General features: G+C 38.0%; 4 protein-coding genes and 1 long non-coding RNA gene across 24 annotated transcripts in view; 3 read left to right on the top strand and 2 right to left on the bottom strand.

Annotated features, from left to right (window-relative positions):
• The window catches only part of DAPL1 (death associated protein like 1), a 12,196-nt gene extending 3,004 nt beyond the window's left edge, over positions 1–9,192 (top strand). Inside the window, exons 2-5 of one of the 3 annotated variants that reach the window (XM_065671180.1) lie at positions 1,311–1,398; positions 5,232–5,295; positions 8,045–8,108; positions 8,671–9,192. In XM_065671180.1, the coding sequence (XP_065527252.1) occupies positions 1,311–1,398; positions 5,232–5,295; positions 8,045–8,108; positions 8,671–8,702 (248 nt within the window). In that variant the 3' untranslated portion in view covers positions 8,703–9,192. Of the gene's footprint in view, positions 1–1,310; positions 1,399–5,231; positions 5,296–6,800; positions 7,075–8,044; positions 8,109–8,670 lie in introns of those variants that run through there. The other 2 variants (XM_065671179.1, XM_065671178.1) reach the window with 2 other exon arrangements.
• Positions 9,193–17,382: 8,190 nt separating this feature from the next.
• On the top strand, positions 17,383–101,073 carry TANC1 (tetratricopeptide repeat, ankyrin repeat and coiled-coil containing 1). Of its 6 annotated transcripts, none has more exons than XM_065671167.1 (26): positions 17,383–17,502; positions 39,476–39,550; positions 53,387–53,590; positions 63,435–63,536; positions 66,201–66,322; positions 67,282–67,474; positions 73,639–73,896; positions 76,175–76,300; positions 78,383–78,664; positions 79,545–79,696; positions 80,928–81,159; positions 82,409–82,575; positions 83,175–83,782; positions 84,220–84,328; positions 84,536–84,658; positions 85,713–85,949; positions 86,585–86,770; positions 88,176–88,254; positions 91,605–91,738; positions 92,402–92,525; positions 92,647–92,822; positions 94,059–94,191; positions 95,093–95,184; positions 96,267–96,413; positions 97,564–97,664; positions 98,501–101,073. In XM_065671167.1, exons 2-26 carry the CDS (start codon positions 39,490–39,492, stop codon positions 99,849–99,851), a joined length of 5,499 nt encoding a protein of 1,832 aa, XP_065527239.1. In that variant the 5' UTR covers positions 17,383–17,502; positions 39,476–39,489; the 3' UTR covers positions 99,852–101,073. The 6 variants fall into 6 exon arrangements, with proteins under 6 accessions (XP_065527239.1, XP_065527236.1, XP_065527235.1 ...); XM_065671163.1 differs by lacking the exon at positions 17,383–17,502 and adding an exon at positions 18,186–18,213 and having other exon boundaries at positions 53,390–53,590; XM_065671162.1 differs by lacking the exon at positions 17,383–17,502 and adding an exon at positions 18,186–18,213.
• Positions 101,074–101,267: 194 nt separating this feature from the next.
• On the bottom strand, positions 101,268–124,997 carry WDSUB1 (WD repeat, sterile alpha motif and U-box domain containing 1). Of its 5 annotated transcripts, none has more exons than XM_065671168.1 (11): positions 124,767–124,997; positions 120,187–120,608; positions 117,565–117,749; positions 113,364–113,456; positions 112,488–112,581; positions 110,321–110,354; positions 108,871–108,911; positions 108,681–108,787; positions 107,526–107,705; positions 104,872–105,012; positions 101,268–101,692 (listed from the first exon to the last, which is right to left on the bottom strand). In XM_065671168.1, the coding sequence occupies exons 2-11, from the start codon at positions 120,582–120,584 to the stop codon at positions 101,529–101,531; spliced, it is 1,437 nt and encodes a 478-aa protein (XP_065527240.1). In that variant the 5' UTR covers positions 120,585–120,608; positions 124,767–124,997; the 3' UTR covers positions 101,268–101,528. The 5 variants fall into 5 exon arrangements, with proteins under 5 accessions (XP_065527240.1, XP_065527242.1, XP_065527244.1 ...); XM_065671170.1 differs by having other exon boundaries at positions 101,268–101,583; XM_065671172.1 differs by having other exon boundaries at positions 120,187–120,388.
• Positions 111,867–119,792, top strand: LOC136010253 (uncharacterized). The gene is made up of 4 exons (XR_010610805.1): positions 111,867–112,088; positions 114,811–114,914; positions 115,381–115,442; positions 117,632–119,792. It is a non-coding gene; the product is annotated as an uncharacterized LOC136010253 (long non-coding RNA).
• A 3,423-nt stretch (positions 124,998–128,420) lies between the features above and the next one.
• On the bottom strand, positions 128,421–264,817 carry BAZ2B (bromodomain adjacent to zinc finger domain 2B). Of its 9 annotated transcripts, XM_065671152.1 has the most exons (38): positions 264,650–264,817; positions 262,741–262,808; positions 226,634–226,676; positions 191,069–191,224; positions 182,071–182,232; positions 180,207–180,400; positions 176,885–177,091; positions 175,751–176,149; positions 172,829–173,438; positions 171,297–171,593; positions 169,609–169,669; positions 168,956–169,064; positions 168,593–168,694; positions 162,409–162,619; positions 161,392–161,484; positions 161,208–161,269; positions 160,450–160,515; positions 159,672–159,737; positions 158,926–158,970; positions 158,650–158,682; positions 157,397–157,462; positions 152,944–153,084; positions 151,912–152,166; positions 150,961–151,175; positions 149,398–149,472; positions 143,980–144,223; positions 142,018–142,080; positions 140,647–140,791; positions 137,964–138,628; positions 137,157–137,433; positions 136,814–136,969; positions 136,218–136,378; positions 134,989–135,299; positions 134,467–134,602; positions 132,918–133,064; positions 131,587–131,846; positions 130,699–130,842; positions 128,421–129,912 (listed from the first exon to the last, which is right to left on the bottom strand). In XM_065671152.1, the coding sequence occupies exons 4-38, from the start codon at positions 191,220–191,222 to the stop codon at positions 129,759–129,761; spliced, it is 6,486 nt and encodes a 2,161-aa protein (XP_065527224.1). In that variant the 5' UTR covers positions 191,223–191,224; positions 226,634–226,676; positions 262,741–262,808; positions 264,650–264,817; the 3' UTR covers positions 128,421–129,758. The 9 variants fall into 9 exon arrangements, with proteins under 9 accessions (XP_065527224.1, XP_065527225.1, XP_065527226.1 ...); XM_065671153.1 differs by lacking the exon at positions 262,741–262,808; XM_065671154.1 differs by lacking the exon at positions 262,741–262,808 and having other exon boundaries at positions 264,473–264,662.
• Between the last annotated feature and the right edge of the window lie 23,541 nt (positions 264,818–288,358).

The raw sequence follows: 288,358 nt of genomic DNA, 5'->3' as shown, positions 1-288,358 counted from the left end.
GAGCTGAGGGTTATTTGAAATCTTGATTCTCTTTACTGGCAGATAATTGGAAAAGGCAGACACTTCCATTTTAGAGGAGACTTTGAAGTTAGCCTGTCAAAAGAATTTGGTTCTGTCTAGATTTCTAGTGTATTTGCTGCTGTAAAATGACTATTCATTTGCTGCTAATACAGCACTATAATTATCTGTATGTATGTAATTTTTAAAAAGCCAAATTGAGACATTGCAGAACTCCAGTATTGTGAGGCTGCTTTGGACATGACTGAAGGAGAGTTCTTGTTCCTAAAACTAAACCTTCTACCAGGAAATATAAGGCAAGTGGTCAGATTTTGGCAGAAAATGGGTGGTAGTCACAGATGGGCACATCTGCTCCTCCTGAGAGAGGCCAAATATTTTATTTTTTTTGTGCAGTTTAGCTGAGTAATTCTTGAAACTTTCCGCCATTCCCTATTAACTCCTGTCCCCAAATACGTGAGTTTGAAAACTCTAGTCTTGATTATTCATGATAAAAATAGGAACCTTGCTGTAAGATGAAACAACTTCTTCAAAATAATGAGAAATAAACATTACGTTTGTTCTTTTTTACTCTTACAGTTTTAAAACTTCATGAACATGGAGATGAATACCCTCATGAACAGGAAGGAAGTATTTATTTCAGCAAGATGTTTTGGATAACTTTGCCTGTTCTTTGTTCAGAACTGAATTTTTTGACATGCCTCAGAACATAGATTGTTATTGTTAGGTCCTCTGTAGCTTAATTGGTGCTAATTGGGTTTGTGATTGGCAGTTATATTAATAAAATATAATTAAATGTGTTAGAACACAAGAACAAGGTAAGTATGCTGCTGGTTCTTATCTGCATTATTAGGTTAATTCTAGAATACCTTGAGTAAGTCCTGTGAAACCTTCATTGCTGAGTGATACTGTTTGACAGCCTGAAAGTGTTTAGAGTTTGGTTTGTTTGTTTTGTCTTTTAAAATTCAAAGTAGAAACTATTACATCTGAGATTTATGGGGGAAGAATGCATATTAACATAATAAGGTGTTAAGATTTAATATAGTTAGCAGTGACCAAACCCCCTCTAATTTCTTGATTATAGTATTTGGAAATTGATTTGAGTATGCCATGACAGAGAAGTTTAAAGTCTTTGCTGGATCTGTTTGTTTCTGTGTTATGTGTATGTTTAAAAGTGAAGTGTAGAGTTAAATATGGAAAGATGATTTTAAAGTATTTTTTTCTTCTCTTAGTGTATGGAATGTAATATGTAACTCTGTAGATATTTGTACATAAATTGTATTTTCTTCTTGCAGTCAAAGCTGGAGGTATGAGAGTGCCTAAAAAGCATGAATATGGACCTGTTGGCAAAAATGCTAAACCCCCAGGAAAAGACAAGACAAGGTACTGCATTGCTGGGCTTTTTCCCCTCTGCCCCATAGTTCAGAGGTAATGGGCTGAAGGTTGAAATCAAAAGACAATTCTTAATCCCCGAAGAGTTTAATTCTTCAATTAACTTGTGCAATTTATAGATTAAAGGCAACTCTGAGGTAATCATCAACTTAAAATTTCCTACCCCTCCCAAAAAAAAAAACAACCCCAACTACAAAACTTAAGGACAATGCCTTGCAGTGAAAAATAAAAGATGAATCTCTTCTTTATTGTCACGTGTTATGGAACAGAAATTAAAACAATGTTTTGCCTCCCTGTACCTAATAAAGTAATAGTCAGTCTCCAGTGAAATAAGAATGAGTTTTAGGCTGTCCTCATTCTGAAGGAAACTAAGCCCACATCTCACATCCCTCACGAAAAGTGTTAATTCCTGTGTAGCCTGTATTTCCTATTTCAGTCCCAAATCAAATTTGACTTTTTCTGTTTTCTATTTCCTAAGCTTACTCAAGCTATTTTGCCCCAAAATTAAGGCATTTTTCTACTTTTGAATAAGGTAGCAGTGACTGGTTGAAGTGGGCTTCAAAACAAATATTTTCTTCATGATTTTTCAAACAAAGACTGAATGTTTTTCTGAAAAATACACATTTTTCTCAGGTATCACTCAACAAAAAGCTAAGATGACAGATATATGGATAATTGCTATGATGCTCTTAGAGTCAATGTGACCCTAAGATTTTTTTCAAAGGAGCCTGATGCAGTGATTTGCTCTCAGAACAAATCTGCTGTGTTCTGACAGTGATGACCTTGTTGTGCAAGTAAGCAGGGTATATATCCTCCTCCATATGATGATTAAGGTATTTGTGAGGAACTGGAAGACCTGTACTTTAGCCCATTGTCAGATAAAAATGGCATGTATCTTGCTGTGTCGCTTGCCTTCACCAGTGAGTTAGATGCTTCCTGTTGAGGACTTATAGAAAAAAAGATTCATAGAAAAAGTCTTCATAGAAAAAAGACTTGAGATTTGTGGGGATGAGACAAAATGTAACCATTAAAGTACTTTGTTCGGGGAGCTGGATCTAAAATTCCACGTGGCATTGTAACCTGTGCTTTTAATACCTTTATCTGTTTTGTAAGCATTCAAAATTGTGTCTAAGTTGAGACTGGAACTTGGATATCTTTCTCTAATGAGTGCTTCTGCACCTTATGTACACTATTCTCTAGCTCGCCAAAACATTAAATTATTGCTGTTCAGCGGCGCAGCTTTTAGAGGAAGGTACAGTCTGATCTTGCAGACTTCGGAGAGCAGGAGATAAGGGGTTTAGTCCCTTTAGAATGAGGACAGTGTAGAATTTGTTCTTTCCTTGGAAACTGTTGAGCATTATCTTACAAGGTATGAGTAGGGAACACATCTGTTGTTGCTTTAAAAGTAACTTTGTCCTCCTGGCATGAAAAAGCACTTGTAAGCAAAAAATTTTCACCTGTAGAAGTGGGCTCTGATTTCTGTCAGGATGTAGCTTCCTCTCCTGTAGTCCAAATTTGGGACTAGTTTTGTGCATAAAAATATAAACAAAACAAGATTAAATACTCTGTTGTATTTCGTAAGAATAGAACTCCCTTCAAGGAGTCTTTGTATTGTCCTCATGATAGCTTGCTCTGGACTTGCTGAAGAGGCTCGTCCAAACCAAGAGCAGCTCCTGAATCCTTATTACAGCACATCTGGAATTATCCTGAAAGCTGTGAATTACTTCTTAGACTGCTGTGGATTTAGGGACATCAGTTACTGCTTACCTGTAAGAAAGGAGCCACCTCTACTATAGTGTTTCTGTAGTATGCAGGTAACTGTTTAGAAAGCCTGGATTAGTGAGGATGGGTCTGGACGACTTTGTTCTGATTCCCACGTGTTTGTTGTTTGTTTTTGTTTTTCTTTTCTGCACTAAGATTTAAGTTCCCTGTATTACTTCTGATAAACAGATTCACTTCTGCTGTTCCTAAATAGATGTTTTAAAGAACGCTTCCTTTTTAGTTGAAATGCGTACATTGCAATCATGGTATCAGTGTGTCTGACAGGCAGTACAAAGTACTGTAATCTAGTAACATTTATGTGAAATAGGTTATTATTCCAGGAGTTAAAAGGGAAGTGTGTGACTAGACTGACAGCTGAACTCAGTTTTTTGGACCAAGATGTTAATTTTTTTTCCTCTAAAATATTCTAATCGGTTAGATAACTTTTAAATTAACTGTATTTAGCCATGCCAAGAAATGGTGTAATGACATTATTTCTTGGCAAGCTACACACATCAACATTGTAGGTCTTTGGATTTCTGTTTTTCTCCTCACTGGCTTGGAGGATGCTAACCTAAAATACAGGTTTTTGGAATAAAGCTGAACTTTCCTTTTTATTATTTCTCTGCACCAGAATCAGTGGTTACTCAATACAGCATACCTACCTTGTTGGGATTGCTGGATTCCATTCTCAGGTTCTAATCACAGAAGTCATACAGAACTTGTAGTTTGGTACTACTAAGCAACTACTAAAGTAGTTGAGTTTTTGATTCAGGTGAGATTTTCTGAGGGTCAAAGTCACTGTCATAATTTAAAAGTGGGTACTCAGCTGAGACTGGTCTTGGCAGGAGCTGAGCTTTTGATACTTAGTTTAAAAGAAAAAAAAAGCATGCTTCCTATGAAGTTGCTGTGTAATAGAACAGAATATATATACAGTATAAATCTAATCTATAATATATATAAGAGAATAGTGCCTAATAGAATGTAATGCATCATGTTAGCAACTAGATGCCTGCCTGACAGTTCTCTGAAAATACATTCCATTTGGCTATACTTTGTTATTTAAAAGAAGCAATTCAAAGTTGGGTGTGTTCTTTGTTTTTTGTTGAGTTTTCTAATAACTTCTGTTGTTGAGGTGTTTTTTTGTTTGTTTGTGGCTTGATTTCCTTCCTGCCCCCCCGCCCCCCCCCCCCCCCCCCGAGTTAGAAGGTCTTTGTTTTTATTGATTGCCAGTTGTCTGGGTGTAATTTTACTCCTGTCTTTATTATAGTCATAGTTACCTGATGACATAAACAGACCTGGAATAGCACATATTTGTCAGTGTGGCAAACTTATATCAATTGCTGAGATGAAATTTCAGTGGGAAATATGCTAAAGCAGTATCTGCTTTTTCAGAGCCATATTTAAGGTATCTGAGTCCATGTGTGAAGGTAATAATGATTTTTCTTGAATCCATTTTTAAGATACAGAGATGTCACTGCAGATAATCATATCATGAGAAGAATATGCAATCCACAGTTCTTCCCGTTGCTGAACTAAATTATTTCATATCCAGAGATAGTTTGCTTATGCGGTATTGGTAACATGGCTGTTTTTCATTGGAGTATGAAGAAGTTAATGGGATAATCTTGCACAAAAAGTTTTTGCTTGACAAATTGCTGCTGTCAAAAAACACTCTCCAAAAGCAGAGAGTGAATTTTTTTCATGGGTCTAGACTGGAATCAAAAAAATTCCTAAGTCAAAATTTTGTAGTTCTGGATATCAGTGCTCAGCTTCTGTGAAGCTACTCTGCAGGGGGAGGGTGGTGGTGGATGGAATCTGTTTTGAGTTATTTAAGGATATTAATGTATATATAGCCTTTTGTATACTTAAATAAAAGTCTGCAACACAGATTTTGCAGTGTTCTCTTCTGAGGCAGCATACCTTTTTTAAATATCCTAGTCTTTAATGTGATTAAAGGATTTAGCTCCAAACCCTAAATTTTGTATTAAGCCTGGAAAATGAAAGTGCCAAGTATTTCTGTGAGATGGAAATGCTAAATACATACTGGTTTTGCTTTACAGTGCCATTGCCAGTTTTTCAAAACCTCAGAACATGGGTGTCTTGGTAGCAGAAGCACTGAGCAAAGTAAGTATCTCTGGACAAACAAGATACGTGTTTGTCAGGGCTTCTTCATAAAACTGTATGGTAAAAAAGGTGAATTTTCCTTAAGCTGCTGTCATCTGACACTTGTAGGTTTCTCATCTACCACTAAATATTTTTGAGGTAGTCTATTTCTTTAGCAGTTATATGCCTAAAATATAACTAGCCTTTCCTCCTTACTCTGGTGTGTTTGATTCCATTCCTATTTACACTAAGTAGCCCCAGGGTAGTTATGTACACCTTTTACAGAAAATAAGGTGTGTCTGTTCTTTAAAGTGGTATGTTGATTTAGATTTATGGAAATGGGGGGGAGGATTATCAGTGACATAGTAAATTTGTGGCAGAGGTGGGATTACAATTGAGAAAGGAACCTGGTCTTCAAGTCTTTATCCCACTGTGGAAATAGCTTTAACTGCTGTTAAGGGTCCAGTTCACAGAAGCAAAAAGATGGCCTCTTGCAGGAGGCGGGTAGTGCCACTTCCAAGTGCTTATTGGATACCAAGACAGCTAGTTAATATTAGACTATTGCAAGTGGTCCCCGAGACAACAGGCACGGAGTATTGCACTGCTGCTGCATATGCAGCTGTTTCACCTGACACCTGGCATTAGATAGTCAAGCATCTTCTTGAACTCTTTTCCAAGGGAAAGACTACGAGATCATTTAAAATCGTGTTGCAGAGCTGTTGATGGACCTTTTTATGCCTACAAAGACCACTGTCTGGTATCTCTTGCTAGGCTGTTGATGTAGACTCTTAGCACCTACGTTTTGCAAGAGCTGATTTAACAAGCAGCTTCTTAATTTGCATGCTAATCTGAAGATCTGACAATTAGAATCTATTTTTCATATACTTGCAGTCTTTAGATTGTTAGGAATACAAGAGTTCCTCATCCACAGAACTTGATTGAGACATCAGTTGCGTCATTTCAGCATAAGCCTTTCATCAACAGAAGTGTATATAGCTTTAGTATGTAGATGTTGAATTTTTGAATTGACTAGTTTGTTAAGGAGAACAGCTACAACTCATGCTATTTCTCCTCTGCTTGTCCCCACCTCCTCTATTCTGACCTACCATTTCCTTCTCTTGGTTTCCATAATCTCATTACATGAAACTTCTGCAGTAGTTTAGAAAGTGATAATTTGATACTGCAATGACAATGACTTGAATCTAGGAAAGTAAGAATTTTAAGCAACTTACTGTTAACTCTGGCACACTGATTATTTGCTCTGCTTTCCTGATCTTTACAGGAAATTCTATGAACTGCTAATAAAAAGGGGGGGAGGAGGGGGGAATGAACGTAGTCAGGCTGATACCATTTTAAAAACATAAAAATATAACTAAATGTACAGAGTTGCCCTGAGTTTATCTGTTGATTATTTGAACTTCTTGTGGAGATAAGTTTTTAAGCTACTTTTATATGATAAAATTTAGGAAGAAAATAGCATAAAAGCTGTATTTTTGTAACAACTTTTCCACCCTTTAATGTTACAGATGAACCATAAAATTAATGCAGCAGCATTACAGGTGGCTCAACAAAAGCCTCAGCCTGCCTTGGAGAAGTTCATACTGCCTAAGAGAATTTACATTATTCAACAGCCACGGAAATGTTAAGATACTCATTAAAATACTCATGCTTACTTAAAGTGAGTTTCTATATAAAACAGCACTTCACACACTGTGGTGAAATGTTCAAATCTGTGTGCCTTTGTATCTCACTGTATTTTTGTTACTGACAATAAAATACTTTATAAGAAGAGTCACTAAATGTACTTAGGATTTCTTTAAATACCATGGTGTATGTGTAATCTGGTTTTACTAGTGTACAGTAATTACACAATGCTAAGAAGTCTAGCAGCTTCCTTTATGGTGTGAATTTTGACTGAAGCACTAGAAACTGTCAGCTTTCTTTTTTTTTTTCAATAGCAGCAAAGTTGAAGTGAACATGATTCTAAGTAAGCAGGCCACAAATGAAAGGCATGTTTCTTTCTGTTTTAATTTAGGCTGTTCCATGCTGAATGTATGCCTTAGGTATACTGTACAATAAGAAACTTGAGCAAGTCCTGGGAAAGATTCCCATGCAGTGGAAAAAAACTCTTTTTCCTTGCATTTCTTTGTGTAAGGAAATCTGATTCCTTTCCTGGGATCCAAACAGGAGGAAGAACCAACTGAAAACAGTGTTTGTTTGAACCCCTCTGGGGTTGGGGAGAATGAGTAGGGGAAGTAGAGGAAGTTGAACTTCTGGGATGAGAGGGCAGACATGAAGGAGGAGGAGGAGGAGTCAAGGTGAAGGCAGTGATTTGAGGATGGAGTTTAAAGTTGGTAGAAGGGGATATGGGCCTGAAAAGCAATGAGACTGAGCATGGACTGGTAGTAATACAAGCTTAATAACAGGGAGGAGCAATTGTAAATACAAGTACAGGCAGTACCCTTGAGCCTTGCCTGCTTATGCTGTCAGCAAAAGACCATATAAATAGTCAATCCTGCCTAGTCCAGAGGATCATATTCTCCTACTGCTAATTGCTTGGTTGGGTAGCTCAGCTGACTTTGCTCTGAATTTAATTCTGCTGGGACTGTTCTTTGGTTTGGTTGGGTTTTTTCCTTTATTAAGGTAATGCTTGCAGATGAATATGCCGTTCAAAATGTAGTCGAGGAGTCCAGGTAGACATAATATGAAAGGTAGTGTTCAAATATGTTTATATTGTCAATGGGGCTTCTTTTTATTGTGTGCTTTCCAGATGACTGCAGTGGAAAGCTATTACAAACATATGAAACACTCCCTCTTACACAGAAGGATCACAGGTGGGCTACCCAGGATTAGTGTTAGCATTTAACATGAATGTCTGCTTCATTTCATCCATCCATAAAATGTAAATAACTTTATATGTTGATTAAAGATTAAATTATGATCACAGGAGGTGGTGATTAGTAGTATGTGCAATAAACAATTTGGTTACACCTTGAATAAGTAGGAAAGATTAAAATAGTGCTGCTCCTACGAAGACTGCTAGGGTTTTTTTTCCCCAGATTTCTTAACTGACTGGTAGCTACTTGTAAAATATTGTCACTGTTATTGGGACAACAGCAGCAATATACTTTATGGTTATTTAAATTGTAGCTACATGATTTGGAAAACATCTAGTTCTGCCTTTATATATCCTACACTTTCCAGTGCCTGAGCTGACTATATAAATAAATATCAATATGAATGTAAATTGAGTTAAAGCTGTCCGTATGTGAATTGATTTATTCATGCTATCAAGGCCAAAAATAGCACTGTGCACTGTAGTATGTCAGTGCTTTCTACAGGAAGACTATCAGTAAAATCTGTATAATTCTAATCTTTATCCTTTTTGTTTCTGAGGGCCTTTAAGAAGATTACTTTCTGTGAAATAACCTGCTGCTGAAAATTTATTTATATTCTGGCCAAGGGTTTAATGAAAAATGAGATCTTGCAGGCGAAGGATTCCAGAATCAGATCCAGCTTTCCCCTGGATGCTAGATTAACCAGACACCCAGTTGTTCTAGACAATTTGTGTTTAACGCACACCTCAGTGGAGAAACCATTTGGATACCATTTCCTGGTGCCTGGAAGAGATGAGACTTCTGACACACTATAGAAGTAGGTAACTTGCACCTTGCTATGGAGGGAGTTGCTTCCTGCTGTGAGGAGTTACTCAAATACTGTGGGAATGGAGATACCTGGGATCCTTATTTCTACCTTACATCCTTAGTGTGGTTGGAAAAATTACTAGCTGTGTGCAAATTGCTCTGTGGGAATTCAACCTGTTACTGCAGTGCTTCATCACCGCAGCTGTGTAAACACCATGTTGAGATGCAATGTTAACATGGCTGCAAGTAGCAGTGAATAAACCAGTGGATCTGACTACCCTTCTCTTGGTTCTTTGATTTTGTACTTTGTTTTTTGTTTGGTTTAAATAAATGTTATTTAAACTGTTAGTAGTATGTTCAGGGTAGGGATGGCATGCTCAATGTAGAAGACAGCTATAGGAAATTACTTTTGTGACAAATCATGGCATACACTCATTGCTTATGGATATAATACTTCTGTTTTAAAAGGACCTGTATATTACTATGTGCAATGCACATTTAGCAAGTTCAGTGCTACACAGATGAGTTGAGCATGTACAGTAATTCAGGTTCTGGAAGTATAGTGTCTATTGGCAATCAGGAGTTACGCAGCATAGGGCTCAGCATGTGCTTCTGAAAGGCTTCTAAGAAGCAGCAGTCCTGGAAAAATGAACCCATGCACGTTCAATGCTTGGCATCTGTGTATGTACGGAACATACATGAAGTGGTAGTATGGGACTTCCAAACAGCCTCACAGAAAGCCTGCATTAATGTAAAGTGTCTGCCGTGTTCTACCTGTGTAAAATTTTCAGGTATAAAAAGAGGACCTAACAAAAAGTCAGGAGGCGAAATTTTGATGAATTATTTCATTATTTTTCTAAATGCCAAGCAGGTGCAAGCTCCTCTTCTGCTGTAACATACCTCGCGGAGCAGGAAATCCTGGCAACTGATGGATTTTTATTTTTTGTTTTTCCTGCTTCTGTAGGATGTCACCAATGTGGTGGCATTGCAGGTAGTATTTCATACTTGCTTTTCATGTCAGTAACACTTCCTAGACTTTGGCTGGAATCTGGAAGATTTGTGTAGAGAACAAACTACCTCTTCTGCTTAAATGTATTTTATAATTGAGACCATCATATAATTAAGAGCATTCCTTTTTCAAACAAGTCTGGTTTTTACTTGTATTTTGACAGCAGCATTATTTTCTCATAATTTATTTCTATTTGTTAAGGTGTCCTGCTTAATAATAACAAAAGTAAACAGGAAACTAAAACTATATTTTAAACTAGTAAGACAACTTAGTCTTTCATCCTGTTTGTGCCTTCCACGCTGTAATTTTAGATTGTGTTTGCACCATCATTGATGATACTATAAAGTTGTCTTATGTTTTAGGAAGTTTGTTTTATTTAGTTCAATTCTGAATTCAGTACTTTGCCTTCATTATTTAAATATGAACTAAAACTAAATATGGAACATAATGAACAAGCACAGTTGGTTTGCTAAAAAGATCAAAACCTTGTAGGAAGCCTATTTTCAGGCTTCCTGAGGGTTATTACAAATGATGCAGGCATTCTACAAAAGTGGCACGGTTTCAGGAAATTATTTCTTCTGTTGATCATTATTTCATCATGTCGATGTACATAATATGGGTTAATATGCAGTTGTTTTTACCTGTAGACCTCAAAACACCTTACAGAGATAGGAATGACTGAAGCCAAGTGGCAGTAAAAGCAGTGAAAACTGATTTCAATAAATGTTGATTGGTTCAACGTACTGGTAAACTTGGTAATGTCACACATTCTATTTGATGGTCTGAGCAAGACATACGGGCCTTGCTGTACTTCTCTGGAGAGATGGATTTCCTCTTGGGTGAGGAAAGTCTCCACCTTTAAGACTCTGACACGTGGAGGGTGGATGGTGCTTCACAGAGCTATGTGAGAATTTGGCAGTGTGCAACTTCAAACTGGTCTGGAATGAACTATAGTAACCCCCCTGGCTGATCAGTTTAGCTGCAGAAATGTGTACTTCATGCTTCTGGACCACTTGTGATTTAAATTTTTCTAAAGAGGGTAGGTGGTGTTGGGGTTCAGTGTAGATATCAGGGTTCCATTTGTTCTGGCTTCTAGGCCTATGGCATTGTCTGTTTCTTGTCCTCCCCACTGTTGGCTGATGGGCTGCTGCTGTGCTAGTATTCTGAAGAACACATTACTGAATCAGATGTGTACTCTGTTTTCAGTCTTGCTCAGCTACTGTAAACTTTAAAGGCACTTCCCTGCTGAAACCAGTCATAGTTTTCCCTTTATTCAGCAAAACCATAAAGAGAACAATGATCCAGTGCAACAGCATGTTTATTATTCTTGTCAAACCTGGCCAAGGTCAAACCTACTCCTCATCATTATTCCACTCTTGCTGAATTTTAATGGAAAACTTTTAGATAATTTTACTAGCAGAATTTTCAGTCTGGCACTTCATTTATAACAGGACACCAGTGTTTAGTTCATTCTTCAGTTGAAGAGGAAGGACTATGCCAGTTCTGAAGTCAAAGCATTGCTGACTCCCCAGCTAAGAGAGACTCTCCATCTAACAAAGACTTTCGCAATTCTCCAGTTGTTTTCTAACACTTAAGATTTTATAGAGGTTTATGACTCATATCAAGAGTAGCTTAAGAAATTTCAGTACTTTTATGTGTATACTGGTTTTGCCACAAGAGGCTGCTATACGCCTATGGCTTATTCAGGTTCTGTCAGCTAAGTTAGCCCTCCGAAAAGAGCTATTTTCTTAGAAGGAGGTATATTTTAATCTGCTGAGGAAGTTTCAAAGAAAAAAAAAAAAGATTAGTTTTTGAAAACATAATTTGGTATTTCACAGAAGACATGACTCCCTAGAAGTTGTAAAGAAGCAAAAGGCATAACCTGATGGTAGCAAAAAGTGGTATCTGATTCTTTATCTTTACTATTAAGCCTTGCTGGTTTTGTAGATGCTTTCACATTATGTTCCTAAATGTGGTCACTTCAGAACAAATGTACTGCTTTATGAACCAGGCAACACTGAAAAGTTGCAGCGTTTCATATTCAACAGTTACACATAAAGGGATGAAATTTCTGAAACTGGTATCATTTATACAGAGTTCGCTTCTGGTGATTCGTTCAGAAGTTATTTTTATGTAATGGAATGATTAAGACTTTTTCAAAGCTATTATAAAAAACTGGTTTATATAATGGCCATTATCTTAGATGCGTAATAGGCATTTACTGTATACTGAAATAGAGCAGTCACAAAAATGAAGACTGACTTTAATATGTAAATCCAACCTTCTATTTTTATTGTTCAGAACTTTCTTAAATTCCGTCTAGTTTAGATTTTCCATATTTGGTATGTTTTTTCAGAGTTAAAGAGTTGGAGCAAACTGAACTATCTTTAAGCTACACAAGCCTTAAATATTTGTTCTTTTTAAGTTACTATCAAGAAATGTCAAAAGCAGTGAAAAGCAAGATTATTAAAAAAAAACAGCTGAAATTGAAAACTTTTAACTCTGTTTACTTTGTGAATCTCAGCTGTAAAAAGTAAAACAAGTCAAAAGCCAAATTTAGACTGAGATGATTTTGTTGGAGCTGTTCATGGATGCCAACCAAAGATGGGTAGGTATATAATTGCTGACCCACAGTGTGTGTGCAATTGAACACATCCATACAAAATCCTTCTGAGGTTTCTAAACACACTGCTTTAAAATTTGTTATGAAGAGCCCTCCAATTATGTTGAAAACTCTGGCTGCTGGTCCTTTAATAGCAGCCTAAAATTGGCCTTGCTGCCTTGCATTGTAATGAAGAAAAAAAAAGGGGGGGGTGCTAGGGGGTGTGTGTGGAAGAGGTGGCAGAATGTCCCAAAGCTCTGCAGGCCTGGGCTTTAAGGAATTTATAAATCTGTCTGGCAAAATTGGATGCACTGCATGCATTTGCTGTTTTAAATGCATACACTGTTCTAAACTAATAAGCTTAAAGGACCAGACCTTCCACAGAGGTCAGCTTCCCATATTTTTTTTCCAAAAGTACACAATTAAAGGATTTGGGAATAGGTGGACAGAAGAGAAGCAAAGCATCAGGAGGGACAGTAATAAAAATTGAGCTGGGAAACAGCGGCCAGAAAAGAACATAGGGAACAAATTATTAATGTAAACAAATGTAATAAATGTAAGGGTATTTGCAGTATTTTAGTTGATATCACTGATTATTATTTTTTACTATTAACACTTATACAAAGTAGCATCTACACCTATGGAAACTGCTGACAAAAAAGCATCATACGAGATTAAATATCACAAATACAACAACTTCTGATGTGTTATCACTGAAATTACAGAGGCTGTACAGAATATGCGGCGGGCAGCAAGTGCAAGACATAAGTTGGTGCATGTAGTGATCATAAAGTAGTTTGATACAGGTAGTTTGTAACTTGATAATAAGACTGTCTTGTTTTGCCTGTAAAGCATGTGTCAAACTTCTAGCCTGGTTTCATAGAGAAAATGGGCCTATGTGTACTCCATGTGTGTATGCGTACTTGTTCTCCTTCGTCACTTTCCCCGCTGGCTTTAGAGCCACTTGGTTCATTTCACATAAAATCAACTGAAAATAATACTTCAGTGGAATGGCATTAGTTGAAAACAGGTAGCCAAGATAAGACTACCTCCTGCTATTTTCCTACTACACAAAAATGGCATCGCAAAAGGAAGCAGACGAAGACATCAAATAACAGTGGACTGGACAGACATTATGAATGCTGCTTTTAGAGTCAAAAAACATAAATGAGAACTCAGACCTTCTTAGACATCTGCAAATCCAACAGTCACAAAGCTATTGAATATAAAGTGGTGCTGATTCTACTATTTACAGAACAAGCTGTTTTCTTAAAATCAGTAAATGGAGAATTTTCTACCAAATTATTATTTTGCATGAGAATGAAATCTGACAGGATAAAACCAGCTACACTGAAAGAAAGCTCCTAGAATTTACAAAATTAACTTCTTTGAAGGACCCTCCAAACCCAAGCATTGAGATAGCAGGTTAAGATGAGAAGCCCAAGCTAACATAAACAACACTGACACTGAGCAGAAACACTAAAAAGTCTTGATTTCTTATTTCCCTAGTCCCCAGCATTACAGTGTACACCGCAGCCATTATATTTCAGCTGTGTCTGAGGTTCTTGTTGTCTCCCCCACCCCAAAGGCTTTAAAACTACTAGAAGCTTGCATGATAATTCTGAGACTCTGAAGACAGCCATAACCTTTGTAAGAAGAAAAAAAAGAGCTGAAGAATTTCAGTGGCTGGGAATGGACAAATGATCTGAACAAATGACTGGAAGGAGCAGAGGGCAGAACAGTTAAAGTAGAAAAACAGCTGTGGGCTAAATTCTTCTCAAAAGGAAGCTACTGATGAGAGCAAAAATCTTTATGTTGCTGGTATCAGAAGCATTGCTCTACTGAGACAAATAGCGAAGCACTAAAATCAAGCCCTAGTTAAAAATATTTTGATTCTGAGCTTCCCTGTGGAACAGCAGGACTGAAATCCAGTTCACTGTAAATATAACTTCAAAACTTCTGGGTTCATACACAGAGGAAGAGACAGTGAGTGCTGGGCCTGATGAGTAATAGATCCCAGAACAGTGGAGTCGTAGCTCTCTTTTTTGTCTCAGGTTTCAGAGACAAAGACAAAATCGTAAAGGGGTGCCAAGAACTAAGACATTTCCCTCCAAGAGAGAGAAAATTCCTTTATTTCCAGACATATGCCTCATCACATAGTCAAAACAGAGGGAAGAAAATGTGATCAGGATTCTCTACTGGAAGAAAGAAAAGCTGCAGGCTGAGTCGTATGCAGCATCCTACCCACGTTCTGGGACAAGTCTTCAGCTACTTAGCTGCTGAAGTGACAGTGAGGGAGGCGCAAGAGAACCAATGGCTCTGTGGTTGTGACCCAGAGAGGCTTTGCCTCCATGTCACTGTGCTCTGCTCATGCCATGCAAGGCAGTCATGTCAGATGTTCCTAAGAGGATGCTCTTCTTGTACACAAGCCTGTAAGTTGTTTCTGCACACATAGAATGGAGTCTCTTTTGTACCCCTGACATTGAAAGATGCTCTGTGAAATGCATGGATAGTGGAGAAGAGGCTCTAGAATATTCTGGCACTGCATTCTGTAGTTAAATTAAGATTCAGTTTTTCATGATGAATTGCATATGAAAATAAATCATAGTTTTCCGAGAAAAGCCTTAAAAATTTAGATGTATTTTGGATTGTCCCTACATTTTCCTTGTTTGGTGTGAGGAGGATTAATTAATTAATTAATTAATTATGTGAAATTGTATTCTAGAAATTACCTGTAGGGAAGCTGAATACTTTGGCCTTGTCCAGGTAATAGCTGGAGCGTCGGACATTTGGGGTGGAAGAGGCAAGCAGTTTGAGGTTGGGAGAGAACACATAAGATAAATATTTCTGTTAATATTACTAACTATTGTGCTCATAATGCTGGCATTCAAACCATTACTGCTAAATGTATGTCTTAATATTTAAAAAAACCCCCACCACATTAAAGGCATTACTGTCAGGTGGTTATCTAAATGTAAAAAACAGCTAGAGATAATGCTCTTTAGTGGCTACTTTGTCACAGCTTGTGGGGATTATCACAGGTGGCACTGACCTCAGTTAATGCAACAAAGTAAGACAAAAATGCTTCATTTTCTTCTAAGCCACCTTTTCATAGCATCATAGAAGCAATTAGGTTGGAAAAGACCTTTAAGATCATCAAGTCCAACTGGTACCCCAGCACTGCCAACTCCACCACTAAACCGTATCACTAAGGACGTCTGCATGTTTTTTGAGCCCTTCCAGGGATGGTGACTCAACCACAGCACTGGGCAGCCGGTTCCAATGCCTGATCACCCCTTTGGTAAAGGAATTGTTCCTAATATCCAGCCTAAACCTCCCCTGGCACAGCTTGAAGCCGTTACCTCTTGTCCTATCACTTGTTACCTGGGAGAAGAGACTCACCTCCACGTCACTGCAACCTCCTTTCAGGTAGACAGTAATAAGGTTCCCCCTGAGCCTTCTCTTCTCCAGACTAAATAACTCCAGTTCCCTCAGCTGTTCCTCATAACACTTGTGCTCTGGGCACGCTAACCCTTCACCAGTTTCATTGACCTTCTCTGGACCCACTCCAGCACCTCAGTGTCTCTCTTGTAGTGAGCGGCCCAGAACTGAACACTGGATTTGAGGTGCAGCCTCACCAGTGCCCAGCACAGGGGGATGATCACTGCCCTGACCCTGCTGGCCACTCTGTTTCTAATACAGGCCAGGATGCTGCTGGCTGCCTGGGCACAAGCTGGCTCATGTCCAGCAGCCATCAGTTAGCACCAGGTCCTTTTCTGCTGAGCAGATTTCCAGCCACTCTTTCCCAAGCCTGTAGTGTTGCATGGGGTTGTTGTGGCCCAAGTGCAAGACCCGGCACTCTGCTTTATTGAACCTCATACCATTGGCTTTGGCCTATCGATCCAGCCTGTCCAGATCCCTCCATAGAGCCTTTGTATCCTTCAGCAGATCAACACTCCTAGCCAACTTGGTGTCATCCGCAAATTTACTGAGGGTGCACTCAATTCCCTCATCCAGATCATCAATAAAGATGAAGAGCTAAATACTTTAACTCTTACTGCTAGGCATCATCTTCAGGATTCAGATTGGTTTTGCAGCTCTCTTCTGCACCCTAGTATTTCAATATCTTGGAAAATACGGATAGTCTGGAAACAGTGTTCTACTGCTGGTTTTACCAAAGCTGTATTGTCCATGATGATTATATTCAGAGTAATACAACCTCCCTGCCCATGCTCACTAATCCTTGTTTACACAGGCAAAGAGCGCACTAGGTCTTTTTTGGTGCAGCAACTTTCGTGTTGCATGGCTTCACCGCCACAGCCCCAAATCCTGTCAAGTGCTGCTTCCCAGGACAGAGCACGTCCCTTTCTATATCGTGGGCGGGGGACACTGTCCTCATTCCTGAACTTAGAATTCCCAAACTGTCTGTCCTAAATCCCTTGTATGGCCCACTTCAGCAGGTAACCTGGATCACTCTGATACATCTTCTGTCACTATTATTCGTATTCCACTCATCTTTTTGTCCTCTGCAAATTCTTACAGGCAACTGTACTGCAAGCGAGTCCCCAGGGGAGCGCTTCTGCTGGTGAAACATTCGCCTATGGAGAAACGTGACGTCCATCGGGGTGACCCCACCAGGCCGCGGAGGGCGGGCGGCCGTGGTAGCGGCAGCCCTGCTGCCCACCTTTCCCCGACCGCCCCCTCTGGAGCTCCGGACGCGCAGCCGCCCTACCGGGCCTGGGGAGCTACGGGCCCGGGCTAAGGCAGCGCCGAGATCTGTCCTCGCCGTCCGGCTCCGCTCCGCTCCGCCCCGGCGCTCCCCGCCCCGCGGAGCGGCCCTGTGGAGTGGCGGCCGTGGGGTGCGCGGGGCGGGGACTGCTGCTGCCGGCTCCCAGTGAGCTCATCCCGCCGACGCGCCCGGCTGCCCGCGGAGGAGCCCTGCCTGGGCGCGGGGCCGGGTACCGCGGTCGGAGGTAAGCCGTTCCTCCCGCTCGCCCTCCTCCCGGCCGGCCTGTGCGGAGGGCAGCGCGGGGGCTCGGCGGCGGCGGGACGCCACTCAAAACTTTTTGGCCGAGGAGAGTGTACGGGCACGTTGGACGGGCGCGGGGCGGGAGCTGAGGCTTACGGTGGGGCTGCGGCGGCGGCGCTGAGGCGGCGGCTGCCCCTGCGGCGGGGCCCGGGCCGTGGCCGTGGCCGGCACAGGTGGGGGTAGGGCTGGGCGGAGCGCGGAGAGGTGCGGCCTGCGGCGGCCGTGGAGGCCGGAGGGCCCGGGGGCGGGCGGCGGGGGCTGCCCGGCCGTGGGGGGGCTGGAGGAGGCGCTCCGGCAGGGGCGAGGCCTGGGGCTGCTGGGCGGCCGGGATTTCCGCCTCCCAGCGCATACTTTCGCGTTTCTGTAACTAGTGAAATCTTCATTCCTTTATCAGTAGAGATTCTGCATTCTGGAAAACTTGAGTTATTTGTGGTTACTCGTTTGTGATAGCAGAACGCAAAGCAGCCCTGCTGAGAACAGGAGACATGTCACGACTGTCCCATTAGTAGTATGGCAGCTAAAGTTGAGGCATATGGCAAATGCAGCCGTGCATTACTCAATCAGGCGTCGGATCTACATGAGATGTTCCAGGCAGAGTTGGCAAGAAGAGAGATGTTCAGCTATTTACCTTTCTAGACTGAAATGGACTGTGTAGGTGGGCATCCATTGGCAATGACCTTGTTTTGATTACTGAAACAGAAGGTCCTCCCCTTGTGGTTCTCAGTGTTGCCTGCTGTGATCTGAAGCATAAAATGATAATTTCATTTTTCTTTTAATATGCGAGTTACTAATAACGTATAATAACTGCGTGTTTTATTGCATACTTCCTAAAGCGTTCTGATTTCTTAGTAGTATTATTTCAGTTAGTTGTTAGCCGTAGCCTCATAATGCATATTTATTGGGCAGAGTAAAGTGGGTCCTTAATGATTGTTTTCAAAATACAGTGTAACGGGACACATCTTTCTGTGAGGATGAACCTCGAGGGTGGGAGGGGAAGGGAGGCTAGATCTGGCTCAGTGTGACACTGAGTGGGTCCCCTCGACCCTGCTCTGTTTTATACCCCCCTCTTTCTCCCCCTCGTGGCAATGCAAAAGTGGCACTCATCTGGGCTACTCTAGAGGTCGTGTGTTTCTGACTGATGAATCAAATGCTGCTTTACCATTTGGAAAGCTAACAGTTGGCAATGTGGGAGGTTTGCTTTGGGCTCCTGTGATTGCTGGGTGTAAAACAGTTTGCAAAAGGTCTCCTGTTTTGGAGTATGTTAAATGTTTTACTCATCCAGGCTACTTCAGAGTTTTGCGGGATTATTCAGTACATATGAAAGGCCTATGTTAACTCGCATTTTTTGATAGCTGCTCCTTAAAAGTAGCCTGATGCTTAAAAATACCAGGTAATGAGGGAAATAAATGTTTGGATCCTGCAGTCCTCCACAGTAGCTTGATATGCAGCTGTCATAAATGAACTTTTCCCATTTTTTCTGATCTGACAGTTGAGAGCTTGGAAAATAGGGTTATGTTATTAAATAATGCTAGTGAGGAAGGTAAGTGTAAATACAGTTTCTTTCTGCTGCTGCTAGGGCAATGCATTTAGAGCTTCGTTTACATGGATGCCCTAAAGTGCTGGTTGTCCTGCTTCCTCAGTTTAGCTAACCATTGGAATGTCCAAATGGTGAAGAATTACGTCTGCTTCTGAGCCAAAACATATTTGGTTCATGGCCAGAGTTGCTCAGCTTCCCATAGCAGTCTGTAGGAAAAAGGCATTTTGTGTGTTGAACCACAGTCCCAAAGTTGATGCCATAGCAACACTGTGATCTGAGTATATACTTCTGAAGACAGCTAAGCAGCCTTAGGAGAGGTGTTCTGTTTTTCTTTAGCTGAACTTCTTACTGTCATCAAGGTTAAACCTTTCTTTGAAGATGAAAGATTAATCTGCAAGCCTTCAAACTCATCAACCTGATCTGTTGGTTATTTGCAATGACACCCGTAAACATCTGTAAGTTGCAATAGATATTAATGGCTTTACAATTAAGATTTTCTGTAGCAGTGCTGCCTTGATTAAAAACTTGTATTCCAAGCTCTACCAGGAGCTGGACCTTTATGTTTTCCAGAAAAACAGAGAAAGGCCAGCTTTGGGTTTTCTGTGTGGGTAAGGGTTGAGAAAACTGGGTTAGTTTGTGTCTTTGGTTGCTTTCAGCTCTCCAGATTTAACATGGAGAGTTTATTTATCACAAAGCCGTGGCAATTAAAAAATTAAAAAATATATGGCCTGACAAGTGCAAAGTCTTAGTTTTAAAAAATGTGTTTGTGTATAGAAGGCACTGCTGTTAGAAAATTGACTTCTGAACAATAAGTAAGGCATGGTATAACACCAAACTGAAAATAAAACCCAGAAGCAAGCACTGAAACCCTCTGTGATTGTCACTGGTTTTGTATTTAGTTCGAAAAATGACTTGTTGTTGTTTGTTGTTTGTTTGTGTGTCTGTTGGTTTTTTTTTTCTTTTTTAAAAAAGGAAAAAAGTTTATTTTGGTGGAGTCTTAAACTCTCTGATATTGTCTTGAAGGAAGTAAATAAAGAGATCAGCTGCACATTAATGCAGAATGTCTATTGTATGGCCTAAAATTAATGTGTGTACTTGCTATGCTATATGTTTCTACCTTCTTTTAAAGTTCATTGTTCAGCATGGCTGAAATCCTTCAGTATTCATTGTACTTAGGAAATTCTATGAGTACAGTCCAGCATGCTTACCTGATTAGATTATTTATCCAAGTATAAAAGACGCTATAGAGGTGGCGAGATGCTTTGTATTAGGTATTTAGATTTGCCATATACCTTTAAGAGTCTAGTACAAGAGTACCTTTCCTGCTTGCTTAGGGTGGAGACAATTTTAGGTAGGGAGAGTCTGAAATGAAACACAGGTTTTCTGCCATTTTGGTTTTGTGCTTCAGCGAAATAGCATGCCAGTGATCTCCTTATCATAGCTAAAATGTTTTGTTGCTTTTGCCCGCCCTGTCTTTCAGCTGCATAGAGACTAATCGTGCTGAGTTTGCTTTGTAGTTATTTCAAGTTTCTGTGCTGTATAGGCTTCCTTGTCACTCCTTCATCATTATAGTTCATGTTAATGTAATGACTTTAACTTTTTAAAATTCTGTTTCTCTTGCTGTGTTTTGGGAATTCTGTTTTGGTTTTCTCCTCTGCACTTACTGAGAAGAGGCATGTTAAGGTATAGGCTTGATCTATAAAGGCACTTTGGTACTGGAATGTTAAACTTTGCAATATCTTAACTTCAGTGCTTGGCCTCCCTGTATAATGTATGAAGAAGCTTTTGTGCACGAGTAATATTTGTACAGGTTTGGAAGCAGAAGGCTAGGTAGCAAAAATTGTCTATTGGTTATTTCTCCACTATGTGACTGGGAATAGTTGCTGGAATATGTGCTTTGTTTCCAGAGGTAGTGCCATCTCCAATTTAGTAATTCACTTTTTTACTTTTCTTGATCTGGAATAATCATTTCTAAAGAGGGTGCCAATTTGAAAACAGAAGTTCCACTAGCTTGCTGGATGAAGCACCCTGCAGATCAGCCAGCTTGACAGATTTGAAGTGTCTCCTCATCTGTGCGTTGTTGTGTGGGATGTCAGTTCTCAAGTGTTTGAAGAGAAGAGTTTGCTATGTTTCATTGATTATAAAATGTTTTCAGCTTGAGAATCTCACAGGGTCTTAAACAGTGGTCAGTTTAGTGATAGTAGTGAATGAGGTTTTTGCGTAGCTATTAGCAGAAATTAAAATTTCTCTGAAGTCAAATCAAGAGCTGCTTTTAGGATCTTGAAGTTATTGAAGTTGGTGGCAAAGTTCAATAAATTATTGCTCATTTGACCTTTTTCTGCAAATACTCTTGTGTCAGCAGGCCTAGGGGTACTTTGTGAAGTACTTCTTGGGCACTTTTGAAATACGAAAGACCAAAATAATTTGGGGACTAGGGCTGGTCCTGAAACCATCTAGTTCTTCCTCATGTGCCTTCACAGCTGTGAATTCAGCTATATCTAGACATGGATGAAATTGGAAAACTAGATGCAACTTAGAGTTCTAGTGATCTTGAATATGGCAGCCGTGCAAGGTACAAAGCTACAGATACATGTTGTTTTGAATCTCTGCTTTTTTTTTTGTCAGCTGCCTTGAATTTGTGGTGTTCCTTTAAGTTAGAACTTGTGAATTATCAATAAATGCAAATTTCCATGGTTTAGATTTCTGAATTACAGGGTGGTATCATAAGAGGAAAGACCTCTGTAGCCTATGGTAGAAGAGTTGTCAGTCTCATTTTAGCCTGTGGTAGAATTTCCCCTCTCATTGGTGATCCAGGTATTACTCAAATATAACACCTTTTTTTTTAAAAGGTATGTCCTATTCCAGCATTGCAAGAATTAACCTCTCGAAGAAAAGCATGAAAGGTGAATGTGTGACATGTTGCACATTGTGTAGGAAGTGAAACAGTTGCCCCGATGGTGTGGGAATGGCCTGTGTGGGTGGTCTCAAGAAGGAGCCCCATGAGTAGATGCATCTTGGGACAAGGGTGATGTGTACATGTGCACATTCATCACTGGGCTCAGTAGCTGAATGCAACCCTCCTTCACTTCAAGCTGTTTCTTATCCTTTCCCTTCTACCTGTATAGTCCCCCTCCCTTGCTCAGACAAACCTGCAATTAAATATTCAAGAATTAGCATGCTTTTAACAAAGTCTCTCAAGATTTTGTAAGGAGTCTTTTCTGCTTAATCCAAGCTACTGTTGTGGTTAATCCTTTTAGCTTGTCTGTCAAAGCACACTTGGCCATGTTGGTGAGCCTTGGCTTCTGGTTAAACTGCTGACTTCCTCCATATGGGTCACTTGCTTTTAAGTTTATTGAGTTAACAACTGTTGTTAGTGCTTGTGTTACCTGTAGCTAGTAGCATTTAAAACACCATTTCAGAAAGATGTAGAGCGGAAGGGTTACTTTTTTCTTTGTTTGCTACATATTTAGTATATTTGATAATTAACAGCTTTAAAAACAAAGGTGCTTGTAAAATGTTTGCTGCATTGCATTGGAGTTGTGTATATGGTGTGGGTTGGGGTTTTGTTTTATTTTTTTGTTTGTTGGTGGGGTTTTTCTTTGGTTTGTTGGTTTTTTTGTTTTAGTTTTTTTCAAGACTCAGTCTTTGTTAAATTTAGATCCAGCAGGAGAGAAGCTGGAACTTGTTAGCAACACAGGAAACGCCCTGAAAGAAAGTTTTTGATGTGCATGTTTGTGTGTAAATGTGAACTCTGCAGCTATGTGGCTTGAGTTAGACAGTGGGGTGCTCTGCTTAGCTTTGAATAGTTTTGTGTCTCTAAATCTTGTATTAGCTTCTGGTGGAACTTTGCTGCCATGTACTTTATATGATTATTAAATATCTGTGACTGTCAAAAGCTGGTAGTTTTAAGTCAAATTATGAGCATTGCACTTAAAATAGCTGAGGTGTTTAATTGCTGAAAAGACAGAGTCCAGATTAAACCACTTTGTTTTATCTGGAAAAATACCAGATTTTGAGATGTCTAAAGACTGAGCTGTTCTTTCAGTCATATACAATGAAACTAATTAATTTCTTTCTTCACAGGTTCCTTTCTTTCCAATCTGTGTTTCTGACCATACTTTAGCAAGTTAGGATTTAAACAATGCACAAGTAAAAATAAATAGAAGCAAAATATGGCTTTTTTTTAAACTTAAATGAGATGGAAGTTTCTAGAGAGTTTAATGTGTGAGTTGGTTTTGGTTCAGGCTTGGATTTTTGCTCTTTTCTGTGTTTGTTTGTTTGTTTTGGGGGGGTGGTTGTTGGTTTTGAACAAGAATGACAAAACACAAAATATTCTTAATGTGGATTTTGGAGGGAGACTGTTTTGCACCAGAAATGCCTTTGAGTTGATTATTTAGTTAATATGCCTCAAGGTCTGTTTTACATTGGGCTAAATTCCCACTGAGGTCACAAAGGTTTTTTTTTTGTGCTAGTAAGGCCTGAGTTCCTGGATTCTTCTACAATATATTCCAGAAACTGGAAGTTTGAAGCAGAGAGGGAGGAATATTATTGCCACAAAGTGTAGAAATGGTTTTGCTATGGCAAAGTAAAATTTTCAGCACTTCCCAGCTACTGGTGCAGAATCTTTGTGTTCAAGCAAGAATTGCTTTGAAAAATGCAGGAGACAATGGAAAGACATTGAGGGGAAAACTTTGCTTTATCCTCAGATAAACTAAATTTGGCAAAGGTAGAATGGAATACAAGAACATTGTGTCTTCCAGCATGATATACCAAACTAATGTACAGTTTCAGAATCCATTGATGTATTTTAAACTCTGTAAATGCAAAACTGGTGTGTAGAGTTTTTGTTTATTCTATGTCTAAGCTATTTTTTGGGCCACTGTGGTACGTTACAGATGTATTTTCTGTAAGGCTGAAGTAGGTTAATCAATGAGTGATGGCAGCACTTTATTTACACTCATTTAGAGGTACTAGATATATTATGAAAGTTTTGGGAAAAAAAGATCTAAATAATGTTGGGTTTATTTTTGCTTGACCAGAAATGCTGGTTTTTGGGGTTTTTTTTAAGACAATAGGGGAAGAAGGACAAAAGTGACATTATTTTGTTCTGCTGGAACTCAAAGCTCTGCCCAGAGGACTATACTAAATGGTTTGTTAGGACTTTTTTCTTCTTCTTTCCCCTCACCCCTGTGCCTGCACAGAAGATTCTTCCAAAGCTCTTGCATCCTCTGCGGCAGAGTTGCATCTTGGATCACACTGGGCAAATGGGTTTCTTGAGAGAGCTCATTTTCGTAATGAAGTGTTCCAAGGCTCTGCCTAGCTGGCATCTGAGAAATCTAACATTGTCCCTCCAATCTGGTAAAAACAAGGTTCTTCCTATTTTTATCATGTCTGTTAATAGGAAAACCAAATGTTTTTCTCCTTAGCAAGCCTTGCTTGCGCCTTCTTTTTACAATTCTCAGTTTTCCCCATAAGAAAAATTGAATTCTGTTTATCTGCATTTTTTTTCTTCAGTTTGTGGGATTTTGAGGTGAGTTCTTGTTGATGTTAGATCTGTGGGGTTTTTTTTTTTTTCATAAATCAGTGAACTCGGCTCGTCTGATTTATATGGGATTTGCAAGCACCCCATTAACAGGTTAAGGTGAGGCAATCTTGACAAACTTGTAAAGCTGTACACAGACCCGAGATTTTCATGAATAGTTAATTTTTTGAAGGATGCAAGTTTGTATTCCACCACTAGTTAATTTCTGGTTGTGAGGATTTAAATGTGGGTTGTTTTGGACACTTGCCTGTGGAGGGTATGCATTCTGGCATCTGAATTAGAGGATTTAGTGGTGCTTGGCTGCTTAATTACTGAAAGCAATAGGACAACTGTAAAATTTTAATAAATATGGGCTTGCCAGGTATTTCATATTTTTGGTAAGAGCATGTAAGATCTTGTCTACACCAGGGAGTTACTGCAGAATGAGGCAGGGTGTGAATGTGGAGCACTTTTCCCCTTGCATAGACAAGCCTTTAATTTTTCGTCAAGAGCAGACTCTGGGATGTTCCATGTATGTTGTTCTCCCTAGTTTGAGGTCTGTAGTGGACTTATGGCTAAGTCTGTAGCAGCTAAAACCTGTATCTAGTTTATGTGAATAATCTAATTGATTTCAGTAGTCTGCTTTTGTAAAGAGAGTACACCACATGTTGGGTTGTGGCAGGACTGGAGGGCTTGTTTGTAAGCCCATTGTGGTAGATACTGCCTGTCGTAAATGTTCAAACAGAGCTAATTTTAACACTGTGGCAAGGTCTCTTGACACTACTGTATTGTACATTAAAATGAAAAGTGCTTTCAGGGAAAAGGAATTGGAAAAATATGGCTGTTAGAGTGTTTCCTTGTAGTTTACACTGTAGAAGAATGCCTGAGTCTTGTCCATAAAACAGCATAATCAAATAATTAAAAACGGAAGGTTTACATTTCACAGCAGACATAAAAAAGGTCTTGAGATGAGAAGTGAGGAGGGTAGTATTTCTGCTTTGCCGCATTCCTATGGGTGAGACAGCCGAGCCAATCTAACAGTTTGTTGTGATTCAGAGGAGTGGTTTTCCTTCCTTCTGTACCAGCCATGAGATCCTGCTCTTTTTCCTGTGTTGTCTCTGTTGCTCATCTGACTCTGCAGTGCACTTCAGAAAACACAGAAAACTGTAGCAGCACTGGCACGATGTAGCAGAAATATGCAGCTGACCCCTTTGGCCATCTTGTAATGACTTGTCCAGTATGACTTTGAGTAAACTGCTTTTTGTTCCTCTTAAATTAAATGGACATAGGAGTACTACCCTCCCTGCAGGCTGTTATGAACTGAAATATGTTTTAAGATGCTCTGGGGGAGAAGAGGCAGTATATACAGATGCCTAGGGTACTTTCTGAGTCACCTGCGTTCTAGATCATGTAACTTAAATGTTTAGTCTCTAGGCAGCCTCAAGAATGTTAATGTTAAATTCTCAAGTTCACTAGTTTATTTTGTCCACTTCGATTACTGCTTTATGCTTTTTGTGTGCGTGTATGTGTGTATGTGTTCAATTGTGCTAATGTGTTCTGGACAATGATAACACTCCTGGTATGTATGAGCTTTGTGTCCTACTTATTTCTGCCTTTTAGGGTCATGTAGGAGTTACATCTGGCTCCACGTTTTTTGGTTTGTTTTTTTTTGCTGGGAGGGGGGCGAATATCTGTTTGATAACCAATAAGTTTAGGCAGTCGCATTTTCTGAAGGAAAGAACTCTGTCTGCGTTGCATTTTTGATACAGGTTTCCAAGATCATCTTGTATGACTTGCCCTACTTGAGCAGGGGCAGTGGACAAGATGACCTCCAGAGGTCCCTTCCAACCTCTGGCGTTCTGTTCCGCTACCATAACCAAAGAGGTCTTAATGACTGTGGTTACTTTTTGTCACCATGGATATTTCAAGCTGTTGTTGCACACATGCTAGTCTAGTAACTGAGTCTAGTAACTGAGGCTAGAAGATACATACCCTAATGAAGAAAGTAGCAACATCATTTTTGCACCAGATTAGTATATCTTAAAAGTCACACTGAAACGTCCAGAAATGCTTACTTAATAATAGATACGTTTGTCTCTATTTTTAGGCCTGTGAAGCAGGAAGTATTTAATGTGTCCTTTGCATACCAAGTTTGGATAGAGCTCTGCATTTGATTTTTGGCAAAAGCGAGTGGCTGTGATTCCCAGCCATTTCAAGATAAGGTGTTTTATGATTAGGGATTATAGAAAACATACTGTCCCAGAATTTCTAAGGATAGCTGACATGTACAAAAAAAAAAAAAAAAAAAAAGTCCAGAACATGCACCTGTATTGGGCATCGGTGTCTGAAATGGAGGCCTGCAGAGTTATGAGAAGATTAGTAGTAAAACAACAGCTTTTTTGAAAGAGAGGAAAATTTTATGAAAAAGCAGAGAAGTAAATCCTGAAGGTGTGTAAGGGCCCACAATGTCCAATTACACAAACAAAACTGCTTCCTTGCCACTTTGCATCACTTGGATGGGAGTGATGATAATTAATGCTGTTGATGGCTTTGCTGTATAGTTTCCTTAATGTATTGGTAAAGTATCCAGGAATAAGCTTAGCTTTGGTTTAAATATAGGAATGAAAGTTACACAGCCAGCATATGAGTGAAAAGATGATGTACCAGCGTGGATAAACTGAAGGGAGCTGTATTGCTGCTTCCTTTGCTTGTAGACTTGTTTCAGTCTTGTTTTCAAACTCCTGAGTGGACCAACTGTCAACTAGCAAAAAAATTTTCCTCTTCTGAGAGACCTTCTTATCTGTGGTGATCTGCCCTGCTGAGCTACCTGAAGACTGTGTGGCACTGGCTTTTGTCCGGCAGTGTATGGTGCCAGTATGTATCAGTACTCTGTAAATTCAGCAGCATTTTGACTGGTCCCCTTTCCTATTGTTGTATAGAGTAATTCTGTGAGGAAAACTGCCCATGCTTACTGTGAACTGGCTTTTCAGTAGATGAAAGACTGTGGAAGAAGTCTTCACTTCTAGACAAACATATTTTCATTTTACGTCCTACAATATTTTCCTTGAGTTGTATGCACCTATTAGTCAAATACTGCCAGGTTTCAGTAGTGCCTGCTTTGGCTTCGTAGCAAATGATTACATTTACCATTTGGAGGGAATTTGTTTTTCTTTTCTGGAAGGATCATCAGTCTGTTAAAGTCATTGGAACTCCGTGATTTTTTTATTTAATTTTATTTTGCACATACAAAGTGGCACCTCTGCCAGACTAGCTACAGTAGAAGCAGCAGGTGGCACTTGAGGTATACAAAAACATTCCCTCTCTAAAAGTGTGCCTGAAGACTGTCATGCTGTGTGTTTATAAATAGTTTGGTGGTAGAATCATCTCATTTTGAAGCAGAGCAAAGTTTCTTCAAATGTGCAGCTGCCTCATGTTTTTTTCCTTTGTTCTTGTTTTGGTTTGCTGGTTTGTTATGTGTAGCTTCGTAGACAAAAGAAATAAATACGGAAATCAGTGTGTTTGTTGGACCACATGCTAGTTTAGTAGGTCCGGAAGAGACCTGTAGCGTCAGATCACTTTGAAGTCATGGGTTTTTTTGGGTATTGCCTATACTGTTTTGAGAGCCGCCTCATCTTACCAGTGTACTCCACTGAAATTCTCAAGACATTGCTTTGGTCAGGCCTAACTTTCGTGGGTTTTTCTTTTACTACTGAGGCTGAGAAGATCTTGGTTGGTGTTCTTTGAACTGAAAAGGAATAAAAGTAGCAGCTTTGCAAGCTCTGACTTCAAGTACACATCTTAAATCTGAAAATAAGACTACGTACAGGCACCTGGGTGGGTTTACGTAGGATATGATTTCTCATCTACAGCTTTTGGTAAGTTGAAAGCATTAAGCAAGTTGAAAGTGTTATTGGTGTAGCCTAATAATTTCTTCTAATGAAGTATTTTATGAAATTAAACCCCTTTATATGAGATAACTTCCTTAAAGCCTTAAGGTGGTTGAAAGAAATAGTAATTTATTTGTTTCTCTATGTCAGCAATAGTCTAAAAGCCACAACAAACAAGCAGATGGTGGTTTACCTATCTCAGCTGTAGTAGTTCATTTGCTAAGCTTGTGAATTTTAGTGACATTTAGTAAGTCTATGAAAATTAAGTCATCGGTATTCACCCTCACTAGGTGGACTCTATAATCTTCCCAGCACTGATGTATGAAGGAAATGCAGTATTCACCTACTTGCCTACTGTGTGATGGGAGAACTTGTCCATCCTTTGAGGGTAGTCTGATGGTATGACTTAAAGAAAACTTAGTTTTGGTTAAGCCAGTTCTCTCCTGGAATAGACAAATTCTGTGTATGCTGACTGATGGGAAAACACTGACCATCTTAAAAAAAAAGTCATGTACTGAAAGTTGATAATAATTGGAACTGTCATGATGTCATTTTGCTGTCTGCTAAATGAAATTAAGTGCTTTTCCCTGTGCAGGAGAGTATAGAAATTGTATGTACAGCTGTAGGAGACAGTGAGTTTTAAAGTGTAACAAATCCAATATGCCAGGTAGGGTTTCTTAATCAGCTGGTAGGATTGTGTTGCCATGCACAAGAAATGAACCGTCACTGGGCTCAGAATTTTCATGTGGTGAAGATATCGCTCCTGATGCTGTAGGATAAATTGTATTCTTCCCTTTGCTGTAGCACAAAGAAGAGAGGATCCCTGATCAGAAGTACGTGTTATGTAGCCCTCTGAAAATTCTGTCCAAAATTATTACAGATTTGATGTGTTTTCCATCAGTTTGGTACTATTATATGAAGTTTGTAAGCTATCCTGTAGTAATAAATTTTTTTTGCGAAGTAGGTATTACTTCTGATATTGCTTGACTTTTAACACTAAAAATATTAGTTACATCTAAATTGATTTCTTCTGCTTCTTCCCTCACTTGACTTTCTAGGCCATAGTGATTTCTTAATAGTACATGTGGTTTCACAGGAGCAGAAGCTTGCTTAAATACATATTGCAAAGATTAACCCATATAGGCTGCCTGTTGAGCCTTTTTTAAAGAAATGGGAAACCTACAACTGTTCTAATGGCTCTACTGGAAACTCCATAATGCCTGTCTAGTCCAGAGACCACAGTGTTAAAATGTTGGGTCAGTTATTGCAGATACCTATGTGCTGTCTTTCCCGATTTTCACTTTGCTGGATCATCTTGTCTTCAGTTTTCTGGGTCATGAAACAATGTCTAGAATTTCAGCAGTATGGAGGAAGCAGGTTTAAACTGATGAAGAGTGGTGGGATGAAGGAAAATGGTTTTGCCTGCTGAGTTGCATGAGCTGCAGCCTGTATAATGTGAGATGGATGCATTCTGCATTACATTTACTTTTGCCTGCTTGGAGTGAATCATGTTTTACAAACAGCTTGCTGACATTCACCTGGAAATTAGGACAGTTGAGAAACGAGAGATGCATTTTATTTCAGTGCACTTCATCTTCTGTGCTTTCTGGAGAGGACGGTGCTGTCATACCTGTAACATACAACTACTGGGTAACAGAAGATGTGATTACTATGAGTAATAGGGTTAGGATTTTGGTTAGTGTGAGTTTTTTGTTGTTTTTGTGGGGTTTTTTGGTCTTCCTTTCGTTTTCTGTGTGCAAGTAAAGCTGAAATAGCAGTTCCTGACCTAGTTTTCATCCAGTTATAGGCTCTTGATTTTCTGCTGACATGGTGTGTGCAGGGTGTCACTTCTGCCAGCTGGAAAGTGGCGAGTTTTCTTGCCTACGGTTTTGACCCTTTACTAATCAATTTTGAATTAGAGGGTTTGTTGCTTTTCCTGTTTTAATATGAGGAGATGGAGAGAGATGGGATAAAAGTGGCCATTATGACAAAGGCAAGGAAAAATGTACCTATTTCATTTTCATTCATTCATTTCATTTTCATTCATATGTCGTTTTCCTTTGCTTCCTCCTGCCTCAGTGCAAACTGTCTGTGATGCCCACTGGTTCTGGGGGATTGCTGGCTGGGATGCTCATGACCGTGTTTCCTCAGGACTTTTTTTAAACCCTGGTGACATTATTTCATTCCAGAATGCCTCTGCCTAGTGACCTGCCACTTAAAGAGGAGGCAACTTTTTATATTTTCTGTTTTGTAACCTTTTTATGCAGGTGAGGATTGTTGCTGAAGACAAGCAGCCTTCCTCTTCCCACCTGTCATCATTCTGCTCTTGCCACACCCACTGACCTCCTTTTGGCCCCGAAGTAAAAACTTGTTTTGCTGAAGTCTATGCACACTGATCCCTTTCTTGTAAAGTTGGAGGAGAGATAATTCATTGGATTTAGGAATAAAAGGCAGTGGAATGATAAAATGTAATTTACTTCTGTGATAGCTAAAGATAAAACTGAAGGGAGAAAACAGTCCTGGTGAAAGTGGAGTTTAGGCTAAATGAGATGAGACTGGAAGAGCACAGTGGATCTTTTGATCCCTTGAAGAATTTGACGGTATCTTGTAAATGACAAGAGTGAGAGGGGTGAGGTTTAGAGAGAAGCTTAAATAGCGAGGATAAATAATTCACTAGAGCTGAGAAGCAGGGTTTTTTCCTGGTTTTTGTTAGTTTGATTTGGGATTTTTTTTTTCTTTCTGTTTTTCTTTTTTTGTAACTCATAACTGAAAAGAAGGGAAGTTCTGTAGAAAATGGTAGGAAGGTATGGTCTTGGCATTTCTCTGAAGGGGCTTGGCTGAATGGGAGGAGAAAGGGACAGATAAATTTGTGTAAACTTCATCTATAGTCAGATATTTTTCATATGAGAAACAGCTGCAAGTCTTTTAAGATTTTATGGCTCCTCTGTTGACAGCTGCTGCTGTTTTTCCCCAGCATGGACAGGGAAATGACTCAGCTGATGATTCTTCATCCATATCATTGCTGAATCATTCAGGTTAGTTCAAACAGGTGCTTATGACCTTTGGAGTTAATATTTCTGGCTTGAGAGTGCTCTTCATCTGCTTCAGTGCAAGATCAATTTCTTCAGTGCTTCAGGGTAGTAACAAGTAGCTGAAGAATAGTAATCTTTAAAACTGATAGTCATTTCTCCAGTATCTGGCACCTGACCAAGAACATTTAGACAGCAGTCAAGTGAAGACACCAACCATCTTTTCCCCTGCATTGGCAGTCCTTGGAGACACTGGCCAATAATCAGCAGTAGGATTAAAGAGTAGCATAGCTGAAGACTGGGTGGTTGCAGGATAGAATAGGTACTTCGGTGTCATCTGGGAAGTCAAATCTAGAACCAGACTGGTGGGAAAAAAGCTACCGCAAAAGCACATTCTAATAGCTTACGTGATAATGAGATCTTTCTCACGCTTCCTCATCTTTCACCTCTTTCATTGTATTTTAATAGTGCTTCAGGGCAGAATTCCACTATTTAGAAATGAACAGCAAATTGGAAACCTTGGTGTTCTTTTACAGTCTCCTGTTAAATGGATGTGTAGCTTTCAGGAGTGTCAGATAAGAATGGGGGGAATATCTCTTAGGTAAGATTAATAATGATTAGGTTATTGAGTAAGGAACAAACGCCGTATATCTTGTCAATTCTGTATCCGCATTGACCTCCCTACAAAAGAAACGGGTAAAGACCATAACTGTAAAATAATTTCAGTAATAGCTGGTTAACTTTGGTGAATTTGTTTAAATTTGGCTCAATACAGCCCGCTGGAAGGATTAGTTTATTTGACCTCTCCAGAAGCAATTGACTCTTGTGGCTACATCTCTGAAAATAACCCACTGTGATAGTAATGTGCCTAAAACATGCATGCTGCAAACCTTTAGGGAAGGTGGACCAAAAGTTCACAATAGGAACAAAAGCTATGAATCATCTTGTTACTGATGTTAGTATCTGTTGGTAGTTGCCATACATGGAAAATATTCTTATGCAAGGAAGTTGCTGAGTTTTAAGGGAGACTCACAGGCAGAGTGAAAACATGGAGATATGTTTTCTTCTGTCTTTCTGCTTTTCAAAAGGGATTTTGTAGGTAGTGAAATACTTAATTTGTGAAAGATTAGGAATGAAGTAAACTTTTGTATGTGTCTGTGCTCAGAGCAATTTGCATAACCTACCATTTGTATTTTATAAACCTAGTCCTGTTCTGGAGTCCCTCACTTATAAAAAAGCTGATCATAATGAAGTCTTAAATTGAAGGACTTTCTGCCCCTTCCCCTCATGCTCTGAATATAAGGCAGTTGTATGAAATGTCATGTGTATCTGAAGATGACAGTTGAACTGGTGGGAGGGCAGCACCCACTTTAAAATGTATTTGACAGGAGCTAGGGTGGGGGATCTGGTTTTGTAAGCAGCTACCATGATCTTTGATTGCATAAGCAAAAGCATGTTGAGGTATTTTCCTTCTTATGCAAAATTATTAATATTGACCCTTGGATAACAAGTCCACATCTCATACCTGTTTGAAAAATGGAAATGACAGTTAAAGTTTTTAAAATGCCTTGAAATCTTGAAGGAAAGAAAAAACCTAACCGAACAACAAGCAAGTGGTTTCAGGGGCAGAAGTTAAAAACTGGAACCAAGAAAACGTAAAATTGAATTGTTTACCAAAGCAAACAATTACAGTAGCTGAAAACTTCTGAAATCTTAGTGAATGATTTTCTTTAAGCTTAGTTGTGGGGAAAGCAGAAATATGATGTGCTCAGAAAAGACAAAATGCCAGTGTTACTGGAAAATACTAATACAAGTATCTTTAAACCAAAACAAGATCCAGGATCCCATGTCTGTTTCAAGGGAAAAGGAAGTATAAATATACAGTATTGTTGTTCAGTTCAGTCATTCTTGAAGTGTGAAAGATGGGTATGAAGAAATATTTTATCTGAAGCTGAAATGCTTTTGGATACCTGTCCTAAAGCTTTACAATTTGTGTAACTAAGTTTGGTGTTGGGCTTTTTGGTTTGGTTTGGTTATTAAAAAAAACACATAGTTTATTTGTAATCAGGATTTTGAAACTGTAATATTTGGTTCATTTCCTAAATGGTTCAAGTACACACCTTTGTGGAATGTGAATGAATGTAGAAAAACCTAAGGTGCTGGCCTAAGGACAGTTTAATTTGTTGTATTTTCCTGCCTGCTCAGAGCCCGTAGTGCTTTGTCTCTCCTTGAGTGTAATTGACATACCAAAAGGTGAACTTCTTTGGAAGTGTTTATGTTTCATTTTTGCAGCATTTTATAGGGGAGAAGTCAGGAAACGTACTTTGCTTCCAGGTAATGGGCAGCTTTTGTATTGACACAGTATGTATCTTGAATAAGCAGCTGTCTCACGTGCCATTTCTGTTCTGTAGTGGAACAGATCCTTGGAGAACCAACTGTCTGCACAGCAGGGAAGTTGACCTCAATTCCAGAAAGAGAAAATCTAGGAAGGAATTGTCCTTGATTCCTTTTGTTTGATCTCTTATTACCCCTAACCTGTATCCTAAGAATAGGAGTCAGATATACTGTAAAATTTCAGTTCTGTATCAAGCCTCTCTGTTCTGCCTAATAGGAAATTTATACTTGCCATGTTTGCAAAATAAGAAAGTTAAATATAATGTGTTTGTATAGGTGTTCTGTCTTTTTTTCTTTGTTGTTTTTATTTGCCACTCTGATCTACCTATGTAGAATATTATACTCAGATTCTGAAATTCATTAACAGCTGCAGATCTACCATTGCATAATGCAGACTTTCTAACATGGCACATGGTTAAAATATGCAAAAGAAAAATATTTTCATTTAAAAAGCAGAGTGCAATAAATACATTTGGACTTTCATTTTCTTTGATGTCTTATCTTAGGAGGTAATCTGGGAGAGGGTGTTTGTGTATTTAGATGCTTAGAGTTATTTTTCTTTCCTTTTGGAATCTAATAATTAGAATTTTTTGATCTTGTAGTACTGGGAGGCATATGCCATTTAAAGTAAGAGTGAGGGAGGCAGAATGTACTTTTTACTACATTACAGCTTCTGTAATGGTTTTGTTCTACTCCATGCCGTTCTCCTCAGAGGCAGAAGGTGTCCTATCTGTAGCCCCTGAGCTGGTTTGTATGCTGCCTCTGCTAGGAGTTTGATCTGAGGTGAGTTTTGTTGGACAAAGGGAACATATTTGAACCAACCTAAGGGATTTACTGTTGTATTTCCTGCTATTCCCATCCCCCTCCCTCAGTATGTTAGATACATTTCAAGGCAGTTGTCTTTTTTGGAGTGTGAGTGGGGGTTATCCTTTAAAAGCAGTACATGCAGTATAATGGCCTGCAGGATGTATAGGCTCAGAGGGAATAGTGCATTGTAAATGGTACAGTGTGAAATGCATGCAACATGTGGCTAGGGGTACAAAGGCAAATTAGAGGCCAGTAACTAGTGGTGTACCCTGTGGGTCACTGTTGACTCTAATCCCGCTCAACATCGTTAATCGCAGAAGGGCTGAGGTTGGAAGGGACTGTGGGAAATCACCTTGTCCAACTTCCCTGCTCAGGAAGGATCACCTAAAGCCACTTGTCCAGGACCACATCCAGATGGTCCTTGAATACTTCCAAGGAGGACGGGAGGCCCCACAACCTGCCTGGGCAACCTGTGCGAGTGCTTAGTCACCTTTACAGCAAGAAGGTATTCCTGATGTCCAGAGGGAACCTCCTGTGTTTCAGTTTGTGCTCATTGCCTCTTTGTTTATTGAATTACTCTTCACACCCATTATTTTTTCCACTGACTATTTTTAAGCTCATATTTCTCTTTGCGCTGCTAAGGAAGGTTTCTATAGCACTGCACCTGTTCAAGATCCTCTAAATGTGGTTTATGATTACCATATTTTTCTTAAGAAAGATCCAGTTCTCTTGCATCAGTGTTATTGTCTTCACTTGCAGTAGGCTTCCCCCATGACAATCAGCTCTGTGAAGCCAAGCTCTTTAATAATTACCTTCTTGTATTTGGTTCCAGTTGCGTTACACCACTAAGCTGTATCGCTTTTGGAAAGAAAGGAAAAAAAAACATGCAGTGGTCTCTGTAGGGCAGAGCTAGATGAGACATGCTCTGTGAAGTTCAACAGCACTTCAGGTACTGTTTCTTCCTTTTTAGTGTGGTGATACCAGTTGAATTTTAATAAAGCCACTACTGTTCAGCAAGACTTTAAAGATTTTAAAATGTTTGTAAGTAAAATTTACCATACAGCATTTGAGTATGTTGGTACAATGTACACTGAATAATTTTAGAGGAAACATTAACATTTCAAAGCCAGGCAGAAGTTGGGAAATGCCAAATTAAGAATGTCTCTGCAGCTCTCATTTGACTTCCCATTCTTCTACATACACTTTATGTTTCAGCCTTGCATTATATGATTGAACACCATTTTCTTCACTAAATGCTCTAACAACCCAAGAATGCTTACTAGTAACATTAAAAGCTACAATACCCTTGAGTACAATTACCTGAATTACAATGTATTGAAATGACCTGAGAAGATTTTAATTTAAAGGAACTGTCCAATTACATGTGAAGATGGGTTCCAAAGTAAGCAAGACCTTCAAGTTGTAATATTAAGGTGAAATTTATATATCTAAGTTTTTGGACAAATGACCAGTGTTTAAATATGAAGCACAAAGTCTGTGATCATTCCAAATTCATGCAAGAACCAGTATCTTAATGGTGTGAAGTGGTTGGAAGGATTTGTGGTGAATCACAGCAGTTGCTTTCAGTTGTTGTGAGGTGGTTTTGTTTGGTGGTTTGTTTTTTGTTGGGTTTTTGTTTGTTTGTTTCTTCATGGTTTTTAATAGAATCACAGAATCAGTTAGGCTGGAAAAGACCTTTAAGATCATCGGTCCAACCTTTACCCCGGGACTGCCAAGACCATCACTAAACCATGTCACTAAGGGCTTCATCTACACTGTTTTTGAACACTTACAGGGACAGTGATTTCACTACTGCTCTGGGCATCCTATTCCAATACCTGATTATCCTGTCTCTGAAGAAATTTTTCCCAATATCCAGTCCAAGCCTCCCCTGGCACAGCTTGAAGCTGTTGCCTATTGTCCTAAACCTCTTGTGACATTTTTTCTGTCTTTTAAGAGTTTTGTACTAAAATTAGAAAGACCCTTTTAAAAATGGTGATCAGGAAAGTAGGAAAGAGAATGCTGGTGCTGAGTTTGGCTGATAGGTAGGAAATGGCTATTACAGCTGTCTGGTAGCAGTGCTGTACTCAGCAGTACTTTACACAGTTCTGTGATTTGGGAAGCATCAGAGAAGCCTGGTCTTTGAGCAAGGAGCGTTCACTGCAGCACTTGTAGTAATACGTTGTACAGCTGAAGTACATGCAGTGCACACTGGATGTGCCTGTTTTTACAGCCACTGCTGACCACATGATATGCACAAGGAGGAAGCTATTCTGAAAGAATACTTGATAAACTTGGGAAGTGAACCATTTGGATTTTAATAAAAGTATGTTTAAGGTGTTTGAGTGGTCGTTTGCCTCTGTGTGATACTCGCCCTGCGGTGGGGCTAGAAACGAAGTGTAGCATTCCTGGGCCCTGGCAGTGTGCAAGGGCATTCCTAGGTTAAACAAAGTCTTAGTTTGCATCTGGCTGTCCTTCATACCAGGGGAGCAGACAGGACGTGCCTACAGAATGGAAGATTCTAGCACAGTTTATGCATAAAAGAAGCACAGATTTTGATTGTATGGTCCAGCCTTTAAATTTCTAATTTCCTAACTTCTGTATTACTTGGTCTGTCAAGAGTTGATATATAGGATAGATTGTTCCCTTCTGTGTAACAGTCTTAAAATATATAACAGGCTAATGAGGTTAGGTCTCTCCTCAAGTCTTCTGCTCTTAAAAATACAATTGCAGTGTCTAGACTGATGATCTTTGACATTATCTTCTCCATTCCCTCCACCTGCTCCAGACCTGAATTCTGAAGCACATAATGGGACAGAGGCTCCTCCAGAGGCCTCCTTAGTATGACACAGAGTGGAATAATGACTTTCTTTGTTTTAGGGGCAATGCTGGTCTTCATACAACTTAGGAAGGTGGTTGATTTTCTTGTATCAAAAGATAAACTGTTTCCATCTGACCATGTCTGAGTCTCTCAGAAAATATTTTTATTTATTTTTAAATGGTGTACCTGAGGCCATGACTTGTTTTTCCTTGTTACTGCTTTTTGTGAGAGCTGTTGTATAAGGGAGGAGTGCTTCTTTTTGCCTTTGCAAAACTAGAAGGCATTGAGTACTGGGAAAGGGGAAGCAAGTGGGGAACACGTGGTGAGTGAGAGTGGAGATACAGTACTTAGCTGTCTTTCTCATCCCCCAGTAATTAGCTATTGGGGAACATGAAGTATATGGTATTTCAAAGGAAGTGACCAGAGCTGCAGTTAAATTTTCCTTTTGCTTTCTGTGTGTAATCTTTGCCCAAGACACAGCACAGAAGGTAGCATGTTTGCTGCAAGCTTGCCCTGTGAACATAGAATCAACTAGGTTGAAAAGACCTTTAAGATCATCAAGTCCGACCCCCATACCCCAGGACTGCCAAGTCCACCACTAAACCATGTTACTAGTGTTGTGATGTGTGATCCTAAGGAGTGTAACTCATCATTACACCTTGCTTGAGGTGCTGCTCTGCCACACAAAAAACAACCTGTGTGCATGGAACTGACCCAGGGATCTGGGCATTAAATATAATGCAGGCTTGAGAAACCTCACAGCTTTCTAATGAGTATGTGTTGTATGTACTTCAGGTTGTTCATAGAACCTTAAGAACCATGTTGTACTGATTTTTCTTTCTGCTTTATTTCATATAAAGAAGTGAACTTTCTGAAGAACCCATATTTTTTGAATGGAAGACTCTTGCATTTCCTGTTGATTCCCTGTGGGGTTTATGGCAGTCCATTGTGTAAACCAGCATAGTCGGAATATTTTTTTTTTTTTTTTTTTTTTTTTACCTTCCTGTTGCATTTCCTGTACTGCAGGTTTTTTGGATGGTTTTTTTCTTTTTTCTTTTTTTTTTTTTTTGATAGAGGAAACAAATGAAATTAGAATTTATAGATGCACCAGGAAGCTTTCTGGGAAAAAAGTGGTCTTCATAATTCCTTTTATATAATTTTCCTTGCTTTGTGACTGGAGATAGTTACCTGAGGTGGCTTAACTGTCTTCCAGGTTTACATCCCGGATATATTTTTTCTTAAAATTACTAATCCTCTGAAGTTTGCAGCTGCTGCTGACTTTAAGTTGATTGTTACTTTTGAGATATGGGAGGCAGAAATGTGTGTGTGCTCTCAGGCATGGATAGATGGGCACAGGGGCATGTACATAGCAGGGCAGTGATTTAGGGAATTTGTTCAGCTGTTTGTGTGTTGGTCAGCAGTGTGTTGCATATAGGTACGGAGCAGTTGTGTGGTGATACCATGTTCCATGTCACCCATCTGTTCTGCACACCTGCAGTTTGGAGTCTCCAGCTGGTAGCAGGTTTCCAACATGCTGCTTGCTCCCCCAGTGATGCTGATGAACTGCGTCAGGAGTTAGCCCTTTATTCTGCTTCATTTTTGCCAGTGTCTTTCCCTATCTTACACCATGTTTAGACTCATAACCTTAATTATATGTGGAATGTGGAGAATGCTGTATTATTTTTCTGTATGAGAAGACAGTGAACTCTAATTGCTTAGTTCAAATATTAAAACATTCCTTGTGCATCAGGAGTTTGCTTAATCAAGCTACGTTGTAAAAAATAAATGTAACTATCGAAAAGTTTCTTCTGATTGTCTCACTGTTTTGTTTGCATTGACCCTATCTTTACTTTGTTTGGTTTTGTGTGAATGGATGTTATTAATGTTACATTTATTTTTGTTTCTTTTTGTTATCCTTTAGGAGCAACATTTAAAATGTTAAAGGCAGTTTTAAAAAAGAGCCGAGAGGGTGGAAAAGGGAACAAGAAAGACTCAGGTATGAATATTAATGACATATTTTATGATGTAGATGAGTTGTGTGTTAAAAGTCCAGCAATTAAATGTATTCTGTCCCAGCAATGATGCCCTATCTCGAGGGCTGTGGGAGACTCCTGTGCTGATGCCAGTGGCAAGGAAGTCTGTCAGCCCTTGGCCCTCTGCTCAGTTTTGCCTGCACTGCTCACATGCAAAGCTTAGGAGCAGATCTGAAGCCTCCTGGAAGGTGTATGCAGTGCAGTCCTTCCAAAATCGCTGCCCAGAAGGGCAGATGGGAGCAGATTGCTCTCGGTTCTTACCAAAGAAGTACTGAGGACTGTGTGTATTGCCCTGCCAGCTTAAATATGGCCCAAAGCCAGAGGTTCAGAACCCTGAACTGTAGAAATATATTTTAAACTACTTACTCAATTATATCATAGAAAAAAGCCCATATGTATTATGTGGGATAGAATTTTTATTATTCATTAATTTAGACAAAAAATTATTGACAATGAATTTAGTGAAAACATTTTAAGTTAATTATCAAACTTCTGTCATATTCTTGTCTTTGATTTAACTACAGAGATTTTTGAAGGTTAAATCATTAATAAATTTTACTTTAAAGCTTACTTTACCATTAATCATAAATTTAGAAATCCACGATTAAACCTGTATTGCCTTTCAGGAAAAAGGGTAACTGAGCTCTTTAATTGCCATTTTTGAGGGCAGAGAAGGAGCAGCAATGTCCTTTGAAAAGGAACAATAGTTACAGAAGTGCAGGTGCTGGCAGTTGAGAATTAAAACTGCAGGCTCTGTGCAGGCCATGCTGAAATCTTTGCTGCAGTAGCTAGAAGGCTGACGGACCTGAGGGACAGTTATGTCTTCTTCACAGTTAAATTTTTAACTTCAGACTATTAATGTTGGCTAATCCATCTAATTTTCTGATGAGTTATAGCCTAAGTTATCTGTAAGAGTGGCTTTATGCTGTCTGGCAATACAAATTTATTACTCCCAGAATTAAAAAAAAAGTAAAACCAGATATTTGTTTAATATTGTAAGTATAGAATATAGACTAACCCATTCATGTTTTTCAAGACCTTTAAAACAATGCAGTCGTATTTTATTTGACAAACAAGTTATATATGTAGCTTGCATTGCAGCTTTTAAAACTATACTGAGTTATTCTGAGTCCTACAAGGGGAGGGCATTTTAAGTGCTCTTTTGCAATAAGCAGTTGTGTTCATCTGGCAGGTAATGTGTTCTTCAGGAAATTCTTGTGGTCTTCTGAAGTTTACACTCAACCAGGGTTTCTTTCTGAGTGACTGAAGGATGAGAGCTATCCTGAAAAGAAAAACCATTGACACTAGATCAAAGATGCACAGAAGTGATCACAGAGCAAGACGAAAGGCATTCTGTTAATTTTGTGTGTACTGCTGACTTGAAGTTACCAGCTGGAGTTGTTTAAACGTTGTGGGCTAAAGATTCCTGTGGTGAAGCTTTCATTGGTACATTTTTCTTTAAAATGCTAGATGGAAATTGGTTTAAGCTCAAAAGGAAAATCAGGCTGTTTGGAACAGCTTCAACCAGGCTTTGATTAAAACCTGAAGCTTGAAAAGGCTTTTTCCTGTAGGTCAGAAAGCAAATATTTTTTTTTTTTTTATTTTAGGATCTCATCACATCTGTCTGGATTAATGTGAGCAAAGAAAGGATTTTCTCCCTTTGTTTTTAGAAACACAGTGATGCTGTATTTCTGAACACTAAGGGGAGTGTTAGAGTGTGGGACTCTTTGGTTTCATTTTTGTGTGAGTTTTTTGTTTTGCATTTTAAGCAAAGCTTTAGAGTTTCATGTATGAATTGAATGTTAAGGAAACCTAAGTATTGGGAATAATAATGCCTGGCTGGTGAAACCTAGAATAAGAAGGAGTGCAGGACTCACTTTTTAAAAGGAAATAATTTATACAGTATATCACAGAGATTTTGGCTTATTTTGCATTTGAAGATGTTGTGAAAAGTTTGAGGAGAAATGTGTGCATTCCATTCTATGTTACATCCAGGACTTCCTGTAAAGTTGTATTCAGTTTAATAGTTTTCTCTTTTGTTCCAAAGGACCTTCCAACTCTTTCAGCTGTAAGACATTTCTCAGCTTTCAGAAAAGATGTGAAGCAAGCGAAGGAGCCATTAGGCTTTGCAGAACTTGTTTTTTGCTTGCTTGTCTCCCTGGTCGTTAAACTCAACAATGAGAAATGGGAATTTTTTTAATTGTAGAGTTGTCGCATTTCATGGCCCTTCAGGTCTTTATTAACAGCAGCTGCTCTTAAAATTTACTACTCTAAAGAACTATGAAGATAGTGCAAATGCATGCTAATGATGGAAGCTGGCCTGAGAGACAGTTAATGTGGAAACATCCACCCTTCTAGCCACCATTTAAGAGAGTAATGCAGTAGTAAGTTTACATGCTTCTCTCAACTTTGTGGACAGATAGATTTGATTTTTTTTTTTTTTTTGCTTATGAAGTTTTGAAGAAGTTTTCGGGGTTTTCAGAATATAGTAGGAAGTAGATGAGTGAACGCAGCTCAGCAGTGCCAGACTAAACCCTATCAGGAGGACTCCTGTGATCTGTTTTCACTATGTATCCAGTTTAGGAATAATGCTGAACAGCTGGAAGGTAGTAATATTTTAAGCTGCCACAGCTGTTCCAGAATTGACTGTGTGAATGTGCTTGCAAAGTTCCGCTAAGGTGTTTTTGGTAAATCTCTCATACTTTGTATCCTACTAGACAGATGAGAGGTGCTGAGGTGTTGAAGAGCAGTAACTCGTGAAGTCTCTGACTGGACCACTGGGATTGTTTCACTGTGACTGAAGTTGAATTGGAAGACGTTTAAGTTAAACTGCAATAGCTTGTTCTTAAACTGAAGTAAGCCCTGTTGTCCCATGGGTTTACTTGTGCATAAAAGGAATGCCTGGAAGTCTGTGTAATTCAAATCTGTGTGGGATGATTCCTGTTTTACTGAATAGAGCTTCCTGTTTGTGCATTAACTGTATCTTATTGGTTTTACATGTGTTAGCCTTGTGAAACCAATGCAAATAGGAGTGGCATTTTTTTTCCTGGATTGAAGGCACAACTGTAGTATTGAAGTCTTTAAAAAGGTTAAAGAACAAAAAGAAATGAGGATTGGTGTTTTTTTTTTTTTTAAAGAGCTTGTATGGATTTTGCTATTGGAATTTCCTCATTTGCCAGGATGTAAGGGCTTAAGAGCTGAAGTGTGCATATCATTTTTGAAATCTAGCTGCTGAGTATGTTAATTACAGTTTGTAATAACTTTTTTTAATTCAGGGTTATCTTGGAAGAAAGGGGTTGCAAGACTTAGGGTTGATGCTTTTTGATGGAGACTGAAGTGCTAGGCTAAGGACTGGTGGTTTTTTTAAACAACTTCTGCCCAAATCAGGTGGAAGACTGTCACGTGGAAATCTCACTTTTGGATAGAAAAATGGCACCATAGGCTGCTCCAGTAGCAGTGTGCTAGCAACACATAGTTGGGCTCATATCGTGCAGGTTTTTTATGAATAATTCTTTTCTTGAAGTGTGTTGATTTAGGTGTTGCTGGGAGGCCTTACTAGGTAGGCGGCTGTTGTAGGATTAGGTAAAACCCGAATGAGGCAAAATTTGTGTGTATCTGCAAACATAGATGAGCGTAGATGAAAAGAAGGCAGTGGTGACAGTATGTTGTGGATGCATAGAACAACTTTTTAAAACAAAACTTTCTAAACTTACTTCTAAATATGGATTTGAAGAGAAGGTAGTTGATACTGTACTTGGGTAAGCTGATGTGCCAAAGGAACAGAATTTCAGAGAAAGCAGATTTTTGACTCGGGCATCTAGCTTTTACATGCAGCTTTTTTCAGGTTTTCTGCAGTATGAAGCAACCTGTCTTTACACCCCTTCAGACATAGTTACTTCTATTCTATGGAAATAAGTATCTGTAGATTGATTTTTGTTTTGTCTTGTCCCCCTTCCTTCTGTTGAAGTGATGTGTACATACTTAGTAAAGGACAGAACTCAAGGGGGGAAACTGTACAACCTGCACCTGTCAGATCAAAGTAGTTGGAAGTAACTATTTTGTGAATGTTTGGAACCAACCAGGAAGAGGGCAGACAGGAACATTAACTTTTCTGTCTGGGAAAGTAATCTCTGTTTTTATAATACCTCATGTACACTGAGCTGGAAATACACAGCAGTTATTCTCTCCATTTGTCTTTGTTTGTCAAGGTTTTAATTCAGTCTCAAAAACAAAGTAAAAATTTGGTATTTTGTCCTCTTTGTCAGGTTGTAAACATCAAATAAATATTATATCTTTAAACTCCGAAAGAGTTATCAAGTCCTTTAGAGATTCCTTCAAAGGTGTGTTTCTATTAAGAAGTGGCAGAACTAGTATTTTTTTATCAGGAGCCTGCCAGAGTGACTCTCAGTAGTCCTTGTCATTTCTGCTTAGGGCACACCTTCTTCATTGCCCTTTGTCTGTCTTTGTTTAATGGACTTAATTTGTTAGATTTAAGATAATCTCATCTCTTTATTTCTACCCTATGTTTCTTTCTAACTATGTTGGAAATTTCTTTCTGCTGTCTTTTGTGGTGTTTTCATAGTTGAAAGTGGGTCATGTTTTCCTGTTTATTTCCTTGATGTTTGAAAATTCACCTTTGTAGCCACTGGGAGATTCTCTGCCTCTGACGTCTCTTGGAAGGAGCTGACCTTTTTTCTTTTAGTATAGCACAGAAACTTCATATCTTAGTGTCACAATTCCAGAAATCATGGCCAGAAGACTGTTAGACCTCAAGTCCTGCAGGGCTACCTGCAGGCCTTGTCTGTGATGAGGTAACAGTATAAAGAATATACATAAGTTTCAGAATATACACAAACAATAGTTTTTAATTGTGATTCTCTTAGTTGAAGTTCTACTCAGCTACTTGTTCTTAAGTGCTTTAAAATGCTAGAGATAGATAGGTTTGTATTAGTATTTCCTGTTGGTTTTATATGCTGCCAGCTCCTTTGCAGTCTGTAATTATGTTTGTTTTCTTTAACTGTCCTAAACTCAGCAACTAGCCTTTTTTTACTTACTAAGCAAAAGCCCATTCAATATAAAATACTTGTATTCCAACTTAAAAAGGAAAGAAAATCCCTTATATTAAATTCCTGCAGAACATGCCTAATTATTTCAGATGGCTTTTTAGTAGCATGAGCATTGTCATTCTGTTGACCCAGTATCAGGCCTGAAGGAACACAAATAATGGAAGTATTGTGCTTAGTTTGCTGTATTCTCCATGCACTAAATCCCATCAGAAATTTAACATCAAATGGAGTACATGGTATGCATGGAAACTTTACTGGTTTCAGTAGAAATTAATGTGGTAAGTAATTCGGACTTTCAGGTTTTCCAGCTTAAAGGCTTGTTATCCATTCACATGGTACTCAATTAACAAGGGACAAACTATAACGTCAACAAAAAGATCATGTTTAGAATGCAATACTATAGTCCTTTAAAGGCGGGTAATCTGGAGAAATGAGATCAGTGGGTTCACTTTCTAGATGCTGAAATAAAAGGTATTGAAGTGCTTATATATTCATATGCATCAGACTTTCAGTGACTGACTTCGTATTCAGATTTTTTTTAATTTGGGCTACAACAAAGTTCCGTATTAGCAGATCTTTACTGGATCTTGTTTGATTCTCCTGTAGATCAGACTTAATTTTTTTATAATGCTCTTTTGAGACTTAGTTTCCTTTGCCTTTTCATTGTCTTATATTCTGGTGTCTTTATGTAAGTAGCTTTGACCTAAATATGAGTGTACAAAGTTTTTGAACATTAGGATAGAATGGATGCTTTTATTACTGCATTATGTTCTGTTGCAGATTAGCATACTTAGGTATTCTGTTTGTGTGCCTTGCTCTTTAACAACATTATATACTGAAGAAGTTGGATGCAATATGTGAATTTGAAATGTCTTCTTTTTTTTTTTTTTACGTATGATCAGATATGGTTAAGAAACTGAAATTATGCTAATATTCTTTTTGAAAAATAAAATGGCTCAAAGGCATGAACTTGGATCGCTTGCAGAATGTTCTGCCATTCTGTGTTTCCTTTTTTTCCTGTTAGCATAGGCTTCTGTTACCAGCCTGACACAAATGTGCTCAAATTCACTTTTTTTTGCTAGTGGCAACTAAATTGCTACATTAAAGTACAAGTGAAGTTTCTATGCAATCTTTTATTAAGACCTGCTACTTGCTCAAGTGTTTTTGGAGTTATTTCCCTGTAGCAGTAAAGGTTTGCCTCTCAGCTGAATTTGTTAAGTTAAATGCATATTTGAACCCACCTTTCTTGCTTTATGTTTTATTAAGGATTTCTGTCTGGCTAATATACTTATATCCAAGCTGATAGCATCAAGATACTCAGATTTGCTTCTGGGAGACTGAAAGGCTTGAAATGATTGAATAAAGTAAGTTTGCATTTAAAAACTAAATATGCAAATTCAGTTGGCTTTTTTGTCCAAAATCTCTATGTCCTAGGCTTTGAATTTTCAGTGCAAAGGGACTTTCTGGTGCATAAAATACACATCATCTAGCTGGAACATTGAACTTGTACTGGAATACTTTCAACTTCAGTCTGACTTTTTGTTGTTACTCTAAAAATATCTTGCAACAGAAGAAGCATTGTTTCATGCGTAAAATATGGAGCTGGTTTTGATTACCCTGTGTTGCTTTGCCCACTTTCTGTGGCTGTTGACAGTTATTTAAGAATTTAAAGTCCTTTTTTTGCTGAGCAGTGAGTATTTAATGTGGTAAATGTCTTTTCCCAGAAGCTAATTCCAGTGATAGATCCCATGTATATAAATAGGGAGAGGGGGAAAGGGGGGAAAATCCTGCCCTTGAAATATATAAAAAGAAATTACTTCAGTATTTCTAATAACCTCTATTTATCTTTAAAAATTGGTTGGGTTTTTGTATGTAAGCACTACAAGAGAACTTCAGTATTTTGTGCACTGAAAAAGTAATCCAGAGTTCAGAAATAAATGCCAGAAAGTGGGCAAATAATGTCAAGTACGAGCATAGTTGGCGAAGACTGTCCATGTGGACCTTTTATTCTAATCTTTACTTGGTTTGTTTCACACTCAGTGTGCTTCACTGCTTCTGGTACTCAGGCTATAATGAGTTTTCTTCCCATTCCGTGCCAGCTTCTCCCCTTCTCTGGTCTCTCCAGAGTCTCAAGAGCCAAAGAATGAAATGTGGATCTTTGCTGATGCATGTACTTTGCATGACAGAAGCCTATTTTCTCATCCCAGAAGGCTAGCTGATGAACTCCTTCACTTACCATGAATTTTTCTTCAGCTCCTGATCTATGTTGGTAGTAGTGTGAGTTATTACCTTGTCTGAACTGGAAAGCCTGGGTCACTTGGCTCCTTCTGTCCTCCTAGACTGACTCACTAAATTGAACTGGTTGTGCATGTACAAGTACACAAACACATAAGCATTTTACTTTTGAAGGACATAAATCCTTTAATGAGCAATTATCAGTGTTTTGCAGTTAAAATAAAGCGCCTTATACACAGTCACTGAACCATGTTGCAGAGTTCTGTCTGCAGTTGCCTCTAAAGGCTGTTGAAAAATAGGATGGAACTTACAAAAAAACAATTTTTAAAATATTGAAACTACTGTGTTTTGTAATCCTTCTACAGTTTCTTACTATGTAGACATAATGATGCCTCATGCTGGAAAGTGCTTTATGACTTTCCTCATGCCATATAAATAACTTCTGTTTCTCCACTGATGATTTCCTTCTGAACTTGTTTGTAAAGTCTTACCTTTATTATGCTTCGAATAAAGACTGTCAGTAGTAACACGTGGGCGCATTTGCATGTTGGATGTTTCTGTTTGCAGATGCAGGCTTCTGTCTGTAGATGGGAACAGTTTGCTCCTTAGGCTGTTCTTTGCAACTCAGCAGTTTATGCAGAGGTACCGTGGGGTGCTTGGTGTAAAGAAAACAGATGCTTCGTGTAATGCTGTTAACAAAATTATCAGCAGTAGGTACTGTTGTTAGTCTTTTGCACACTCCGCATGTCAATGTTATTTAATTCCATCTCAATTTACGCCATAATGTCTGCTCTAAAAGAGCAGAGGAATTACACCTCTTAAACTCACCTTTTCAGCATTCGATGGCAGAGATTCTCCACAGTGCGTTATGGGAGTTTGTGGTAGCTGCGTATGCAGAAGTTATCTTAGAACTGCAGCACTGTGATGACCCAGGACTGTGTCTGCTCAGCTTCTGAGAGTCTCCAGAGATGGGGGCTGTACAGCCTCCTTGGACAACCTTTTCCACTGCTTTGCTGCTCTTGCAAGTTTTAGCAGCACACCAAATATACAAATACACAAAGGCTAACAAACATAGTCATTCTCCATTCTGACAGAAGTGTCAGGGCAGTTTGCAGACAGAATATGGGCGTGTAGATGGAGACTGAGCCAGCCGGCAGGTTTAATGCTGGTTGTGTTCTCTGTGGGGAATACTGATTTATTTCTTGTCTTCACTGTGTATTGATCTCTGAGGAGTGTCAACAAAAGCCAGCAGTGGCCTTGGTCGACACACAGCCGTAGACCAGTCCCATTAGCATTCTCTTCCCAAGGAGAATGAGCAGTGGCTATGGCAGTATGTATAGCAGTGTTACACAAGTGCAAAGTTTGCAGCTGTTACATGGCAAAGTTTGTTTATGGTTGCTTTGCTTTAAAGCTCATGCCAGAGTAATCTGGTCAGAGCTGAGCTGTTACAGTCAAGTTCACATTAGTTTGGGAGGTGGTGTCAGTAAACTTCACCCCAGGGTGCTTGCAAGGAGGCTTTTTCAGCAATAGAATCCTGTAGTGTTAACATTAACCTTTTTTTTTCCTTTTTTTTCTTTTCTTTAAACATCTTAAGCAGAACTGCAGAATTTTCAGATTTCCTCTGCTGTAGCACAGTTTTATGTCAGATACATTTTTTTAAGTGTCTTGAGAGGCTTTTGTTTCACCTTAGTAGAGAGCTTAAGGAGAAAAAGACGCAATCAGATATCCCAGAAATCCATACTGAGAGAAGTCTGTGGAATGCTGTCTGTTCTGTAGTCACTGTCACTGTTCAGACTGAAGGAGTCTGCGTTTTCATTGGTCTAGTTTTCGCTAAACCTTTGTTTGGAAGATTGCGGTCCTATTCCTTCATATTCAAATAATCCATATTCCTAATCTGCACCAAGCTCCAGTTTGCATGTATTTTGGTAGTTAGCATTCTTCTGATTTCTAAGTAATGTATACTGAATGAAGAATTAGATGTGGTTTATTATGTTTAATACTGACATATCCGCTGTAAAGGTTTTCATTTTAGTTATCCTCTCTATTCAGTAGAAGGATTAGCTTAATCTTACACTTCAAGTTCTCTTTTAGGATATTAGGCTGTACAAAATCATTACTTTAGTCAGCCATCCTTGTATCTTTTTGTCTCCTAAAGGAGGAAAAAAAAAAAGTAGTTTGTTAATCAGATTATGCCTTTCAGTTACATCCCTAGGCACAACTAAACTGGGATTTGATTTCCATTCTTGAAACTTTTTGTGTGTGTTTTTTGAAGCTATTAAGTTGTTTCCATGGTTACTTTGACCACTGGATAAGAACTCTGGTGTTGATTGATGCTTATGAAGAGTTTTGTCCAGAGGCTGCTTGGCACTGGAAATGTACAGCTTGGAGGTTTTAAAAATAAGAAAGTGGGATTTCACAGGACCTGTCCTTATGTTTTTGTTTGATGTTATTAAAAAACTTGTGAGAGGTCACCTTCCTCCTCTTCCAGAGCTGGTGTTTGTCTGGTTTATGTTGGGATAGACACTAAGAAATGTCATATAAATTTAAAGTATTTTTCTGGTATCTAAAATATTAGAAATTACTAAGCTTTAAGTTAGTAACAAATAATTTTGGTTCTCTGTGTGCACCAGTGTGTGGCATCTGGCTATAGTCAGTCATTGTAACAAGTTGCATTTTGACAGCTATTACTCATGCATTTTCCTAGTATTGTTTCCCTAATATCAAGTGGAAAGCATAATGTACCTTGTGGATCCCACAAGCTTGTTATTTTTGTGTCTGTCTTATCATACATGTAGATACAAGTATCTTACAGGAAAATTCCCGTAAATTGAATAAAGTACATGGATTTGCTCATCAGCCCAATTATACAAAATAGAAAATGTGGGATTAAATGTAAAATTAGATATACAGGACAGACTCAGAGACTTAGGAAAGAATAGTTTAAGCATATAAAAATGAAGCTTGCCATCCTACATTACCACATGTGTAATTTAACTATAGCCAGCCATAAATAACATCATTTGTGTGGATATAGAACTTCCCTTCGTGCTATAGTGCAAGAATGATACATTTTGTAGGTCCATTTAGAGAGCCCATAGGACAAAGAGATAGAGGTCATCTGCCTCTGTTAGGTTTTGTCCTGTCATAGAATCATAGAATCATAGAATAGTTAGGGTTGGAAAGGACCTCAAGATCATCTAGTTCCAACCCCCCTGCCAACAGGGACACCTCACACTAAAATAGTCACTGTCACTCTCACTGTGGTATGGACTCCTAAGCATATTATGAAATTGCTTATGTCTGAGGCAAGTGCTTTAATATTCAGTTGAACTGGTTTGTCTCTGTGGGAATGTGGCACCTGGCAGTCTTAAGTTGGCATGAAACAGCCGTTCCTGTAGCTGTGACTCCCATCCTACGCAGTGAATAAAGGTGAACCTCATCCTAGCATCAGCTAGAAACAGGGTGTATTTCCAAATCTTCTTCCCAGTTCTGCCTTCCTACATACTTATTTCTTGGTGGCCTCCCCTCACGTCTTCTTTACGTCTTCCTCCATTTTTTGGTACTTCTGTAAGGGAGAAACCCAGGGGGAAGAATAGCCCCGAGTAGCTCTGTAGGGAAGAGAGGAAAGAAAGCAAACAGCTGTCCTGCTGACCATGTCACCAGCTACTCTCCATGGACCTGGAGACTTCCTCCGCTGGGAGCAGCTTTTAGTTAGCAGCAGCAGTTTTATTCTCTGTGAACAGCCTTTTGCCATGTAAAGTTTGGCATGGCAGTGCCATAGGCTTCCATTTGCCATTTGTTACTTTGTTACTTAATGAGTCCTTCTTGGGTCATGGAGGTCCTGGGGAGTTGCTTTCCTTGGAGAAGATCTGGTTTGTGCCTATGGCTGGGACAGTATTGGAGGGTTGTGGTGTTGTTTCCCTTCTACTCCTGCTGCTCCTGTTTTCTGAGGTCACAAATGCGGGGTTGGTCTGTTAGCTAGTGTCGCATTTATTTAACAGCTTTTTAGAAACTCAGCTGTGCAGTTTCTGCTTTCTTGGAATGATTTGTGTCTAACAGCTGTCTGCTATTCCATAGTGTTCTCACCATTTTTCATGTGTAACAAGCTTTTTCTGCTTCAGTAGAACACATGACTGTTTAAACGTGTTCATATGCAATAGAGAAGGATAAATTAAAATCAATCCAGAATTCAAAAGCCTACTAAGAAGACAATGAATTAAACATTGCTTGTTTGTGTCCTAGTAAAAGGAAAAATAGAAATGAGGGAATTGTAGGTGGAGTTACTAATCCTGAAGGTGGAGGAGGTGATTTTTGTTTGTTGTTCTCTTGTCTCTTGCACCCCCTCACTAACATTCCAGCTGGAATACTTACACAGTTTCCAAATTCCAACCTTGGCAATGTATCTAGTAAGAAACTCTTAATAAGAATGCTAGTGTTTTCTAATTGTAGTTTGCTGCCTTACTGTGCTGCTTCCTGGCTTTATGCTTACATTCAAAGGAAAAAATGGAGTGTGTGTGTGATTTTGAACAGTTTACGAAGCAAGCTCACATGTACTGTGTTGAATAGTAAATAATAATACACTGAATGTTAAACCTGTGTTTGAGAACAGCTACTGTGAAAGTTTGATTTCTAAAAGAACCGAGGAAGAAAATTCTTAGCCTCTGCATTTCCACTGAAAGTGAATGGGAACTCAGTAATTTAGATATCTTGGTGTTTCAAAAAAATCTCATCTATGTGATTATAGTGTTTAAAATAATTAGTCTTTTTCTTCTAAATACATACTTAGACTGTACTTTTATTTAAGAATGGTGTGTTACAGCTAACTTGCTAAAGGACTGATTTTTTTTTTTTTTTTAAACCAATAGTTACACTCCTATAATAATTGCAATGGTAAAACAAAGAAAAGAAGATAAAGTTCTAGTTACTTAGTTTCTGATTTCCATCTTAACTTCATGAAACTAGAGTTGCTTCCGTAAAATCATTACCTGTTACTCTGAATTTTGTTTGAACAAAGAGGAGAGGAGAGGAGGACTTTTGGAAGGTGGTGGTTTAGTTTGTTTTAGTGGAATAAGAAAGTAGGTTTTATGGTTACAAAATGTTAAAGAGAAGTTTGAATTTAGCATAGCGTTCTTCAAGGCCATTTGTCATATGTAGCCCTCCCATGTGGTTCTTTTGAGGAAACAAGTATGGCTAAGAAAAAACCCAAGTAATCTTAAATACATGGACCTTTGGAAAGAGAGAAGTAGACTTATCATTCAGGCATGCTTGGTTTTCTTACCTTCCATGCATACCTCTAAAAGAAAGAGAGCTGTAGTTAAATAGACAAAAATATTTTTACTCTTCTCTAGAGGTTAGGTTTCAGGGTTTTTTTTTCCTTCTGACACACTGTGGAAGTTCACTGTATGCAGTTAGTGCTCCCAGTACTCGTAACTGGTGGGAGAGCAGCTGTTAAAAATTGAAGCCAACAATTGAACAACAATAAAATGAACATGAGATATGTCTTGTAGAACCACATTTATCTGAAGTGTTTCTTTAGTGTAAGAAAATGAACCTGGTGTGAGGGATTCATATCTGAAAAGATAGCGCTTCTCCTTTGTTTGTCTGTCCTTCTAGTTGTACTTCGTGTTCCAGTGCGTAACCATGCTAGTTGTTGCACATGGACTTGTCTAAAAATTGTTCTTGGCATTCTCTTTCCTTTTTGCATCAATCTTGTTTTGCTGTGTTTTACCTTTGGTCATACTGGTTCAACAGTAATTCATGTAAATAATTGAGCAATATCCTAATTTAGGTATTAAACCAGGCTGTATTTAATTGTTAACCTTTGTATTTGAGCTCTGTTTCTGTCATCTGACTAGGAAAAACCTGGCACTTTCAACTTGTATTTCTGCTGTCTTTGAACCATTACTGTGAGCAATATATTTCTGTGTTTTTTGAAAACATATTCTTGATTTGACTGAAATTGCATTTTCTGCACCAGCAAGAAATTTCTGTTCTGAGTGTTATTTCCCTGTTTTGATGTACCACTTAGTACGTTATGAACCAATAGCTTGTTTTCTCCTTAGATAAAAAAAAAAATTAATGTTGCTGTCAAATTGCACATAACTGGATCCTCAGTTGAGAAAAAGAAAACCAACAAACCCACAGAAAAATAAAACTTAGGCTGGCCATACCTGAGTGTGCCTTTTAGTGATCTACCTTTTAATTGTGTGAGCTAAATTGCTCCTTTAACAAATTAAATTATTTTCAGATGGTTGTAACTTTCAGATATCACAGTGATCCTAAAATAAATTTTCAGATGTCGAAATACTTTTATTAGGAAACTGGTTTTACCTCTAAGGATGAAATCTGAAAAGTACTTACTCTGTTGAAAGTGAGGTTTTACTTCCAGCTTGCTGCCTTGCAAATATGTTTTCCCGTGTTAAATACTTGTATTTCAATGCAACTGTCTGTTTTTTATTTTGGTATATCACATAATGGATGACAAAAATTTATTTTTAGCAGGTGACTCCAGCCCAGAGAATGCCTTGCAGGTTATAGCAACATCTGGCCACAATGCAGATTTTCCCATTGGCAATCAGCCAGTCTCCGAGGACACTTATAGAATGAACTTAGCTAAAGGAGTCTCAATGTCACTGCCATCTTCACCTCTGCTGCCACGCCAGTCCTATTTGATGCAGTCAAGATCAAACAAAAAATCTCCAGGTAAAATGAAGCTGATGAGCAATTAACAACACCTTCATGGCACTTAAACTCAGGTTTTGGTACAATTTATACATAAGTAACATGGTAAAATCATGTTAGTCTTTTGCAATAAGACCAAGAGCAGTGAATGCTTTTTGCATGCTCCCAGGGATTTGGTGATCAAATAGAATATATTATTTCATATGGCAAAGAATTATTCTAACTGGTATCATGAATACCTGTATTGAAATGTATGAATATGTTTAAAACTGGTTACTTACAATTAGTACAGAAATTAGGTAGAAGACAACTGCAAAAACCTTTGTTTATGCATATATTAGTGACTATAAGAGTGTTGTTTATGGCTTATACAGTACATTTATTTGATTCATATCTGCAAACATAAATGTATTAATAGGTAAGTTGCTGCTGAAGTTGTGACAAGAAACTTGTTAATTTTCAGTGGTTGGGTCCTTAGTAATGACTGCATACTTCGTGTGAGCCTTGCTAAATAAGGTGCTCCATCTGGTTCCCTTTTATCAGCATTGTGCACATATATATCATTCCGACACGCTAGCATCACTTGGGTTCATCCAGGTCAGAGCTTGAGTGTCAGGTGAAATTGTCCATATTCTGTTACTTGTGGAGACACTCGACAGTTTTGGGTTCTTTGTTGTAAAGTTTATAAGCTCTAGGAACAAAAAGTGTTGAATGTTGGTTTTTGTCAGCATTGAGAAAGTCTTGGTTAATGACCCATTTGACATAAAATTAAAGAAAAATGGTGCTCAAAGGATTGCCACAGGATAGTAAATACAATTTGTAACAAGTATTTTTGGTTTAAGTTGCCTGTCAATATTTTTTTTTCCTTTCAAAGTTTAAAAATAATAATCTCACTTCACGCCAGTGATTTGGGGTTGGTTTTGACAGTTCATGTAAAAATTTTGAGCCACTGAATGATATTTTGTTATTTCTCTCTTACTGCAACTGACTGTCATCCTAAGCAATTTTAAAAGGTAGGTTGAAGTCCTTATAATGGGGAAGGAAATGGGATTTTGCCAAAGATTTAAGAGCTCAGGATCTAACTCTCAGTTTTGTTACTGTTGGGAAAACTTAACCGCATTCTAGGTACATTTGAGTACATGAGGTATAACCTCCCTGCTCTATGATTTAGTTTAGTGACATACATTTTTAAAAGCAGAGTGTAGGTTGCTGTTTCTGTTGGAAACATTCTCTGCTGTTTCTTTGACTTTCAACAAACTATACCTCGTAGAAGATGACTTAGTATAAATTACCTGTCTAGCATCTGGAGTGGGAGTAATGAAAAGAGAATATATTAATGTACTGATTTCAAAGCACTCTGGTTAAGTAGCTTACAAATAGCAAGTTAAAGATTTTTCAGGAGATAGTGAATGAAGGAAGAAAAGATTCCACAGAAGGTGAACGTGGGATTCTGAATTTAAGGTGTAGTAGTAATGAAGTTACCTGATTAGTGATAAAATAAAATTCTAATTTTAGTCACCTCAGTTAAGAGGTGAAGACAAAGAAACTACTTAAAGATGTATTTTTCGGTATAAATCATACCATTAAGATTTTTTCAAGTCTTTGAAACTCTGTAATTCAGCAGAGGATGTGCTGTAGGAAGCTTGGTGTTTTCTGTCCATTTAGACTAAGAGGATTTGTTCCATCATAGGCATATTTGTTCTGTTAATAATGTAATTATCAGATCTCAGATTTCGGCTCATCTTGCTGAGAAGATCACTTGGGTACCTCACTGATGAGGTAATACATTTATCTGTTCAGAACAGGTTTGAAATTGCTGGTCCAGGGAACCCCTGGGCAAACACAGGACCTGCTGGTTTTGGTGGCTCTCTGAAACAGCTATCATGATCTCTGGCACACCACATTCCATTTCCTTCCTGTCATCTGCTACCCCTCATGGTAGGGGTTCAGGCCCGAGTCCAAGCTGATGAGTACTCATATGCTAGGAGACCACTATGTTAGCAGTGTTAGCTGTTTTGTTGTCCTGTTGCAGTGGAGAGGCATGGTGACTCATGTACACAACTGAGAGGGTGTTTTTTTCTGCAGTGTGTGTGGTCATAGCTGCTTTTTGCCCATCATCTGAAAGCAGGTCAGCCACTAGAACCTCCTAATGCATAGGCAGGAAAAACCACCGGAGAGCAAGTAAATTTCTTCACGGGAACATGGAAAGCTGCACCATCCTGTTTGCACAATCTGCTATGAGTGACATTATGCTTCAATTATTTGCATAGGAGGAGCTTTTTCTTTGTGAGAAGAGCTTGGAAGAGTACCAGTGTTTCTGGCCCTGGTTCAGTCCTCAACTCTAACTATAAAAGGAGGGAAGAGAGAAACTATATCTTAAATTACTAAGGAGCCTAAAATTATTGGCAGAACTAAAGTGACTGGTTCATTTGGAGTCAAAAGCTTCCTTAATGAAATAGTTCATTGAGGAGGAGGTGGATAAAAGCAGAAACAAACAGAGCAAGGAAAAAGTTGTCAGCAGGACAACTCTGGGAAGGGAACCAGTAAATTAAAAACTGTCACAGTAAGTTGAATTTCTTATACTCATAAACCTAGAATGGGCATTGCTTGGACTGGTAATCTTACAGGTATGCAACAAAACCAATATTTATGTTCTTAAAGGGGTAATAGTTGATTATACACTGATCTTAGGAGGGTCAGCTAAAAGAATGAAAATACTGATTTATAATGGAGATTAAAAAAAGTTGGTTGTTGGAGTTTAAGACATGAATGAAAGATACTGCTGCTGCCCTTGGAGCAAATGTTTACTGACTTAAATTATTGATACCATCATGCTTGAACAGAGAAGGAGGCAGCTTTCCTTTTAAAGACATCACTGAATGCCCAAGAGGACTGCTGGAAGAGTCTTCTATAAATGTGCAGTAGAACTGTTAGTTAGTTTTTAAATTAAACTGTAATTAAAACTTTTTATTAATAAACAAGTTAATCAACATACCTGATACTTGAGACTAGACTAGGTAGGAGAACTGGTTTCACCTAAGGCTCCAGCTATGTGCATTGATCTTGAAAATGTGGGGAAGCAGTTCCTCTTGCATGCAATAAGCTGTCCAAATGGAAGGTCCTGCATGTGAGTCAGGCAATCTGTCAGTACAGACACAGAGTCAAATATTCAATGCAGATGGGAAGGAAAGCTGGTTCAAAGCACAAGTTACAGTAATTTCTTGGAAAGTCAGCTCTTCTGCAATCAAAAAAACATTAAAAATCAGGAAAGCAATAGGTCATAACAACAAAGTGTCATTATAGAATTCTATAAATCTGTAGTTCATCTACACCTGGAAGATACTGGGGTAGCTCTGGTGATACCAACTTGAAAAACACACACTAAAGCTAGAGAAGGGCTGCAGGAGTGACTAAAGGCGTAGAATGTCTCTAAAATCACTTAAATAGATTCAATTGGTATTTTTCTGCTTGGAAGAAAGACAATTTTAGCGAAAAGGAGACAGTATGATTACTATTTCATGCAGTTCTGGGTTAACTTGTGGATGGTGCAGATTGTTAAAAGAAGGCGGGGGTAAATTCTTGGAAGGAAAATCTGTCTAGCACTGTTAAATAGAAAGTGACCACTTATGACTTGGGAAATGATAAGCCACTTAACACAAGTCATAAAAAGTGGACCAAGGAAGTATGTTTTTTCCATAACTTAGATTTTTCTCTGGCTTTTGCTGCTAATGAAACGCTGTTCCAGATGAACCTTTTATCAGACCTGATTCAGTCTTTTTACACTTTGGGAAGAGAGCTTCCATTGTGCAGATACAGTTAATCTTTAAATGGGTCCTTTTTTATCCATGGAATAATTCATGTCTCCTATTCTAGATTGGTGCATGAAAATAAACTTACTATGAATTTTCCTAGTTATTGTGATGTTGTGCACCAGATTTGCAAGTACTGTAGAATGCTTCCACAGTGTTTGTGGGGAAGAAAATTCAGTACAGGGTCTCCTCCACAGCTTAAAGTGTGAGGGTTAAAAATACGTCCTGAAGATATTTCCATTCTGATCTATTTTTACGTGACTGATACATGTTGCTCTGGTTCTTCTGGAATGGTTGCTTTTTGTTCAACTCTGACATATGTAGTTATACTTGTGCCTACAAATGACCGATTTGGACTATTGTCACCTTAAATAATGTGATTTTTGTTTCAAAGGAATGTGTTTTTTAGCTGCTTTCACCAGGGTCAATGCCCCATGTATTTGTTATGAAATAGCATTGAAAGAGCACCCTCTGGTGATAGTTGGTAACTAAGCTATCAGTTTAAAAAAATGTAATCATCCTACAGTCTTTAGGTAGAAATATAAACCTGTGTTCCCTGCCCAGTATTTCTTAACTAAGAAATGAGGTTATCACCGTATTCCCATATTGCACTTTTAGGGGGAGATCTGAAAGAACAGGTAGGTCCCATGAGGAAATGCATCTGTGCTCCTGTAGAACCAGGTTGTACCTGGGGCAGAAGGTACAGGCTGTGGTGTAGCAGGCAGCGCTTCTCTAGGCCAGCTGCAGTGTGACAGGGCAGCATGTTGCCTCAGGGAGCCTGAGGCCAAAAAGGGGAGAATTGCAACTTGACTTTAAAAGCAGACCTCTGCCTCAAAGTACTTACAAAAATGAACAAGAAATCAATGTGGTTTTTAGAGACTTTATGTAGCATCAAAGGCTGCTGCCAGAAGGATGAATGGGACACTTTACATGATTGCAAGTGTCATAGCCTAAATATACTGTGGTTTTTAATAAACAAAGTGTGGGATGTCTCAGAGAACTTTGGTATGCCCTTGAATTTTGAGCCAAGCAGAAGGATTCTATTTGAAGAGAACTACCTTATTAAGGGTATAGTTAGTTTAGCACGCGTTGTGCAGTCTCTCTTCAGTGCACCCCTAATGTGGTTTACTTTGTTAGCGAGGGAGATTGCAGACAGGAAAAGGAGCAAAAGTTAAAGCCTGAAGTGCAGCCCTAAGTTACATATTAGCAGCAAGGAGGAGGGAAGCCAGCCTATTGGAGTTGTTCGCAGTGTGCAGCTTGCACATCACATACTAAGAAGACCTGGCAAGCTAGTTGTGTTTTATCCAGCTGCTGCAAGTACTTTGAAAGGAGGGAGAGAGGCAAGTCCTTCTTTTGTTACTAGTGGGAGGGAGGAAAGTGAGACCTGAAGAGCTGCCATGGCAGAATAGTGCAGCAGAGAGTGAGCCAGTTACCCACTAGGTCTGAGGCTCAGTTTGTGCCTGTTCTGTTGTTTGTCGTTTTGAGGCGTTTCGGTAATCTTTTCCCTGATTCCAGGACATTATATCCTGTTCTATTTTAAAACTGTTGTTTTGTTATTGAGGATGTATTTTTGTTGTCATTGTTTAATGGGACATTCACCTCCTTTGTTTTAAAAACTGTACCTTTGGTTATATTTGTATATTTAACTTAAGGAAAGGTGCCAGCTCTATCCTTCATTGTTTTCTTGAAATATCACTGTAAAACTAATTAGAAGTCATCATTTGTCAAATGCTGCAGTAGCATGTCTGGATGCAGTTAATTCCTGTATACTAAAAGAGTGGCTGTACAGGTACACTGAGGCATGGTCATGACTGACAAATGCTCACTTCAGAAATAGCGTGGAGATAGTGAAATATTACTTTTACAGTTATTTGAGAATATACCAGTAGCCTTCTACTTTCATCTGCTGGAACTTTTTTGTGTCCTGAAACTTATGCTTCTACTTGATAAGTTTGTGAACTTTTATCGCAAGAAAAGATCTTGCTTAATAGCTTGATAACTAAGGCCCTTTCTCTGTTGGCTTTTTTTTTTTTCCTTTTTTCAGCTTAGTGTCCATAGGAAATGAGAGAATTATGATGCTTGGTTTTTATATGTATATATATATATATTTTATTATTTTTTTTTTACTGAAAAGGTTATATTTTTAAAATCAGCTTTTCAGTCTGGCACTTTGTTCACGGTATTATAGTTCCTACATAAAATAATTTTTTTTTCTCCTTTCTTTTAAAGACTACATGATTTCTCAATGAAACAGTATCTAATGTGTCATTCTGTAAACTTAAGAGATTTAAACACTATGGACTATAATTTTAAAACTTTTTTTCTATAAGTTTGAGTTGATGTAAAACCAGTGTAAGCTACGTTATGGATATTAAATGCTTCCATCAAAAACACTGCTATTAAAAGGTTCCTTTAAGATTATAGCAGGCAAAACTCATGATGATGCATTGGTTGAAAATGGGCATAAGCCTGTGGAATCACAGTGTGGGCTTATTAACCATTAGGCCAGTTTTCATTAACATTTGTTTTGTGCTGACTCAGTGATTCTCTAACCAGATATCAGTATACTACTGTGATTATAACGAATAAATTGGGGAAGTTTAAAAATGCACACAAAAAGTTTTAAAATGCCTGCAATTTTGTCATCTTTACCAATGATACTCAAGTGCACAAGAGTGCAATAAAATGTGGACTTGGGGGATATTTTCCTTATTTTACAGATGCGCTATGTAAATATTACTGTGTTGTTCCTTCATAGGAGCCTGTAAAATGTCCTGTCTTCAGTGAATGGGCTTCCCAGGGCAGAGAGAAACAGATACTGTCAGAATGGGGTGGCTGAGCGCAGCTGCTTTCTTGTGAAAGTATTCCTGATCCAGAATGTCCTCAGGGAATGAAGGACTAAATTCATTCAGCTGGTGTACCAGCAGCTCAGTTTAGAGGCGGGGATGGGACATGGAGGACCTGTGCCCAGAAGTGTAACTAGCTGTTGCTCCAAAGGCATGCTGTGAACTGCCCTTGGGTCACACTCAAGTGCATCTAGCTTTCTTTGGAGCATCCTGGCTTCTGCACCGTCTTTCTTTGGGGGAACTGGTCAATGCTCAGATCCAAAGTGCTGGCATTCTGCAGTTAAAAAGTGTGGACACAGAAGTAAGTGACTTGCATCCCGGATGTCAGCATTTGCTGGCCTGCTGCCATTTTGTTTCTCATAAACTGTAAGCTAAACTGTTAGCAAAAGACCTTCCACCGCCAGTCACCAGTTCTGCAATGTGTGCAGAGATGGGAAGTGAAACAACTTGAAAATTGAAGAGTTTGATAATAACAAAATCCATGTTCTGCAGCAGCGTTGTAGGTCTGCTGCTTCAGAGGCTTGGTGGTTTTGCCTACTGTATGTCATTAATTTTTTTTCTGCTTTAAAAATAATATAGGTAGCTGTAATGAGGTAGTAGCCTACTGACAAGTTAGCCTTGTCAGGAGTTTGTTACTGATTGATACAAGAAATAATTAGTACTTGAATTCATCACCCGCTTTCAGTATGGGCTTATTGCTGATGAAAGATGGAGCTTGGAAACACATCTTTATTCTTGAGCTTCAGTTGCTTAACAGCATGTCAGTGCAAACTTAACCAGTCTGACCAGGGAAGACACGTGGCTGAGATCTTAGGATTTTATTTCGTTTTCAAGTCTATCAAATTTTATTAAATAAAGGGTCTAAAAGGAATGCTTTTTGAAAACCAAGGACTGGCATGACTTTAAAGATGAAGTCACTGTAGCTTTAAACTTTCTTTTTGGTAAGTGCTTTTAAAAAGGACTTATGAAAGTAGTTCTAATGCTGGGTTATAAACAAAGTACGTAACTTGTAAACTAATGCATTTGATCAGGTGAAGGATCTGGGAAAAAAGGTGTGTATAGCATAGTGTTGATAATTATTAGCGCTTGAGATTTTTAGTACAATTTAGATGCTTCTGATAAGACCAAGATCCTGCTATGAGGTCTTGTGTCTTTTCTGCTGAACTTAAACTGCAGAGTGAGATATTCTGGGAAAGGGAGAGAGGGATACAGTAGGAAAGCAAGGGGAGAAGAGCTTCCTCAGAGGAGAGGAGCAGGAAAGTAAAAGAAACTGAGCCTGGCTGGGGGAATCAAGTTGCGCTGTGATTATGTGAGGAAGTACAACTGTAACAGGATGCCTTAGGGTTAGACCAGATCCTGTAAGGACAGTTTGGAATGGGTGGCGTGAAATGAAAGTTTTGTGGGGAAACCTCGCGTTCCAACATCTGGAAGTGCTTCACCAGAGAGGGCAGTTGTCCTGACAGCTGGTATTTCTAACTGTCCAAGATTCCTTTTGTAGTGCTTAAATGCTGCTTAATTACTATGATTCTATGATTCTGTGATTCTGTTTCACATGAAATACACCAAGTTCTGCATGCTTGCATTTGAGTCTCTGATTTTGTTATTATGATGAACAAAATAATAAGAGTAATATATAAACACGCAAGATGCAGAAGTGGAATGCTGCCAGTAGCATGGTTTTCTCTTGTGCTTTGTCACTGTGGCCTAATGTACATATTTAAAAATAATTTGGCTGCAGCATGTTGGACATATTTGCAAGTGAGGAAACTTTCCTACTCTTACCATGATATTACGTGACAGAGAGAACTTAAGATTATAGCTCTTTAACAAGAGGTTGCACTTAAAGAAGGGAAAAATTACTGTGTTGCCATAGATGGTGAAATCCACAGAAATACCTTTGTTTTAATGTTTTGTTAAGCCCAGCAACTGTGTTTCTAGGCACTTCCAGCTAATAATTAGGTGATTCTGGATGAAATACTGGAATTGCTTGTCATAACTTAAGATCACTAAAACTTTGAAAGTTTCAAGTGGCTTTTTACACACATGGCAAGAAATTGGGATTGTGTTAAGGAAAATCTAAGACAAAATTTGTGGTTGAGTTTTAAGTACCACTTATGACGATGTTTCCATTCCGCATGCCATTTACATGTCTTAGCTTTCTAGTGTGTAGCTTGTCAAGTTTCCCTGTTCACGCTTTTTCAAAACTCTTAGGTTGCAAATGCTTTTATTGATACAGAAGTCTTGCATATGAGTAAATATATAATGGAGTTTGAGGTTTATGACATCCCGTGCATTAGTGTAAGCAGTGTAGCTGCCTGTACTGTCTGTTGCTGACTTGAGTTCAAAATTTCACTCTGTATTTGTAGCTTGAAGTGTCGATTGAGTAGTACCCTCATGCTTTTACTGGTAGACATTTAGAGGGCAGCACCTCTCCCTTTTGTTATGCAGATTGTGTACTTTCTATTTTCTGTGGTTGGTACTAGACTGTATTTAGAAAATAATAGGGACCTAAACAGCCTAAAACCGAATCATGGTGCTGAAAGTGAGAGGAAAGAGTCAATCAGACAAAGTTTTTTTAGAAGTATGTCTATGTGAATTCATCTGATTAATTCTTCTTAATACTGAAGGTGGTATGTTTGAACTTAGTATCTATGTCAACATTAAATGGCTGTTTAATGAAACCAGAAACCATTAGTAGCCACCGATGTTTTCTTTTGTTTTTTTGAACTCATCTTCACCATTACTAATGATCAGGGCATGTGTCAGTATCTGGAGGAAGTACACTGTAATATAAAGCATTTTTGGTTTTAATTTGTGTCTTCTTGTTGCAAGCTGCCTAGTGGTAGTCTTTCTTTCTTGGCTTCAAAGATGCTGATAATAAAATTATTTTCCTCTAAAGCTCTGATCTGAGGATGCCCACTGAAAGTTGTCTGAGTTTGAACTTGAAAAAGTCACTCAGTTCATATATACAGGAGTTTTTTTCAGGCAAGCAGATAGGGTTTGTTTTCCAGCAGGATTCACATTCCAAAAAGGCTGAAGAGTGTTTTTCTTCCAAGAGTGGAAGTGCAGCAGCTTCCTCATCTTTACAGTAGCAGCTGCGTATGTAAAAAGTAATTCCTCTACTTATTTTGCAGAGGATAAACAGTGTACCTCTGAAACTTGTGGTCCATCTGGAAAAAATTAGTTACACTCAGCTCATTCCCATTGCAGGTCCGATCAGGAAGCCCAAGTATGTGGAAAGTCCTAGAGTGCCAGGTGAGGCAGCTTTACCACTGAGGAAAGGATTGGAGCAAGGAGAACCCAGCCAAAATGGTAAGATGCAGCTCAGCGATACTTTACTTGGGAGAGCAGCTGTTCATTTCAGACAGTGATACAAAGGGGCCCGCATAGTAAGGAAATAAGACTATTTGCTTTGTAGATGCTTTGTAGATTTTAACATGCTGTGGTAAGGAATACTTGCCATTATACTTACGTAATCTGTGGAACTGTCTCAAGTGCTTGGACCTGTGTGTGTTCTGCAGGCAAAATGATGTCCGAGTGTTGTTGACTGCTGCATGTGCATACTAGAAGTTTTCTGAACTTGATTTTAATGTAAATTGAGCCCAGGTGTGTAGCTCTGCACGGGGTACAATGCTTCATTTCAGAAATTTTGTAAAAGCTTGCTAAACAAGAAGGCAGGAACAGTAGCCTCCTGTGTTGGCTCTTACAGGGAAAAGCTACCTCCCCAGAATGAATTGATATGTTCGTTAAGTTTGACTAGGGCAGCAGAGTGTGACTTTTGTTTTGACCGTGACATTCACTGTCAAGTGACCTGTTTGCTGGTATATGACTATATGCACTGTAACACAGGTTTTGTATACTTTGTATTTTTAGATTAATTTTTCAGTTTAACTGACCTTGTTGAACTCATTGCATATAACTGGCAAGGTTCCGGCTGAAAAATTGTTTTCATTTTGCTTCAATTTTAATAGAAACTACAGTTCGAAACCCCAATGTTTTTCTTCTTTAAAAGCCCCTTATTTTTGTTCTGTACTAGTGAAAATAGAACTCATTGTAGTTGTTTTCACCATCATCTTCTGTGTGTCATCTTCTGGTATGTTATAGTTTCTCTGGTCCCTCTTGTGCCTCCATCTTCACAGCTGGCTTGGTCCTGGCATTAAAGCTTTATGTCCAGCTGGGAGACCATGTCCCCCATGATCCTCCTGTTCACAGCACTGTACTCCTATACAGTGAGACTGAGGAAGGTCTCTAGCATTAAGGATTAAACAGTGGTTGCTGGGTTGAACACCTCAAACTCTTGGCTTATATCTCTGCTCCTGAACTGAATTCAGTACTATGCCTGACAGTTACTCAGACTTGTCAAAGTTTATTTTAATATAGCAATAATAGTGTTTTGTAACTTTTACAGGAGAATGAAGATGTTGATTTTGTGAACTCTGTGATTTCCAGGATTGTAAGATTAACTGTAATCCCTGAAATGACAGTTTTATGGAGAAAATGTGTTTTTCAAATCTGTTTTCAAATATTCTAAGACCTGTAAATTCGCAAATTATTCTGAGATAAAACCCCTTTTGCTATCTGCTTTCAAAAAAGACATAATTTCATAAATTACCTCCTTTGGGGATTAAGAGAGAATCAAGTAATTCCATCATCCAGAGTAAAACCTTAAGCTGTCCACAGTATTAAGAAATATGAACATTCAAGTAGGCATTGAGCTGGAGCAAAATGAAGATGGATGACCAACTAGTAAATGATGCGTATTTGCCAACCATGGGGTTTATGTCACTCATAATACTGAAATATTGTTGAAGTAATTGTTGAGAAAAATTGTTGAAGTAATGCTTACTGGTCAAGCTGTTCACTTAAGATCATTGCTTTCTATGTTTTTCTTACAGTCTGCAGCTTGGGGAAAAATGTGCTTTTTATTGCAAATGCCACTGAATGTCAGTTGGGTGTAATGTGGTTAGATGCCACGTGCTCTTCATGAAAAGTAAACATGGTCGTGACATTCATTTGGCTTCGTCAAGCCATAAAAGAAAGACCAAAGTAAAAGGGGCAGTGTTCAGCCTGTTTTGATTATTATTTCCTTTTCCTTCCCCTGGCTCTGCTTGTGTATAGTGTAGAAGGTAGCGCAGCTAAGAGGCTTTGTGGGCCTTTTAAACTTCTTCAGCAAATTCCTACACTGACATCTCTCTCTCCTTCTACATTATTCTTCATTCTTCCTTATCCATTGGAACTTTGTGTTGCATGAAGCCTCCAAATTTTGAACTAATAAAACTGTTCGGATGTTCCTGCTGCTTCTGCTTCCAAGGTGCTGACATTCAGGAGTGTCGTGCCCAGAAGCGTTGGTTGGGAAGCAGCAGCATAGGCTCCTGTGGTTTTCCGTGTTTTCAGGGTCAGGCAGCAGCTACTGCAACCAGCATTGCTATAGCTGAGGATTCCTGCAGTTTTTCTGAGTGGCTAGATGATGCTCCTTAATTAATTGACTGAGGATGGGACAGGCCTACATATTTTAGTGGACAAAATAAATGCTATACAGATGTTTCTGCTAGGGAAGGTGATTATGGGTCGATAGATAATGCCAAACTGTTGGCATCAAAGAAGGAAAATGGTAGATGCTAGCTTGCCAGATTATATTAGCAATAGGTGTTTTCCCTAAGCAAATCATGATGGGCTGTGTTTGTTGGCAGTTGCCAACACAAACCGGTTGCACTGAACCTGCTTCTGGTTTGACTGGCAGGGTGGGGTTTTTTTCTCCCCTAGATTTGTGCAGATATGCAGAAGATCCAAGACCTACCAACAATATAAAGTCTGATTGTCAAAAAGCTTAAATGGCATTAGCTTCTCTGTTAGAAATAGCACAGACAGAAGAACTGATGTTTACATTTGATTGTACTTTTTCTATCTCTTGTAACAGTTTCTAAATTTCCAAATTAGACTCTAATTTTCACCATTTTTTTTCTCCCCATTCCAAAGCAAAGCCTGATAAGGACTCGAGCTGTTCTCCTGCAGCACAAGAATTGATGACAAGATTGGGTTTTTTACTGGGAGAAGGGATCCCAACATCTGCTCATATAGAAGAGAAAAATGAAGTCATGGTAGGATAATGGAAAATAATATATTTAATGTTCATCCTGTTTCTGAGAGGACTAATGTTAATTCCTCTGTTTGCTGGTTGCAGTTACTTGATAACAAAACACAATCCATTTTAATAGGCATATGGTAGCAGAATTGTAAATTAATTATAATGAGTGTGTCTGATTGTTTTGAAACTGTGAGTTGATTTTGCATTCATAAATAAAAAAAAAGAAAGAATAGGCTTCTCATAATTTCTGGACGTTAAACCTAATCTACTATGAATGTGAATAGCTTCAGGGTTCTCTCTGCCTTTAGTATTTAGGAGGAACATTTTCTTTTTTACCTTCTGTTCTCAATGATTTATGAGAATGAAAAATGTCAGGGGTTTGTTAAAATAGGAGCATGCTTTTGGGGTAGTGTGTTTTTTCCTGAGAAGTTCATTTCCATTTGACAGTCTGCCATTTGGGGGCAGAGGACTTGGGGAGAAGAAAGCAGCTACTATCCATAAGAAACTCATCTGCTAACCAAAGCAGCGGAGTAACTACCAACCTTTCCTTCTTCCCCTGCCTCTCTCCACTTTTAGTCCCAGGCCTCATAAATCATAGTGCATGGGTTTCAGTGAATATGACTCCAGTTCTGATGTTTTTAACCCAAAGTTAAATAAATAAATACTGGGGGTGGAGGAGAAGGGTATCCAGGAAGATGTTTAATAGAGAAGAAATCTGCCTCACTGCAACTGAACTCACTGAACTGTAAAATTCCTTTTTTTTTCTTCAGAGGTCACTTTTTAAGATTAAGCTGAAAACGCTGTCATTATGGTTCTCAGTAAAGACAAAGCTGCTGCTTCTTGAAGTTTTTGCTTGAAAAATGGGCTCTTTGCTTTGTTCTTACTTTGTTCTTCACCTTGATGTTTCTGATTTTTCGCATAGTAGTGTACTACCTTCTGTGTAATAACTGTTCGTTTCTCTTCACATTGCAGTGTACAGTAGCCAGTCAAGGAGTGAGCCCATGTTCCACCCTCACAAGCAGCACTACATCACCTAGCACTGATAGTCCCTGCTCCACTCTCAATAGCTGTGTTGGTAAAACAGCCACTAACAAGGGTAGTAGTCCCTGTGGAACCATTAGCAGCCCAAGCTCCACCCTGGAGAGCAAAGACAGTGGAATTATAGGTAAGGATCTTAACTAGTAAAGCGATTCATACAAATTAATCTTAATAGTACAAATCTGAACAGCTGCTTCCTGTCATTGTGATAATTTTTATACTGTCCATGGATCCTTTTTCAAATCCTCAGTTACTTGAAAGACTGAAATAATATTCTTTGTAACTGTTGCTGTTGTTAGGTGTGCATTTGTCTTCTTTTGTTTTCCTGGTGCAGTTCCAATTTCTCCATGTTTTCCTTTAAAATAATTCCTCTGTTTCTCTCCATTTTTTATTTTCTTCTGCTTTCCTCATTTTTCCATTATGTATGTCTCTATAATGCATTTTGTAATGGTGAAGCCCAGCATAGCTTGAAGCTGGTTTCATTTCCAGCTGAGGAAAAAATAATCGATGTTACTTCTTATGAAAATAACCTAAATCAAGCTGTTTAAACTCAGTGCAGACTTTTGAGTAATGGGCATGAAAATTAAGCTAAAATGGGGCATCATGGAAGAGGTGAAATTGTGTGGTCCTCTGCAAAATAGAAGGCTGAACCAGGGCTATACATGCATCTCTTACAGGGACTGTTATTTTTAGAGAGGCAGCTGCCATCACAGACCAGCTGTTACATAGCTCCTTTTACCAACTCACTGAATATTTCAGTAAGTCTGTTTGGTGCTAAAGGAAAGAGCTAAATTCTTTGCTGCCTCGTTTGTGCCATCTTCTCTATTACTGCTCCCTGCCCTGGTGGGACTTTGTATTGCTGTCTGCCTGTACCTTCAGGCATCCAGGTGGCTGCTTTATTATTAGTTTCTGAAAGTTCAGACTGAGGTGTGAAAAGCATATTTTTCATGTTGTTATAAACTGTTGTAGGAAAGTTTCTTTATTGGTTTGGTAACATTTATTTTAATTTTTATTAAATTTTTTCTTTAGTGCTGACTCCTTAGCCAGTTGATCCCTTTTAAAACAGCTGTTAAGCTTACCAACGAAAGCACAGAATGCCCCTAACCAGATGCTTTCTCAATATACAGAAGTGAGCTTTCTGTTTTACTTAGTTCTGGACTAAAGGTGGACTAAATTTAGAGAGGCTGAAAAAGGGAAGCAATTCTAAATCTCAGATGCCTGGTTTTAACAAAGTAACTTGAGAAATGTCATTGTCTTTGTGAACTTCGTACGTTTTTATTTACAACTTGTTTGTAGGAGGAATTCCAAGTGAAAGTAGTTTCTGCTTGTCATTGTGAATACTACCATGATGATCATTGGTGTGGTACTTGCTAAGTAGTGATAATACATGTTTTCATAACACAGTTGATAACACTTTACTCTGACTTTGTAGATGTTCTTGCATTTTATTATAAAATGAATTGGTAGTTATAAGCTATGACATAACATTGTTTTTACTGAGCAGCTATCCTGAAAGAGGTATTCTTCATGGGCGAAAAGACTCATTGTATTACATTTATATATATACCTTAGTTGTAGGTTTTCTCAGAATTTAAGGTTTCACGTTTTCCTTGCACTGATGCAGGTATAAAACAAACTCGCATGATTGTACAAGTGAGTATATTGGTATAAAAATAGAGTGATACATGACTAGAAGAAACAGTAATAGCTCTGGTTGCAAAAAATACCTGTCAATATACCTTATTTTCTTGTTTAAAATATTTTATAGGGGTTCTGCTTTTTTAATAGAGTAATTTAAATCAGTTCTCCAAGTGACAAACTGGTCTGAGAGAGTTGTGCCATTAAAAAAAAAACAGGCTTCCCAGATAGGCTATGATTACAAAGATACTTCTATCTTTATAAATGCACCTATTTTAAGCTTTTACTAGTTCTGGAAGTGATGTGTAGACTGGCTATTAGGCATTTCCGCTTAGGTATGTTTCTTAAATTTGGGACTTTTAAGGCTTCTCCAGGTGCTGAGTGTTGCCTTTTTATAAAAAGGGATGTCATGTTGGTTTGGAATACGTAGCTGTTTGGAGATCGAGACCAATGTGATTGTTCATTTGTTTAAAGTGGTGCTGCAGTGAAAAACTTCATTGATTTTGCAAAAAAATCTCAAGTTTTAAGGACTGTCTCCTGTTCTGTATGCAATTTTTGTTTATATCAGTGAGAGGAACGTCAGTGTGGCATTATTAATACAGTAAATTGGTTCTCTGGTGTATAATACAGAAGGAGAAAAAGGGATCCTGTTTCTCTGTTAATTACATATTTTCAGCCTTACTGAGCTCCTCTGGGAGGTGCTGCAGCCCAGGGGAGGGATACATGCATGCTTTGTATGTGCAGCTTAATGTCACAGAAGATGCGTTTCGTATGCAGATATTTTATGAAGTCTTGGCATAAATAAATGCACATTATCAATAATAAGACTCATCCAAGTTCATTCAAGACTAAACATCCGAGCAGCTGCTGGTTTTGCACTGGAGTAGGTTCCTTCTTTCCTTATGGAAAGGACGGTTAATAGGCTGGAGCTGTGTTCTTTAATCTTCTTTAAAACCTGTTCTTGAGTGAGAGCTTCTCTCAAGTGGAAAGTACAGATACTGATATGAACCTACTACCCATGATTTGCAAGCTTGAAATAGTCTGAATATATCCGTATTCTAAATGAGGTCAGAACTAGCTTTTTATGTGTTTAAAATAGTACTTGGTATGGCAGCTGTATAACTTTGTATGCTAGTATAACATTGTATATATACTATAACATTTAACATATACTATATATATTGTAATATACTAGTATAACATTTGTATAACATTGTATAACTTTTTAAATACTAGTATTTTTAAGAAAGTGAATTTGAACCCAGTGATAAAATTTGATTATTGAGCTAATTAAAAGGAAGGGGTTTAAAAAATAGGACAAAGAAGAAAATAAGTCCTTTATTATACAGGGAAAGGAGAGGATGGTGGACTTGTTAAGTGTGTTAGTGTGAGAGCAGTGGAGGGAAACCTAGAGAATATAGGAGGGTGGGGAGGCCAACACCTGTATCAGTCCTTCAGTCAAGTACATATGATTTATGATCATGGGACAGTATTAAAATAATCTGCCACAGCTCTGCAGGGCTGTCACTTATGTCTCAAATTAAGGGAGAATTTGAACATGTCCTGGCCATTGGCAAGCCATGGCAGCACCGCTTCCATCTGTAACTTCAAGAAACCAAGGAGAGAAATAAGATCATAGAATCATAGAATAGTTAATGTTGAAAAGGACCTTAAGATCATCTAGTTCCAACCCCCCTGCCATGGGCAGGGACATCTCACACTAAACCATCCCACCCAAGGCTCTGTCCAACCTGGCCTTGAACACCGCCAGGGATGGAGCATTCACAACTTCCCTGAGCAACGCATTCCAGTGCCTCACCACCCTTACAGTAAAGAACTTCCTCCTTATGTGCAATCTAAACTTCGCCTGTTTAAGTTTTAACCCATTACCCCTTGTCCTGTCATTACAGTCCCTAACGAAGAGACCCTCTCCAGCATCCTTGTAGGCTGATGCATCTCTCTGACAAGTGCTTTTGTTTTTTTAAATACAAACATTTCTGTGCATTGAAATTTGTTATTGGTAGTAAGTGTGCATTTTAAGTTATGTTTTAGCAAGTATATGTTTTCTAATGTCTTTGACAGAGTTCATCCAACCATGAAAATAGCTTGTGCTTTTGTGCTGCTTTTGTGGGCTTCCATTGTGTTTCTACTCCCACTATGTTTTCTGGGCCAGCAGACTCTGATAGGAGATCCGTCTTTTCTGCCTTTCCCTCTTTTTACTTATGGTTCAGGTTTCCTTTAGTTTTCTAAATTTTTAAGGCTGTAGTTACATTCTTCCTTGCTTCTATTGAGTTTGACATAATAGTAGTGGAGGCAGGTTTTAATCTTCAGCAATGGGCTAAGTAGGAGAAAAAACTGGGCTACTGGCCAAAATGTACCCAGTACCCACTATAGGTAGCCACTGATACTAGCCACTGTTCAGTATGGACGTCTTGAGCAGCGAGGTTTCTTCATGCTACGTTTCACTCCAGGAGGAATCATAGTTTTAAATATTTCATGCCTCAGGAGAAGACAGTTTTTTTTGACACCATCATAAAAATGAAATAAATTTGTCATATGGAAGTACAGTCTGACCTGTGTGCAAAGGTTAATGGGATGTCTCAAAGCTATTTTATTCTGTTGCCTGTAAAATGTACGTCGTATTATTGGTATTTCTTAGAATATGAGCTCTTGAATTTAAGCATCAGATCTTAAATTCTTATGAATGTGAGCCTAAGCTGGAAGAATGAAAAGTTGTGTGAGTAATTCCTCATCCTGCAGGGCTGAAGTTGCAGTGCAGTTGATGTGGAGGAGCAGTTGGTGCTTATTCTGATGTGACAACCCAGAGTTTTAAGGAGCAGTCTGCATTTGCATTTTGTTAGCAGTCCAGTATGGTGGAATATTGTACTTAATGGTTTGGTCAGTTGAATGTAGAATCACCACATCCATGCTTTTAACATTTAAAATTTTAGCCTTTGGAGGACCCACAGTTCATGTAGATGATATTCGAACTGGCATTGGGGTTGGTTGTTTGGGTTTTTTGTTTTTATAATCCTGATGTTCTTTCATTCTGTTTTGTATTTTCCTCTGCTGCATTCAAGTGTTCAAAAAGCATTGAGTGTTGGCTTAACCTGTAATAAATATTTGTTGTTCAGGTATTTTGTGAAAGTTTAACAGAAATGTTGAAAACATTTTAAATGAAACAATAATTTCACTATTAGATGTACAAAACCCAGTATATATTTGCAGTGTTCTTATGCAGGCACATTAGCCTAATTTTATCAAACATTACTTAAGTAGGTCTTCAGGAGTATAAATTCTTCACACCTTCAGTTATTGCAGGAGGCCTTGATTAACTACAGTCTTGAGGCACTAAAGATGCACTCTAATAACCCTCAGCCACCAAACTGGAATATTTGGAGCACTCCAGATAGTGCAGTTAGTGTTGTTTTAGCTTTCATCTACTGAATCACTAGAGCAGTGGAAAACCACTGTTCTGTAACGCAGCATGCAAAACCACCTCTGTGGTTTTCAGATGTCTTTAAGCTGAGGCTCTGTCTAGCTCTGTGTTACTTATTTCACAACATCTGAAATTTTCATACCAAAAAACCCCCACATCTTACTGCCAAAAAGTTTCCCTCAGTATTGAGAAATAATTTGCAAATGTTTTCCGATTAATTTATAATGACATCAGAAACAAACAAATAAAAAGCTTTTATTTGAGCCTCTCATTTACTTCATACTGCAGTACACTGAAATGCTTTAAAAGCCCAAATCAGTATGTTTAATAGAATCTGAAATCTTGTTCATATATTCTACAGGGCCTGGTCAAACATGCATATAGCCTTGTGTGCTTTTTCTGACATTGAAATGTGTTAGGTACTTAAGAAAGGAGTAATACATAGCTCAGTTAATGGCAGCTTTCTATTAAGATAAGTTTGCCAGGTATGTGAGTGCAGAGAGATTGCCATCCTAATGTAGCTACGCTATCTATGTGAGGTGAGCTGGGTCTCTGAACAGCGGTGAAGTTTTCTCACGTGTTTCACAAACATACAGGACATTTGATCACAAGAAGGCTTGTGGAAAGCCTCCCAGCTTTGGAAGAACTGTGCAAGTTTTTTCAAAGTGTTGAATTTTGAATTATTTTTGTAAAATATTAGTCTTTAAAAATGTGAATTATCAAAAAGGTGCATTTAAATTCTGCTCTTGCTCTAGATGCTATTCTTACTTCTTAGTAGGCTTTTGTTGTCCCCATGATTGCAGAATGGTTTGAAAGTTTGCAAGATCTGTTACAAAATTTGAATTTTTAAACGAAGTTGACACGTTTTGGGGAAGTAATAGATTGTTTGTATAAAGTCATAACTGTTTTGGTGTTGGTTTTGTTGTGTTTATTCCTCCCATCACAAATTACATAAACTTAACGATGCACCTGGATTCTTCAGAACAATTTTCTTTTTGCTTCCTTTCTCAGGTGTTTTTCCCAATCAGAGAAGCTGTGTTACTTGGCTCTTCTAGATAAATAATACTCCTTAAAATTAACAAAATACCTAGTGAAGAAATACTTGAATATCTACTGGCCCCAAACGCTATTTGAGTATGAAAATTAGCATGAGTGTACTATTTTCCTCTGATGTGTTCTTTAGTTGGGTTTGGGTTTTTTTTCTCCTCTTTCAGCAACTATAACAAGTTCATCAGAAAATGATGATCGTAGTGGATCCAGTTTGGAATGGAGCAAGGATGGGAGTTTCAGAGCTGGAAAACATCAAGGGATTAGTCATGATCGAAGAACAGATAATTGTTCACCAGTTGCAGAAGAGGAAGCAGTTGGATCTGCTGAGAATTTGCCAAAGGAAGTACCAACAGGAGAGGGTCCCATTCCTTATGCTCAAAATACTGGCTCTTTAATAATGCCTCGTCCAAACTCTGTTGCAGGTAAAGTCCTGAGGTAGAATAAATTATGTTTTTAATGATAGGACATTTCTGTTGAATCTTTCTGTTGTTAGTATAAAAGTATTTGTATAGGAACAAATGAAAAAAGCATGTCCTAAACTGGCTAGATGAGCATTACCTAAGTTGTTGTAATTGTGGTTCAGAGGGCTTTTATAGTGCTTTTTAGTAGGTATTGGTTAGGACTTTTGCAATACTTTAGAGTCCATCAGTTATTCTGTATCTAATGTCAGCTAATCCTTAAGGTGGTTGTTCTCTCTTGTGTGCACTCACATTTGCTAGATCCGTAAGTCTGATGTAGACCAAGACCAAAATCATACATTGATCTCTGTTGAACAAGTGACATACATATTTTTTTAAAGCAGTATATGAAATTTTGACTTTTAGTTGAAACATTCATTCAGAAAATGTGAGTCTGTTCAGTTCTGATAGTTATGTATGTGACCTTACTATTGCTTTTTCTAAGTGTTGTGAAATAAGCATATCTCTGAAAAAGCACTTCTGACTTGAAATCTATTTAGAGGAAGGAAGTATATAATGTGTTTATCCCAGAGCAGTCTAACAAATTGTAATATACTAGAACTGCAACAGGAAAAGATGCTAATGTGCAGCTCTGTAAATATTAACAAGAACTTAAGACTTGTCAGTAACAGCCAAAATCTAATGCTTATACAAACAAACAAAAAAACCCCATTCCTACTTTTAGAATGCTTCATAAAATGTTATGAAAGATAGTGGAGCACTCACTGCAGTCTTAATAAAGGTAATTTGAGGCTTCAAAATACCATGAAAGTTAATAGAATATTACTTCAAAATTCTTTGGTTGAAGGATTATTTTACAGCAACATACTACAGTATGAATACAATAATGCCCAGGTTCACATGGGACTAAAAAAACTATGGGTTTATAGTGCTGAAAAGTTAATGCTCTGTGTGGACTGTCCCATGTCAGAAGAAATGTACTATCCTGATTTTAGATGTTCCAGTCTCTGACAGTGCAGAGATGTTTGCTACAGATTTTTGGGAAATCTAACGTGCTTTCAAGCTGTAAATTACTTTTTCCAGGCCTTTGAGTGCTGGTGCTAATTCTCTCTCTTTAAAACTTGGATAATTGTGGTAGATGTGCAAGAAATTAAATAATTAACCTGCAGTACCCTTGCAGATAAGGGTGACTGAAGAAACTTTTCCTAGATGAACATGGGATTGGAAGTTGTCACACCTCCAATCCCTGCTAGAGAAGCAGGAGTGTTGTTTTAGGAATCATTGAATTGTGTCTTGCTGTCACTCTTTCCCCTTTTACTGTGTTTCACTTCCTATTTTGGAGTTCTGTTATTCTCTTCCTGAAGAAAACTTGCTAGTTCATGAACGTGATGAAGATGATATTCTAGTTCTATGGCATATGTCAAGCTTATGTGTTCTGCTCCGATTATCATTTAGAGCATTTGAATTGCTTGCATGTGATTCATAATTTTGCCACATACTTGATCTGCATGTCTGTCTAAAACTGGAGATGGACACTAGTTTTGCTGGCCCCAGGATATGACATGGGAGGAAGCAGAAAATACCTGTTCATGGATAGAGCATCTTTCTTTTTTGGCTTCTTGCTGGCTTATGTCAGGAAGTTGTTGTCAGTGCACTCCAGAAATCTGAATTGCTTGTGCCCTGCTGTGTTGTCCCTCCAACAGATGGAAGATTTTGGATTTGACATCAGTTTGAAAACTGCTTTTTTAATATGAATATTCATTTCTGGTGAAAAAGTATGTGTCCATGATATAACTCAGCAAATGTATTCTCTGGATTTTCAGTTCTTCTTTTGTATAGCAATCATTTTGGTTTAAGAAATTAAGAAAATAAAAAATGGTATCCAGAATTCTATAGCATTTAATACAAAAAGAATGTAAATGTTTCCTCACAGATAGTGTACTAGCAGCTAATATCTGAAAATGCTCATAACACTTCTGACCTCACTGGTATGGTGGTTCTCATGGTAAAAAAAGGAAACTGTATTAACAGGAGAACTGTTTACTATGTGAGGAAGTTAAGGCAGATGTGAGGGCCACCTAAAAGGGGAAGAATCCAACTAAATATTTAGCAAACTTGATTGAAAAGCATTTTATAAATATTCTAAATGACGTCGACCACTGCTGTTGTCTAGAAAAACTTATCTGTAAGTATAGCATTGAGGAAAGAATGGTAATTAATAGAAATGCTCTTTGTAACTTATGCTGACAGAAAAATAAACTTCAATCCTTTAATATTCTAGCAACAAGTTCAACCAAACTGGAAGATCTGAGTTATCTGGACGGACAAAGAAATACTCCCTTACGCACTTCAATTCGTTTACCTTGGCACAACACTGCTGGCGGGAGAGTGCAACAGGAAAGTAAAGGTATGCATGTTTACATCTGCATCTGTCTTGGCACAGTCATAACAATTCTTCAGTAGTTTTGTAACATGGATATTTTGTGATCTTTGTAAACTCCCCTGCCCTATGAAGTGTTATTTTAGAGTGCTCCTGACAGATCATTCAGTATGTCTGAAAATAAAATGCTAGCTTATATTTTTCCCTGCATACTGTTGAGGTTAAAAATGAAATGGATGGCTTTTAATAAGGAATTAGTATATTGTTTATCCAAGTGTGCATGGGCAGTGTAGTGCTGATCATGGGCATCTCCAGATTGAAACTGTGTAATACTAATTCAGGAACTACTGAGTATTTTCTTCACTGCTATGTTTAATCATGTGACTTAAGAAATACTGTGCTGAATTTAAAAGCTTCAGGAGGCTGTCATCAGAATTCTGTTTTAGAAAAAACACAGCTGATCTAATACCATTAGACTTATTTATGATTAACACATACTTATCTCTGAGAAGTCATGGAGATCAGGGGACATCCCAGAAGACTGGAAGAAGGCTAACGGTACCCATGCCTACAAGAGCTTAAAGGAGGATCCAGAAAATTGTAGGCCCAATAGTCTTACTTCAGTCCCCGGGAAAGTTATAGAATGAATCTGCCTGGGAGCTAGCATAAATCAAATGAAGCACACGACTGGGAAAAGTCAGCACGGATTCACCAAGGGCAAATCGGGCTTGACAAACTTGATTGTCTTTTGTAACAAAGCAACTTGCCTGGTTGACGTGGGGCAAATGGTGGACATTGTCTACCTAGGTTTCTCCCAGGGCTTTTGAAATGGTTTCCCACAACCCCCTCCTAGAGAAACTGATGTATTACAGTCCTGACATATGGTCTCTGGGGGGGGGGGGGGAGGGAACTGGCTGACTGGCTGCACCCTGATGTGGTGGTGAACAGCCCCTTTTCCAGCTGGGGACCTGTCACCAGTGGGTCCTCCAGGGATCAATACTGGGCCCGGTGCTCTTCGTAAGTAATCTGGAAGATGGGATTAAGTGTACCCTTATGAAGTTTGCCAGTGATACCAAACTGCGTGGGAAAGTGGACATTTAGAAGGGAGAGCCACGCTGTAGAAAGACCTGGACAAGCTGGAACAGTGAGCTAACAAGAACCTTATGAAGTTCAGCAAGGGCAAATTTAAGGTGTTGCACCTGAGAAAACAAAATCCCAGAGTGCCTCGACCAGACTACCACAGATTTGGTCAAGGAGGCGAGTTCCTCTGTCACAACCAATAAAACAGAACAATTTAAGCAAATTCCTAGTAAAACTGATCATATCTAGTTGCTGTGCTGTCCTCTTTAATTTGTTTTTTCATACTTGTAGATTAATGCTGAAACAGCATTTGTGTAACATTAGATTTGGTTAATGAATGCTCTTGAGAGCATTATATTAGTGCACAGTATTATTTCTGTAAATTTTAATGTGTTTTATGCAACCAAAGCCAAATTGTTCCAAACTATAGGTTTTCTGTTTGCCAAATGTATAGATTAAAGTAACCAAACATGACTACACTTTCAGCTGTGCTGTATAATTTCTGTTCTTGTGGCTTCAAAAGTACAGAACTACAGAGTAGTAATACTTTTTTTTTCCATGTTACTTTAAAAATACAGGGTTAAAACAGCAAAAAAATATTTATTCTCTGTACCTTTTTCTGTTTCTCTGTAAATGTCTACAGATCTGAAGACCTGACACGGAGATGCTCAGCAGTGTAGCTCAATCTAACTGAGCAATGTTTGGTGCTTCCCCATTTATAGAATTGTTAATCCATTTTTAAGAAAACTTGTGGATTCTGTGACTTACTAACTCGCTTCAGTTGTAAAAAAACTCCTCAGATTTATATTTGTAGCTTCCTTTCTCTAGAATTTAATTCACCTAGGAATAATGGAGGTGACCTGGGCTGAGCAAATCGGTCTGTAAGGTTTTCATGATGAAAGCTCTAAGTCTTCTGAGTATGAACACTATTAATGAGGTCACTGAATGAAGTTACCTTCTGAAACAGTGCTGTTTTAGTGCATGTCAAGTTTCTTCTAAGTAACTTTTCTCCCTGTCATCTCTTCTCAGCTCTTTTCATCCCCTATAAGCCTCAAGACATTTTGCTGAAGCCACTGTTGTTTGAAGTGCCAAGCATAACTACAGATTCAGTATTTGTTGGAAGAGAATGGCTGTTTCAAGCAATTGAAGAAAAACTGAAGAATACTGATCCATCAGAGATCAGGGGAGCAGTCATTACTGGAAATGTGGGATTTGGGAAGACTGCAGTTATTTCACGGCTGGTGGCACTGAGCTGCCATGGAAATCGCATGAGGCAAATAGCTTCAAATAGCCCTAATTCATGCCCTAAAAGTATGTTCCTTTTCTGAGTAACTGTTTGGGTTATTGTACTGATAACAAGAGCTTCTTGTTTGTTTGTTTTTTTGGCTTAAGGGCCTCATCAGCTCCTTGGTAAATACTTGTTCCCTGCAGTGGAGAAAGGAAACTGTTAAAATTGCATGCTTTGACAATACCTTCCAGATAATATAGCAGGGGCTCAGCTGAACAAAAGAGATTGTAAAATGAAGACTTTATGTAGAATCTCTTCCTTCTGTCGGGCAGTGTGTATCCTAAACTCTGGTTTTGTGACTCTAGTAGCTTGTTCTCCCATTAGTATGGAAAGTGACAAGGGACGTGTTTCTTCACCACTGCGGGCCATATGCGTTTCAGTATCACGCATTTTCCATAGCATTTCAGTAGAGGCAATAATAAAGCTATGGAGAAACCCATTCCTTCTTCTGCTGGGATCTGTAGGATTCTGTCACCTGAGCCATCCGGTGCTTACCATAACTGGAAGGATGATGTGACTGTTACTGCTACTTCCTCTACTGACACTTCAAGTAATAATAATCTTATAATAATGATATATTGTTTATATTTCCCAACAATTCAGTCATATAATAATTATTGGTTTAAAGGAGTAGTATGTACAATTTTAATAAGGACACTCTTCACGTCAGTATGGTTTGCTTTCAGTAATTCTATAGTTTTGATCTACAAGTCAGTGGAATTGTTTTAAAATTGTGACATTTAATGTCCTGTATTTATCAGAATAGTTGCAGGCTGCCTTTAATGCTGCTGTTCAGTTTTCATTTTTACTTTAGCAGTAAATATATTCTGTCATGTTTTCCTAGGAAACAATCTGCCATCAGCAAACTTGGTCTCTCTTGTATTTGTTGTCTTTTAAAAATAGGTGGTGATTCCTGTCAGGACATTCCCTTAAGTCAATTATCCCCATCTGCTCCTCCAGCAAATGGTACCAGTACAATAAAGATGCTGAATTGTTCTAGTACTCCTGAATACCAAAATCAAACAGGTGATCCTGTGAGGCGCCTTGCTTCAAAGGTGAGTTCCACTTACTAATGGATTTTCAGTATGTTAGAAGGACTCTAACCTGAGGCAGATGGTTGCCTGGACATGCTATTTGTCAGTGGTGAGGGAACAGGCAGTAACCTTGGACACTTCCAAAAGATGCGTACATTTCATGAATGGTGAAATCAGCTACTGGCCTTTTCTACCTTTCAAGCCATTGTTTGAATTCTGCTTGCTCTTAGAAAGAGTTAACATAAAAAATTTCACTTCTGTTTTATGAGTAGGATCCTTTACTTCCAAAAAGGGCCATGTTCTCTACAGGTAGATGCTCAGCATACCTTCCAAAGGCAAAATTCTGGGGGAAAAAAGATGATAAAATGTTTGGTCTGTGTATAATCCATCTATATTCTATGGTACAGGTTGAGTCTGAGTGTAGCCTTTCTATTTTCCATACTCTGATAGTCTGAAGTAAGCGAAAGTTATTTTTGCATTAGGTTATTATGGTAATTGTGGGGGTTTTTGCCTAATTATTAAAAATTGTTGATATCTGAATTGCACGCTTTATAGTGTGCACGCTTTATAGTTGTGAGAAAAACACAATGAGGTTATTGCTGCAGTTTTTAAGGTGATGTGTATTATATGGAAATGATGTTATGAGAACACTGGAGTGCAGACTGTTTACTGTGAACACCATGTTTTCCTTGGAGTTTGGTTCTTTTCAAAGACATATGGCCTATGTTACATTTTAATTAACACACACATTTGTGGTAAGCAGAATAAAGCCAGTTGTCCTCTTACCCTGTTTGCTACATGAGTATGCCTTTAATAGCTGTCTGTCATTTACTTTTGCCTTAATGATGATCAAGTGATTCCTTGGGTCACTATGGTGTGTGACCCAGTGCTGTTAAATTATAGCTAATAGGTTGCTTAGTCAGCCTCAAGTTATTCTTCTTACAGTAGTTAGCTGGTTACTCACTGTATCCAAATCACATGAACTCGAATTACTATTGTTTTCCTGCCAGAATCTGACATTTTGGTTTCACTTCCTCTTTGTGTGCACTGCAAGGTCCAAATCCATTCCATTAACTTACTTTCTGTGTTTTGGACGGAGGCCATCTGAGACCAGTTGTGGAGTTGGATAATTATTCTAACCCTAAAAAGTATTTTGTAGCTGAAAGAGAAATTCACTTTCACAATAATCAGACTAACTAGTAACCACTGTATGTATTGAAGGGGTAACTCTTTTCTTCGTTAAATTCTGCAGGTCGTTGCTTATCACTACTGTCAAGCTGACAACACGTACACGTGTCTTGTACCAGAATTCGTCCACAGTGTTGCAGCTTTACTTTGTCGTTCAAATCAACTAACAGCCTACAGAGATCTTCTAATAAAAGAGCCTCACTTACAAAGCATGCTTAGCCTGAGATCGTGTGTCCAAGATCCAGCAGCAGCTTTTAAAAGGGGAGTGTTGGAACCACTTTCAAACCTCAGGAAAGGTGGGTTAAGCAGGAAATGACTTGGAAACTGAATCTCAACTGCAGGAAAACTGTAAAAAAAAAATAATTATTAAGAATATGTATTTTGATGCCCTAAGAGAAATCAGTAAAGCCAAAACACTTCTGGAGAAAGGGATTCCTTAATGGTGGTTGTTGTAACAACAATGGGTAGCTTTAGAACAGTTGTTTGATGTTTATTTTAAATAATATTCTATGAGACTTTAATATTTAAGATTATGGAAACTTTTTTTTCCCCCCAGAAAACTCAAGGATACCTTTGTACCCTGAAGTTAAGGTTGGCACATTTGCATTAAAGGATTTTGTTTTCAGATGCTTTTGAGTTTTGTCACACTTCTTTGTTTTGTAATTTTCTGCGCCTAAACACCTGCAGTGTGGATGTGTTTTTTGCTTGCGTTTAAAACTGATATGGCATTCTTCCAAGAAAGTGGATAACAACATGATTTTTGTATTAAAAATATAAATATAGCAAACTCCTTGAAAACAGCAAGCTTCAGAGTATGTGCCAGCTTGAGCAGGTACTTGATGTATGGCAAGATGGGGAGATTTGCCAATGTGTGAACAGAGCATGTGTTGTTCTCATGAAAACTGGTTTGCAGTTCTTGAATTTTGTTGACAGTCAACAAAATTCCTGTGAAATCCATTGGCAAATCTTATGTTTAGCCCCGGAATTTTCATCCTTATCAAGTGCTCAAAATGAATATTGCTAGTTTCTTACGCTGTTGCAAAAATAACTTCTTGTCAGAACTGGAAGCGAAAAACCAATGCCTTATGATTTTTGCAAATTGTAAATTATTTTGTTTGTTTGGTAAGTCAAATAAAGGATAAGTTTTTAAGTAAATAGCTATTAATCAAAAGCAGTGTTAACTAATAGCTTAAATAACCTACATATGCCTTCTTCCCATATATGTGCATCTCTTCGGTTAACAGCCTTGTTTAATCTTTTAACTCTTTTACAGTCAGTTGTGAAATAGATCCATAATAATAGTGCAGTAAAAAACACTGTTGTGATTGCTTCTATTTTTAGTCATTTTATGGCAGTGTTGTTTTATATCTCTTAACGTTTATAGTCTCCTAAATAATGCTTGAATCCTTAAGACGTATTGCTGCATATAAAGATAGGTTTTTATTTCTTGAATGCTCAAAATTTGGGGATTAAAAATGCGTCACTTTTAATGATGTAGGAAAATCTGTATTCATCCTTTCCTATTCTCTTATTTTCATATTTCAGAGCGGAAAATTCCTGAGGAAGACTACATAATTTTGATAGATGGTTTAAATGATGCTGAATTTCATAAACCTGATTATGGTGACACAGTTTCTTCATTTATCTCAAGCATAATCTGTAAGTTTCCTCCCTGGCTGAAGCTCATTGTGACCATAAGAACTAATTTCCAGGTAAATACACCTTTTAACTCTTCTCTTACCATCAAAGACTGAGTGATCTTTCACACTGGTGCAACTGCATTAATAGGAAGAATACTGAACCATAGAATACCAGGTTGGAAGGGACCTCAAGGATCATCTGGTCCCACCTTTCTTGGTAAAAACACAGTCTAGGTTAGATGTCCCAGCACCCTGTACAGCTGAGTCTGTGCACCACTTCCCCAGGGATATTATTCCAGTGGCTGGTTTTATGGGAATTCAGAGTAAAGTCTCTTGATTTGGTTTGGTTTTTTCCTTCCTTCTTTTGTTGTTCCTTGTTTATTTACAGTGCAAAAGTATGATATTGGAGGCCTCTTTTGTTTAGAGTCACTTTCTTGAGTATGCCAGTAGAATTGATAATACAAGAAGTGGTGAAATCAGCGTAGGTTTGCTTTTGCAAAGCCATCACAGATATACTGAATTTTTGTAATGTCTTGTGCTCATTAAAGAAGAGAAATATAGCAGAGATGCGTTGTTGAGTTTTTAGTGCTGGAATACTGTAATGCCTGTGTATTGGATTGGTTGCTTTCGTTTTTAATTTCCTTCTTTTTTTCTCCTTCTCCTCCTCATAGGAAGTAGTAAGTTCACTGCCCTTTATTGCAATATCCCTGGACAATTTTCCAGACAACAAAGAAATTCATGAGGACTTGAATGCCTATATTCAGTACAGAATTAATAACAGCCAGGAAATTATAAACAACATATCTTTAAATGGAAAAGCTGATGCAGCTATTATTGGGAAAGTGAGTAACCACCTGATCCTGAGAAGCCTGGGATCTTACCTCTATTTGAAACTCACTCTGGATCTTTTCCAAAAAGGTCACTTAGTAATCAAAAGTGCAAGCTACAAGGTTGTTCCAGTGTCTCTATCAGAGTTGTACTTACTTCAGTGCAATATGAAGTTCATGACAAACTCTGCTTTTGAGCGAGCCCTGCCAATATTAAATGTGGCACTGGCATCCCTACATCCCATGACAGATGACCAGATTTTCCAAGCTATTAATGCAGGACAGATAAATGGTGAACAACAGTGGGAAGACTTCAGCCAAAGGATGGAAGCCCTTTCATGTTTTCTGATAAAAAGACGTGACAAAACACGTATGTTCTGCCATCCTTCCTTCAGAGAATGGCTTGTTTGGAGAGCAGATGGTGAAAATACTGACTTCTTGTGTGAGCCAAGGTAAATGAAACCTGCACCAAATGATGTTCAAAGAACTGCAGTTATCTTTTATGTAATCGTTTGAATTACTAAATGTACATTTTATCTCAAATTTCAGAAGGATTCAGATCTTCTAGAATTGTGTTTTATCTGTGGTACCTGCAGTGTACTGTGAGATGAAACAAGACAAAAGGGGAGCAGTTTACAAATCAGTGTCGAACCTGCATTGGTTCTGACATAGGCCCCTGGCGAGGTGACAGTAAAGAAATATTAGGAGTGTGTTTCAACTTTGAAATTTGCCTTTTTTCTCTTTGCATTATGGAAAGAGTATTGTTTAGATGAAGTGGTGTGTTTCAGTAGTCTGACAAAGAAAGCTGAGCTATTATGACAGGCATACAGATGCATTAAGGTATTTACTGAAAGTATAAAAGCAGTTCTCTCTTAATCTTTTTTACTAGGAATGGACATGCTTTACTGGCTTTCATGTTTTCTCGACAAGAGGGAAAGTTAAATCGTCAACAGACTATGGAACTTGGTCATCATATACTTAAAGCTCACATTTTTAAGGTAAAGTTTACGGCTTAATAGGTTTTATGACCTATTCATATGAATGAGTCATAGAGATTGTCCTCCATGTTGCTTTAATAATTTATTAGAAGCTCATATGAAGTGCTTGGTAGTGCTAACAGACAAAATATTTACACTGGTGAGTTGTAGATTTGAATAGTATTTCTAATCCTATAGAGAGATTTCCTGTTATGTCTCTTCTGGTAGGGTCTCAGTAAAAGGACTGGAATTTCTTCCAGTCATCTTCAAGCTTTGTGGATTGGTTATAGCACTGATGGACTGTCTGCAGCCCTTGCTTCACTGAGGAACATCTATACCCCAAATGTGAAGGTAAGATAATAAAGCACTTCTGTGCAATCAGTGCTTCAGCTGCTTCAGCAGCATTGGTGCTGTAATTATGTTGGTGAATGCTGAGATTGACCCTTTAGAGGAAAAAAGCCACCACTCTTTACATCTGTAACTGAGCTCCTTTATAACCAGTCTTCATGAACCTTTTTTAAGCTGTTGTTAAAGTCCAGTTAAATTTTCTCTGACAGTTTTGATGGAAAGAAGGACTTGACCCTGATTTTGATGTAGCCACGCTCCATAGCATAGAGAAATGTGTGGATGCACTTTCAGGGGGTCAGATGTACCACCTGATTTGCTGGGCAGACTTCAGCCATGTTTTCTTGTAGCAGGGAGTATCAAGGGGAATTGTAAAAGGGGAGGTACTGTAAGAGTGAAAGGATGCAAAATGTCAGAACTTTGCATTATTGTTTGGATCCCTGTATTATGGATAGGGAAATCTAAGTTGGTAAGTTGCAATTCTAGCCAATTGCTAAGCCTTTTGGTTGGAACTTTGTGCGCACATGCACACACACACATGCGTGCTCTGATAATTCTTTTAGAATCTTAGAATCCTGGAATGGTTTGGGTTGGAAGGAACCTTAAAGATCATCCAGTTCCAGCCCTTCTGCCACAGGCAAGGACACTTACCATTAGACCAGGTTGCTCAAAGCCCTGTCCAACCTGGACTTGGAATGCCAGGGATGGGGCAGCCACAGCTTCTCTGGACAGAGAGGTTGCTTTTTATGCAATCTGGTTCTCTGTTAATGGAGTTAGATACATAGATCTGCAGAGTAGCATGGATGAAATTGTCACGAGAGAGTAGTGAGTTTCAGGGAAGAGGTAAGTTTTCTATTAGAAGTACACACTAATAGAATAATTATTTGCTAACAGACGATTTTAAACTTTCATATTGCTAGATATGTGATAAAATCGATGTCTGCCAATAAAATCTCCATCAAAATTGGGAAGTAACGTACGAGTATTTGAATCAAGATGTCAAAGTCTTTTAATAAATTCAGACAAATATGAATAAAAAGTTGTTTAAATTGAATTTTAGGTGAGTCGGCTGCTGATCTTGGCAGGAGCAAATGTGAATTACAGGACTGAAGTCTTAAATAATGCTCCAGTGCTGTGTGTTCAGTCGCACCTTGGACATGAAGAAGTGGTCACTCTTTTACTAGAATTTGGAGCTGCTATTGATGGAACTTCAGAAAATGGGATGACAGCACTTAGTTATGCAGCTGCTGCAGGTCACATGAACATAGTTTCACTGCTGTGCAAAAAAGGTGCAAAGGTAAGCTTATGCACAAAAATTGCAATGTTTGCAGTAAAAAAAATCATGTAAAGACCTAAGAAAATTGTTGATTACATAAGTATATAATTAACTTGGGGCAGGGTATGGGGAATAACATCTACACAAGCTTCTATGAAACATTTTCATGTGCCAGTGATCACAAGCCACTGGCTGTTCCATTCTGCCAGTTTTGGGTCCACCTCACTGTGTACTTATGTAAGTGTGTACTTCATCAGCTTGTCCATGACTATCTTATGAGAGACAGTGTCAGAAACCTTACTATAGTTGAGGCAGACAACATTCACAGCTCTCCTGTCATCTACAAAGCCAGTCACCTCGTTGTACAAGGCTGACAGGTTGTTTAAGCATGACATCCCCTTAGTAAGCCCATGCTGACTACTCCAAATCACCTTTTTGTCCTTCATGTGTTTGGAAATGGTTTCCAAGATAGTTTTTCCATTGCCTTCCCAGCAACTAAGGTGAGGCTGTTTGGCCTATAATTCCCCAGATCTTCATGCCCTTCTTGAAGATAGGAGTGACATTTACTCTCTTGCAGTGCTTGGGAGTTCTTCTTGTGGCCTTTCACTTGACTTTTTAACTTTGAACACCTTTTTTCCCCTCCACCTACAATGCAGGCTGACTATGTAGACAAGAAGGGCCAGTGTGCTTTGGTCCATAGTGCATTGAGAGGGCATTGTGATATCCTTGAATACTTGCTCAATGTTGCTTGGATAGCTCCATCCCAAGAACAGAATTCATTAAGAAGAAGCCAGGCGTTGCAACAAGCTCTAACAGCAGCTTCCAGTATGGGACACTGTCAGGTAGGTTGGTAGTTTGTATACATCCAAATCTGTTTGAATTTATCAGAGTTGTATAACACTGCTTGCAGCTATTTTTGAAAGAGGTCTGGAGAGCAGAACTATCGAAACTTCTGGTATTTAAAGTAGTGTGCACTCTTAGCAGCAGTTGTAAATGCTGTAGTTAACTATCCAGTTATATTATTTGCTTCAGGATTTTGTTTATATGTAGTTTTCTGTGGTTTTTTTTTTCCTGTCTGTTCCTAACTGGTTTTCTGTTGTCCTAACTCTCTAGTGGTAACAATGATATTCTGTATCTGTGATCTACTCTAGCATGTTTCTACTTTAGGGTGATTTCTGGGTTGTTTGGGGTTTTTTTTCATAGTATAACAAACTGCATATTGCACGTACTTGGACATGCTTAAATTTTTAACCTGGTGCACATATCAGGCTATAGACTTCAGCTTTCTTCAGCTTAATGTCACTTTAGACAGAAATTTGGGGTTGTATGTATGTATATGATAAGTGTCAGCATTACAGTACTATTCAGTAAAATGAACACTAAAAGTAAGCAAATAAGAAATACTTAAAATGGTTTAGATAATACAAGGTAATACAAATATGTCTTCTGTTCACTGGAAAAATAAAACTTAACCTTGGTATGAAAGTAATTGGTAAGTAAAGATACTTGAGTAAAGATCACATTAGGCTGATGGGATTTCCCATGTATGTACTGTGATGTGCCGAAAGTGGAAACTTAAAATCTCTTCAATAAAACCATTTCAGTATTAAGTTCTTTTAAATCTATTATTTAATTGCCATAAGATCTGATCTTTAGAGTTGTTTGCATGATTCAAATATAGAAATGCCTACGTGCAATTAATTTATTGTATAATATATAAGCCATCACTGTCTCACAATATAAATTGGAGGATTCTGAACTATGATTAACTTGAATTAATGGGCAATTCCTTCACTTGTGAAAGTTGCTATCCATGACTCAAATGAAAGCAGTCAACTGCTGAATATCAGCAAAATAGGTCACATTAATCATAAATAGTTACTCTTACCTGAAAATGTCCATCTTTCCCTGGTTTTAGGAGTGGGGTGCTTTATTTCTATTTTGGGCACTGTTTGCCTTGATTGTTGTGGTATATGTAGGTCACACAGGAGCTCATTAAATCATAATAATGCAAAACATCCTGAACCAGTTAACAGAAGGGCGCTGGGCTTTTTTTTTTTAAACTCCTTTCAATAACAGCCATCTTCAGGTCATACTAGAAATCATACTGAGCTTGCTTTGATGGCTTATGAACAATATCTATTCAGTTTCTTTGATTCATGCGCATTGTTTTAAATCTTTTATCCTTTGTTATGTCTTGCAAGTGATGGTTTAGTGACTCACATCTCTGCTAACTGATTTTGACAGGTGGTTTGTTACATCTTGACAGTTGAAAAGGATCATGGAATAGACATCAATGACACTGATGCCTTGTGGGGAGAAACAGGTATTTTCTTTCTTCTGTTTTCCCTAGTTAGAGTTGCTCTTTTAAAAAGTAAGAGGTTCTGATTGTTTGAACTTAATTTTCTGTGGTACAAGTTGTGGGAAATATCAGTTTTAATAATAAAATCCAGTGTAGAAGTGTAGAGTTTTTAACTTAATAAATCCACTCCTCTCATGTATTGGAAAGAAGAGTTATTTTGTATTAAAATTACTGGAAATTACCGAGTTCCTAATTGAATTGGTGATTATATGGGAAACACAGTGCTTCGAGCTGCAGGGTAAATTTCTTAGGATTATTTGAGAATTCTTTAAAACTTTTTTGGTTAAATTTCATTTGTTTGCAAGAAATGCGAGGCAGTTGACTCATTTATTTGAACGAGACCGTGGATGAAAAGACATTCCTCTGTGTGGGAAATGCCAAATCTTTCTTTTAAAGACAAGCTGTAAGCTGTGCAGCCTCCAGCTGGAAGGTTTCCTGGTTTACCATATGAGTAGCATCTCAGTTTCATTTAAAAAGCTGAGATTGCACAAGCAGGTGTGAAAACTGTCTCTTCTAGTTATTGTCAGTAACCTCTTCACATACCGGAGAAGCAAACGTTCTTCATTCCTGTGCATATACAGAACTCTTGTTGCAAATACAGTGAATTCCAAACCCCATACATCTCTTTCCAAATTAATTTTCCTTTAATATTTCTTGACAATATTTTGTACTTAAGTTCTTAATGTATTGGATATCTTTAGTAATGAAGTAAGTACTTCCTTCTGCAGTGTGAAGATGGTATGGTTATGTTTGCGTTGTACTGAGTGGTTCTTTGCAGTCTATTTTGCAAATGGGAGTATGATGTGGAACTGGATAGTGATAAAATTAGAAGGATGAGGCAGTAAAGTGAGGAGCACAGTTTTGTGAGCAGCTGTTTTAAAAAGGAAAAATCCATCACACGTTGAAATAGCATAGAACAAACTTTAAGATCATTCCTTTTCATGTAGTGACGTGTTCCAGAACAGCTTGTTTCTGTTCATATATTTGTATTGCTGTTACCTGCTTGAATCCTGAGTTGGTTCTGCTCATTGTGGAGGCTGTTTCAATAGCATTTTATATTGTGAGTCTTTAGAGGGAAAGACAGCTGGAGATCATCATTGCCATTCCCAGTATTTTATCCCATTAACAGTGCTGAAGGCCACGTTTGTATGAAGTATGGGTCCAAGGCAAATTAAGTAGCAAATTCAAGTGGAGCAGATAAAAAAAGTCATGTTAACAGATGAAGTGTGAGCATGTTCAGTGGAAGACTTATAAGTGTGTTATCTGCATTTCCCTAGTTTACCCTTTTCAAAATCCACATTAATCTCAGTTGCAAAAAAATAATCTTAGGTTAAAGACATCTCTGAGATGTTTTCCAGCCTCATATTTTCTATACAAATCAGCTAAATTTGAGCATAATTTACTGTCTAGTAAAAATGATAGAAAATAGCATCACTTTGGTTGCTCTCAACTTGTGCAGAGTACCATTAGGCAGATCAGTCATATTGTGGAGTAGAATAGATGGAATTCCTGAGCAGAGTTTAGCTCTAGTGTTGTTAAAGCTAACTGGAGGAATTGTTTAGTCATCTCATACCTGGGTTAGGTATAGGGTATTACATTGTTGCTGTAATGTGAGTTACACTGTGAGCTAAAATGCAGCTACTGACAGAATAAAAAATGTGAAGTTTTTGAATGAGATGGTTTGTTTTACCTTTGATGTTGGTATCTATAAGAGTTACCTTCCAGTTGGTCAGATCAAAACAGTTGCTGTAACAGCAAAATACCAGTTAGTAAAGAGTGAATGGGTTAGATATTGTAGTTCTAAAAAAAGGAATGTGCTGCTTCCCGCAGTGTTTGCAATTTCATTCAGCATTTGTAGCAATTGAAAAAAAACTATCATGTCTGAAAATGCTGAAAAAAGAGTAACAAGAAATTCACAATTTGACCCACTTCTCATGGGAAACTCTGTGGTATTAGGATTTAGGAAACAGAGGGGCAAGTCCTTTGCTGATTGTTGCAGAAGGCAATGCGTGAACCCATTTTCTAAACAATGTTAACATTACTGATGATGCTGTAACACAACAAAAAAAGCCACTTTAATTTCAAGCTCCATTTAAAACACACAATAAGTTGATGGGAAAAGGGGAAAAAATCATGATGGGGAATATACTTTTATTTTCAACCTTCAATGAGTGTCACAGTGAAAAGGTGTATGATAAGCTTTAGGAGAAGGTGCAAAGTTGTTTAAATGTGCAGCCTTACAGCAACACTTCAGCATTAAGGTACTGAGTAGAGTCCCACAGTATTAGTGTTGAATGTATGGAAGCCTGCTTTCTCATAAGCCACATATTGTGAACACAGATGTGCAGTAATTTGTATCTTATGAATGTCTAAAAGATCAAAACGAGTGGGCTTAATTCTGTGCTGCGTGGACACATTTGCTACTACACTGTGTTGGACTGCTCTGTCTCCAGTGTGTGTAGGTGTGTATATACAGTTGTCATACTCTGGTGTTTTCAGACAGGGCTGAAAAAGTATCTGCCCATAGTAGTATCTATGTTTAAAAGCTGCGGTTACTGCATTTTTAGGTAGAGGTCAAGAGCACTCGCTTTTGACAACATACACTGTTCTGTTCAAAGAAAGATTTTTGAGGTGGTAAGAATGTTGATATCTCTTGTGTCCTGGAAAATGTACAGTAATCCCCCGAAGTCTAGAGTAAGGGTCAGCATGCAGGAATTAGAACTATTAATTCATAACCTACTGTGCTTTTCACCATGAAAACCTAGGGGAAACAGTTTTAACTAGTGCAGAATGAAGCTAAAGCTAAATTGTCCAAGGCACAGACTTTCTGCAGGGATCTGCACATCTGATGTTTTGTAATAAACCACAGCAAGGGATCAGGTAAAACATACTTCCTGAAACTTGAGTTACAGTCCCTTTGCTGAATCCCAGAGCTGTTTCCATCTTCACCTTTAGGAAGGGCCAGATGGAAAGAAATGAAACTTCCTTGCCTTGAAAAAAATGATTAATGAAAAAGAAACTAGAACAGACAGGTGGATTTATCCAGAATTTCGTAAAGATTCCTTTTAAGCTACAGCCTGTGCACACGATACAGCTCTTATCTTTGAGAATCATCTTCCCCCCCCAGCCCCAGTGGGTTATTGACTTAATCTGATTCTGACTAATTCGCTTGAGGCTAAAAATAGTTATGGCAATACTACAGAGCAGCAGAGTTGAAAAGATTGGGGCTTCAGTCACACTCACATAATGTGCATGTGTTCAAAAATGTGGTAAAACAGCAAAGAGATGATGTTGATGAAAATGCTTTTATTTAGCTCTGACAGCTGCTGCAGGAAGAGGGAAACTGGAAGTCTGCAAATTACTTCTTGAACGTGGAGCTGTTGTGACGAGAGCCAACAGGAGGGGGATTCCGCCACTCTTCTGTGCTGTGCGGCAGGGGCACTGGCAGGTCTGACACATCTTTGTGAACTAAATGGATTCCTTTGGGAAGCTGTCCTCGATTCCCCCCATCTTTAGTCCTGTTATAAGTTAGTGTAGATTTTCTAATACGTGTTTGCATCAACACCAAAGGAATGTGTTCAGAAGCTCGCTTTTAAAGTTATTTAAAATGACAGATAATGGTAAATAAAGAAGCTGTGGCTGCCCCATCCCTGGCAGTGTTCAAGGCCAGGTGGGATGGGGCTTTGAGCAACCTGGTCTAGTGAAAGGTGTCCCTGCCGATGGCAGGGGGTTGGAAAAAGGTGATCTTTAAGGTCCCTTCCAGCTCAAACCATTCTGTGATTTTATGCAGAGGATTAAAAAGTATATCAACTGTATGACAACCTTGGTTATAATGTACTTGAAAAATAATACATGGGAGTTAAAATATTTCCTAGACCAAGAACAGAGGCGATTTTACATCCTCCATACTGCTTCTGTATTAATGGAGAGAGAACCTTAAGAGTCAGGAGCCTTCCTCATGCTGGCCATTCCTGTCTGGAGAAGGCCCTGAATTGCAAACAGATTTCTCAATGATTGCTCTAAATAACACCTCAGTGCTCTTCTTTAAAAGTTCATTCTCTTAAGGATAAAATTTGCCAATTTATTTTTAAATTGCTGTTTTCTATTTCAGATTGCTAAACTTCTAGTGGAGCATGGGTCTGATGTGAATTTAAGCGACAAGCAAGGCCGAACTCCACTTATGGTGGCTTCTTGTGAAGGACACTTGAGCACTGTGGAATTTCTGCTTTCTGAAGGTAGAAAATAAATAGTGGTTCAAGGCTGCACAGCTGTACCAGAGACTGCATCTCTGTGAGTTGGGTAGTTTTGCTTATTAAACAGGACATCTACATAACAAACGTCATTTTCATTTTACAGGTGCAACCATTTCCTCCCTGGATAAAGAAGGACTGACAGCTTTGAGCTGGGCATGTCTGAAAGGCCACAGGGAAGTGGTTCAGTATTTAGTTGAGAAAGGTGCAACAACTGATCAGACAGACAAAAATGGACGAACGCCCCTAGACCTGGCAGCTTTTTATGGAGATGCTGATATTGTGAGTAGAACTAACAGCAGGAAAACTAAGCCTCTGTTAAAGTTTTCATAATACAGACCAAAGCTCAGAAGTATTGCCAACAAACCAGGAAGGAAATCTGAGGAAGTAGCAAAGATGCTTACACTGTTAGCAACTGGACTGCAGTGCAAGCATTTTCTCAGTGAGGTTTTTGGTACAGAGGTAGCGGTGCTAGAAGTCCAGCATTATCCCGTTATGTGTTACTGTCTGCTGTTGTACGCAAGTCTTCTAAATCTCAATCAAAAGCAGCATTTACAATTTCTGCTTTGGATGAACTGGAATTAAAAAAAAAAAAAAAAAAAAACAACAAAACAACAAAACAAAACAAGGAAAAGGAGCTTTTTTGGGCATGAAAGGAAAACACTTTTTTTTTTCAGGCTCTGCAAAGCCATCGAGGTGACCTGGCAGGGTCAGCTGGGTGCCTTCATGGAACAGAGACTCCAAAGGAGAGGTGTAGGAAGAAGGATATTGCCAGAATAGATGAAATGCAGAAAGATTTTGCTTCTCCATCCTAAGGCATCATTAGTTGTCTTTGATAGGTATTTTTCATGCTTTCCGTGACTGGGAAAGAACTGTTAGAAAAGCTGATGGTTTTCATCTTGCAAAGATGGCACTGATCACATCTCAGTGTTACTGTCAGTCTGATAATGTGGAACTACAAGGCCTGAGGTGAAAATTCACTTCTCAATTTGTTTCACAGGTCATTTCAGAAACAGGACAACAACTGAAGTTCCTTTTCCAGTCCTGTACCTTTCTCACACACTACCTTCTTCCTCTGTAGAGAATGTTAAAATGCAAAAATATAAGGTGAATTTAAGGCATTTTAGGTGAAGTTTTTCTGAATAAGAAATGGACCATGATGTAGCAGAGATCAAAAGGATACAATAAGGTTAAAGTCTGTGATTTAGAATCCTCTGTATCTTTGAAATTACAGATATTTTTTTAAGCGAGGGTTTATTTTGTCCTTACGCTTCAAAACTCGGTAATGGTTGGTGTAGTGTTACACTGTACTTGAAGCTAAAGCCACAGGGCCTGCACTGCTGCTCTGTTCTCACTGCGTTTGTTACCCCTGGGCTTGAGTTGCTGCCTCTGCCTATTGGCGTGCAGACCATGACCAAAGGAGGGAATGGAGGGATTAGGTGGTAGCTTAACTATCCTACTGTTCTGCCTCTCCTACCAGAAATAATGTTACAAGGCCTGTCTTGTTTCTCTTCGCAGGTGCAGTATTTGGTAGAGAAAGGAGCAATGATTGAGCACGTAGACCACAGTGGCATGCGGCCACTGGACAGAGCTATTGGATGTCGTAACACGGCTGTAGTGGTTATGCTGCTGAGAAAAGGAGCTAAACTAGGTTAGTAAAACTAGCCTGCACTCAAGAGAAGCAACTGAATATCTGCTTTGCTGGAATTACTGTCATTTCTTTGTGAAGTAAATAAATAAATCTGGAAGTGCACACCAGATTTTTGCAGGTTGTACAGTTTGCAGATGCCTGCACAAGAGAAATCTGTCTCTTAAAGGCAGACACTCGACTCACTTCAGAAGTGAAGAAATGAAAGTAATTTTATTGTGTTCTTCGATGTGTTGATGAAGAGGTTTGGAGGAGTCAGTCTTTACATGGTTACTCTATGATGATAACAAGGAAATGATGATTGCACCATTAGTGATACTTAATTCTAGGAATTATTTAGATTAAGAAGTTTTACATTTAAATAACATTTTTAATAGATTATAGAATTGCAAAGAGTGGTTAAAATTGTACGTCCAAATGATGTATTATCAGTAGGCAAATAGCTGGTGCAGATGTGTACACAGAATCATAGAATAGTTAGGGTTGGAAAGGACCTTAAGATCATCTAGTTCCAACCCCCCTGCCATGGGCAGGGGTAATTCTTGAATCTGTAGTGCCTCTAAATCATCATTTATTATTGTTTGGGTACTACAGATGATCAAATACAGATCCTTACTTAGGTCTGGACTTTACTGTGACTTTTATACTGGCCTATTCTGGCTTAATACCAAGGATGGAATGAATCGGACCATTTAATACCTGGCTCTCTATCTATGTGTGGGAGCAGGGCAGGTATGGATATATACCTATCTTAAATACATTTGCGCACAGTACTACTACTACTACTAATAGTTCTATGCAGGTGGAATATCTACTGAAGTAGGATTAGGCTTTCTAGGGTTAATAGGTATCAGAAACACACTTGCTTCCCTTTTGTCAGAGATCCTTAAAATTTAACTTGCAGGAAATGCAGCATGGGCAATGGCCACCTCCAAACCTGATATTCTCCTTATTCTGCTGCAGAAGCTGATGGAAGAAGGAAATATACTGTACAAAGTAGGTAGATTTTTTTTAATTATTTTTATTTTCTGATAGCAGAACATTATAATTTAACTTCTGTCTGAATGTAGATTAAAGGTCTTTATACCTCCTTTTATGTTCAAACAAGATGTGTACTTGCACATCCTTTTATGTTGGGAATGAGGCCCACAAATCTTGAGAACCCTGGAAGGAATCACTGAAAACTCCTGTGTAAATGAAAGAAGTAACTGAAAAGTCCAAGATGGATAAGTGCATTTTCTTTCTGTTGAGCAAGTCAATCTGAACATTTGTAGCAGTCAGTTGCTGCTTAAGAGCAACTCAGGATATAAGGTGCTCGTTTGAAAGTGCCTTGTTGAATTAAGTGACATTTAGGCATGTCCTTTCCTTCAGCGTAATGTTCTTGTGTGTGCTGTTTAAGTATATATTGAGATAAGTGACAGCTTTTTTGATACGTTCTTTTTACTCATGGTGATACATTGCTTAGAAGGGGAACTGGCATTATTTGGTAAACTGAGACATCTGCTTTACTAGTGCAGCACAGTGCTGAATGACTTTACAGAAGCATCATTCAAAGTCTGTTCTAGCTGCCGGTAACTTGTAGGATCTTTTATAAGTGTCCTCAGGTATCTGCCACCTTATCTCTGATCTTTTTTCTGTATCAAATGGCTTTGCATAGTAAAGAAAGAGACCCTTCACACCTTGCTGTCATGAATTAGATTCTCCCAAAACCTAGGCCTTAGAGCTATAATCAGTGACCTCATCAGGTACTGGACTGCTCTCTTTAAATAAGTGAATAATTAATTGTATTGTACCTGAGTTTTTTCTCGTACAAGTAATATGTATTAATGCAATATATCCTGCTGAAATACCATTAAGGGTATGAGCTTAGATACAAACACAGGCTTCAGTTAACGTCCAAGTTCTCACCTGTGCCTGTGTGCAATTCATACTGTATATGTTCATTTTATTTAAATCTGGCTCTGTGTTTTTTACTTGAAGAGCACCTCTTGGTACATGTCAAGTATCAGTGTGCTTTTCTGCAACAGTATTGCGACATTCAGAGTTCCTGAAAAGCTTCTTGTTTCCTGCCTTTGTAGAAAGGCAAGATGAAAGAAGCAGCACAGCGCTATCAGTATGCCTTGAGGAAGTTTCCGAGGGAAGGATTTGGAGAAGAAATGAAAGCATTCAATGAGCTGAGAGTTTCATTATACCTAAATTTATCACGATGTCGCCGAAAAACAAATGTAAGCTCTTACTGTTGATCTGTTGCCTCTCTGGCATAGGGAACCTTAGACTTCAGTTCTACTCCATTACTGAGTTTGTACCTGGGACATTTATTTCTGCTGTTTTAGAATCCTTTTCACTGTATCCTGCTTCTGGGCTTTGTTGTGTCAACAAATGGGGACAGTTCACAAGATGAGGTCGTGTTGCTGTGGGGGATCTATTACAGCTGTTCTTAGGAAATGCAGTTATTTTGGAATGACAAACCGCTGGCTGGTTTTGGTACTTTTTTGAAAAGACTAAATGGAAAATGCTGCTACCGCTACTACAAGTAGTGTGTGTGTGCATTCCTTACCATATCCCACTGATAAACTCTCATTGCATTTTGCTAACCCTGAAGTGCATCACTTTCCATCTAAAACTCAAGTTCACCATATTGCTCTGTTCTTGCATATCGTCTCAGGACAGGGTTTTTTGGCGTTAATAGTTCCCCAACCTCCTGTATCATGCTCCATATAATTCAGTATTGTGAACGCCCTGTGCCAAACATCATGGCTGTTAGAAAAATTAGGCTTGCTTCTGCCTTCAGCTTCCCCATAGCAATCCTTGCCCCTGTTTAAACCCTGCTTTTGTCAATTCCAGTCTAACCAACAGTTTACTAAACTCTTACTCTGCGTTCTTGTTAAATGAAGACCACATAAATTATGTCCAGCACAGTTCTTCTTTCAAAGTTTTACATACCTTGTCAGAGGCAGCTCCGGACTCGGCCAAGCCATTTCCTGAATTTTCTTGCTTTTCTCTGAATTCCTAAGTCTTTACCTGGCCTTTTCTCAAAAGACATTCGAAAGCCTTGCTGTTTGGGGTTTATTTTCTTTTAAACATGAAGTCTCCTCTAGCATTGTAACATCTTTGCGTTGAAGATAACTGTATCCTGCTTACCTTAACACTGCTTTTAGCTATCTTGGAGTCAATTTCCCTTAGACACAAGAGGCAAGGGTAGAGAGAGGAGTCTGTTCTCAAGTTTTTTCAGGAAGTATCTGCTTTTGCTGTCTGATAAAGGGACTCTTTGTACTGCGTAAGGTATCCACACTACTGAAGCAGTACCACGAGTATAGGGCATGCGCCTTTCTTTTGTTGTCACTGTATAATGAGTATTTTTGTTGAAATTATTAGGACTTTGGTATGGCTGAAGAGTTTGCTACCAAAGCACTGGATCTGAAACCCAAGTCTTACGAAGCCTATTATGCTAGAGCAAGAGCTAAGAGGAACAGCAGGTACTGTTTGGTTCTGTGCATCTTCCTAACACTTTCAGTTGCTCCTTGTCTTTTCCACTAGTTGCATTTGGAATTTGCAAAGAAAGTTCTTTTCCTTGTGCACTTTCCATCTGTATTAGGTCTCAGTATCAGTTACAGCCAACCCAGCCCCAAAAAGCAATACTGAATAATCTTTTAGGCAAACAGTACGTAGTTGAGGAAGTAACAAATTGATACGAAGAGAGACTAAGAGGAAATGGGACTGCTACTCCAAGTGATTCAGCAGAATGTTGGCAGCAGTGTGCCACCAAACTCCAGCACTGCATTACTTATTACTGAGTTTATATATGATTACTGGGTGCTTCTGTAGGACAGGATATGTTGAATCATCAACAGTTCAAGATAAAAACAAGGGGAGCTTGAGAAACAGCAAACTGTAGTGGTATAGCTAAAGTCTAGGGAGAGGTGCCTTTTTGATTCACCATGTCTTTTCTAAGCAGAACAATAATCAGGAAGCAGAGTTCAGTCAGTCACCTGCTCTGAAGGCAACAGTGAAGCGTTTACAAGACAAAGCATCAGTTCCTAGTGTTAGCAGCAGACTGCTGCTGCCTTCCTCAAGAAGCTGTTGAGATACCAGGGAAGGGTTTAGGGCTGGGTCTGCGCTTCCACCATAGGAAAGATGGCTTGGAGAAGATCCAATTCTTACATTGTCATCAGCTACAGACAGAGATGGCAGATCAGAATATGCCTTTGAAAGTCAGGGGCGTGAATTAATTGTAGGCAATGCTGTGACTTACACGTGCCCCTGGTTTTGATTCAGTTTAACTGTGGGTTGGTTTTTCTTTTTCCCTAAACAGAAAGCTACTTGCTGCTCTCGCTGACTTGCGTGAAGCCACACAGCTGTGTCCCAGCAATCAAGAGATAAAGCGTCTCCTGGCTCGAGTAGAAGAGGAATGCAAACAGTTCCAGAGGACACAGCAACAGAAGCATCAGTCTCCACAGCTACTACAGCATATTAACAACTCTGATAATGAGGAAGAGGGCATTATACAAGGTGTGAATGACAATTTTAATCTTCAAGACCAGGAGGATGAACTGTCACACCCTGAGGAGTCTGCTTCCTGTTCACAAAGGCTGCAGTGTTCTTTAGCTCCTTCATCGTACAGCAGGACCCTTCAAGAAGGTGTACAGCAGAAAGCTAGATCTGTGTCCCCTCAAAGCAGAACAGGCAGTAAATACCTGAGAGAGCCAGGCTTGATCATGCAGCCAACAAAGCAGGCACAGATTGTGAAAACTAATCAGCACCTGAGCTCCATCCAGCCTGGGCCAAAACCAGGAAGCGGTCCATGTAATGCAAAGACACAATCATCTTTTCAGCATCTTCCCCAAAGTCCCTTGCCAGTCCGGCACTGTAAAATTCAGCATTTGGATGGGACAGGCACATTATCACCCGGAAGCATTTCTGCAGGTCCTAGTTCTGAACTGTACAATGAGAAGTTTGTGTCCAGCCAGTGTTCCCATTCACAGCATAATGAGAATCTGTCCTCACATTCTTTTGCAAGTAAGTCTAAAACTGCCGACCGGTTGACAGCCTCTACTCCAATGAATTTCGGTGAAGCAAGGCAGCAAAGTCCTGTTCCCTGTAGTTCTCCAGCCGGTAGTATGATTCTCGCCAGCTCAACCAGCAGCTTAAGTTCAGCCAGTAGTTTTTCAGATAGTATTAAGGGGCTGGGCCCAGACGTTCGACTCAAGGAGAGTAACGTTCATCAAGTTCAGGGTACTGCTGAACACAGACCTCGCAATACCCCATTTATGGGGATCATGGATAAGACTGCAAGGTTTCAGCAGCAAAATACTCAGTCCAGTCGTACTTGGCACTCTCAGGCATCGGAGGGATTATCAACACATGTTGCTTCTGGGGGCATTCAGCCCTCCAATTTCGAGCAGTTCTCAGTCAAGCACTACCAAACTAAAATCTCCTCTACTGGTGCTGCCCCAGGTGACAGCAGCCAGAATGGTCTGCAAGCTAAAGACCGCGAGGAGCTCAAGTGCCAAATGTCAACCCAGTGTCAAGACAGCAGATCACCTAAACAGGCACCGCATTTATACCCAGATGCGGTATCACAGCCTCACAGCAGTAAAGAAGGCCATCTGAGTCATGGCACGGCTGCGAAACCAAAGCGATCATTCATTGAATCAAATGTATAAATATTACGGTGTATATTTACAGGGTTGTAAAACTTGGCTCATGACATCATAGCATTTTACTTCTGTACAAAGTACTGATGGCTGGTCACTTATGAGTATGCAGTCCATGTTGGCCAGTTTTCAATGGGCTACAACCACTTCAAACTGGTCCTGCCATCACAGGACAGTTACAGTAACTGGAACAGCAAACCTGTGTGAAAAGAGTCCATGATGATCACCTACCCACCGCGCCCGGCCCTCGCGCAAAGCCTTTCCATCCTGTTTTACCATCAAGTAAGACCTTCCTTTTACATAGGGCTTTAATCTCTGGTTATATTACATCTCACCACTTACTTACTTACATAATAATCGTGCCTCTCTAATGCTTAAGTAAGTGCTTACTTCTCAAAACAGTGTTAAGAAAGATAATCTGCTGCGTAATACTCAGATCTGTATATGTATGCTTTTTTTTTAAATCAAAGATAGTATTTTATCACTTTTCTAGTGGGATCTAATTTGGGTTGCATGATGTACATTTAGGAAGCATAAATAATTTGTGTCTGAGTACAATGTAAGCGGCCATGTTTGGACATGTAAATATAACTATTTTTAGTAACTAGAAGAACTCAAGTAAAATAAACGGCGACATTTGCATGTGTATTGAAAGGCTTTGACCATATTGGTTATTGCACTGAAGAACACAATATTATGGCATATTAACAATAATCGCACTTTATATAGTTTATCTAATCACCTTTGGGTGCTGTCTTAAAGCAAGATGATCTATTGTTTATTGTGGAAAAAGGTACAGCAGTGAAATCTTTAGGAACTGTTTTTATGGGAAACCTAAGAAATTGGTGAAGACGAAAGTTTGAGGAGAAGTGTACGTGCAGCTGTGTGACAGGATGAAGCTGTGAAGTTTCTCAGAGGAAATTGGTTTTAAATTGGCGAGATCCTTCTGCAGCCAAGGAGCTGCAGCGCCATCCCTGTGAGTGCAGGTAGGTTGGAGTGGTCAGTGTGACAGGCACAGTTCACATCCTGCTTGTGGACAGTGTTGGACACTGTAAACAGCCGTACCCCCTTTTACAACTTCCTTTTGAGTTTGCATTGTTATGCTTTAGCTTATTTATTGTTTACTGTTTCTTTGATACTTTGTACAACTCCTATATTAGTCTTGTCCTGTAGTTCTATTTTTGCACAGCTACTGTATTTTTTTCCATACAAAATAAAGATTATGAATACACACCTGTGGGAGAAGATGCAGTCCCTGATGGTTACAGAGTAAACTCTCCAGCCTTTTTAGCTACACGTTCAGGAATAGGGGACAAAGACTCATTTTTGGTTTTTAAATTAGAGAAATAAATTCAGCTTATATACTCTATTTCTTACCTTCTGCAAGACAAGCTTGGCAAAATCAAGGCTCAGAACTCACAAAAGTGATGAAATGTTTAAGAAAACTTTATTTGAAAACCAGAAATACCACCAAGTGAAATTACCAATAACAGAAGTTTTCCAGTCATTTTCTGGGAGCTTCCAACAGTGAAGATTTTCCTTCCAACAAACATTTAAATGACAGCCACTGCCGAGAAAAGAAACACCACTTCCCCCCCCCAAGTTGTTTCTGATGCAGTTTTTTCTTGTAGCTACATACAATTTCATTTCAACTGATTTGAACAAATGACTTCAGAACTTGGTGGTTTACACACGTTGCTGCTGCGTCTCCAGCCAGCGGCTGATTGCCATTTTTAGTGTCCTGTTTGGTGTAAGCATAGGAGAGGGGAGAGGAAGATTTGTCATGGGACTAGATCGTCTCTTACTGTTGATCCAGTTTTCTATTGCTTCCTTTTCATAGGAATAGCCATCTACAAAGAAACCATCATCAAAAGCTGGCATTACAGATGCTTGGGCACTGTCACATGGCACAGATTTTCACTATTTACATTTAAAAGGGGTGTCAGGAAATCAGTATTTCCAAACAGGAAAACTGAGCTACAGAAAAATTACATGGGTTGTGAAAGCTTTACGATAGCCCATATTTGCTTCAAATTACATAGTTAAATGTATTACAGTAAAACCTTATACAGCAGTATTAAGATCAAAATCTGATTCAGCTTTTTAAATAACACTGTATTTGGCAACCTAACAAACAAGTACAAGCCCTTTGAGAAAGCACTGCAAATTTACCAGCCAGTTACAGCTCCATCAGCTCACGGATGCCTCTAAAGCAGTGTATGTGTGAGAGATTCTTGTAGCTGGGCCTGAACCTTCCTCCAAAGAGGCAGGTCTGGCTATGAGCCTGGGGTGGGGGCAGTAAGGACACACAAAATGTCAACTCCCTTTTCTGATTTGGAACACTGATGTTTTGCTGCTATGGTGATTTGGGCTGCCCTGGCATTTTGCCCCTCCATCTGTGGGCAGCAGAGGCAAATCTGCCATCCACAATTGCTAAACTGGCCCTTTACCACCCAAGGGAGTGTCTCTGACAAGATCACGGAATTCAGTCATGCCCATGCATGAATTTGTGACTGAGGTACGCAAGTGGTAAACAGGGTGCAGTTAGTTACATAAAGGCTTCCTGTGTCCTTATTTGTAGTTAAGGAATTATAGACAGTATGGATAAAGTTCATTACAAGGCTGTAAAAATATCATCAGAGCTGCCTGCAAAGGGTCCTGTGCCTGTAGGCATGCATGTGTAAGTGAGAAGCACCGGAATAGTAAGGTGAAGTAGCCAGAAACCTGCACTGGCAGTCAGTGTTTGTAACAGTAGGGCTTGCTCAGCTCCTCTGAGAAAAGTTCCTTTTGAAGAAAGAAAATCTGCTCTTTAGTTCTAAATGATGCTGAAGCCGCCCCCCCAGACACTGTCAAACCTTACCAAGCAGTTGGAAGTGATGTCCTTCCCCTGCCCCAGCACCTACAGAAATGTATCACCAGCTTTGTGTCTGCTAGTTAGGGATAAGGGGAGAGGAAAGAGAAAGGGAACTGAAAAATTACTGTACATGAAACGGAGTTGGAAATAAAACCAGCCTCTGTTTAGAAGAAGAGTCTGTAAGATGGGGAAACAGGGAAACACCCTGAAATAAACATAAAACTCTGCTTTACCAAAAATGCAGAAATGGCATATTGGTGTTGAAGTTACCGTATGCCTTGCGCTAATAGAACCATTAGATTTTGATCACAATTTAAACAAACATTTCCATTTCCCATTTAGCTGGAACTGAAGTATTGAGTAACTTTCAAAGAGTAATTTTTACTTCAGGAACCCTTTATAGTAAACAAAAAGACACTAAAAGCTGACCATGAGTGCAAAGCACCAGGATACATCATGCATGTGTTCAGCCTTTTTACATTTAAATGCTCCATGATGTGAGGTGAAAGCTCACTAACATCCATCTAATGCATGTGTACTGCTCCTGTGCAGTACTCAGCACTGAATGCAGCTGGGCACTCACTCAGCCCTCAGCACCTGCCCACTTTTAGGACTTCAGCCCTTCCAGCCACACAGAAGCAGCTGTTTGTTAGTAAAGAACAGGCAACTACGGACAGGCTTGCCCAGAAACACCTCTGATGAAACACAAACGTGTGTCCTCCACCCTGCTGCCAACACAGCGCCGCACTCTTAATTCCTTCCCCTTTATTGAATATGAGACACTTAACATGGGAAAAAGAATCTTTGTTACCTGTACTGGTCACCTGACTGACAAAACCATGCAGTTCGGCATTCTACCTTTTTACTTACTTTCCTTAAATTTCACACAGCACAGAGGCAAAGATAGATACCTAACTTCCTCCAATTTCAATCTGCAAAACTGCCTACAGCTTAAAGTCAGCTGTGTTCATACTACAGGTGCTTCAGTTCTACAGTGCTGGGCCACCGTTTACTTCTCAGTGAAGTAGCCAGATAGGGAATACCTGTATCTCACTTGTCCTGCCACAAACCAACCCTTCTCCTGCTGTGACTGCTAGCATTTCTGTTGTTATTCATCAGCTTCCATAAAACCAGTGTGTGGCACTCTCAGCTATGCCCATCCTGGGTTCAGAAAAGCAGTGGAATCCCATGTCTTGAGATAGCAATCATACTGCTGACATGAATACTGAATGACATGCAGGCACTATTTGTTAGTTAGTAAATACTAGGAATTGATCAGACACTCTGAACATTTCACTTTAAAATGTCAACAGTTTCTCTTCAAAATGCCTATTTGATTTTCTAACATACACTGGAATAGTGTCTGGCAAAGATTTACAGCCTTCCAACAAACCTATCCTGCTCTAAAACTCTATCCTTATCTCAAAAGATACTCAAGTCTCTCCTTTTTCTTACTGCTACTGCTTAGGAGCTCAAGCACTGTTAATTGCAGTGCTTATCACTCCAGCAGTTAGCAAATGTTTTCATATCTTTAATGTTTTAAGTCTCAAAAGTCTTGCCTGAAACCTCAAAACAGTATGAAGTCAGGCACTGCTTACAGAGCATCAAAAACATGCATTGGTCTTTTGATGATCATAGACACCTTCCCCCCCCCCCGCCAAGGTCAGAGCTATACAACACTGCTTCTTCATACAGTGTTTGACTACAGAACATGTTCTGCTCTTTACATCTCTCAGCTCCAAGGTCCTGCTGAATTTAAATAAATCTCATTCTGTACAAAGTTGAAGTGCCATATGCATAGTGTACTCCAAGTATGAGCCTGGTTTTCACTTCTACACCCCCACCCCCATGTGCACAATTTCACTTTGCACTTCCCAAGACAATTCTGAAAGAGAATTCCAAGCCCAAGCCCAAAGGCACATTAAACATTGTACAAGCTCCTCAGTGGAGCTGACATGGAGCAAATTGCCTGATACAGTGTTTTTCACCATATGAAAAATCTAATACAGCAAATTACACATTTACTGCAGGTTTGGGGTTTTTTTTTGTTGCAACAGCTATTTAGAATAGTTTCTCTTTCTACAACCGCCAGGATAGATATGCCCATTTTTGTGTTCCCAGACCTATCTTTACCCTTACATAACTCATTTTTGCCAATGTCATTTAAAGACATACCTGCTGCAATGACGGGATCCTTCATAAGCTCCCTTGTTATAGGACATAAGAACTCATCAGGGACTGTAATGGGAACAGAGATTGTTTTCATCCTCAGTTCTTCAATTTTCTGGAGGACTTTCCTGCGCAGGCCTAGGGACTCTGGATTGGTACATGAAGCAGATAACACAGACATGTAAGGCAAAGAGCTCTTGAAATAACTGGCAGTTGTGCTACAGGAGACCCCACTCCATCTCACCACTCCCTCCTAATACAGAAAAGTCTGCAGACAGCCCTGTCCACCACTACAAACAGCTCAGCTACAGAAGGTCACTCCTGCTGGCTCAAGATAACTCTGTGCAGTAGTGGAAACAAACAGCAAAGTGAATGCAAGTTTCAGGCAGATAGTATTTTCCTGCCTATTTTGTAAATGCTTGAGCCATGGCAGATAGAGAACAATTCTTACTCAAATATATCAGTCTGTAATTTCTATTCTGTGCCAATTATAGTTGTAGAATGATATGCAGAAGCAGAATCACAAGCATTTACCACTTAAGAACTGATTGATTTGAATGATTTGGTGCCTTTGACCAGTATATTTCATTATTTGTCTCTAAAAACACCTTTCATATAACCATTAACTAACCAACTTGAAGGAGGTGACTCTCCTTGTTTACCCTGCTCTTGTGAGACCCCACCTGCAGTGCTGCATCCAGCTCTAGGGCCCCCAACATAAGAAGAATGTGGAACTGTTGGAGGAAGTCCAGAGGAGGCCACGATGATGGTCTGGGGGCTGAAGCACCTCTCCTATGGAGACAGGCTGAGAAAGCTGGAGTTATGCAGCCTGGAGAAGGGAAGGTTCTGGGGACAAGACCTTACAGCAGGCTTACAGTACCCTAAGGGGGAGCTACAAGAAAGCTGGAGAAGGGCTTTTTACAAGGGTATGTATGTTGTGACAGAACAGGGGAGAAGGGATTAAAGCTGAAAGAGGGAAGATTTAGATTACATATTAGGGAACTGTTCTTCATTGTGAGGGTGATGAGGCCCTGGCACAGGTTGCCCAGAGAAGCTGTGGCTGCCCCATCCCTGGCAGTGCTCAAGGCCAGGCTGGACAGGGCTTTGAGCAACCTGGTCTAGTGGAAGGTGTCCCTGCCCATGGCTGTGGGGTTGGAACTGGATTAGCTTTAAGGTCCTTTCCAACCCAACCCATTTTAGGATTCTACGAGTGGAACTCATTGCTTCGCATTGCATATATGCTGGATTATATTTGTGAAGTAGCTTATGTTTATTAAGACAGTAGGTAATTTCAGTCAGAACTTACAGTTGCCTGATACTTGTGAAAATCCAACTCTTTATCCTATAATCTTATGATGGGTGTTAAAGCACCTGCTGAAGGAAAGCATGGCAAAAGACCAAAGTCTTGAGAACAGAGACTGAGCAGTGAGCGTTTTACTTGGTAATAGGAAAGAATATACTGAAGCTACTTCAGCTCATATGTAAAATCAACCCTCACTGCATCCTTTTATAGCAAATGAAAGAGCCATAAAGCAACAGCTTCCCATACTCAGCCCATATTCTAGATGTGCTCTGCCTAAAGCCACATCTGTCCTTTGCATCTTATAGCCTGCCTCACGATGGGCTCCCACAACTCAGATTTTATTTTCTTATTTGAGGTTGAATTGCTCTTGATAGCATCATTACAAATCTATCAGGCAACACATGTTTTTGTTGATTTTTTTCCCCCATAGAGCATGTTATATTCAGCAGCTCTGTTCTCATCATTGGTCACACTGCATTCAATTCTCACATGACCTTCTAGTCAGCATTAGTTGATTAGCCCCAGCTGGTGACTGCTGCAACACAGCTTAAGTTACTCTAATGTTAAAGTAAATGCTTGCAGAAACCAATAAAGTCAAGTGCCTTCTGTGGATGATAATGCCCGAAAGATTCCCAGCATGTCTGTTGATTTCTAGAATTCAACAAAGCTAGCAGATACACAGCAATCATATGATCTGATACAGACCAGTACCACACACACACACACACAAAAGGAGCAGAGCGGTTTTCCTACAATGAAGAATACTGACTTCTAAAAGTAAAACTGTGCTTTTTAAAAGGTTTCTTAACTTATTCAGCCTTTAGTTATACCTGATTTCACTTTGGGAAACATACCAGCACCTAATTTATGCCTAAATCTAGCAGTCAAAATGAATGGAAAACTAACATTGAGGAAGTTCCAGTGTAGTTCGCCATCTTTAAATGTCTTATTTCAGAATTACTGCTGTGGAATCACTCATAATACAGCACTTCCTTGTGACTCATTTTAAAAAGTAATCACAGTTTTGCATTTTAAAAAGTAATCACAGTTTTGCAATAAAGTGACAGGACAATGTACTAACTAGGACACCTAAGGCTTTATAATGTGTCTAAGCCAGACAAGCTTTTGGTCAATCCTTACTAAATATCAGCATCAAATGCTTCATCTCCAAAAGTAAAACTTAAAACACATCTTGTGTTCTTCCATTATGGTAACAGAACACTTCAGAATTTCACTGCTAAATTCTAGGTATTATAGACATGGCACTTCCACAAGCTGATAGGAAAACCAACATTTCATTCTAACATTTCACACATATACTAAATATTTAAAACTATTTGCATTCCTGTACTCTTACCAATTTTTAATTCATTAATCAGACTTTCTTTGGTAAGATTCAGTAGTTCCTTGCCATCAATGTTATTCATTTTGAAAAGCCCAACAAAGTCTGCTAAGTCTTGTGCATAAAGCCAGGCCGCAACATCATCCTCTGACCAGTCCTCAACAGCCACCTTAGATGTATTTTCTACGATATTTCCTTTGGAAAGGAAAGATAAGATAGTTAAAAAAAAAAAAAAACCAAACGCCACCATTCCACAGCTCCCACACCCCCAAGAAAAACAAGAGTGAAAAAACCAAACCCGGTTCTAGGAACAACGGCAGTAATGAACACTGTTTTTCAAGTGTTCTCAGTACTATACATTCCTAAAGGTAATGCCTTTAGACATTATGTCAGGGAGAAACATGAATTTGGGTTTGTCTTTTATCTATCAATTTTCAAACCGTAGAGGAATTTAACTTCTCAGATGCCCACGCTTCCACCAAATTTGAATTGAACTAGAAGACAAAAGCATCAGCAGACACTGAAACCAACTTTCACACCTCTTTAGAAAACCAGACCAAAGTCCACACTTACTCCTGTGCTTTGAACAAAGGTCTAGGTACCCTTGTTCTACATACTTTGGGTGCCGATATATTTGTAACATTCATTATCCTGGTATTTTCACCTGTAACAACTGGTAAGTGGTATTTCTTTTTGATAGTTATGCTTGCAATTAGCATATTTTCCCTTTAACTCATTGTCAATGATACTTGTCCAAAAAATCTTTCAGCACTGTGGGAATAATGTTCACCTCTTAAATGCTGTCCGAAGAGTAAGAAATGGTGAATATCAGAAAAGAAGATACTGCAGATTACTCAAATACTCTAGTACATCTTTTCTAATAATAATAATAAACACCCCCCAAAACCCACAAAATTTAAAAAAACCCAAAAAAACACAAAAAGCACACACAAAAAAAAAAAAAAACAGAAAAAACAAAAGATAAAAAAGATAATACCTCCATAGGACATTGGTAAGATCAATTCAGAGAAAGATACATAATGTGCACATAATCCTGAGATTACACATTAACTGCATGTGAGAAAAGATGGGGTTTTTGCATCTTCACAAGGCAGTCACCAATATCGTGCTTTAAATTTAAAGAACTGATTACAAATACTTCACACTAACCTGCACAGGGTTGCTTAAGGTCAAACTGCCATATGTTCACAGTTTTATCCATCGAACCTGTGGCAAGTAAGGGACTATCTGGTGCAAAAGCACAAGTTGTAACATATCTACAAATAAAAATGTGTGAAAATTCACAAGGAAAAAATTTCTTTTATTAACAGTAAAACAGAATAATCATATGAATTCCTACCTGGTATGCTGAGACAAAGTATGAAGGGTATTGCCAGTACTCTGTAAAAGAACGTTCATGATTTTAAATCTTGAAGAATAAAAAGAATGTTCATTCATTAGTACATTTTCTTTCAAAATCAGGAATAATATTGCTTCTTGGAAGATAACAGAAGTTACCTTCAGAGAAGCTGCACAACCTTGCCAAAGCTATGAGCAGCAGCATCCAAAATGCAATTTCAATCTCCTAACAATCGGCCAACATGAGACCTTCCAGCATACCAATGTCAGAAGTACCAGCTGAATTATTTCCTTCCATATTGGCTGGCTGCTCATGTGGATAAAAACATTTTTTCTACAAATCTAGGATTAGAAATGACCAAAAGTGAAGAGGTAACTAAAATTCAAATAGACTTCATGCTACAATCCTTCAGTTGGGCCAGTCATAAATCACCCCTGCGCTTCCCCTATTTGTCCACTAGATGCTACTAAACCCCAAATTTCTGAATCCAGCTTTACTACGATTTGAAAGAAGTTCCTTCTTATGAAAAGATGCTTGGAAAGATGATTGGAAACGTGAAGATGATTGGAAAGGTGAAGAGCACAGTTATTCTGAAACACTAACTGATTGGTCAGCATTCCAGTTTTCTGAGCCATCCATCATGGGGAAGATGCCCTATTTTAGACTGAAATCCCTCTTTCCCCCCACCAGTGTTTATTGGGACTGTATGAAATTAGTGATTTGGATGAAAAACTAATAGAAAAATTTCATCAGTACAGCAGTATGTGCAGAGCAAGCTGGGGAAGCTTAAAATTTGTTCATCCTCTGTTTTCAGCAAAATTACTATTATTTTTAATACCAAATTATTTAAGTACTAAGTACTTAAAGTACCAATGGTAAATATCACCTAGAGGTGACCGATGAAGTATGTAATAACTGTATTACAGAAAATGCCTAAACAATATGCTTTAAAGACATGGTATTCAACATATAAAGACATGGTATTCAACATAATTTTTTTCTTGATTTCTTTATTATTGTTTATGTGCACTTTATATATAAACAACTGAAGAACTTATATGACCACCATTCCTGATTTTATGTCCAAAGCTACAGTCCTTCTTGCTTTGGAAGCTACGATAAAGTTAGGATCACAAAAAATCCTCTACTTCCAACATGAAAATAACATGTAAGTATGGAATCCAATAAAGTACTGAATAATCCTTTGCCGTAGAGAAATTAAATAACGACCCCCTCAAAGAACTGTAAATAAGTGAGAAAGACTGATCAATTCTCAAGAGACATTTTTGCTCAAACTCCTTCCCCACTCCCCTCAAATGCACAGTAAATATTTTGGGTCTGTAGTTTCTAGTCTTTAGTATTTCTTTATGCTGATAAGACACTGAAGAAGCAGTGCTAATAATTTAAAGACAAGAATCCAGTGAATGATCTTGCAGTATGCTATACTTACAGTTTCATGTATTATGACACACTTGTCCACAGACCTTAAAAAAAAACACAAAAAAACCAACACAGTGACATTACAACGATGCAGAGAGGAAAAAGGAACCAAATTTTAAGTGAGAGGAGGAAGAAAAAACCTTTTCCACAAACAAAATAAGAGCAAACAGATTTCTTAACTCCCCTTTATGGAAAGCTTGGATCTCCAAATCCTCTCCACCCATGCCCACCTTAAAACACCACCACTGATGAGCTGTACCTCCAGCATAATGTAAAAAACAGTAAATATGAAAGCTCTGCACTTCCATGAGAATTTCTGATGTAGAGGATTTGCACAGTGCTTATGCAAACTGGCCCCCACTCCACTGCTCCCTTCTGTCTGTACCACAGCTACTTATATCTTTGCAAGTAGATGCACAGAATCTGGCTATCCACGACCTCCTCTCAGCACTTTTAATTATTTTTGAAACCTTTTCACTTGCAAAGCAAGCTAGAGTAAGTAATGCAGTGCAATACATAAAGTGGTGCAATGCAATCAAAACATAGAAGATTTCATTAAATATAAATTGCATAGTTATTCACCATGACAGCAGTGTTTCCTGAAAGACTTTATGGATAAGACATTTCACTTATGATAATATAAGCAAGAACAATAATCCATCTAATGCAAAATAAAGTAACTCTAGATCATAAATATTCACAATGACCTTTAAATTCTGAAAAATATTTCCTTGAAAAGAATCCAAAAGCAAAACATCAAAGCAAGCTGTTGTTTCTGGGGTTTTAAGTTTATTTGCTGGCTACTGTAGTCTTTCCTTTTTCCTTTGCAACACGTGAGTTCTTTCCGTTTCAGTTTAGAAAGTCTTAGTTAAAACTTCAGTTGAATCAGTTTTTTGTTATTTCCAGTTGCCATTTAGACAGTTTAGAAGTGATTAAGCACTTTCCATGAGAAATGAAGAATAAAAGTATACAGTCATTAATATTCATAAAATCATAAATTATTACACCTACCCGATTTATAATTTCCTCTTTCAATTGCCCAATCCCTGAGGAAAGCCAGTTTATCTTCGTGCTGCTGATCAACAACAACTATTTGAGCCTGACAGTCCCGTTATTTTTCCACACAACTTATGATCCAGTTTTCTGATCTCTATTCTCCTTCATCTGGCTATAAGACTACATTGGAACATCATGTCAAAAGCCTTGCTAAAGTTGAGGCATAAAATGCATGCTGCTCTCCCCTTGTTCACATAACCAGCTTTCTTACCACAGTAGGCACTCACACTGGTCAGGCTGTTTGATATTTTCAATTCCTGCTGCCTTCCCCAGATATAATGTGCTGGGAAACAGGATTTGTTCCATAACCTTCCCAGAGGCTGGAGTTAGGCTGACTGGCCTGTAGATGGCTGGATCCTCCACCTTGACCTTATCGGAGGTGTGACATTTGCATCTTTCCAGTCATCAGGAATCTTCCCATCGCTCCTACCCTCCTGGGTCTTTCAAACATAACAGAGTGACCTCACAATGACACTGGCAACTCCCCTGTCACCCTCTAACAAAGACTAGTAGTAATAATATTAGTCTCTAATTGATCAATCATGATTAATTTGGGTCTTAACCATTATTATGTACAGGGCCAACATAAAAACCACAGGTCTACAGTTACCTCAATCATGTACTTTTTACAGAAAAAAAGGCTTATGTTGCCATACTATTGATGTGGATCAGTGAAGAAATATTTAATTTCAACCAAATCCATCAAAGACAAAATTCTCCAGGTATTTAACTTCCTAAAAAGTTCATGAAAGTATGTGAAAAGGAAATCCTAAATGGTGTCCCAAAGAGAGCGTAAGACTGCAATGTAGATTTGTATTTTAAATATATGCTAGAGTATCCATGTGAAAGGCCACATAAATGCCCCAAAACCAGGAAATCATGAATATCATTACAATATTCAAGAGAGCAGAGCTTGAAACATCCTAGATTTCAAACCCAACCACTCACAAGACACAGACCAACTGAGAAAACACTTCAATAATTCTGGAGATTACAAAACTATTCCTTAATTATTGGAAATATACTTTGAAATCTCCAACTCTATTCTGTTTCACACTACTGAAGCATGAACCTGGACAGTCATCTGCATAAAATTTAAACAAGTAAAAGATACTGCTTACCCTGAAACTAACATCTGCCCATCATGAGAAAATGCACAAGCCAGAACTGGGGCAGAATGTCCATTCAATGTGCATTTATATTTTAATTCAGCACCTAAAAATACAAAAATTAAATTATTGCATATGGACACATTTGTAAAGGTGTAAGGGAAGCTGCTTTTAAAAGCATAAGGCTGAAAAGACCTGACTCTGTGACATACTGCCTGCAGAAAAGGGGATAAAAGATTACAGAGACAACTTAATTCTAACATCTCTGACTTCCTCACTTTGTAGTCTTAGCATGTCTTATCAGTGGCTTAGAGAATTAAATGTGTACACATATATTCATCCTTACAGTTTTATATATAAAACAGATGATTAAAAAATACGCACTCAAGATGTTTTTGGCCATCTGCCTCGTCTCTGTGTAGCTGTCACACATGTACACTGCAGTTTTAGCAGGAGCCAACACTGTTTTCATTTCTCCAGCTCTTGTTCAAGAGCCAAGATGTACTAAGAGATGAAAGGAAACCTCTCCTTGGCCTGAGAGATTAAGAAGTTTCAACCTATCAACCTGCTCAAAGGTCACGGTAATGTTATTGGTTCTCAAAAGACAAAAACGCTAACTAAAACCAAATGTTTATCACAACATTAAGTTTGAGAGAATTAGGAGATTATTTTTTTCTGAAATCTTTACTTTTGCAATTACTGATAAATAGATCACTAAATAATATGTAGAGGGCCAAATGTCACAAACTGACGCATGCCTTAGCTGCTCTCCTGCTAAACAATTAAAATACAACTTTAACTTGTGGTTAGTTTGGCTTTAAATCCAATTAAGATGTTGGAATATTAAAAAAAAATAAAAATAGAAAAAATACAAATCAGTATACACACCTAGGAAATCTGCAGACAGAATAAGCCAGAGTTTGATCTGATTATCTTGACCACATGAAGCCATCTGGAAGTATCTGAATCCGTGTTCACCATCTGATAAAATTCAAATATATTAATTGGAATCAGAAGCACTGAAAATAAGAGCGTAGTAAACCTTATCAATATTCTTATACTGGAATTTGGTAGATTTCCTTAATCTACTACTTTTAAGAAGTGTTAATTAAAAGAATTGCAGGAGTTCTAAAACCATTTGAAAGTAAGAAATAGGTGTAATTGTTACACTGTTTCCTGAACAAGTACATAAGGACCAGAACTGGGCTGATGGCAAATGCTGGATTTCTTTATCTACTAAGTGCACCAATATAGTCTTTTAACCTAAATTATATGGTTATATCAACTTTTTCCACCATTCGGCAGTTCCCAAACTTAACCACATACGCATGTACAAAATTTGAGAACATCTGACAGGATATTTTCTGATTTTAGATGTTCAGCTTTTCATTTTTATAAATTAAGTCATGTTGCAGTCCAGCCAACCACTCAAGAAATAGTGAAGGAATTAAAGATGAAATACAACAGTAATAGCTTTTCCCTCCCTATTCAGGGAGGGAATGAATATTTCTGAATTACCACCTTACACTCTAAATTAATTGCTTCAGCCCATTATCAATTATTTTTTTATTCTTAAGTCCTGCATCAATTTAAATCTGCTCTTCTACTCCATGGAGCCAGCACAGCAGCCTGACACAAGTCACTGTAAAAATACTCCAGTGGCGTTACCTCTGCCAGTACCAAGTCTTAGAATTCCTACAAGAATCACCAGGATTAAAGTCAGAAATCAGAAAAACATAACAAACATTTTAAGGGCTCATCTTTCCATCTCTGTAGTTACTAGAATTGACAAAATAAGTTTTGACAAGTGTCTTACAAAATAACCTGAGATTTATCTCATTTTTCCACTACATAGAGTATATTTTAATTTCATATGGTCATCAAAATAAAATCCTAGTATACATAGACCTGTTTGTTCACAGAAACAATCAAAGCTACTATGACTGTGGCAGATCTTACGACTTACCTGAAATCTGTTAAAGCATCAAAGTGCATCATTTTGCTAGGATTTTACACTGTAAGATTTGGGTCTTACAGATCGATGAGTAGCACGCAATAACTATGTTGTAAAAACACATTTCTTGGTAACTAAGAACACACTACTTGGGAACTTGGTCTGAATGCGAATCCTCTTATGATGCACAGACTTTGATGTTATTTTACAAGTTACCAACCTGCTAAAAGGATATTACAGTGCTGTACATGCACAGCTCTTTGAGTAACTTGAAGGAGGACTACACAAGAAAATTTTAGCAAGATCTGCCAGTTTTTCACCAGTATCACAGCTCATGTGTACTCTGAAAACAGGTAATTTCACTAATGTTTACTTATTCAGGAGGAAGATGTAACTTTGCTGTCAGATGGAAAAGCACATACAGCATTATAACTGCTCTAGATGCGATAAACTTCTACGCAACTGTGACTGAATCCACTTTAAAGGTAGGAGAATCTTCTTACAAATAGTCTAAAGCACAAAGAACTAGTTAGAAACTCTGATTCTAATTTTGCTCTGAATTAAGCAGGTAAAGAGAATATCAATCTAAAAACATCTTTACTTGTACTGGGTAAGCACTACTTGTGTGGATTTTATAATGTGCCAATAATTCCAGAAGTTTTAATCCTTTGGTCATTAAACAGGAAAACACAAAAATGAAAACTAGTGACTTCCAGTAACGTATGTCTTAAATAAAATCAGGAATGAACATAAGTCACCTAAAAAAAAAAAAACAACCCAAACCCACAGTGTAGAAATACTTGCTTTCCTGCTTATTGCTCTCTATCTTGGCAGAAGGTTGAAAACTTGGTAATGTATTTCTTAAACCAAGAGAATAATCTCAACAGGAAAGGGAGCACTGGAAATTACACTCTGATGTGGCTCAGCTTCAACATGTTTCTTTGCCCTCAGATGCAGGTCTTAGTTCATGATGGAATTTTTCCAGCAGTATTTCCACCAAGAAGGATCTAGAGGTATCATTTATGGATTATACCCATTTCTATTGTGACTGATTAATTCAGTTTTGTCCCTACAACTTTCAGTGGACTCAACTGCTTTGGTATTGTCAGCCACTAATTCTCTGTACTGAAGTACACGCTCACATTCTATTTCCTCATCTTTCTAATACTTTTCCCCAATTCTGCTTTCTACAGTGGCTGCTCAGTTATAATTTTTGGTACCTTTGAAACAGCAGCTCGTGTACTCTGAAAGAGAAGCCTACATTATCTTTACAGAAACCACTTTGTCTCCATAGTAGATTTAGAAAGCTCAAAAGTATACCGACAAGGCTATCAAGTTACAGCATTACTTCCTAAATCTGACAATGAGGTTTCTGCTCAATTACCCAACCTCCACCAAAAGCAGATGAATATGTGATTTTCTAACTCTTTATTAATTGCTTTTACCTGACAAAACTTTACACTAATGAACCTTTCAACTTTTCAGACTCTAAAAAATATTTCAGAATTTCCAATATTTAGATATACAGTTATGACACTTTCATGTAAATTAACTTTTACCACGATATTTTGAATCACAGAATCATAAAATAGGGTTGGAAAGGACCTTACGATCATCTAGTTCCAATCCCCCTGCCATGGGCAGGGACATCTCACACTAAACCATCTCACCCAAGGCTTCCTCCAACCTGGCCTTGAACACCACCAAGGATGAAGCATTCACAACTTCCCTGGACAACCCATTCCAGTGCCTCACCACCCTTACAGTAAAGAACTTCCTCCTTAGTCAATCTAAACTTCCCCTGTTTAAGTTTTAACCCATTACCCCTTGTCCTATCACTACAGTCCCTGATAAAGAGTTCCTCCCCAGCATCCCTATAGGCCCCCTTCAGATACTGGAAGGCTGCTATGAGGTCTCCACGCAGCCTTCTCTTCTCCAGGCTGAACAGTCTCAACTTTCTCAGCCTGTCTTCATACGGGAGGTGCTCCAGTCCCCTGATCATCCTCGTGGCCCTCCTCTGGACTTGTTCCAACAGTTCCGTGTCCTTTTTATGTTGAGGACACCAGAACTGCACACAATACTCCAGGTGAGGTCTCACATTTCACGTATAAGTTCTTATTGTTTGTGCAAAAGTTTCCCTTTGCCCTTCAGTCCTCTTCCCATCCCACTGGGAGAGAGTGAGTGAGCAGCTGCTTGGGCCGAGCTGCACAACAGGTTTATACCAAACAATAAATTTAAAAGCCTGTAGACACAAATGCAAAGCTTTCCCTCAGAGGAAATTTAAATATGCAATTTTCAGTATGCGTTTTTTGGCATGTAGAGAAATCTAGGTTCTAGTTATTTTAGTTCCACAGTCTTACAAATGTAAAATGAATGAAAATTGAACATAATATGCAATGCAGCACTGAGAAAAGCCTACACCATAAATGCCCTATGGTTTTGATCTCAATACTCAAATACATACAATATCAGATTTCATACCCAGAAGAAAAACAATAGTATCTTGCTTATCACAGCTGTGAAGAAGCACATAATGACAAAACTGAAATGCAACTTCTACAGATCAGCTAAATCAGCTGTAGGATATTTGAACAGTACCACATCCTAGTGGGATACACTAGATTCTGGGCTTGCTGCTCCCCTAAATTCCTTCAACTGAGAAAGTCAGGTGCAGAAAAAGTCTCCTATATTCACATCCCACAGCTCAAGCATTTGCTTAATAGATTTACAATTCTCTGCACCGCTTTAACGCAGCCCTGCTCCCTGGGGAACTAAAGTCTGAAAGAGTAAAATGGGAACGGAATCAAGCACTGCATCTTCTAACACCCTCATTAGCCCTGGGAGATAGGCTTCACTTACAGACACTGCCCAAACACGTTCCAGAACCCTGACAGGATAATTTGCTACTGAAAGCTATCACGAGCATGCTGATCACCTTGTTTACTGACCTACTACATTCCTTGTCATCAACCTAACCACAACTTTTACTTAAGAATATTCTGAATATTCTAAAACATCAGTTCTACGCAATGCCATTGCTATGTTGAGCACTGATGACAAAAAGAGTATGAAAACAAGAGCTAGAGAGAAATTATTTTTTTCCATATTCCTTCCCTAAAGAGTCAGTTAACTAACCCGAAACTGGCTGTGAAGAAATATCACAGCAGGTAACGCCAAGATCATGTGCTTTTTCATTACACAGGCATCTCATTTTGTCATCCCAAATGGTTAAATCACCACACGATGATCCAGTGACAAAAAAATTTCCATTTGGAGAAAACGCACAGGCCACCAAAGAACCATCTTTAACATTCCCAGATCTGAAAAGCAAGAGCACACGGAATGTGAATTTAAAGTAATGTTCTGAAGAAGTGATCTCTAAAATGCAATCTGATACAATAAGCCAAATTGTTCTGCGTTTTGCACTTTCGAGTGCAGCAACAGAAGGGAGAGGAACTCACGACTGTGGAAAGAGATGCGAAATAAGCAAATAAGCACACTGCTTCAGAAACTAGGACCACCTTTTTGACTGCAGGAGGAAAAATGTGAGATGGCACCCGAGGGCAGTAATTTTAACTGAATGATAAAGTAATTATCAAACTATAGACAATCTGCATGTACTTACCACTTGAAAGGCACAATGCACTGTTAAAAGTTCTATGGGCAGGATATCAAAATAAACACACAACTACCCTAACATAGATTGACATACACACAGACTCCCACAACTTCTGTATTCTGTTTTTAAAGGCAAAACAGAACACCTAGTAACCCATATGATAAACTATAGCTGAGCGTAAGACTTTTCTGAGTTATGATATAGGGTTAATTCTGGACTACTTTTACACAGGTCTCTCAAACCAGACCCAGGACCTTCAAAAAACCCACTGACTCCCGTGATTTTATCATGAAGAATACACTACAGTGCTTCCCAGTTTTGTATGTACAATTCTTTTTCCTTCCTGCAGCTTTTAAAACTTTCTTTCTTTTACACAAAAAGCTGCAGTCTACTCTGAAAGAGTAAAATGCACAGTAGTATACATGTTCAGAGTATGCATTTAAGACTTCCAGGCCAGATATCAGTATCCTAACTACTGAACAGGAAATAGAGAACACTTTCAGAAATACATGTAAATTAACTTGCTTTCATGGTGTTCACATCCATCATAGAGATTTAAATAGCTGTGACTTCACAATTTGAACAGTCAGTTGAAGCAGTTGAGCTGATGAGGAGTAAGTGAATACCTCTGTAGTAATTAACATCTGTATATTCAGTCAAGCAGCATAACAGTGTTGTAAAAGGTGTTCTCATTTTTAGCATGAACATAATGTACTATTGCAAATGAAACAGAGGACCACAGAATGAGATCAGCTGGTTAACTAAAAGCCTCTGACATAGAAATTATCAATTAAGTAATACTCATCTCAGCTTTAAGAAAACAGGACAGGTGTACTTTATCTGCAATTAAAAATTACAGTAAGAATAAAAAAAATCATCACCTGAAAACCTATAGCCACATCCCAGAATATATACAATTAAAGTTAAGCCAACTACTCCTGGTGTGTTAACACTTTGAAACGAACTTTTACAAGTGAAGGGGACAAGACAGGACTACAATGTTCAAGTTCTTCCTTGTTTCTTTACAGTGGTAACACCACATAGAATAATTTGTGCTTAAAACAATATAGTTACTACATAGTCATTATACATCCACCATTCAACTAGGAAGAAATTCAGGATGTAGGCAGCATATACTTGTAAGAAATTACTTTTTAATATTTCTGGTGTTTTTCCTGTTAGTTATAAGTATTCTTAACAAAAAAAGAATGTCATCACTAGTAACACCTTAAAATAGATAAACCCTTAGACTGTTTATTCTCTAAAAAGAAAGCAACCATTTCAATGGTATTTTTTGCCAAGGTGGCAAAAAAACTATTAAAATTCTGTTTACGGACAGGTTTCCAGATTTCCATGATTTCAGGTAACTATACTCATTAATTTTGAAAAATTTTACAGTTCCCATTTGAATCACTGAGAGGAAGGCAAAGGTAGAGAGGCCACAAAAGCAGTAACATGTGCGAAGGGATCACCAAAACCAAAGAAGTCTGGCTTTCAGAAATGGAGGCTCCCTCATCCTGAACGAAAAATCCTACCAATTCTCTCAAATTATTAACTTCTTACCTAACTTCAGAGAGATGTTATGTAATTGCTGCCCTAAAACCTAAGTAACGTCTTGCCTAAGTACACATTACAACTGACCTGAAGATTTTACTGAAATACAGAGATGTAGAAGATGACTTTGAAGATCACCCTAAGGTTCATACCTTTTAACTGTGCAATATCACTAAAAATGCTCATCCGCTTTGTTTCAAGTATTTCTTGGAAACCAATGTGAAACATTAATTAAACATCACTGTGTATAACGCAATACAAAGGCACACAGCAAAGTCAGGCTCCACTGTGTATTACATATTACAGTTTATTGACAAAATACATGCAGTATGCAATGCATCCTCATTTCTTGTTAAACCAACAAAAACACTTCCATGAACTTAAAAAAAAAAAAAAAACCCAGAGAGACTCAGCACATCTCCCTCTCCTATTGATTACCTTTTGGTCTTCCAAATCTTATTCCTGTTTCTTCGTGTTATCAATCAGTGGTGTGAGTTGCAAGCTTGTACACAGAGCATAATACACATAAATTATATATTCTTGTCATCGTAAACAAGGCTGTCAAAAAAATATTTGGCACTCACCTGTAGAGTTTCAATGACTGTACATTCCAAAGAACTACACTCCCATCTGCTGCCCCCGACACCAGATAGGTGGAGTCAGGAGAAAATCGGCAGACTCTAACAGGACTGCTGCTGGGCTGCTCCAGCACTGCCAGCATCCGACCATCCTGAGTGTCCCAAATCATGGTAGTGCCATCAGTTGAACACGAAGCTAAAATGTGTCCTGATGGAGAGAAGCAGCAGCAGTGGACAGCGTATGTATGACCTTTTAAAGGCGAGTACGGAAGCTCAGTAAAGTTGTTTAAAGAATATACGCGAATTGTTTTGTCCAAGGAACAAGTAGCCAAGCACGATGATGAGAAGGCACAGTAGTTGATATCATCATTATGATCTGCTAAAGTGTGTATTAATGTTGCCATTTTATCTACTTTCAACAAAAATACCTGGAAAAAAGTTTAACAGTTAGACTTAGTTCTCTTATTTCAGCAGTGAAACATGCTACCTTAAGAACACACATTCTCCAGAAAAAAAACCAAAACACAAATCTGCAGAGGCAGACTTTCCATCTAAGCATTGTTTTACCTTCAACTTAAGTCAGAGATTCATCACAGCAATGAGATGAGGGGTTTACAACTTGGTTAGAACCACACATCTAAAATTTTAATACAAAGCTGCAATTTTGTGGTACAACATGCACGATGATGTAGTGGCTACCTGATCTTTGAGCAATGGCAAAACAAGTTACTCTGATAATTTAATTTACACTAAGAAGTTCACTGTTTAGATTTATTTATATATGCATCTGTACTAGAGAACAGTGGAATAAATGGACACTGTAGAAGACAGTCAAGGCATTAAGGTTGCACCAGGAATCTTAGAATCCTAGAATAGTTTGAGTTCACAGGGCCTTTAGAGATCATCTAGTCCAACCTCCCTACCATTGGCAGGGACATTTTCAACTAGACCAGGTTGCTCAAAGCCCCATCCAACACTTCCAGATATGGGGCATCCATAGCTTCTCTGTTCCAGTGTTCACCATCTTATAGTTAAAAAACATTGTCTCTTGCCCTGTCAAGGTCCTGGTAAAGTCTCTCTCCATCTTTCTTATAATGTGCCTTTATATATTAAAAGGTTGCAATCAGCCTTTCTCCAGACGCTTCTATTCTCCAGACTGAACAAGGACAATGCTCTCATCCTTTCTTCGCAGAAGTGGTCCAGCCCTCTGATCACCGCCTGTGGTCTTCTTTGGACCCACTATAACAGATCCATGACTTTTTGTACTGGGGCTCCCACATCTGGATGCAGTGCTTCACCCATGGTCAGACAAGAGCTGAGTAGAGGGGCAGAATCACCTTCCTCAACCTGCTGGCCACACTTCTTTGGATGCAGCCCAGAATATGACTGGATTTCTCGGCTGCAAGCACACAATTGTCGGGTCATACCTAAATTTTCATCTACCCATATTCCCTGTCATCTGCCAACTTGCTAAGGGTGCCCTGAATGCCACTGCCAATGGAACTGATGAAGATATTAAGCAGTACTGGTCAACGTCCCTTGAGGGACACCCCTCATTACTGGTTTCCATTTGGACATTAAGCCATTGACTGCAACCCTTTGGACATGGCCAGGCAGTCAACTCCTTACTTTTCTAACAGTGCATCCATCAAACCCGTCTCTAATTTAGAGACAAGGATACTGTATGGTGCCTTATTAAAGGCCTTACAAAAATCCAGGTAGACATTGCTAGTTCTTCCCTTGTCCACTGATGCAGTTACTCCATTGTAGAAGGCCACTACCTTATTATATCAATTATTAGAAGTATACCACTTAATAGATTATTAAAGCAATACATTTTTATTAAATATGATCTAAATTTAAAAAGCCTGATAAGTTTTCCTACTGATCTAGGCTGACAGTTATGAAGTGTCTCTATATTTGCTTTCAAACCATCCTTTTCTACCTGAAAGTTAGATCCATTTCCAAGCCATCCACATCAACAAAATGTGAAAGTGTGGAATTAGCAGAAACATGTCACATCATACCTATAAACCTAAGTCCATTAAACAGATTGCTAAATATCCAGCTAGGAGGAGGCCACAAACATGTGCTAGGAATGAAACACAAATTACAGACAATTTCACTTCATCTTTGCTTCAAAAGACTAAGAGCTATTTTGAACTAATAGCCATGGGAAACAAGAAAAAGCAATGAATAAAAGCTAACCTAAGGTATAGCCTGGGGATGTGACAGCTACTAATTTGCTGGAAAAGAGCCACTGTACCTTCCTTTCTATTATCTTCCCCTGTTCTTGTGAAAACAAGTTCCTATAGGTATCACAACTGGCTATACTTCTTCCTGAAGAGATCTGGTTAGGTAACTAAGTGTGGGACCCCTGTCAGAGGGAGGAAGAGACAATTTATTTTCTCATCCCTGCAATATCCAAATATTAAAAAGAACATTTAGATCCTCTCTCAGCAATGGTGTGCCTCTGCTTATATAGCAGCCAATGCAAAAAGGCAGGTTTTGGAGCACTCAGTGTAAGTAAGGCTCAGGAGTAGGAGTGCGTCACTGGAAGTCAGAGGGCTGGTCTAGGGATCAGTGACAGAGCCACAGTTGCTTTACTAGAACTTGAAAAGACACTGCTTTTGGTCCCTACTAATCCCCTACGCCTTCTCTTTTTTCTTGGTGGTAATGAGTGAAAAAGAAAACAAGCAATATTAATTCTTATGCACAGGGTCAAGAATGATCCAGAAACAGGCCTAAAGCAGCAGGCCAGAGACACGTACAGAGGTGGGAATCTAAACTACTCATTAGCGGGCAGGGGGGAACAGAGCTGATCAAAGTACTGCAGAAGATTACAAACATTATGACAGAAAACATCAACTGACAGCTGGAGAGAACTTCAGTTGGGTGTGTGGACAGTCCTTTCCTTGTCCTGCCAAGAAGCGATGTCAATTTTATCTTCGCTATTCTTTAATATTTGTGTGGTACAGGGCACAGAGGATGCAACCAGGATAAGGCCCCACTGTTTTGAATGTAGTACAGAAAAAAGGTAAGTCTTGTACTAACAAACTTACAAGCCACCTAAAAAGAAGCAAATGAAGATAACAAAAACAGAGTAACTGAGCACAAAATCAAGGGGTGCCTGTTCAGAATATTTTACAGGAAAATGTAAACATTAGGAGAGTCCTACAGAAGCAGTCAAAGATATTGTTCACTATTTATTTGCTTTAATTCATTATTATGAGAAATGTCTTCAGTTATCCATTACTCTAGCAGAAATCACTTGGAAATCAATTAGACTCAAGAGCAATGCATAGGCTATACCAAGAATATAGAAAAAATAATCTCACACTTCTGTATAAACACTTTTAGCAACTAGACTATAATATACCTATACGTACTCACTTCCCACTTACAACTCAAAAAAAGGACACCTGCATGTCATCATAGGCTCCCAAAAAAGTAATCAGGAAGCAGTACCAAAAAGATTTCTGGAAATTATTCTCATCAGGAGCTTGCTGAAATACATCCCAATGAATTACACCTCACAGTTTCATACACTCCTTTTAAAAACATCCCATTAAGAGCACTTGTTAGAGCACAGCTGAGCAAGCAGTTGTATATATTCTTTAGAATAAAACCGCTGATGTCCAGGAAAGCCCTTAAAAGGTACATTTCAACCAGTTCCTCCCTATGCTGCAGACCAGTCAAGCTTCCTGAAAATAAGGAAGTACACACCCTACACCTCCTGAAAGTTGGTTATGCTGAACAAAAGCAGTAATACTATTTATACTGAGTTAACTCACCTGAAACAGCAGGCAATAATTTAAGTGCTTTATTCTGAGCAATAATTTCAGAGTAAGGATGCAAACATAAACAGGTGTGTTTTGATATATATACACACACATTTGGGTTTAGATATAAATATATACATACACATGTTCATATACATGTGGACATATAAACATGCATATGTACAAATACTTACATACATACGTGTTTATGTACACACACAAAGGTACCTATAAGTTCAAAGTAACTGCTCCCCTGCAGGCAGGTGGCAGCGTCTGGCAGCATACAGCATGCCAATTTAGTTAGAGATCACATCTTTGAATACTATTTTGGCTTCAGGATTCTACCAGTTTTATTACTTTCTCTTTAAAAACATTAAACAGATTAAGCAACGTCAACAACATCTGCAGAAGGAAAACTAACATACTTTAAGAAACAGAAGAGTCAGACAAACCCTGACATGTGGAAAGGTGAGGATGAAAAGGCACCTTAACCTCGTTATTACGAGATTTTCCCTGTGGAAAAGCAAACCTAGCAATGTGAGGTTTCAGGTCTCAATCTTTTAAACTAGCTTAGGGAGCAAAGAGACCCTGGCACGTTTGCCACCAGAGGGATGTTCAGCACTACAGCATTACTTTCTCCAGCAGTTACAATATTCTCCTAACCCATGAGCCACCAGCGGTTACAAAAAAAACCCCAAAACCCCAGCAACATTACTGACAACTCTTTTTCTGTCACCGTCGCGTACACCCGACCACCACCTAACGCCACCGGCGGCGCAGACCGGAAACCGGCGGGTCCCTCACCCCGGGCTCTCACGGTGGGCTTCAGGTACACGCTCGGGAGGGCCCTGCCTCAGCCGCGCGGCCGGCCACGGCGATCCTTCCGCAGTGGCAGCCGCAGAGCCCGCCCAGGTTGAGGGGACACTGGATCGCTGCCCCTCAGGCCGCCACTCTCAGGCCTGCCTCGGATTCCCTTTTGACGCCCATCCTCACAGAACTCTCCGCCGGCCGCCCCGGAGCTCTCCGGCTGCACTGCACTGCACTGCACAGCCACGCCACGCCACAGCCCAGGCCAGAGCAGCTGCGCACGCGCAGCAGCCTCCCCAGCCCTCTGTCCCACCCCCGCCCACTCAGCGTGGTGTGGCCCGAGCTGCTGTCCCTGCCCTGGGCTGCACCACGGCTCGAGGGCCGGAGGGGGGGGGGAAAGCGTTGCCGCGGTACCCGACTCCTCGCTGCTTCCGCCATCACCCGCACAGGCGCAGGCTCGGAGGGGTGTTGCTTTTACCTCGCTGTCCCCACAGCTGTTGTCCAAACCTTTTCCACTTCGGTGGCCTGGATCCACGTAACGCCTGCCGCCATTTTATCTGCTGAGGTGCGTTACGCTGCTGTGTGACACAGGCCCCTTCGCAGGTACAGGTACAGGTACGTTGATGAGGACAGCAGGCTGAGGAGGAGGGAATGGGGCACAGCAGGAAGACAGCTGGTGAGGATGGCCTCGGTGCAGTTGAGCTCCGGGGTGCTGCTGCATCTTCAGAGCTGAACAGCTTTGCACAGTGCCACTTACTGCAGGGCCACAGGCTTCCAAGCAGAAGTGATGGCTGGTTTTAGCAGGGCTGCATTCACAACTGGTGGAACAGAAGGCCATCTGTGCTCCTCCACGGCTGCCACCAGTGCACCTGCACAGCCCTCTGCTCCAGAGCAGAAGGCCAGGGCTGGCCTCCTGCCTGCTGCTCCAACCAGTGAATGAAGATCGAGAATGCAAGTGAACACGTGGAGTTACCTGCTACTAACGGCTTAATTGAAGGGGTTTCACATACAGCTTCCCCAACCCCAGTATACATCATGGAGTTTACATCATTGCCATTTTCATATCCAGATACATCTTTAGCATGCAAAATAAATGGTTTCTCATGATACCTACATTTCTTGAGGGAAATAAAGTCACTTCCTTGGAGTCGCTCTTTGTCCAAAAAGCATTCCCTTCAAGTAAATGCTCTACCTTCCGTGTTGGAATCTGTACAATCTTGCATTCTGTTTTATAGGTGTTACATGACTGCTTGCTGTTTGATCCACTGGCTGATGACTGCCCATTAATTACTGTGAATCCTAGGTGATGGCTAGTACTCAAGTCTATTTCATATGTACTGCACTGATTTAGAAATCTGTAAGATTAAATATTACTAAATAAAAACACTTCATTACCTTAAAAGAATTGTGTATTAATTGCTAAGAGACTTACCGAAGGGTAAGGTAGATATTTGATCATGAATACCACAAGCATAAACTGTGGATTGTGAATACCACACATACGCACTTAAAGATTGTTCAATAACATTTTACAGATGGGAAACCTGAAATTACTTGCTGAGTAAGACACTGTGAATCAGTAACATGCCCAGGAATCTAGCTTCTATCACATCTAGTAATGATGGCTAGTTTGGACAATAAAAGCAAGAGAAATTTGTGTCATGAAAGATGAAATAATTTTTCTGAATGTACATACCAGCTATAAACATTCCTGGTTAACAGTGGAAGTCTGAATTCAGGGTAGTTCAAGAAGAGTTACATAATAACGTAATTGTGCTGTTCCTGATTTCAATTTTTAGTCCTCACTTTGCAGGCACATTTTGGGAACTAAAACATTGAGGAATGATACAGATTTGATAAACAAAGTCTTTAGGCCACCCATTCAGCATATAAAATGACTGTTCCTCAGGTCTCTGTGCCCATTCACAGTTTACAGAACACCTCTGCCCTTCTAATTGTCATAGGGAAACTACCAAAATCATGTGAAAAGATTAAAGAAAAATCTTCAGACTTCTTTTAAAAGATATTTTGTCCAAGACACCTCAACTTCCTATTTTATGCTGCTTTTAGATCATCCTTTTTTTCTCCAAAGAGATGCCAATAGACAAAAGAGAACCCATACTCGCGACCCAGAACACATTTCATTAAGCACCATTAAGGGTACTAAAATAAAGAGTTTGGAAGCTCATTAATGAATTCTCTACACTAAGACCTGCACACTTCACTCAGAAAGAAAGAGAGCACATGGGAAAACTTTTCCTCTAAGAAAACAGACAGAAACATCAACAGGAGAGAAAGTCAGCAAAGAAGAAGAGTTAAGCAAGTTTTTCTAGTGGTTAAGTGGTTAAATCCCTGCTCTTTTCGTTGGAGATAGATGATGGCATGTGTATGATTCAAGCTTGCCATTCAAATATAGTAATCACTGTAAATTTAGTTTTACTGAAATAGTAATGCAGGCATGGGCTCTTAGTAAGCAAAGCAATCCATGGATAATGTCAAGTTAAGAGAGGTGATGGTTGTCTCACTGCTGCAGCTACAGTAGCTGTGATCACTTAACCCTCCCAGCTGTTCGACTGAATTAGGATTCAAGCTGAAAAAACGCAGCTATGTACGTAGTGTAGCTGGTAACGTTCCGACTTTTGTGAAAAATAGTGCTAGCTCTAGTATGGCAGATAAAGCATTAACCAGTATAGATTATGAGGGAGGAAAAAAAAATTAAAAATCAATTGTTTTTCATCAAAGAAATAGTTCTCTCAATAATCTAAGCATACTTTTAACACTCTTACAAGCCTACCATCATCATATGCTCAAAACACTGATTAATCTTCACACCTCTGGAACATGCAGGCAAACCTTTTTATTGAAGTCTTCAGAAAAAGGAAAGGCATGAAGCAATCAGTGGTGGAGCTAATGTTAGAATGCAAGACTGCCTGACAGCCAAATGAGAATTGTTTTACTCTAGGCAGCACAAATTATTCAGCGGGACTTTAGAAAATAAAACTATTATTGAACCAGATATTCTGGGGAGGGCAACGGAAACAAGTATTTTACTAAAAAACCAAACATTGACTGTTCTTTCTCAGCAGAGACAAGAAGCATAACAGCAAGAGCATAGATAAAACAAGGTTTAGAAACTCTAGTTTAAAAGCAAAAAACACCTCCACACACGGAACTTCAAAACATTACTTGAGGAGGGAGCTATAGGTAATGGGGTTCCACAGTATTCATTTGTAATTCTATTTTCTATAGTCACAGCAAGGAGTATGACTTACACCCTTCTGCAGACCAAAAAAAAAAGGGCAAAACCTTTACATGGTCAGTGGTTTTAAGAAACATTACATGTGGCATGCATTTACATTATCACCTGCACTCAGACTGTAACAGTGAACAGGACTGGAAGAAACTGGTCAAATGCTAGGCAGCCCAAGTACACCTGAAGGCCTCAGCTAATGTTATTTATGCTCATTCTAACAGGCAGTTGAACTGCACTCTGACTGCTTGGCATTGCTTCTTTTAGAATTACCATTAAAGGGCCAGGAGAATTAGAAGTATCATAATAAGAACTGAATGTTAAATGCAAGACTTCCAAGATATTATTTAAAAAATTCCTGTATATACAGGATCTGAAGTATTAAAATCGCCAAGAAAATCTGGTTTGCAAAACAGTCTTTTATTTTATCCGTGCCACACATACTAGTGAAAAATAACACTCCTAAAAAAAGGAAAAGAAAAAGAATGCTACCTTTCCACAACATTTCTTTAAATAAAACTTCAAGTCCTCTTACATTAGTACAAAAAAAAAAAAAAAAAAAAAAAAAAAAAATCTGATCTATCTGCCCAACAGGCCACCACAACACACAGTAGATTAAAACACAGTGGTTACAAATGTCTTTTTTGTTATTTCTGTGGCAAGGCAAATGGAGGGAAATGTTTCTATGAAAAAATACTGTGTGCGTAGGAAATTGTCACAATTTTATTCCACATGGATACAAATGATTATACTTGAATTTGAGGCCGTGGTGGCTTAAAATCATATAACAAAATAGAAAAATGGAAAACTAATATCCCCTACACCCTGTTTTAAAGGCAGGCACTACCAAGATTAAGGAGACTCCACAGTGTTGGTAGAGGATAATTACTGTACAACCCATATAGCTATAATTACCTTAAGACTAAAATAAAATGCTACCGTCCTCCTAAGGCATAAACAATAATGTCTGCAAACAATATGTACACATCATACATATTTAAAACAAGACTTAATATAAACAATAATGAACAGTATATACATGTCTCAATTTTTCTTCACTGTCTTGAAATACAATTTAACTACACAAGTGATGCAGCAACATATATATAAATGTACTTGTAACTCTACAGTAAAGTTTAATTTTTAGTGCTTTTACAGCACATCAGTGTAAACAGTTTTACTTGGCTTTGTTTTATATTTTAAAACATTCCTTGTTGTATTTTCAAGATTTAAAGCAATTTTCTAGTTCTTCCTTTTCACAGAAAACGAAGATTCTGAATGCTGTATAATCATAAATAATTCATAAAATTAAATACATTCACTAAAAAATAAACTACAAAGTAAAAAAATGAAAAATAGATATTTATTGAAAGGGAAAAGAACCATTTCCCCTAGTAGAGCTCTGGTGGTTGAATATTCAGTGCGTTTTGATATATTTTAAATTGCTATTGCACTATAACACCCCTTTCTTTGAAATTCTTTGGGTGTGCTTCCCTGTTCTACCTAAATTAGTTTGTTAAAACACACAAACCAATAACCAAGGGGCCATGGTTGCTGTAGGAGTGAAGCCTTTAGAACTAGTATCACAATTGTGATATTTTAAAGGAAAAAAACAGTCATTAGTTATGCATGTGCCTTGCACTTTTCATGTAAATACAGTTCACATTGCTGGTCTCATCAGTCCTCATTTAATGACAAAAAAACAATAGGGAATAAAAGAAGAAAAAGTTCCGGTAACTTCAGCTCACTTTGAAAATCTCTGTCCATTTTTTCTCAAAATACTTCCTCATGTTGTGGCCAGCCCTGCCTATGTCAGAATCATCTTCATTAAAGGTTTCACAGTTGTCAAAAACAAGCCTGACGTCTAGCGAAAATGCTTCAAGATTAGGGTACCTGAAAGAAGAAAAAGATGAATGATTTCTGGAACATGGAGAATCAAAAGGAAAAAACACTATAACTACATGAGAATGAACTACCTTGACATCAGTGACTTTACAGCCAGCCACAAAATATTCAATGAATGCTTTACATGTTATACTTTTAAGTTTTTAAATTCTTATTTACATATTAACAGGAAATACCCTACAGAACTTGCTTTGTGTGGAGCTGACAGACACTGAAGTGGGTCAGTCTTGACAATCAAGGACAGAATTTTCTGTGGTGGCAGGCTGTTGTTAGAGCACAGGGATGTAACAAGGAGGAAAGGGGAACAGAGGCATATAGTGTCTTTTTCAGAAAGTTGTGCAGGCTAATTCTAGGACTATAAAATGATTAACCACCATTACTGGAATGTTACCTGGCCTCTCACAATCAATTAACTCCACACCTACATTATTTACAGGGACTCCATCAGCTTAAAGCCCACACAGTTGGTTCTTGCTTATATGGAATAACACTGAGATGTCTCCATGAGACAGGATGAGGAAAGGAAGTTTTTCCTGATGATTGATTTTGTGCATTTAACCTGTCAGCTTTATTGTTCTGCAACCAGTTCCATAGGTTCTCCCTCCTCACATGCTATTTCAATTAGATATGAAGTTTTATTTTGACTGTAAAAGTAATCGTAGAGGTGCCAGAGCAGGCAGGTAAAAACAGTTTAACTCATTTTGAAAAAAACAGTATTTGAATGTTTAAATATTCTTTTAAACGTAAAGTAAAATTTACATTAGGTTTACTTACTGTCCACTACTTAGTTTGTCTCTAATGGTGGAAAAGTCCATAGGCTTTTTAATAACTTTCTTATAACCAGGAACCAGTTTCAAGTTTACAGGAAGTAGGAAAGGCCAGGCATCTTCATGAGTTTCCAATTCCGAGAGAATCATGCTGAATAAAATAAGGTTTTAAATCAGTATCTTAAGTTATTCACCTATTTACAGAGGTTTTTCACTGTTCCATAAATTCACGAACGTATGCACTTTATAAAAGGAAAGCACTTTATTCTGTGCCCTGTGTAAGGCTGAGAACGGACAGACAACCAAGTATCTACAGTAGCATTAAGTTCTCGCCAGGCAACGTATGTAAGATGAAATTCTCAACATTCTGAAAGAAAAACTTGGCCCTGCAACTTGAATACTTTGAACCTCAATGTAAACCATTTGCAAACCAGTAAACCCGGGTTTACTGGGTTTCCAGTAAAATACTGGAATAAAATACTTTTCAGTTAAAAATACTGGCTTCCCAAAACTATGATAAGGCTAAAATGTGCTACTTCTGAGTGACTAGCAATACTACAAAGGAAGATGCATTCCTAGTGTTGTGTCTTCTTCTGAAATGCAACGCCTTTTGGACATGGCAGATAATCATCACTTGAATGCTATCAGTATCAGTGCTACCAAGTTTCACGGACTACATTCTAACATTTGGTGCATTCCCTCTTGGGCTTCATTACCAAATACAGCAATTACTCCCATCATGCACACATTAATCCATTATATGTACACACAAATTATCACAATCTGTATGCATACACGACAAAGAGTAAGTTCCTGTTCCCCAGAACACAGACAAAAAGAATCAGGCACTACTTATTTCAACAACACTTATCCAGGTTTAGAATTTTTACTTTACCTGCATATAGCCAGGTCCTTGGAGTCATCTCTTTTAGGTTTCTTAATAGCAGTGAAATTTTCTTGCTTTAATTGGCTTACAGAAACATTTTCATCCATTTTTCTTTTTTTAGGTTCTGTTTTTCCTCTTTTTAAGGAGGCGCTTGTAGTTGCTGTGTCTTCATCCTCTGTATCTCCTGCTAATTTCCTGCTTCTCTTTTGTTCATTACTTTTTTTCCCTTTGATTTGAAGTTTTTTTATTTTAAGAGTCTGACCACTTGCCTGCAATAGAGAGAATTGAAATAAGCAATAACCAAGAAATTACAGAAATCGGTTATTACTGATAGACAGCAATGAAGCTCAGAGACAAACAGAAGCACCAAACCAACTGAAATATTTAATATCAGAGACTATTCACTTTTTGCTCTTCTCTAAAGGCAAGTAGTGAAGCTTCAGGCACCTGACCTTCAGACCGGTAAAAAAGCATCTCCTAACAAACCAGACTGGCATAGTTTTAGACAAATGTTTGTCTATTCCTGAAAGACTGATGTAACCGCAGCTGTATTATTTGCAAGATACAGAAAACTAGAAAAGAGTTTTTTGAAAGTCTTGGATGGAGTCAACTGATACAGAAAGTTTGATATTGAAGATACAGATAGCTTGGCTACAAGACAACTGCAGACATAACCTGAGTATGACAACAGAAGAAACAGGGAAAAGGAACAGTATTTAATAGAGAATCACATATAGGCAGGATACATTTAAAATGAAATTACAATTATGGGTATTGACAGCATCATAACACAGCAAAGTATTTGAAGTAATCCTTCTAATTATTAGAATAGGAGCTCTGCGGCATGTCAAGTCAAGCAAGTGATGCCACTGAAAAGACTCATTGACAGGCAAAGAATGAAAATATAGAAAAAAAAATCATGAAGAGCAACAGCATCAAAAGCACTAAACTCTACCTGTGCTACTAAGACTACATTAGATAGTTCGAACAATTTTTAAACCCTAACATTTTATACTCTCCTATCAAAATACTATTTGGTCTTAAAGTTGTCTAAACCTGTATTTTTACATTGTATTTTTCCAGATTAAGAATATGCAGATTTCACTACCTACTGTAAACCACTGCAACACAATTCCTTTATTTCACAAATGTCATCAATAACTTTCTTAAGCATTTGGCACTAACTGTAATTAGCACCTGAGTTGAATAAAACTATTAATCTCTATTTAATGGCAGCCCAACATAAAACACACACACAATTATTTTCATTGAAAAAAGCGCCGGTAGACCTATAACTACCATCTATACAAAGGTTATTTCACATTTATGGTTAGTATTACCTTTGCTATGCAGGCAGGACAGAACCAGTCACCATCTGGTATGGTAGTTATCTTGGGTCTGTGGCAATAGGTGTGACAGCCTTTATCACAACCATCACAAAGGAGCAGCAGTTCCTCATTATCTCCCTTTCGACAAATTTGGCAGTACTATAATACATCAAAAATAGCTTTAATTCAGTTTTTCACTCTCAAAATTATTTTCATTTTAGCAGTCTACTAATGATCACACTTGTAAAAGAATATACGTAAGGAACTAATCTAAAGGCTACATTTGGGAACACATCTGGATATTGTATATGCAATAGATAAGTTGCTATTTCATAAAAATAATTTGTATTTCATGACAGTATTTTCAAATAATAATCAGTAAGGATCTTATCCAAAGGCCACCATGAACAAATTCAGAAAGGCAGAATAAATGGTCCTAGCACTTCCCAGAATTCACACTAATTTAAAAGTATCTAATGACTTACCGATTTTCTTATATACAGTGTGCTATTTTGATACTCTTCTATATCTGGACTTCTTTTTCAGGAACTTAAAGACTTCTATGTGTTTTCACCAAACATTTACATTTAATGTGTAATTAAATGCATAGAACATTTCATTCAAATTGAGCATGACACTGTACAATTTTTCTGGATGACAAAATACTACCTTGAAACATTCAAATGCCTTTTCAGTTGCTCCTATTAAATTCAGAAACTTTTTGCTCTAAAGATACAGCTTTAAACTTAGAGCTACATAAATTCAAATGTACAGCCTTACACTACAGTTTTTATTTAAAACATCCTTTAATTGTCCAGATGTAATTAGAAACTGTACAGGATTGGCAGAAATTAAAAAATTAGGGAAAAGACCACTAATGGAAGAATCACTTTAGCCACCCTGTACATAGCACTGGCCATTCTTAACCACGTCAGAATCATTACTGCTGTAGTAATATTTTTGTTTTCAGAAATTTGAGATTCAGAGGTCCATGAAAATTTTGATACATGCATTTTGCATGCCTTCTATGTATATACAGTTAACACAGATCTACATGTCATGTGTACTAGGAAACAAGTATTTCAGGCTATCTGCCCAGTTTGTATGTTCAGTTGCAGGAAGTGAGCATGCAAAGAAGCCACACATTTGGAACATCTCAACTTTCTGAAAAATTTAAGTCCTTAACTGAGGTATGTGATGTTGAACCTCAAAAAGTTTATGTCACAGATGAGATCAGAAATATTCCATCAGATAGAGCCAGATATGACTTTTTTACCTAAATATTAACAGCAAAGAGTAACTACCATCTTAAATAAAGTAACCAGTTACGGGGCTTTTTATCTTAAAAAGTCCAGGATGCTGAATTTGCTAAGCAAGAAACAATTTTTTCCATTAGGCTTTCATTTTTTATGCACAATGTAGTTAATACTGTATTAAGTTTTACAAACAGTAATAAGAAATGCATTAACAACTATGGTATCTTAATGCCTTAAGTGGGAAAACAGGATAGAGCAAAAATAGTTTAGCTACAGTATTATTTTTTTAAATTAAAAACACTTACAACTTTCATAATAGATTTTTCCCATGCTATTGATTTCTGTAGCTGCTGAATGCACAGAGCTACCTGTGCAGCACTGCGCGCTTCTGATAATGCCCTTCTCCATACTCTTAGCCCTGGAGCAATATCCTCTTCAGTTCTGCATTGAAATACACAGTAATTAAGTAGGTCACATCCATGTTTGCTTATGTTTAAATGTGGAACAATCATAATCACATTGAAAGCCAAGCAATGACAAAACATACACAGCCAATAAGTATAAGGTTTAAGCAACTAAATTTCATGTAGTGCACAGACTGTGGCTACGTGCCTCAAAGCTTAGTCACAACCAGTTAAATGTAAGATAACTTTGCGAGATTATCAACAAACATAACAAAAAATATCTTTACAAAGCACCATGCAGAATAACATGATCCATATGGATCACAGACATACAAGAAAGTACATAGATAACAGGCAATAAGAAAATAGGCTCCAATTAGCAAAGAAGCACAATAATTTTTCAAGTTAATCTCAATAACCTACCCGTCACCATCACCACTAATGGATGGTGCAGGAGCAGGGACAGTAACTGTGCCCACATTATCCAGTTTGATCTGAATGGTGGTACTTAAGGGGCTCTTCAGATACCTTCGCTCTATGTTCCGCTCCAAGTCAGCAAGCCTGGTTACAGCTATATCTAGAGGGTTGTCACTCTTCCGCTCTAGAGAGCTTGTACTGCCTTCTCCGCCTCCAGCACAATCTCCATCGTGCTTCTTGTGCAATCTAGTAATTGACTTATGTTCACGATATACCAAGTCGTCTCTCTCTGATGCAGGTGCAGGACACAGCCAACCCTATGTTAATAGAAAGGTTTGTGCATTTATTGGTTGCTGTTAACTTAGTGTGTAAACAGAGGAACTGGTTTATGGAATCAAACTAAGTAACTGAAGCGCTGTTTCCAGTAGATCTTGGTTACTTGTAATCCATCTGTAGAGACAGTTTCCAAAATATCCAGAGAACTAAAATAATTAATCAAAAAACACAAGCATTACCAGACTTTCTGAAGGGACCATTCTGCAACAGTCTGCATTTTTATCTCCTTTTGAAGTATCCTGTTCTACTGGTCGAAACATCAGAATAGGTTTATCTGTCCAACAGGCTCAAGAAACAGTATCAACTGGTCACAGAAATAACATCCACCCCTGGAACGCACTAGATCCCAGATACTACTACATCTGTGCTATGCTTAAATATATGCAATTTGATATCCTTATACAACCAAAAAATTCCAAATCATAATGACAGCCAATGAATTCCTAACTTTTTCACACTCACAACCATCCCATGTTCTCCATGACTTTACAGTACTCAAGCAAAGTATTATGATGTACTTGAAAGCTTTTCTGAAAGCATTAACAGCAACAATCATGCAAGACAGGCAGAAATGTGGCAAACCTATCATTAAGCACTATAATTAAGCAGTCTACATGCAATAAAATCTTAGCATTCACAGGTTAACAAAATGTGCAGGGAGCTTCACACTGTACAAGAACTCTTCAGGAACTGCCATTCTGAGCATCTTCAGCTGAAGATTTAAGCGCAGTAAAAATGTTTCAAACACAAATATCCATGATACTGCTGCAGTGTATTTGGTTTATTTGCAGACAAATAGAGATGGAGTAAGAAGACACTTACCAACAGCAAAAGGACTGCTACTATCTACTTTAAATTCTTACCACTTAAAGAGACATTTTACTAAAAGTTGGTTTTACCTTAACTTGTAAACTAGCTGATGCAACTCTCCTCTCTAGATCTTCCACCTGCTGAAGAATAGCAAGATCCATCTCCATTGCTTGTTCTTCTACTGACCAGTTTTCCACAACATCTCGAGTTACCTGGTTATCTTCATTTTCATTGATATCAATAATTGCAACTGTATTTGAGAATCACATTATTTTTGTTAGCATTATAACTTCTCAGAGTAAATTCAAACTGATTTTCCTGTCACTCCAGTCAAACGTTGAAGAACTGTTGTAAAAGTGTTCTACTCTTAAGATACCAAATAGGAATAACAAATTCTGCAAGTTTTCAAACTCAAAATTTAAAGGCAAGAAGGGGAAGGAGAAGCTGCACATACAGAGATGGAAAGAGCTTAAAGAAGTTAATAACGCTTCTGCCACTAACGCTATTTATATTAAACAGGATTTCTCCATTTCTGTAACCTTCCGGAACAAGGCTGGTAAAAAAGCAGCTACAGACAATGAGACCTTTATCTTTTTTTCTCCAGCCGCTACTATATATATCTCTAAGAGCTCTATGCCAGTCATCTTATGCCCCAACATGTGTAACATAAATATCAGTTACATACCATCCTTATTTTTGATGCAGGCCAGAGTGATATAATCCATGTGTTTCTGTATTTGCTTTTGTAAGGCCTTTTCTCTTATTCCCCTGAGATGCAGCACTTTAAGCAAAGATTTTAGGTCCTCTGGATCGGTAATCCTCCACCACCCATACTGCATTTCTAAATCAAGACAAGCATATACATTGGAGGCATTTTTTTATGTGATCACACAAAATCAGATTAGAGAAATCACCCAGCCAAATTCAACAGGCAAATTATTTTTAAAAAGATAAACTGAATTGTAACATTGTAGTGGCACTGTAGAGATTACCCTTCACATAATTCTATCTCACTGTTGTGTACTTACCTTCTGGTATAGGTTTTGGGTTAGGATAATCTACTGGCTTGGCTACTTCAGTTGTCATAGAAGGGGCAGAAGCTATTTTTTCAGTCTGTAGTGCTGGTGATTCACTTTTACTTGCAGAAACACTAGATGCCAAGAATGAGTTACCATTCACTTCTGATAATCCCAACCCTGATCCAAGAGCAGGTAAAGGAGATGGAAATGGAACATTCGAAGTAAGAACTCCTGTAGGCCATCCACAAAACTGAAGTCCCATCATAGGTAGTCCAGTCTTCACCTGCTATATAGAATATGTTGTTAACACAATCACAACTACCATTATTATTACCAAGAAAGCTGAATTGTGATTAGGATGCTATATGTTTAACAATAATCAAAACATAAAGGAAGCTGTTACACAGTGTTTTGATTAGTTTAATAAAAACTAATGTAATGCTAATATATAATACTATGGTCCTGTTAACGATTAAAAAATAACAGCTTTTAAAGGGAGGGTGTGGTGTGTCACATTTCTGAAAACTAGTTTGCTTTTGATTTAATACCAGTTGCCAACCTCCTAAAAGCAAAATTAGGTTACTGAACCACAAATACAAAATATCATACATTGGCTCACCTAATTTTACCTATCGTAATCTTTTTTTAATCAAAAAACATACAGTATTGTAAAACTTCTGTAACATGGAATTAGGCATTAGAAGAAAAAAAAGGAATTAAAATTACAGCACTTGCGTGAAGTGATTTGTCTAAACAAATTCTGCCCAAATAAGCATAGCAAATTCAGACTGTTCAAAAATGTATTTATTTCCTTACCTGCAGTGGTGACAATGCAAAAGGACTTAATCCCATTGGACTCTGTGCAGAAGTTGAGCCCAGAAGAGGTGATGGAACAGGTGAAGGTGACTTTGACGGTGGATGTGACTGAGGAGTAACTGAAGTTGTAGTAGCTGGTGTATCTACATGGGTAACTGACATATCATCACAGGGTGTTCTCGGTAAAAGGCTGAACCACTGTCTGCTCTTTTCAGTAAGAGTCTTTAACAACTGATCATTTGGAATTAGGGGCGAACCATAAAATTTTCCTGTCCCACTTGCATTAGGACTGAAAAGATTATTAGAATCAGACTTCTCAATGGTGCTTTGTGATACAGTAGGCTGAAGACTGCAGAGAGAGTTCTTTGAGTTACCTGGATAAGATAACGTGCAGCCATTTGCTGCACTGCCGTTAGGTTTAGGGGACATAATGTCAGATTCAGGTGGCATTTTTGCTACCTCTAACAGTTTGCTTAGTTTTGAAAAAGACCCAGGCTTCTGTAAAAATAAATTAGTGTTGTCCTTCTCTTTCGGATCTTCCTTTTGCTCACAGTGAGTTGTATTCAAACAGTGTAATTTTTCTTCTGCCTCAAATTCTTCTTCCTTGATATGCAGGCTTTCCTCCTTTTTTAACTTCTCTTTTTCCTTTGCAATTTCTTCTAGGCCTAAAAATGTACAAGAAACACAGATGAAATATAACAGACCAACTAATTTAGACCATTTTTATTACAACCATTAAAGAATTACTTCACTTTTGGCTCAACACATGCTAGATCAATTATTTCCTTTTTTTTTGTCACCCCCTTTAACCTGCTGGTGATGTAGCCCAGGACTTGGTTGGCTTTCTGGCTGCAAGCACACACATTGCCAGGTCATGGTGAGCTTCTCATCGACCAAAACCCCAAGTCCTTCTCCTCAGGGCTGCTCTCAATCCATTCTCTGCCCAGCCTGTATTTGTGCTCGGGATTGCCCTGACCCAGGTGTAGGACCTTGCACTTGGCCTTGTTGAACTTCCATGAGGTTCACACTAGCCCACCTCTCAAGGTCTCTCTGGACAGCCTGGATCAGCCTCCCATTAAAACTTCAGAACATGTCCACAACTGTGGCATACGTCAAAATAGAAACAATTTGAGTAACAGCGCAAGAACCAAAATGACTACAAGACGAGGGAAGGAGAAGTATTTTTTTAAATGGACAGATCATCCAACATTTTATATCTCACAATTCCAATGTTTAGATATAGAATTTAGGAGTGGATAAACTGTAGAAAGGCAAACTAAGAGCTGAGGGGAAGAGGGAGTTAGTTGAGAACTTAAGAGCATGTCCATTTTGTTATTCAGGGAAATTAAACTTTCATTAAGATATTAAAAAATATGGGTTTGCACAACAGTTTTTGGCTAAAACTTTTGTGTTCTTTTGTTTTTACTGTCTTAAAACAGAGTTGGATTTCAAAGATTTTTCTTTGTGTACAATTTCTGAAGCATTTGGGGATTCATCTGCTTGAAATAAATAAAACACAGTGAACAAAAGGAATGCAAGCAGCACAGCATATAACAATTTACCTTCTGTATCCAGCTAGTCATGTGCAGAACAGTTCATAACATACAGCATAAAATAATGCAGAACAAAAGACAAATTAATTTTTATGTTGCCCATTTTTGAAAGATAACTTGAAAATCAAGATTAGATCTAGGCAAAGTTCTATGGCTTACTTTGGAGGGGCCAAAATAGGGCTCAGATTTCATTCCATTCTGTAATGTTTCAGTTATTTTAATTAAACAGCTCTCTAGAATATGCAGTTCTCATGAGATTAAACTGTTCTGATGTGTATCAGATTTTATTTATTTTGTTATTCTGGTGAAATTGTGAGAGTAACGCAGCTTTGCTTCATCGATATCAGAATTAGGAAGGATTTTTCTGTGACCAAATGAATGCTTATGTTTAAAAATGCTAATACCTACTAAAAGGTCAGATTAATACATATTTTACGCACCTATCCAATTTAAAGTGTGTGAAAAAGTTCAATCACAGTTAGTACACAACTGTCACAACCACAAAATTACATACTAATTTTAGAAAAAAAAAAAAAAACCCAACAAAAAATCAACAGACCTGCAGTATTTGCTGGATTGGAAGAAAGATCACTTGGTAAAATAAAGAGATTAAACCATACTGTTCATTAGAAAACACAGTACTCCAGTGAGTGAAAATAATTTTCGTAGTTTTTTCCAGACATGTATCAAATCTTTAAGCACACAATGGCCTGTATATTTGCACAAAATACCACAACTGAAGATAAAAAGGTTTCAGGTTTTTTGCATTCTATGGTCATCCTAGTTTTCATATGCGGAGTTCACCATCACAGGGAAGTGTAAATAGTTCAGAAAGAGCCAAAAAAGATTGCATGTTGATAAAAATTAAAAATCATAACATAGAGAACTGTAACAGCTGAAAACTTCCAAAATATTAATCTTCAATTTGAAAGACATTAGCTGATGTTTCATTATCAGAAAGAGCAGAGAGCACCATATGAATAGACACGTCTACTGACAGCAGCCTGTTTAGCCCCTGGTTGAAGGTGAAGCCTAAAGGCCTTGCTGCACAAGATTACAGCCTACACAGATCCACAGGACACCCTGGCAAAGTATGCCTTGGTGTGATATTATCCCTCTATGTTTCTTACCTTCACCACTTTCCATGCCTTCTACAAAAATACCACCACACTGGGGCAGAAGCCAGTATCGGCGCCTGTAACGATCTTGACCAAACATCATTGAACGCAAACAGTGTGAAGCTTCAAATAACTTCTTTCTGTACTGGCTCTGTTGCTGTTTTGAAAAAGGTAAAGTATTATAAGTCAATGGGGGGAAGAGGAAAATTGGTATAACAGAAAATATGTCCTGGCTGCCAGACTGAACAGAAGTTCAAGAGTCACATGATGAAGCTCTCTTAAGAGATATTTTCTCTCTGCGTTATGTGAAGTTCTACTCTAATTGCTGCCTTGATTTTACTTACAGAGCTCCCTTAAAAAAAAAAAAAACAAAAACAAAAACAAAACCAAACCAAACATCAGTTCCATCACTTCCTGGTTCAGCGTAAGTTTATCAGTCTTCCTTTAAAAACGTATTTTGCAATGTAGGCTATCTTATTAACACTGACTCTCAAAGAGTAAAAGGATCAAAGATTTCATTGCACAAGAACCACTGAAATCCTCTCAATTATACAATAACAGCAAATGGTACACAGAGCACTGAAGGCAGCTGACACTGCAGCTTCTGATGGGAAACTAGTGAGATATTTTAACTGGTTCATCAAAGAGTGAGAACAATAATGTCTGAAAATAAATTCTGTATTCAAACACAAACAGTTCTCTGAAGGGGGCCAACAAGAATTTCAGTTTGTTTACTCAATTCTCGCTCTGCTAAATTGACACTGCTGGAAGTCAGGTCTAAGTCTGAATTGTTAATTTATTGCAATTTGCAATGTGAAAGAAACCAGGAAACAAAGTCTTAAATGACAAATTTTCTAGTAAGAAGAGTAAAAGCATGGGCCATGAGTACCCCATCTACTACATTCTCTCTCATTTACATTTCTCTTCTCTATTGCACTGTTTCTTCTTTCAAAATCTGAAGCAAAGATGGCTCCCCCTGTGTCGGCTTGGAACATGGCTGCAGAAGTTAGCCAACTGTAGGAGGGAATGGGAACTGCAATCATTTGTATAACACAAAAGTCATTGCTTCTAGTACACCAAATTTATCATCACTTTCTAAGATCAACAAACAAAAGTACATCAATCAGGTCTGGATAAAAAATATACTACTTTTTATTCTGAGTTGTGCAAATACATTATCAAGAGCTTTCTAATTGTCTTTCGGGTCATAACAACTTAGTACCACTAGACCAAATTCACAATTCAGTAGCACTATTCATATTTTCATGAAACAAAAGCTGACCCTTATTTTGATTAAGTTGGAGAATTGAAAATTACTGATAACATTCTAACTCACGACACCCAGTGACCAAAGCCACAGTGTAAAGACAAATGACCCCTCACCTTTGCCAGTTTTTCAATCTGCTTCTCTAGTTCTTCAACACTTGCTGTCTGGTCCCCATCATCCTGTAAGCACCAAATATATTGTCATGCCAAATTTATTTCAGGATAAAATCACACTGCCATGTCTTACTAATATTGCAGTTAAAAGATGTAACAGAAAATGAGACGTAAATTCTAAGGGTAAAAAACTTCAAATTTTGTACTTCTTTAATATATTTGACTAGGAACAACATAACTGGAAAAAGATATATACTGAATCTTTCCAAACCATTCCAGATGCATACAAAGGAGAAAGCTTGTGGCCAAATATTCACTTGAAAACATCTTTTTCTGGAAGAAATAATTCAGTTTCTGCATGAACACTTAGGACTATCAAATCTAATCTTTAGTTTCTAGGAAGCTTTTTGGATATTCAAATTAATTTGTACATGGTTTTCATGCATGAAATAACAGAATCTGTTAAAATCTTATTAGTCTTTGTTCATTTTATTCCAATGTCTACAAGAAACTGGAGAGCCATTTTAAATTACAAGTCTCCTATAGAAGTTCAAGTATTAATCTTGCTAATCTCTGAAGAGAAATGGACCCATGATTAAGTCTATAGTGTCCTCCTTCTTGACACAGTTTAAAAATTACAGTCATTTCCATAAAGAGAGCTTTAATTTAGTTCAAGAAAGTCTTTGGGGGTAACAGTAAGCTTCCAAAAGAATACAACTAAAATCCTAGGAGCTACCAGTCGCTTGCACCAGAAGATACTGGTGCTGTATTTTTTGTCTCTGTAAGAGTGCACCAGAGTGAAGTCTTCTGAAGTAACATACACATACAGCATGAATGCAATGAACTTCTGTCTCCACTGGAGTTCCAGGACTTTTGTCTACAAAATGCCCAGTGCACCAAAACAGGAGCCTGTACTAAATGGAACCAAAATATTACTTATTTTTCATTTTGAAATACAACTTTTTAAGAGCTTCGTGTTATGCCTCTAAGGTAGTCTCTTAAATTCACACACATTACAGTATGTAAAATAAATCCAGAAAGACAGCACAAAGGGCTGTTCCTACCCCAGAAATTAGTAGTGTCTAATGAAGTGTTCGTGAGGACTGGAGTTCACGTACCATGTTGTATAAATGCATTGCTCAAGCAGCCACATCCACCACACCCATAAAACCTTACTCTGAACTTCAATAACCCTGCATAAATAGATTATTTTCTAACAAATAATCCAACACTCAGTGCACTAAAATATAGTGCTCAGTATTGCTTGACTCCTTTATCAGGTTTCATCCAGTAGAGAATTCTATAGTTCTACAGTGCATCTTACAGGCCTGTAACACTTCTATATTAAAATAAAAAAAATAAATTTTTGACTATCGTAGATACAATTCAGCTTAACAAGCTAAAAAAGTTTCAGTGATCCTTCCTGTATCTTATCTGATACTGACTAGTAAAATTTAGCATCTTGTGATCAAATGCAGTTGGGCAGTTCCTACTCTATAAAAGTCATGGAAAAAAAAACCAACACAGGAAGGTCAAAGGTAAACTTTATAGTAGATAACTTTACACTTCTTTCATACTTTGTTAACTAGTCTAATAATAATAGACCTTTATTCTCCTAAGAGAAAACAACAGTTATGTTTATTTGCTAACAAAAGTGTAGCTCTCTAGATCTGGTACAATCCTTCAGAACTTCAACAAAAGTAAGACAAGTAAGAAAAAACAAACCACCACAACAAAAACACCACGACCCATACTGTAACAGTTCCCCAAAAAAGGGGGAGGGGGGGAGGGGGAGGGGAATATCTGGAAAAAAAACTTATTCCAAAAATCCAAAAATACTGGTGATAAGTTATTCTTCCTTGTTATTGTGGGATTTTTGGGGAAGCAGTGCCATACTGCAGAGAAACAGAAGGAAGCTAAGTTTTAATTTACTAGTTAAGTTTCACTGTATTTAAAATCCCCCACCTCATCCTCACAAACTTCTGCCTTCTTTCCTTTTTTATCTTCTTTGTCCTCTTCATCCTCGTCATCCTCATCTGCCTGATCATCACTGTCGTCATCATCATCATCATCATAATCACTGTCCCCTCCCTTTCGTCTGCGTTTGCGGCCTGGTGCTGGTGTTTCCAAAGAGTGCTGCTCCTCTCCTATGTCTCCACCTCCTGTAGCATCTCTTTTGCCAGTTTTTTTCGCATGAATGATTCTAAGCCTTGAAACACATGACAAGGGGTGAAATTATGGAGTATGTTACTAGCATAAACATACCTTTCTTCCTATGTGACTGAAAGTAAATCATACATTTTAGATTCAAGTTAGCTCTTCTGTTCTAATATGACATCATATTTTCTCAGTATTTATTGCCATTTCTCAGTAAGAAAAATTCACATAATGAAACCCCTTAAACCTTTTAGTCGGTTCTGAGTAGAATTTCTGTTTCTCCCACGTGAATTTTACTGCACAACTGTTTCGAAGAAATGCAACAGAAGAGGGATTTTGGAGAGTCAGAAAGGCAATTAGAAGGAATAACCATTTCAACTTCTCTGTCTTTGGTTTAATGCATTTAAGAATATGATCATAAAATATCTGTGTCTGGGGTGGGGAAAGGGAGAAAGGCAAAAATCCTCAACTGGAAAAATGAAATTGTTTACATTTGCATAGCAACAGCAAGGTTGGTTTAAACTATTTATTAATTTTTTTCCTTTTCATAGTCTTACGCATTTTTAATTTTGTATTATTTATTATTTGACTTTAGTCCCTTGGCTGACCTCTTTTTCTAGGACATACTTTCTTTTCTGAGAAATCTGAGCTACCTAAACTGCTAGGAGATTACGCAAACTCTCATTTTTCCTTTTATAAAAGAAAAGGGAAACTTACATACCAGTAATTATGGTTGTAGTAGACCTTCTTCTTCTATAAAACCCCTATAAGACAAGATTCCACACAGCAAAAATTATAGTTCCACCTATCGGGGAGCTAGCAGGCAAACATGCTGAACCACAGGAGGTGTAAGTAAATAGCCAGCCCTAACCAGTCACTTGTAATGCAGACCAAAAATGCAACTGTCTCAGAAGAGATTCATAAACGTGTAGAAAAGACAAAGATTTTTGGAAGAGATGACTGGAAGAAGGTAGGATGGGAAAAGTAGAACGGTAACGACAAACACAATTACCAGTACGTAATTTTTCCTTGTCTTACTTCTCTCTCTTCCCATCCTACAAAACAATATTCCATACAGCAAGTGGCTACAAGTATGGCAAGTGCTGTAGAAGTACTGGCTTCTGGACATACAGACAAACGTATCAGCCTTCTAAATACCGACACACAAAGCCAGTACTCAACAGCACAGATTTAAATGAAGCTGTCACTGCTCCATTGGTAGCAGCACTTTTTAAAAAGACTGGTAGCAAGAAATCATCAAGGGGACTTCGTTTGCTTGAAAACAGTTGGCCTGGGTCTTTTTTGTGTGTGTGTGGTTTGTTATTTTTGGCGGGGGGGAGGTTGTGGTTTGGGGATTTTTTTGGTTGGTTGGTTGCTTGTTTTATATGCAGTGGCTAATCCACTGGAGAATTTAGAAATATTTATGTCATTTTTCTATTACAAACGAATTTTTAGCTATTTTAGCAGCCAATTTTTTGTTGCTGTTGTTTTTAATTAAAAAAAAAATAACTCTCAGGCCTTCTGGTGAATTTGAAGCAAGTAACATTTTCAGGTCTGGTGCAAAGAGCCTTAATATGGCTGAGCATAAATACTACTTAGGCTTCCACTGAGTTAAGTTTTCTAGACAAAAATTTCCTTTTTATGAAGACAACTTCAAACCATCAAATCCGCTTCATCTGGACTGGAAATTCCTGTCTATATACAGGCTTTCAACAAAGCCACTAGTCAATGATTGGATTGTCTGCTGCAAGACTATTTTGGAGACAAGTTAGACTAAAAGTATCTTGAAGACAATTCAGTAATAAAGCTGGCAGGTGGAAGTGCAACAACCAGCAAACACATCTTCCATATATCTAAAAGAAACGAGAAGAAGAGAAAAAGGCTACTTTTGCTGAAAGCAAAAATAAGAGACATAATGCTGTCAAGCACTAAAGAAAGCCTGCATGACAAATTGCAAGGATGGAGATGAATCAAAGATGTTCTCTTTTAATAGCACCATAAGTATAAGAAGGCAGCAGTCTGTATCCAAACGAGTGTAGACGCAGAAGCCAGTAAGAGAGTAACTTAAATACTGGCCAGGTATTTCAAGGGGTAGCATACTTTTCCTGCTGCTACTTAGACATATTGCTCATTGAGAGAAGAAAACCTTCACTCAGAAAACTGTTTCATCTTTCTCACTTTCACGTATACACTAAAGTGACATCTGCAACTATTGAGGAAATTATAGTCTACTGGCTTACAAGAAGAGCGGGTGGCCCACCAGATAATCAGATGTGTGGCTTAATCCACACAAAAATTCAACTTTTGGCTTAATTCTCATGCCTTCCTTATAATTTTTGCATGCAAATAATAAGCAACTTTAACTTCAGCCTGCATCTCAAAAAATAAAAGCTTCCCAAATCAACATTACCACCCCCTGCCCAAACTTGGGGTATAAGTTTCTCTCCTTATGTAACACTGCTTTTGATATACCATCGTCATTTACAGTTGAAATGGCCTCATTGGAAAGAAATCAACTTACAAGGAGCATGCCGTAATACTTGCATCTTAAAAAGAACACCACTGCAGTGAAAAAACTTGCTCTGCAGTATTGCAAGTCTTTTAAAGAAACAGATAGTACCTAATCCTTCAAGTAGCTATATTTCATTCTATCCCTTTTTATATTGATCAAACTACCAAAAAAATGCCAAGGAGAAGACATGTAATGGATAGGAGATGCTGAGATTATGACTACCTAGTTAAAAAATAAATAAATAACTGAATCATCTCAGGTGAGCCTTCTGACTATAACTGTGATATAGAAAGCACAAAGAAGGAAGACTTGATTGTATGAGACAGGTGCCTTTACAAAAATGGTGATTAGTATCAAGATTCACATCTAGATGTAATAGAGAAGGAGTAAGATGCAACCCATCACAGACCATCAAACCTAGCAGAAACAGTCCTAGCAGCTCAGAATTCAGTTTCAAACCATATATATTACACTTACCAAAGAATGTTGGTTTGGTGTCCTCCAGAGGAACAAAACCGCCCCAAAGAACCCCAAACCAACAACAACCCCCCAAAAACAAAATAAATAAACAAAAAAAAAAAACCCCAAACAAAAAAAAAAACCCACAAAACCAAAACCCCAACAGAGTTGTTTGTTTAAAAAAAGGGCATCCCTATAGGCTTTTACACAACGATTCCTTTTTCCAATCTGGGGTTTTAATGTTGCTTTTTCTATCTTACAAATGCAGGTGGTTTGTTTTGGGGTTTTTTTTATCCCCTTCCCTCCCCCTGTCCCTGAAATCCAGTTGAGGATCTTGTAAAAAACTCAAAGAGTTCAAGACAGTCTGGGCACAGTGGTATGAAGAAACACTGTGCAAACTGAGAAGAAATAAACCCATTCCTCTGCATCCATTGTTCTACTACTACGCACTTCCCACACATGATGGGCTTGGTGCTGAGGGTCTTGTCAAGGTCTGAAGGTATGTGAAAAGAGCACACATCTGTTGACCACATGGCAAGTATTCCAGATACTCCTATGCAAAACTGTTTGGGACTTGGATACTTAAAAACTAGACTGAGTTTTCAAATGGATGGGGATGATAACATGGGAAAGAATAAACTCTGGAAGCAATTAAAAAAAAAGACCAAACAGAAGACTGAAATGGACAGATTCTTTTCAGAGAAGCCCCAGAACAGTTCTGAGAGTTCATGTCAAACACCAACTGACATAATAGGAAGAAAGCATTGCTTAAAACTGATCAAAGAAGGCTCTTCCAAAAAGCTTCTTAGAGTTCATCAGAAAAACTATGGAAAATAAGAAGATTTTGAACCAAAGGTGAAAGATGATTGAATCAAGTCCAGTGAATTCAAAGCAGCAGAAGAATAATGCTGCTGAGCAGTTCGGCATTACTTATGCTTGAAAATAAAGACAGCACTACTGCAACCTGAAATCCACACGTTTGGGGGAAACCCGGACATGGAGAAATGACTGCAGGAAGGAAGAGGGGGGCTTGGGACATCAGGGTATTTATGCCCATTATTTGAAAGGGAAGAAAAGAGAGATCATGAGGAAAAGGGAGGATCCTACATCTACAAGTACTTACAGTTTGACGGAGGGAGAGAAAGACTAAGCAGTCCCTAAGGAGACAGACAGGTAAGGGTTCCTTTCCACTAATAGACAGTTGGCTGAATTAGAACTTCAGAAACACTTTTTAAACTATACCCTTTAGAGGGGACACAGATTAAGATAGGAAAAGGTATTTGGATTCTCCTAAAAGATAAAATACATTAACCCTGTGCAGATTGTGATCTACAGTATTAGCAGAGAATTTCTTTTTCCTGGTCTTAATTTTTTCCTCTACCTTCCTCTTGTCCTTCTTCTTTCCTTCTTCCTTCTGAGATATATTAAAGGGAAAAAAGGGAGACATGAGATTAGAAACACAAGTACCTAAAGCAAGGACTAAGAAAGGATTTACCATTCCTAGTAAGAAGTAAAGATGACTAAGAAAAGAAAAAAAGAAAAGAAAGAAAGTAGAGTCTGGCCATGTATTTTTACCCCCTGTGATTCATCAGCTTTATGCCTTCTAGCTTCCTGGTAGCTGGAGCCAGTATGCTTGCTGTATGGAATTTTGTCTTGTAGGATTGGGGAACAGTGGGTATGAAACTGACAACCCTTTAAAAGTTCCAATTTTACCTTAAACAGAAATATAAAAAGTATCTCAAAGTTTGCATTCTACATATGATCTCTAGTTATAGGGAACAACGCAACACTGACAGATGGGAAATACTATGATTACATAATATAAATTAACAAAATTTGATTGGTAACTGTTGCATGAAAATCACATCATGTTAAAATGCCTTATAGAATGAACATTGGTAATTATGGTAGCTCCAAATAAACTCTGCTAGTATCAGTAGTGATTTGAGAGCTCCTGTAATACTCCAATTAAAAAATCTTTACCTTCTACCAAGGAATACAAAATGGACTTGACTTTGCTCCAATTCTGAGGGACACTAACCCTCTGAGTCTCACGGATCTTTCACAGATTGTCAAAGACTGGTGCTGCACATTCTACATCTGCATCCACCTTAATTAAACATTTCAGTTACTAATTTCTTGGTGAACCTGTAATTGCATCTGCTGATTTCATCCTCTGAACCAATTGCCTATATAGCAGCATATCTATATGCAAAAAAGCAATGTATCGTAATATTTAAGGAAACAAAACTTACTTCCGAAGTTTGCCTTCAACCATCCATTTATCTCTCCTTAAGTTTGACATGTAATCAATGTTTTTATCAATTTCACTGTCAAAGACAAAATAATCCATCAATGATGAACTTACATACCTTTTTCTGAAAGACATTTATGTACAGATACTTTGTCTCAAAGAACTATGTCAGAGAAATGTTTAAAATTCAAAATAAGTATTTCTAAAGCCAGGAAATTCCAATACTAGGAATGCAATGTAGTGTACTGCTGTACCTATGTGAGGCCATCTTTATTCACAGTATCACATAAGGTTTCCTTCCACGAGAAGCATGTCACTCAAAGAAAAGAATTTGGCATTTCTTTCAACAGGTCTAATCCAGTGTCAAGCCTCCACAAAGCAGTATTTGCTACCAAGCAGCTAGCCCTCAGCTGCAAAGTTATCACTGGTACATCTATGGTATTTTAAGTAGGATACACATGATCTACAAACTAATGTTCACTTTACACTGAAGACATTGAAGAACACAAGAAAGTTCTTCATTGCAGTGACCATCCACTTCTGAAACATCCCAGTCTCAACAATTTAACAGGTCATAGTTGGTTTTATGATGAAAATATAGAAACTAAAGTTCTGAATAATCGTTTCTACAAATCTGACTTAACACCTCATAACATGTAATAAGATAAAGTTTCTTACTATGAGGGATTTGACTAATGCACATCAACCCTCTTGCACAGTACATGCACTGCACTTCCACTGCCCATTCCTGCTATTCTTCAAGTTTGCAAAAAATGAAGCATCTCTTTCACTCTTGCTTACACAACAACCCTGATTGCTTTTGCAGCACAATATAACAAAAGCAGCAGAAATCACCAGGGAACAAAACAGCACAATTAAATGATAAAAGACTTTACCACAGTAAGTATAAGGAAGTATAGGTATCCCAAAGACAGGCACTTCCCATGTTTTTATTGCACATTGTCAGGTTTTAAAAAGTTGTTGAACATAGTGGTTTTTAAAGTTATTAAATGCTATATATTACTGACCACAAATGAGGTATGAGTTTTCTTGAATTACTACCATAATAAATCAGGCTGGCCACATCAGTTTAGGACCCTAAAGTATCTGGACAAAAGAGATCTTAAAAAAAAAAACCAACCAAAAAAAACCCAGAAAAAACCAAAAACAAACAAACCCCCCCCCAAAAATCAAACCGAACCCCCCTCCCCCCCCCAAAAAAAAAACCCAAGGAAAACAGTACTGTAGAAGACTTTTACAACTCTTCTAAATTATTCTTCCTTAGAATCTCTAGCAAATTTCTTTGTAATCAATCTCATCTCCTCCTCCCAAAATAGCTGGAAAAATTTTGGTGCAAGCTTTGAAAACAAACTTACAGATCAAACATGGAAAAGTTCCATTCTTCCATCATATCAGAAGTATATAACTTTAAGAAGCAGTACAGTAACATAGAAAACTTCAGCTTTCCTTATAAGAACATCAAGAAACAGAACACAGTGTATACAGTAATTCTGAACTATAACATTTTTATAGTTTTTACAGACCTATTTCTGAAAAATCTTACCTTACTACACTTTTGCTGCATGCTAACTCATTGACAAGAAAAGCAAATACTGATGCTTTTTGAGCTGGAGTATGTGCCTGAAAAGCTTTTGTCTTCAAGCTCTCTGTCAGCTCAGTTTGCCCACAGTGAGCCTCCATGAATATCTGCAGAATCTCGGACACATTATCTCGATTGATACCAACATTCAGTAAGTGTTCCCCAAGAATAGTTTTAGCCTAAAAAAAATAAAGACATTTCAAGCAATCATATCTTAAGATACTATTTTCCTCTGCAGGCTATATTATTATTTATAAAACAGAGGGGTGGGTTTGTTTGCATTTTCACATAAGGACTGTAAATCAGAAATTTTTCTTTAAAATTATTCAAATGTAAATCTTGATTACAGTAAGAAACTATCTTCACCACTAAGTTTATAAGAACAGAGATAATACTAATGAAATAAAAGTTAAATGAAAAAAGGTGCACTGGAACTTGATGAATATTGGTTGGTACAATCATGCTATGTAGCATTCTGGAGTAGAAAAGAGCTATGTTGGCTCAAAAAAGCAGGATAACAGAGAATCATGAATACATCAGAGTTTTGATGTAGACAGCAGACTTTGGAGAAAGAAACAGGAAGATTCACTGAGAACATAACACTAGGGTAGGAATGAAAGGGGGAAAAATAGGGGGTGGAGGGGCATAAAAGACATGGCCACAGATGTGATACTACCCTCCAAGAGGTCCAAATAAAAATGGGGGTGGGTAGAGAAAATGCCCAGAAATATTTAACTTCTGGGAAGGCTGACAGGGCACAGATAGTCTTTGAATAACATTAGAACAGTGACACCAAAGAGAAGAACTAGGAAAGAGAATCTAAATGCAAACAGAGGGGTGCCAAAGATGCATTATGAAGAATGCATTCATAAACACAGGGTGTTTACTACAGATTTTACTTATTATTTTTTTTACCTTATAACCTGTAACAAGTCCTGGATCACAAACAGCTGCAGAAACAAGCTTTACAAGCAAGTCTTGTACTTCTCCCATGCTGTCTCCTATGTTTAGCAAACCCTCTTGAAGAACACTCAGGGAAGGGACATCCACATTCACATCAAAGCCAAGAACTTTACCAAAGTTACGTAGGAACTGCACTACCATGAGACAATTGGAAAATGTGCTTCCATTGAGAACAAGGCCTGGGATGCGAGGCAACTCTGGTAAAGGCTGAAAAGTAAAAAAAATTATGAAAGATTCAGTAGCATTTATTTCAGCAGAAAACTTTTTTGATACTAGCTAAGGAAATTGGCTGATACTTCCGTATGACCTACAGCCTGACAATGCTAAAAGGTAAAGGCTATAGAGAAGCTGCTCCCTCACATTCCCATCAGTAAATTCAAGTTAAAGCTGAAGCATGTTTACCTTTTCATAAATTACAGGAAGGAAAATATTAGTAAATACTTACTTTTCGGCCAAGAGACGCTCTCAGGCTCTATTCTGAGCTAAAATACTATGTAAGGTGGTATAAAAATACTTGGGGGACATAGGGAGGGGAATTCTCTGGAACAGAAAGAGCTCGAAGCTGAGGTAGGTAAAGTCCTGAAGGACAAGAACTAAGAACACAGAAGACTGGGACAGTAACTGTTTTGCATAGCAGTTCAGAATAGTTGCACGTATGAGAAAAGATCTATGTAGTGCCTATGAACTGAGACATGATGCATGTTCCCACTGTAAAAACAAGTCACAGTGTAATTGATTTCTTTTTTAAGCAATCAATGCAAGCATTTTTTGGGAAGCAGGTGACTTTTCAACATATCACTTTTAATGAACAAAACGTATTCTACTTCAGTGTTTGTAGTATCTTGTATTCGCATATATTTTAAATAGTTATCTAGACCAATACTTGAATGCTCTGAAGTGACTTCAAGAGAATAAAAGTTATTGTCACAATCGTGTAATACAAAAACAAGAAGCAAGAAAATAAGTTTACATTATTACGATTACCTTCTGGTCTGCTAAGCACATATCTTCATTAGGTTTCTTTAGTTCCTTTGCCATTTCTAATTCCAACCTGCGTTGTTCCAGTTTGCGTTCTTTATTTAATCTTTTTTCATCGCGTTTCTCTTGCTTTAACCGCTCTTTTTCCTTAAATAGAATTAATAGGGTAGAAAATAAAATACAAGTCTTGTACTTACAATGGAACAATTTAAGAATGTGAAAAGCACTACTTACGTAATCTTAATAATAACCACAGCATTAAGGAACCTGCATTCAAGTAAAGGGAAAGGGGAAACTACAGAAATAGAACAAAATCATAGAATTTGTGAGCAAACCTAAGATTCACTTTTTTTCCCCTCCTGTCCACATGGAAATAGGTATTATGTAAGATTCTGTGGAAAACCATTTCACAAAGATGACTGAGTAAAGAGCTGCTATACACTCAACGCATCCAATTTTAAAGGCCCCACTTACACTCTAGTATCATCAATACTCATCTGGCTAAAAGTAGAGACCACTCAAAAAAGCAGTAGTTGGAAAAACCTCTCCAGACAACACACGGTTTAAAAACTCCCATTAGACATATTCTGGATATGAACAGCTTACAAAACACAACTGATCTTTTCACGACACATAGCTTCTGGCCTTGAACGACCACATACTTAGCATGCCATATGAAAATCTAACAGTCATTAGTATCTCACCCTGTACAACAGGAATACAGGGATAATCAACTGAGAAGCCAAGCTTTCATTGTTTTTCTCTCCCAACACCCTCTACACTGATGTTCCACAGAATACTATATGAACTCTGTCTCTCTAGCCTGCTAGGGCTGCTGCTGAATTTGGAGCTCCCATTGCCTTTCTCATCCCTGACTCCTGGGGTTCTGCTGTTACATGTCTGGTTTTGATATGCTGTCCTGCTTACACAACTCATTGCACACCTCTATGCAACTGACATCGAAGGCAAAGTATTAAGAAACCATGCATGGAATCTGTTATATACCAGTAGTACTACTGTAGATCAGGGAACCGTGTGCACATACACAAACCTATGTGTGTGTGATTGTCACAACCTAAGAACCTGACGCAACAGGTGAAGACACTACAGGTGCTTTTCACCTGTGGACACAGAAGAGCTAAAGATCCAAACTAAGCTAGTGCATGTTATTCAGAATCACTCCCAATTACTCTGTCAGTTTAAGAGGTCACTCCACTCTCTTCAGTTCATTACTACCAAACTTTGCATAACTCTAAGTCAGGATTCATCTGCATTTGTAGAATGGCATTAACTGGAAAAAAAAAATATATAAAAAAGCAGTCATGTACAGAATTACCCATCTGCCCAATGGCTGCTTTGTGGCTGTGCAAGCACTCTCTGTATTGACAATGCAGGCCCTCATATACATGATGATTTCCTAAGGGAGACACAGCGTAACCATGGTTTTCTCTCTTTACCAGCATACACCTTGTATGGAAAAATCACAATACTCTAAAGCAGCACACAAAATCAGTAAATTTATTTTAAAATGGACTTGCTTTTAAATGGTTCATTGTCTTGCATCTTAACCTATGTCAAGGTCTTAAAGACAACTGCCATTTCCTACAACTTCTTTTTGACAAACAGAAATTCTATGTCAGACAGAAACAAGAGAAGTACATATGGATATTTAAGTGCCAACATACTAATTTACAGTTATGATAAAAAATTCAAACCTTAACCATGCTAAGTTTACTAGCTGCAATAAATATTTACTATTTGATTTATAATAGAGTAAGAATATCATTACAACACTGGATTAGACTATCAGCCATTCAGCCTGCTGCCCCCCTCAAGGAAGTTGTACATTGCGATTAGGTCCCCCCTCAGACTTTTCTTCTCCAGGCTGAACAAACCAAGTGACCTCAGCCATTCCTAAGAAGTCTTGCCCTTGAGATCCTTCACCATCTTGCTCATCCACTTTTAGACACACTCTAATGGTTTTATGTCCTTCTTATATTGAGGTGCCTAATACCTGCACACAGTACCCAGTGTGGGGCTGCACCACTGCAGTGCAGAGTGGGACAATCACCCACTAAATAGGCTAGTGAATCTGCGGTTGATGCACCCAAGGACATGGTTGGCCCTTTTGGCTGCCAAAGCACACTGCTGGTACATATTCAAACTGCCATCACCACCCCCCATCTGCCTCTCCACCCCCAATTTGTACATATAATCAGGGCTACCCCATCCCAGGTGGAGAATCTGACACTTGCTTTTGTTAAATTTCATATGGTAGGTGGTTGCTCAGCTCCCTAGTCTGTCCAGAACACTCTGTGTCTGTACCACCAAGGGAGTCCACACCTCCTCCTAGTTCAGTACCATCAGCAAACCTAGTTAGTGTGTATTCAACTCCTACATCCAGACAATTTATGAGAACATTAAAGAGCACTCGCCCTAAAATTGAGTCCTGGGGTTCCCCACTAGTGACTGGCCACCAGTGCGATGTGACGCCATTTATTAAAATTCTCTGAACCCCATCTGTGAGACAGTTGTTCACCCAACATATTATGCACTTTTTCAGCTGTACGTCGGACATGTTGTCCAGAAGGATACTGTTAAGAGACAGCATCAAAAGCTTTGCTAAAAATTAAAACCCGCATACACATATACTGACTTCTGTTTGCCAACTAGATGGGCGACCTTGTCATAAAAAGAAATTCAGCCAGTTAAGCAGGTCTTTCCCTCCATGAACCCATGCTGACTATGGCCAGTGACTGCACTGTCTCTGGTATGTTTTTCCGTAACTCCCAGAACAACCTTTTACCAGGCACTGAAGTGAGATCAGGGTCTGCCTCCTCTCCCTTCTTAAAAGCTGGGACATCATTTGCCAGCTTCTAGTCAAGTGAGGCCTCTCCAGATTTCCAATGTCATTGAAAAATAACAGAAAGACGTACTGCAGTAGCATTTCAGTACCCCGGGATGAACTGCATCACATGACATAGATATACATGCACCCAGCTGGAACAGCAAGTCTCCAACATGCTCAGAGTCAGCTGGGACTTTATCACACCCCCACCCCACTCACGGCCTTCTGTCACTGGGCTCCAGGGGTCCTAGGGCACATCATGGTGTTAAAAGATAAACACGTCTCTGCTTGTTCTATATCCCTATTTGTGAGGTGACTAACCACATCAAGTAATGAACCAGTGTTATCTCTGCTCCTCCTTTTTGCTGTAAACATCTTTTAGAAAGCCCCTTTCATTGTCTTTCACAGTACTAGCCAGCCTGAACTTTAGTTGAGCTTTGGCCACCCAAATTTTCTTCCTACAGTGGCAAAGAGCATCCCAATAGTCCTCCAATGTCGCCTATCCTTCTTCTAGAACCTAAGTTCTAGAAGATTCCAGCAGCCAAGCCGGTCTTCTGCCCTCCTTGCTTGACTTCCCACAATTTAGAGCTGCCTGCTCCTGCACTCTTAAGCGACGGCTCTTAAAAAGTGACCAGCATCCATGTATCCCACTACCATCAAAAGCAGATTCCATGGGGACCTTCCTAACCAGCTCCCTTCAGCAGCCCTAAGTCTGCTACTCCCATATCCTGGGTTGAAGTCTTGCAGGTGTTTTTTCTCCTATCACTAACAATTTGAAACTTAACTAGTTCGTCATTGTTGTGACCAGAACAATTTCTTTGATAACTATATGCTATAATGATGGTTATTTTATTTCAATTTCTTAGCTATCTTTATTTAGAAAAGTCTCAGGATAGAGAGATCAAAAGTGTCTCAGGATATAGAGATACGTATAGAGTAAGGTTTAAGAAGCTAGCAATTATGTTCTAGCACTGATAGTCCCCCTAAAGATAGCATCAGGGTTAAAAATTAAGACAGCCTCTGGATTAATTAAGATGTAAATTAGTTTATCATGGTCTAACGAAAGTTTCATCAATCATACAGTACAGTTCTGGTTTTATCATCAATGCTATTCCATAATGTACTTTTTTTTTTAGATAATCTGACAAGTCAGTATGATAAAGTCCTTACTCTTATACACATGAACAACATGAAGAAAAGAAAATAAAGTTTTTTTTCCAGGAAATCCTAAGGACTCTGAAGTGACTATGCAACTATCGGCTTCTTGCTCAGAATCAATGATGATAGAAGGGACCTCTTGAAATCACGCAGTTCCCATCCCCTTGTGTGTGCTGTCACATCATCCTCCTGCCATCACCCCCATCAGCAGCATCAGCAGGTCGCATCTCCACAACCTACCTGGACAATCCGTGCCATTCAACCATTATCCTCAAAGTAAAAAAGGTTTTCTTAAGTTTAAACAGAATTTAACGTATTTCAGTTTGTGTCTATTGCTTCTCATCCAGCCATTGCCACGTATAGGAACGAATTACAGGTGTGTTGAAGACACTTGCATAGACCACAGCAGACTGAAACCATGAAAAGTTGAAACTTTCAGAGATTAATACTCACTTCAGCTTTTTTACGTGCTTCCATGGCTTTCATAAGCATCATATGCTGTCTTCTCCTTTCTCGCTCCTATTGAAGCACGTAATGTTAGAAAAAAAACTAATCCACATTTTCAAATCAGTAAAAAAGCTGAGTAACAAATTTAGCATTAATAGACAAGTCACAATAAATACTAAATATAGGACAAGAATGGCCAAGTCTGTGCATGTTTTAGTTCAGGTTTAGAAAGCAAATACAGGAACAATCAAAAGCAAAAAGGTAAAGCAATGAACATGGAGACAGTGTAAAAAAGAAGCATACAGATTTACTTATGGTCAGTTGTGATGCTCCTTCATAAGCTGGCAGAACAAAAAGCATAATGGTTGGCTGGAACAGGTCAGTTACCTTACATCTGCTATTACGGAACTTGCAATTTATTTCTTCAATAGCCAATTCAGCAGAAATTTTAAACTGGTCATTTTCAAACACTGCAAATACTAATATTTTTGTAACTAGCAACAAATTAATATGATTAATTTTCTCAGCTCTAGATCAGTTTCAACCAAGCTAGTGATGGCGCATATACATATGCGACAACACTTGCATTTACTGATGGCTGTCCCTCAATAAATTATGTCAGTAACTCCAAATGCATTAAGGAGCTGTACCATAGAGCATTAAGTACGGGGATTTTGCCTGAAAAGCTGTGGAATAAATCTTGGCCCCAGTAAAGGCTAATGAAATTTTATCATATAATTCAGTGAGGCTAGGATTACATTCTAATGTTTCATTGTATACTTATTATGAATTTACCACCATCTGAAAGCTAATTTCCTCAGTACCTTACAAACTTAGGAAAGACATCATTCTGATTTCCAGAACAGGTTAATTCAAATTATATTTAAAATGTTTGGATTCATTCCCAGTGAATGGGACAAGGCTTGCAAAAATTATCCAAATGACTTCCTATTAATTTTGCATTTATTAATCCCTGATTTTATACAGTAGTCCAATTTCTATTGGGACATCAGTAACACAGATTTCTGGTTAAAAACCTCATTTATTTAGTGCCATGTTCAATTTATATACATGTTCAAGACATGTCTTTTTTTTTTCTTAACAGACAAGACAAGCAGATGTATGCAATGCACTGTGCTGTAAAGCCATGCAGCAGTATGTAATATGACAGCAGCCAGTGCTACATTTTATGCATTGCTATGACAACCATATCACAACCAAATCACAATGCGGTGTTAGATGTACAAAAATAAACATACCCATACCATATCTAGTCTATGCCTCTCCAACTCCTGGTAGAAAGAGTTGGCACAACATTATGAAACAGAAATCACAAAGTCACAAAACCACTTTATAATCCCCCAAAAGACCCCAATACCAAAGCAAAGCAACAAATCATAAGGTGAAAGAAAATTTGTGCAGGAATCAAACCCAGAAATTTAAAAAGTGCATATTTTGAAGATTCCACCCCCCCAGACAGCTTCAGTAGTAGTTCACAACTGGCATTCCGTTTGGTCAACTGAACGTATACGAACCTGGTGTTTCAGAAGAACAGCTTGTTGCCTTCGCATCTCTTTTTCCTTAAACAAAAGAACAAAAAAAATATTTAAAATATCAAAATTTACTTACCAAGTTGTATATTTCTACCACACTAAAACATGCACATCTGAACTAAAATTCATAATTCCCACCCACCCCTAAACTGACCATAGAGAAGTACACACAGTGTACATGAAAGCAAGCCTATTGAGTTGGGAGTTCCATGTTAAAATATCCCAGGAATGCCAAAGCAGTAAAAGAAGTACATATCTATACACTGTATTTTCCAACATTTGTAAGAGTTCTGTAGTCTTATATGCATACGGCCTAGAAAAGACTATGCTTGTTAAGAAGCAACAAAGTTTTTTAATATGGCATGCTTAAAAGAATACTGTGAATAATTTTACTGCATAAGGACTATAACTTACGCAAACCAAGTGTCATGAAAGCAAAACTCATCATAATGGCACATAAAAAATTACTGTTTCCCGACATACTGTCTGTATGTATGAATGTACGTATGTCACATGCACAAACTTCTCTTCATGCATGAGTCATATTTCTACTATCATATGTACATTATCATATTTCTAATGATTTCTATTATCATACGTTATTCATATGCTGTTTCGATTTATGTTTCATTATCTATTAATCATATTCCAAATTTACCGCTTTTATTCATGAATGTGTATTATGTACAGTAACACAGTTCTTGTATTTAGAGCTCTTCTAAACTAACCTTTATTCGTTTTTCGGCCTCCAATAATTTGGCATTTGCTGCTTCTTCCTTCTTTTTCTTTTTTGCCTGTGCATGCAAAACAGGTCACACAACAGCACCATCACAACTTGAAAATAATCTGACTAGAAATACAGTTATGTGCCTTTAAAAGTTCAAAACATCATTACATATCATGTACATTGGAACAGGTTTTTTCCTCAAAGCAGCTTTCATAAAATTTAAAAATGAAGACAGAATTTCAAGTTCCACTCAAAAATAACTTCAACCGGCTGTCAACTAAGTATACACAGAAACAGGATAAATCACAAAAAGATCACCATTAATCTTTCCATGAATGGAGACTTGAAAATTAGCAATCTATCTTTGCTAATATGTTAGCAAACTAGAATAGTATACCAGTACATTCTAGCATATATATAAACATAGTATTTTAAACCCACTGCACTTCAGACAGACCAGCGCGTGCTACTACTTTAATAACCTATTACTGCAAACTTGTTTTCCAACACAGGAATAGCTATGTTATTAATTTTAGCAAATACAAGACTACCTGTGTAGAAAGTTGGGAATTCAAGTGAGCACTTGGAAGTTAAAAGGTCACAGTTAATATAGATTTTTTTAAGAAAAACATCTTTAAGACACAGTTTTGAACTGGCCTTTGGAAGTCCAGATTGTCGGACCTGGTATACTTAGTTACATTCCTAATTGCATGTGTGATTATTGAAATACAACATCCTTTAATAAAATGTCAACATTCTATTTGAGCCATTATTTTTACCTCTAAGATTTGTTGAGCTCGAAGTTCTTTCTCCATTCTGATTTGTTGGATTCGCTTTATTTTTTCCTATAAGAGGAAGAAAGTTATTTGTTAAAAAAAAAAACAAACAAACAAACAAAAAAAATCAGTATTGAGAAAGTAAATTTATATTTTTAAAAAATGACCAAGTTTATACATATATTTTTTATCATCAAGTCTCACACCCTACGTAGTCATTTGTTTTCACTGAATAATGTACGTTTTGCATTTTTACTAGTATTAGATGTCTGGTATATCACTGAAGGAACCAACAATTATGCACAGGTGCTCATGTTTAAGCTGTTGGAAGTATTCACTATGACAGCATTTAACCATACTTGTATGTTTAAAAGCACGTATTAATTCACTGACACACAGAGATACAATCCTTCATACACAACCTAAAACCACTCACAGTGAGCCAGAATCACCCAAGAAGCTAATTACACTATTCCACTATTTACATAAACAGACTTAACACTTTGTTTTCACAGAATCAAATAAAGGAAGACAGCACCACTGTGCTTCAGTAACAGCTTTTTAATTTCTTACTGATATTGGCAAGCAGTTACTTATGTTGGGTGGCTTAAATCAAGACGAGACAAAACTGGGATGTCCTGACACAACTATGGAGTTCAGAATTTTAAGTATATACACTGTGTGCTCTTTAAAACTAGATTTGAAACACTCACTTTGTAATTAGCATATTTAAGACCTGAGTTAGCAATCACAAAGTTTACCTGCTGCTTCATTATCTTAATCTGCTCCTTTTGCTTTCGCTTTTCTTCAGCTGCCATAATAGCTAACAAACAAAAGCAAGCAAAATTTAGTATCAGTAGAACATGACAAGAGGCAGGTAACTTTTCCTTAATACTTTTCAAAATAATCTTCTAGCATGCACAAACTTTCACAACTAATACTTACCCTGCTGTTTTTTCGCTTCTTTGGCAGCTCGAGCTTGTTCCTGCTTCTGGAGTTTTCTCAGTAGCTTTATTTGTGCTGCTTGCCTAGCTATTTCTGTTAAAAAAAAAAAACAAACCAAAAAACTAGAGTTTATAAAAACAGTGCCATCACACAATAAAGGTGCAGCTCATATTCCAGACATTTGCATGACATAAAGATATCAGGACAGAACAGCAGAAATTAACATGGATATTTGCTCCTTAGAAGAAAATACTATTTTTGGACGAAAAAAATATCTAAGTGATAGCATCAGGGCAGTAATGCTGTTTCATTCAAAATACAAAATACAAGGTAGCTACCCGGACATGTCCACAGTCAGCACATGAAAGACAAGTTAAGTCTTAAATTAAAACAAAGATCCTGAATCCTGGGCTGTAAGAATTTTTTCATACTGAATTAGATGCATTCAGAAAATCTGATACACTTATGGACTAAAGAATTGAAATTCAAAAGTCATATACCTGATGTTTATTTAAAACCAGGCCCTCATGCCTTTGATATGCAGCAGTACATGGTAACATAGAAGTTCTACTCTCAGCAATGGTACTACTTATTACAGGGATTTCATAAGAAAAACATTTTCCCTGGAACAGCTAAAACCTTCACAGAAATGCTAACTTCAGTGTTCTCAATTTTTAAGTCTATTGTTGTTTGAGTTGATACAAGGAAAAACAAAGATCTGCTAATTTTTGCCAATTTAAAAATACATCAGTGGTAACCAGATTATTGGATGTCTGCTTTTTTATATTTTACAGATCTAAATAAAGTAACTATAGAGTAAGCTCTTAATACACTTTTCCCTTTCTATCATATATACATCTACTGATCTCAAGAAAAAGAGTTCAATAAAAGGATGTGATTAATTTCCAAAATAAAATGTTGCATACTAATATGCCAGTGAAACACACTCCTCCTCTTCAGAAGAGGCATTAACTCTCTACATACTGATACCCTTTGTGAAAACAGTAACATAATTACCTTGAGCCTGAAGCTTTCTTAAAAGCTTTGCATCAGTGTTGTCTAGAAATTCAGTGCTACCAACATTTGGAGGTCGGCCTTTGCGTCGTCTCATTCTTGACTCCTCTCTAGAGTGCTGTCTGTCTGGGTTTGGTGGTCGTCCTCTACGCCCTTCCATAGCTCTGATACGGGGAATGACCTCCTCTTCCTTCAGAAGACACCACTGCACACCCTTTTAATGGACACATTTCACAAACAGGTATTATAAACATCAGTAAAAAAAAGGAAAAATAAATTTAGGATACTTGAGAACATATAAAGCAAGAGATTTTGGTTTTTTTGGTTGTTTTTTTTTTTTTTTTTTTTTCAAAATTTTATATATAAATTGTGAGAGCTGTGATGTACCATTGTGTGGTACAATCACAGTAAATGCTCTGATGATGCACCGAAGCTATATACTGAGAGCTTATCATTATGACCTTTTGTAAACTGTATTGCTATGCAAGATTTTTAAAACCACTCAGTGACGTACACAGTTACTACCTAGCAAGTATGCCACTACATTTTGGTTATTTTTGACTGAATAAAATTGCTCAACCCTTCTTAAAAGGTGAAATAAATTTTCCCTTATTATGTAAACTAAAAAATAACTACTCTGCTTTCACACAACCCACTGCTCAACGTGAATGAAAAAACGTGTCAAGCTACAAGTCACTGTCTTCCAACTGTTAGTGTTTACAGAAATTTTGACATACATAGCAAGCAACTGCAGTAGTGTGTTTTCAGACACAGAAGTGCTGTAGATCTCAACAACTGAGTTGAAAAAACACAGACTCATTTTAATCCTGAAGGTTTTTTAGTACAATTCCGTTCTCTGTCATCCACTGCAAGAAAATTAATTTCTGCACTAACCTGATGCAATTAGAAGTTTATACATTTTAAAAAACCTATCTAAACTCAAAGTTATGTTAACTATACTCTCTAACTAAACAAGCTATGCAACAATACAGTCAACTCTTTCTTCCACTGTTACTTCTTTTTTATGGAATATTGAAAATAGATACTGAAATATTTGGTTAATACAAAAGTTAGTCCTCACATGCAAATAGCTTTAATTTAACTGATAAAAAGTAGTTTATTGTGTCTATTGAGCAGAACAGGAGCGTAGTCTGCCTGATCCTGTTTAACTGAAGACAAGTACTTCAGAATTGTAACATCTCCTACCATTTTCCCAAGTGTTTTTAAAATGCAGAGGAAAAAAAAAAATACATATAGAAGCTTGGTGTCCTTCAGGACTACTTCATAATCTGCCTTAAAAAGGTTCGCAAAAGATTTTCAAAATATCTGCTAAAGCAAAAATGAAAATTAGTTAACTTATAAAACACACTCATTAAATATCTGACCAGAAAAAAATACATTTTCATTACCAAAGTTTTCACATTTATATGTACATAGATACTGAAATAACATTTTCTGTACCATAATCCACATTCGTATTTGCTTATTGTGACAATTTCTTTTAATTCTTTCTGCTCCTCCTTCATAATTACAAATGTTTCGTAAGAGTCAAAAAAAGAAACGGTGTTTTGCTATCACATGTTCAGATTCCAAGGAAGCTATCTGTATCTGCAGAGTAACCTTTTCTGAAGCCTGAATCACTCCCAGTTAAGACCATCCCAAGAGTACGCCTTGCACTTAGAGACATTCCAAAGGGCTTTGTTATTAGCATTGTTCCTAAAAATAAGTTCTTCAGAATCATGACAGTATGTGTACAATGCATCATCACTAAGGACTTTTTAATGCAAATAGTTACCTCTACCACTTCAACAGAGTGGGTGTGCACACAGAGGTGAACACTTTCAATTCACTAGGTTATGGTCTTACAACTTACCACAGGTTCAGTTTGTTGAGCAAAGTAAGCTAGATTGAATATAGTACTTATCACCTACACCAACCTTTAACTTAGGAAATCTTACCACATAAACCACAAGTGCCAGAGGTGGGAGAAATAGGATTCCCCCATAGGGAGGAATAGGGAGAGGCCACTGTATCTCTACAAGCACCTTTGAACGTGCAATGGTGATTGCTCTTGCTCTGTACTGCCATAGTTAACAATGCTAATGATGACAGATTGACGGGGAAAAAATAGATCAAGAGGTCTACAAGACTGTTAATGCCACAGAGACCATGGATGTATATTATGTAGTAGAAGGTTTAATAAGCAAAAGGAGTTAGCATTTCAAGAAATGTGAAGACTGCTTAATGTCCTGTCAAAGAACATTGTGATGCAACAAGTTTCTACAAGTTTAAGAGAGGACAAAACAGAAACAGTCCAGAACAGATCCATTAAGGATTACACAAGAGTTAATTGACCATCTGTATTTTGTGCTTAGGTACCTTATAAAATGTGACCCAAAACACATTTCTATTAAAAGCACGTACAATCTGATACTCCATGGATTTTCCATATTCCTAAGAAAACAGACAGGGATTGTGTCCCAACACAGGAAAATCAGGGGCTTCCATAAAAATCTATGCTTCGCTACACAAACATTAAAGAAAATGGAACACTGTGAAATGTTAGGTTTTATTGCTGAAACTAACCAAAATAAAAACCAAATTCAATTTCTCACTTTCAGACATTTACCGTCTGTTGCAATACTGTACTGTACTCGGGACATTTCCCAAAAATGGGACCAGATAACTCATGTGAGCATAATCAAGCTCAAAGTCTGTTAATCAAACTAATGAATTAAAACCACAGGCACTTTGCAAGAAGCAGATATCCTCATTCTCATTAATTTCAGTTTAGATTTGCAACAAAAAAGCTAACAACAAAGCCTTCTGAACTGCAGAAGTCAAAACAGAGTATTTTAAATTGCAGTTTCTAGAATAGGAAGCAAATAATTATTACTACATTACGAATGCATATGACACCTGATTTTATAGTTGGCTGTTCTGTATGGTATTTCTTTTGCATCTGTAATAAACATTTGAGACTTCTAAATACTTACTCACAGAATAAGCCTTACAAGTAAAGAACAGTAAGCTTAAGAAATTGGCTTAAAAGAAGTAGACTTCACACCTTATAAAGATGCACTGTATTAGTTCTGAGCTAGCACCACGATTGCATACTCTGAGAAAGACTACCGTACATCGGAGTCACTTCACACTAAGGAGATGCAAAAAAGTACTTCAAGCACTTTCTTCCTTTCCTGTTCCTGAATTCAGCTGCCTTTCTAGGCTAGCATTCAGACTCATTGGGAAAAAACAAAACCAAGAAACAAACAAACAAACAAAAACAACAACAAAACATTATTTTCCCAGCTTTATGCAAAATCTTATTAGGAAAAAAAGTGCATGCCATGTTTACCATGACTGAATGATTACTCCCAGCGAGTTAATTCCAGGTTAAAAGATTCCTATATCTTCCCATTACTGATATTTCATCTTCAACTAAAATGGATCTGTATGGAGCTGCATTAAGTCAAGTTTTCTCTAACTACATAATGACTATGGAAAGGGAAGGTTGAGAAAGCTGGGCTTGCCTCAGCCTGGAGAAAGAAGACTCAGGGGGATCTCACCAATGCATATGAATACCTGGAGGGAGGGTACAAACAGAACAGAGCCAGGCTCTTTCCAGAGGTGCCCAGTGACAGGATGAGAGGCAGTTGGCATAAACTGAAACACAGGAGGTTCCCTCTGAAAATTAGGGAATGCTTTGTGACTGTGGCGGTGATGAAGAACAGGAACAGAAGGCCTAGGGAAGCTGTGGAGTCTTCCACCTTAGAGATTTTCAACAGCTGTCTGGACATATTCATGGGTAACTGGCTCTACGTGACCCTTCCTGAGCAGGGGGCTTGGACAACGTGACCTTCAGAGGTCCCTTCCAACCTCAAACATTCTGTGATGGATACTCTTGCTGTTGTACATTAATCAAAGCCAGCAAGACGCAATCTTAGGGCACAGCCCAGTATCAATCCACATAACAATCTTCCACCTATTACGTGGTTCAGTATTCCTATCCATATTACTCAAATTTGTAAGGATCTGTCTGCTTTCACCATCGCCCCAAATCACATTCACACTAATCTTTGCAAACCACAGCAGGTTAAAGCCTCCAGGTCAGGTCACTGAATTTCCACATTTGCTAAAGTTCAAACATTCCCCTAACCCTAATATTTCATGGCCCACTTGTGCCAGATATGCTGCTTCTTTAAAGCCGTTAATCACTGCTTTGAATAAACCTATATCTGGTTGCTTTATTTAAGCACAAGCACTTTTTTACAGGCACGATCAGAAGTGGGTAATCCACACATTTTTAGCTTGCTATGGGTATGTTCTTCACTATAACTGATTTAACCCTTAAATAGTTTTCTTTGCATCTCGTTCCACCTTTGAGCTTTGTGAAACTTACCCAGTCAATCAGGATGCATGCTGCATATCCCAAAAGATGACATAAATACATAACAAAGAAAGGGAACAGTAACCATGAAAGGCTATATGCAATAAATGAAATTACAACAAAACCAAATAAAACTCCTGGAATTATCTCCAGACATGCATGAAGATATTATTATCCCATATTGTTTTGCAGCTGGACAATTCAAGCACTTTCACTAAAAAGGGTGCAAATTCTTTTCATGAAGTATCAGTACCACATCCTGTGTTACTAAGTGTGTACTATCAGCCTGAGTGTAGTTCAACCGTTTACATTACAATATCCTCATTCGAAACCTCATACATATCATTTTAGCACATCTGAAACAGCTACCCTCAGGCTTTTTTTCTTTTAAAACAAATAAACAGAAAAAAACAAGAACAAAACAAAAAAACCCACCAACTTTTCCTTTGTCTAACCAAGTCTCAATGGAACCTACCACAAACCGGACACGTAGAAACTCTAGTGAGCTGTACAGCAACTTAATATTCATCTTGCCTACCCTGTGTACAGAAACCTGCCCCCACAATGCCTTTAATTTGGAAGTGTGTTAGTATTGATGGGAAAAACCTGCAAATCAGCTCATGAATACAGCTAGAGAAGGGGACAAGACTAATGAAGTAATATGGGCAACAGACACAGAAAAGGTAACAAGGTAAAAAGACAGCAGACACCCTGACATTACGTTACAGAATAAGGAATTATTAATTATCATTAAAGGAATTATTTTTATCAAGCCATTCAGGTATATAATGAAGTTCACATCACATGAACTTGTAACTTGTTGTATCATGAAGGCCAAACATGAAGAGGGTTTAGCAAGGTTTTACTCCTGGTAATCCAGGAATCATGAAACACTATCTAGGAAGTAGCTGCTTACTATGAACCCAGCTTTCAAATTTATACTATGCAAACATTATGTATTTCTACAGAGCATCACAAGGACATAAGGCTTAACTAGAGCCAGAATTCAAGCTTGCTGAGAGAATGATGTCTGCCCACATTCCTGTAGTGACATACTCAAAATACTCGTATTTTAAAGAAGCAAATATATTCACTGACAGAAGTACAACAACTTTCATGCACATCCTGAAGTAACAGCAACGTGACCAAAACACAGTAACACAGCATGGCAAAAACTCTGTACTCATTTCCTTAAAATTCTTATTTTATTTATCCTTGTGTGGTTTAGCTACACAAAGTGTAACAGTTCTACCGATGTAAAGAGTAACTGCCATAACCCAGCATTTTACTTCCTGTAAAAATATGCTTCAGGAAGCTCAGATGATACTAGCGATAAAGGAAACACTTGTATTTAAACATGTATTTATATACACACACACATACTACGCACATGAATACATGGAAAGAGAATGATTTGAGGCATACACATAAATTACTATCAATATTAAGTTTATACAGTAAAGGAAGAAATAGCGTTTTAGTCAGAAAAATCTGAACACTATGAAAAAATATGTAGCTCAGAGTTCTTTCATCCCAGATAAATCGAGGCTCAGAGCTGATCATAAGGCACGCTGAACTCCTGCAACCTCCTAATAAAATCACTGAAGGGAGTGGTTTTCAACACTGCCCAGGATCAAGCTCTCGGCATCTCAATGTAACTACTATTAAGAAATACACACAATTTTTAGAAAGAATTAGCTAAAAAACAGGTAATGCTTCAGACCGTGGCAAAAATTACTTCACCTAAATGTAAGTTAATGTTCCTTGGATCAAAGACTTTACTTTTTAAAAAGTGGATACCTGCGGTCCATCTCTGGCTTCATAGAAGTCACCCACTCCTATTTTTGCACTGAAGCTGAAATTGTCCCTTGAGATATCCATTATTCCATTTCTGCTGAGATACTGAAAAAATCACATATTTTTCCACTTCAGCTTGTAAATTATTACAACCCAGCTTTGATGTACAGCTAACTGTGACTGTAATGTTTTGAATATTCTATAAAAGGGATATGCATTTATAGGAGATCAAATCAGTAACAAACTGAGATACATTACACCTCTCATCACAGGATATTTTGAAATATTGGAGGGAAAAAAAAGCATTTTTTAATTGCAAGCATGCTTAATAGCATTAGAACACAGAAGTTAAAAAAAGGAATGTACCTTTACGACTTCTGGATACTGTCTCAGCTTCTTTCCACAAGGTGCAAAATACGCTACTTCTCCTTGAAGACGACCACCGAAGTTTCTTATTCGGGTTTCTCTTTGCCAGCTACAGTAATACGAAATAGTTGCATACAACAGTACATTCGTGGGGTTTTTTTAATCAAGCAATTAATGTCAACTAAAAATTTTTACAAAGAAAGGAAAATGGCACATTATGTAAAATGTGTCAAGAATATCATACATCAAATAGACAAAAAGAGAAGTTATTATGCGGTTTGTCCAAACTGACTATATATGGATTTATTTATATCAAGCTACTTACTACATTTTAAACAGCTTAGTACTACAATTCAGGGAGTTATATGGAGTCTATACTAGCTCAGATCTAACCATCAGGATTAATTGCTGGTGGCAAAAATGCCTTAGCAACAGGTCATGTTCACAAAAGAGCAAATTTGATGCACAAAAAACCCACATGGAATATGTTTACACTTTAAAAAAATCCAGTCACTGTGAGCTGGAAATCTAAATCACTGAAACCCTTCCCTTATTAAACAGCCTCAAAAATATTTAAACTGTCATTTCTTTACCAACTGACTTTTGAAGGTATTACCTTCTTTAAAGGAATATCAAGTACATATACAACCTACCCGTATTCGAGAGGAACACGCAGCTCCCGCTCATCTGCTACTTTTCGTCTTTTTGAAATACCTGAAACAGAATTTCTTATTAACACCTAAGAGAATGTAGAAAACGAAAATAACATGTACCTAAAATATCCTTTTCATCCTTATATCCCCAAACCCAAAAGATAAATCAGCGTTTTCATTCTAGCCACTACATACCTCAGGTACCAAGAAAAGTAATGTAACTATACTCCTTCTGAAATACATTTTCCTCTGAGTTTCTTTTAACCTCTACTTCTAAAATTCTAAACAAAAAAAACCTCCTGATTATGCCATACTTAACTGCTTGCCTTGTTCGGCACTCTATTTAGATATTGCTAAAATACAGTCTCTTTAGATGTTGCCAAACTAATTCCTTGCACATCTGGTTTTCTGTATTAAATATGAGTTTCTTTAAAATCCATACAATAGGCTCAGCCTTCAAAGAGCACCGTGTACTGATTGTAGTCAACTGCCAATGCAGAGAGTTTTCAGAATTCCAGCTTTTCAAACAGATGTGTTTGGTGCTAGTCAGAAGACTGAATCAATAATATGATAGAGTCAGTGACTGCCTAGCTTCAGGCAAAATGGATACAAAACTATTTTAATTGTATTATGGTGATTCTTACTGGGAGGAAATACTACACATAAACCAAGGACACAAAGTAAAATTCTACCTCCTACCTCCATAAACAGACAAAATCTACCAGCCTTTCCAAGGCATCATAAATCAACACAGATTCCTGAGCAAAAAATTAACTATTTCAACAATTTGGATTACAATCTACTTATTTGTATGTCCCTTAAATATCAAGGTTCTAAATCAAAGTAATAAATATACAACCTAATTGTTACCATGCAAATTGAGGAGTGTTATTTCAAAAATGCATTCTTTTCTGTAGCAGTAGTAATTACTAAATATTACAAACTAGTAACCAAATGAAGGATAATAAACACTACGTAACAGCAGGCAAATGCTAAATGTACTTTTCATGAACCTTTTAAAAACAATTCCTTGTATGTAATCCATAAATTCTACCGAGATTTTTGAAAGAATAAAGTTATATTTTAACTAAATACAGTTATTAGATTTGTCAAGGAAGGGGCAGAAATAGAAGATTCAGAATGCAAACTGTAATGCATAGAAATTAAAAGTGACTAACTAGTTTACAATAAAACAGTAAATAACAAAGACTAAGTAACAAAGAGTTTTTATGTAATAAGTATCAATTCTAGCTATTTCATCCTACTTTCTCTCAAATAATTACATGAGCTACCTGGACTATGCGTAATGTTCAGGTCTTGAGTACTTGCAGTTCTGCTTACTGATTTTAATGTCTCTTGCAAAAGCCCATGAAAAGATCACAGAACAGCCCAGGCTGTTTTAGGTCCCCAGGAAGGGATCTAAAAAAGATCACCTGGCCCAACCTTTCATGGGAAAAGGAGCCTAGGTAAGATTATCTAGCACCCTGACCAACTACATCTTGAAAACCTCCAGTGACGGGGTACCAGATTCCTGGGGAGTTTGTCCCAGTGAATGCTTGTTCTTACGGCAAAAAATCTTCTTCTAATGTCTATCACTAATAACAGTGCCTAAACTACTTTTATAACTACTTTTACAATACATGCCAATTAGATGTTACACTGTACTATAACAAAAGACATTCAGATACCACAGTGTGTACTTGGTGTAAGAGAAGATGATGCTGTCCCAAGAAAAACTGCAGGCTGGGACTCAGGACATAAGGCAGCTGGTGCAGAGCTGGGGGGCTTTGCTACTTGGAGATTAAGCGGGGTAGAATGAGCTGCAAGACCAATGGAAGAGCTCTTCACAGAGGATGAAGTTTTGTTCAGTTTCAGTGGAGTTTTTTCTCCCTCAGTGTCTGTATCCGATTCATCTTGATCTTTATCATCCTCATCATCTTCATCCTCAGACCCTTCTGTATCTGACTCAGAATTACTGTCAGACTCTGTTTAAAAAAAAGTGTGGCAAAAGACACATTATGACTTGATAACTAATGGCAAATACATTTAAGTTCTAACACTTGCAAAGTCTTTTGTCTTTATTAAATAAGAAGCTTCTCTGACTGAAATTCTTTATTAATAACATCCCTTGAGTATAAATAGAAGGTTATAATTAACTAAGTAAACTTTAAAATCACTACAAATATGACAGCATAAAGTAATCCCACATGATAATGCACTGTTGTTTCGGATGGAATTTTTTTCATGAGGAGATGAGAGACAGACACTGCAGCATTTTAAGAGAGTGTTTACCCTAGAATGAGCTACAGCTAATACATCCCCTGTGAGCCAGGAAGGGCACTTCACAGGATGTGAAATCTAGCATGAAGAGGAAGCAAACAATGGAACTGTGTACAGACTGAAAGGTGTCAGAATTGGAAGTATGGCAATCTGGGCAAAGGAAGAGTTAGAGAGTAAAGGGTAAACAGGATAAGGAACTGAAGATGGACTACAGCTGAGACAAAAAGAGGATTAGTACAGGGTGTGTGGATGAGAGAGGGGAAAGAGAAAGATGAAGGTGGAGCTGGACCCAAGAAATACCAGCACACACAGAAAGAGAAGGGAGTGGCTGGGCATAAAACTGACTCTTTAAAGGCCCTGCCTTTCTGAATAGCTTAAGAGCCCTTAAAATAGTAGTATGAATGCTAGCTATGAACACTGCAGCCCTTAAAACTGTCCTGGTACTTTAATCTTGCTCATTGACTACTGTGCTCCTGAATGAAGCCTAGAAACATGCTGTTCTTGCCAGTTGACAATTTGAAGGCCTTTACTTACTTAGTCTCTCTCTGGCTGGGGAAGCACACTTGCAGATGGGCTCTGCTTGCCAAAATAATTAAATATAAACCAGTCTATTATCTCATCCTCCTCCTGGGAACCTCGCCACACAAGCAGTATACGAGCTGCAGGCGGGGTGACTGATCTGGAAGGCAGGTCTCTTGACAGCCTTTCCAGAAGCCTGTAGAGCAGTCTTACCAGGACAGCTGAAAGTAAACATGATTTTGGATATGACACAGTGGGGGAGTGGGAGATATGTACTACTTTCCATGATATCTGCAGGACACTCTGTGGGCCATGCTGCCCTAAAATTTCCTACCCTTATGATAAAATATGGTGGGAAATGCATGTTTTCAACACTCAAAAAATAAAGTTTCTGCTTTTCCTATTAAAAAGGTTAAACCACCTGATTGGCTATCATCAGAATCATCATCTTCATCATCCTCATCTTCATCTTCATCATCGTCGTCATCATCATTTGAGTCGTCAGAGTCCTTACTGCTGGGGGCATCTGAGTCTACCCCTCTGAACTGCTCCACCACCAGTTTTGCAGAGTGAAGGCGGTGTTGTGTTTTTACTGCATTTACTGCATTATTGCTGACTGTTTTATCCTTTCCTGAACCAGGTAACACAGGAGAGGTAGAGGGCACAACAGGTGTCCGGTTACAAGTTGGTTTTTTCCCACAAGCACTCAAGTTTACTGGCAAAGAAAAGGGGGCACTACTAGAAATTGCTACACTTTCATTGATCTTGGTCTGGGATTTCAGTTTCGTAGTAAGCGCAAGAGGAACCTCCTGGATGACGCTCTGAGTAACTCCATTGGGTTGGTGATTACCTAAAAGTGCATTTGTCAGGAATGGATTAGAATGGTTGTTTTCCAGGGATGTGAGTTTTTGATGAGCTGGTGAATTAGAAGTCGGTTTGGGGCTTGACAAAGCTGCGATAACCTTCTTCAGGTTCTTAGACGACTCCTGTTTCTTTAGCTGTGCTGCTGGGAATGTCTGTTTATATTGTTCCTAAAGAAAGGAGAAGACAAAGGAATAAAATGTGGTGGGTGGGTATTATTTTGCTGTTTGGGGTGTGTTTTTTTTTTGTTTGGATTCAGGCTGGTGAACTCTGTGAGTCAAACATCTGCTAAGCTATTTTTAGTAGGTCAAAAGTAGGTGCTAGCTACAACAGAAGGGTTGAGTAACTGTAAGTTTTGCTAATCTTGTGATTTTCACTATAAATCAAGTAGGAAAAGACAAACTGAACCCAAGATGAAGCTGTTCTAAATTATGTAGGAAAGCTTTTTCATTTGCTACATTGCTCTAGATTTATTTTCATAAAGATATTAAACATCTTAAAAAAAGCAATTTTTAAAAAGACTACGCATGTCTTGGTATAGCAAAAAACATCTTTTTACTCATTTCAGCATATACGTATCTCATTAATGAATGTAAAAGTAGCATTATTAATTTGTTCATACAACACAGTAATGGCTATAATACCAGCAGAAAACCAAGAGAAGGCTTTCAGCATAGAAAAATTCTATCAAAACAAAAAACATGAGGAAAAAGGCATTACTCAGAGGTACTGTGATATGCTACGCTTTCTCTTAACTCTGAAAAAGTAGTACTTGAAAGGTCTTCTAGTAAAACTTATTCAGTAGTGGCGCAGAAATCCATGTAAAGCTTACATTGTTTTTAGTTTCAGGACTCTTGCAAGGAAAAAGAAAATACATCATCTTTGATGGGGGGAAAAAAAAAATCAAATGGATAAAGACAGTAAATTTAAAATCTATTTTTAAATACTAAGTCAAATACAATAAACTTCTGAAATTACTAGTATTTAAAACTGAATATGAAATTATAAAAGCCTATAAAATATTCATAAAGTACACATCTCCAGTAAAAGTTTGAAAGAAATCAAACCACTAAACAGATGATGTATCATTAGCCAGAGACTCATAACATAAATTTCACAGCAGAAGCCGCTTCCAATGGCAAAGACTTTCATTTTCATAATTAAAACTTATTTAACCATTCCAGGTAAATTACTAGCTTATTTGAATTTTACAGAGTAACTGGGAGTCGAAAGTAAAAATCATGTTTTCCATCTGGTCTAGGAATAAAAACCTATACGATACAAATATTTTTCAATCCTCACCGAGGACTTCAAGTCAGCTGTGAATCAGAGTTCAATTTTCTCTTCACCAGTACTACTTAGTTTGAAACAAATTTTGTTTTCATAATGAACCTTACACCTTGGTAGATTTACATATATATATTTATATATGTACATATAAACCTCAACATTTCTAAAACTTTAGATTTTTATTCTCTTCCAATCCCCATTCAGATCTAACTGAATAGGAATTACAAACTACTGACCATAATCACTATTGACAAAATAAACTAAAAGAGATTTCTGTAAGGTACAGAATTGTTAAGACAGATACATGTAAACATATGGTAGATTCACAACTAGCAAAAAAGAAGATCAAATTTACTGCTGTGGTCATACTGAGTTTTAATAGCTCAATGCATGAATATCCTTCTGTCTTTAAAAAGCAAACAAACCCCAAGATTAAGTTGAATTTTTTTTTTTAAAAGGCTTTCAGCTACTTTGTTTAAAATCATGATTAAAATAGGCAATTTTAATTACTTTGACTTACAATTATCCAACTTGAAACAAAGCGAAGCCATGCTTACATACTAGATACGGAAAGTATTAAATCAGCATTTTGACTAAAACTAAAAGCAAAGGAAAAATACCCCAGTTTGCCTGTGAGTTCTTCTCTCATTTTGCTATTGATTTTAGCTGCTTATTTTCCTTAAGAGATAGATGCATGAGAAAATTCTTTGTTTTCTTTGTACCCATTACTCTCACCAGTACACTGACTGCTTTCAGCAGAACTGTAAAGTTCTGCTATGTGATAAGCATGAAACTCAAATTTGGCATTATATGACATTAAGTTGCGTATAAAATTACGTCATGTATGCATCAGGGTATGCATACAGGCACATGCACCAGTAACTTGACTTTTCTCCGAGATAAAGTGTTTCTCTGAGATGAAGTGGAATAGTTCGAGACACTTGCAACATATAGTGAAACATCTTTAAAATTAAAGCATATGTGCTGCTCTTTAAAACAAACTACCACACAGTTTCATTTACGTCATTCAGAAACCCCTATCAACTCTAAAAAAAAAAAAAAAGGCATGAAAATAAATATACATACAATTTTAAAGCATTATGTTAAAAAGAGCTTGATAGCATAATATTGCATCTTAGGCAGGCAATGCAGGTTATAAATAATAAAAAAAACCCAGTGATTTTTCACTCACCCGTTTTGATCTTACATCGCTGGTCAAAGAAATAGATTCTTCAGAGGTATTTTTATTCCCTGCTTTGAGTAGATCAGGGGAAGGAACTATGAGTTTTAAATAGGTTTCCTTTTTGGCTTGATGTACCAGAGACAAAGGTTTCACATTGGGAACCAATCCCGTAGACTGTATTACACTTGTGTGTTTGTTCACAGATTCCTCCTTTGCCTGAGAGCTTTGGAAAATAAATGGAAGCTGCTGTGACAAAACCTGAGGCTGCTTCTGCTGGGACTGGAATGATGAGTGAGTCTGGGAATCAGACACAAGAGGTATCTGCTGGTGTGGTCTTTTTTCTTGGGACTTTTCATGTGACTTTTGTCCATCGGTTTTCGTATCTGTTACGCCACTATGCATTAGCACCTGCAAAATACATATTTTTGACTGTTTACATTAGATCAGCTAAAGATCCTCAAAAAAAAAAAAAAATAGTGCATCATCAGTTCCCATGGAACAATTATACTATTCTTGGCAGAGGATGAACAATAATGATTATAAAATCAATCTTGTCATATATTTATTATTTTGAGGGTTTTTTTTGCTCCAGATAGTTTCAGCATGTCAGGACAATGCTTAATAGGAAGGAAGAAAACCCAAACCATGGTTGATTTTTTATGTATTTTTGACTGTAAACTTAACAGGATACCCAAGATTACAATCTTGTTCTTCTATTGTCAACTAGGGAAGGTAACCACTCTCCTAGGAAAAAAGCAACTGCCAAAATGATATCCATAGAAGGTTATATTTCCAATACACTATCAAGCCACAGCACTTAATTTCTTTGTATTTCCACTTTATAACGAGATGAACAGTCTATCAACAGTTAAACTTCTAGCCTATAAAGAACAAAACACACACATGCACGCACTGAAAGGAACAAAAAAAACCCAAAACAAACAAACAAACAAACAAACAAACAAAAGAACAAAAAACCACCACAAAACCCCAGAAAACCCTGAAGCAAAACCAGAAAGAGTATTCTTATCATTCATTAACATGCAGTTAAATAAGGACTCACTGGTACAAACAGGAACGCGTCAACGTTTCATTAACAACTTTCAGTGACAAGACTGTGAGCAGCAGAGCATGGTCTTATACCTTGTTCTTGTTTTTGTGATGTGCTTCATTTTCAGAATCTGATTCATCATCTTCACTCTCTTCAGCACTCTGGTCCTCCTCTTCTTCTTCATCCTCCTCTAAATCATCAGAGTCACTACTACTTATTCCTTCACTTGAGGTGTCTGAAGAGGAGCCTGAATCACTGTCACTATTGCTAGAGCTTTCCACTGCTTTTTTTCTGGGCTTCTACCAGGAAAAAGAATGCTCTGTTAATGGCTTAAGCTTAATCTGCTATATCATCTTTTTATTACGCATAATCTTTAAAACAACAAACAGAGAGACTTTGGAGTAAAGTGTTCTGCAAACCTTGAACACAACCAACTCTATCTGCAGAAAACTGACCAGAAAGAAGAGCTTCACAAGATTATGAAAATTAAAAACTGGTCACAAGTCTCTGCCATTTTTCTGACCACACACTGGTGGAACAGTTGGCATCACTACCTTTCAAAGCAACAGAACAAATTTAGGCTTAGAAAACCGGCCTAGAATTCAGGTCTAGCAAAGTACACAGAATGTACTGCTTCCAAAAAATTTAAAGCCAAAAGCTTTTTTGCAAACTACCACAGAAAGAATACCACACATTAGATTCTTGTAGAAAGAGAAGAAAGGTGCAAAAAAAACACAGGAACTCCAAAACACTGACACTGCAAGATCAGATTTTGAAGGGCAATAGATGAGGAAAGTTGGCTTCTAACTTTTTAACTAAAACAACTTAGCTAACTAAACTTCTAACTTAGCTAAATGAAACAAATGCGTATTCTACAAATACATCTGAAAGAGGTACAAGCGGTACAGTGTTATGATCTGCTATGTGGGAGAGACATGAAAATGTGTATTACTGCACTAAAGTACATTTAATCATTAAAGAGAGTAGTTGGAAGGTAGAGAAACACGTGAAACAGGATTACAGATGTCAGGCAGCAGCATGGAAGTTTTACACAGCACCTAAAAAGGGCATGTAGAGTCACTTGAGGGAACTGTAAGGTTAAAATTAGTCAAAAGGAAGACAGGTGCACAGCAACAGCAGGTGATTGTAGGGCAAAAAAGTTGCAGCAGTTCCAGCAACAGAGAAACAGTTCCCTATAAATACAGGCTTTCTTAACAAAGCTTTCCATAAAACTTTACTTTTCAAATTTTCTTCCCATCCCACTGGAGGGGAGCAGTGATCAGCTGCCTTGGAATTGGATTCCATTTACTTTGTGAAATAGCTACAAAACATAAAATGTGTAGGTTGATTAAATCTCATTTATTTACCAATTGGCTGGTATCTGTATCTTGTTTTTTTGAACTACGCTCTGTTTATTTGCTGGAACGAACACAGTAATACTTCGTATCATCGTATTTTATGCATAAGTCACATGCATGGCTTCAATGTTGGGAAATCGTAAGCATTAAGTTTTTATTGGGATTTATTGTTTCACTTCTCAATTCAGAGAAGTGTCAGTTGATACTCCACATGAAAGACAACAATCTGAATGTATGCAAACACTTAAAAAACAACCTATCTATAAATAACTGTGCCAGTCTATGGCATGTTTGCTGATGTCCTTTACATGATTTTAAAGTATCTTCCTGTCTAATATTTGGCATAGATGCAGAATATTCCTTCATGAAGGTTGAGATTATAAAATGAAATACAAGACCATGATCTGAAGCAGTGAAATTAACAAAGCCTCTGGGAATCACATCTCTAGGATTCTATTCTAGTTTTTCCCCTTCATGGTTCTCTCTTTACCTCTCTATGTGGAAAAGGAAACACCCAAAACACTACAGTAATTTTAAAATCAGAAATACCCTGTTTATTCACAATGCTAATGAAATACTTATTTCTAACATCAGCTTCTTAAGAGATTAATGGAATGGTCTGGAAAAAGAAGAGTATGTCAGATAGGCTTATTAAGTGATAGTGTTTATTTCCGCTCATCAACACTTAAAACTTTTGCTGTCCATCTCCTTTACAAAATCTCAAAAATCTCTCTTTCCATACTGCAAACAAGAACATAAGAAATTTACAATACTAAGAACAGAGTCAGGAGCATTCTTGCAAAAAAATGCAGGCAGTGAGTGCCAAGCAACATCTGACACGTAAGTCTGATTCACGAAGAACTACTTCAAGTAAGAGGAGGGACAGCTAATTTTGGCATGAAATTTAGTATAACTTGTAAGCAATCAAATGCTTCAAAACAAAACAGGTACTTAACTACACTGTGAAACACAAGTGCTTCCTGGGGAGCTTTTACTTCATAAACAAATAGAATCTTTTGACACAGATAAAACCAATAGAAAGAAGTTGGATTAGTGGGATTCCACATGCAGGGACAGCAAATTAGTAGCTTAGAGAAAATGTAGTACCGGAGAAAATTTAAACTTGTGCATTTAGTGGATATAAAAGGATTAATCTCAATGGAGAAGCTTCTATCAAATTCAGCAAAAAAGATAAAGCACCTGGAGGGAAGGGAAGGAAGTAAACTGCATAGAGAAGAAATAATTCAGACTAAATGGAATAATGTAAGACAGAATGAGAAAGAGAAGACTAAAGAAAAATCTCTCTGTAAAGACATCTAGAACAACAAAAAATACTTGAAATTCTAATACCCTGCTGACGCAAAATAAGAAAGAAAAGTACAGACCAAAAACTAGGAACTGTTTTACCCATCTGAAATAGATTCTTGATGAAATATGTAAGACCAAGCGCATATAGAGTATTCAAAAAATGTATTTAGAAAGAGATAATAAAAGACTCTTCAAGCAACACACTCCATTAAAAAAAAAAAAAAAAGTTGTACCAAAAGAGCAAATTTCATTTTGACTAGTTCTTTTACTGGCAGCAACATAGTAACATAGTTACAAAAGTTGAAGTGAGTTCATTTAAAATAAAGTTCATATTTGATTTTGCTTCACTGACTTTAGCAAATCTGGATAGTTATGCTAATTGAAAATGTCCATAGTTCAGAAAGCAATAATCTAGACTGAATGTAAGTTCCAACAAAAGACCTTAATGACCCAATGGAACAGTCAAGAAATAAAAGTATTTTAGCCTAGACAGCTGCCACTAGGCAAGTGACTCCCTTAGCTTCTATTCTAAAAGTAACCAATTCCCAGTATCCCATTTCCAGTTTTGACAAAGCAGTTTTGACTAGCAAAGTTCTTCAGGAGTGCTTGGGTCAACATACATTGAAACATTTTGTACTGGGAGAGAACATTTAGAAATGATGCTGCTGTGTGCACAGGCAGAACACTTACCATGCCAATCTTTTGTCTGAATCTTAATTCCCCCCCCCCCCCCCCCATATATATTTACCTTATCTTTGATTTTATCAGCCCTGGTGTCCAAAAGCTGAACTTTGCTTTGCTCCTGGTTGTATTTGCGGCCTCCCGCTCCTGAGGTTATAGCTTTCACTTGTCCTGCAGATGTTGCAATGCTAGTGGATAGTACAGATGTGCTGATACCAGATACTGCAGTGGTGCTGTTCCCATTCAGTGATCCATTTATACCTTATGATGACAGATTTAGAAAGCAACACTTAAAAAAGAAAAAGCTGAAGTAGCAGATAGTTTGAGATGTTGTAGTCACAGTAATCCAGCTTCCATAAACACCTTAGGAAGATATTTGACTATTTACAGGTTACTCCCCACATACATTCAAAATCTGCCATCCAAGAGCCACTTTGATGTGCTCATGGAGTTATTTTAATTAAAACATCCAGAGCTCCCATGATTTAAAGGACAAACACATTTAACACTGTAAGGAGAAAAAAAAAAAAAAAGGGACAAAGACAAAAAAATTAAATCTGAAGTTGCCCATTTTTAAGTCCAAACTATCCTTGAGTTTTGTCAGGGGCTAAAAAATAAGCTATTGAAGGAAGAGGACATAAATAAAAGGAATGCATAATGTATATAAAAATATACATTCCAGTAAATATTTCACAGAACAATTTGTTTACAATTTTGAAGTATCAATAAGCTCCAAAGAAAACAACATGAAGCCCCAGATACGAGTTTCCCAACGTGTAAAATGAGGCTGGGGGGAAGTTGGGGAATGCTATTTGAAACAACATCCACGTTCAAGCTTGCCTATATATCCGTCATGACAACTGCTGTTTTCTAAGAAAATACCCCTAACCACAAAAACTTACTACTCTGCAATTCCAAGACTATTACCAGATTGATTCTGAAACACACATCAAGTCCTAAACCATACAAAAACTGTAGTAAAAATAAATAAATAAATAAACCAAACAACAAACCAAACCAAAGACAACAACAACCAAAAAAAACCCATCATAGAATAAAGAACAGAACATCCAAATCTGGAAGGGGTCCGCAAGGATCATCAAACCCAACTTCGGACTTCGCAGTGCACAGGACAACCCAGATGTTGAACCACAGCTGTAAGAGCACCATCCAAAAGGTTCTCCAACACAGACAGCTTGGGGCCATGACTGCTTCCCTGGCAAGCTTGCTCACCTTCTCAGTGAACATCATCCTTCTAACACCCAACATGAACTCCTCTACAATGCAGCTTTATGCCACCCCCTTGTGTCCTGTCACAGGACCCCAGAGAGGAGAGACCAGCACCTCCCTCTCCACCCCCTTCATGAGGAAACCAGACGGTAACAAGGTCACCCCTCAGCCTCCTCTAAGCTGAACAAGCCTAGTATCAAACAAATGTATCTTACATCTTCAAAAGGTGTGCAATACCACCACATAAAAATACAGTCTGAAATGAAGGAAAATTGTTCTAATATAACTGGGCTGTTTTCACTGAGATCCTGTAGCTGTAGCCATCCCTCCCTCCACGCCTCCCAAAAACTACTGCCTGATTGCTGCTGCTTATATGCAGAGGAATAGCATTCACTAGAGAAGTAAAATGCCTCCTAAATCAAACCATAAACTTTAAAAGAAAATTTTTCCCTACTACTCAGTCCCAGACAACTATGGAAGGGAAAAAAAAAAGGGGGGGGGGGGTGTATTAGTAGAAAGAGCATTTTTATTACCTTTATTGAAAGCCCATAACTGTATGGCTCATGACTAGCTAACAGAATCTATTTTCACAAAACTGTTTAGGAATGGGAAGAATGATTAAGTGTAAAACTCAAATTCCACATCTTTCTGCCTATGCAGAAGTTCAGTGCCATTATTCCCTCTCCAACTTTAGCCATTACCTTTTTCTGTACTGCTCCGACTATTTTTTCCTGTAGCTCTTGAGTGGAATGAAGCAGAATCATGATTCTGCGCAGGAGGTGCAAACAGTGGTGGAATTCCCAAGAGTGGTGGGAAAAAAGCTGCCCCGGGACGAGAGTGCGTGTCCGCTGTTCGCCACCATTCTGCACCGCAAAGGAAATAAAAACAAACTTCAGTTGTTCTAATAATATATTTAAATACTTCTGTAAGCATGTTGCTGTGCAGAAGCTAGAGCAGATTTACTAAATCCAGGAGTAAGAAGAAAATACAACACTCAGGAACTTCTTAAGTGACATGAATTTCCTGCAATTCTTCTCTTAAGCCACTAAAGTCACTCTGGTACAGATTTCAATGCATTTTTAATTTAAATATAATCTGAAAATAAATACTGCATAGAAGGCTATGTGACAGTGATCACCCAAAAATCAAACTGCTTGTCTTTAAACAGGCTCAATATTCACAGGTCACTCTTGAACCTTATTGCCTCAGCAGTCTTTCTGTATCAGAACTCTGAAAAAGCACAACAGGTTGAAATCACTTCTGTAATTCTAGTCTTGGAATATTCCAAGACCTCCACCACAAATACACATCTGAAACAGTTTCCCAAGAAATGACGTATTTAATATCAGATATTCTAGCTACAATACAGTAACTCTATACTGACTCTACCCTGGACTGGAAAAAAGCAGTCTGTATTTTTCTGTGACATCCCTATTAAAATGGTTGTTTCACAGCAAGAAACAACACTACTCTGTGCTGCTTGCTGCATAAATTCAAGTGGTTTAGCAAGAAATAAAGGTTTCTTATTTAAAAAAAAAAATCTAACATTCTTTTTTGTTATGTTGCTATTTTAAGTTTCCATCTTAAATAGTGAATTATTTCCTTTTTCCAGGAAAATGAACTCAAATGAGTTGATGCTGTCCCTACAACTTTGAACTTTAAAACATTCTTGACTATAGCAGAAACTACTTAAAATATTTATGCAACCTTTATGCAATCCTTTTCTGAAAATTCTTGAAACTCTGCAAGACCGAATTGTTTTGGGGTTTTTGTTTTGTTTTTAATAAGGCACTGCTAAGCCTAAGCAGCCCTGTAAGAGGCAAATATCCAATGCACTACTCTTGTCATAATGGTTTCTGGGCATAAACACCAGCCCTGAAACAGTGTGCACATCTGCACAGAGGAATCCCTTAGAAGTGTCTGGATCATCTTTTATATCTGTTGCAATAACAGCTACAACATATTGTAACACATTTATTAGTCAACAACTGAAAAAAAACTCACAAAGCATAATTAAGGAAGAACCTTTCATATCCCTCTAATGTGAAAGAAACTTTAGAAAGATGTTATGTTGAAGTTATATATATATATATGAGAAAGGAAAATGTGTGTCTTTGAGAAAAGATGCAGTCATATTTTCTCAGGAAGGAAAAATCTCTTTCAAACTTCTCTTAAAACTAACTCTCTCCACCACCACTAATGAAAGCAGAAATGATATCACACTACAAGAAGCAGAAAAATCAGAAACATGACACACGAATGCCCTTGTGACAAGGGCTAGAAATGTAAAACCTCAATCTAACAAGCAAGTGCACATAAAATAATTCAACTCATGCAAGAGATGGTTAGCTGATGCCTAGGTCCTATACTGGCCATACAAATCTGTGAAGGTGTTAAAAGGGTAGCAATGATAAGTGGTTTGGTACAGTCAATTTATAAAAAAAAAAAGGTATTAAGACACAGTGCTTCTTTATGCTTAAAATATCAGCTCTGTGCATATACTTCCCAGTCTTACAGTGAAAACTTCCTTATGCAACACCAACCACTAGAAATACACCAGAAGGTGCAATCTACACAAGTAAAAGGATGGACCAGGTGGTAAGCAAGTCTTTTCTGACTTCTGTGATTAGCTGCTTTTCTTCTGCTTGAAAATTATTTCTTTAGGGCTTAAAGTGCAATTATGATTTATTTTTTAATTTTTAAACCCTGAAATATAGCTTAAGCTGGGGCATACATTCAAGACAAAAACAGTTTTGCGTAATACCCCTGTGAATTGCTGAGAGCAAAATCTGTGGTTTGGCTCACCGGCATGCTCCATTTCTTAAAAAAAAAAAAAAAAAACAAAAACAAAAAAAAAAACCAACCAAAAATCTAGGGGTTTTATCATACATTTCATGGATGATAACTGTGCTGTATGTATAGAACTTCTGCCACTTTACAGACATAAATTACCAGTGTAATTAAAGGAATTAACCATATAGCTGAGCAGGATTTAGCCCAATGCATTTTTCAATATTTTTTTTCATATTGCTATGAAATACATTAAGTTGTTAAGGAAAGTAAGAAATAACTACCTAGGTAGTTGAGACTCAAGAAATATATAAATTAAATTTGGAAAACACTAATAAATTTTAACCTGCCAGTGTCAACAGACACTGAAACTGCAGTAAGAGCATACATCACAGTGATTTTAAAATGTTGTAAATTAAAGATTTTAGTTGCTAAAAAAACACAAAATATGGCTAGAACACCAGCAATGAAAACAGAAGTCTGGACATGCCAGAACAACAATTCCAAAACTTTCAGCATGGTATGGTAAGCAGTCTATAGCTGATCTGCAAAAACTTCACATTATCTTAAATTTGGAAATGGAATATATATTGCTTTATGTAGTAGTTTTGCATGCATTCTGAGTGGTCCCACAAATTTACAGAATTATTGCCTTGAAATGTACTAGCCAAGAAACGTAAAAACAATGGTCACTGGACAATATATGAGACAGTACACATGCAAACTGCAACCACATTAATGACAAAGGTGCTGTTCAAGGGCTTAAGCAAGATTGTAACTACATACAGCCAGACTGCCTAAAATAACTTCTGAGTTACTTATTAGGTTATCATGATCTATGGAAAATACCACCCTTCAATAAGACAGATGAACCAAATTAAGATTATTAATTGCACACACACACACTTATTTAACATGAAAATAAAAAGCCGCCTTTACAGACATGAGTGACTCAACTTTAGCTGAAACTTCTGAGAGCATCAAGAGAAGGTCAGAAAATTGTCTAAGGTCAGGTGCAGAGTTCTTTCATTCCTTCTTCAACAGAAATAAAACCTTTTCAATGTAGAAAAGTTTCTCTTGCAAAATGGAATAAAGTCAATGGAAGCTATGATAAACAACTCCCATCCCTTACAACAAAGCTTAAAACGAGCACCTGTTAACTCTGCTGTACTAACATGTATTACATGGCTGTTACAACTGAATCAATCTTTCATAAAAATGAAAAAAAAAAAAAAAATACTGAATGAGAACATTACAAATGAATCGGTATTCACTGCTTTGTAAAGCAATTTACCCCTCCTTATTTCACCTCTACACGCTTTTCTTTCAGATGCTTTTGCTTTTTGCAGGTATATCCGCTTTTACTCCTCTGGCATTAATAACTAATTACTATTAATAACTAATTATTAGTAGTAATAATAAGCCAAAGCTGTCTTATTTATACCATACAAATTTTTTAAAATACCTCGAGATCTCTTTGCAGCATTTGCTGTGGGATTTTACCAGTATTTAATCCGACACTCCGAAACTCTACTGGTGGTGAAATCCCACAGTCCTAAATTCTACCAGGAAGGTACTGGAGGGGTAAGATGGACATGCAGGGCCTGACCAGGCTAGAAAAGGAGAGGTCTCTTCAAGAGTCTCACTTCTTGGTAGATATATCTTTTCTTCAAACTACAGAAAAATTTAATTAAGAAGCATTTTGACTTAACTGCATGCTTTGGAAAATGTATTACGGTATCTAGTTTACTTTATAAAGCTTTATTCTCAGAGGTAAGATTTACAGAGTACAGAAAACACTAGCTAACTGATGTCTTGCAGTGGAGGTAAGATGCACCATTTTGTATTCATCTCTCCTGTGCAATCTGTTAATACTCTAAAGGGTGGGAGACTACTGACTTTACAAGATGCCACCAAAAAACCTGACTTCTCAGTATTGCTTTCAGATTTCAGTATTGCTTTCAATTTCTGATTCTCTTTGTGCATTTATCTGAAGTGGAACAGGTTGTCCCAAGCCAGTATGCAGGCCCATTCTTGAGAGTTTCCAAGACCAAACCAGGTGAGGCCCTGGGTGACATGGTCTGATCCTGTAGATGGATTCTGCTCTTCAGACTAGAGGCCTTCAACCTGCACTTTCCTATGATCCTACAAACTTACAAGCGCTTCTCCATGTAAACTCCAGACGATACCCAAATGCATTCCGTGTTTTCCAAGCAACTCACTTTAACACCAAAGGCATCTGCACAAAGCACTTTTGGGGGACTTTGTACACAGAAACCATTACTTGACCGTGCCTGTTAATTCTTTTCGTCCTCCTAGATTTTCTGAATTATCTTACTGTGTTACTATATACAGTGAGTAATTTTGGAGTGATCTCCTGACTGCAGTATCTCATCATGTTAATCGTTATGAACACAGGTGCATTCAATATGATTTTTCATTTATTAGCACTTACAAGTAAACATAATACCAATATTGCATACACAATACAGAGAAATTCCTTTTACCAATTTCAAATTACTGGGGGTTTTGTGATATATACAGGGAGTACTTCTTCATACTTTCAGCCCAAGTTTAAAAACACTACATTGCACTTTGCTGAACTTAGTTCAAATGTCTTCAACTTCAGTTACTTAATTACTGAATTTAAAGAAAAAAAAAAGCAAAACAAACCCAAACCCCATTTATGTACCTTCTTCCAAGGTACAGTGATACATACTGAATACAAGCGATATCCATACTGAACTAGTAATACTACATGTTAGTTACCATCTGCTACACAGCTCAATTGGGAAACATGACAATGATGCTGATGAGCAGTAATGCACTGTAATACTTTCAAGACAAGTTAAAATATCCCTTGAGCTTATCAACTTTCTTCATCATGCAACAAAAAAGAGGTGACTTTACACGATACTATGCATCACCTTGGCCTTTAAAAGAAAACAGATGCACTGTGTGCTGCCTAAGCCATTATCTAATACATCCAGAGAAGAGAAGCCATTAATTTTTAAATAAGCATTTAGAAACACAGAATAAAACAAAGGAAAAAAATGGAAACAAAGTTTTTTAACAATAAACTTACCTGTAATGACTTTTTTCTCTTTCTTACTTGTTAAAAACATCAACAGTCGGTCTCACAACTAATTCTAGTATTTCCTATTTTAGTGTTTACTCTTCAAGTTACTAACTTACCATAAACACTCTCTGCCTTGCAAAGTTTTATATTAAACCACACTCCTTAACATTATTGACTTACTTCAAATAGGTTAAATATTTTTGAGCACAGCTTTTGAAATTCTGTTAACCACTAACACAAATAAATGATTGAAAGCATTACTCCAAAGGGCAACACACAGTTCAACAATGCTGGTCTCATAGTAACAAGGAATGATAACTGTGAATGCCTTTGTTAATATTAATGAACTTCACGGTGCTACACAAGGTTTTCAAAAGAGCTAAAAAGGAATAAATTCTTAAATAATGCCTTATAATACAAAGCATCAGTGCACAACCAGCAGAAATACAAAAATAACATGGTATTTCTAACAATGCTAAGGACATTCCAACTTACACAGCAAATCTAGAGAACTGCTTAGGGTGACAGAAATTAATGTGTATTTTCCTCCTTTCTGTGTGGTTCTTTAATCATTACAGTGCTAGCAAAGTTTGCCTTCTACATTCTTCCCAGCAACAGTAAGTCTTTCAAAGATCTTCTATGCACGATTTCATAGTACTGGCGAATGTCCCTCAGTGTAAAATGCTATTACCATCACATTCTTCCTCAACATTTGCAACTGTTGTAAAATTCCACAAACTGTAAATCACCACTTTGTTTTTAACTATCCATTTCAATTTTGCTATTGTCACTTAGCATTAAGAATCCATAAAAATCAAGTCAATAAATATTTACGAGCCTCATATGAAAATTCTGATAAAACCAAGGACTACAAAAAAATCACAAAAGACATTTGTTTATACAGTTTTACAATATAGGCACTAAATCTGATCTTTCTCAACATTTTTTCAGAAGCCAGAATGCCATTTTTATAGAAAGCCTGAAACACAAAATAATAGTTGGTATGTAAAAAACTCTGAAAATTTAGTGGAAATTCAGAGACTTTTCCAATCAAAACAACCCTTTGGCTTTGTGCATTTATGTCCACAATTTTTAAATCCCTGTGGGTCCATTCAAGGGGAAATAGTGGACTACAAAAAAGCTGAAGACTTTTGCTTTGATAGAAGCAGCATCTGGTTTGGGACTTTTTTATTTATTTTTGAATAAAAAGTTAATGAACTTCCTCCTCTTTGAAATTTTAAAATAAAAATCCCTTCAAGTCTGAAAATATCAAAGCTGTAAGACTTGACTGTTCAGCTTTGAACAGTTTCACACTTTGGTATTATTACTCCTCATGAAGACAAAACATTGAATTATGGTATCAATTACTTGTGTGAGAAAAGGCTGTTGATTTATATTTTTCCAAAGTTGCTAACACTCTCACGAGAATGAACTGAAATCTTTTTCCAGAGCCAATTTTCTTCTACAGTGCACCTTCTTATTTTCAGCAATGCATGAATAAGACGAAAGCAAGTAAAGTATCTCTTTACTTGACTGGAATGCTTTAATTATTCAGGAACTAGTGCTGTATTAACCAATTATACTAACAGTATGTGATATATTTCATAATGGTTTCACACAGGTGCTTTGTGTATTTGACCTGGGAATATGCCAAAATAATTTATTTGTAGTGTAATCTCCCTGGAAAGCATAAAGACTCCCAGTCCTAACCCACCATGCATCCCTGGAACCTGACAGGGTATGCAAATCAAGTTTATTGTAGAGACTACTTAATAGACTATTGATTACTGAAAGGAAAATAAATAGACGAATTAGAATAAAAAGAACCTCTCTAATCTAATGCATGGATTAAGACGCCTTGCTCATTCTTAAACTATTTTTTTTGATGGTAGAAAAATGAATTTTTAAATGTGAATGTAATTTAATTGACAGACATCAAGGTTGGGTTTTTTTTTTCCTTTTTAACATCACAGAAGTGAATAACATCTCTGTTTAGGAACAGGCTACAGTACTGGTCTGTCTTGACTACACGGTATCTTGTAAATTCAAGAAAGTTTTGACGCTGTGAAGTTGCTCTTCCAGTCATAGGTCACTCATTGATAAACAAGCCTGCAGGTGGTTGGCAGCCTAACACTTCTGTCAAGTTTCTCTATGACAGTGTATACCTTTTCAGAGTGGATGCAATAGTAACCATAGTGTACTGTGTCAGAGAAATGGATATACTTATAAATAAAACTGATGGGGAGCATACTGACAGTAAACTACAGTCCAGCTTGGTTTAGGAATCTGAAGTACCGTTGAGAAAATATATATATTCTTAAAGATCAGATGCAGTCAGGCAAAGAATATGACATTAAAAAAATCAGAAGGAAACAACCCATGAATACTGGTAATTACTACGAGTCCCTATCAGCTATCAGACAGAAATTAAGCTTTTTAAGTAAAAGTTGAGAACAAAATTTTGAAAACTATTGAAGAAAAGGAGTACCTGGACTGTGTAATAGAGAAACTGATGGCTTAGTATCTTTATTACATTATTCATCTGCTTTAGTCTTACTGTATTACAACAGACCAAATATATACCCTATTATATACAGACAATGTTACAGGAGACACAAAATTACATGCTGTAATATCTACAAAGCGAAGGCAGCAAGGACAGGTAAACTCGTCACATAAATCCTCAGTTTGGGGCTGTACATCTACAGCCACATGTAAATGAACTCCTACTGCATTCTGGGAACCACCACAGAGAACCATTTTGAGTGGCAGACGCTAATGAACGCAGACACAGAAGTCTTTTGGAGTTGAATTTGTAGCAAAGTAGAAATTTTTTTTTATTGAAAAATAAACCACATTATTTGCTCTGGATCAGTTTTAGTTAAGAACTTTTCTGGCTGATTTGAAAGTAATTAAAATAAATAGTTCAGACATAATTCTAGGTATGCAGATGTTCTGAATTCTCTTTTTCTTTCCAAAGAAGCAGCAAATTAACAAATGCAGGCAGTAGTAGGGCACTCAGAATCCAGTGGTTCTATAGTATCAGGGCAGAATAGATTTTAGTTTGGAGAATGTACACTTGCTCACTCTACTGCAAGAACCAAATCTGATCTGAAAGTACTGGATTACCATGAATTTAAGACTAAAAACTTCCTATTTACTGTACACTTTATAAGAACCAGTAGCACTCAGACTAGGAAAAAAAAAAAAAATGTCTATGATCTGTTCTTCAAAGTGAAGAAAGATACAGCAGGGAAAAGTTATTTACTACTTCTTGTTCTGTTGATGAAATATGCAACCAAGCAATTGAAATATGAGTTTAATTCACAAAAATGAGGTTCTTGCATGGAGAAATCTTCCATATAAGTTTCTCATTCAAGGCAAGATGTTTCACTCTAGTCAAGACCTACCTAAGATTAAGACATTTTGAAATTCACCCTTTCCATCTCAAGTTCCACTAGAAGAAGCTGTTCTCCAGATATAAAAACACAATAGGGGTTGGGTTTGACTGTTGAGAACATGACATATATTCAGATCTTAATCTGAAAGTGGCACAAAGTTTGACAGAGCAATCCTTAATTTGATCCTTGCTTCTGAGGATTAAATTTGAAATATGCAATTTCAAATTAATTTCATTCCATTAGTAAACAAGTACTATGTAAAACTTATTCACATGATATTAATGTCACTTAGAAAATAAGGAAAACCAAAACCCAACATTTTTCTTCGATGCATCTGTGCAACCTCTTTACATTTGACTTGTAATAATAATTACAAGTGTCGACAAACACTAAAAATCACATTGCAATACATAATTGAGTCATTTTTACCGCATGTGTTGATTGTGGAACTGAGTGACGCAGCTCCAGTGGAAAGGCCACCTTTCAATACAGCTGAAGCTACAGATGGTGTAGAAGATGCTGGAGTCGAAGCAGCTGCAGTAGAGGAGACTGACGATGACGTTAACCGCTCTCCAGACTCCATATCTGTAAGAGAGAACATAAATGTCTTCTATGGCAGGAAATTAAATTCACAAGGGGACTACAGGAGTACCTGTGCTGACCATGTCTCAGGATCTGCACTCGATTCTGGTGTAGCTCCTACAAGATGTTCACATGAGAGGTGCATCACATGAACAGCACCCAGCCATCAGGGGAATCCAGCACAGTAAGGGAATTAGGTAATGCTATCAAGACCTACATCGTATTTTGATGTGAACACAAACAGCCTCACCTGGGATCATCACACCCACTGCTCAAGAGCTGCATTTCAGCTCAGGCTGGCACCTTCAGTCCTTGCCTGAATCAGGACATCCTGGGCTGTGCCCACACCTCCTGGCTAGGCCACAAGGCCTGCATCAGCTTCTACCTTCTCCACTCCTGATCAGACTAGTGAGTAGACCCCAGGCCTGACAGATTCCTTTGTTTTTTCTGGATCCTGTGACCAGCACAGCATTCACATCCAGAGAGACTGTGCCAGGGTCAGGAAAAGCATTGCCTGCATCATCCCTGACTGCCACCTTGTCCCTCCTTACAAAGCAGTCCTGCTCTTGCTGCTCCCTGACAGACCCCAGCTTTACAGAACCCATAATGCATGCTAAACAGCACGTATCTACTCTCTCAATTTAGGAAAAGACCCAGCAATTATGGTGAGATAGTATCAACATGAGAACTCCTGTAACCTGCTAGCTTTTTTTCCTGGTAAGCTTTTTATATAAAATAAAGCACCACAAGTCAAGTTACCAGACTCACTTCACTGAACAAGCGTCTGTAAAACCACACAAGAAAGCTGTTACTCAAAATAATGCCACTTGTTGAGAAGCAGCTTCTCAAATACTTTAAAATTCCAGCCAAACAAATGATGTCTAAGCACAGTGGTAGCAAAGTCAAAAGACTATCTGGCTCAATCTGCCAGGACCACAGTTGACCTGAGTCAGTATCAGAGTATAAGGTGGGGAAGAAATCTACAAAAGAAACAAGACTAGGCACAGTTAAGTCCTAACAGGGAAGCTCCTGAGAAACTGGAGCCTGTCCTGGAGTTCCCCTTCAGCTACAGAGTCAACACCCTTTCTCAGACCTATCATTGGAAATGTGAGGAGGCCAAATGATAAGGAGAAGTCAACTGCTGTAAAATCTCACTCCCAGACTCTGTAAAACAGAATGCCAGCTACACAGGGACACACTTTCATCAATTCAGAAAACTGATTTGTTAAACAGCACTTGTGATCCAAGCTATGTTAAAACAGTGACTTCCCAAATACTCATTTGGAAAGCCAGTGTAACAGCTGTTACCTGCTTCTCAAGAAAGATGCAGCATCCTTGCTTCCTCTCAGCCACAAAAAATGAATCTTAGAAAGCCAGAGGAAGTAAAAAAGCAAAACTCATAGAGAAACACACAAAATATCTGGAAAATACACTGTACCTATCTTAACTAAGTCATTAATTCCTTATCACAAATAGTTTTCATATGTGACAATTTCTATGTACAAGCTAAAGTCTCCAGACTCTTCCCTCTATCAAAAGTGACAATTCTGCTACAAGGTAACTATAGCTTATCATATACAACTGCCTGCCCTTTACACGAACTACAACCACCCTGCAGAAAACAGCACTGAAAGACTTCATTGCTTTTGTTCTTTACAGCTCCATTCATCACATACAATTTTCATGTAGAAGAAATATTTTTTTCTGCAAATACAGAAAAATCAACTGCTTACACAGATATGGTACAAAAGAGTATCTACTGCTACACTGAATATGAGGGCTATGAATTTTTTCTTCAGAACAACAGTAGAAATTATGGAAACTGTTTCCTACAGAGAATTTATCATGGCAAAATATTATTAAACATTTTAAATTTTTAATTCAGGACTCCTAAATGCACACTTTTCTCCAATTAAACATTTTCTATCCACGGCTAAAGAACACCTCATTGATTTTTCAGTAATCTTTGAGTATAATTCAGCTAAACTGCTATGCAGTGGAAGCAGGCCACTGAAAAACGCCACGCATACTGTAGCCTTTAGATGTTATATTACATCAAATCAATTTTGTAATTATTGCTATGGAATAATAATTAATAGAAATCCCTTCCATAAGGGATTATGATTTAAATCTACCTACAGATTTCAGCCTGAGTGTTTGCAAACACATGATTTCACACTACAAAGAAAAAAAAATCTTTAGTATACAGAGATCTACAAATACACAAATTAATAGAACAAAGTACATTTCATTTAGACATTATGAATGATTTAATGTGGGTAAGGCCAACAAGCAATTCTTGCATTAAAAAAGTATGGTTTTGTTGTATTTTGGTATTCATTTTTGTAAGGATGTCCACAGTGAATTTACTGCAGATATGTATGGCGTTAGAAGGAATTATAAACACATCCTAGTGGTATTATTACAGTAACCACTTTTAAAAGGGAACATATTTCTAAGCTTTAATGCAGTGCATTAAAAACTCAGGACTGAAATTTGGTATTTTACTTGTGTTTCCTGACAAAGCATCCAGAACTCTCCAATTTATTAAAAAAAAAAAAAAAAAAAAAAAAAGGTATGCATTAAAATAAGTTTTTACCATCTGTAAATAAGCATAGTTAAAAACCACCTATAAGCAAGCCACACTGCTGTCATGAATGGGAAGATATCCTCGGTATCAATAAATCAATACCTTTTTAAATACAGAAATGTAAATTTAGCTATACTTGCAGCTTTTAACCAACCTAAGCCATCTGCTTGAACTGGCAATACAGCATCAAATAAGAACTGGGAGAATAGTAATAAACTGCCCTTTTAAGGCTCCCCCCTCCTTCCTCACCCCCTTCCCACTTTTTTTTTCTTTCAGTTTGCATGGGGTTGGAGGTTGGTTTTGGGGGATTGCATTTTCAACCCTTCATTCAGCTGCTTGTTTAAAGTCATAAATAGAAAACTGTAATATTGGTGTTTCTGAATGATTCTGAACTGAATTCTGTCTCTTTTCCTAGAGACATACATACTTTTGCTTTTGAACTAAGTCAACCCTTAATTATGTTTAGTTAATTACTCTAACCACAGCAGATGGCTGACACCAAAAGAGATAATCCCCAAAACAGTCATTAGTCAGGATCAGCAATAATCACATTGTAGACCTAATGCATTCTGTGACTCAGAAAGTCCATCCCAGCTACAGCAGATCCATATTCTTTTTAACCTCAAGTATATATTAGTTGTAAAATACACTTTGGTGTATTTTACCAGTCAATACTTGTATAAACTCTCATGTTTGTAAAAGAGAAATTGGGGGGGGATACATTTTTTTTATTTTCCATGTGTACTGATTTGTGTCGATGCTTTGCCTGAAAACTCCAGTTATATTCCCAGACTCTTCCATAGTGAATAATAATAATGAATGCAACTGAACACAATGAAAACAGAAAGCAATCTCTTATTAATGTGGAACAAAGCAGGAAGTATGTGCAGCTTTACACAACTAAAATTTTTTTTCCACTGGAGGGTGGGGAAAAAAAAAAAAGAAAAAACACACAGGAAAAACTACTGATGTTTAATAAAAATAGGAACACTAAAAATGTGAGGGGGTTTACTAAAGGAAACAACATTCAAAGCATTTTCACATTTAAAAGGTAAGATTTCTTTAAATTACTTAGCAAATCCATGCTAAAAACCTTTGCTGAAATGTATGCTAACATAGAAAAAAAACATATTCTTAAACAGATAGTGACTCCCTTCATGGGGTACTATCACAGATATAATAGTATACCTTCAATGTTAGTTGGGATGTGTGAATACTATAGTATATAGCATATACTATATACTATAGTACAGGGGGTCTTGAAAATAAACCTGAAGAGCAGGCATAACTCCAACTTCCAGTTTAACCTCTCCACTCACATGTATTGCTTGACTATTGCCTTTAACACAGTGAAAAAAGAAGTTGAAAGTGGAAGTGTAAAAACATGCTTCAGGCTTCCTCGATGACAAAGTGAAAACTTGTAACAATTATTTGACTGTCAACTGGAGAAGAGTCCCACAGCATTTGGTGCTCTTTTGTCTTACAGCAAGTTTTGTAATCATACTGCACCTGAATGGAAGCACACGATAATCTCTCAGAATTCAGAGTCCAGCACAGCAGAGCTCATCACAAATCTGAAATGCAGGCTCATTTTAGAAAGTAAAACTAAAGATCTCGCTCTTTTCTTTCAAGTGGGGCAGAGCCCAAAAAGGTCAGTACACAAAACGTAAATGCAGACTATGAGTGCTGGCCACGGAGGTGACCCAGCAGGCCAAGCAGCACCCATGGGTTCTGCACCATGATGTCACAGAGGCTGCGGAACCAAGGAAGAGGGGGTGTAAATGCAGTGGTATGCCCAAAAGTACACAGAAGCAAGTACCCTGACGAAAGCCTCACAGAGAACTAAGTGCAGTGCTCAAAGAAACTGGTGCAGTTCATTACAGACAAGCTACGGTCACAGGAGGCTCCCAGAGATGCCCCCTGCTCTAGTGACAAAGTCCGGTTATACACGTTCCAACATGCAGTCTACTCCGGCTACAATGTTTTAGACATCTGTGATTTTTAAACTCAAATAAAAGTCTCAATATAACTAATGAGATTCCCTTTATGTGTCTTAGATGCTGCACAAGCTTTAAAGGCCAGGTCAAGTGCTAAATATTTCAAGTTTTGCAGAACTTCATTGTTATTATGTCACTTTCGATAATTTACTCTAAGCACTTCACATAAAACTCTCTAGGGAAAAAAGCCACCACAATAAAACTTCTTTTTCGTAAATCAGCAGCATTACTGGCTTGTGTTCATGGGTGTCATACCAACTACAAAGACACTTCTATCCACAAATGACCTTAATATGTTCCTGTCAGTTACTCTGTACAATGCACCCGGTGCATTCCTGCACCATGCTCTAAGCTCTTTGCAGCCTTCCCCTTTCTCATATCAGGCCATATTCAATTAGTGATGTAACAACTGTTGATTGCAACAGAACCCACAGCAGTGAAAATACTCATAAAAACCACAAATGTATCACATCACAGTTCTACAAATTTTACTCAAATAAGGTGACTAACTGAAAACCACATAAAAGTAGATCCAAGTCTTATGTTTGACATAACTGAGTCAGGACTGGCTGGGCAAACTTGGAAACAGAGAAGGGAATCAGTTGCTCATCTACTGAAACCACAGAATAAGAGTGGTTTGGGTTGGAAGGGACCTTAAAGATCATCTAATCCAACCCTCGGCTATGGGCAGGGTAACTTCCCACTAGACCAGGTTGCTCAAAGCCCCATCCAAGCGGGCTTTGAATACTTCCAGGGATGGGGCAAGCCACAGCTCCTCTGGACAACCTGTGCCAGTGCCCCACCACCCTCACAGGGAAAAACATCATCATGATTACCTGATCTAAATCTCCTCTCTATCAGTTTAAAGCCATTCCCCCTTGACCTAATCCTGCAAATCCTTGCAAAAAGTCCCTGTAATGGATGGCCATTTTAAGGAGACTCAGGATAAAAAAAATGACATTTTAAAAATGTGCATCTGTTTTGACTCCATCTAACAAGATAAACTCATCGCTAAATGATACATGCAAATTAAACTGCAACTCGAGATCTTATTCTCTCCTACTTTGTAAGTAATTGGGTTATTTTTAGTTAGAAATAAACCTCACTTTGAATACTTCTGCATTTATATATTTCACGATTATGCTAAGGAAAAGAAACTTACAAATGACAAACAACATGATTCAGTTGCTTTACGCTCCATGCAAGGAGGAGGGGCACACAGGTCAGGTTAAATTACAATCCCCCATGATCCCCACATCTTGATAAACCTCAGAACATACTTCTGAAAGCTGCATAATGGTGGCATGGAATACAACCTATCGATTTGTACCACAAAAAGCGAATGGCCACACCAGGTACCCATCAGGAACACAGCACTGCTAGAGTCACTTAATGTTGAAATGACCCAAGTCTACTTAAAAGACACACTTCAAACCCTACATATCAATACTGAGAGCCTGATCTAAATAAATAAAAATAAACAAAATAATTAAAAAACCCCACACACCAATATATCTATTATCTGTTATTCTGTATGAGATTAACAACTTTACACATGTATGTTTTACAGTCACTCCTTTTATTTTAAATAAGCACCCCTTCACCTTCTGTTGTTTTCACTTCTATGCTGGGTTAGGACAGGAAAAGCTGACACTATCAGCCTTAAAACATAGATTACTGGAGATAGCTTCTTACACAGATGTAAACACAATCAGGAACGCTCACCCTGCAAAAGCAGCCTGCTAATACAGTTAATCTGAACAAACCACTCCTTGCAGAGCAGCAAATTTCAAACCAGGTGACAAGAAAAGGACCCTATCATATAATTCACTTTTACCAACGCAAAGGTGTGTAATTCATCCAGCCAAAGGAGATGAGTGCTCATGTTTTAGATAGCAGGATGAAAATGGTACAGTACAATTCTATGGAGACCACATCAAGGCTCACAGAGACCTAGCTCATAGAGTGGAGATAATAGCACTAGATACCTGTACTGCAACACTTGCAAGCAGAGTCTAAACAGCAAGTACTGGCACTGCATAAAATTGATGCAGAGCCTGGACTCTGTTGTGACTGCAGAAGCTGAAATAATAGTATCTGTAGAACATTCAAATGTAAAGATTGGGCACTTACCCCGAGTTTGAGAAGTGCCTGAAAGAGTCAATTCTGCCATTCTGTAATCAAATTAATGTTTCATCATTTCAGAACTGACATTTCACAAACTTTTCCTGCTCTAAGGGGGGGAGGGAAGTAGTAACAACAACAGTAATAATTCAATCACTGCAATATTTTATACTGACTTAGGATGAATACCAGTTTTTAAGGATTGTATTTTTGTGCAGGATGATTCACTAGAGGCAAGTTAAAAAACTTGTTTCAAGTTCTCTGTAAAAGTTCATCTTTCATTCTCTACACAAGTATTTTTTTTATGTCCTGATTACGAGACTTTGATACTTTGTTCATCTGCACTAGATTATAATACAACTAGTACATCTTACACTACAGAAGCAAGACTAATAGCATTTAATGCTATTACTTAAGTTTGCAAGGACACTGAGCAAACTGTATCTAAACCTACCTCTATGATTTCAAAAATCAAAGTATTACTCAATCTTTGCATACTAATACTCAATACAACATTTTTTAAATACATTTCAAATTTTTTTCTTACGGTAACTCTCAAATAGCTACCAGGAAGCCACATTAGAAATCCAACAGTACTTTGAAAAATCAGTCATTAAATGTTGAAGGAACATGGAAAATAAACTACAAGCATGTGATTTCACTAGTGTGCTTTTTACAGAAATTACTATTTGGCTCTTTCACACAAAATCTCAATTTTTAAGGTTAGCTGCAAAAATAAGCTGAAGATTAAGAAGTATAAAGATTATCTGTAGTACATCAGGTGTTCAAAAGCCCACATTTTTATTTCTGTTTTACTGTATTCAAGAATAAGATGTTAAACACTCTATTTCCTCTCATTTTGAGATACACAATAGATTTGTTCCCAATTTATCCAGTCATTTTATAATCAGGTAATTTTTAACACTGAGCTAAAAAGACAATGCATTGCTTCCTTGTTGGCAATACTTTGTGGATATGCCTGTTTTATTGCAGCTTACAATACAGGAAACTGAACTAAATCCATAAATAGACATGTAAGTAGGTTTCCTATAGGAAATCTCAAGAAAGTAACTGACAGAGAGGAGGGCTAAGCACCCTTACAATGTATTCCTTGAGAAGTTAGCATAATATATGTTTAAGGGCTCGAAAGAATTACACTTTGTTCTACAGTCTTACAAACAAAATTGTGTGCTAGGGCTCCCAGCACTACGAACATCAAGCCCCCCATTTTCCAAACATTATTAAGAGGACTAGTTGGTAATACATTGTCTGGCCACTATGCAATCTAGCACTGTGACTGAGATCAAGCATCGTCACCTACTTCTGCAGATACTTGTATCCTGTTCGCCTCTCTAAATAACTGGACTTTTTCAGGTTCTTTGCCTTCCCTTCTCATATCTAAAGCTTTATGTTATATCTGAAGCAAGTACTCTTGCGTATAATTACCCAAACTATCCTGTTTACTCCTTATTATGCATCCAAACTTTTTGCCTGCTGATGTCTATCTATCAAGCTAATCTTTTCATTCAGCTGTGCACTACTTATGCACAAAATACCTATATACTTCACAGAGGTAAAGAAATTAATTTAGAACGCATGAAAGTATAAATGCACATTTATATTATTATCCTTTTCCTCACCTACCAAGAAGGGACAAAAAAGACTAGCATCATTATAGAAACTAAGATACTGTAACACTCAGTGAAGTGCAGCAGCAGAGTCTTTTTCGACACACTTCTTGAGCAGGTCTTTAAACCAGGAAAACTTGAGTGCCAAAATAATACCACAAAGAATTTCTTTGACTGGGCTTTAACAGGAAGGAAGAGGAAAACAGTGTCTGAACAGCCCTGTGGCAGAGAAATCCATTAAAATTGGGAGTGTGAAATAAAAATGGATACTTTTACTTATCTGTTTCAAATTCTCCCCACACTTGCTTTAAAGACATCAGATGTTCCAACAGTAAAAGACAGACATGGTGTCCTGGCAGCTCTAGGTAAAAGTTCCTGGGTCTCACATAACTAAAGACCTGGACTTGCCACTGAGAACTGCATTAATGAGTCTTTTTGTACTTTAACATGAAAACAGCTAACCAAACTCCTCTGCTACTGTTTTCCCTCCAACTTCAAGTATCCAATAAAATCATGGTCCAGGAAGAATAAAGGGAAGAACACTGCCTTGACGTAAATGCTTTGTCTTGTTTCATTAACACCAGCAGAGGCTCCTGAAGTGTTCATTTTCCATAGGATACATCAGGCCAGCTGTGAAAAAAGAAAAAAAAAGCCCAGCTGTCTGAACAGCAAAAACACGAAGAACTTTTTCCACAGCAAAGCAAGCCAGTTTAGCAAGGTCATATACTAGCTTAAGATGTCTAACTTCTACTGAACTAATGCTATTTTAAAGTCATTGTGGTCCACTGTACTGGATCACAGTGACACTACCTCCTTTCCTAACTTGCCTGAGATTACGGGATCATTCATGTGCTAGAAAGCTCTCCACATAACAACAGCTGGATTTGGCTTTTCCAACTCTATAGGCACATCATCTAACAAGATGCTACCTAAATAAGCAATGGTAATTTCTTGCACTGTCTGAACAGGTAGGAATGATTTCTAGTAGCTATTTTGTATCCGACTTTTCAAGAAAAACAGCTAACAAAAAACAACCACCAAAATCCAACCCCAAACAAGCAGAAAATAAGATTCCAACATTTTGTTCCATTCTATTTTATCTCAAAATATTTGTACAGCAAAAGAACAGCTGTCCAAAGACTGGGATGCTAAAGCAAACCTTCTTCTTTCAGCAAAGCACTTTAATTAAACCTATCTTAGCAGAATAAGCCATTTCTAAATAAACACAGAATTGACCACTGAAGTCTTTACATGTAATTCTAAATACTATTGACACCTGACTGAAACCTAAGTGGTTTATTTTTAAATGCAAGTAGAAACAAGTATTTAAGGTAGCTAGCTACCCTAAGTGATCTACTGAGCCGAGTTAGTGTTCTTCTGGTTTTAATTCTTCTTTTGTTCTCAGTGTTTATAAAGCTGTGTGCACGGTATACAGCAGACTATTTATTATCCAATAGTCCATTATCCACACAAAAAGTTAACACCCAGTGAAAATATTCAAATGTTACATTGTTATGCTCAACTGAAAGGAGTTCAAATTACGGATAGCTTAATGGGAACCTTCAAGAACACAAGTTTAGATTTCTCCTAATGAGTTCTGAAAGCCTGTTGTCAAATGATCACACTAAGAAATGGCACCAAAAGAAAAACGTCACCTTTTAGACTAATACCCCAAAAGAGGATGGTGGCACCACAGGATGTGGACTGGGAGGGATGGAGTGGCCAGTACATTCTCAAACATACTATTTTGATTAAACATCAGTAAGAGTCAAGTTTGAAACACAAAATACTGTCTCTTCTAGTATTTTTAGAACTCGTACAATTATAAGAAACTTCCAGCTCAGCTATATTTAAATAAATTCTCTGAACAACTGCGTATCAGCACCAAATCAACATGATAAAATACAGAAAAGCAATCTATACAGACTGTTTTGTAAATCAACTCAATAGTTATATTCTGAAACCAACTGTTTATGTATGTAGCTCTCAACATTAACTTCCTTTAGTATTATGTAATGGCATTTATTATTAAAGCGTCAACAAACAGGATGAAGCAGTGCTGCTTCGCAGCTGGGTATTCTTGACCACTGTACAATTCGTCTACAGTTCCAATTAATTTCTGAATTCTTGATAAGCATTGTAGTTTATGAAAAACAGCAAGTCTCAAAAACATTATATTAATTGAATAGATAGTGTTCAAAATATCTGTTAAAACTCAGCCTGCATTAAGGAAAATGCCTAAAAAAACATGCTTTGACAGAAAGATGCTTGTATATTTATTTTAAATAAATTCCTCTTAATAGCTGAGGAAATCTTTTCAGTCTCAGAACTTGTTTCTTCATCTCCCACCAATAAAGCAGTGCATTTGCACAAAACAGTAATTTCAAGCATTTTAACTCCCTAAGAAATGTCTCGGAGAAGATACAGAACTAAATGGGAAATATAATACAAAATAGAAATACACACTGCGGCCAAGAAGTTCAAAACTGGGACAGCTGAAGTCAATGCCTTTTTTTCTTTAATGCTTTTCCAAAACCTGACTTTCCACCTGTCAGCAGTACAGTTTCTGCTTTTTTTGCTGACTTTTTGTCACTCAAACTTGGTGCCAGATTAGCCATCATATTGTAAACCTCTCCCATGTTTCAAAAGCCAGAAATCAACTCCTCAAGCTCAAAATCCAGCCTTAGCTCCAATTACAGGTGCCAACAGAGCTTGAGAAAAAGAACCAACAGAGGAACCTTTGATGGCAAAAGCTGGCACAGGTTTGTCTGGCAACTGCTCAAATTCCAAAGTCCTAAAATTCATGCTTGTGCCAAACATACTGGTCAGGATTTCTGTAACTGAACTTTGCCTATCTTTGTGAAACTTAACATATCTGTTTTAACACACATATACAAAAAACTCACTACAAAACACATTTTCCCATTTTGGTATTATTTTGCTACACGTTGAGGAAAAAAAAGCACATATTAAAAAAAAAAAAGAAAATGGGCAGAGAAAATGTGAAAATGTCAATCGAAACAGTTAAACTTTAAAAGCATAACCTAAGGGGAAGATAATTTGGGGAAGAAGCAACTACAAGCCCATATATCTATGTGTATGTATAAACTCCACATTAGTCATAGTAACCAACTTGGAACTACTTCATGGGCACACTCCTGTAAATCTTTCAAACAATAAAGATGCAGAGAAAAGGATTCCTTTTTACCTTGCAGTCCTAAACTTACAGACTACCATAACAACTCATGTATGTCAACAAGTAGGAAGGGGCAAGGATGTCAATCAATTCTATAATAAACAGTCTGGAGTCTGCATTAGTTGCTACTATTTTGAGAGGTTTTTCATCATTAACAATTTAAGATACTATTTTACACCTAAATTGCTAAAACAACCAGCATACACTGATGAGAAATGAGTTCTTGGATACTAAATCAGAGCTCCAGAAAAGCACTCAGGAGAAAAAAAAATCTTCTGAACGTGTACCTGCACCAGTCCCAGGCTTTGTGCTGGGTCCTGATTTTGTTTCACAGTAGCATCAAACTTCAGTCTCATTACTCTAATATTAATAGTTTACATTTAAACAAAGAGAAAAATCCAAACATCTAAATTGTACATTCAGTTCTCCAATGCCAGCAAAAACGACTTTTAGCCTATGTGATAGTGAAGAAGTCTATCAGCTTCTCATGTCATTAAGTGACTTCTGGCACCTTGATTTAAGAATTTTATCACTGAGGAATGCTAATTCTTCAGCTTCAAACTCTTAAAGCACCTTGTGGTGTCATCTAGCAGGAATGCAATGGTTCCCACTAAGAGTCTGAGGCAGCAAGTCTGAGACAGAGATAAATGGTTTCTACATTAACATTGTTCCACTCACGTGTCTCTTTGGAAACCCAGAACCAGTTCTAGAAGGAAGTGTTCTGTACTACCCATTGATTTACATCAGCTTCATCACTGGCATCCACCCTCATTTCCAAAATAGCTTTCTGATTTGTTCATTGTTTCTTTAAGGCATTATGATCTTTACAATAACTGAGACATTTAAGTAAAACAAACCTAACAACAACAACAAGGGAGAAGGGAGTCCACTGAAACTATCCCTTACCTTAAAAGAGTAACTAGAAGGAATAACAAGGGGTTCTTGACATACAACGTAATAAAACCAAGCCTCAACAGGAGCCACAACAGTCATTACCACGTCAGAACACTATCCTTGCTGACTCCATTCACAATATTGTTCTTACAAACCAAGCAGATGCAGATCTGACATCTCAAAGTTATTTACACACTTGAAGGAAGTGGTTAAACATAAAGAACCTGACAGATTGCATTTTTATTTCCACATACTGGTGAGAAATAAGATAATAAACTGTCCATATTTCCATCTACAAAAACAAAAGTACTGTCAAAATACGTATCTAGATCTCAGGCTTCTACCAAAGCCACTGGTAAACATTACATTTTCCTACATTATTAAAGAATACTAAATACCAGAGTCCATTTCAGCTATATCAGGTGTTGTTTTCTTGGCAAAGCTTGGTAATAATTTAAAGATTAACAGTGGTACACAGTATTCCCATAAACTATTCTTTCAGAATTTAAAGGCACTCTGCAAAGGCAAGCTGGTACATCATGGTCATATTCGACTAAAAGTTAGAACCATAGCTTGCCTCTTTGGCAAGATGCGGAAGAAGAAGCCTAAGCAGCCCCCACTCCTGCCACAAAGCACTCACTTCTGAGGACAGCAACACCAAGTGCACAAGTGACAGCCTGTGGCTGCACCCTGGAGTAGTATCTGTCCTTCCCTCTGCAGCAAGAGCAGCTGCATCCTCCACTGCAGCTGCCCCCACCACTTCCCTCTCTGTGGGACACAGAACTGACAGGCACAGAAAGGCAGCACCCATCAGGGCTGCCCCTCCTGTTTTACAGGAATCCAGTTTGGTTAAGTAAGCTAAGCTGAAGCTTTGAGCCAACACGTTCAGCTGTGACGCACTGAGCTTTGAGTTTAGACACTTTATAGAGACAGAGCATGCAAAAAAATTAAAATAGCAAGGGAAATGTTTTTAACATGCCAGTACTGTATGTATTATGCTGGAAAAAACTGACAGGGGTACAAGAAGCCAGTTACACAGCGAGGGAGTGCAAGCCTGCCAGAAGACAACACACGTTTCACTGGCACCCAACTTAGGACATTTCTTAAACACTGTCAGTATCGAGCATTACTACTTAACTTAGAACACAAAGTTATATAGAATTTTATCTGGTAACAGGAGAAGTTCAGTATTTTGTTAAAAAATTTAAGAGACTCTTGTTTTGTAGGAGAGTTTTGAAATACCAGGTCTTCACCACCACTTGAGAAGAGAAGCCCTTTCACAAGTTAATGTAGGTTGTGTCCCTCTTCTTTTCTTCCCCATGGCATTTTACTGCTTCGTTCCCCTCAAAGTAGACCTGTATCTACATGTTCTAGCCACTCTATTGTCCACACCCTTTTCTCTATATAGAACAATCCAGGTGAACTAACAGGTCAAGCATCTCCAAAAACCTCTTTGTACACCAAGCTGGATAAACACTGTCTCCTCCTTACCTACTCATTCTTCTCAGTGTGAACAAACATGTATTTCTCATACATGCTGTCTACTTTACAAGTTCTTTAATAATGGCTATTCAATTTGAAAATGTATTTTAACTATTATAAAAATACCTACTTCTTTTAACTGAACCATATTTTTCTCTAGATCTCATTTTCAGTTCCAGTATCTTTAAACATAGTGGACACCTCCTGTTACTAAATGAAACTATATATGATCCTCTTTCCACAGTAAAATCAGATTCGTAAGGTATGGTAATAGAAAAAGTGGACATTTTGAACAACAACAATGATTTTGGTTAAGAATTCAGTACAGTTTTTTTCCCCACTTTAACTAGCTTAAAAAAAGAAAGACACAGTATTACTTTAATATGAATTTATATTGTTACTGTAAAATCTTACTTAGCACCTTCATAAACTCTCATGAAATTACCAAGAACATGCGTTGGTTCTGTAACATTAATCACTGTGCATACAGTGCCACTTATTGCAAATTCTGTGTCATTTCTACTAGTGTACGATAAGACCAACATTTAAAAAAAAAAAAATCATTGTAAACCCATTTAACCGAGCACAGTAAGACCAAAAATGCACTGCGACCATCAATTACAATAACAAATCTGTTAGACTGATACTATGGAGCAAAATAAAACTGGACTTGTGCACTGAGTGATAGCTGTCACACCCACCTAGTCCTCACAAGCAAGAGCCGACAGATTACTTGCAGTAAAAATAACACATCAACTGTAATAAATACAGAAACAGCACATTTCCTCTGCATATAAGGAAAGCTAACAAAAAGGCTGTTTTGTTTTGCTTGAAAAACAAGTTTGTCAGACATTAAGCAATTCTGCAACTGATAAAAATGAGCTATGAAATACCAATACTTCAGCATTTGCATAAAACACATGCAATTTATGTCACTGTAATTGTCCAGTGAGTATTCATCAGAATTCTTCTTGAAGTTAATACCAGTTGTCTAGCACCTAACAGACTTCAATGCTTTGGGTTTTTTTACTCTCATGAAGATCAGATATATTTGCTCATCACTACTATCAGATAAACATTACAAAGAAGCAGTATGTCTGTCTCAGAATACTGAAAAATTGAAAGTTGCAACTCTATATATTCTTCTTCAATCTGTAAACGTTTCAAACTATTAACCTGGGGAAGAGGGAGGGAGAGGGAAGGAAGCACAGAAGAAAAGCACTGAACACTTGGCATGACAGAAGAACAGATACAGAACATTAACAGCTTACTGTGGAGAGTGGTTTAATCAGGAAGTAGCCATTATCCTGTCGCTAGAGACAGCACTCCAAAACAACAAGCTGGGGTTTTGGTGTTGGTTTGTTGCTTTTTTTCCTCCCTTCAAGAAGGAAGAAAGCACATGCTATCGTGCCGGAGCTTTGCTGAGCCCAAAGGTCGCCAGACGTTTATTGTCAAAAGCTACCCTGAGAACGAAACGCAAGCAAGCATTTCAAAGCTGTATTTGAGAAAGCATCTAAAATCCACCACAACCTCCCCTCTGTGTTACACACAAAACATGGCTGTCTTATTCAGAGATTAGCAATTATTGTAATGAGATACTGTCGGAGAGGGTCAAACAGTACTTCCTGCAGTTTACACATCTTGATTTCCTGGTAAACAAACTGCAAGGCAGGTGGAGCACTCAGATCACCAGTGAACGCTCCCGCACGCATCACCAAAGCCAGCGCAAGCAGGCAGGCAGCTTTAGCTGCTCTGTAATTACGTGGGGCAACAAGGTAGCAAAAAAACATAAAAGTAACTGAACCATGAAGGACGTTCTTTCCATACTCATCAGCGCAGTACTTGGTTGTTTTCTTTTTTAAACCAAGCCCAAGAGAAGTATTTTATTTTCTTTTAAATGATTCTTATGTACACACACACACACACACACACACACACACACACAAGAGCAAACAGCTCGCAAAACTGTTTTGGTAGGAGAAAGTGCTAGGGTTGGTAACCTGAATCAACCCTTGAAAAACCTGAAACTGGAAAAAACAAATGCTGTGCTCAGAATTTACGCATCAATCTCCAAAAAGCGCAATTAAAGAAATGTACTAACACTATTCAGAAATTATAAAAATTGACTTACGGAACATAATTTTTAAAGGGGACCAAAAAAAAAAAAAAACACCCTTTTTTAAAACTGCTTGACAATTTTCCTAGTCAAGAAAAATAATCACACATGGACTAAATACATGGCAGTGAGAAAAGCTAGTTGTTTCCTACCTATAATCTTGCGACTCCTAAGCAACTAGAATAAAGCATATGGTCCACTGACAGAAGACAGAATTTCTTTACAGGATAAATACAATCAACTTACTACACAACAGGCTGATGCAAGTGAAAATGCTACAGTGCCCGTAGCACAACAGCACAAGGGCTTGAACTTTAGCGTGAAGTAAGATAAAAGATTACTTGCATACTATAGGAAATACGCAAAGACAGAGGAAAGGTGTGGATCAATCAATTGATTAATTCTCCCTCCCTGAAAAACAGCAGCATGAAACAAAGCTACCCAAGGGAACACACCAAAGTAACATGTCTGAAGAAACAAACTGAGAAACGGAACATTAAAGTTTCTAAATAAGGATGACATAAATACATTGCAGCTATTTTCCACATTAAGCTTAAAAAAGGAACAAAGGAAAGCTATAAAAAAAAATAGAGCATTAATGGAAAGATTATGACATATGACAAGGTGTATCTCCATCAGCAAACCCTGCTACTGAAGATGCAGCTTGTGCCGCCACAAACTCCCAGACAAGGTAAATATATTAACAAGAGGGAGCTATGCAACCAAAACAATACCCAAAGTGTAACTTTTGCAAGCTGTGCTTGTTGTAAGTAGCACAGCCACAATTTCCTAATCAAACACCTGGATACCACGCATTCCCTTAAGTAAAACCACATCAAAACTTCAGCATTTCACTCATCTTGTTTTCTACTGCTACTCATCTTAACAAAAAAGAGAAAGCAGTCTTATCAAACAATATTCAGTGCTTCTGAAGAAAACAGTAAAAATCCAAACCACCAGATGAGAAGCCTTCTGCAAAGACAAGGAATACCAACACACTCTTCTTGGTAGTTTCAGTTTTAAGAAGCAATGTATGTTGTATATAATGAAGACAAGTTTGGTCCTACTAGCATTGCAACCAAGTTCTCACAGCAAAATTTAGGAGCTGATGATCTAAAGTCTCAATCTAGGAATTGCTTTTAATTCCAGAAACCTGCACACTGAAATTCAGCCACCATGACTTTGAGTCTTATGAGATTCAGGTAGATTCATGTACAATAGTTAAAATACTAGCTTACAAATGATTTTTCTAAAGTTATTTCAATCCATATGGCTCATAATGGGAAAAATATTTACTCTGGAACAGCTGTTTTGCATTGAGGTAGCAGTGAAGGAAAGGGAAATAAAAATATTTTTAACATTGAAAACAGCCAAGCAGAAGGCCCATACTTGGTTTCTGAACTCTAGGCTGAGTAAGACCCTACCTAAACTATAATCTGTGCAAGATGTTAAAAGCAGGGGTTTGTTTTCTACCAGTACAACTATTAGAGAACCTAAATACACTGAACTACAACCCACTACTTCCATGTTAAGAGTAAGAAAAATGGTTCAGCAATTGATGTTCTCGGACAAATTCTACAGCATTTGAAAATACTGGTGTCCAGCACCTCAGGTCCATGAAAAAATTATGTTTATAAAACAGGCCTAATAGAATACTGAAATATGAGATTAAAAAATAAATAAAAAAATTACTGCTTGAGCTATGCCTTAAACACCATCAGCACCTGCCCTCATAAAATGTCAGTGTCAACCTGTGGAGCCAAACTGAACAGTTAGTGTCTTTCTGGGAGCTTTTTAAAGATTATCAGTTTTCTACATCGCAAATTTGAACTATAAACACCGAATATGGGTCTAGCTGTAAATATGGGTATTGAAAAATAAATTTTAAAGTATTTTTTAAATAATACATACAATAACTGTGAGTAAAATATTAAAGTGTTCTTTTATTGAGATTGCAAACATTGTCCAGGGAAACTAAATCTATGGTCATAAATACAAAATACTGAAAACTTTACTGTTTTGCGAGTTGTTTGTTGGGGTTTTTTTTTAAACATCAACAGCTTCTTACAGATCCTGGTATGCTACGATTCCTGCAAAGAACTTTCAGAAAGAATCACACCACACCGAGTATAAGCAGCACCTCAACACTGAGCAAGAAAACAAGTACCAACCCCAAAAGAGAGATCTGAGCCTCTCTGGAGCTATCTATATAATTCAGGTAGCCTATTCCAAATGAAGGCTTTTTTTAGAACTTCATAGCTTACCCTGTGATAAATATAAAAGCAGCTAAGCCATGAATGTTGCTTACACTGACCCGAGAACATACAATCTATGCAACCCCAAGTGAGTACCAGCAAAGCCAGAAATCAATATTTCACATCATACCTTGATGAGATCACTTCAGCGCAAAAATAGTCACTTAAAATAGTAAACATGTATGAATATAAATGCAATACCTAAATCCAGCATCACCTGTGAATATAACCTGCAGCAATAGCTTGGGAGAGTATTAACTCCCTTAGTCATCTTTGTAGTGCATTAAATAATATATTTATTTCTAAAAGTTTAACATGCAGACACTAGCTGCATGGACAAATAACGAGGGGACAAAATGGGTAATTCATTACTTACAGAAATAATGGGGGACAGCAGAACTCTTGGGGTGGGACGCTAGAAGTTCTGAATCATCTTTTTACTCAAGAAATGCTAACAAGTTGATAGAACTGAACTCCAACTAAACTACAGAGGGAGAGGAGGGCAGGGGGGAACACCAACCACCCAACTTTCCTCCTCATATTCAGCCTGTGCCAAAAGACTTTTTACTCCTGAGAGCCTTTTACACAACAGCATACCAAAGCACATCCTATTTGTGTCCCTATAAATTAGATTCTGACAATACTCACAAGCCTCAGTATAATTTTTTCCCCACATATGTTACTGCAGAGACCGTTCCACTGTTACACAGAGGAACACTGGATGTTGAAACTGGTCTCCACATCTGGAAACATTAAGACACATAAAGACACAGATTATCTCATTTCAGTTAGTTTCTCACCATCAAAAAACAACGAAACCAACTAATCTTAAAAAGCCATCAGCTGACCCTAAGTAATTTACATCCTTACAGTGATTATGGTCCTACCAAAGCAGAGGAAAGAGGCTTGCTTTCCCAACTGGAAAGAGAGGCAGCTATCTTCTCTTTGTTCTACTGCCTCCATGGTCTGCTCACATATATTGGTCATACTGCTCATGATTTAGCTTCATTTTAAAGGCCCTTTGGTCCTCACTGAACTATCTGCCTAAAGCAAGGACCCTTCATCTATCAATCTGATCCTTAAAATAGTGTCTTGGAAATGGAATAAAGACAGTAGCCACTACAGAAATATAACTGAGAATGAGGCAGCCATAGTAACTCAAATGCATGTGACCAAAAAAAAAAAACCCCAAAACTAGTCTGTTCTTTACATTACTACACTGCCCAAAAGCATTCTTCATGCTGTCTCATTACCTAGAACCAATCACCAAACCACTCAAAATCCTAAGTCATTATTTCTTTAGTAGCATTTCATACATTTGCTACTGGATTTTGACCCCACACAGTTCATACAGGGAATATTCTGGAAGAGCATAGGAAAATGCCTGAGTTACGTAATTTCAGTGCATTTTCATTTTCCTGCATCAAAACCTTCTCATATGTTCCTTCTCATTTTGAACAGTGTTCATCAAAATGTCTTAATATTACTGAAACAGTAGTTTTAACTAGCAACTTGGAAACAAAAGAAACTAAAGCACTTCAGTATCTTAAGTACCCCATTGCTGTATGTACCAAAATACATTATTTCATAATAAATTTCATAATAATTGTTATCTTGCAATAAACAGGGTTTTTAATATTTGTCAGTATATTCTAATTAAATACAAAGATTTGCGTTTGATGAGATTTGAGACCAAGGTGACATTTGTTTCGATGTTCTATATGCATTACTGACATCCATTTTAAAAAGCATTACAGAGACTAGTAGTCTTATAGTTAAATTTTAATTTCTGATATGGTGAATTCAGCATTAACTATTATTTAGTCAAACTGAAGGTTTGGAGGGAAAGATAACAAAGGTAGCAAGCATGGCAAAGAAATGCAGGGTAAAACTGCTTTTTTCCATAAAAATAACCATTAATTTATCATTTTATCAGGAAATCGAAATATAACAATATTTTGAAAATATAAGGACTCTTCAGAAGTTTTGAAATGTTAGAACTATAAATATATATTCTTTATCTATCATCATAATACACATACACACACTCGCAGACCCTCTGAGAATACAATATTCATTTTGCTGCAGAAGAACAGGCATTGCATAACAATGAGATTTGCTAATGAAATCAGCCATCAACCTGGAATACATATGTATCAAACCAAGACCTCAGTGTCATTTTCTTTTTGCGTCGTTTGTTCTTTTTCTCATTTTCCCTCGACCTTTCAGTATCTTGTCCTCCTCCTGGTTTCACTGACTCAAGTACAGCAATACTGCAAAATATTTTGTTAGCACCGTACGTACACCACTTTATTTTACAAAATTTATTTCTCTGTTTATTGCTAAATGTAGATTCTAATTGCATGGGTTCTGCAGTATTGTTAACATAGCCTTGAAAGAAAAATCAATGGGTGCTAAGGAGACAAAGGAGTTTCATTTCTCTGCGGAAACAGGAGGAATATCTAATAAAAATTGTGTGTCACTTGGACAAACTATACTTTCAGAGCACACCAATTAGTACAAGAATTTAATATAGGAACAACACATTTAAAAAAATCTTTTCTACATTTATCTAATGATTAAACAGAAACAGAATTTAAAACCATTACATGAATAAAAGCACAACTGCTTTGCATAAACATGCAAAATCATCATGAAACCAAATAAAACAATCCAGCAAGATCAGTAACAGTATGTATAAGCATGCAGTATATGCAGTTATACAAAACACTTGAGTGAAAAAGGGATGAATACTGAATGGAATTCCTTATTCTACTACTCAGAGTTGACCATAAAAATTAAAACATCACAAAAGTCTTTCAAAAACCCTTTTTTCTCATTATACTAATACCATGTTTGGCTTTGTGGGATATACGCTGCCTTAGGTTTCATAGAAAAAGCAACCTATTTACAGCCCTAGCTACAACCGCATAAAACTATGTTTTGAATTCACCCCTAAACTATAAAAACTGATAATAAAACCCACTAGTTTTTTTTCCACTGTTCTCATTTTGAAGAGTTCATTACTATAACGCCACTATCAAGTTAGCTTTATTGTTGGTAAGTTCCAAAGTCATACCAAAAAATACAGAATGGTAGAAAATAAATCTTTGCTGTTTCTTTGGTAGGGTTGTGTTGTTTGGTTTTTGCTTTTTCTTCCCTCTTTTTCAACTAACACTCCAAAACCCTAATTCCATGAAGACAAACCGCCAATTTGTTAGTTTCAGTATAGCAAAACTGCACACAAAACTCCTTTGGAATAAACAAAAGTAATTTGTAATTTATTTTCCAATTTTATCTTGACAACACAAGGAATTCATTCAGTCATTCATTCTATAGTTACGATGGCCATCACAACAGGAAACAGAAGGCACAAGAGACCATTTAAAAACAAGAGGAGAAAAATCATGAAATGTCTGAAAATGGATTTAAACATCCCCAGAGCCAGTCACATCACATCATCAGTACGCAACCATTAAGGTACTGGACGCAATGAGCTACGTAAGTAACTGAAAGCATAAAAATTTCCATAAACTCTCTTCATACGTGCTCTAAGTTAACAAGCACTTATGACATCAAGAGCTTTGGAAGCTGAAAGCATGTAACACGTGGCCTTATTTTTCATTCTATTTCTCTCACTTTTAAATATATGCAGCTACATGATATAAACATCGAGGCATATGTCACATGAAGTGGTCTTACACTCATTCGTGCATTACAAGGTCCTAATAAAAGGATGTAGGAAGACTATTTTCAATCACACGCTAACAAAAATGTTTTCGGTTCAATTACATAGCATTTGTCCTTCTGTCAAAAAGCCATCCATGTTACACCTCAGAATGACTGAAACTGAATAGATTGAGGCACAGTTAATTATAGTGGGCTTACCTTTAAAAGCAGACTATACAACCTCCAGGGTTTGGAAAAGAGACACTCTAATGCAACAACCTTGACCCTTTAAAGTGCTGGGTCATTTTCTTCTGTGATGAACAGTGATTGCTTTCTATAATTCTAACAATTGTCAAGTAGGCTAAAGAGTATGGCAGGCAGGTGATAGTTGTGAAATGCCTGCACTTTTAACAATGACTTATTACTCTGTAATACAGGTCAACTTTCCAATTGAGCATCCTCTGCAAGGTGCTATAGGCTCCTGAAGCTATATACTACAAACAACTGACAACAATGGTTTTACTAGAGATCAAACTAGCATATGTGGTACCTATGAATATAGAGAACTGTTAAAGGATATAGCCTTAATTCAAATTATTAAATGAGAAAAATCTGTAAGATATCCACACCTACTGTACATATGAAATATGTGATTTCTGGTACATAACTGCTGACACTAGGCAATCATGCATATATCTTGAGTACAGGACATCAAACTTCATAACTTGACACAATCTGGCACAACTGAGTTAATAGGAATGAGAATATAGAAACAAGTTACCAGATAAAAGTGAACTCTCATTCTATAAATACAGCCTCAACCTCATAACAAAACACAGATGAAACCATATCAACAGTACACAGAATTAGATGCTGCCAGGTACTAAAAGATGTACACTCGAATACTTATCAATAAAGAAAAAACATGAACCCAGAAGTAAGACTGAATTTATCAACCATATTTATCCTCACTGAGCTAATCAGAAATAGCTTCTTCAATATATAGTCCAAACTGCTGCATTTTGCTGGAATAAAATAAATACAAAGGTCCACAGTATGACCATATTCTAAAAATTAACACTCTCCATTTTTTTTGCTGTGGCTTAAAATCATATTCCAAAGTATTAACAGTTCACCTATACAGTTTTAGTACTGTGCTGCACTAGTAGTTGTATCTGTGCACATAAACACACACGCCTTCATTTTCAGTAACACACAATGCTTATTTAAAAGCTATTTCTAGCACTTCATGCAGAAACTGCAAGCATCCGTCAAAGCTTACTTTTAAAAAATACGGCGATCAGGTGTGCTTATGTTTTTTCATCATGAAATACCCCAAATTATACTGAATTGTGATGATTATTATTTATCTACTTTTAGGAATAAAAGTGCAAGACAATTTATTAAAGCACAGGAGGAACTCCTCAACACTGGAAGGTCACAGCCTATGTGCTGAGCTGCTAAGCAAAAACATCTATGATGTTCCAGAGCTGCCATTTTTCTTCCTTGACAAAGACTCCATCTGCCACAGAGCCATTTACAGCCTCAGAGTCAGAATATCAATGATTTCCAACCATTCTGCAAGTCTGCTTTCACCTTGACATCACCTCTGTAATACATCTAAAACAGATGATACATAGAACCTCTCTACAAGCTCTAAGCCCATGCTTTATTCAACTGATACGCATTTAAGCTGTGCTGTAACATACCATTTCTTTACTTCGTCTGAACGGTACAAGAATACTAAAATCTCTATATTCTACATCTTTTGCATTGCTGTGCTTGTTTTAAACAAATTACCTTCATAAAACCTACAAAGAAGACCTTTCAAATATTAACAAAACACGCGAAAACAGTTAGGAAACAAAAGATCACTCTAAAATCTGTATTTACATAATATACAGGCACACAACCTCTTAATTTTTTCTTTTCCAAATAAACAAAACATGCCTAGGAAGATCCTTATTGGAGACCACCATGCAGAATAAACTATCACAGCTTCATTAAAACTAACAAAACTACATTCAGCTCTACCTTGCCTGATGTATATACAAACTGATTTTAAAAAATAAATAAATAAAAATTCCAGGTTAGAGGTGGGACAAAAAAGAAAAGAGAATCTTGTCTTGCTGAATGAATACTTAAAGAATTAGGTTCTCAGGTTAAAAAGATTATACATGGATCAATAAAACCAATTTTTACATATTTAAATATATATATTCATGTATACACACACATATACACATATACATGCTCTCCATCAAGTATGACAACACAGTCCATCAGGCTTATAACAACAAGACTTCAATTAATGTATTCCTTGACAGCAACTTCTGGGGTCTTGAGATTCAGGTAGATATTGGTACTCCAGAATAATTTTTAAACATGCAAACTTGTGGCTTGATTTTAAAGTGAAACTGGATCACAGGGGGAACAATTCTGTGTTACAAATATATATGTAAACACATACATAAATTGCATAGCTAGATGTCCAACTACTGCTGTACAAACCTCCATGATAAATACATGGGAGGAAAACACCTGAACACTAAACAAAGCTTGCAACCAACTTTACAAAAATTTACTTCATGATACCTGTAAAGTAAATATTTCACAACCTCAACTTTGCCTCCCATCCTTTCTTCTCATTGTCTATCTTTACTTCTTCCTGTTACAGAAGCAATAGTATCAGACATTTGATAAATTGAATCTGTTCCATCTCACATGCTCTCTGCCCACTATTCACTTTGTTCAGGCTATTCTTCATATTCCAAACATAACCACAATTTAAGCCAAGAATATTTTTCCAAATCCATGGTAGGGGGAAATGTCTGTTCATCCCCCAAAACACACTGACCGTTAGAATTTCTCAGGCCAAACCACACTGGGGCTTGGTTAGACTGCAGTATAAGGTTGTACAAGTTCAGGCATTACCTTTGTGCTTACCTTAGAAAGGGTAGGATCAAATATACACAGATACATATCCAACATGTTTATTTTATGACTTACAGCTATCCACCTGACACTCTCATATCACATCTCTCACAAAAAAACAAAACAAAGCCAACAAAAAAAACCTCAAACCAAACCAAAAAACCAAGCAAACCAAACAAAAAAACCCCCACCAAACCAAAACCCACCAAACTAGTTCAATTTTACACCTACTATCAATACACATTTCAGTAATTTCTTATCTCATCTGCAATTCAACTACCCCTACCCATCTTCTCATTACCACTAGCTAATTACTTTGGGGTTTTAGTGGTGTTAAAGTGTTTGGCAAACTATAGAATACAAGGGAGCACCTGCACGAAACATAATTGTCTCAAGCCAGATAAGGAACAGAAATTCCTTCTTCACTATTATTTGCACCCAAGAGTCAAACCTGAAGAGCAGCACCAATGTGCATCCAAATATAAGACAATTTTTCCCAAACTGGGAAAAACCAGGCACAACAAAAAAACAAACACATCTAGGACAGGATGTACTACAACGCAGCAGGGCTAAGGAGGTGACCAAGGTAAGGTATTCAGCATCAGATCTGTGAAACAACACTGTAAGAAGGATCTCACCAAGGATGTGGAAGGGCAGTGCAAAAAACAAGACCCAATCACTCTTAGAAATCCAATACGCAAACAGTCTTACAAAACAGCAGCTGCCTTATACCACATATTCCCAGCTATGACGTACTGACTTGACTCAGCAGTTCCTTGATGCTACTCTAATTCTACCTTTCTCCCTTAAAAATCCTCAGAACAAAAAGACAAAGTTGAAGAAAAAGACAAAATTTCTATTTAAGATAAAATCGTAACATTGCTTATGTTGGAAGAATCTTACAGGGATGATCTGGTCCCATCTCCTGCTCAAAGCCATCACCATAAAGATTTTTTTCCCTGTGTCCAATCTAAAACCTGTCTCAGTTCAAACCCATTGCCTCTTGTCCTGTCACTACAGACCCTGATAAAAAGGCTCTCTCCATCTTTCTTGTGATTACACTTTATATATTGAAAGGCCACAATCAGGTCTCCCTGGAGCCTTCTCTTCTTCAGGCTGAACAACCCCAACTCTCTCAGCCTATGTTCACAGGAGAGGAGTTCCAGCCCTATGATCACTGTTGTGGTCTCTTGTGGGCCCACTCTGATAGGACTATGTCTTTCTGACACTGCGGATCCCAGAAACGGATGCAGTGCTCTAGGGCACAGAGCAGCTAAAAGGGAAGAATCACCTCCTTTGACCTGCTGGCCACCCTTCTTTTGATGCAGCCCAGGATACAACTCATCTTCTGCACTGGAAGTGCAGATTGTCAGTTCATGAAGTTTGATGACTCTCATTGTCAGGAAATTTTCCCTTTTATATAATCAAATTTAACCTCTGCAGAATTTGTGTTGTTTGCCTCTTCCCTTTTCATTGTACACTTCAAGAAGAATCTGACTTTTCTTCTAACAACTTTTAAGCACCTCAAGATAACCACTAGCTTCCCTAAGCCTCCTCAAGGCTGACGATTCCAGTTCTCTCACGCATCTGTATTATGTCATGCACTCTTGTTCCCTGTTCCTCTTGGTAGCCAGCCACTGGACTCACTAAAATATGTCACTATCTTTCTTGTACTGAGGACCCCCAAACTGGGATACAGCTCTCTAGAAGTGGTCTCACAAGGGCTAAACAGGGCAGTGGCACTCAATTCCTTCACATTGCTGCCTACACTCTTGCTAATACTCTCCATAATGCAGTCAGCTTATTTTGCTGCAAGAGTGTATGGCTAACTAATGCTCAGCTTGCTGTCTACCAAAACCCCAAAGGCGTTTCTGCTATTGCTCCCAGTCTGTCCTGCTCTGCAAAAGTTTCTGAAAAAGTTATCTTATTCTATTCACTTACTGCTAAGGTAAACTTGTAAACAGTTTATGGCCTACCAATACTACAAGCTATGAAAAGAAGAGAGCTTGAACCACAAATCAAGAAGAAACCAAGACCTTGTGCCTGTCACACATGGTTGAAGAGAGGTGCTGATCAACAGCTGCTCCATTACAAGCTGCTCTGTTTTCACATCAGTTTCTCACATAACAGCCATCTAAGCTCTTCTAGTTGTCAAGTTTAAAATAAAAGAACTCTCATTGTTTGTTTAATTAAGGGTCCCAGTTGCCTGCTCAGTTCTGACTCTGTTGATTCCACTATTTCTTCTTTATTACCATACCAGGATTTACTACCTTCCCCAGAAAAGAAATTAAAAGAAAATTTAGTTTTGCCTAAGGTTTTTTAAGTCTTCAACAATATAATCAAATATCAAATGACTCACGGTAATATTACAAATTCTGGTAACAGCAAAGTAAAAGTAAACCATGTACAATGAACCTCCCTCCTTGAGCCTGCAACCCTTACCCAAACCACACTTTCTGGAGCTTTCCTGCAGCGAAGTCATACTAAAAGCAACTTTCTAGTTGAAAAAGGAACACAGTGCTCAGATTAGCTACCAGCAGAAAAGTCCCTGAAGACTTAGATTGAAAAGGTAAGGTTGCAACAACCTGCGTATGGAAAACTATCTTTTCGATGGCTGACTAGATGTATCTTCTTAACCTATGCATCTATATTACAGAGCTACTTTATATTAAGACTCTGAAATTCAACTAGAAAAAAGTATTTATTTCCCGTAAGTGGCCAAAGCTTTGTATTTAAATGCTAAGAACACTGCTTCCTGTAAGAAATCCAAAGCAAAGTGAAAACTCTCATCTAATCACAGAATCACAGAATCACAGAATCCCAAGGGTTGGAAGGGACCTCAAAAGATCATCTAGTCCAACCCCCCTGCAAGAGCAGGGTAACCTACAGTACATCACACAGGAACTTGTCCAGGCGGGCCTTGAATATCTCCAGTGTAGGAGACTCCACAACCCCCCTGGGCAACCTGTTCCAGTGCTCTGTCACTCTTACAGTAAAGAAGTTCTTCCTGATGTTAACGTGGAACTTCCTATGTTCCAGTTTACACCCATTGCCCCTTGTCCTATCACTGGATATCACTGAAAAAAGCCTAGCTCCATCATCCTGACACCTACCCTTTACATATTTGTAAACATTGATGAGGTCACCCCTCAGTCTCCTCTTCTCCAAGCTAAAGAGACCCAGCTCCCTCAGCCTCTCCTCATAAGGGAGATGTTCCACTCCCTTAATCATCTTTGTGGCTCTGCGCTGGACTCCTTCAAGCAATTCCCTGTCCTTCTTGAACAGAGGGGCCCAGAACTGGACGCAATATTCCAGATGCGGCCTCACCAAGGCTGAGTAGAGGGGGAGGAGAACCTCTCTTGACCTACTAACCACTCCCTTTCTAATGCACCCTAAGATGCCATTTGCCTTCTTGGCCACAAGAGCACATTGCTGGCTCATGGTCATCCTCCTATCCACCAGGACCCCCAGGTCCCTTTCCCCTTCACTACTTTCCAGCAGGTCAACCCCCAACCTGTACTGGTACATGGGGTTGTTCTTCCCCAGATGCAAGACTCTACACTTGCCCTTGTTAAATTTCATCAAGTTTCTCCCCGCCCAACTCTCCAGCCTGTCCAGGTCTCGCTGAATGGCAGCACAGTCCTCTGGTGTGTCAGCCACTCCTCCCAGTTTTGTGTCATCAGCAAACTTGCTGAGGGTGCACTCAGTTCCCTCATCCAGGTCATTGATGAAAATATTAAACAGCACCGGTCCCAGCACCGACCCCTGAGGGACTCCACTAGTCACAGACCTCCAGCTAGATTCTGCACCATTGACCACAACTCTCTGCCTTCTTCCTTTCAACCAGGTCTCGATCCACCTCACTACTTGATCGTCAAGCCCACACTTCCTTAGCTTATCTATGAGGATGCTGTGGGAGACAGTATCAAATGCCTTACTGAAATCAAGAAAAACTACATCTACCGCTCTACCATCATCCCTCCACCTAGTCACTTCCTCATAGAAGGCTATAAGGTTGGTCATACATGACTTCCCCCTCATAAAACCATGTTGGCTGTTCTTAATGACCCCCTCATCCTTGATATGCCTAGTGATGGAGTCAAGAATAAGTTGTTCCATCACCTTTCCAGGGATGGAGGTAAGGCTGACCGGTCTATAATTACCCGGGTCCTCCTTCTTGCCCTTCTTATAGATTGGTGTGACCTTTGCCATCCGCCAATCCTCAGGCACCTCGCCCGTTTCCCACGACTTACCAAAGATGATGGAAAGTGGCCTAGCAATGACCTCCGCCAGCTCCCTCAGCACCCGTGGGTGCATTCCATCCGGACCCATCGATTTACAGATGTCCAGTTTGCATAGCTGATCCCTAACCCAATCCTCATCTACCAAAGCAAACTCCTCCTTTGTCCTGACTCCTTCTGGGGCTATAGAAATCCGGGGCCCTCGGGGAGAGTCTGCAGGAGTAAAGACAGAGGCAAAGAAGGCATTCAGCACCTCTGCCTTCTTTATATCCTCTGTCTCCAGGGTACCCACTTCGTTTAGCAGTGGGCCTATATTGCCTCTTGTTTTAGTTTTATTTGCTATGTGTTTGAAGAAGCCCTTTCTATTGTCTTTAACCCGACTAGCAAGATTGAGTTCCAAGGAGGCCTTAGCTGTCCTAATTGCCTCCCTACATCCTCTAACAACTGTCCGATATTCCTCCCAAGCGGCCAGCCCCTCCTTCCATAATCCATAGATTCTCCTTTTCCACTTGAGTTTGCCCAGCAGCTCCTTGTTTAACCACGCCGGTCTCCTAGATCCCTTACTTGACTTCCTACTCATTGGGACGCTCCGATCCTGAGCTTGGAAGAAGCGGTCCTTGAATGCTAACCAACTATCTTGAGCCCCTTTACCGCCTAGTACACTTTCCCATGAGACTTCCCTTAGCAGTTGACTGAAGAGGCCAAAGTTGGCCCTTCGGAAATCCAGAACTGTGGCTTTGCTAGGTATTCTATTCCTCCCACACAGGATCCTAAACTCCACCATCTCATGGTCACTGCAGCCAAGGCTGCCATTGACCGTCACCACTTCGACCAAACCCTCCTTGTTGGCGAGTACTAAATCTAGCAGCGCTGCTCCCCTAGTTGGTACGTCCACCATTTGCATTAAGAAATTATCATCAATGCACTCGAGGAACCTCCTAGACTGTGAATGACTGGCTGTGTGAGTCTTCCAGCAAATATCGGGGTAGTTAAAGTAATCATATGTACTTTGACACATTTCTGAACTTTTAAACTTTTGAAGGAACTGTAAACAAAACCAACTTTTTTTTTTTGTGAAAATGGATCACTGCTATTGCAAAGATAGAATCAATTTGCCTTAACAATACAGTGATACTACCAAAAATTCAATTTATATCTGAGCTCCTCCAGTTGCCACCTGTACAGTAAAGCTTAACAAACCACTTAACTCTTCCTAAAAGATGCTAATCATGGACTGACAATACGTAATCAAAATCTGCTCTTTAACCCTTTCAATAAATAACCATTACTAAATCTGGTCTGCAGCAGCAGCACTGAAAGAGCTGGGAGTAACTTCTCCAGATGTTTTGTCAGTAGTGGCTGCTTTTTAGTTGTTTTTTCCGAATTGATTTCCTATTCTAAAATGCGATACATTAAACATAGTCTGTTATTTTAAAACAAAACTGCAATAAAAGTAGGTATTCCACAGAGAAATACACAGTTTATTATTTCCTCAAAACTTTCAGTCATTTTGTAATTTCAATCCCATAATTGCTGTATGTTGCATGTTAATTTGTTTTCATTGATAAATAATTCCAAACACATACAAGCATATAGAGCTACACATGCAATGACCGTATTTGCAGATAAATCAGAAACATGCAGCCATAAACTACCTTTATTTCAATTTTTAATGAGAGGATTTTCTCAAAATAACCAAGATGCAAAACTAAGAAAAAAGTGTAACTGCCTTCTGTCTTTTATTTACACTCTGTATAATTACTGTAAGCACATAAAACTTAAAATAGTATTATTTTTAGTCTCTTAGTCAATGTTAATTGTTGTTATTATACTGAAGGAAAGATATAATTAAATCTGCAGGTGTTAGACATGTATGAACAAAGTAAATTCTCACGTTCTTTGGGGGATGGGCTCTTTTGGAAGCTTTTAGGTTTTTTTCTGAGCTTGCTAAATGTACATCCACCTACACTGTCAAAAAAAATCAAACTGCTACTTTTCAAATATTATTACTATAAGAAATTAAGAGAACGATTTCATGATTCCATAGAATTACAAAATGGTTCAGTATGGAAGGGACATTAAAGATCATCTAACTCCCCCTGCCATGGGCAGGGACACCTTCCACTAGACCAGGTTGCTGAAAGACGCATCCAACTTGGCCTTGAACACTTCCCAGGGAGGGGGCAGCCACAGCTTCTCTGGGCAGCCTGTGACACTGTGTCACCATCCTCACAGGAAAGAATTTCTTCCTACTATCTAGCCTAAAGCTCCCCTCTGTCAGTTTAAAGTCATTCCCCTTGTCCTACCACTACAGGCCCTGGTAAAAAAAATATGTATCTCTCCCCCTTTCTTATGATCCTCCTTTATATATTGACAGGCCACAGTCAGGTCTTCCTGGAATCTTCCCTTCTCCAGGAGGAAACACGTGAATGTTCTCAGCCTTTCTTCACAGGAGAGGGATTACAGCCCTCTGAGCACTGCTGTGGACCCCTCTGGACCTGCTCATACAGGTCTGTATCTTTCGTGTACTGTAGGCCACACAAGGTTTGGGGGAAATATAAAAAGGTTCCTTTTCCATAACCAAATGCACCTTCACATTAAATCTCTGCATAATTAAAAAAGGCAAATTCAGCTATGTATCTAGATGCTAAACCTAACTTCTGACAAGAAGAATTTGCACAGTTATGGGAAAGGATCTAACTTAAACTGCCACAAAAGCATCAAACTTTTTTTTTTAAACCCAAATTCACCCAATATTTTCTTTCTTTTCCCCTTACCTCTCAGTACAGTGTGTTTCCTTAGCTGCCAGTACCCAGACTTCTTATTAAATTTCACTTACAGTTCAACAATCACATATTTTTGTGTAATTTCTTTTGTTCTGTGACATAGCGTCTGACAAGTGATAAAGCACATGGGTTAACAAAACAAAAACAAAACAAAAAAGAGAGATGAAGATTAACAAATATTGGCCTTATCTGCACATTTCTGCAAGTCTGCCACCTTCTTATTTAGTTTGCATTAGGCTACTATTTACACACACTTAAGTTTCATGTAAGGGAAGGGCTTCTCTTGGCAACTTGCTTGTGTATTTTAGAACCAGTAACTCAAAAATACAAATTCTTTCCTGGGTCTGACAGCAAAAACTCAAACATTTTTTTGTTGTTCACGCTCCTAGTCACCAATGCAAAGTATGCCAATGTATAACTTTCATTACAGTGAAAAGAAACTGGGTAGTTTTCAAGCCTGTCAAATCCTTACTTCTATTTTCTGTAGAAAGTGCTATTGACAAATCCTTTAACATCTTCCTATCCTTCGCTCAAGATTTCATTTTCTCCTCCATTCTCCCCCGACAAAAAATGGAAAACTTTGAGCGTAAATCACACCTACAAGATTCTTTTGCTAACCACAGCATTCACCAATTCCAGTATTCCCGTAATGGCAACATTTCTCACAAACATAACTTTTAGTCACAATTTTGGTCAAATTCTGAGGCAAGGCCTCTCTTCTGAACTTCACCTTAACTCTCCATATAGAAAATTTATAGAAAACATTATTTGCATAATTTTCAAGTACTGTATCAACATTCTACATATTTCTGTTTCCACAGGTAAGGTAGTACTCTTAGAACTCACCACCACCAGCTTTTGGAACAAACAAAAAGAGCTATCATTAGGAATGAAAAGAATTTTGTATTTTGGGAGTAGAAATTAGTATCCTCAAGAGCCTCTTATCCAAAATGGCATGATTTTAACAATAAGTCAGACCAAGAAAAAACCCCAACAACTCACAAAGTACAAGGAATTATTACTTGCTGGTTTTCCTAATCTTTTCAAGTTCTCCCTTAAGCAACCTATTTGTTACAACAGAATGCATACTGAAGTGCCATTTCTTTGTTTGGATGGAAGGGTTGTTATTGCTTCATAACAAAGAAAGTATATTCTGTAGGCTAAAGAATTGCCTGTACCCACAAAAATGTGGGAGATGACTATAGACACGTTATTTCTTCTTTTTCAGAGACTGGACAATTTTAATCCCTCACAAAAGCATTAAGTTACTTATAGTTGGCCATAAGCACACAAGCAGAATAAACTGGTACACTGAGTTAATGCAAACAGCCAACCTTAAAATAAGCTTGTTGAGAGAAAGAGATCTACACCTGGCTATTATTTCCCCTGCATGTTTCTTAAGGCCTACAGGAAAACTGATCAAAAAGCACAAATCTTTCTATAAATTCCTCCTGTTGCATATTTAAAGGGAGAAAAGTTATACACGGCAACTTGACCATTTACGGAGCATTCTCCTCATTCTACTGAGTAAGTCACTTTTTTGTTCAGCATTCATCCCGATTATTCCACAGAATGAGAGGTCAGCAGCAGCCAGCTGGCAGGTCTCATTCTGTAGTTGTAGTTCTAAGGAAAACTGCCCCTCAAAGTAGGATTTAAACAGAAAGTTAACAGGTTTAGATTTTTAAAGCCCAACATAGTGGTAATGTTTAAAACTAACTGGATACTATAGAGCCCCCTATCCCCAACAAAACCGGAAGCTTCTTCTAGGAAGTTTCCACATCTGTTGTCAGACATACAGGGTGAGAAGGTACCAGTCCCTCAGTTTCAATATGCCTCAGAAAATACACTACCTCATTAACACAGTAGCAACAGGGTTTAGCTTTTATGAAAAGGAAGCTTTTTCATTAAAACTGGCTCACCTTCCGGAAGCTGACAGTATACTACTTTAGTACAAAAGGTTTCACAATGTCTGATGCCTACAGTAAATGCTAAATCCTAAATACAGCCTAAATTTTTGTCTACTATTGCGAATTACTTAATGACCTTCCTAGTTCTGCCTTTTTTCTTTTAATTCAGATTGCTGCTCTTCACTTCGAAATAACAGGCTGTCCCACCTCCCACCCTTACCTGCTCTCATATCACTGCCTGCTAAGCCATGTGTTCACTAGAAAACTGTTCTTTTGACTTTTAATTCACTTGACCCCTCCTATTTAATAGGTCTGCTCTCTCCATATGAGCCTATTCATTCTCTGAATTCAGATGTTGGTGCTCTTACCATTCCTGTAAATACTGTATTAAATCACATGTGGTGGTTTAAATAGCTTCTATTTGCACTGTGCAGAAAGCATGCAACTATACACTTGAAGTACTTACAAAACCTGAGACTTTTAAGTTCAATCTTCAAAAATACTTTAATTAGCATGAAAAAAAATGATTGATTCAGCCTTTCTTCACCCCCACTATCAGTGCAAATTTTACCTTTACTGATTGTAGAGTTACCTCTAGGGTGAGGACATTAAGGTCCCTATGAAACATAAGACTCCAAGGTATCACACAGTATCCTGTCCCGGACCTAAACAAGGCTCTTGTTAATCAAAACATATCTCATTACTGTACATAAACTTACAATATATGATTACAAATTTAAGCATATTATTTGCTATCTTCAGGACAATATTATCGCACTTGTATAAAGAACCGATGGTTAATATGAGTAGCACCAATACTAATAAACTTGAAAAAACATTTCAAATCTGTTTCAGATCTTCCTCTTTTAATGTACCTGACAGACAGTAAGTACAATAAACGTCAAAAAGTGTGCCTGTAAGTTGCATCTGTGAGCTAAGCAATGCCAGTCAGGCTTTCTGTTTGAAATCCCTTATTTCAGTTTGCACTGTTAACTTTGTCCAAAGCAAAGTACTGGCGTAAGACATAAACACTTTTATTCTTTAATTATCCTGAAAAATACCAAGCAGATTAATGTGAATCCAGAACTCTTCATTTCCTAACAGTCTAGTAAACTCTATTAATACAGTAAGGTAATTCATGCTCATCACATAGCAAAATATCACATATTCTCTGACTATTCAAAATACCTTTCAAAGTTGCTAATACTGCTTTTGGAATCAAAACCCTTTGCACAATCTCTCGGTTCATTTTAAATATTTCCTAAACTGTATAACGTCAGGCATCAAACTACTAACAGTACACTGAAAATGTGCAACACATTAAAACTACATTTTCTAATATTCATATTTCAAGCCAACAAAGAAATCTAGAAATAATTACAATAATATTAATTGTTACAGACCTACTCAAGAGTTGCACATGCAGACTGATGAACCTAGAAGTCTTAGGACTGTGCTTAATGTCTTGCTGAAATCAGGACCTGGATGCAGAATTTAGCACTAAGTCATACAGCAGATAACATTTTCCTTTTCCCTATATGATTCATGCTTCTCGGAAAATTATCAGAATGCTTATTGCTATGGCTTACTTACTGTGATGAATGTGGTCAGTTCTGTGACATTGCTGTTTTGCAAGCTGCAAACACAAAACAAAGTAATGATCACTTGAGCCATCCTTTCATTAAGTAACTTTTACAAGGCAAAGACGCATCGAGCAGAACAGCAATACTTCTCAAAAAGAAACCCCACCAAACACAGCAGTGAAGTATTTCTACTGTAGTGAAAAAACTTTGTTTCCCACAGCCAGATATGAAGTTATTAAAACAAGAATAGTTTAAGCCAAATGTTACACAATCACATTCTTGTTTTCAACCAGCTGTTTAAATACACATACCCATTTTACCCTCACTAAATTATGAATTATATAGTACAATGTGTTCCCCTTTGATCTACACAATAAATCACAGGAATCTTTCTGCTAAAATGCAAAAAGAGTTCTGACCTCCCAGAAATCAATGCGAATTTTCGATTTTTATTATACAGAACCAAAGTTTCATTCCATTACACATGCTCTCTAGCATGAGTACTTCAAATTCTCCTCATGCCATGAGAACTCAGAAAGATCTCTATGTCAGTACAAAATCCACATGTATTTCACTGAAAATTTAAAGTTAAAAATAATTTTTGAACACTTGAGCGGACTGTCTTCTTCCAAGATCTTTTTTCCCTGAGGAGATCAAGTTTTTCTAAACACAGAGTTCATGTACACTGTGTAGGAAGAAAACCAGCATAACAGATGTAAGATGTGGAATACAACAATTTTCTTACTTGCTGTAGTAGTAGAAATCTGATAATGCTGGGATTTTCTAATTCAGTAAAGAGTCAGTGAAATTTCACGGTTTGATGTTTTAAAAATGTCTTTTGCAGCATTAAACATATATTTGCTATATAAAGTTTGTAGATGCTGTCTTCAGCTACACTGACAGATAATTTCAACTAAGCATAGCTGCCTACATACCAGAAAATGCCATGGCAGAACGGGAAGGTGGAGAGGGACTTACTGGTTTGTTTGAGGCTTTCAGTTTACACTGAACACTTTTTTCTTTTTTTTTTTTTTTTTAAGAAAGGCAAATGTGTAGAAGTATGGATGGGTTTACTCTGGAATTTTTTCCTACAATATCACAGTTATGGGAGCGTAAAGCTGGCTTATCTCACAGTGGAGCAGTGACGAAACTGCTTTCTTGACAAAAGCATACTAATAAACTCAAACAAAACTTCAGGCATCTACCTGAGCAAGAACTTACAGAGTTAGGTAAACTGAGTAACAATCCAAATCTCGGTAAGTAATTACAACAGCCATTGTTTTTTAAATTAAAACCTGTAAACATGTGGGCATTAACACCAACAATTGTTTGTTTGTTATGGTCACTACTGTCACACTAGACTCCCAGGCCTACCAGGGAAAGTCATTTTTTCTCCCTTGCCAAAGGGCAGCCAGGAAAAAAATCGTTCCTCAAAATGGTCAGGGGCATCATCATCAACCTATACAGGAAAGGAATCACCTGGTTTCCCCAAGGAGAAATCAAAACATTACTGTTTACCTTCTCTATCTTAGTGCCACGCTTTGACAATACTGAAAGAAACCCCCAACCTGCTAGACCAGAAACAAGAAAGAAAATCGAAGGAAGGAGATGCGACACAGAAACTAGCCATTTAAAAAGTGGGAGCAAAGATTTTGAGAGGAAAAGCTTAAGAAAGTATGTATTTTTCTACTCTCTCAACAACCATTGTGCTGGCTGACTAGAACCCTGAACTGTCCTTCAGGAAGCAGAAGACAAAGTCCCATTTCTTCTTCTAATTTGGAAACATGGTATTTCCTGTACTAGCTGAAAGCTCAAATACTTGCTGCCTGTAATAATTTCACATACACATTCTACTCGTAGCCTCATTTATAGCTGTGCCACTGCTAAATTTTGGTTTTGGTATCAGTCTTGAAGTCACTGAATAGCCCACCAAAACCTGAACCTTGGGACAAACATTTACAGGTCTGGTAGAGCTGACGATAGTAAAAACAGCTCTTGAAGTTCCAGCTTGCCACTTGGCAAGGAATGATAACCAGCTACCTACCTTACCACCTGCCAGGCAGAACACACTGCACAGTCACAGCTTCCTCAGCCCTGAATACTGTCCAATGAGAAGAATAGCTTCTCTATAGAAAAACCCAGATCCCTGAGGGCCCAGCCACACTGGAAAATAGCCTATTTCTTTCCCAAGAGTAACAACACTTCCAAAAGAGAAGAAAAGACTGGGAGGAGACCTTGAATAGTAGATTCAGCCTGATGCTCTCTGACAATCGTGTTTCACCATGCTGCTGACTACTCTATTCTTCATCTGCTCTGACTGAATGCAAGTTTTGTAAACCAAGGAGTTAGGAAAGAGGGAGAGAGAGGTGATTTTTTCATCTATTCTCTATCATTAGTACGCGAAAAGGGTCACCACTTGGAAAACCATATAAATACTTGCTGGAAACACACACACAAAAAGAAGTAAATAAAAGTTTCCACAATAAACTGGAATAGGTACTTAAGAAACTGTAATACAAAAGACTGCATAGCTGCAGGTAAAAACAGGCAACACTTAAAAACAGGCTTTACTATGGCTCCTATCCTTCAAGGTCCGCATATGTTAAGAATTATTCCCAAAGCAAAAAATTTCAATGTTAGCTCCAGACAGTACAAAGTGATTTTGCTTATGCACATGGCTACCTCACAGCTTCATATTGCACAAATTACTTCAGATAGTAATACAAAATGTTTCAACAAATTACATTCGTATTTTCTTAGCTTTCTGCAACTGAAAACCTACTAAAATCAGTCTTTAATCTCAAATGGTGCAATGAACATTTCAGTCCACCTTCAAAACTCATAGAAGACCTCAAGATCTGCTGCCTCTAAATTTTCAGCCTTCTATACTCTGACACTCATGTTAGTAGAGGTCACATTCTATGTCCATTCCTACCCCGAGTACTTGAGTGCTTACATGAGCTAAAAGGCAAACACCTTTCTGTAGGCAGTTGAGGCATGAAGTTGACAGCACCTGAGGGAAGGGGTAGGGGAGAGCATTGTCAAATCTAAGCTTGGAATTGGTGACAGAACATGAAATCAGAGTTTGAGACAGATAAGCAGAGTGTCAGGAAATGTCTAGGAGATGCCAGGATGAAAAATCAGGAGAGGAAGGCATCAGAAAACACACAATCGTGCAATACCAACAGTAGGTGCTAGGGTATGCGAACTGGGTAATTTCTTAATCCCTTTCTTGAAATTCAGAAATACAAGAGTAGAGCCTTCCATTAAAATATCATATAGTATTATATAAAAAACCCAACATGAACATACAAGTATCATCTACTTTTGTTAGGCTAAATAAAAAGCCTGCATTCAGCAGGAAAACTTTAGCACTACATTCAAAATTACAGGCAATAAAACTAGCACTGAATTAATCTAATGCAGCAGTCAAATATTATTCTCCTAAACAGTGTCAACTGCACATAGTGAAGATTTCAGTGAAGGTTTAAATTCAAGAATTTTATAGATTAGGAAAGTAAATCTGGCTGGATATATACACACAAACTTAAATACTACCTTTTGATAAGCCAAAACTAGGTGGGCAATTTTGTATCACACAGAATTAACTGGAAAAGTTCTGTGTATCTAACACTCTCCAAGAGAAAAAAAAAAAGTGCATCTTGATGCAACTTCTGTAAACCTGACTAAATAAATCCAGTTTTTAAGAACAAAAGCAGAGTTGTCTATTATATTTATGCAAGAACAAATCTAACTTCCCATTTCTTACTCAAGTAAACAAATGCACGTACAACGCAACAGGTACAAAACGCATCACACGCTGTTCTGGTTTCTTCTCACATACGTTGTACATGTTTACAATATACAAACTACCAAGTTAATCAAAGACCACTTTCCATTCTTTATTAATAATGGATATTTAATGCATGGTCTTAGATTGCTGAGGTTGTTCTCTTCCCAAAGACCAAAGATTTAATTTTACAGAGTTTTATTCACTTACTACAGAAAGCTACCTCAATACATTAGGAATACTCACCACAGTCAGTAAATGTCCAAGACATCTAAAATAGGCACAGCAACTAATTTTTCTTTTGAAAGGGAGAAGAAACTTGTATGTTGAAGAAATCTCTCTCACCACTCCCCCTCCTCCCTGCCACCAAAGAAATGTTAAAATTTTGTGTTGGAATAGTTTGGAATTTGCCTCATTAATTTTTCTTAAATACAATGGCACTTTATATAGACATAGCTAACCTCCACTTTATCCTCAGAATAACTCTATACTTCTTTTTTTAAAACAAGATGGGTGCCATTCAAGCCTTCCAATCCCAAGATTCAACAGTGTCATTTAGGCTGTATGTTTTGTATTTCTATCACAAGATTAAACCAATGTGATGTAGAATGCATTCATTACTTTGAAACTCTTCTTTCTGGTTTTAAACATACTGTTCATTCAAAAATGGTTAAAGTATTCTCTTAAACACACCATCATGAAAGCACAAAGAATGGCTGAAGTTGTGTCATCTAGTGTCAATTATCACTTCCCGTTCAGGTTCCGTGCTACTTCTCAATCTACCTTTATTACCTTAGCAAATCTCAGCCACACACTCCCCATTCCAATAATGGAATTTCACCTTCCTGTAACACATTAACAAAAAAAAAAATGTACCTTCTCTCCCTTCCCAGCAGCTGCAGAAAATAAACTCTTGCAACTCTAATAATTATTTTATTTTAAACAGAGGAGCCTTACATTTGCCATCATCTGTACGTTCCACCTGTCTGCCAGATACACCCATAACACACTCAATTAGCTTGACTTTAAAAATTATCTGAAGGTTACATGTGAAGCAGAATTTGTGTCTTCCCCTTTTTCCAGCACCATGTATTTGGTGCTCCCAAGAGACTCAAATGATGATTATCAGTGGTTGCAAACCCATTATTTCACACTTGATCTTGGAAATTTGTAAATAATAAACCTGCTTTGCTTGAAAGAAATGACTCTTTACTCCAAGTAAATGCAGTTGTGCATTTCTTCCTAAATGGAAGTAGCACTCAAGAGCAAGATAATTTTCTGGTTAACAAACTAACACCTAATTGGACATTTGCATATTATAAGCAAACACATGAGGAAGTGGTGAAGAAAAGGTAGAGGACCTTAGTATAACAAAGAGCATTAAATAAGACAACGTAAGAAATACTCATAGCATGGGGCACCGTGAAACCCTCAAAGTCTGTGCCCTATAAGTTTAAACTGGGCTACCAGAAACCAAATGTTCAGGCTGCTTTGTATAAAATTTAATTGTAGCGAGACTTCTAACTCATAAAATCAATGGTAAAAAGAAACAGATCTACCACAGCACTTGATAGATTCTTGAGAGGCAAAAGACTCTCCTGGTAAATAGGATATATGCACACTACTATCCCACTGTGATTGCATAACAGGTTTTCAGCCCAGGTTAAGCTAAACTAAACAACACAGCTATTTTCTTACGCACACAACACAGTGCAGCTCATTTTCAAGTATTTACTGCTTTTCCCTTCAGTCCATGAGCAGCTTCATACTACTGCCTCTACACTGTTAGCTACAACGTAAGTTAACCAGTCCAAAGCTGGTTCAGGATTCTGTGTGATCTATTTCCATTGCGAAAGTGTTAGCCCCCAGAGATCTGTACAAGTTTCCAGGAAAGAGACAGTACATCTTCCGAAATTATTCCCTTGCCCATTTATAGTTTTTAAGTGACAGTAATCCAGTTTAAAATACTAATTTTCTCCTTCTCATCCCATTGCTTCTGGCTGCAACTCCTTCTAAATAAACCGTCTATTCTGACACTATCAAAACCTGTCTCAAGGTACTTCTGAAACGCTCGGGATTTCAGCAATACTGCTCCTGAACAGCCTGTTGTAACAGAGTTTGAGATGTGCTGCAGTAAAGCAACCTGCAGTCTACTGACACACACAGGCATCTTCCAACAGATCAATTCACCTCACTGAGCTGAACAAGCAGTACAAGACAATGTAAAACAGGGTAAGGATGCAGCCACGGCAGTGGGACTGCTCCTCGCAGCAGCACCTCAGCACAAGTAAGACCAAGTAAGGCACGACAGAAAATTGTACCAACTACATGGAAGCAGTACTGACTATAAACTGCTTTTTCTAATAAAAGTGTAAAACAAGAATTTTGATCATCACAACCAGAATGGATTAGATGGTGCAAACAAAGGTAAGTATTCAGGTGGAAGTAACAGCACATCCTTTCAATAGCTGTGGGGCTTCAGTACCTTACAGTTGCCTAGTGCACATTTCTACCATTCACTTTACAACTTACCGACAGACCCAACTGGATCACCAACATAGATGAACTAACAACTAAAAGGCACACATATCATGGCAAATGTGATTCTGATTGTGAGTTCCTCTAGAGTCCACCCTCATGTTTGCTTTACTCAAAATTTAATTTGCATTAACTATGTGAGGGTTTGTACTACAGGTATAAAATTTACATGTAAAAACGATTTTTAGAAGCAAGCTCAAGGACTAATCCAGATTTCTATGCTTACTGAAAGTTTTTTAGAAGTGCAAAAGGAAAAAAAAACAAACAAAAGAAGAACAAATAAAAAGACATTATCTACAAAAAGATTCAACTTTATAGGGCAAAACTAGAGAAAACATGACTACACCAAGACACTGTGAGATTTCAAAAATCATACTATTTCCTGCAGATACGTATATACAAAGACTAAAGCCTTCAAATTTTAAAACTAAAACCAAAGGAAGCATCTGCTTTTACAATACGTTCCTTACGCATTTCAGTATTTTTCTTCTCCCTGATTAGAAGCACACAGACTAACTTTAGTCTGGCATACAAAGTAGAGAGTAAAGAGGTGCTTTAGGTATTACAAACACTGTACTAAGTGGAAAACTAAGCTAGAACTCAACCTCAAAGATGATTTGACATGAACTTCAAGAAGTTACACAACATAAACTTCTCCATCCATAAAAAAGACCAAAGAACACTGTTTTCACACTACATATTCTATTCCTTGACAGAACTGCACATGCACACAAAACACAGAAACCTCCAGACTACCATTAAATTGTGCAAAAACATTAAGTCCCTGCAAGTAGTTTCTTTTCACTTTCAGTACTCAGATATTCCAGTAATAAAGCCCAACAGAAAAGAATTTTATTGGGTTTAAATTTTTTACATTTTTTTTAGAACTAATTATTATGAACCGTAAAACAAATTATCCTTAAACGCAAACAAAATCCTAATGCAATTTGGAACTAAAAAGCCAGAAACAGCGGACATTCCACACTCAACGGACGCAGGTGGAAGCTGAGTATTTAGAAGAACAGAAAACAGAGTGCCTGGAAGAGGCGACTGTAAGCTTATGTTTGTATTTCCCACTATTAACGCAGCACAGGCAAAGTGGTGAGTTGCACTGCATTATACAGGCACAGGGGTGTCATGGTCGCTTCTCAGTTGGAGAACAGGACAGCTAACGTGGACACAAAAGACTGTATTATTTTTATTTTCAGATTACACTATTAATTATGCAATGCTAAGGTAACCTTATCTTTTCTTCCTGCATTATTTCCTTATTGTGTACAAAGTAAAAGGAAGTTTCCTGTACTTAGTATTAGCATATAAATGGAGCTAATGGAGCTATTTGAGGTTTGACTTAAGTGGGAAGACAGGGCGGGGTGAATTCCCACCTTTGTTACTGTTATCATTTTGCAAGATGTTTTTTTAAGCAAGACTAGAATAACTGGTTTACATTCTCGCAATGGCATCTTCTCAATTAAATCAAAACTTCGAATCTGAAAGCACTGCAGAATGCAGCAAAAACTGCACCATTTTCATAAAGCTATGAGGCAAGACGATTTCTTTCTTGACTGCAATTTGCTTCTTTCTCCAACGCAAACATGCTACAAAAGATACGCCTGTCTTTCAAAAAAACAACTTGGTGCCCTTTTTAATTATATTGCAAACAAAGGTTGAAAGAACATGAGTCTTCAAGTTATATTCTTCCTGGTTTTCATTAGTAATTCAGGACTTGTCTGTTCTGGAAGTTTACTGAGATGGGAGAGCTAACAAAGTCATGGCATTATAAAAGACTGAAAAAGTGAGATTACGGAACTTTGCCCAACTGTTTCATACTTCTGTTAACATTTATAACTAGTAGTTCTCAAAAACCTGATAGAAAGAACATTTGAGAAATTGGGGGCACCAGTTCCCTAAAACTTACATAAATATTTGAAAAATCTGATGCAACTTTCTCTCTGAAAGACAAGATACACCATTACTGATACTTTCAGAGGTTTTAGCAGAAAAGTCATTGAAGACTAACACATGACAATCTGCTTCTTGGAAAACCATTCAACCAGAATAGCTGAACAGAATAGTCCTGGCCCTAAAATACACAGCTTAGGAAAGTAAGGGGCTTACGTTCTTTGAGAAATTGATGTGTGGAGAACAAATTAAAAATACGGATTTAGAACAAAAAAACCCCAAAACAGTCTCTGCTGTGACAATACAGTTCACAGTAAAAGCTTTGTGTAAATACGTGATGCACTTTCAGAAAAAATTTGATCTGCCAAAGGAAAATTATCACTTACGATTTTGGAAACTCGTAGCTGCCCAAGAGTTTAGTATTTCAGCAGCATATTTCAGCAATGTGCGTATTACTGCTAGTAAAGACTGGGCATCATTCAGTATGCGTAATATTTAAGTACCAGTAATCAAATGCTTTCCTCCCATGAGTTAAGGTTCTAGGTTTAATTTCTTCTACATAGTTGGGTTCTGCCTGCTTGCAGTTCTTCCCCCATACCCCAAGAACAATACACCATTGGAATAACCTCTACAGGGAAGCAGTGGCCTTCCCAGCATTGAGCAATTTCAAGATTCCACTGGACAGAGGGCTGGGCCATCTAGTCTAGGTCATGCTTTGCCAGGAAAGGTTGGACCAGATGATCCTTGAGGTTCCTTCCAACCTGGTGTTCTATAAACCAGTGTACTAATACTAAAAAATGCGCACAACTGGAAAAGACTTCCCAGATCAAATCTCCTTCCTTCCCATCCCACATCATACAATCCTTCTCATAATGTCACGTTAAAATTTGGCTTCCTTCTCCCATCTTTACACTCCTCAGGTTTCCAGCAAAAACAAAACAAACCAAAACATGCTCTTTATCAGTTTAATCCCATTCATTTGAATCCCACAGTTTTGTATTCTTTATGCTGATTTTCTTGGAGTTTGTGGCCCTATAGGGCAACAGTATGTAAGCTCTCAGTTTTTCATTTTATTAAGCTAATCTAGTCCAAGTTCTTTCAGACCCTTTTGTAAGTCCTCAAATTACCCTCAGGATCCTAGTTATTCTCACCTATCTTAGTTTCAAGTTCCTTGAACATGAGTAATCCTTCTGGAACAAAACAGAAATACACTGTATTTCAGATGAGGCCTTAGCTGGAGATTCCCAATGCAACAATGATGTAAGAGAATCATTAAAGCCACTACACAAAATGCCTCCCACCCAGAGATGCCACATTCAACCCAGTGAATCACTGACTATTGGGCAACACAGATAGAGCAGTCACCTGTATCAGTCACTCGTCTGCTGCCATGCACAGCTGTTTACTGGTTAAGCTCTTTACAGCTCTTGCTGTACCTTCTAAACAGGAACAACGCAACTGGAGGAGGGGGGTGTACAAAAAAACAAAACAAAACCCCAGAAAACCCAAAACCCAACACATTAACCTGTGCTGAATATTATCGAGCTCCATTGTGTCTCTTACTTTTAGCTTGAGACCAAAAATCTAAATTAATTTTGTTTCTTCCACTCATTTGCAACTGTACATTCCTCCCTCTATGAAGTATTTGAAAGGAGAAAACCAAATGTAACTTGTCTTCCCTCAAAATATCCTGTTTTCTCACACTATTACTTTATATCATTGCTGAAATAGCCATTTTTCACCTACATTTAACAAAATTCTAGAGGTGGCAGGAAACTGAGACATTTAACATCTTAACTTTGTAAGAACAGAAGGAAGGTAAGTAATGTTAATTCTGTTCTATTGTACTAAGAAATCATCTTTCGAGCAGCAGAAAATGGGAGTTATCCATTTTTATGACAACTGTCCTAAATTCAGGAGTTTTTATTTTGAGTATGCCATCACCACTTCATGAAAGCACAAGCCACACAAACCTTTAATCAGCTGCCGTATCTGCTTTCTTCAGGGGGCAGACAATACCTCTCTGTTGTAGAGGAAATACAGGAGTTAGTCAGATACTAGAATACTGCATATAGGAACTATGAGATGGCCCCAAAACGCAAGACTGAGGCTCCTAGCCCACAGCTCCTCTGTATTCTTCTATTCAAGTAATTTGATCTATGCACCTTGAGACTTCTCTTGTATTCAGTTCTCTAGGTATAGGGATCCACTTCACAGAATCACAGAATAGTTTAGGTTGGAAAGACCTCGAAGGCTGAGTCCCATGATAAGCCTTACACTGCTAAGCCCACCACTAAACAATGTTCCTAAAGGCCACACCTACATGCCTTTTAAATACCCCCAGGAATGGCGACTCCACCACTTCCCTGGGCAGCCTATTCCAGTGCTTGACATCCCTTTTGGTGAACAGTTTTCCTAATACCCAGTCTAAACTTCCCATGGTGCAAGGATGCCTGGTCATGATATCCTTCCCCCAAATCTTCATTAATTTAAATTTGCTTTTTTGACCATTTTCAAATAGTTTTAAAAATACTACTATTCTTATACTAGATCACACATAATCTGATTTCCAAACGCTGAAAATCTCATACACACTGTATGAACAACAAAGTGTACGCTCCTTCACGCTTATTTCTCCTTCAGTACAACAGGCCACAAAAGCTTAACTACTTATCTGAGGCTTTATTTTTAGTTCAGTAGTAGTAAAAAAGAATCCTACTTCAAGTCATTTTTTGTTTTGTTTTGGTTTTTTTTCATGTGAAACATGCCAGTTTTGTAACATTTTCCTCTCACCGAAATCAAACTCAAGCTAAAAAGTGAAAGACTTCAGAACGCTGAGGCAGGGTTTTTCATTCACAGCGCGGACCATTTCATGCAGCTTGACAAGGTGAGCTTCCTAGACTCAGCTACTAAGTTAAAAAAAAATCCTTTGGAAGAAACAAAAGCTACACAGGTCGCCAAAGCTCTGTCAGCACATCAAACACTTGCGCCATGAACCTTTCTACATCAAGACCTTTCACTGTTATGATGGATGAAAGCAGTGATGTCAGCAGTGACAAGAACGTCTACATCATGATTAGGTATTTTGATCAAGATTCAAGACTTGTGAAAAAACAATCTTTTGGCAAAGCTTGACTAAAAGGGCTGAAAGGTTTTTGCATCACTTAATTAGTTTTCATCGACTCCCACGTTCTCAGACACGACAGAATTTTTCTCTGACTCAGCATTTCCAGAGATCAGCAAGCACATTTATGACTAAAAAGCACTGGCCATTCTACATAGCCTCCCCTGTGTGTCACTTCTGTACATCTGATGAACAAGAATGATGTCAAGAACATTCTCTAACAAGTGGGGACATGTTGATTAACAACTTTATCATACCAATATAAACTGAGGAAAGGAACACTGTCAGTAAAAATACAATACTGTTCCTCCTTCTGCCATCATCATCAGTGGGAGACGAAAGAAAAATGTAACATTACTAAGCTTTCGTTCCAGTGAAGGCAGCACCATTTAATCCCTTAACACCCATTGCGAGCTGAACAAGAGAAAGTCTGAATATTACTGCATTGAATCTCCATCTTCATCCTCTGTTTAGACTGACCATTACCTTGAGACTATATATTTCTCTGTATGTTGTAACCTCTAGCAAAGGAGGGAGCAGCAAGATGTGACTTCAGCATTCTCATTGCTGCTCCTGTCTGCCAAAAATACACAGTAACTGTCTCAAATATTGCCCTATCTGCCAGAAACCCCAGTCACAAATGAAACTCCACTGCATTTTGCATGACGTGGGGAAACATGCACAGTATGAAACACAGACAAAACATGGCTGAGAAAAAGAGACAGAAAATAAGGATTAAAAAGCCAATCAGGGGAAGAAAGTAAGAAAAACACAAACCTATGAAAAAGGGGAAAAGGTTGTGGGGGGTTTTTTAATTTTTTTTTTTTTTTTTTTTTAGAAAAATCACCTAGTTCCACTCCCCTGCCACAGGCAGGGACACCTTCCACCAGACCAGGCTGTTCAAAGCCTCATCCAACCTGGCCTTGAACACTGCCAGGGATGGCGCAGCCACAGCTTCTCTGGGCACCCTGTGCCAGTGCCTCACCACCCTCACAGAGAAGAGCTTCTTCCTAGTAACTAATCTAAACCTACCCTACCAGCCACCTGCCATTTAGAACCTGAGATATCACAGGAGAAAAAGAACACCCATAATGTGTGACACTGAAGAGTTAATTTAGACCCAATGCAGAAGTAGCATTTTAGATGCAGAAGCACAGGTACTTTTTACCGTTACTTGTAACCATTCTCTTGATGTGCAACACATTAAAAAAAAAAAATTTACAGATTAAAATACCCAAGAAATCACATGACCTGAAGCAGGTAGGACATAACATGTTTTCATAAAACAAGTCACAAGCAGAAATTTAGGAGGGGGAAGGGAATAAATCCTGTGCAGTATACTTGAAAGCTTATTTGGCAGAGGACTACTGAAGAACCCAAGAACAAAAACACTTCCAGGAAAAACATCTTATATAATGCTAAGATTATATTATTTACTACGTATCAATATGTATATTTTATAGATACATCACCAAAGAAAAAGAACAGATTTAACAGTAACAGCATTATAAAAATTGTAATTCTAATTCACTCCTGCCCTATTATAGGCTCTTGTACTGGCATCTGTCATAAAAAACAGATCAGAGTAATACTCATTTTACGCCTTTAGTAATACCACATCCCCTCTTCTGCATTTCACAATGCATGTTCCTCAATTCTGTCCTTGAGAATGATACAGTCTGCTGCTTTTAGGCTACTAGAGACGCAGCACATATTCAAATCTGAGTTATATAGCCTTGTATTGCAAGATGCCATTAAAAAATACCTAGTAAAGTAAGGCAAGTAGCAGTAATACATAAGAAAAATGTATCACGGTATGAAGAAGCTGTGATAACAACAAACACCATTTCTGGTTCAAATACTGCATCTTCCTTCCCGTTTAATTGTGTTTCATAAAATATATTTTAATTCAAAATCTTGTAGTAAACTTCACTGGTTCACATCACTCCACTACATTTAGATTGGAACACTGTTCTTATTAAGCACAGTGAAAATTACAAGATAATGGATCACAAAGTATGTTTCCTAGTTATATGTATAGTGAAGGCAGCATTACTTTTCTAAGTAACCAACAAAAGATGTAAAAATTAAGTTATTATGGACAGGGGTTTTTTTGGTTGGGCTTTTTTTCCAAGTATTTGTTTAATTTCTTAAGTTTACTGCCTTACCAAAAAAAGGCACTGAAGTTGGAAAGCTAACTTTAGCACAGCAAAGAACATGGGGAAACACAGATTTTTCTAATTTTCAATATCACAGTATGTTTACATGTTACCCTTAATGTCTTCATGTTTGCAGAAGTGGGGAGGGACTACTAAAAGGTCAACTTGTAACTGTAAAAAACTTAAGCTAGTGAACATACTTTAACAAATTAAAGCAGTTACTTTAAAGTAACTTATTACACTCTGGGAGCAATAAAAGTTCAATTGATCAATGTGCAAATGATTATATCAAAGGCAATACAAAAGCCCACATCATAGAAGAACAATTGTACTACGGACACTTCAATTTTTTTATCCCTCAACTGTCAAGACACATTACATGAGCCATATGACAGGCATACATAGTTGATTTATCATTATCACACCAGAAGTACAGGTATAAAAATGCTGACAATCCACTGGTTGGATGAAGACTGTTCCACAGAGTTTCCTAAACACAGAACCACAGAAAGTATCATTTCCCTGAAGCTGACACTACCACACAAAACTCTGGAATAGAGAAGTTTCGTTGCTCCCTGCTAGCATGCAAAATAAAGGCACTGAGAAAGCCACAAAGCAGATATAAGACTTCTGTCAGATGACGGAGTCTCACACACTGCAGAAGCATTGAGAGATATGCCAGAACTATATTCCCAGTAAGAGGAAAATATTTTCTCTCAAAGAGAAGGTAAGTACTGTTTTAATTTATGCCCATAGTGTCATTTATACCATAGCTCTGTAATGCCTGGTTAAGGAAAAAAAGCAGATACAAGCGATTTACATGTAGTGGGACTTAGCAATTATTGTATTATAAGCTTAGTAGCAATTTCTTCAGTTCTGCCTTTGATGGATTACTTCATATATTTAAACTGCACATTCTCCCTTACCCAAAACCTGAGATGAGAGGGAGAAGGGCTGATTTTTTTTATTAAAATTAGCTCTTTTGTTTTCCCCTGAAAACAGATAATTAATTCTGTTCAACTTTACCCGTGCCTAAACTAAATACACAACTTTCTTGTCTGTAGCTCCATTCTGTCAACCTGCAACATTTTTATTATTCTGAGAGAAAGCACAAAGAGAACAAAAAGAAAGGTTAACCTATAATGCTCAGGTTCCACTGTACTCACTCACACAGTTTATCACAAAGTTCTAAGATCACCTGTATTGTGATCTCTCATACCACAATCTAGCAACAGGGCAAGAAAAGCATTTTGTAATTTCCACAAATGTCAGGTTTTTATGGCACACTTTTATGAAGTCCTCAATTCACAGAACATTGTGCTTTAACTGTCAGAAGAGTATAAACTAAGAAATAACAGAACAACAAAGTTATTTTTTTAAAGATCACATTGGGTAGACTGTACTTAAAATCCTCAGGCATCTCATACCAACGAAACTTAAAGACATCTGAATTTTAGAAAACATTACTTCAAGACTGGGGGTCTCACAATGGGGGGCTCAGAACCCGACACAGAACTCTACACTTCTGACAAATTCACCTCTATCCTTCAGCATGGATTTAACTGTATTTCAAACAGTGAAATAGGATAAAGAATTATGGTAACAGCTTATGAATTATAATTCTTATAGGAGAAAGAATGATGATAGCAGCTAGTTCAAGGATACAATACAGATGTTTCTCCATACTACTGGAAAACATAGTTCTATTATATTAATGAAAGACTTGACAGTGTTGTAGTACCACAACAACTGACTACAAGACTACAAGACATCACTGGAAGTTCAAGCATAATGCAAGCTGGCAATTTAACCTCTTACTAGTTAGAAGAAAATTGAGAATTAGGTAGGAGTGATGGATGGTGATGCCAGGAGTTTTGTCTATACTGCCCCTTCTTTCCTATGAGCCAAGTCTTGCTGCAGTGATGATGTAGATCTTGGCCATATATAAGGAAAACAATACAAGAAAAAAAATTTAAATTAAAATTAAAAAAATATATGCACAGAAAATAAGTCTAAAGAAAGTTAACTAGTGGTAGTCATAATTTTTTTACTTCAAACCATTCATATATATTAAATTCATTCTCCTAGCAATCAGCCTAGTACAACAGCTTCTGATGATGATAGTTAAGTGAACGGTAGCATGACTTACAGCAAGCATGAAGATTTTTTCTATAGCTACCTATTGAAAATAACTATAACTTTGTGTTTCAGATTGTTTGCCTTCTGCTTCCCTTCTCTTTCTGGGCAAAAATAAGCTTGTGAGTTTTCAGGTTCAGGGTAAGAACATAGTTTTGTCTTGGGTTTCTGCTAAGATGAAGGTTGACAAGATAACTTATGAACCTGTAGCAGAAAGTTCTCTGCCCGATGATTGAAAGAGAAAATACCACAAAGAAAGGGCACTAAAACCCGGGTGGAAGGGACCACTGCAAATCACTATGGGGCAAGAGGCCATAAGCTAGCTGAAGTCTGAATTACAGCAAGTGTTTCTTGCTACTAGAATATCCTTGTCATTTCATTTCTTAAGGACTGGAGCTTGAGCTAAAGAATGAAACTTCCACCACTTCTTAGCACTAATTTAACTCTGCTACTAATCAAGTCCAAAGAACATCTAACCAGAGTATCAGTAGCTAAGAGAGCTAAAAAAAGCTAAGCTTTTTTAAACATTGCTTGAATTATCAATGAATATCTGAACACCTTGTGAGGGGGAAAACACAAACAAAAAACCAACACTAAAGCAAATTAGTGTTAATCCATTCTGGAATACTTTCACTAACAAAGTACTGCTTATTTAAAAGAAAAGATGGTAAAGATATACATTTGTTGTAAACTTAACATACTTGCTTTCAGTTTGCAATTTACCGACCCCTGATAACCTGACCCCTGACTGCTTCTTGATGGCCCATTAAAAGTAACAAGGAAAGCAAGCTACAGGGAAGTTGAAAATTAATCAATCCAGAGGCCACACTCTTTAAAAGATGTGATTTCTGTGCAACACAGCCCATTAAAGAAAAAAAAAGGAACTTAAATGTATTGTTAAAAAAAAAAAAAAAAAAAGTTCTCCAAGTCCCATGAAAATTGTCTTAAAGTTTTGCTGTTCAAAATCAGTTAAATTTATACTGGTCTAATGGCACCTAACTTGCTAGCTGAGTAAAAGAAACATATTGAAACCTGTTTTTCAGCAATGACATGACAACTTCTTTTCTAACATGAGCAGAAGTTAATTACTGCCACATGCACAAACCAGTGTGATTTATGTAACAATAAAGCAGTCATTTGTGCAGGCTTTTTAATATCTGACAAACAAGTCTGACTCTTGGTAGTCTGGTTTACAGTATGGAAGTGAATCAGTGACCTAATGCATCACTGAGATCCAAGCCACAATACTTTAAAAAAAAAGGGGGGGAGGGGGGGGCGGAAAACCCTTCACTCACATTAAAAAATAGCTATGCCTATACTTTTTGAAACCCTATAGTTTTCATCTACATTTGACTAAATAAAATGGCAAGTCCTGCTATTATTGATGAAACTGCAATCAGTCCTCCATAAGCTAACCATCCACACAATCCCTTTCACAGAAAACCGCTAAGCACAAGGACTTCGGTTCTGAAAAATCCCCCACTAAAAGGAAAGCTCTGGAACACCGTCTCTTATGTGCACGTACTTCATAAGGACAAGGTTTTGTTTCATACTTCAATGCAAATTTTCGTTCTCTCCTGTAACAGTGGAATGAAAAGATAACAAATTAGCATGTCACACATTAGCATATCTGCACCCTCAGTAAGAAATACCTATGTGGGCACATGGGAATGATTCAAAGGTATTTTCACCAACAGAAGTAACTGGACTGCTTATTGTTCATAGTTACATACGTAAACATTGTTCTATTCTTGTTACTTAAAAGCGACCAACATTTTCTAATTGAAATTATACTAAATTTATTCTGAAAACATAATTTTGATCCAAAAATTAAACCTTAGTATCTGGAATCCACATTCAGTTCATTATACCGACAACACATGTCAGAAGGTACCACACAAAAGCTTTTTACTACAGGTTTCCTTACGTTCATGCTACTTTTGAGATGGCAGAAAAAAATTCTCTTGTAAGCAGCATTATGATGGTCTTTTTATTTTCCTACTGCCATAAACCAGATCCTGCCCAGGAAATACAAACCCACCTAAAAAACCCACTTCCCACTTGGCAATGACAGTGACAACAGTGGAGATACACTTGCGGGACAGTGTGCACACACACTGAGGCGCCTGAGAACTGCCTGGGGCAGAGGTGAGGTAATGCTAATACTGCCTACCATTTCCTCAGCTGGAGGCTCTAAACTGTCCATCTTCTTCAATACTGTAATTGATTTTCACAAAATGCAGAAGTTTATCTTTGAATGTCTAGCCTAGTCTCAATTATGGCTGAAAAATAATGGCAAACAAAAGTTACTGCATGGAATGGACAGGCACACGGACAAACAGGTGAACAGACATGGTGTGGTCATAAAATTACACATGTTGACAACAGGTACTTTAAAGGAAGGAGCCACAAAGGACCCTCCTTCATAATTAGCAGTAACCAGAAGCATTATAGAAGCAGTTGAGTTTTATCAGAAATTACTTGTTCCATTTCATAAACAGCATTTGAGTTCAATCTCTGTTTATAATAGTGTGCAAATATAAGTCAACCTGCAACTCCAAGACTAACGAAGCTCTGTGTCCATGACAATAACTATTTTAGGTTTCTCAAAAATCAACATTATGTAGAATCAGTATTCAGAAGTGTGTTTTGATTTTTAACTAATGCCATTCCATGCATCACGGGCAGCTTTTTAATTGGGATGGTACCACATTATTAAGAACCAAAATGTGAATAGCATACATGCACCCAAGCCAAACTTTTAAGTGCAAAGCTTATTAGCTTTAGTACTACCCTATTCAAAACACTATCGTATTTACTGGATGTACAGCCACATATACTGCACTTTCCTTCTTTCTCTAACAATTGTGTCTATAAAAGCTAGTTGCATTTAAAACGCTTAACCAAAAATGCTCAAACTTGGAACGTGCCTAAAATTTTTTACAGCCTACATTCTTCTGACTGTGGCTCAGCTTAAGTAGGCTAAAACATTTGTCATAATAAAGAAAATATCAGCCAGTGATCTGACAAATAATCTGATAAATGGTTTTTAATGAGAGAAGTGTAAGTATTATGTTTTGAAGACAAAAAAAAAATACCTTTAGTAATTAAAATAGCATTTGTGTTACTACTGAATCATGGAAAGAGCCCAGTCACTGACCAATTTTAGGCTGAAATTCTGCCAAACAATTTTACATTCTTAGCTCCTTTAAGTGTCACAGGTCAATGCCTGTTCATGAACAACGGCATGCACTTTAATCTTCAGAATTAAGATGCACTGGCTTAATCTAACTGCATCTGAGTTATGATAGGTGCCCTACACCTAATAGTAAACTTGTGCAGTGGAGTCACCCGAGATCTATATATACCGCTTGAGTTTTCTTCTAGCAGATGCACACCTCAATTCAAGGAATATAAATGACAACTAAAAAAGCACCTTTAAGAGTCACAGAATTATTTAGGTTGGAAAAGACCCTTAAGATCACAGAGTTGAACCATTAACCCAGCACTGCCACATCCACACTAAACCATGCTCCTGAGCACATGTACATGTCCTTTAAATCCCTCCAGGGATGGCGATTCCACAACTGCCCTCAGCAGCCTGCTCCACTGCTCGGCAACCATTTTGGGGGAGACACTTTTCCTAATATCCCATCTAAACCTCCCCTGGAACAACCTGAGGCCATTTCCTCTTGTCCTATCACTTGTTACTTGGGAGAAGAGACCAACCCCCACCTCACTACAATCTCCTTTCTGGTAGCTATACAGAGCAAGGTCTCCCCTGAGCATCCTTTTCTCCAGGCTGAACAACCACAGTTCCCTCAGCTGGTCCTCACAGAACTTATGCTCCAGACCCTTCACCAGTTCCACCGCCCTCCTCTAGACCCGCTCCAGCACCTCAACATCTTTCTTGGAGTGAGGGGCCCAAAACTGAACAAGGTGTACAAAACTGTTCAAGGTGTACAGAGGGGGACGATCACTACACTAGCCGTGTTGGCCATACTATTTCTGGCGCAGGTCAGGATGCCATCTGCCTTCTTGGCCACATGGGCACAAGCCGGCTCATGTCCAGCCACTGCTGACCAACATCTCTAGGCCCTTTTCCACCAAGCAGCTTTCCAGCCACTCTTTCCCAAACATGGAGCATTGCATGGGGTTGTTGCATGGAGCTGTTACATGGGGATCTGGCACAGCCTTGTTGAACCTCCTATAACTGGCCTCAACCCAGCCTGATCATATCCCTCTGTGAAGCCTTCCTACACTCATCAGATCAACACTCCTGCCTATCTTGGTGTCATCTGAAAACTGACTGAGGGTGCACTCAATCCCCTCATCCAGATCATCAATAAATACAATAAGCAGAACTGACTGAGCCCTAGGGACCACCACTTATGTCTGACCAGCTGCCAATGGGAATGGGATTTAACTTCATTCACCAAAGTATACCTGACCAAGCCATGAGCAACCAGTTTCTCCAGCAGAATGCTGTGGGAAATGCTGCTGAAGACTTTACTGAAATTCAGGTAAACAACATCCACAAGTTTCCCTCAGTCACAAAGCAGGTCACCCTGTTACAGAAGGCAGTCAGGTTAGTCAAGCAGGACATGCCTTTCATAAACCTGTGCTGACTGGGTCTGATCACCTGGTTGTCCTGTACGTGCTGCATGATGACACTCAGGTGCTCCATAACCAGCACCAAGGTCAGACTGACAGGCATGTCAGTCCCTGGATACTCTTTCCAGACATTCTTACAAATGGGCATCGTATTTGCTAGCCTCTAGTCAACTGGGACCTCTCCAGTTAGCCAGGACTGCTGGTAAATGACTGAAAGTGGCTCAGTGAGCACTTCTGCCAGTTCCTGCAGCACTTCTGGGTGGACAACACTCTGCCCTATAGATTTCTGTACGGTGTAGCAGGTCACTAACCATCTTCCCTTGGACTACGGGGGCTTCATTCTGCTCCTTGTCCCTGTCTTCCAGCTCAGGGGGCTGGATACTATTAAAGACTGAGGCAACGAAGGCATTAAGTACCTCAGCCTTTACAACTATGTTTCCCCCCACATCCAGTAAAGGATAGAGACTGCCCCTAGCTTTCCTTTTGTTACTAACTTACTTATACATTTTTGTCTTTTACAGCAGTAGCCAGATTAAAGGAGGCTTTGGCCCTTCTAATTTTCTCCCTGCATAAACTCACAGCATCCTTGTAATCCTCCCGAGTTACCTGCCCCTCCTCCCAAAGGTCATAACTCTTTTATTTTTATTTTCTTTTTCGTGAGTTCCAGCCAAAGCTCTCCGTCCATCTGTTCAGCCAGGATGGACATCTTCCCTGCAGGCTCATCTTTCAGCACACAGGGACAGCCTGCTCCTGTACTTCCTGGACTCCTATGTCTTTCAGGAGTGCTTCCCAATGGACTCTTTCAACCAGTCTCCTCAACACGCCAAAGCCTGCCCTCTACAAGTCCAACTCAGCAATTCTGCCGACTGCCCATCCTTAGTTCTGCAGGAACTGAAAACTATTACTCACAGTTGCTATGCCTAAGACGGCCTCCAACCACCACATCACCCACAAGTCCTTCTCTGTTCATGAACAACAGGTCCAGCAGGAGCCTTCCCTAGTTTATATCTCCTCTACTGAAACACAATTTGGGAATAAATGCATACCCTCTTGCTGAATCAACGAGCAGTGTCACAGCAAATATAATTCTGAGGCATATTTATTTTAAAAGCTGCATTTCAGAGGACAATTACCCCAAAAACATGCTCTGTTTGTTAGTACTATGTCGATCACATTGACAGTACTGACAGGTTACCTGCCACACTCAAAAAAAAGACAACACAGAGCAACATGTTTACACTAGTTTCTGACGTGTTTTAATGTTCTCCTTTCACAGGTGAACCAGAAGGCAAACAGGCTGAGAACTGTATATAGCAGGTGGCCTCTTTTAGCCTTTTCTTAAGAACAAGCTAGAACAGGCCTTCTCTAACCCAGATGCAAACTCTATGCCGCAGCTACTGTAAGCCCCATGGGACACAAGTAGTTTCAACATTTTTATTTATTACTTCAGCCAAGCACATCAGCTCAAACTTAACTCCAACTTACTAGCAATGTTGTGTAAAGTCTTTAGGATAGGACATTTTTCACTTCCATTTAATATAATGCTATCAGCATGCTCTTCAAGTTGACACCTATAGTGGTTTGTCTTTTGGGGATTTTTACATCTACAGGAAATCACTGCTTCTCACCTAAGAGTTTTGTTGTTTACTACACTGCTATCACAATGTTTTCCCAATGAAAATAACTCGTATTGGCCAAGTAACTAACCTGTATCACAGAATCATAGAATAGTTAGGGTTGGAAACGACCTTAAGATCATCTAGTTCCAACCCCCCTGCCATGGGCAGGGACACCTCACACTAAACCATATCACCCAAGGCTCTGTCCAACCTGGCCTTGAGCACCACCAGGGATGGAACATTCACAGCTTCCCTGGGCAACTCATTCCAGTGCCTCATCACCCTCACGGTAAAGAGCTTCCTCCTTATACCCAATCTAAACTTCCCCTGTTTAAGTTTGAACCCGTTACCCCTTGTCCTGTCACTACAGTCCCTGATGAAGAGTCCCTCCCCAGTGTCCCCACAGGCCCCCTTCAGATACTGGAAGGCTGCCTTGAGGTCTCCACGCAGCCTTCTCTTCTCCAGGCTGAACAGCCCCAACTTCCTCAGCCTGTCTTCATATGGGAGGTGCTGCAGTCCCCTGATCATCCCCGTGGCCCTCCTCTGGAATATGTGCAATTTGTGATGTTTTTACTGGTAGTTTCACAGTATTCCTGTTTCTAAAATTCTGTTCAGTTCTGAAGACCTTTTCAGAGGGTTCATAAAGAAAGTTCACATAAAAACATATTTAACACAAATACAAGACATAAAGCCTTATTTTAAAAGAGCTTCTTATATATAAAAAAAACCCTCCTTTTTAAACCGAAATCCTAAGAACATGCTGCAAAGTCTTAATGAAAATGCTCTTGCAAAAAATTCATTCTAGCACTTCTGACACTGTTTCAGACGAGACTTTAACTCTTGTGAGGAAAATTCAGGATTCCAAATCTACAGAAGAACTGGATTTTCTTGTTATTTTTCTAGCACATGCTTTAATTTCTACCTCTAATATGTAAATTGTTACATCATAGCTATGATATGCATTACCCACACTGAAAATATTGTATTTTGTAATTCTGTGGTCCAAATATTTAAATGTGTGTATGTGGCAATACACAGACACAAACACCTACACACTACCCAGAGCTTAAATAAAGGCTCAGTTCCAGTTGTCAACGAGAAATATTCAAATGTAACAGCTATTCAAATGCACCAAAGCAAACAGTCTATACTTTCCAAAGTTCTCCAAAACAAAACAAACAAAAGAAGCCTACAGCAGAATAGTGTAGTCAGTGCTCTTAGGAATTAATAAAATTAGTCTGGGGTTAACAGTTGAGGCCTGTAGGAACCCACTCCATTTGCAAGTGGGTTTCTTTCCAAGTAAATAAGTAACAAAAAGGTAAAGCGGAAGTTGCCAGAGTAATTTAAGTATTTACTTTATCCTTCCCTATAAATCATCTGTTCCCTTGGAAAGAGAAGGAGAAACTTAAGTCAGACAGTTCAGTTGCTGACTGCTAGCTCTCCAGTTCTGGTTTTGCTCCCATGGTAACTGATGTGGCATCAGGAAAAACAAATAAAATAAAAAGGATCAACAACAGAGGACAGAAGTGCTATTTCACAATAAGAAAAAAAGCGAATAAACATAAATTACAATGTTAGAGGTCCTGTGTTAGAAGTCAAAAACAAGTCTGTGAAAATAACCACAGAAGTATGCTCTGAAGCATCAAACTCCTCATTTATAAAAGAGCATGCACAGCATGAAAACTCTTCATCCAGCAAAATCCTTCTTCCTTCCTCCCCCTTCGTATGTAAGAACATATATATATATATACGTATATATATATATACACACACTTCCATACACATAGTTGCCACTTACTTGATCATGGCACATCTGCCACCATAACAAATAAGCTTGTCCCACACTTACTTTAGAACAGAAATAGCTTCTGTTTTCTCTGGGTCTTTTGTTTGTTTCTGAGAAGCTCAGCCCTAAATTGCCACAAGCAGCAGAGATTAAATCCAACATATTTTCAGCAAGTACTACCCAGTCACAGTTACACCTGGCCACTGTCTCAACTGAGAGAAAACAGAGAGGTTGCTGATCAGACAAAACTTGAATCATGTCTCTGCCAGCAAAACACAGCAAAATTAAGGGATCACTTTGGTCTATGCATTTGGTCTAGAGCATTTCTTCTGAATGCTTTTCTCCTTTGACCCTGGAAATTCCGGCCTATTCCTGGCCTACAACTTTCCAGGATTCTATTTTTTCCCGCCATGTTTCCAGCTAGAAACTCTAGCTTTAGAGAGGATTACATATACCAGTACTTACTTAATACTAGCGACACCACAACATGCAGTTGAAGGCTGTTTCTGATCCATGTAAAATATACACATTAGGGCTAAGGACTAGGTATGGAATGAGCTATCTTCATCCCTCCCCTTCCAATTTTGACAATATTTTGAGATCCTGACTATTTTAGAAACACATGAGGCTCATCTTATCAGCTATGGTGTTAGGAGAATTTATTCAAGAAGCAGAACAAAAATACCTTCTTCCCCAGAATTTCCTAGAGCTGGAGAGAAGGTAAAGAAATACTTAAATGGCAGGGGTGGGATAAAAACTGAATTTGCAAATATCACACATTATATACCCAAAGACTAAATGTACACATGCAGAGAGAGGGAAGGAAAGGGATATGGGAAAAATTTGTAAGGCTGAAATTACAGTACATAAAATTATTCTCTCCTGCATTATGTTAATAGAAGAACACATATTAACAAACTCAATGCAAAAAGAGCACCATAAGGATCCAAGAATAAAGGACAGAATAATCAATGACGGCTGAAAAAACTGTGGCGAACAATTACAAACTAAAGCTGATTGCTTCTCAGTCCCTCACATAACTCTACATTAATTCAGGTCTTAGAAGAATGTTCGTATTTTTGGCATCCATATTATTCCACCTACATATCAAAGATGCAAAACATCAAATATTAACAAAAATTAAATTAACAGCAACTAATTCAGAAAGAAGGACCATCTACACAAGTAATAAACATTTTGAGAAAGAATAGAGGTATATATCCTTCTCTAAGAAAGCAGAAATATGAAGATATAATAAACTAACACTGCATTTCAATCACCACATTTAGCAGCCACTGATAAACACATCTTCTATTAATATAGCTAATCATTTGAAGTGTGTTGTAATTTTGCTCTCCACAGCATCCAAACATCATTCCACAGTGCAGCCCACCAGAAAGTGAAAAGGGCTACTTCTTGCTTTATGTTAATAAACCAAATCGGTTTTATTAGTTCCAATATTACATTTCAGTCATATCTGAGATGCAATAAAAATTTGTTTTCTATTTACGTTACTATTCCAAACATGAATTCACAGCACTTGGTCATAGCCCAAGCTGAAGATTTCTATATACTCTCATCTCATAATGGAAAGTGTTCCAAAACTGATGATTCCTTTCAGTTTTATTTGCTTTTTATTCTACTTGACAAGGTGACCTGAATTAATATGTCCCCAATATTTTCTGGTTTGTCTTTTTATTTTTCCTCCCCCAGTAATGTGTCAAACTTGCACTGCAACTGCTGTTGAATGGATGTTTTTAACAGAACTATGCATTATGACTCCAATATCTCTACATGATGGCAGGTAATTAATTTAGAACCCATTACAGTGTATGTTTATTTCATGCTATTCTCCCTGCTCCTCTCTGCTTCATGTGCATTACTTTAAACTCAGTGATTAATTTCATACAGCCACTTCGTTTCCAAGACACTTCCAGTCCAGTTTGATCTTTTATAAGCATGGTGGTTTTTCTTTAACAGATAAACTCAGCCTGTACCCTATAAGCTCCTTTCAAATCACATCCTATTAAAATAATTTAAAAAATCCCGCAACATAACCAAGCAATCAAAAAAATGTGACAACACTCATTGTAAAGACAAACTACCCAACAGCAGAAATCAACATGTTTCATGAATTTGAAGTACATTGTTTGCAACAGCTCAAAAGCTCTTAACTAGTGTGAGGTCTTAACTTACTTCTAATCTGCTTGTGGTTGCTGCACTTTCAGAATGAAATCTAGTAAGTCAAATTTTCAGTTCGCTAAAATCTACAAAGCATTTGGTGAAATGTTAATTTTTTTACAAAATTGCGCATATACATGAAGTAGTCTGATGCCCTTCTAACTACATAATGAAATATTTTAGAGTCACTTTTGCATTTTTCTGTTCATAAACACTAATACATGTATTCAATAAACTTTTATTATTATATTGCAAGGTTATAGCCAATGGACTCAGGTCTACACAGACCTGATCACCACACCCACTGCAAAAGAAACTGAAGAAACACAAAATGAAAGGCCCATTAATGCCCTTTTTTCAGGGCAACAGGTTAAGTTTGAATAGTTCTGACCTGAAAAATGAGCATTAACTGATTCTGTGAATGTCTTTCCATGGCTAGCAAGACAAGCAAACAACTGATAGGTACCAGTCATTTACTTGTTGTCATCCTGCATTTTTCTCCAAGCAGACCATCATCAAACTTAGAATTGAAAAATACCAATTAAAAAATGTGACAGCAAGTCATATCAGCAACTACCCCTTCTTATCAAGCCAGAGAAACCTTTCAACACAGTACTAGATCACCGCACATCCAAAATGACACATAAATCTTGATTTCTACCATGAACATTCTGAGATCATAAGTAACATAAGTAACACAGGTAACTTCTCCAAACTGTTCCTTTATTTCCATCCGGCTGGCAAGAACTATCTACCCATCTAATGCTGTACTCAAACAGGAGTCACAGTGCATCTCCAGACTGGCTAAGTCCTAACACAATAAAATGCAGCTTTTACATCTAAGCATCAAATATTGCATACCTCAAACATTCTTCTGAAACACCTCTGACAAAAAAAAAAAAAAAACCAAAACCAAAAATCCACATATGTTTAAGGGTTTGTCACTGCTTTCCACAATCAGCAGTTCTTGCTAAACAATATATTACAACTTGCAGTGCTATTTTTGACCAGGAGTATTGATTTACTATTTCTGGATCACCTTCTCTGCCATGGGTCTCCCCCAGAAGTTAGCATATGGCATTTTCCTAAAAACTCTGAAGTGAATATTATAAAGAATCAGACTTGAAATCTGGCACTGAAGTAGATCTTCAAAAATTATGCAAAATTTTGCAGAAAACTACAGATTATTGAGTTATGAATCACTCGAATTATATATAGAAACAGACACTTGTAAAGGTCTGCTAAACAAAATAACAGGATTCTGTGTATAAATATAACATAATATAATGAACATCAGGATTTACACACATCACCTAACTATCCTAGCACTCAAATTATCTATATTACGGCTTATGCTGCCAGACGCAACAGGGATAACAAACACTGAAGAATGAACCCTTCTCCCAGTTCAAGTTTTATAAAATTAACAGAATACAGGTCAGTTCTGTTGAGGGCAATAGATAAAGGGAAAAAAAAAAAAGTAACTTAGCTTTACCAAGCATACTGGGAAATGCCACTTGCCTGCATTCTGAATGTCTCCTACAACATTTTACAACTGCTTGCAAAGGCCTGTAGTGATAAGACAAAGGGGAACGGCTTATAAACTCACAGAGGGGAGATTTAGACTACGCATTGGGAGTTTTTTACTGTGAAGGTGATGAGGCACTGGAACAGGTTGCCTGAGAAGCTGTGGCTGACCCATCTCTGGAATTGTTCAAGGCCAGCTTGGATGGGCTTGGAGCAACCTGGTCTAGTGGAAGCTGTCCCTCCCCATAGCAGAAAGGGTTGAACTGAAATGGTCTTTAAGGTCCATTCCAACCCAAACCATTCTCTCATTCTACGAACATATAACACAGATCATTTCATAAGATGATTGCTCATTTATTTAAAGCACTTCACAAGATACCAAAACTACAATAATTATATAAATTAAGCATTCAGAGGAAAAGAAAAAGTGACTGTCCCCCCTTCAGGCCTGTTTTATTATAAAGTCTTTACACTATTAACAGATCTCTCACAATACATAATTCATTTCCGTGACTGCAAAAAGACTGTAGGCTACATTTAAACGATACTCTGTATAAACCACTTATATCAACACAATAAACTTTGCAATATGCTGTGTATCCATTACATCACAATTGTTAACACTGAAAATTTATGGCAACTGCAAGAGTCAAAAGATTATAAATTTACCTCAATAATCAGAAACAGCTTGACACATAGAAAACATCTCTCAAAAAAACCCAGGAAAGTATTTCAAGCTGCTCTGTATCGTTATCACATACAAATAAAAAAAATGACCTAGCATAATCTGTTCCTTTCAGTTCCTAATGCCAGAAGAAAAAGGGCATTTTATAACTGATTGCACTTAACACTAGTTTTACCCTAAAATAAGTGAGTTCCTTCTCAGGAAGTTTTTCATGCAGCCATAAAAGACTAGTCCAGAACTAATCCTGTGGACAAGGCTCAGCTATGGAATACTTCCCACTCCTGTTTAAAACCACATCTCATTCAGTGAAGATGACTTTTAACATTTAAACCTTAGGGGGAGAAATAAGGCTTGAAAAGCACTTCTAGAATAGAAAACAAAGATGACAACTACAGAAAAATATAGTGCTGATATCACATCTAAATGCCAAACAATAAAGCACCTTCAATAACAGTTGTCATTTTAGAAATATATTCTTAGAATCATCGAATCAGCTAGGTTGGAAAAGACCTTTAAGATTATCAAGTACAACTGTTACCTCAGGACTGCCAAGACCACCACCAAACCATGTTAAATGGTTTTTCAACACTTCCAGGACAGTGACTCTATCACTTCTCTGGAAAGCCTGTTCTCCCCTTAACCTCTTTTTGTTTTTCATAAAATGTACTTCTCCAAAGACTCTTACACGCATTAAGTAACAAGTAAGATATAAAAAACAGCATTGGTTTTATTTGGTAGCAATTGGCAAGTGAAAAAAAAAGAATTAAAAAACAAACAAACAAAACCTTAACCTCCAAATCCTTCTCCAATATATTCAAGGTATTACTATTACTAAATCCAAGTGTTTCCTCTACTAAGTTGCCAGAAAGATAAAGAACTGATGGAATGTTTTACTTTCCCCACCAGTAATCTACACCCTTTGCCTTTTATCAAGACTCTGAATCTCAACTTTCTTCCTGTTTCTCAGGCTTTCTTTGGAACAGCAGCTTTTTAACATGGTCTATATTGTACATTGACAATATGATGAAAAAAAATTCAATCACTGTCTGCTGTTGTCTGATGTTGTCAATGATTACTAAGCAGACTATTCCCCTTCAATGATGGGGGTATGGGGGTGTTAGCATTTACTTCTTTAGATTCTCAACTTAAAAGTTGTTTCCCCAAAAGAGCCAAATAGGACTCTCTATTGTTTCTAATATTAGCTTGGGAAGTGAAAACGGAATTCTCCTTGCTTTAGAAGCTCCTGTAACTGTGATAAAGTGTATGATTCTGGCATTGTAGCTGTTGTAGAGGTTGGGTCCTCGGAAGATCTAACTACTGAGCTCTCTTTTGCCTCATTTTTCTCCTAAACCACACAGTTGTAGTCTCAACTATCATCTCTGATCTAGCTCTTTCATCAACACTGAAAAGTAGTGAAGTGCTTAAGGATAACTCCAAGGATGAAAACTCATCAGAGCTGCAATGGAATAATACTGGTTTGCATTTCTTACAGTTGCTGTAACTACTTAGAAAAGACCACAGCTGTAGGGAGTGATAGTATCTTTTATTAAATCAACTGATACAGCTTGGAGAAAAAAAAAAACCAAAATAAAAAAAAAAAAAAAAAACCAAAACCTCACACATGTATGACTTATATTTTTAATTTGACGACTAACATAGTAAGAAACTTTCTTTAATGGCTTCCCATCTTCTGGGATCCATATATATGAAGTAAGAATTTATTTACAATTTTCCTTTTGCCAGGCTATGAGGTAGTAACTTACAACATACTGGATCAAAAGATGTGCGAGAGTGAGCATTCTGGGCTCACTTTTATTCCCACAGGATGTTCAGAAAGCTGATTTTTACAGTAAAAAGTATAATTCTTCTTTTAGAAGTTCCAGTCACTAGTGCAAAGATACAGAAAAGTTACCGAAGTAAGTGTATAAACTAGTGGAAATGCTCACTTTATTTCTAACCTGGGAAAAAAAAAAACCTGAAAAGGGGGATGGGAGGTGTCAACTTTAATAATACACCCTATATGTATTACTAACCAATATTTCCAAGTATGTATTTTTCACATTATAATGACAGATGACTTCTACATGTAAGAGTGCAGTCATTTCTAATATATCCACTATTTTCCCATATGATGCTCAGCAAGACTATGCTTACTACTATTTTAATACACCATCCTTTTGTGTAATATAATCACACGCTACACTTCTGAGTTTTCTTCCAAAAGCACTGGGCATACAATACACAAAAAAAACCTACAAATTTCAGCAACTATTACAAGGTAACCCTGGGTAAATCTCAAAAAGATTTCTTACTCAGAACAACAAAAGTTACCGAAAGACTACAAAGGTTGGTTGATGTTACTTTTTTAGGCTGCTTTACATAACCAGATTTTGTATTTAAGATATATGTCGCTGCTCACCCTTACACTTTGTTTCTTCTAAGCCCACAGTTTATCATTTTATTCAGCGTTTAGTTATAACTAAATATTTAATACTGAAGCTGTGCTATGATGCAATTACAACTAAAATGAAAGGCCTGTGTGGCTGCAGTGACCAGATTTCAAATGCAGGTAGATCAATAAAAACAAGAAAAACAAAAAAAAAAAAAAAACCAAAAAAAAACCAAAACCTTAAGCACAGCCTCCATGTATGAGTAGAATGGTTTATAATAGCTTGCAAATGACTGTGCACTAGCTGTAACCAGCTGTTCTTAAATTATGAATATGCAACCAATTCATGTTAAAGCCAAATCCCAGCACTATTTCTACAGGGAAATCCCAGTAGTTTTTGCTTGTTCTACATGTTAGCTCTGTTAAGGATACAAATAGCAGTAAGCTTCAGAACACACAGGACCAAACTACCGGCGTTTCATGCACTCAGTCCATTAGCACAGCAGGGGTTGTCAATCTCTAGAACTTTCCTATAACAGCTCAAGCAATACAACAATGATCTCTCAGCCAAAAAAAGAAAAAAAAGCCCTCCACAGCACAGACTAAAACCCCTCTGCCAAGCTAACGCTTTTCTGCTTCAGCCAATCAGATGGTCAGCCCTGACCTGCTTGAAGGCTTGCATCAAGCTTCAAACACTTAAAAGCATCCATCATAAAAACAAAGACAGGACATTGAATTATACAGTATTAACCTCCAGGGTTTGCATACAAAGACCTTAGATTTATTTATGTCCTAGCACGTTAAGAGCATCAGTACACTGTTCTTTACACCAGACTGGCTGCCAATTTGATGAACTTCTCTGCCCCCAGCAGAAGTACGGTGTCTTTGATTAACAAGCGCATGCCTGTGGAAAAGTGTGAGAACAGAAAATGGGGCAAAATCCACACAATTATGTCCCTATCACGACAGACCACTGCGGTAATTTTTGTCAATCTGGTTTTTTTTCGTACAAGAAAAGCCTGAGTAGGGGGCTGTGGGTTATCTTGCTGATTATACTTGGACAATACACACCGCTGTTCTAACATAAGTTTCTGATAAAATGCAATGCATTGTTTATTAAATGATCTTTCAAGGTTAAAAAAAACATTAATTCACTAATACAAATCTATTAACAGGATCACAGTCCAAAAAAACAGCTACATATTCAAAGTGAAGGAAAAAATAGTCCCTAGAAGATTTCAAACTTTAACCTTCTTGTCCAGGAGTCTCACAACTCAGATTCTAGCTCAAGAACAGCTAGACAGAGTACTTTGTGTCTTAAAATCACCATATTTAATAGACATTCTAAACAAAATCTAGCTTACACTTCCTGTAAATTGCACGAAAACACTAGCAGAGTTCTCCATTATCAAAAAAAGAAAATTCTTCATTATCCCTTCCAACAATTCCAAAGCAGAAGCAAGTTCTGTGTAAGCCTCCAAAAAAAGAAGACCAAATTATCTGATGGTCACTGCATTATTTCTAAAACTAATGTTTTATACTGCAAACATTACCTGAGACAAGCCTTTATATCACTGTTTTCAATGAGACCATTACTAATGTAAACAGTCCATCAGGTAGACAGTTTTTCACATGGTGCCTTTACATTTTTAGTAGCTTGAATGTGAAGGTTTTGTGTGATTCCTCCTTCAGGGACTAGAAAAATCTCTGCAATCTCTTTTTGCAAACTACCAAGGCTTAACCCATTCAGCTCTTTACAATGCCTGACCTACATCAAGTGAAAAGAGAGTCTTATGTCCTTTACACAGAGAAAACAAGACATTCGTGAGGCCCTGACTGGGCGTGAGTAGGAAGGCAATGGGAGAGATTTCACATTAATGGCAACAGGCATCATCCTGAAAGAAGGGAATGGACACTGACAAGCCCAACACATCTTTTTATAAGTCCGTACTTTCACAGACTTGTATCTGAGAGCTCATCTGTCACTAGCCAAGGTTTAAAAAAGTATACTTTGTCTTTTCTCCACCGATCTGAAAAACATTCACATAAAGAAATTTGTATTACGAATTTTGTCAAATGCATAAATTTATTCTGTTAAACTAAGCAAGGAAAAAAAAAAAAACCAGGCATCAGCTTTTCTTTGTTGTTACATTAAAAAACTGAAACAAGCACGATTTCCTCACTCACTGAAAGTGTTTCTTCCACTTGGTAATCTAATGAAATGCCAATACTTTAATAAAATAAGTCACAATTTCTCCTCCCTCCCCCAAAAAGAAACAAAAAACCAAAATGTTACTGTAAAATTCGCACTTTTGTTGTTGTTATTTCTGTTTAAATCTCAAAGGGACTTCTGTATCAGGCTTTTAAAACTATCTTGACTTTTTTCTGTTTAAGGAATGGCTGAAGACCACAGCATTATATAACTGTAAATTTAGGGCAGTAAAGAGATAAAAGAGTAAGCAAGAACTTAACACAGCTAATATGTGAAACCATGTACTAATTGGATTAAAATTTTAACTTTTTTTTTTCCTTAAAATCCTGTGATTAAGAAACAAAGTAACAGACGAACACTACATCTTGCTTAGCCTTTCTGCAGAGGCTGGCTGAAAACCTGGTCCCAGTTTCTTTCAACAACTATGTACATTCAAACTTAATCTATTTGAGTAGTATTACTCTCCGCAGAACAACAAAACACACATTTCAGTTTTCAAGGAGACATTTACCGGGCATGCTACAAACTAAAGTCAGTGAAGGCAGCTTTTCTTTCTACCACTACCATCAATTTCTTGTTATGTTGGTAAATGACTAAATCCCTCTGTGCATCAGTCTTTATCTGTGTAAGAGCAAAACTAATGTATTCTTACCTTCATAAAAGTACCAAGAAATCACACACACACACCCCCCAAGAAAATTATGCAAACCTATGGTTTTCCTTATGCAAATCTTCTGGTTACTCCACATTAAATTGGTTTTGCCTTTTTCCCTCCTTTTTTTTTTTAAAGCAGGCAAAGACTGGGGGAGTAGGATGGGAAAGGATTTATTGTCTCTGATCTTACTAACACAGTATCCTTGTTTCTGTTCCCCATCAGCAAAGAGTAAGCAGCAAAGAACTCCTTAAAGATGCACCTTCATACTACCACTGTACAGAAGGAATACAACAAAAATCATTTTAAAGCAAAAATGTAGTATTAGAAACAAAATTTTTTTCAAAGTGTAAATGACAGTCACACAAAGAGGACGCTTCATTTCCTTCTTTGATGTGGTGGGGAAGATCATCAGTACCTAAATTCTGAATTCTGCACAATGTTATCTTCACCACAAAATTTCAATTTCTTGGAAATATGTTCATCAACATACGTTTACAACATTCTGAGCACTGGCTAAATATAGTAAACTATACAACAATCACAAAACCACTGTTGCCCTTGATACCTGTGTGTTTCTTCTGATGCATTTTACGGCCAGGAACTAGTTTATGATGTGGTATGACATTATTTGCACAGTAGTAAACCAAAATTAACTCAAAAGTTGAGCCACGCTTGAGAGATAACTGGCAGACTTTGGGAATCTTCATTGGACCAATTATCTAAGTGATAAAAACAAAAAGTACCACTCTTCTGTGATGCTCTATTAGAATAAGAATATCCTATTAGAATACTCTATTCTATTAGAATAAAGAATAAAAAAACAAAACCCAACCTCTCTGATTTTATTTAAAGACACCCATATTAGGCACTGGGGGGGACTCAGAGTTGGGCATCACAATGAAGTCATTTGGACTGTGGGACACTTACTGTGTTAGGGGATGTGTGTAGCAAACTGCTTTTTTGGTTATGGTAAGTCTACAGCCCAACAGCCAAGATCTCTGAATCCCAAATATGCCATTCTAAGAATATTGCAAAATTAAAGCAGTCAAGTATTAATGCCTCCTTTCCCTAATTTACAGAGATGAGACAGGGAACACAAACTTCCTTTTCTTTGCTGCTGTGATATTCCCCATCTTGTGTAGGCACAGAAAAGTAGCAACAAAGACATTAACAATTGCAGTTCAAGCTGGGAGTGACTGTTCTGTTTCAATTCAATGACACCACTAATGGCTTCTTAGCAGTTCCATGAAATCAGCCAGCTGTCAAGTCGATGCATCAGAAGGAACAGTTATGCACTCCCATAAGAAAAAACAACACATCAGGATGTTTTGCAAAACATCTGCTCCTTTACACTGTAGTTCTGCAATAAACATTCAAACAAAGAAAATAAGAAGGGCAACAGGACCTAAAAAGAAAGATTTCCATTACTTTGTTTGCATTTCTCCCAAAAACACCAAAAAAAAAAATCCAGTCTTGTAGCACTTTCTTTTCCTCATAAAGTCAGTATACAGATCAAATACATGTACAGTGATCAACCAATGCTTATTCCCTCCATAATATAAAAATATTGCTAATTTATCTTTTGAAAACGCAAGGCATCTTATTACATGAAATTAATATACACCTTCATGAAAATCAACCATTTCCCACCAAAAGGTAGAAAGCATATATTTAGTTATCCTTCCCCTAACAGTATTCAAATAATTTTACAATGTTATTGACAGCCTACATTAATCTAAACGAGTGACTATTTAAAACAATTATTTTGTGGGAACACTAACTTGCACAGAATTCAACACAGTGGCATTTAGAATAAAAAATAAAACAAAAAAAAAAAGAAAAAAGAAAATTAAGAGAAGCACCAGTACCACAATTCCAGTGTATTTTCTATATCCATTAATGTCAAAACCTTATTTAGTGCCATTCAAAACAGACTTTGGGTCAGCAGTGAAAAGGGAACATTGCCTGATCCTCTGAAGAAACATTTTTTACTCTCCAGAGAGTTCTATTTATGAAGAAATTCATCACAGCCTGATATTACTACTCCACTGCTTCCAAGGAACTGGTACGATCTATGATTAAACAAATACCCCCTGCTTGGAGTGAACAAAAAATTTCTTGAACATCAAAGAGGTCCCTTAAATTCTAATCTTCCTCTATACACACTTTACAAAAATTACCTTGGCTACCATTTTCTTAATACCATGCAGTTTACTGATGTTGCAGCATTGTGACAAAAGCATGCATGTAGTTTATTACAGGTATGAGACATCATGTGTACTATCATTTTCTGAAACTACTTATCCTCTGCTGCTCACCATTTATAATCTGTCAAATCTTCTAGACCTTTGTTGCATATATAATTTAGAACCATCTGTTGTATGTGTTTTCAACTATTTAAACATTTTCATCTACCCAATATTCAGGAGCTAGCAAATAATTCAACCACACTTCCTGATGCATTTAGGGGAAAACAAACACACAAACAAAGCAAAAAAAAAAACCCAACCCCACACCACCCCCCCCCCTTCGAGGTAAGTATCTGACATTTGTTCCAATATAACCTTAAGGACACTTCAGATACCTCATTCGATACTGACTTTGATAGCAAAAACTCTTGATGTACTAACAGCTATTCCTATTACTTTCTGTGTTAACTGTTGTCAATGTTTTTCCCAACCCTGAAGACAAAGAATATGCAAATTAAATACAGGCAGTTTCATGTTCTCATCAGTGTGACTGTAAATATGCAGCAAGTAAGATGAGTACAGGAAAAAAGAATGGAAAAACAGAACCTTACCTACAATAGTTGTTCCTTATCAAGTACCCCGTGTTTCCCTAAGTCGTATCATGTGAACAGAAAAACTTCTATGAGATTAAAAAAAAAAAAAAAAAGTGCAATTGAGAAGTAAATTAACAGAACAGAACCTTTTATTGTTTCCTTTTCACAGCAGCTGACACAGAGCTTATAGCTAGAGGTAAAGACCGCTTTCTTTTTTTCTAACGAGTTTAGCATAGTAACTGGGTTTTGCCACCCACATTATAGTATCTGGAACATAACCCGAACTACATGTAAGACACAAACAGGTACTTTCCAAGTGGAACCTTTTAACAGTATTGCTTAATAAGTCTGTTGCTTCCAAATACGTCCCCCAAGCCTGTCATTCAAAAAATGGTACAACTGTGCATTTCCATGTTCCTCATTCCAAACAGAAACTGTTTATTCCTCAGGGAAGATTCCGTACCGAGCGTTTCACGTACGCTTAACATTAGATTACCGCTTTCTGTAAACAAAAATAATGCGAATCTCCAGATGATTCCTTATTTAACCTAAGGACTTTGGCATGTTGTTTTAAACGGCCGAACAGTTAAGCAAGCATTGCGCACTAAATGCTGAGGGCCGGGGGGGGGTGTGGGGGGGGGAAACACACCAAAAAAAAAAAAAAAGAAAAAAAGGAAAAAAAAATTGCTACTGGTGGGGGTGTAGAATAATCCAAAAGCACAATTATTTCCCTACCTGTTACAAGACCAGACACCAGATAAGCATATTCTCAATGCTCCCTGAACGTGCAGTCTCAGCTAGGAACCTTTCTCTTTAAAAGCACGGTTTACAACGCGTTAGATCAGGAATTCCAGGGGAAAGCACACACTCTTGGAAAAATTCCCCTTAAACTTTACATGACGTCACTGTCTGTCCCTGTAACATTTCCTAAACTTTTGAGTCTTATCCAAAACGACTTTCAGGATTCCCACTCGTCCCCTCCTCAAACAAGACGGACAGACTTCGGAATAAAAATTTGCCCAAGATGGCGAAAGGCTCGTTGTTTAGACGGCAGAAAAATGGAGGATATTGTAATATACACAAAGGGATAAATTTCCACAACTCGGCCCAGGGCCGCAGCTGCTTGTTCCTCTTCACAAGGAAGCACAAAAGACGAAGGCGGAGGGCCCCGCTCCCGGCCCGCCCCGCCGCACACCGCGGAGCGACGCGCTCCTGCGCGCCCGCGCTCGCGGCCGCGGAGCCAGGAGACGCCCGTGAGTAGCCGGCACCCACTCCGCGCAGCCCCGCGGAACGCCTCACGCCGCTCCGCGCCCGCGCACTGCCGGCCGGCGAGACCGGCCGCCCTGACAGCCCCGGCTGGCGCCGGCCGAGGGGAACGCGGCAGCCCGGCGGCGGAGCGAGCGGGCAGCGGGTGTGCGGGCGGGGGACCAGCCGGGCGGGAGGGCCGGCGCGGAGCACAGCGCACCGCGCCACGCCACACAAAAGAGCCGCCCAGAAGGCTGCGGGCGGCTGCCGACAGAGACGTGACCGGCGCCGCCCGGCCAAGGGACGGGCTTGCGGCCGTGAGTAAAGTTTAATATCGCTCGGGACCCGCGCCGTCCCGTCTGCAGACACCCCGGCCCCGGCCGCTTCCCCAGGAGTCGCGTCCCCGCCGCCCCTCCGCCCCCTGCCCGGGCAGGGCCCCACCGCACGGCCGGCGCTCGCTCCCGGGGACGCGGCCGGCCCGCCACAACAAAGGGGCGACACGCACCGGCGGGGAAACGGTCAGCGCAGCAGGCACAGGCTCAGCCGGGAAGCCCGGGCGGGAGCTCAGCAAGGCAAACCGCCGGAACGTTTCAGGCGCTCGTCCCGAGGAAGAGCTGCCCCTCGCCACCCGCCGTCCAGCTCCGCCCGCGCGGCGCGGCTCGGCAGGAGCGGTTTAACTCACCTCCGCGCCTCACGGAGAGCGCTGCCCGCGTCTCAGGTGGCGGCGGGCGGGCGGGGTGTGCGTGCCGGCGGCCGGCCCTCCCCGCCGCTCGACAGGCTCCGACGCAGCTCGCCGAGGGGGCGGGGGCAGCGGCGGCAGCAGCAGCAGCGCCGCTCGGTGCCCCGCGCCGGCCGATCCGAGCCTATCGCTCCTCTCCTCGGGTTTGCTCGGTTTCGGCAGCTCGAGTGACGTCAGCCAGCCCGGCAGCGTGCGAACGGGAGCGGGAGGCGGCGGAGTCGTTCGTCTCGCTCCAGCCCCGGTGACAAATGGCCCGTGGGCTCGGGAAGGGCTGGCGCGGGCGGTGCCGCGGGCGCAGCCCTCGCTCGCTCTGCGCAGTCGTTCCGCGTCCGGGAAAGTTGTGAGCGGCCCCGGTCTGACAAACAGCGACAAGGGTGTCGGTGTGCGTTTGGCCGTTTCTAACCGTGGCTTTATCGGCCGGGAGAGAACGCAGTTGCCCATCTTGAGTATCTAATTCGTGGACTGCAGATTAAAGTCAAGTAAAACAATAAATTTTAATATAGCAACAAAGAGTCTCTGATGCAAACAATATCCATCTAAAAGGAAAAAAAAATAAAAAATAAAGAAAAGGCGAACCATTTCCGAAAAAGCAGACATTTGAAAGAAGCCCAGCAAACCAGAAATTCCCAGTGGAACCAACGTTCAACTTTTGAAGAACTATATAAATTAAATCCAAGTAAAAGGGGCAACAAGGGTGGGGGAATTAATTGCAAGCTATGAGGAAGTATGTAATTTCACCAACTATTGACACAATAATTTATTTTTTTTAATACAGTTAATCTTTTAAATAACCACATTCGCATCTTTCCTGAAATAACGTACACAGGTTATTTGGAAAAACATAAAGCTGTGCTTCTCTACAGCAACCCTTCAAACTATGGGCATGGTATCCTCCTTTTTTTTTTTCCTCTCTCTTTGGCATAGCCTCAAACTCAGGCAGGGTTAAAGTACACTTCAAGAGCCAAATGATTACTCCCCATAAACCCTAACCCTATAAAGTTATACCACTGCGCAATGAAGAAAATCTACATGATTTCAGTGTGATCTAGTAAAAATCATACTTGTAGAATTCAAGAATACGTGCAGCTTGTTAAATGTTACATACAAGCGTACAATAAAGCTGATCTCAGCATAAAGGAACATGCATATGTAGAAAGATGCCATTGTTTTTTGTTTCCTCTTCAGCCACTGGCTGTGATTTTAATTGTGCTGGAGGATCTTCATTAGTATTAACACATGGGGAGATTTCACAAAGCTGCTTCATTAGGAAAAAAAAAAAAAAAAACCTTGGCAGACTAGCTCTTTTTGCATGCAATGAGAATGTCAGCCTTACCTCGGTCATTTGTAACATAATAAGTGCAAGCACAATGATTGCAGTGCAGGAACATGGGGGGAAGGGCAAAAATGCTGCCTAATACGGATATGAGAAAAAGAAAGCTTCTCATTACACAGTAAAATGTATGCTAAAAATTAGTGAAGATGATCTCTCAAGAGACTCATGCTAAATACATTAATGTGCTGATATGTTTTTAATTATTATTTTAGCACTAGTTTATTTCATTCCCAGGATTCACATCCAGCAGTAAAGGTTTGCTAGCATTTATTGATTTTTTTGTCCGCCACATTCCCGGAATACTGATTTTAATCATTTCACTACACCACACTCGGTAATTTCATTAAAAAATGGAACCTTCCATCCCCAGAAAGGCATTTAATTTCAATGACACACAATTTCTTTTAGCAGAAAACTGTCTCAACAGTAAAAGCTGGCCTAAGGTTCAAATGCATAATTTAGTCCTGGGTTCTCCATGCTCCGCATTCCTTTGAAGCTATAATTTGACTAACTACCTAATAACTGTAATAAGGACAATGATTTCCTTATGTTATTAACCCATATTTAATTAACTCAGAGGCCAAGCTCCGTACATGTTTGATTGGGTCAGTACCTCTCTAACCTCAAAATTTACTAATAATGGCCTTGAAAAAAGTGTGGGATAAGAACGAGTATGGGTGCAATAAAAAGATGTTTTGCTCAGAATGTTGTGCATTAAAAACTCGTGCATTTTCCAAGAAAAAAATATTGTCACTCAGGCGATAACAGGATTTTATAAGGGGAAACAAACAATGGATTTAGGTAATTCACTATCAAATTTACTAGCTATTATGTACATATTGCTGCTTGTAACATTTAAAATATCTCTGCTTGTAACATTTAAAATAAATTCTAGTACCTATTATTATTACAACTACTCTAAATAACCATTCTAAACATATTTCTTGCTGTTAATAAGCCAAACCATGGTACCTTGTGAAAAAATAAAGATGTGTGTATGTTTGAACAATGTTAACTAATCTTTATTTTCTGTAGCGCTCAGCAGGACAGAATTTGATGAACTTGAATACAAAACCACAAGCCCCAACATATACTTTTCCTCACAAAATTCAGTCAACTACCTAAATTTAAACCACTGAGGTATACTTGTCATCCAAATATGAACATCTTTCTCATTGCCTTCAGTCAACCATTTGAAATAGTTTTAGGTAACTACATTGTATTTTTTAGTCTACACCAAAATATGCTTAAAAAGTTAGTGTTTTTCCATTGGCCCCAAACAAATCAGTTCTACTACTGCAAAACTTACTAAGGTTTTAAAATTGTATTAAGAATTCCTTCATTTTAATATGCTTATTCAACAGAAGCTATTGTTAGTGGATGCTACTGATGCATTTAAAGTGATTAACTATTACATCAGAAGGGTTCCTAGCTTTCAAATTTGGCTATTCTCCCCCAGGCAATATTAAATCTGTAATTCTCAATTTTTAAAAATGCAAATTTGGACTGCAGTATGTGTACTACAAAAACAGGGGTCTTGTTTCTTTTGCTTTCTTTGTGTGATTCATTAATCACAAATACAGTTAACCTTTTCTACAGTTAACAGCATTCTTCTCAGGCTTCCAGTGTAAGTGCCAGGAAAAAAAAATATACCATGTCAGAGTATTGTTTTGTAGTTCTTTTTGTCTTTTCTGCTATCCTTATTGACCCTATCATTAATACTTCTTCAACTAGGTGCACCCACCAATGCATTCATAAACTTAATTGCCAAATTGGGAGAAAAAAGAAATAAAGACAAATAAGCTCCATATTTACAGACATGTAACTTCACATCTGAATAATCATAGTGATGTCACTAGGACCATTACGTACTATACATAAATGCCTGGAACGTCAAGCCCAGAATTCCTATGGGACTATGTAGGTGGAGTTCACTCTAATGATCTCCCCAAAGGCAAAGCCATTTTAAGAGGTTTGTCTCTTCTCCACCCCTACTCACAGGTCAACAGCAGAGGTTTACAACCCTTCATTTGTAGCAATTCAGCTGTTTGTGGGGTTACGCTCTAAGGTCAGTGAGTAAAGTTAAAACCCACATAAACATTTCCAGACTCTGATCTTGTAACATGGTCTATTCTAGGCAGACCTTCTTTTCCGGTCTTTCAAACTGTTTTAAAAGGCTGCAGTATTCACTAGAGGCTAGAAACCATACTATACACTTCAGTTATAGTGTCCTAGAATAGTGTTTGCAAAGCATGTATTTTCTTCTTATTAAATGTATTAAGACAGATTTGACACACAGTAAGGACTGGAAGAACACTACCATCAACGAAAAAATATCAGGCTTTGCAAGGTTAGTCGGACTAGTCAGTCCTCTGATCGAGGTTAGAAACAGGTAGCATTAAAGCATGCTACTAATAAAAAATTATATATAAAGCCCAATTTTCATTAAAAATTTATATATAATTCAATTTTAATGTGCAATCTATATTTTAAATCATTGCATTCAAAAGTAGTAACAGTGTAAACCAGTTAAAAGCATTGCCTTTCTGCTGAATTTACTCTGTGTTTAGGAGGCTTATTCTCCTCACAGATACTTGTTGGCATTGCAGAGGCTACAGAATCATAGAATCATAGAATAGTTAGGGTTGGAAACGACCTTAAGATCATCAAGTTCCAACCCCCCTGCCATGGGCAGGGACACCTCACACTAAACCATGTCACCCAAGGCTCTGTCCAGCCTGGCCTTGAACACCACCAGGGATGGAGCATTCACAGCTTCCTTGGGCAATCCATTCCAGTGCCTCACCACCCTCGCAGTAAAGAACTTCTACCTTTTATCTAACCTAAACTTCCCCTGTTTAAGTTTGAACCCATTACCCCTTGTCCTATCATTACAGTCCCTAAATCCCTAATGCTTCCACTCTGATGACTACTTATACAAGTTAACATGTCTAAGTGCTCCTGGTTTTATGCTGTTACACCCCTGGTTTTATTATGTCATCCTAGAGAGGTGACTTCTCACTATAATGAAAGATGTTAAAAGTACAAAAGGATAAGTAATCTTTAAAAGCACAAGTAAGTTTATAAGCAATATAAAACAAATGTAACAGCTAGATTGATATGTGTACCACTAAGTTGCTTCCATTAAGAAAAGCTGTCTAATTGCTGAAGATCAGCATGTAGGTAGCTTTTCTTCCAAAGCTTTGCAAAGGTGCTGAGCCAAATGAAACCCCAGAAAAGCAACTCTAGCTCTTTGCAGAAAATACAGATTCGAAGTAAGATGATCTGAACAAGGGCCAAAACAAGAACTTCCAAAGGATGGGAAAGAATCTAGGCTGCAACTTCACACATACTATCAAAGCCTAAAAATCTTCATTAAAGACCTTCTGCATCAGCCTATGTTACAGATAGCTTACGAATGCACTCCTCTTACCGCTTACAAATGCACTCTATGAGAAAGTGCACTCCTCTTACTGCACATCTCACTGTAAAAGAGACAAAATTAGGATGTTTTTTTCTATATTCTTTTAAGTCTCTACTAAGAAATAAGACAGGGAAATACTAACTTGCAAGTCCAGTTCATTTTTATCTTCTTCCAAAAATCAGATGCTTTTTGCTACTTAGACATATTTGGCATTTCCACTTCCATGTATAAACCTACAAAATACCTTATAAAATATTTTGCTTAATTTTCTTTATGCCTTTTTCTAGACCAAAACTAAAGCTGACTTTTCTCTGATCAAAGGATGTAGTGTCTTAGGGTTTTTCCCTGCCTGTTGCTTTTTTAACCACAAGGTTTCAAAAAAGCCCAGCTCAGAATTTGGTGTGGATCTGTAGTAATTACGCCCACAAGTGAAAAGAAGCTCCTTTGGGGTGGAGTACAACAGCTGTTACACAGCAGACAAGACTACACAATAGTTTAGGACAGGAAGTGATGGCATCTCTTATTAAACTATAACTACGCAGGAAATAACCTTATGTAATTAGCCAGCTTGGAATCTGTCCAGGTCACAAAGATTAAGAACTCTTACAGAAAGTTCAGCAAAATCTCTGGTGCCTGCAAACCCTTTAATTCTAAGGCTCAAACTTGCTTATGCAGTTCAGATACTTAGGCTTCTAGCTTTTCTCTTAGTCTACCCTTCTTGTGTTGATAAATAATGTTGCTAAAGACATTATAAACACACTTTTATCTTTTCAGAACTTGTTGATGCATCCTTAAGAGAGAAAATATGTAAAACAGAATAAGGATAACTGCAAGAATGCTAACCGGGAGGAAAAGTTGCATGAATTTACAAAACCATGTCCATAAAGAAAAAAACCAACATCCTAAAATAACATACATCCAACGCACACATGTATGTTTGATCAAATTTACCCCTGGTAACTTCCAGTTACAGAAGTAACTATTAACTACTTTTTCGCAGAATATTATTTAACTTACTCTGATACTGTATCATCACAGATAACTTTATTGATTTGATTAAATATGGCCGACACAATAACTGATGAAGTAATTTAAGACAAAGTACACAATATATCAAAGTGCTCTGACTCATTTCTTGAGCCATTGGGATAATGGCTTTTCCAACAATACCATTAGATGAAAGAAATACAGACATGTGTCTAATACTAGTCTAAAGAATGTCATTAGCATAACAGAATCAACCAATTAGTATATTTAATTTTTCCCCTATATCGTAAGTGCTATTCTTAGATGACAGCTAGATTCAAAAGTAAATGACACAGTGATCTCTGTTACGTTTACTTGTTCTTTCTTCATTGCTTCCCAAACAGTAACCCTTAAATTTGAAAAATGCTAATTATAGTGTCCTTTTTACAGATAAGGATTGAGGTGGACAGAACTTAGAGCTGAAATCATAAGCTTGGGATTCTAAGTCTTACAAAGTTCCACCTTCCAAACACTAGGCAAAAACTTCTTAGGAAGAGTTTTGTACTAAGGTTAGCTGCTCATGTTGGTAAACTAACTGTTTTCTGGGAATTTGGTTTATACAGTTTGTAGAAGAGTTGAGAAGTGTTTTTTCTGAATGCAATACTATTGCCTTTTTTTTTTTCTTTAATGTTTGTCCTATCTCCAAGCGTTCAGGAACTCTTGCTAATCCACTGTTTCTTAATCGGAGCACATTTTGTGCATCATCAGTTTGATTCCTCAACTCTTCACACTCACTTGGAACCCTCAGAACATCATCACCATGCATGGCACAACATAACCCAAATACTGATCAGGCTTCTTTCAGCATGGCAGAGTGCTGCACTGCAGATCTAGAAATTATTATTGCAGCTATCAGAACTTGAATGTTTTTCAAAAGTGCTTCTGAAAGGATGGAAACATGTAGTAAGGGAATTTTACGCTGTTCTGTACATCAGATAACTCGCATTTCTCGATATGAAAGCAAGCGTGAAAAGGGCCTTTTCCTTACTACTGAAAATTTAAAACACCCCTAGGTTTATTGTTATATATTTGGGGGTATCTTAGGCAAACAATTGTAACAAAAAGCTACTTACTGTAATAAGAAAAGGAGAAAGCTGACCTACACATGCTGATGACTCAAAACTTTCACAATCTTGGCTTTCCTGCTACCTTTTCCCTTCTTCTTTCCCCCAGATTATACTGTCTTCCTTTGTTGTAAGTAAAAATGGCATAAATTCATTACTATCCCCCACAGAGAGCTTTTGGCAAAGCTCTACGACAAAACCTTGCCTAAAGCACTTGCTGGCATAGTAAAATAACTAATTTGTGGTTCTGTGAAAGCACGTAAGAATTCTCATAAGTGGGAAAAGTGTATAATATTTGAACTTTTTATGACTCTAATAGATACTCTTCTCAAATTAAGCATGTCAGTCCAAATTTTAGCTTCTAAAAATGATTTTTCTGGTCCCATTTTGAACAAGGAAATCAGTAGAGGTACCTTTGATGCTTGTCATGCCATTATTTTTTTAACATAAACAGAGAAATTCTAAAAAAAATCTCAACCCAAACCCAAAACATTCCAAGTGTCTAGCCTTGAATGTCAACATTAAATCTTACTCAGCAAATATAAATACAGCTGCATAACAGATAATATAAAAGATCGCATACATTCGTGAAATGCAAGAGTTAAAAATAACCTTGATGCTTTCCCCAGCATTTTTAATAACCTATATATACTAATTTTAATCTCCTTTTCTGTGGTACTTCAGCAGTTTATCAAAAGCTTTTAGCAGCTATTAAAAAAAAGAAGTTAAAGCAAATAGTGGAATCCCTATAGAGTTAACTGCTAGACACTGCACATTTTCTCTGATTTTACTGTATTAATAGTCATTGGCCCACATTCAGCCATGTTTTTGCTTTCTAGTTGTTGGAGACAGCACACAAACTAAAGCCAACCTGCATTTCACAGTCCTACACCAGTACAAGGTGAAGCATCAAGACAAGGAGCATCTCAGTACCTTCGTTACTACTGAAGCCCCAAGGCTGTTTTCCAGTGTCCACCTCTTCCCTTACACTCATGCATATCCAAACAAGGCCTGCTCTAAGCTCACATAAAACAGCAGGGGTTTCATGTAGTTGGTGATGTAAGGAAACAGGACCCTCACTGCACCTTATGCCCACAGTGTGGATCTCTCACACCTGCGGTGCCGTGCAACTCTTGCATGGCAGCCCGTGCCCGTCCACTCACCCTCATAGCACACACTCTTCTACCAGGTGTAGCATGGACCCCTGGATTGGGATGGTGGGGCAGATCTGGCTTGTATACTTGATTAGCCATCCAGTAATGTTCACAGTGATTGGCAAAAGTTCATTTAAAGTTGGAGAGCCACGCTGGCTGTCCCGGCTGTGAGTGGGGAGGCACGGCCTTGGTGCCTGGTTGTGCAGTGTGGCACAACGGCACCATTGACAGACAGCTCTGGACTTGACTCACCCTTGCTTTTCCAGAGTTTGTATTCCAAACCAGCTGCCGAGTGCCTGAAAACACTGGGTCTATGTCCCACCTTGTTATTAAACCAAATCTCTGCTTGAAGTTGGTTTTGCTAGAGTAAGATCAGCAGGAGGTGACTTCATCCTCAACTGGAGTGGTTTATTGCACAATTAAATTTTCTCAGCTACCTCACTCACTGGCAAAAATTCTTCCAAATACAGTGAAATCCAGTTTAGGCTCTTTTGTTTAAAATGTGTGCAGGTGTCAAAAAGGGTAGTGCTTCTGAATGACTCAATTTAGGTACATGAAAAGTGTTAAGCAAAACCAAGAAATGTTTAATGTAAAATATGTGAGTGTTTAGAGCAGGCAAGAGCAGATTTGCACATGGAGGAAAGCAGGCCGTGGAGGAAAGGAGTAGCCACCAGCACATACTTCAGATGGAAAACAAAAGACTCAGTTATTTTCTTTAATTTTTCAAAGCACTTAAACATAGAGGTGAGTAGGTGTACTTGCTTCTTAAAAGATGTTATCTTCTATGAAAGGAGTTTGAAAAAGCTAAACTAGGCATATTTATCAGCATTTTTTCACTGCTAGACATAGCTCTAGCATGGAACTACAGTAAAAGTACTGAAGGTTATGGCAGGAAATTTTCTTAATCTCCATTAACGGTATACGAACAAGAGGCTAGGGAAGCATTTTTTATCATTCTGGGCAAATACATAAGCTAAACTTGAAAAATGTGTATTTGGGTGTAGATGCAGTCTGAATTATGAAGCCAAGGACCCTGAGCCAGGTTTGGATCTCTTTTTTTCTCAATATATACAGAAAGAGAAATAGTTTTTCCCATGAGATACCATTGAGGAAATTGAATGAAGAATCCCAATGACAAAGAAGTATAAAAAAGGCTTGATCTCTATTAGACATATTATCTGCTGTCAAAAATCAGTGTTGGTAGTAGAGGCAGTTCAACAAGTTTGTCCAGTGTTCAACATTGTTTAAGAGTAAGGACAAATTGCCAACAACAGGCAATTTTCCCATTGCAGACTAACCTCAAATGATTTCATTCCAAATACTTCAGTACACACAGAAGACAGCCAAGAAATCTTTAGATCCTGATGACTGCAAGAGAGAAGATCAAGGTAAATCTCAGACAACATTAATAGATAACCTTCATAGTATCATTACATCACTAATGTCAAGAAATCCAGGTGCTGGCAAGTAAACTGTTAGCAAAAAAATCCTGGAGTTATATCTGAAACTTATCACTGATCAAGCCCTCAATGGTCTGTCTTCGCTTCCATGGGGCATTTATTAAGAAAATGTGTTTACTAAGGAAACACTGAACTTCTGAACCCATTCTTGCCAACCATTAATTTCCCATCTTACTGGGTACAAAAGCATACGCTTCTGCTTTAAGACCTTGAGCTATGCATTGCTCTTTACTAATATTTTTCCATTCATCTACTGAAGAGTTAAGATAAAAACAGGGTTTTTTTATTTTTCCCAATGTTAATTCAGTTCTCTGAGCCATCCTAACTTCCACCAATTTGTCTCAAGGCAAATTAATTGACAAAAGTAATCTGAATTTTGATTTCTTTGTCCTTCCATGAAAGTCCGAGTTCTGTAAGCACACCAGTAGGTATTTAGTATTAGCCATTAGGTTACCTCTTAAGGTGGTCTGAGACTTACCTTGATCTTGTCCCTTGCAGCCATCAGCATTTATAGATTTCTTAGCTTTTATGTGCAATGAAGTATATGAAATCAAAATAATTTGGGGGGCATGTTCCTTGGTGTAACAAGACTAAGCTTCATACACAATTTGAGAAAGCTGAGAAGTGAGGCTTTTTGCTCTCAAGTCTCACTAGTTGGATTTCAACTGGGGCTAGGTTGAAAGCACAGCAGAACTAGCCCACTAACAACAACTTACGCTTTGAAGGGCTGGCTTCACACAGTCATCCTTGGAAATTCTCTCTTCTGCACCTGCCCATATGTTCTTAATTTGAGTGGAATACAAATTGCGTTCATGAGAGCCCTTTCAATCTGATCCACAAGTGTAGCTATGCTGGCCTCACATTTTGTAGCTTCACTTATGTATTTATATAATATATATAAATATTCATATATTCATATATTTAAATGTACTCAGAATAATAAATGCAACTGTCTGTCATATTTTGAGTTGTGGGGGGTTTTGACCCAAGAAAATCAAAATTCCAAATACCCCTCTTTCATGGGTGCTTGAAAATCCATACGAGAGGACAGTACTGAGATTGCTGATATGCACAAGATCTTCATCACAAAAGACAACTATATATTGATCCATGTGTCTATAATAACACTCCAATGCAATAGAGATTTGGATGGCCAAGGAAGAAGTGTCTGGATTCCTAAAACCTGGGTGGCAACTGTTAGAGAAGAAAGAACAGACTTTGGAGGGGAGCACTGGGAACTGACAACTTTGATTCCTATTCCATTGGCTTAAATCTTTCTGTAAACTGCATAGACAAAGATCTCAGATTTAGCTTCCTGGCAGAGACTACAAAGTTGACAGCTATTACATGGCAATCATCGATAAACCGAGCAGGCCTAAGGACCAAAGTATTACATTATACATACATAATACATTATTCCATGTATTATAGAAATAATCCTATACCTCTTCACTGGCCTTACATTTTGCTGTTATATAAAAAGTATTGTCAGACCTGAAAGACAAGCTCTCTGAGTTAAGAACAAACAGAACTAAATCTGTATGTGTGACATCAGTTTGGCCTCCTTGTACTTATGAGCTTATTATTCTGGTGTGGTTTGGTAGGGTATCAGGGCTGTACACAAAGGAGGCAGTTGTCTATTGAGTTCCTGACTCTTGCTACAGAAGTTGGAGGACAGAATTAATAAAACACTGAGTTGCTGGTCTTTAAGTTAAGGCAAATGAACACCACACAGGAGAGCAGACTTTCTACCTCTGACAAGAAATGTGAGTTCTTATGCAGATTTTTCAGAGCTGGTCAGTAATTAATCTTCATTGCCTAAATATGCAGTTTGGCCACTATTTTCTGAAAGTATGGGGAATTTGCAACTGCAACTGATGTAAGTTTAGAGCTGTTGTTTGAGCAAAGATCTTCACAAAATACAGATACTTGATCTGAGTAACCAAACTGGTCAAGGAAATTTAGGCCATATGGATCTCAATATGCTACGTATGAAAAATGAGAAAATGATTCCTAATACATATGAACTCATATGCCAAATCAGGACTACTTATTCCAGAATAAATTAAATTGCCATGTAAAAAAGGTCTCACTCATGGCCTCATCACCGTATTATAAAGAATCTCCTTTAACGTCTGCACTTGTTCCAGATTAATTTTCACCTGTAAAAAGATGATTACTTATAGCCTGCTTCTTGCCTCTGAATTGATAAATTCCTCATGCCTTCCTGGTGTGTACATTGTTACAGGACAAGAAGTAGAAGCTTGTTATTCTTCTTCTTTTTGTATACACAAGCAATTGCAGACATACCTGGCATTGTAGTTTGACTTTGGTTGCTTTCAAACGGGGCAATTGATATACAGTCAATGCATTAACATACAAACATGTGTTTAAAATATTTTCTTCTAACTGGATGTGTACTGCCATTGTTAAATTACACTGTAGCAATTTGAGACCTGTGACTGGAAAGGCAGTTTCATTGAAGATTCCTGCTCTCAGAATGCTGGCATTTCTGACAGAATGATTTTACTCATGCCTCTCAATCCAAAGGTGATTTTTATTGCTGTTGCTTTGAAAGCACGGCAAGTTAAATAAAAACATTTTCTCAAGGTTTTCACTTTGTGAAAAGGTGGCAAATTTATTTTGTTTTGTCACTAATTTCAGGGGCATTTTTGTCTCCATGAGCTAAACATTTGGTTTTCCATGAGCTTAGTCCTCATTCAAAAATTCAACTTATTCGAGGAAACTGAATAAAGAAATAGAAATTTTAGTCAAAAAAACTTGTAAATACCTATGCATTGATTCCATGTCCTATCTCCTATTAACATTTTGTTAACTACAGAGGAAGCTGTAATATGGCCTTCTGGAAGATGGAAAGGAAGCTAGGCTTTGCTAGTTTCACTAGTCACAGAGCTACTTTAATTTGTGTTTATCGGTGTTCTTAAAGCAAAACTGTTACATCCTTCCCAGGGCAGGAGATAACACATGTTATGCTAATGTAAATCCATATGAGTCTTGACTAGCTAGGAGGTTTGTTCCAACTAAACATGCGGCATGTACATCATGCCATTCTTTTCCTCTATGAAAGTATTAATTCAGAAACTCTCCTTCATGCCTGGAAAGATCCAGCCACTGAGGCCTTGAGTAAGTTTTCTTGCTGATTATACCACTTTCCCAGGATCTTCACTAAGCATCTCTGTCTCAGCAAGCAACTTCTCTCTCCCTCTGTCCACGCCCAGATCTAGAAATCTCTGCTCCTGTGCATCCTGGGTTTATCACTGAATGGCTACTGTTATTTTGGCAGTCACCTTTGTACAGCCACCTATTTTCAGAAAACTTGCAGGAACACAGTTACCTTTCAGATTTCTATCCATCTTTCAAAATGGGTTGAAATTGCTCAAGGCATTGAACAGTCTGACCTTAAGAGCATTGAGAAAGTATGCTGGAATTGTGTCTCCCAACCATGCTGGTGAGAGTACGGAACCTGTGCAGGGTTCAAAGTGGCTCCAGTTACAGGGTAAGCAGAGATACACAGTTGTCCCCTTTGAGAGCACATTTCCATTATAGTCCATCCATCAGGCCTGAACACATCCACTCCTGTGATTCTCCAAGAAGTCTCTAACAAAACATTGGAATACGTATGTTTAATATTTACATTAGACAGATATGTGTGAAAGAAAAAGCAACCAGTAAATGACTACACAATTATTCCTGTCTTTTTCAAGTCCAAAAGAAGGTGATAACCAGGAATGGCAGAGGAGCTGAAAGTGAACCTTGCTGGAAAGGCAGCAGGAGGCAGCTGTGCAAGGAGAAAGGAAGAAGGCAGACAAAAACACATGGGTATTTTTGGAGAACTATGTGTTCCTGACATCTGCAAAAGATCAGTATAAACCAGAGGCATGTTTAGGGAGAAAGTTTAACGGCTTAAGGCAATGAAAAGGAATCTCTATTAAAATTTCTTTCAGACAAATTTTTAAGACTGATTCTGACCTTCACCTGCAACATGGGACTAGCTGTTTTGCTGGGTCCTTAATGGATGCATATGGTTGACTACAGACTCCTCCAAGAATGTGTATATATTGCTATCTGTATTTTTTTTATTGCAGAGGATTGGAGAAGATGCTGGAATAGATTTTTTTTTTTACATTATTTTTAGTACAAAATTGAGGACATTTCCTAAAAATAATATTACTCTTTTCCAGCTTTTTGCCTTATTGCTATATTTTATTCCATTAGCTTTTTTTTCCACATGATGAACACAAGTGCCTCATGCTTGTTCTTTTTACTTTCACAACAGTGATGATTTCTTATGAGTCTTGGGTTGTTGGCTCTTACAGGATACTCCTTTTCCCCATTATAAAGTACCAGTGGAAAGAAGCATATATTTGACAAAAGTGGACAACAAAGTAAAACAAATAGTTGGTCAAGTATAATGTTAAAAAAGCTACCTTATTTCCTGTTTGGAAATTTTACTAACTTCAGTAAGAGATGTGCAGCAGAAGTTGGGTGGAATAAGAAGACTAACATTAAGTGAATCACTATTAGTGATTAGTTTTTCCCTGTGTCGTATGTCATCTTTTCCTCCATCATTCAGAAATAGTCCTGGCAGCACCATAAACATTAGCCTTCTACAGAGTGGACTTACCTCACACTGCAGGACTTGTTTCCAACTGTTGTTTCAGCCAAAACTGCCATGTCTTAGCATGTAATGACAGGTGAAGATGAGCACAGGAAGTCCCACTGATGAATGGTTTTAGGGATCATTGACATCGATATATCACACCAGATAATAACCGCCCAGCTGATGAAAAGACACTGCAAAAAGCACCGCGCCTATTAGTAAACAGATCTTTGGAAAGCCACAATATAATTTTTATTTTAGTCTTAGACAGAAAACAGCAATTCGGATTCTTGTAAAGCACTTGGTATTGTACCAATCAAATAGGCACCTGTCAGCCCAAGGCTTTGAACATCAGTTTAATCCAGACTTAAAAATCCTGTGTGAATCTTCAGATGGCTCTAGGCCTTTCAAATTTTAGAACTGTTGCCCAAATGAAACAAAATTGCTAGAAGGATATAATATGCAAACCCAGTTCCCCTGTTTTGGGGGGTGGTTTTGGGTGTGGTTGGTTGTTTGGTTGGTTTGGTTTGGTTTGGTTTATTGGTTGGTTGGTTTGGTTTGGTTTATTGGTTGGTTGGTTTGGTTTGGTTTATTGGTTGGTTGGTTTGGTTTGGTTTATTGGTTGGTTTTGTGTTTGTTTTTTTTTTTTTTTAATTTTATTTCCTTTTCTTTTTCCTTTTTTTTTTTTTTTTCCTTTTAAGGTAAGTAACTATTCAGATTCAGGACCATAATCAACGTTAATTGCATGTATTTGTTTCGGATAATTGCTTGGATGACTGTTTATCATAAAGTAAACATTATCCTTAACTTGTTATGTTAGAGCTGACAATGATAAATGCAGACTGATTACTTTAAAGGAGTATTTCTTTTCACCTCTTGCAGCTCATAGAGCTTGGTGATGGAACTAAAATCATGTGTTCTCTTTTCCCCTGCATTATCTCCTCATACGAAATTGCCAGTCATGCTTATATATTAAGGCAAACAAAAGAACCTATGGTTTTGATATCAAAGATATTAAGTGATTTAACAAATTCCATGAATGTACCCTAAATTATGAGAAATTATGAGTATTTTGTACCATATTTGTTCTTTATATTATTAAGTGACAATAACGCAGAGGCTAAATGACACCATCCACACACAACACATTCTAAACTGAATTACGTCAAGTGTAATCACAGAAATATATATACCTCTTAGAATAAGAATATTATAATTTTGCACAGTAAATAGAAGTAGATGGAGTTATGTTATAAAAAAAATAAGATGTAAGCTTGCTTTCTGTCAGATCGTTAGTTTGCTCTCTGGAGCTAGATTCGAGTCCAGGGTTTTTATCTTCATAGATCAGCAACAATCCATAATTTGATCCGTTCTTCCTCGAATGCAAATATTTTTCTGAGTGAATCTACATTATTTAAATTCCAGACAATATTACTTGTTCAGCAATATGCTAAGCTCTTATTATAGACTGAGCTAATAAGACAGATGATCTTGAAGATGAAGCAGGAGACAGTTAAAAAATCCATGACTGATTTGAGAGATGACCAGTGCTTAATTGATTGACATTCAGAAGGCAACAAGAAAATAATATAAACCCTCATGATTGTAACTGAATAGGAAGTCTCTCGTATATTATAAAAAGAATCTTTAACATTGCTAATGACATATAAACAAACAAGACTGGTGTATTTGCATGCATTTACATGGATGCAAGCCTTATTTATAAGGGAGACAAAGAAAAGGGGTAAATTTATTAAAAGATGCAGTGCATATGCTCAAAAATTAAAGAGGATAGCTTATCCCCAGAATATATAGACTCAGCCATTTCAGTGATGTAATAAGTGACCTTGTCCTTCTCACATTACGTTCAAAAAGTATGCATAAATTACACAACAAAGCAGCAACAAAGCAATTTCTCAAAGGGTATTTAAAAGCAGAGTATTAGGATTGGGGTTTGTCTTGCTGTGTGGTCTTGCTCCTCTTTGTACATCACTAAGATACAGTTAATCAATAAGAATTCAGTTATAAAATTGCTTCAGTGTGTAGCTTTTCAGAGCAAGACCTACTCATCTGAATGTTTTTCCTCACAAGGGGAAAAAGGAAGATTACATCAAAATCAGTTTTTGCTGCAACACAAGGTTTTTGATTTCACCAGTCACCGTTACTGTGTCAACTGGTGCTAATAAACTACTACAACAAAGGAGAAAAAAGGCTGCTGCATCAGTAAGGAAAATGGATACTGAGATACAAAAAGGGGGGGGAAAAAAGGCACAACATGATATTGTGTGATTACTCAATAGGGTCATTGAGCCTAGAGTATGTTTTAGAATATGGAATTTGGTATTTTAAGGTAAAGAAATTACTATGAAAGCCTTATTTCTGTTTTGTTGGTGTACTATTGCTTTCTTTATTTCCTGGAAATGACATTTTTTGGCAGTGTATAGTTTCAGTGAAATCTAGCAAATCGAACAAATAACACCAACACAATATTGTTTACAACCCCACCTAGCGGTCTTAAACCTTAAAGTTTCCAATGAATTTGCGTGGTTGACAGCCTGTATGTTTAGAATTCTCACCTTATTTGGTGCTGGCTATAGTCTTCTTATTTTTAATTTATTGAAATTTCAATTAAAAACGAAATGCACTTTATTCACCCAGGCTTTGAAGTATCTCTTTTATAGCCATAATTTTACGTATAGCCATTATTTTACATATACATAGCAATTTTCATTCTGAAGTGTCAAAATATTTTATAACTGCAACACAACAAGCCAAGATGCAAACTGCATATAAGGATCCTGTCACCCGGTGCTAACATTGTTGAAGTGGAACTCAACATCTATTTGACAATATATAGCAGCATTACAGACCATTTAAAACAAAGAGGAATAGTGTTAAATCTGAAAGTGCAAAAGGAGACAAAGGCTCATAGTTCTTAAATGAGAATATAAGGAGTACACAAGTATCACTATTTTAGCTCTTGCAAATAATGATCTAGAATATGTAATTACAAATGCCAAGGATCTTGATTTTATATCCAAACTGAGAAACAAATAGCCTATCACCTGTAGAAGAACACTGTCTCCCATTACAATACAGGATATTTGTACTTAAGCTCCTCAGAGGAAAGGGTGCCATCTGCTGAATTGCCATTGTACATAAGCAATTTATTTTCCAGAACAACCCGTTAAAGAGAATCTTACATTTAGAAATCTTTAAGCACTTGCGTGTTAATCGTCTTTACATCGGTCTCCTGTACATATGGTTTAGGATTCAGTCTTTAAATACATGATCACCTTTTGCTAAGACCACCGTCTATCTAGTGAGAAATAAGCTTTCCTTGTCTAGTGTCCTGTTTCCTGTCTACTTACTTTACATGTTAATGGGGTTAAGATCATCTTTTTTTAATTTTCCCACCCCCAAACAGACCCTTTAATTTTTAAAAGTCTTGGATGTGAAAATCCAGAAGAATAATTTTTTTTTTCTGTGAAAACAAACCAGTTATGCATATGTCTGATTATTAGTGGTAAAGGCAATAATGTTTTGAAAAGGATAATCTCATTTCCTCATGTCATTGGTACTGATTTTTTTTACCTTTTTCTGCATAACAGCTTCCAATAACAGAACCCACCCTCCTCATTTTCTCATATATACAGTTTAAACAATAGTGTAATGTAAGGACATTTCATATAACATATGAGAGAGTTTCTCCAGAAGGAGACTGAACTTAATTTTTACCTCTCCTGGGCAAGGGGTCAGCTGACCACAAAAAGATGCAATTCTTTTATTATATACCTAGCTCCTCTTATAGATCGAAGTCACAGATTGCATTTTTGATGACCTGATATTATTTAAGACTGATCAGGCATTTTTCTGTTTAGCCTAAATAGCACATTTCCCGAATTCATGACTGAGTATTTGCATTTGTTTTCTTCAGTTACTTCTGTATTCCAGCATGAATGTCTATGCTATACTTTCATAGCAATTCACAAAGGCCTTATGCAAACTGAGAGTGCTGATGAGCTGCAGCTCAGTGTGAGCCAGTAGTGTGCCCTGGCAGCTAAGAAGGTGAACTGCGTCCTGGGGTGCATAAAACACAGCAGAACCAGCTGGCCAGAGAGGTGATTATCCTGCTCTATTCAGCCTTTCTGTGGCCTCAGCTTAAATACTGTGTGCAGTGCTGGGCCCCACAGCCTAAGGAGGATGTGAAGGTTCTTAAATGTGTCCAGATGAGGGCAACAAAGCTGGTGACAGGGCTGAAAGCAATGTCCTGTGAGAAGTGGCTGAGGACTTCAGGCTTGCATAGTTTGGAGAAAAGGAGTCTGAGTGGTGACCTCACTGTTAGAGAATGGTGGGAGGGAGGTGCTGAGCTCTTCTCCCTAGTATACAACGATAGGGAGCCTGTGAATGGTTTAAAGCTGTGTCAAAGAAATGTTCAGACTGGACCTTATGAAGCATTTCTTTATCAAGAGGGTGGTCAAACCCTGGAACAGGCTTCCTAGAGAGGGGGTCGATGCCCCAAGCTTGTCAGTGTTTAAGAGGCATTTGGACAATGCCCTTAATAACATGCTTTAGCTTGGTCAGCCCTGAATTGGTCAGTTGGTCTGGCAGTTGGACTAGATGATCACTGCAGGTCTCTTCGGACTGAAATATTCTATTCTATTCTAAACCTTTTAGCTGAGTCAGCTGTACAATATCTTTTGAAGATATCTACCATTTTATTATTACCTGGCTGATACTTTATCTCATCTGTTATTAAGTCCTATACTACTATGCAGAAGTTGGTAGATCAGAAAAACCGCAACAGCTGCCATGAACTGATCATCCTATTTGTTCCAGGGCAAAGGTATGTTAGCATCATCCACTGCTTCCCCATGCAGTCTTGAAAATTACCCTAAAGGAAAACTCAGCATAGGGGTGTGAATTTCTAGTTTGCTTAAACAAGTTTATATTCTGTAATTCTTTCTTTGTATAGCTTCCTTAAACTAGAAAAGCTTCACTGGCATAAAACTGAACTTGTGGGCAATAAAAATTTCTCTCTTTCTGTCTATTTTGATTAATGTGAAAGCCCATTATGTTGCAGGTACAGGGCGCTTCATCAGAAGGGAAACATGAAACAGAATTCTAAGTTGCTGCAACATAGATGAAAATGGGTAAAATAGCCCTGTACTAAAATATATCTATTCTGAAACAGCTTACATGATGAATTCTGTCTTCCCTGAAACACAAAATAAGCTATGTAATTTTGCTACCAGGAGATGTGATTGGCCTTTTATGCTAAATAATACATTTACTGGGTGCTCTATAGGCAAGCAATATAAGCAGAAATGTTTGCAAGCCTTTCCATGAATGCCCATACGTTAACTTCTTATGTACATTTCCAGTTTAAAAAATTATTTAAATTATGATCACAATCATAAGTTAATCTTATGCAGATTGACTTTCTTTGAAAACATTTAAGATGCCTTAGAATCCTTCATTTTTCTTGATCATAAATACATTAGATGCATATTAATTAGAACAGTACATTTATAACAAACACATTAAGACTATGTACACTTGAAAAAAAGAAATTAAACTGCTTTCTGATTTTTTTGCAGGTCTTACTGGAAAAGAGAAATGCAGTAGACTTCTCAGTCTTTGAAAGACAAAAAAATTGCTGTAGTTAGTCTAGTAGGGTGGCAAGATCTCAAGGTAATCAGTGAGTAAAAACAAGGCTATATTTCCAAACTAGTTAAAACTGCTATCCCAAAGCTGTTTGCAGAGAAAACCAGTATGTTTTGAATAAACTATAAAATACACTTTTTCATATGTCGCAGTGGTGTCTAAGACCAAGTTCCTATTGCAAACTTATGAACACATTGCTAGTACAGCCAGTATCTCTGTATCAATAAAATTTTATAGTTTGCTATCCTTAACCTTTAGCATTACAAAGATTTGTGTATGCTAACCTTTAGGGTCTGTGAGAAGTTCCATAACACATAGCATATAAGGGCAGCTGCTTGATCATCAAGCTAGACCTCTTAAGTATGAACATCCCAGGCTGTCTTATAGAGGATGTCAGCAACATCTGTAAATATAAGTTTATTAGTAAATTGTCAGTTACATATACAAAGCTTATTTAAGTGAAGTCTGCAGGATCAATTACGAATTATCAGTAATTACTCCACTAGCAGATACGAGATATTAGTTTTTACTAGAAGAGCATGATAAGATGTCAATATGTGCACAGGTGTCCTGGTTTCAGCTGGGACAGAGTTAATTTTCTTTCAAGTACAGTGCTGTGGTTTTGGCTTTAGTCTGAGAACAATGATGATAACACACCAATATTTTAGTTGTTGCTAAGTAGTGCTTTTACCCTGATCAAGGACTTTTCAGTATCTCATGCCCTGCCAGTGAGAAGGGGCACAGCCAGGACAACTCACCTGAACTAGGCAAAGAGATATTCCATGCCACAGATCATATAGAAACTGGGGAGAGTTGGTCATAAGGCACTGATCACTGCTCGGGAACGAGCCGGTCATCAGTCAGTGGGTGGTGAGCAATTGTATTGTGCATCACTTGTTTTTCTTAGGTTTTATTTCTCTCTCTGTTGTCTCCCTTTTAATTAAAAATATTATTATTATGCTATAATAATAATAATTTATTTAATTTCAACTATTAAACTTTTTTTATCTCAACCCAAGTTTTACCTTCTTTACTGATTCTCCTCCCCATCCCACCAGGTGTGGGGTTGTGAGTGGGCAGCTGCATGTACTTAGTTGCTGGCTGGGGTTAAGCCATGACAAGAAATCAAAACCAAACCATGTATCTGTGATTCGTTGGAAGATATATGAATAACAAACAAACACGCAAACAAACCCAAAACATGATTTATATTCATTTTTAATAGATAAGATGATAAATATATTATGGTTATATAGTAAGTGCTATTTCATTTCTGCAGCAGTGTGGGTAGGAATGTTTACACACATGTTTATAATAAAAGTAAACGGGATAGGTCTGTTAATACGTATTAACTACAGTTTTTGTAACATTATTTACATCTGCAAATGGTTACAACTAAAAATGAAGTTATAAATTCTAAGTATGAACTCATAAGGAGCTCCTGCAACCAAGGGGAAACTTCCTAGAAAAAAAGACAAGATTATAACCTTTTCCTAGCAGCCAGCTGATGCAAGACAAATACTATTCTGCAGTTCTTTTCCAGCAGTTGTCTGTGTCTGAATTTCAAACCCATTTGTATGCTGGTCTTTGTTAGGAGCAGTAAATTCCTCCCGGTTGCCAAGAAAACCTTATTTTGCAGTGATTTGTCTAGAGTTTTGCATTGCACATCCCTCCTGTGCATAAAGGAAGTTAGAAATATTGCAGACAATCGTTTCTGGAGATCATGATCTCTGACCTTTATCTGCATTTAACAACAGCCTAAATTCCACATTTTGTTCAGCATAGTATTCACACAAAAGTCTTCTAAATAGGCCTCTACCAGCTGCTATTCAGTGTGTAAGAGCTGCTCCCATTGTAAAAGCCTTTTCTCCCACATTTCATTGTTTTAGGAGTAAAATGCTACTGGTTGCATTTTTAGATTTTTTACTCTTCACATTTTTAATGAGAAGAAAAATGCTAATATTCTGCAAGGCATTTTCTTTCTATGACTTTCTGCCAAGTACAGCTAAATCAGCAGTCAAAACACTTAAGGTTTTTATGGTAACAATATAGTGGTTTGAAAAATGTGATTGTTTCACAAACATTTTAGTTCCCATATACCCGACAAACATTTACAAAGAAAGCAGATACTCCTAGCTGTGATAATTTCTTATTTTCACACTTTGTGGCCAAACCCACCCCTGACTTCTTTAGGAAGCAATAGATTTGTTAGTAGTCTTTAACTCTAATAATGAAAATGTTAAGTGCTAAATAACTATATTTAGAATATGATTTAAAATGCAAGACCTAATTTTTCTTATTCTGTCTTATGAATGTGATGTTATATATTTGTTATTCAGGCTATAAAGCTTGGATAAAACAATTTTTTACAACATAAAAAAAAGTACAAAGCATCAAAATGGAAGTCTTTTATATTGTATTTGACATTTAAAATTAAGAAAGAAACAAAAATAAATTACATTACAGTAGGGGAGACAAAGACATTCTTATTTTCCTGAAAAACAAATTACACAGTTAAGATGCATGATGAAATAGGAGAAGCCTGCATTTAATTATTCCTGCATATTAGGTCCTGGTTTCCAGGAGGAACATAGACCTCCAAGAGACTAGCATGTGACTCTAAATGGAACACAATAAGCAATAAGCCCTATATTCAGTAAAGACTGTATTTCTCCTAGGACTTTGGCCAAAAAAAAAAAAACAAAAACCTCCAAGAAAATGGCATCTGCAGGGTAGGAACAAGCTACCTCACATGTAACAGCACATCCTGGATAACCCTGCTATCCCTCTCCCCTGTTTACCATTGGTCAGGCACCAGGTCAAATCTTTTAGGACCTCTCCAGATCACACACTTGTTCTGGCATGCCAGACAGGACAAAAATCATCTTTGAGATTGCGTATAAAAAGAAAGAAGGGAAGGGTATTAACAGCTGCCACTTCCTTTATGCATGTGGATAAATGCTTGATGTACTACAGTAACTGGAACAGAAATTAACACATATAAATTCACTTTTTCTGGATCAAGGCAGTATGATACCAAATGAATCCCTTCTTATGTCAGCCACTACATACGAGATACCCAATGGTTTTAGATACAGCATTAGGAATTAAATAATCTAATCAATTGGTTTCAGACTTCACAAAGTTCACACAAGCTTGTCTTAAATGGAAAAGCCATATGTCACTAACTATAGGTCCTGATTTTGGTTTCAGACCTTCCAGGCAGATTCAGATTTATTTAGGGGCACATACCTGGCAGTAATAAAGTTAACCATTTGGCTGTTTTGTAAGCAGTAGAGATCACTACCTCTCTCTCCAGATGAATTAAACTGTTAATGTGAGCTATGCTGAATATATTGTTGGTGTGCTAGGTACACTGTAAATCTTCATCATTAGAGGACTTAAAAATGCCTATTTTTTGCATGCAAAGAGTCTTGAAGACATGTGGCAATGTCTTTAGATACGTACAATGGCAGAACAGCAAGCGCGTGCAAAAGGCCATAGGAAAAGACAGACTCAACCACACACAGACAAAACAGAGGTTAGCTGTCTGGGTTTTTTTGGGGTGTTTTGTTTTTTTTTTTTTTTTTGCTTTTCTGAGTCCTACTCCCAGGTGTACAAAATTAAATTCCACTTCAGCACCTAAATGTTTCTATACATGGACCTGAGCAAAATTAGTTGCAATTTTGAGTTCACCATGTTCTATAGCTTATTACTTTCAACTTGCTGTACTGAAATATCCAACAGCCATATAGCCTCAGACATAGTGAAAACAGTAAAAGTATTTGCTATGTGACAGCTATGTGTTATTTGTCTCTAACTCTCCTGTCAAATAACTACCCAGTCTAATTAAGAGACCTCACCTCAGGTTGCTTTAGAGCCATCTTGCCAGTAAAGCTATCA

The sequence above is a fragment of the Lathamus discolor genome, chromosome 3, assembly GCF_037157495.1.
Source record: "Lathamus discolor isolate bLatDis1 chromosome 3, bLatDis1.hap1, whole genome shotgun sequence".
Lineage (NCBI taxonomy): Eukaryota > Metazoa > Chordata > Aves > Psittaciformes > Psittacidae > Lathamus > Lathamus discolor.
The sequence above is the reverse complement of the archived record's forward strand: the minus strand, read 5'-3'. Positions and strand labels throughout refer to the sequence as shown.

Excerpts from the sequence above, each read along its gene's own strand:
- BAZ2B (XM_065671152.1), bottom strand. The coding sequence starts at position 191,222 with ATGGAGTCTGGAGAGCGGTTAACGTCATCGTCAGTCTCCTCTACTGCA. Across the intron at positions 176,150-176,884 it reads ATCACAAAAACAAGAACAAG|GTGCTAATGCATAGTGGCGT; the intron begins GTATAAGACCAT and ends TGTATTTTGCAG. Across the intron at positions 157,463-158,649 it reads ATAGACTAGATATGGTATGG|GAGCGAGAAAGGAGAAGACA; the intron begins GTATGTTTATTT and ends GTGCTTCAATAG.
- WDSUB1 (XM_065671168.1), bottom strand. The coding sequence starts at position 120,584 with ATGGCAACATTAATACACACTTTAGCAGATCATAATGATGATATCAAC. Across the intron at positions 112,582-113,363 it reads TCTGTCTGCAGATTTCCTAG|GTGCTGAATTAAAATATAAA; the intron begins GTGTGTATACTG and ends TTGTATTTTTAG. Across the intron at positions 105,013-107,525 it reads GATTAATGAATTAAAAATTG|AGTCCCTAGGCCTGCGCAGG; the intron begins GTAAGAGTACAG and ends GTACCAATCCAG.
- TANC1 (XM_065671162.1), top strand. Across the intron at positions 63,537-66,200 it reads AGGAGAACCCAGCCAAAATG|CAAAGCCTGATAAGGACTCG; the intron begins GTAAGATGCAGC and ends CCCATTCCAAAG. Across the intron at positions 85,950-86,584 it reads TGTGCAAAAAAGGTGCAAAG|GCTGACTATGTAGACAAGAA; the intron begins GTAAGCTTATGC and ends CCTACAATGCAG.